Source organism: Sus scrofa, chromosome 13, assembly GCF_000003025.6.
Source record: "Sus scrofa isolate TJ Tabasco breed Duroc chromosome 13, Sscrofa11.1, whole genome shotgun sequence".
NCBI classification, from domain to species: Eukaryota; Metazoa; Chordata; class Mammalia; order Artiodactyla; family Suidae; genus Sus; species Sus scrofa.
The window spans coordinates 150,723,636-150,982,727 of NC_010455.5; the positions used below are offsets into that span (position 1 = coordinate 150,723,636).

The window sequence follows — 259,092 nt, forward strand, 5'->3', positions numbered from 1 at the left end:
TCTGTTTTGCTCTCTCTATTCTGGTCTAACAATCTGTTGCCCTATTCTTTTGCAAATACCTCATTGTCTTGATTACTATAGCTGTATAGTAAGTCTTGAAGTTGAGTGGTGTCAGTCCTTTGGCTTTGTTCTCAATTAATATCTATTTGGGCATTCTGAGTCTTTTGCATCTCCATATAATTAAGTTTGTTTATATCTACAAAACTACTTGCTGGTATTTTATGGGATTGTGTTGAATCTATAGATAAAGCTGGAAGGAACACTCATCTTAACAATACTGAGTTTTCCTATTTATGGACATGAAATATGTCCCTGTTTATTTATTACTTCTTTAATATTTTTCATCAGAGTTTTATAGTTTTCCTTATATAAACCTTTGCTATGGACTGAATTCTTATATCACCCTCAAAATTTTTACTCCTCAATGTGATGGTATTAGGAGGTGGAGATTTGATGAGGTAATTAGATGAGGTCAGAAGGGGGAAACTTTCATAATTGGGATTAATGCCCTTATAAAAAGCCATAAGAAAAAAAAAAACTTTCTTCCTATCTCTGCTTTCCTCCATGAGAGAATACAAAGAAAAGTTAGCAGTCTATATAACCTATAAGATGGCTCTCGTCACAACTCAACCATTCTAGCACCCCAGTGTTGGAATTCCAGCCTCTAGAACTCTTAAGTACTAAATACCTGTTGTTTGTAAGCTACCCAGTCTATGGTAGTTTGTTAAAACAGACAAAGACAATTGCTACTATTTTATTAGCTTTATACCTAAGAATTTAAATTTTTTGATGCTAACAAAAATGGTACTTTTTTAATCTTTTATTTATATGTATACTTTTTTCTACTGTACAGCATGGTGACCTAGTTACACTTACATGTATACATTCTTTTTTTTCACTTTACGTGTTCCATCATAAGTGACTAGACACAGTTCCCAGTGCTACACAGCAGGATCCCATTGCTAATCAATCCCAAGGGCAGCATTCTGCATCTCTTTACCCCAAGGTCCCAGTCCCTCCCACTTCCTCCCATTCAAGGAGGACTTTCAGCACAATGTTTAAAAAGCAGTGGTAAGAGAGGACATCCTTGCCTTTTTCCTGATTTTTGCAGAAAAGTTTTCATTTATTTGTATGCTCCCTGAATTTCAGAAGCCAGAGCTTCTGCATATTTATGCAGTAGAAAATATAACGTGGACCATTTTGGAAGACATTGGTAATCTAGTAAGCCATCATTGGGTGCTTATCTTTAGCACCACATAAACTATTTTTTGAGGTATTAAGCATTATTTTAGTTAAATAAACCTTCTCTTATTTAAGTGAGAGGGATTGTTATATTTCTTTGGAAAATCCCAAATAGAAGAAAATTCAAATCACATAATCTATAAGGGAAAGCTTACATTAGTACTAAGATTTGGACATACTTCCTTAGTGAATGGAGTTAAGATAGAAGAGAAGGACCCTGATTTTGAATAGAAACTCCTTTAAGGCCCTAAATAGACTGAGAAGACAAGGAAACAGTTCTATAACTCCACAGTGACAGTACCTGTCTGAGCAATAATTGCTATTTGGATGTTTTGTGATGTAATTTGAGAGATGCTAAGAAAACTCCCTTTCTTCAAATGTCCTTATCCTTTCTGCTTCAAACACTATCAGGGGCTTAATTTGGAGAGTGTCCTAATTAAATACACACTCTCATAGCAGTGGTCCTACTCTGAGCCTTACCAAACAGTATCATTTGTATAATGGGAGAGACAGTAGAAACTAAGATAGAAAAATTACCAAGGCAGAGCTTTCACTATTTACTTTGGAGCTCGGCCTTGGAGGGGAAGGGGGCAAAGAGTTTTCTCTGTTAGTCAGATATAGCTGAGGAGTAAGTGGTGGAAATGATGAGCATGTGAGGGTGCATTTGTGGGGGTGTCAGGAGAGAAGGACTGAGAAGGATAAGAAGCTGAAGACTGCCTGAGATGGAGGTGCTTAGATGAAAAATGGTAGATTTCCTCCCACTCCAGTCTGAGAGTTGGTTTTCAAGAAAAATCATTAGAGTGATGCTTAGAGTTTTCATTCATTATGGAAAGCCCTGAGAGAGAAAAAAAAAAAAAAATTTGTGAAGCCCTCACTGGCATATTGCTGGCAGGATTAGGACAGACAAACAGGTTTCACAAGGGAGGGACTCAGTGTACCACCTAATTACATGCTTATCTTATGTAAGCAACTAGCACCAGAGATTTATGGTTAATAAGATAAGCACAGGTTGTGTGAGTCACTCACCACATCTAGTGGTGTGTAACACATTAATTGTTATCGATTGTGTAAAATTTCACATTTCCAGAGAAAAACACACCTTGGTAAACTACATTGGGTGTGGTCTTCCAATAGAATTGCTCTCCTTAAGAGTAAAGTATTTCCACAGAAAAGGAAATCATGGGCATGGAGAACAGGCTTGTTGTTGCCAAGAGGAAGGGGGTGGGACTGGGAGGGACTGGGAACTTGGGGTTAATAGAAGCAAACTATAGCCTTTGGAATGGATAAGCAATGGGATCCTGCTGTATAGCACTGGGAACCATGTCTGGTCTCATGATAATGTGAGAAAAAAGAATGTATACATGTATGTGCAACTAGGTCACCTTGCTGTTCAGGAGAAAATTGACAGAACACTGTAAATCAGCTATAATAGAAAAAAATAAAAATCATTATTAAAAAAAAAAGAAAGCAAAAAAAGTAGAGCCTTTAAGTCCTAATATCCATAATAATAAACTCTTAATTATATAAAACACACACACATGATTTATGAAGACATTAAAAGGATTTACTGATGTAACATTTTTTGAGTTATTTAATCAACACATTTTTGCTCTCACTAATGATAGCTAGTTCCCAGCTTTCCCAGTTTCCCCACCCATTGAATTAATGGAGTCATTTCTTAAATTTTCATCTGAAAGCTGACTTCTTTGAATGCCTAGGAAGAAAATAATGTTTCAGATCAGGGCTTTCTGGAAGCAAAAAAAAAAATTGAACTAAATTCAAATTTTTTTCATGTATAAAGAAAGCTGACGTCTGATCCTAGAGTCTTACCAAAAGCTGATATTCTATGTCTCTCTTCTGTCATGGAAAAACCAGATACTAGTCTGTGGTTTAGGACATTGTTCTTTGAAAAGTACAATTTAGGCATCATTGTTAGCAGCATCTAGACAAAGTTTCCACTGCTAAAGTACCTGTCTCTCTCATACTGAGAAGAAGTGGAGAATAGGTTTGGGTCTGAGGTCTTTGATCTACTCTCAGATCTTTTATAGTGCTTGTCCATCCTTCTCTCTCTCATCATGTGCATGCCTGAGCATCAGTCCAATGCTACCTCCTCACAGATCCTCCATTCCAGGTTATATTAAAAGTGGAGAGTTTAGCCATCATTGGCTTATTTCCTCCAAAGACCTAGACAGAAGAGTGGAGGTCTAGTTCCTATTGTTTAAATATCCATGTCACTTAATAAGTCTAAATCTTCTTCTGGCTTGGACATGATAACCAACACAAACTCACCTCGGATTCATCTGGGGTGGGGGGACACTCATCTCTGAAAACTTAAACATCTGCATCTTTTCTGTGGGGGAAAACTATTAGCCATCTCTTCAGGAAAAAAATCCTCAATAAATTAGGAATAGCTTTTGACTGGCTTTTTTTCCAAATCCCATTTATACATTTCAATAATTGTAAACATAGTTTTAAAAGAACAGTATCAGTCTGTTCATAATGTACAGATTTTGCTAGGCAGTCACGGGAAGAAGATAAAGGTGAAGATTCAATTAGAAAAAATAAAAGTGAAAAAGAAAGGGCACCCAAAAAAGGAGGGAAAATATAGGTGGTACTTATGGTCCAGATAGTACAGTATAGACCCATTTCTCTCTGCTAAGTACAACTATTAAGCCTGGGAATAATGCAAGAGGCAACCAAAGAAGAGCTCTGAATGGTGGAAAGAGGAAGCCAAACTAGTTAGCGACCCCAGAGCTGGAGGAGCGATTCATGGTGGCAGAGTGTCTTATAACTTCCTCCTAACAGAAGATGATCATGGAAATGGAATTCTCTTGTGGCCCCAAAGGTTAAGGACTGGGTTTGTCACTACTGTGCTGTAGTTTGATCCCTAGCCCAGGAACTTCTACATTACATGGGCACAGCTAAAAACGCAACAACAACAAAACAGCAACAAAGAAAGTCATGGTGGTTCAGTATTTTCTAACCTGAACCCACTGATAGCAGATGACCTAGGTAGATCCTGAGTGAATGGGAGCTCCCCTGAAGCTCTGAGCAAGACCAGCATCATCAGCAAAAAGTATCATTTGGGAACCTCACTGACAGTGAGTGAACAAGGGGAAAACTTTTGTCTCCACAGGATTTGAGCAGCCCCTCCCACAGAGACAGCAGAAGGCCAAGCAACAGAGAGATTCTGCCACAAATAGTCCAACTCAAGCCTACCGTCCCACACTTTTACACATCAAATGGCTCAGCCTGGAGAAAATACCGTTCCCTCAGGCAAAACAGGCAGGAACCAGGGGGAACCCTTGTGGCACCATATGTGCCAAGCAGACCAAAGGTATCAGTGCAGAAGCTCTGAAAATCAAATTCTCATTGCAACCACAGCCCATAAATACACCAGCATCTGCTTGCTAAACCTAAACAGGGTAACTGACTATTATAATAACAGATTTAAAATTACTACTATAATAACATTTAAATGTTTCCTAACATAATGTCCAGGACACAATGAAATCACTCATTCTAAGAACAAGGAAAATCACAACTAGAATAAGTAAAGAGAATGAATTAACACCAGTATTAAAATGAATCAGATAATGGGTGCATTTAGTGCTCTGAGGACTGTGAGACTGAACATGCATAAAGTACCCAGATGAGAAAGGTAGATTTCTTCTATACACACACTAAGGAAAACTACCTATGGGAAATACTCCGGTGAGGGAGGCTTACATGAAAATATACAAAGCTTGAAGAATGATAAGAATGAGCAAAGGAGTCTGTGAAGTCTCTAAATACCACTGGGGCAAACTAGAAACAGGATTCCTAGAGAGGGGAGAGACCAATAAAGGCTAAGTCTATACTCATCTCAAGTAGATATCCACTGGTAAAGTTTAAAAAAGAAATATAATCTGAGAGACATGAGACAATACAACACTGCAGTGGTAAATAGATTTTTAAACTAATCTTATAAATAATGTTTGTACCTGATAATCTTCCAGCCCAGGTGTTGGGTACCTGCATCCGTGGAAAAAAGTGATCGCCTCTCAGCTTTGGGTTTCAAAACTAGCATCTTGGGTCCACGGTGAAGCAGTGTTCTTGAGGGCTAGAATTTATTGAGCAAGATAAGGATTTTTTTTTACATTATAAAACACTGGTTTTACATAATAATGACGAAGTCTAGAGTCACTTTAAACCATTAGTCAGATAAGATGGAGGGTTTAACTATATAGGAGTTCTTCACCTTAGCAAAGAAAGAGCCTTTCAGTACTGGAGAACCTTAGGGAGATTAAGATGGGACAGAACTACATATAGAAACCACCTATATCCCCAAGAAAAGACCCAAGCATATAACCACCTCCCACCCCCAGTTTGAGTCCCTGAGCCCTGTTTTTTGAAGCTGGGGGAAAAAGGTGAAAGACATTGCAATGGAAGCCCTAGATCAGCTGAGGATATATCTACGAATGTCTAGACTGGTGTTTTCCTCCCAGCATTTCTTGGAATTGTTAAGTAGCCTCAGTAGAAGGAGTTGCCCTCTCAAATAATCCCAAGATGATGGAGGAGGGCCTTAACCTACTGAGCCACTAGGGAACTCCCTAAAAATTACCATTTTTACAAGATGCTAAGTTTACCTTGAATTGGCAAGACTGTTGAAAATCATGTAAAAATATGACTCATTTGTGTAATATCATATAATTTTTAAGTCCAATGTACACAGAGTAAGAATTCTCTAAAGAGAACTACGTACATGTAAGAATAGAGTAAGGCAAACCTGTATACAGATCAGTGACACGATTTGTGATCTCTGTCTGGACTTGAGTTATGTCTGATCTGCTCCTCTCCAATGTTATTCATCTCCTCAGTCCATGGACTTGCTTTCCAGCTCACTCACATTTAAGGGAAGGTCTCTGCAATTAGTTAATGAAGAAAGAAAAACCATCTTCATGTTGTACTGGTACTCCTGGACAGCTCCTGTAGTATGGTTCTATTTAGGATTGGCCCTGACAAATAGCAGAGAAGGAAAATCCTCCCAGAGGGCAGAACTTTGGTATGAACTTTGGGCTTTCCACTGCATTTGAAAGAAAAGGCAGGAGTTCCCATTGTGGCACAGTGGAAATGAATCTGACTCGGAACCATGAAGTTATGGGTTCAATCTCTGGCCTTGCTCAGTGGGTTAAGGATCCGGCATTGCCACGAGCTGTGGCGTAGGCCGCAAATGCGGCTCGGATCTGATGGTGCAATAGCTCTGATTGGACTCCTAGTCTGGTAACCTCCATATGCCATGGGCGTGGCCATAAAAACAAACAAACAAAAAATGTTTAAAGGCAACCTAAATGATGGCCATACACTTATTTACAAACAGTGGCTAATGGATTAGGCCAATGATTGAAAACTAGTGATAAGCGAGACAGCATGGGCAATGTCCCCTTTTGAAAAAGGCACAGAATATGAAGATACTTGCCCCACACAAACGTCTAGCAGAGGTCATTCTCCGTGGAGGTAGTTTTTAATAATCAGGAGAATACAATGACCCATTTTGTAGATGTCAATCATCCTCTATCCCCAGGCATTCCACCACTTGCTCAGTGGTCCCACATATAAAGGGATGCCAGCAGATATGAACAGGGATCAGCAATATGTACTTCTCCTCGCCAAGGCTGTTTGCCTGATACCATTGTTGAATACTCATCTTCCCAAAATCAGAGGTCAACAGCTAAGCCTCCGACATGGCAGCATTCCCCATGGGGGACCAGCCAGCCACCTAATAGCAGGCTGATTATTTTAGACACTTTTCATCATGGAGAAGGCAGCTCTATGCCTGCAAAAGTACAGACATATTTACCAGTTTAGTTTTGAGTTCTTGGCCCATAAGCACCTCTTCCAGAATTACCATTTGTGGATTTACTTATGATCACCATGGTAATCCCATATAACCTCATTTCTGAGTAAGGATTACATTTTATTTATGGAAAGGATGACAATGGGATTATTCCATAGAATTCACTGGTCTCACTGTGTGTTCCTGAACATAGGACCTCCTGGCTTGATGAAACAATAATAGATTCTGCTACAAGTTCAGTATGGCGGCATCTGGGAGATAGGCTCCTGGGAAACTGGGATGAAGTCCTACAGGATGAAGTATATGCCAGTTCCAGAGCCAGACTGCACATGTCTGGAAATTAAGAAGTAGAGGTAAGTGTAGCCCCTCTCACTATTATATCAAATAACACATTTGAGGACTTTTTTGGTACCAACCCATTGCCTTGGGCAACAAAATTATGAAGTCCCTGATGCTCAAAGGAGATTTAGTAAGGAATACAAGGGATGGGGCCTTTGAATTGGAAACTAGGGCTGCCCCTGACCTTTTGGGGATTCTCATGTGAATGATCTGATAGGCAAAGAAGGGGGATTCTGTACTGGCTGGGTTATTGGTTCTGATTTTAAAGAAAGATAAGGTTGTTGCTCCAAACGAGAGTAAAGGAAGTCATTTAGGGGAGTCAGTGGAGCTCTTCTTAGTTCTTATTTGCCTGTAATCCTAAGTACTGAAAACCTCAGTAAATAAAGAAAGGCAGAGCCACCAAAAACTCAGATCCTATAGAAATGAATGAGTGAAACCTTCATTCTCCTAAAACCCCTGTCCAACTGAGGTGCTGGCAATGGGTAGGGACCATGAAGTGGGTGGTGGGAGAAAGATACTCCATCAACCAAGGCCTTGTGACTAGCTATGGAGGCAGAGATATTAGAAGCTAGACTTTATATTGATTAATTGTTTTTTATTTCCTTTCTTCTCTCCATTAACTCTATGGAGAGCATTGGGTGGTGGCTAATGCTTTTGGTCTTAGTTTTTTTGGGGGGAGCATTCATAGCCAAACTCCCCCCCACACCAGGCCACTGTGTTCCACCAAAGCCAGGTCTCCTATCAGGGGCTGATTTCTAGGTAGTTTCCCTTCCGGTTTTGGAATCTGCTCCTTCTCCTGACCCTTTATTAGACTGTCCTTACTTACCCAGCTGGAATGTGAGTTTGTCTCCTGCTATAGTTCCAACAGGTATAATCACCATTAACATGTCTATCCTTCCCACTCCCTTGTCCTTCAGGGAGTACAAAGGGTTAAAGAACTTCATAGAACTTACATATTCTAGATGTCATCTATTTTAGCCCTGACTGCTTTCTCTATTGATGAAAGCTCATATTAATATCATTTCCAGCCCACTGCCCCACACTAAGACCAGGCCTTAGTCCTTTGAGGAGAATTAACATGTACTGACCAGCCCCTATATGGCGCTGTGGCAGGTGTCTTCACACACAGTATCGCCGAAGTGTCACGGGAATGATGACTCGCTCTTCTCATTGCTCAGGCCAAGTATTTTGGAGTCATCCTATACCCCTCTCTTTTCCTAAACCAGCACATAGGGGGTACTTATTCAATGTTTTGAATAAGTCAATAAAATAATTCTACAGCAAAGGTGCTATCTACATTTTGCGGAAGCAATTAAGCCTGAGGACCACTGAGAATCTTTTCTGAAGAGTCAGACCTGGGGGACTCTCACCCAGTTTTGTGTAGTTCCAAAGCCGTCTTTCTGCTAGACCAGGCTGCACTGTGGGCCTCCCAGGAGCTCTCTTTTTCTGACCTGGCCCCACCTGTGGCACCTTACTCTGCCTATCTGTGTAAATTCTTTCCTGAAATCATGTCTGTTCAAATCACTCTCCTACTCAAGACTTTCACTCCCCCCCATTGCCTAATGAATCCAGCTCACCATCCTCAGCTTTGCCCTGGTGTCTTCCATGATCAGTTCCCACCCACCCTTCCAGCCTGATTTGATACTCTCCACTGGAGGTCTCTCATTCCAGAAGAAATGTGTCTGTCCCTCAGTAGCTTTAATCCAATCTCTGCACACTTTTTTTTACCTTCTGTGCCTTTGCTCAATCCTTTTCCTCTATCCAAAATTCTGCCTGCATAGTCCATTTTCCCCAATCCCCAGTCCCCTACTCCTGCCTGCAGAAAGCATACCTGTCCTCTAAGATCAGGAGCAGAAGCCCTATCCCCACTGAAGTTCTCTCTGACCAGCCACAGCTCACAGTGACCATGACTTCCTCTTGCCTCCAGTATCTGTTTACATCTTCATTTCACACTTGCAGGTTACTTCCTGTATTGTTGAACATCTCTTTTTGTGTCACGTCTCATTTCTCCTACTAGACGCTTAAGTTTTCTGTGCAGCAGGGACTCTCTCATGTCCATCTTCCAGAGTGCTTAGGACAGAGTTTTACGTAGTGTAGGAGTTTAATTTCTGCTTCCTATAAATCATACCATGATCTGGAATCCAAATGATGTATAAACAAGATTCTGGATTGAATTACCCCATCTTAGAGTTTTGTTTCAGAGGTAGGAAGTCCACGCTTGTACAGAGCATTGGCTTTGAATTAGACAGATAGGCCATCATCTCTCCCCTCTTTCAAAATCTGCATTGCATGATTTTATCCTCCCTGTTCATGAGATTCATACCCAAATATCTCTAGAATAATCTCAGCCTGGACACGGTGGTTTCTGGCAGGAACTTGAATGGATGAGGGCCTCTGATCTTATCCTTCATGCTTTCCCATATAAGGCGTGTGACTCTAAAGTAGGTCTTTTCTGTCTTAACATCAAAAGTCTCAGCAGACAATTCTGCACTAAGAATTTATCACTTGAAAGCCTCCTTCCCCCAGCTTAGGCTCCAACCCCATCCCCATACACCCGTTTCACCAAGCACCAGGCCAGTGATGTGAGTCACTATCCTTAATTACCCTCCACTATCTTTGTTTCCTTGGAGGATGATGCTGATAGATGTTGGGTTTCTGTCCCTTTCCTCTCCTCCTGTTTATTCAGGTCTCTTTCACTCTTTCTGTCAAAGACATTTTGCCATTTGCTTGCCTGCAAGCCCATCCCTTCTGTCCTCTGCCTCCTCCTCACCCCTCTCTAACATGATATTTTCTGAGCTTCCAAAGGTATAGAAAGGATAGTCACAGGGTGAGGAAGAATGAGCAAGAGTGAGATAGGGTAGGCAGAGCTAAGAATTCCTCCCCTCACAAAATTTAAGTCCTCTGTCATCTCTGTCCACATGCCATGCAAGTACCACATCACTGGTTGTACTTGTGGCTCTGGCTGTGGTTCCTGAAAGGTGCTATGGAAAACCATCTGCCACTGCTGGTGTGCCATCATAGACTGGACCACTTCTTGCTGCTGCCACCTGAACTAAAAGAAGAGACCTAAGATGTTGCCCTGTTATCCCTAAGGAAACCTCACCCCTAAGCAGGAAACCTCTGTAACCCGAGGTATGGCTTCTCGAGGCCAATCCCCTCTGCCTGTGACATCTGTCCCAAGGTAATAATGGTCTCCTCATTTCTCCACCTCTGTGCCTGTCATTCCCCTAGGGAATAGTGGTTAAAAATGAAATAGTTATAGCACCGGGAACTATATCGAGTCACTTATGATGGAGGATAATGTGAGAAAAAGAATGTATATATGTGTGTGTGACTGGGATACTTTGCTGTACTGTTGAAAATTGACAAAACACTGTAAACCAGCTATAATGGAAAAAAATAAAAATAATTAAAAAAATTGAAAAACCTAAGTAAATGAAACATGAGCATTTTAAAAAATGAAATTGTTACTTCTGTTTAAGTTCCCCATGTTTCCCCCTCTTTCTTCATTCCAAGCTGGTGGCCAAGGCCAAGTTTTACCAATCCTTGCTTCAAGGACTCGAGCTGGACAGAAGTAGCGCCAAGCACAGGGCTCTTCCTATGTGAACTGGAGTAGCAATGTGTCATTGAACGGGCAGGAGAGAAAGATATTTTCTGATACTTAGAAAGGACGAGAAGGAGACACTTCCCTGGGCTGGCAATTGGAGAGAGGCTTAAGGGCACACACTCTCTGCATCACTCCATCTGAAAAAGGCAAAAACACCTTAGAAAAGAACCTCATTTTTACCTTGAAAACTATTTCAAGCATCCAGAGAGCTCTGCACCCTGAACATAGTGAGGAAACAGTGGAACTGGTGTCCCCAAAGGTGCCATAGAGTTAGGAGAACACGGGTTTCAGGTAAATGGTTGTTAATCAAAGGGGATTTCCCCACTCCTAGGCTTTGTACCAGGTATTTACTTCAAGGTGGATAGCCCTCCAAGGAAATGAAGTTGAATTTCCTAAAAGCCTGGAAGAATGAAGACTTTCAGTCAAAAATAAGTTGACTTAGAATATAAATATGCAACTTTTTGCGTGGACCAGTTTGTGATCATGTAGGATGCCCCCAGCTGTATGTCCTAAATTCCAAATTTTCTCTTCTTATCTCAAGGGGATTGTGCTATAGGAGCCAAGATAGATACAGCATAGTTCCAGTCCCCTCATTATCCCAGAAGCCTTCATTGAACTATGTTCTGGGCACTTCACAGACACAAAGAGGAATGTCCATGAGGCCCATGAAACTGGTATAGGGGCTGCTTTTCTTTTTTCTTTATTTCTTTTTATGATTGGACCTGCAGCATATGGAAGTTCCCAGGCTAGGGGTTGAATCAGAGCTGCAGCTGCCAGCCTACACCACAGCCACAGCAACATGGGATCCAAGGCATATCTGCCACCTACACCACAGATCACAGCATGGCCACATCCTTAATCCACTGAGCAAGGCCAGGGAATGAACCCACATCCTCCTGGAGACCAGTCAGGTTTGTCACCTGCTGAGCCACAATGGGAATGCTGAGGGCTGCTTTTATCATATCTCACAGCCCCATGGTTTTGTTTGTTGCTGGTTATCTCTGCTGCCTGACCATCACCTGTATCTCTTTTCCAGACAGAGTCCTGGTCAGAGCCTGGCTCATGTCTGGCTCATATTCTTCAGGGTAAGTCATTAGTCTGTCAGTAGCTCGGGGAGCCCCTGGAAGGCCCATCTTTCTCGTATTAAGAGACTTTGAAAATATGAACAACTCACAGCAGAGACTCAGCTGGCCCAGCCTCAGGGATTGGAGCCCATTCCATATGCAGGAGGGATAAAAACAATGAGGGGACACCCAGAAGAGGACTGGTAGCACTTTTATATGCTATAAAAAAAAAAAAAAGCTTGACCTGAAACAGAGATTATTTTCTCAATTTGACTTTTTCTTTTGTGGGAATAATCAAAAAAAAAAAAAAAAAAAGTTCAACCTAGAGAGCTATCATGATTTTTTACATGTTGGTTGATTAAAATATTACTTAACAAATGTTTACCTAGAACTATGGTGTACCAGCCATTGTGGCAAGTTTGAGGTCTATGACAATGATGCAGAAATTGCTTTTGCTTTTGGTGCAGTAGTCAGGGAGACAGCAATCCAATATCAAAATAGTGGAGTAAGTGCTGGGTGGAAGGGGTTTCCCAGGTACAACAGTGGCATGATTAACAACATCCAAGTCAGCACTGATTTTTTTTTCTTTCCAATCCTTTCTCTTCTCCAAAAATTTTTATTAATGTATAGTTGATTTACAGTGTTGTGCCAATTTTTGCTGTATATCATAGTGACCCAGTCATACATATATATATAAATTCTTTTGCTCATACTATTCCATCATGTTCCATCTCAAGAGATTGGATATAGTTCCCTGTGTGCACAGTAGGAACTCATTGGTTATCCACTGTAAATGTAATAGTTTGCATCTACTAACCTCAAACGCCTTGTTCATCCCAATCCCTCCCCCTTGGCAACCACAACTCTGTTCTCTATGTCTGTGAGTCTGTTTCTGTTTTTTTGATGGGTTCATTTGTGCCATGTTTTAGGTTACCTATCTGCAAAACAAATAAAATCGGCAGTGACTTAACCACCTGAAAGATAAAGTGAGTCCAAAAACAATTTAAGTAAACTAATGTATAAAACCTCTCACACAATGGGTTCTCAATTAGCAGAAAGGCTTCTTTTTTTCATCAGTTGGGTGGATTTCTGGGCACATGTGCCCGGGTCTCAGATGCTGATTGAAGACAGAACTTATGCTTCGACTTTCAGTGCCTTTATTACTCTTAAACACTGAAAGAATCCCTGGGACTTTTGTTTCAGAAGAAATGAGAGCCTCTGCACCTTTCTTGGACACTTTTGGGGGGTTTTGCAATGAAGTTATAGGCAGGCAAATGAGAAGAAATCACAATTTGCCTTAGTGACCTAGAACTGACCATGTTTCATTATGCTTTTTCTTAGGTTTCACTGCTCAGACTCACTACCCCAAACTGCTCTCTAGCCAGTGTGAGCACTGAAAAACAAACATCTAAATGTTAAGTAAAAGCATAAATATTAGATACTTGCATAATCTCTCTATGCCTATTTCCTCATTTATAAGATGGACATAATAATAACACACACTTCATAAGGATGTTCAATAAGTTAAATAGACTATATATATATATATATAACATTACATAAATATCAATTTTAATCATTTATATAAATAAATATATTTCAAAATTTAATTTTCCAAAGTACCAGTTCAGGAACTTTTCTACATTAAGTGTTCTAGAGCATTTTTTATCTTGCCAAAAGGCACCTCTTCTCCTCTGCTACTGACATTAATCTTTTCCTTCTTGTCTGTACCAAATCATCGTTTTCTTCTACTATAAACAGTAGTGAATCTGGCAAATAAGGCCTTTGTCAAAAGCAAGGAGATCAAGCAAGGATATGGGGACCTATGGTAGGGATCTGTCCATTTATCATTCCAGAAAAGGTAAGGAAGACATTTCTGAAGCATTAACTTATGAGCCTAGAATTCTAAATTACATCACCTATAAATCTAAGTTCCTCCTAAGTGAGCCTTATACCTGAGCTTGAGAGCTGAAGAATAATGGTGTTATTTATCGGCGAGGGCCTGGTAGATGGCAGAGATCCCAGAATTAACATTGATAATCAAGACTGCTGAAGAAGCACTGACCACTCTAAATCAGTTCCAGCTGTTTTATCTGGAGACCAGTCATACAATTCAGTCAGGAAGTGAGAGCTGCCCTTGATGGGAAATTCTCTGGTCATAGTTTGTTTTGCTGGCTTTGGGTGGTTTTAAGGGGGAGGCCATATTTCTTTTTCTCCCCTCAGAAAAAGCAGTTACGATTAGCAGGATTTTTTTAAACCTCTCATTAGTGGTTTTTAGCTGTCTCTTTTCTCCTTCAGAAATTTAACCCATGGTGGTTTAAGTGTAGGTTCTACAGTGTTAGAAGAAAACTGGAGTTGCTTGTAAGTGTTGGTGAGGGTAGAAAAAAAATTTTTTCATTTTAGATTAAACTGTCTAGTTAGTGACTGGAAAAGAATAAGCATTTTTCTTTTTTTTAAACCAGTTGCTCTCTAAGGGAAAATATCAACTTTAATGATGGTAAAAGCAAAAATCTTTTAAATTGCCAAATGAAGTCCAGACCATGTGAATGCAATCCAAACCACCTAGGGACTATGAAAAAAGTGCTTCAGCAGAAGGAAGGAGAAAAAACTCGTTTCCTTTAAAATTTAAGATAAACTATAGCATATAACGAATAATTTCCTAATGTTCTGATTTAGAAGGTTCTACACAATCCACAAAGGCACAGGAGTTCCCGTTGTGGCTCAGTGGTAACAAAACTAGCTAGTATCCATGAAGATGCTGGTTATATCCCTGGCCTCGCTCAGCGGGTTAAGGATCCAGTGTTGCCATGAGCTGTGGTGTAGTTTGTAGACATGGCTCAGATCTTGCATTGCTGTGGCTGGAGTGTACACCAGCAGCTGCAGATCTGATTCAACCCCTAGCCAGGGAACTTTCATATGTTGAGGGCGTAGCCCTAAGAAGCAAAAACAAAACAAAACAAAACAAAAAAACAAACAAAAAGGCACAAAAATTCTGAAAGAAGATAGTTGGAAATGTGCCTGACTTTTTATATGTTAAAAAGCATCTAGCTAGGAGACTTGTCTTGGCTTTCCGTCTGCAGCAGAGCAGAGAACATAGACACATCCTCCCCCGACCCCAGTAAGCATTTATTGAAGGTTCTGGCCTGGAAACACCATGACAGGCAGAGTGGTGGAAGGATCAGCAGAAGTAGCATGATCCATTTTCTGGATGTTCTGAAAATCTACTTGTAGGGCTCTAATCAACCCTATGGTGGAATTACAGTGAAAAATCAAGAGCAGTTCAGAAACAAAGGCCATCATTTGGGTTCAAATCTGAGGTGATACACATTACAGGAGATGATGATAGAATGACAGGAAGAGAGAAGACCCATATTCTAATCCTGGCTCTGCCATGAATTGCTTTTTGGCTTTGAATCTGAACAAATTACTGAAACTCCCTGGGCTCCTGGTCCCAGGAGCAGAGGGGGAAATGAGGGGCCGAAGTACGAGCACACCTTAGGAAAACAAATGTAGTTGTCCTGCTGGGCACCAGGCAACTCTCCCTTCTCTTCTGATTTATTGCAAGCCAGCCATAAGTGGCTACACATGTCTTAGAATGTGAAAGAAAGAGAGACTTTCCGGAGGTGATGGACAAAGTAAAATCTCTCATCTAGGAGTTCACTGTCTTGCAGATAAGAACAACTTTAAGCAGTGACGCACATAGAAGGAGCATAACAAATGTTGAATTCAACATTATGTTGTGATTCGAGCTAGTTTATTCACTGTGATTTCTACCATCACTGACATACATACAAGGATGCTGCAGTAGTGACTACAAAATGGAAAAAAATACCTGCTTTGACAAGAGGCTTTCAGCCTCACTAGTAATTTAAGTTCAAATTAAAATAACTATTTTGTTAAGGATCTGGCATGGCTGTGAATTGTGGTGTATGTCAAAGATGAGGATCGGATACCACGTTGCTGTGGCTGTGGGATAGGCCAGCATCTACAGCTCTGAATTGACCCCTAGCCTGGGAACCTCCATACACCAAGGATGCGGCCCTAAAAAGCCAAAACAACAACAACAACAGCAAAAAGAGTGGAACTGATTTTGTTTTATTCTGGAATGACAATTTGGAAATTTTTAAAAGTTCCTTTAAAAGAGCATATTCTTTAGACCATCAGTTTCTCCTGAGGAACCGTTGGACAAGAGTATCCCCAAATATGAGATTGTTCTGTAACATTATCTAAAATAGTGGGGGAAAAAACCCTAAATATCCATTAATAAATTAGTTAAATGAATTAAAACTATACAAAACTGGAATACCACACAGACACTAAAAATAAAGAGCACCATTAAATTGTTTATAAACCAATGCGGGTGTCTCTGGGTGATAAAATTTGGGGTGATTATAGATTTTTTTCCTTATCAATTTTTGAAGTGTTCTAGTGATTGACTATGATCAACCATTGATCAGCTGCGAAAGAGTTGCTGGGAGGATGAGAAACAGTTTAAGTAGGTGACTGGTATAGAGCTTCCCTCATAGGCTTGAAATTAGCAAACTTATCTTCTCATCATCAGGTGGATGTGTGAACACACAGGCCTACAGCTCAAGAGATGATTGAAGTTGGAATTTATGTCTCTACTTTCAGTGCCTCTATTAGTCTTTTAAAACATTTTTCAAAATATTTGTAGAAGATTTTCCATTTGTTGATGAAAACTGAAATGGCCTTAAGTGTCATTCTTGTTTCAAAGGAAATAAGAGCTTCTGCCTGTTCTTGAATTTTTTTTTTTTTTTTTTTTTTTTTTTTTTTTTTGGTGACAGGTTTATAGGCAAGCAGATGAGAGAAAACCACCATTGTCGTATGACCTAGAACTAACCATTTTCCTTTGTGTTTTTTTCTCATGTTTCTCTGCTCAGTCACTATCAAAAAAAGTCCTCTATAGCCAATGGGGGGAGTACAAAGCAAACAGCTAAATATTAAGGAAAAGCATGCTATTTGAAACATTTCCCTTTGTCTTAGAATTTTTTTATTAAAAAAGCTAAGAAACCACAAGTTTCTGTGTGGTGTGTGAATCATGTTCTAGAAATGTGTAATCTTTTGATGAAAACAATTGATTCCAGTGATACTTAACAAGGGCAGTAATTCACAGGAGACAATCTTTCTGCCTTGCGCTGACCTTTTTTAATAATAGAAAGGCAAATTAAACCAGGAATATTATCTTTGTAGCCTTTAAGAATCATTCAGAATTGTTGACTCTGTTCCTTGATTAAGTTTTCAAAGAATTGGATCTCTCCCTACCTCACTGACTCTTTCTCTCTTTTGTTCTGGTACCTCTCTTCCTTTCTCCCAGCTCCTTCTAGCCTCCTGCCAACCCACCCTGCACTTGATCCTACATCTTTCTCTGAGATTCACATACAAAGGCGTCAGATAAGTACTGCATTGTGGCTTAACCATCATCATTCTCCTAATGGATGGACATCTGAAGCAGACTTAGTCCTTCTCTATAGAGACTAAAAGTAGTCTACTACTGGTATTTTCTTCCATATAAGAAAAACGTGTTAAATCATTAAAAAAGAGTTACACACGGTCAAGCAAAAAAAGTGAAATGAAAATAATCTACCCAGAAAACCAATGTTAACAATTCAGAACATCTTTCCAGTGTTTTGCTATACATAAAAGAATTTTTTTTTACAAAAATTGGATCATAGTCTTACAGTTTTCTAACCCCATTGCTTTTTCATTTAATCATTGTACAAATCTTTCCATGTCATCCAAAATTCGAGAACATTATTTCCCATTTCAATTTAGCAAATGTTTCTTTAGATAACAATCCTGATAGGGTCTATTTGTGAGTCAAAGAGAGCTCTGCTTGCAAACACAAAACCAGCACAAGCCAGGCGAGTATAGGTGGACGTGATATTTCAGAAGTAAATACCAGGAGATTAAACCTTGACCAGAGGCTGGGGAAGGGCTCCCGAGGAAGTGCCTTTACCTCATAATAAGAATGCAGGTATTCCAGTGTATAAATGCACCTATAGATGTTGTGGGTCCCATATCTGAGGCCTCCCCACCTGGCTAGGTCCACCAGGTGTTCATGTCTATTTTAAAATTATGTTTCATAAGTCCTATTAGCCATCTGTGTGTAGATAGACCTGCTTCTTTGCCGCTGTGAATCAAGAGGGTATATGCTTATCTAACAGGTGTTTTCAAGGCCACAAGCCTATAATTTTAAAAGGTGGTTTACATAGGAAAAACAGTAACCAAGTATTTCTCCAGGCCTCAACCTCAGAACTGACTCTTGAATGCACTGCAGACACACTGCCTGGGTTCAAACTCCAGCTCTACCAGAGACACAGGGGAAAGCCTCTCTCCTTCTCTAAGCTTCTTTTCTCATCTGTAAATTAAGGGTGATTATACCACTTCATAAATATGCCACGGAGATCAAGCTATAAAATTCATGGGATGTCTGGCTTAAATTTATTGTTATTAGTAGTAGTAGTGTCATTATTAATTAATTTAGGTGAAAATGGCAGGAAGCGAGAGGAATGGAAGCCTGGTGTCTCATAAATTCTCCACATCGCTAGGTGACTGGTGGTTTCCACCTTCTGACAAGGAACATTCAGGATAAAAGCACCAAATATCCTGACATAAAAGACACCCAGAATCCCTTTCCAAAAACAATTCTCTCAGCTCTGTATCCTGTTTGTTCTCTCTCTCTTCTGCAGGAAGGAACCCAGACCCATGATCTCCTTTTTCCATTTCTGCTATGTCATAAGGGGCATCCTGCTTACATTATATATTTTCCCTGACAAAATTTGGAAATCTAATGCCCCTGCTTTTTTCTGTCTACTCAATATCCACCTTTGATTTTATATGTAGAGAGAAAGGATGGAATGAGGAAAACAGTGATTTAAAATATTCAATTCAGGGCAACATTCTGGATGCTATTTTATATAAGAAGTCCCCAACCAAATATCTGAGTCAACAAATCACTTACCTCTCTAAAAGAGAAAGACAATATTTATAACTGTAATCATTGGAGGAAATATTTTCCTGTTTTGATATGGAGTCTTGGGAAAGCAAAAGAGTGGTCTTTAAAGAAAATATTTTCTTGAACAGTATTTTCTAGCACATGGGACTTAGAGTGTGGAGATCTGTCTCCTGATTACTGTCTGTGTGACCATTTCTGAGACTAAGATCCTAATTTCTGGGTCTCAAAGACTTGATTATCAAAAATGATCTAAAAATGCATCAAATAATACCTGCCAACATCACAGAAATATCATGCATGAGGGTCACATAATATTTATGAAAGTGATTCACAAATATTGAAAGCTTTGCAAAAGTTAATTACAATTATTATCATTATTATTACTATTATTTGCTCTTTTTGTTAGGGCTGCACCTGCAGTATATGGAAGTTCCCAGGCTAGGAGACACAGCAGCGTGGGATTCAAGCCGCATCTGCGACCTATACCACAGCTCACGGCAACGCTGGATCCCTGACCCACTGAGCAAGGCCAGGGATCCAACCTGCGCCCTCATGGTTACTAGTCAGGTTTATTACCACTGAGCCACAATGGAAACTCCCACTATTATTACTTTCTTAAATGAACTGCTTCTTTCCTAGGTATAATACTTTAAGAAGACCATGGAGGAAATGTTATAAGTGTTGGGAAAGGAAAATTTTTTCCTTTCTAGGTTCTTCTGACTAGTCTAAGAATTAAACTGACATAAGAGAGAAAATTTCAAATTTTATTATGTATGTATGAGGGCCTTATAAGAAAAATGAGACCCTAGGACAAGTTAGGCAATTGAGGCTTATATGCCATCTGAGAGAAGAAGGAAGTAGGGTATTGAAACTTCAGTGTGGAGGAAGGCAACGCACATGGAGATGGAAAAACAAATGTTTGGTAACCAATGTGTGCTGGACCCTAAGAGACAATGGGGCAGAGTGGACTTCAGTTTCAGGCCCTGCTAAGCTCCTCATCCTGCACCCAACCCTGATTCTTTGTAGGTGTCTCTGATGTTAGTGCTCTTCTTGGACCAGGCCCTTTATCTAAATTTTTTTAGGCAGTTAAGGGAGTGGTAACAAGAAAGAGTTCTTGGGTCTTTTGTTTTTTAAAAATAATCAGCCTAAAATAAACTTCACATAAAAGAGACATATTTTAGGGTGGCAAATATTGCTCCCCTGTGGAGATCTTCCCTCAGCAAATTTCACAAATATATAGGAAGTAAAATATATTCCTTTCAAATTCATTTCATATATTTCTCTTGCCAATTATTGCTAGGAAGTTTTAAATTGAGTTACAATTTTATTTTACACAAGTAGCTAAGAATATTGCATAGATCTTATTTCATCCATCAATTAAAGAGAGTTTTGTGTGTCTTTTTTTTTTTAACTTTTCACATTTCAGCATTAGCACTTCTGATGTCATTTCACTAGCGATTCAAGGCTAGGTACATGAAGCAGAGGCAGGTACCACTGCTGAGCACTGAAATCTGGTCTCAGCAAAGCTGGTATCACAGTGACACTCAACACAGTCACTTCCACTGAACTGCAGGTGCTGCACCAGCTTTGTGACACCACTGTAGTGGGGCAGGAGGGGCCTGTGCTTTTGAGTTAGAGGGACTTGACTTCAAGCTTTAGATGAGTCTTTTAACTTCAGTTTTCTTATCTTTAAGATGTAGATACTTTTTTTAAAGATGTAGATAATATTTGAGATGCAGATAATATTTGAGGACTAAATAAGGTGAAGAATACTAAGTTCTGTAACAATCCTGGAATTTAAGAGATTAAAAAACAGACAAACAAAAAAACAAAACAAAAAAAGCAGGCTTCCTTTCTTCTCCTCCACCTTGGGCTAATGCTCTAGCGTTTCCAAGTGAGTCCCCAGCCACCTTGATCCAGCACAATGAGGGTCAAATTGGCACCAAGCTCAGTGGCTGCATGTCCCGCATTTAGAAGGATCCCATATTATAAGACTGTTCCTAGGCATGGTGCTAATTGCTTGGTCGTATGGTTTATAGAAAAATGAATTCAAATCTGTGTCTTGATGAATGTCTGCTCATTGAATATGCACCTATTTATCACACGATGGCAATGACAATTTTTCCTAGAAAGGAATGTTTCTGATTTGCATATGTGTGGCTGATGCATGAAGTGTGTTTTATAAATCATTATGTCATCACCACCAAAAAATGCCCTCTAGCCGTATTAAAAAGAGCCCATGACAAGGAGCCTATCAAATTGAATGGAAAGGCCATAAAACCATCAGTTCATTTGACATAAAACTGATATATTATGTGATAATGCTTCAAGTAGAACCTGGGACCCCATTCATCACACAGACTGCTCCCCGGCTAGGTTCTGAGCTGTGTGTTAATGAAATCGTCACGTGACTCATGCTGCAAATTGCAGTTCCCAGTCAGCATTAGAAACCTACACACTGGAAAATGCTCCCATTGAAAATACGTTTCATTCGCTAATGAACTTTCCTGGCAGAAAGTGACATCAGGACAGAGGTCACACAGCTTCTTGGGGATACAGTTTTCTCAAGTGTAAAAAGGTCAACTAGATCCATGGTTCTCAGTAAAGGAAGCATGGAGAATTACCTGGCTGACCTATAAAAGTGCAGGGGCAGGGGTGGGTGTGGGGCTGCAAGGGCAGGACCTGAGATTCCTCAGCTTTCAAAGATCCCTAGGTGATTCTGATACTCAGCCCAGGGTATAGCCTTTTTTACTCAAAGTGTCATCCCAGGACTAACAGAGTCAGCATCTGCTGGGAGCTTATTAGAAATGCAGAATCTCAAGCCTACAGAATAAGAATCTGAATTTTAATAAGCTCCCCAGTGATACAATGCACATTAAAATTTGAACAGACCTCAAATAGGGTTTGACAGCCTTGGCCTCATATTAACATCTCTTGGGAAGCTTTTAAAGATCCAGCTGCACCTCAGACTTAAAATCAGAACCTCTAGGAGGAAAACCCATCACCAGGTATTTTGTTGCTGGTTTTATCTCCCCAGGTGATTCTAATATGTAACCACACTTGAGACCCAGTGGCACAGAAGAACCTCATTTACAGTTTACACCGGAGGGTTGGGCTGGAGTCCCGAAAGAAAGCATGTGATGATGGGAATGCGCAGAATCACCCACCTAAGGCGGTGGTTTCAAACAGCAGCAGAAAGGAGAGCAGCATTCCTTATTGACTTCTCCTTCTGGCAGGTATTGTTCCATCCTTTTACTTATGCCTTCAAGAAGACCCTTTCAGGTAGGAATTGTTAAATATTATTGAAATGAGAAAATTGCTGTTCAGAGAGTGAAAGTGATTTGCCCAAGGTATGTACTAGTGAATGGTGTTTGCCTCACTCCAAAGCTCTGCTGTGTTACATTACCTTCCACTCCTGGGTACCATTGCCTCTCTCCCACTGTGCCTCCCAGGATAGATTAGATTTTTTTTTAAGTGGGAGCAGTTTTAGGAGTAATAGGTCAAAATAGGGAGATTGCCAGTTCCAAGGTCATTCTTTGAGTATCATCAGAACAGAATGTGGAGGAAGATCCAAACTCAAAGGTTTTTGGGGCTCAAATCAACAGAAAACTAGAGGAGCCTATATTGGCCCAGAAGCGATTGTCGGGTAGGTGGTCCTGGATGGGACCTTGTATTATTGTCTTTGCTCCAGTTGACTAAATATCCTTAGGATGTAATGACCATAATACCATGTGATATTTAGTATTCATTTAAAAAAACAACTTGAGATATAATTGACCTGCAATAAACTGCAGTTTTAGAGCATACGCTTTGACAAGTATTGGTATATGTATGCATTCATGAAACCATCACCACAGTCAGATAATGATCCTATCTGCCACTGCCCCCCAAAGTTTTCTTTGTTTTATTTTGTAATCCTTCCTGTTCCTACCTGCTCCCAGGTAGCCACTGATTTGAACTCTGTTCATATAGATAAGTTTTCATTTTCTAGGATTTTACACAAATGCAATCATAGTATTACATTTTTGTATGGCTTCTTTCAATTAGCATAATTATTTTGAAATTATCCAAATTGCTGTATGTATCCAATGTTTGTTCTTTTTATTGCTTATCAGTTTACATGTTGAGGGGTTGTGATATCATGAAAAATATATATATTTGGCCCTTTTTCCCAGGTCCTGACACAGAACTTCTAAAAACCCTTGGAATTCTCTCAGTGATAAGTTCTTTGGTGTGCTAAGGAGATGACTCTTGTCTGAAGGGTCCCTAGATAGCTTCAGGATGGGCCTGGTCACAAGAAAGAAAAAGCATGTTGGAACTTTCAGTGCCCTGAATCCATTTCTTAAGGAATGGAAGAGAAACTGGTGATTGGAGTACTTACCAATAGCCAGTGATTTAATCAGTCATGCCTACTTAAAACCCCCTAAATGACCAGTTCAGAGGGCTTCCAAGTTAGGGCACACATCAGGTTGTGGGGAGAGTACCATTCCCAGAAAGGACATAGAAGCTCCATGCTCCCACTCCATATCTTTTCTTTTTTTTTTTTTTTAATGATTTTTATTTTTTCCATTATAACTGCTTTTCAGTGTTCTGTCAATTTTCTTTTTCTTTTTTTATATTACTCAATGAATTTATTACATTTATAGTTGTACAAAAATCATCACAACCCAATTTTACAACATTTCCATCCCAAACCCCAAGCACATCCCCCCACCCCCAGAACTGTCTCCTTTGGAAACCAAAAGTTTTTCAGAGTCTGTGAGTCAGTATCTGTTCTGCAAAGAAGTTCATTCTGTCCTTTTTTCATATTCCACATGTAAGTGATAGCATTTGATGTTGGTGTCTCACTGTCTGACTGAATTCACTTAGCATGATAATTTTTTTTTTTTTTTTTTTTTTTTTTTTTTGTCTTTTTGCTATTTTCTTTGGGCCGCTCCCGCGGCATGTGGAGGTTCCCAGGCTAGGGGTCGAATCGGAGCTGTAGCCACTGGCCTACGCCAGAGCCACAGCAACTCGGGATCCGAGCCGCGTCTGCAGGCTACACCACAGCTCACGGCAACGCCGGATCGTTAACCCAGTGAGCAAGGGCAGGGATCGAACCCGCAACCTCATGGTTCCTAGTCGGATTCGTTAACCACTGCACCACGATGGGAACTCCAGCATGATAATTTCTAGGTCCATCCATGTTGCTAAAAATGCCAGTATTTCATTCCTTTTAATGGCTGAGTAATATTCCATTGTGTATATGTACCACCTCTTCTTGACCCATTCCTCTGTCAATGGACATTTAGGTTGTTTCCATGTCTTGGCTATTGCAAATAATGCTGCAATGAACATTGAAGTACATGTATCTTTGAGAATCATGGTTTTCTCTGGATAGATGCCCAGGAGTGGGACTGCTGGATCAAATGGTAGTTCTATTTTTAGTTTTCTGAGGAATCTCCATACTGTTTTCCATAGTGGTTGCACCAATTTATAATCCTACCAAAAGTGTACTAGGGTTCCTTTTTCTCCACACCCTCTCCAGCACTTATTATTGTTTGTAGACTTCTGGATGATGGCCATTCTGACTGGTGTAGGGGGGTACCTCAGAGTGGTTTTTGATTTGCATTTCGCTAATGATAAGTGATGTTGAACATCTTTTCATGTTTTTTTTTAACCATCTGTATGTCTTCTTTGGAGAACTGTCTGTTTAGCTCTTCTCCCTATTTTTTGATGGAGTTTGTTTTTTTGGTATTGAGCTGTAGGAGGTGGCTATAAATTTTGGAGATGAATCCCTTGTCAGTCGATTCATTTGCAAAGATTTTCTCCCATTCTGTGGGTTGTCTTTTCATTTTTTTAGGGTTTCCTTTGCTGTTCAGAAACTTTGAAGTTTGATTAATTCCCATTTGTTTATTTTTGTTTTTACTGTCATTACTCTAAGAGGTGGATCTGAGAAGATGTTGCTGTCATTTATGTCAGAGAGTGTTTGGCCTATGTTTTCCTCTAAGAATTTTATAGTGTCTGGTCTTATATCTAGGTCTTTAATCCATTTTGAATTTACTTTTGTGTATGGTGTTAGGGAATGTTCTAATTTCATTCTTTTCCATGTGGCTGTCAAGTTTTCCCAGCACCACTTATTGAACAGGCTGTCTTTTCTCCATTGTATATTCTTGCCTTCTTTGTCGTAGATTGGTTGACTATAGGTGTGTGAGTTTAATTCTGGGCTTTCTATCCTGTTCCACTGATCTATATTTCTGTCTTTGTGCCAGTACTACACAGTTTTGATGCCTGTAGCTTTATAGTATAGTCTGAGGTCAGGGAGCCTGATTCCTCCAGCTCCATTTTTCTTTTTCATGATGTCTTTGGCTATTCTGTGCCTTCTGTGCTTCCAAACAAACTTTAAACTATTTTGTTCAAGTTTTGTGAAAAATATCCTTGGTAATTTGATAGGGATTGCATTGAATCTTTGGATTGCCTTAGGTAGTGTAGTCATTTTGCTAATATTGACTCTTCTAGTCCACGAGCATGGTATGTCTTTCCATCTATTTGTGTCATCTTTGATTTCTTTCATCAGTGTCTTATAGTTTTCAGAGTATAGGTTTTTTGTCTCTTTAGGTAGGTTTACTCCTAGGTATTTATTCTTTTGGATACGGTGGTAAACGGGATTGCTTTCCTAATTTCTCTTTCTGATCTTTCATTGTTAGTATATAAAAATGCTGTCAATTTCTGTGTATTAATTTTGTATCCTGTGACTTTGCCAAATTCATAGATGAGCTCTAACAGTTTTCTGGTAGAGTCTTTAGGATTCTCTAGGTATGGTATCGTGTCATCTGCAGATAGCGATAGTTTTACTTCTTCCTTTCCAATTTGGATTCCTTTTATTTCTTTTGCTTCTCTGATTGCTGTGGCCAGGACTTCCAAAACTATGTTGAATAGTAGTGGTGAGAGTAGACATCCTTGTCTTGTTCCTGATCTCAGCGGGAATTCAGCTGTTCACCATTGAGAATGATGTTAGGTGTGGGTTTGTCATATATGGCCTTTATCATGTTGAGGTAGGTTCCCTCTATGCCCACTTTCTGAAGGGTTTTTATCAGATGTGGGTGTTGGATTTTGTCAAAGGCTTTTTCTGAGTCTATTGAGAGGACCACATGGTTTTTATTCTTCAGTTTGTTAATGTATCACACTGATTGATTTGCAAATATTGAAGAATCCTTGCATCCCTGGGATAAATCCCACTTGATCATGATGTACAGTCCTATTAATATATTGTTGGATTTGGTTTGCTAGTATTTTGTTGAGGATTTTTGCATCCATGTTCATCTGTGAAACTGGCCTGTAGTATTCTTTTTTTGTGGTATCTTTGTCTGGTTTTGGTATCAGAAGATGGTGGCCTCATAGAATGAGTTTGGGAGTGTCCCTTTGTCTGCAGTTTTTGGAATAGTTTCAGAAGGAGAGGTTTTAACTCTTCTCTAAATGTTTGATAGAATTTGCCTGTGAAGCCATCTGGTCCTGGAGTTTTGTTTGTTGGAAGTTTTTTAATCACAGTTTCAATTTCAGTGCTTGCAATTGGTCTGTTCATCTTTTTTATTTCATCTTAGTTTAGTCTTAGAAGATTATACTTTTCTAAGAATTTGTGCATTTCTTCTAGGTTTTCCAATTTATTGGCATATAGTTGCATATAGTAGTCTCTTTTGATCCTTTGTATTTCTGTGATGTCCATTGTTACCTCTCCTTTTTTATTTCTTTTTCTTTTTGTCTTTTCTAGGGCCAAACCCATGGCATATGGAGGTTCCCAGGCCAACGGTCCAATCGGAGCTGTAGCCGCTGCCTATGCCACAGCCATGGCAATGTGGGATCTGAGCTGCATCTGTGACCTACACAACAGCCCATGGCAACACCGGATCTTAACCCACTGAGTGAGGCCAGGGATCAAACCCACAACCTTGTGGTTCCTAATTGGATTCGTTAACCACTGAGCCACAATGGGAACTCCATCCTTTCTTCATTTCTAATTTTATTGATTTGAGTTCTCTCTCTTTTTTTCTTGATAAGTCTGGCTAAGTGTTTATCAATTTTGTTGATCTTTTCAAAGAACCTGCTTTTCGTTTCATTGATCTTTTCTATGGTTTTCTTCATTTCTACTTCATTGATTTCTGCTATGATCTTTATGATTTCTTTCCTTCTACTAACTTTAGATCTTGTCTTTTTTTTCTCTCTCGAGCTGCTTTAGATGTAAAGTCAGGTTGTTTGAGCTTTTTCTTGTTTCCTGAGGTAGGCTTGTATTGCTATAAACTCTCCTCTTAGAATGGCTTTTGCTGCCTCCCATAGCTTTTGGAGTATTGTATCTTTGTTTTCATTTGATTCTAGGTAGTTTGTAATTTCCTCTTTGATTTCTTCCATGAGCCATTGGTTATTTAGTAGCATGTTGTTTAGTCTCCACATATTTGTATTTTTTGCAGTTTTTTTCTTGTTGATTTCCAGTCGGTATAGCGTTGTGGTCAGAAAAGATGCTTGATATGATTTCAATTTTCTTAAAGTTACCGGGGTTGGATTTATAGCCCAGCATGTGATCAATCTTAGAGTATATTCCATGTGCACTTGAGAAGAAAGTATATTCTGTTGCTTTTGGATGGAATGTCCTATAAATATCAAGTCCATCTGGTCTAATGCATCATTCAGGGCCTGGGTTTTCTTATTAATTTTCTGTCTGGATGATCTGTCCATTGCTGTAAGTGGGGTGTTAAAGTCCTCCACTATTATTGTGTTTTTGTTGATTTGTCCTTTTAAGGTTGTTAGAAGATGCCTTTTTTATTGTGTTGAATCTATGTTGGGTGTTTAGATATTTAAAATTGTACCTTCTTCTTGGATTGATCCTTTGATCATCATGTAGTGACCTTCCTTGTCCCTTAAAATATTCTTCATTTTAAGGTCTATTTTGTCTGATATGAGTATTGCTACTCCAGCTTTCTTTTGATTCCCGTTTGCATGAATATTTTCTTCCATCCTCTCGCTTTCAATTTGTATGTGTCCCTAGAAATGAAGTGGGTCTCTTGGAGACAGCATATATATGGGTCTTGTTTTTGTATCCATTCAGCCAGTCTATGTCTTTTGGTTGGGGTGTTTAGTCCATTAACATTTAAGGCAATTATCGATATGTAGATTCTTATTGCCGTATTATTAGTTGTTTCGGATTTGTTTTTGTTGCTCTTTTTTCTTCTTCTCCTGTTCTCTCCTCTTGTGGTTTGATGACTATCTGTAGTGTTGTATTTGAGTTGATTGTTCTTATTTTTTTGTGTATCAATTGTAGATTTTTGGTTTGCAGTTACTCTGAAGTTTTGATATTAGAATCTATATATATACACAGGATTGTTTTTAGTTGCTGGTCTCTTAATTGCAAGTGCATCTCCAGTGTCCTGCATTTGTACCCTCCTTTTCTCAGAATTTCTGATTTTGGTGGCATAATTGTGCATGGATGATTTTGTATCTTTACTGTATATATACCTTTACTGGTGAGCCTTGTCATTTGTGATATTTTTGTTTCTGATTGTGGCCTTTTCTTTTCTACCTAGAGAAGTTCCTTTAGTATTTGTTGCAAAGCTGGTTTAGTGTCACTGAATTCTCTTAGCTTTTGCTTATCTGTGAAGCTTCTGATTTCTCCTTCAAATCTGAATGAGAGCCTTGCTGGGTAAAGTAATCTTGGTTGGAGGTTTTTTCCTTTCATCACATTAAGTATACCATGCTACTCCCCTCTGGCCTGCAGAGTTTCTGCTGAAAAATCTGCCGTTAACCTTACTGGAGTTCCCTTGTATGTTATTTGTTTCTTTTCCCTAGCTGTCTTCAATTTTTTCTCTTTGTCTTTAACTTTGGTCAGTTTGATTAATATGCATCTTGGGGTGTTCCTCCTTGGGTTTATTTTATATGGTACTCGTTGTGCTTCCTGGATTTGAGTGAGTGGTTCCTTTCCCATGTTAGGGAAATTTTCAGCTATTATCTCTTCAAATATTTTTCCTGTCTCTTTCTCTCTCTCTTCTCCTTCTGGCACCCCTATAATATGGATGTTGGTGCATTTAACATTGTCTCAGAGTTCTCTGAAACTCTCTTCATTTGTTCTCAATCTTTTTTCTCTTTTCTGTTCTGCATTCGTGTTTTCTGCTATTCTGTCCTCCACTTTGCTTATTCATTCTTCTGCCTCCTGTATTCTGCTGTTGGTTGCTTCTAATGAATTTTTTATCTCAGTTTTTTTATTTGGCCTCTCTTCTTGTTTAAGTTTTATATCTTGAATTTCTTTGCTCAGTGTTTCCCGTAAATTATCCATCTTTGCCTCCAGTTTATTCCCAATGTCTTACATCACCTTCAGCATCAACAGTCTAAAGTCTTTTTCTTGGAGACTGAGAATCTCCTGATCACTTAGCTGTTTTTCTGGTTTTTTTCTTTCCCCCATCTGAGTTATAGTTCTCTGTCTTTTCACTTTTATAGGTTTTTGGTGTGGTGACTTTTTACAGATAATAGAGTTGTAGCCTCTCTTACTTCTAGTGTCTGCCACCCATGTGGCTGAAATTGGTACAGAGCTGACTGTAGGCTTCCTGATGGGAGTGACTGATGCCTGCCTACTGGTAGGTGGAACTGATTCCTATCCCTCTATTGGGTGGGGCTTTGTCTCCGGGTGAGATTAGAGGCAGCTGTGTGCCTGGGGGGTCTTTAGGCAGCCTGTTTACTGATGGGCAGGGCTTTGATCATACCTGGATTGTTGTTTGCCCTGGGGCTTCTCATCACTGATGGGTGGGGCCAGATTTTCCCAAAATGGCCACCTCCATAGAAATGCACACTGATGAATATTCCCAAGAGCTTTGCTTCCAATGCCCTTCCCCCTTAACAAGGCACATTCACCCCTGTTTTCCCAAGAGGTCCTGCAAGAACTGCAGTCATGTCTGATCCAGATTCCTGTGGTGACTTTGCTTTGCCCTGGGACCCAGTGCACATAAAAATCTGTTTGTACCTTTTAAGAATGGGGTCTCCATTTCCCCCAGTCCTGTGGAGCTCCTGCACACAAGCCTCACTGGCCTTCAATGCCAGATGCTCTGGGGATTTTTTCTCCCAATACCAGATCCCCAGGTGTGAGGACTTCTCATGGAACTCAGAACTCTCACTCCTATAGGTGAGTCTCTATGATTCAGCTACTTTCCAGTCTGTGTGGCTTCCCATCCAGGAGGTATGGAGTTGCTTATATTGCATAATCACCCTTCCTACCTCTTGATGTGGCCTCCTCTTTGTCTTCAGGAGTAGGATATGTTTTTGAGTTTCCAGTCCATTTGGTTGAAGATTGCTCAGCATTTGGTTTTAATTTTGTTGTTTTTAGGAGAGAAGTTGAGCTCCAGTCCTTCTATTCTGCTATCTTAATACTGTCTCCCCTGTCAACTTTCTACTGTACAGCAAAGTGACCCAGTCACACATATGTATGTGCATTCTTTTTCTCACATTATCCTCCATCACGCTCCATCACAAGTGACTAGATATAGTTCCTAGTGCTATATAGTAGGATCTTATTGCTTATCCATTCCAAATGCAATAGTTTGCCTCTATTAACCCCAGATTCCCAGTCCATCCCAATCCCTCCCTCTTCCCTTGGCAACCACAAGTCTGTTCTCTGAGTCCATGAGTTTCTTTTCTGTGGAATGGTTCATTTGTGTTGTGTATTAGATTCCAGATATAAGTGATATAATATGGTATTTGTCTTTCTCTTTCTGACTTACTTCACTTAGTATGAGAGTCTCTAGTTCCATCCATGTCATTGTAAATAGCATTATTTTGTTCTTTTTATGGCTGAGTAGTATTCCATTTTATATATGTATATATATATATATCACATACATACCTTGTTCTTTTCATCTCCTGCATCCAGCTGTTCCTGAGTTGTGTTGCTTATACTAAACTGGTAGTAATAGTGAGGAAAGAACTTTCCTGAGTTCTTTGAACCCTTCTGGCAACCCTTCAATTGACCCTGAATTAGGGGTCATATTTACCCTAGATTTTTAGCCAGTCAGAAATATGGGTGTCCAGGGACTTGTGATCAGCATCTGAAGCTGGTGCAGTCTTATTGGTCTGAGCCCTTAATCTGTGAGTTCTGTGCCAACTCCAAGAAGTTAGTGTCAGAATTGAATTGAATGTTAGGACACCCAGTTGGTATCCAGAGAGTGGGAACTGGATTGTTGGTGTGGGAAAAAAAAACCCACACATGTGGTATCAGAAGTGTTGTAACAACAGCTCAGAGGGGTATTTGGGTTATTTTAAGTTTAGGGATAATATAAAGAGAGGTTCTATGAATATTCATGTACAAGCTTTTGTATGGGCATATGCTTTCGTTTCTACAAAGACAGTAATGTCAGCTATCTATGTAGAAAGAGAATTTTAGTTCTACCTTTCCAAGCTGAATGCCTTTCACTTTTTTTTTTCTTTATTTCACTGGCTGGGAATTTTTTTTTTTTGTCTTTTTTATATTTTTAGTGCTGCACCCATGGCATATGGAGTTTCTCAGTCTAGGGGTCTAACCAGAGCTTCAGCTGCTGGCCTATGCCACAGCCACAGCAATGCCAGATCCAAGCTGCTTCTGCAACCTACACCATAGCTCATGGCAACACTAGATTCTTAACTCACCCCACTGAGTGAGGCCAGATACTGAACCTGTGTCTTCATGTATACTAGTCATATTCATTTATGCTGAACCACAATGGGAACTCCACTTGCTAGAAAATTTAATACAATGTTGAATAGAAATTGAAACAGCACACATTCTTGCCTCATTTTAGAACATAGTGGGAAAGCATTTAGTCTTTTACCACTTGGTGTTAACTCTTGGCTTTTTAAAATAAATGGTCTTTATCCGATTTAGCAAGTTTTCTTCTACTCCTAATTGGTGAGTGTTATCAAGAACAGATGTTGGCTTCTGTCAAATTCTTTTTCTGCATTAATATGATCGTGATTTTTCTTCTTGTGTATTAATATTATGAATTACACTGATTTGAGAATACTAACTCAACATTGCATTCCTAGAATAAACCCCATTTGATCATGATGCCTTATCATTCTTATATACTGTTGCATTAAATCTCTTAAAATGTTTTTAACTTTTCATCCATGTTCACAAGGGGCATTGGTGAATAATTTTCTTAAAGTGTCTGTATTGGATTTGGTATCAAAACAATTCTGGCCTCATAGGATAGACTCAGAAGGATTCACTCTTCAGGTTTCTGGAAGAGTTTGTGTATAAATCATTTTATTCTTCCTTAAATATTTTATAGAATTCCCAGGTGAAGTTACATGGGCCTGGAGGTCTCTTAGTGGAAGAATTTTTAACTATAAATTTAATTTTTAAAAATATATTTGGGCTATTGAGATTACATGTATTTTTTCATGAGTAAGTTTTGGTTGTTTGTGTCTTTCAAGTAATGAGACCATTTCATCTGTTGCTGAATTTATTAAAATAAACTTGTTCATAGTATGCTGTTATTATTGGTTAATATCTATAGGAACTATGGTAATATTACCTCTTTCATTCCTGTTATTGATAATATATGTCTTCTCTCTTTATTTTTCTGATCACTCTGGCTATATGTTTACAAATTTTATTGACCTTCTTAAAGAAATATCTTCTAGGTTTATTAATTTTTCTCTATTGTTTGTAGTTTTCTTTTCCATTGTTTTCCATTTTAATCTTTTTTTGAAGTATAGTTGATTTCCAATATTGTGTTAGTTTAAGGTATACAGCATAGTGATTCAGTACATTATAAGATAGTAGGTGTAATTTCCTATGCTATACAGTATACCTTGTTGCTTATCTATTTTATATACAGTAGGTTGTTAACTCCACACTACTAATTTGTCCTTCCCACCTTCTCTTTCCCCTTTGGTAACAAGCTTGTCTTCTGTATCTGTGAGTCTGTTTCTGTTTTGCATATACATTCATTTGTATTATTTTTTAGATTCCACATATAAGTGATTACATATAGTATTTTTCTTTCTCTGACTTATTTCACTAAGAATATTTCCTAGATCCATCAACATTATTGGATTTCATTCTTTTTATGGCTGAGTAATATTTCATTTTGTGTATATACATACACATCATCATCATTATAATCTTAATCCAGTCATTTATTGATGGGTACTTGGCTTGTTTCCATGTCTTGGCTATTGTAAATAGGGCTGCAATGAACACAGGGGTACATATATATTTTCAAATTAGTGTTTTGTTTTATCCAGATATATACACAGGAATGGAACTACTGGATCATATGGTAATTCTAGTTTTGGTATTTAAGGAATCTCCATACTCTTTTCCATAGTAGCTACACTAATTGACATTCTCATCAAAGGTGTAAGAGGGTTCCCATTTCTCCATATCCTCTTCAATATTTGTTACTTATAGACTTTTTGATGACAGCCATTCTGAAAAATGTGAGATGATATCTCATTGTGGTTTTGATTTGCATTTCTCTAATATTTAGCAATGTTGAATGTCTTTTCATGTATTGATAGCCAACTGTAAGTCTTCTTTGGAAAATTTTCTGTTCAGGTCTTCTAATCATTTTTAATAGAGCTGACTGTTTTTTAAAAGTATTGAATTGCATGACCCGTTTGCATATTTTGGATATTAACCTCTCATCACTTGCATCATCTGAAAATATTTCCTCCCATACTTAGATTTTCTTTTTGTTTTGTTGATGATTTCCAATACTATGCAAAAGCTCTCAAGTTTAATTAGGTCCATGTGTTTATTTATTTATTTAATTTTTGCCTTTAATTCTTTTTTTTTTAATAATTTTTTTTAATTTTCCCACTGTACAGCAAGGGGGTCAGGTTATCCTTACATGTATACATTACAATTACAGTTTTTCCCCCACCCTTTCTTCTGTTGCAACATGAGTATCTAGACAAAGTTCTCAATGCTATTCAGCAGGATCTCCTTGTAAATCTATTCTAAGTTGTGTCTGATAAGCCCAAGCTCCTGAGCCTTCCCACTCCCTCCCCCTCCCATCAGGCAGCCACAAGTCTCTTCTCCAAGTCCATGATTTTCTTTTCTGAGGAGATGTTCATTTGTGCTGGATATTAGATTCCAGTTATGAGTGATATCATATGGTATTTGTCTTTGTCTTTCTGGCTCATTTCACTCAGGATGAGATTCTCTAGTTCCATCCATGTTGCTGCAAATGGCATTATGTCATTCTTTTTTATGGCTGAGGAGTATTCCATTGTGTATGTATACCACATCTTCCGAATCCAATCATCTGTCGATGGACATTTGGGTTGTTTCCATGTCCTGGCTATTGTGAATAGTGCTGCAATGAACATGTGGGTGCACGTGCCTCTTTTAAGTAGAGTTTTGTCCGGATAGATGCCCAAGAGTGGGATTGCAGGGTCATATGGAAGTTCTATGTATAGATTTCTAAGGTATCTCCAAACTGTTCTCCATAGTGGCTGTACCAGTTTACATTCCCACGCCTTTAATTCTTTATTAATTTCCTCAATATATTATTTTTTTCTACTGTACAGCATGGCAACCCAGTTACACGTACATGTATACATTCTTCTTTCTCACATTATCATGCTCCATCATAAGTGACTAGAGACATAGTTCCCAGTGATATACAGCAGGATCTCATTGCTAATCCATTCCAAAGGCAATAGTCTCCATCTATTAACCCCAAGTTCATAATCCATCCCCCTCCCTCCCCTTCCCCCTTGGCAACTACAAGTCTGTTCTCCAAGTCCATGATTTTCTTTTCTGTGGAAAGGTTCATTTGTGCCATATATTAGATTCCAGATATAAGCGATATCACATGGTATTTGTCTTTCTCTTTCTCTCACTTAGTATGAGGGTTTCTAGTTTCATCCATGTTGCTGCAAATGGCATTATTTTGTTCTTTTTTAATGGCTGAGTAGTATTCCGTTGTGTATATATACACATCTGTCGACAGACATTTGGGTTGTTTCCATGTCTTGGCTATTGTGAATAGTGCTGCAGTGAACATGCGGGTGCATGTATATTTTTTCAAGGAAGGTTTTGGCCAGATATATGCCCAAGAGTGGGATTGCTGGGTCATATGGTAGTTCTATGAATAGATTTCCAAGGTACCTCTCTACTGTTCTCCATAGTGGTTGTACCAGCTTACATTCCCCAAAAACAGTGCAGGAGGGTTCCCTTTTCTCCACACCCCCTCCAGCATTTATTTGTGGACTTATTAGTGATGGTCATTCTGACTAGTGTGAGGTGGTATCTCATGGTAATTTTGATTTGTATTTCTCTAATAATCAGGGATGTTGAGCATTTTTTTCATGTGCTTGTTGGCCATCTGTATATCTTCCTTGGAAAAATGTCTATTCAGGTCCTTTGCCCATTTTTCCATTGGTTTGCTGGCTTTTTGCTATTGAGTTGTATAAGTTGTTTGTATATTTTGGAGATTAAGCCCTTGTCAGGTGCATCATTTGACACTATTTTCTCCCATTCTGTAAGTTGTCTTTTTGTTTTCTTTTTAGTTTCCTTTGCTGTGCAAAAACTTGTCAGTTTGATTAGGTCCCATTGGTTTATTTTTGCTCTTATTTCTGTTTCTTTGAGAGACTGACCTGAGAAAATATTCTTAATGTTGATGTCAGAGAATGTTTTGCCTATGTTCTCTTCCATGAGTTTGATAGTGTCTTGTCTTATACTTAAGTCTTTAAGCTATTTTGAGTTTATTTTCATGCATGGTGTGAGAGTATGTTCTAGTTTCATTGATTTTCATGAAGCTATCCAGATTTCCCAGCAAGACTTACTGAAAAGACTGTCTTTTTTTCCCATTTTATATTCTTTCCTCCTTTGTCAAAGATCAATTGACCATAGGTGCCTGGGTTTACTTCTGGGTTCTCTATCTGTTCCATTGGTCTATTTTGGTACCAATACCACACTGTCTTGATGTCTGTGGCTTTGTAATATTGCCTGAAGTCTGGGAAAGTTATGCCTCCTACTTGGTTTTTGTTCCTCAGGATTGCTTTGGAAATTCTGGGTCTTTTGTGGTTCCATATAAATTTTTGGATTATTTGTTCTAGTTCTGTGAAAAATGTCATGGGTAATTTGAAAGGGATTGCATTGATTCTGTAGATTGCTTTGGGTAGTATGGCCATTTTTACAATATTGATTTTTCCAATCCAGGAGCATGGAATATCTTTCCATTTCTTTGAATCCTTTTTAATTTCCTTATTAATGTTTTATAGTTCTCACTATATAAGTCTTTCACCTCCTTGGTCAGGTTTATTCCTAGCTCTCTCATTTATTGGGGGTGCAATTTTAAAAGGTATTGTATTTTTGTTTTCCTTTTCTAATATTTCATTGTTAGTATATATAAATGAGATTGATTTTTGAATGTTAATCTTATATCCTGCTACTGTGCTGAATTTGTTGATCAGTTCCAGTAATTTTTGGGTTGAGTTCTTAGGGTTTTCTATACATAGTGTCATGTCATCTGCAGAGAGTGACAGTTTTACCTCTTCTCTTCCTATTTGGATGCCTTTTATTTCTTTTGTTTGTCTGATTGCTGTGGCTAGGACTTCCAGTACTATGTTGAATAACAGTGGTGAGAGTGGTCATCCTTGTCTTGTTCCGGATTTTGATGGGAAGGCATTCATCTTTTCTCCATTGAGTATTATATTTGCTGTGGGTTTGTCATAAATGGTTTTTATCATGTTAAGTTATATTCCCTCTATACCCAGTTTGGTAAGAGTTTTTATCACTAATGGATGTTGAGAATACTATGAACAATTGTATGCTAACAAGATTGACAACCTAGAAGAAACAGACAACTTTCTAGAGACTTACAGCCTGCCAAAACTGAATCAAAAAGAAATAGATCAACTGAACAGACCAATAACTAGAAATGAAATGGAATATGTCCTGAGAACACTCCCTACAAATACAAGTCCAGGACCAGATGTCTTCACATACAAAGAGGAACTTATACCCATCCTCCTTAAAGTTTTCCAAAAGGTGGAAGATGAAGGCACTCTCCCAGCAACAGTCTGTGAGGCCACCATTACCCTAATTCCAAAACCAGATAAAAATACCACCAAAAAAGAAAACTATAGGCCAATATCTTTGATGAATATAGACACAAAAATTCTCAACAAAATTTTAGCTAACCAAATCCAACAATGTATAAAACATATCATACACCATGATCAGGTGGGATTCATCCCAGGTTCACAAAGATGGTTCAACATATGCAAATCAATCAATGTCATATTGTTAATATTAAATGGCCATGTTACACAAAAGAAAAGTCAAAAACCACATGATCATCTCAATAGATGCAGAAAAAGCATATGCTTATTTTTGCTTTTGTTTCTTTTGCCTTGGCAAACAAAGAAAATATTTCTATGATTTATGTCTAAGAGTGTTTTGCCTGTGTTCTCTTCTGGGAGTTTTATAGTTTCAGATCTTACATTTAGGACTTTAGGTCATTTTGAGTTTTTTTCTAAATAATGTGAGGGAATGTCTAAATCATTGTTTATATGTGCTGTCCAGTTTTACCAACACCACTTACTGAAGAGACTGTCTTTTCTCCATTGTATATTCTTGCTCCTTTGTCATAGTTGGGTTGACTATAGGTGCATGGGTTTATTTTTGGGTTCTCTATTATGTTTTATTTCTTTTCTTTTTAGGGCTATACCTACAGCATATGGAAGTTCCTAGGCTAAGAGTCCAATCAGAGCTGCAGCTGCCAGCCTATGCCATAGCCACAGCAACAAGCCATGTCTGCAACCTACATGGCAGTGCACAGCAATAGTGGATCCTTAATCCACTGAGCAGGGCTAGGGAAAAACCTGCATCCTCATGCATACTAGTTGGGTTCATTACCACTGAGCCACAATGGGAACTGCATTGACTCTATTCCGTTCCATCGATCTATGTGTCTGTTTTTGTGCCGGTATCCTGCTGGTTTTTTTGTTTGTTTGATTGCATCCATGGCATGTGGAAGTTTTTGGGCCAGAGATTGAACCCATGCCACAGTTGTGATCTGCAACAAAGCCACAGCAATGCCAGATCCTTAACCCACTGCACCACAGGGAATTTTTAGTACCATGATGCTTTGATCACTGCAGCTTTGCTGTATAGTGTGAAGTCTGGGAGGGTTATACCACAAGATTTGTTCTTTTTTCCTCAGAATTGTCTGGGAAAATTGGATCTTTTGTGGTTCCACTTAAGTTTTAGGATTATGTGTTCTAGTTCTGTTAAAAAAATTGTCCTGGGTATCTTGATGGGGATTGCATTAAATCTGTAAATTGCTTTGTGTAACATGGCCATTTAATATTAATTCTTCCAATCCAAGAGCATAGGATATCTTTCTATTTCTTTTAATCCCTCTTTACTTTCCTTTATAAATGTCTCATAATTTTCAGAGTGTAGACCTTTTATCTTCTTTGTTAAGTTTATTCCTATGGGGGTTTTAAATATGATTTGAAATGGGATTTTTTTTTACCTTACCTTTCTGATATTTTGTTATTAGTGTATAGAAATATAACAACCTGTATCCTACAATATTGCTGAATTCATTTATTAGTTCCAATAGTTTTTGTGTGGAGACTTGTAGGGTTCTTTATATAGAGTACCATGTCATCTGGAAATAATTATAGTTTCACTTTTTCCCTTCTAATTTGGATAGCTTTTGTTTCTTTTTGTCTGATTGTAGTGGCTAGCACTGTGTTTAACAGAAGAAGTGAGAGTAGGCATCCTTATCTTATTCCTGAGTTTAGTGAAAAGGCTTTCATCTTTTCACCATTGAGTATTACATTGTCTGTGGGTATGTCATAAATGGCCTTTATTATGTTGAGATATGTTCCTTCTATATCCACTTGGTTGAGAGTTTCTATCATGAATGATGTTGAATTTTGTCAATTTTTTTTTTCTGCATCTGAGGTCACATGAATTTTGTCTTTCCATTTGTTATTGTGATGTATCATGATAAATTTGTGATATGTTGAACCATCCTTGTGACCCTGGAATAAATTCAACTTGATCATGATGTATTATTCTCTTTATATATTGTTTGATTTGGCTTGTTAATATTTCATTGATGATTTTTGCATCTATATTCATCAAATATATTGGCTTGCAATTCCTTCTTTGTAGTATCTTTTTTTGGTGTTTGGAATCAGGGTAAGGATGTCCTTGTAGAATGAATCTGGGAGTGCTTTGTCCTCTTCAGTCTTTTGAAATAGTTTAGAAGGATAGGTATGAGTTCTTCTTTATATGTTTGGTAGAAGTCCCCTATAAAACCATCCAGTCCTGGATTTGGTTTACAGGGAGTTGTTGTCATTGTTTTTAATCACAGATTCAATTCCACTTCTAGTGATCAGTCTGTTCAAGTTGTCTGTATCTTCTTGACTCAGTCTTGACAGGCTATATATTTCTAGAAACTTGGTTTCTTCTAAGTTGTCCAATTTGTTGGCATGTAACTGTTAATATTATTCTCTTATGATTTTTTGTGTGTCTCTATGGTATTGGTTGTCATTTCTTCTTTTTATTATTTTGTTTATTTGGATTCTCTCTCTTCTTGGTGAGCCTGGCCAGTCAATTGTGCTTATCAATTTTTTATCCATTTTGTTTATCTTTAAAAAAACAGCTCTTGGTTTCATTGTTTTTTTCTATCATTTTTTAAATATCTATTTTATTTATTTCTTTTCTAATCCTTATTATATCCTTCCTTTTGCTGACCTTGGGCTTCGTTTTTTTTTTTCTAATTCCTTTTGTTGGTATATTAGGTTGTTTGAGAGTTTTCTTTTTTCTTGAGGAATGCCTATAATCCTAAGAACTTCCCTCTTAGAATTACTTTTGCTGTATCCCATAGATTTTAGGAAGTTGCTTTTCCATTTTCATTTGTCTGGGGGTATTTTCTTTTTTTATTTTTTATTTTGTCATTTGCCTTTTTAGGGCCTCACCCACAGTATACAGAGGTTCCCAGGCTAGGGGTATAATCAGAGCTATAGCTGTCAGCCTATCGGCCTATGCCAGAGCCACAGCAATGCCAGATCTGAGCCATATCTGTGACCTACACCACAGCTCATGGCCACACCGGATCCTTAACCCACTGAGCAAGGACAGGGATCAAACCTGCAACCTCATGGTTCCTAGTTGGATTCGCTTCTGCTGCACCACGACAGGAACTCCTCTGGAGGTATCGTCTGACTCTCACTTTGATTTCATTATTGACCCATTGGGTTTTTAGTAGTATGTCATTTAGTCTCCATGTGTTCGTTCTTTTCCCATTTTTTATTTATGTGGTTGATTTCTAGTTTTATACTGTGGTGGTCAGAAAAGATGCTTGAAATAATTTCTATTCTCTTAAATTTATTGAGACTTTTTTTTTATGGCCTAGTATGTGGTCTATCCTAGAGGATGTTTCCTCCACACTTGAAAAGCATGTGTATTCTGCTTCTTTTGGATGGAGGGTCCTGTAGGTATTAATTAAGTCCAACTGTTCCATTGTGTCATGGAATGGAACCTCTGTTAGGTCCTCATGTGTTAGGACCTCTGTTACTGATTTTCTGTCTGAACGATCTGTCCATTGATGTAAGTGTGGTGTTAAAGTCTCCTATTATTATTGTATTATGTCATTTATGTCTGTTGGTATTTGCTTTATATATTTTGATGCTCCTGTATTGGGTGTGATTATGCTAACAAGTATAACAACTTCTTATATTAATTATTTTATCATTATATAATGCTTTCATTTTTCATTATAGATTTGCTTTAAGGATTACTTTTTCTGATATGATATTGCTGCCTCAGTTTCTTGTCATTTCTGTTTGCATGAAATATCATTTTCCATCCTCTGACTTACAGTCTGTGTGCCTTTTGCTCTGAAGTGCTACTTGTAGGCAGCATATGAAGGGTCATGTGTTTTTGTTTATGTTTTTTTCTTTATAATCCAATCAGCTATCCTGTGTCTTTTGATTGGAGCATTTAGTCCATTGATATTTAGAGTAATTATTGGTAGGTATGTACTTATTGCCATTTAATTCCTTGATATCCAGTTGTTTTCGTAGTTCCTCTTTGTTCATTTATTTTTGTTTTTCCCTCCATTTTGGTTTAATGGTTTTCTTTTGTAGTATGCTGGGTTCTTTTCTTTTTAGTTTTTGTGTATCCATCATAGGTTTTGGATTTGGGTTACTATGGGGTTCACATTTATTGACCCATAATAATTATATCTACTTGCTTTCAACCAATAGTCATTTAAGTTCAAATGCATTCTAAAAGACTGACATTTTTACTCTCCCCACACACATTTTGTGTTTTTGATGTCATATATTACATTTTCATGCTTATCTCTTTATTGTTTATTCAATTTTTTTTAATTTACATGTTGGCTTGTTTCAGTCATCTTCAATCCTTACTATATATTTGCCTTTTTAAAATTGGGATTTTCCCTTTCCTATAGATTCTTACTGCTTTTACATTTAAAGTAGACCCTTCAACATTTAAGGTGGTTTTTGTATTGCTGATTTCTTTTAGTTTGAAAAATTCTTTATCTCTCCTGTTCTAAATGATAATTTTGGTAGAATATCCTAGGTTATAGTTTTTCCCTCTCTACACTTTGTATATATCATGCCACTCCATTCTAGGTCGGCAAAGTTTCTGATGAGAAACTTACAGATTTTTGAGGGTACCATTGTATATGACTATTTTTCTCTTGTTGCCTGTAGAATTCTCTCTTTATTGTTAAATTTATCATTTTAGTTACGATATGTCTTGCTCTATTTGGGTTCCTCTTGTTAGGACCCTCTGTCCTTGGGTATGTTTCTTTCTTTAGGCTTGGGGAGTTTTCAGCCATGATTTCTTCACATACATTTTGGATCCCCTTCTCTCTCTTCTCTTTCTGAAGCTCTTATAGCATTGACATTGGCTTGTTTTATGTTATCACATAGATTTTGTACATTGCTTTTTTTTTTTTTTACTTGTCTTTCTGTCTGCTGTTATGATTGGGTGAGGTCCATTATTCTATCTTCTAGAACACTTGTGTGTTCTTCTGTGTCATTTAGTCTGCTTTAATTGCTTTTAGTGTGTTTTTTAAAGAGCATTTTTATATTTTATTGGATGTAGTGCTTTTTATCACAGAAATTGAATTATCTATTTTTGATTGGGTCTTCCTTATATTTTCTTCTTTTTTTTTTTTGTTTTTTTGCCTTTCCTAGGGCCGCTCCTGCGGCGTATGGAGGTTCCCAGGCTAGGGGTCTAATCGGAGCTGTAGCCACTGGCTATGCAAGAGCCACAGCAATGCGGGATCCGAGCCGCATCTGCACCTACACCACAGCTCACGACAATGCTGGATCCTTAACCCACTGAGCAAGGCCAGGGATGGAACCCACAACCCCATGGTTCCTAGTCGGATTTGTTAACCACTGAGCCATGACGGGAACTCCATTCCTTATATTTTCTAGTTCTTTGTTAAAATGATCTGTTCTTAGATAAAATTTCTTTCTTAATTCAGTTAGCATTTTTATTACCAACTTTTTAAAAATTACAGTTGATTTACAATGTTGTGCCAATTTCTGCTGCACAGCAAAGTGACCCAGAATACACACACACACTCCCTTTATTATATTATCTTCCATCATGGTCTATCCCAGGAGATAGGATATAGTTCCTTGTGCTATACAGTAGGACCTTATTGTTTATCCATTCTAAATGTAATAGTTTGCATCTACTAACCCCAAATTCCCAGTCCATCCCACTCCTCCCCCCTCCTCTTGGAAACAACAAGTCTGTTCTCTATGTCCATGAGTCTGTTTCTGTTTTGTAATAGGTTCATGTGTGCTATATTTTATGGTGATATCATATGGTATTTGTCTTTCTCTTTCTGACTTACTTCATTTAATATGACAATCTTTATTTGCATTCATGTTGCTGCAAATGGCATTTTGTTATTTTTTATGGTTGAGTAGTATTCCATTGTATATATGTACCACATCTTCTTAATCCATTTCTCTGTTGATAAGACATTTAGGTTGTTTCCATGTCTTGGCTTTTGTGAACAGTGCTGCTATGAACTTGGTGTCTGTTAAACTGCAGAGTTCTGTTTCATTGTTTGCTTCTTCAAGGGACTTCTCCTACTCTTAACTGGGAATGGTTCCAGTGATGCTTCATTTTGCTTATATATTTCTTACCCTGTGAGTTTAGAGAAAACAATTATGTACTTTGGAGGACTATCTATACGCTGGAGCATCCTTGTGTAGCTTGTGTGGGTTTACTGTTTTTTGGTGTGAGGGCTGTTTTTGTTTTGGATGCTCACTGTCTCTTTCCTCAGTGTGTGTAGGCCATTATCCCCTTCATTGGTGGTGTGCAGGTGCACAGCCCATGCGTGCTTCCAGGCAGGTGGGGGCAATGAGTGGCACCTGTAGGCAGTGCCTAATCACTGGGCCCTTGGCAATGGCAGCAATCTATGAGGTGGTAGTGGCAGCAGGCTGCACCTGGTTGCAGGGCACTAGGCAGTGGCAGTGTTCCCCAGGAAGGTGGAAGCAACAGGCAGCACTCAGTTGCAGGGTCCTCCATGACAGTGATCTCTCAGGTTACTAGAGTGGTATGGGGTGCCTGGTCAGGGGATCCTCAGAGGTGGTGGGCTCTGCCCATCTCTGGAATCTGAGATGGCTTCTGCAGTTTTCACCTGTCCTCATAGCCTTAAAAAGAGGTGCCTTGCTATCTGGGAGTCTACACATGCACAGAGAAGTTCCTATGGTGGTCCCATCCCTCCTCCTCTTAAACTCCCCAACAATGGTGCCTTCTCTGGCAGGCCTAGGCCTCCTCCTTTGCTCCCTGTGGTGCTGCTCCCCAGCCCCCTCAGGCTGTCTCCACACAGCCAAACCTAGTCCTCTCCCCAGAACTGACCTCTGAAGTCCAAGTCTCTGTGCCAAGCTCCTGCCGAGTATCTCAGGCTGAGGTACAAGGGGTGGTGGTACCAATCATCTGTGTGGCTCTCTCTCTGCTGTGCCCTCCTCAGACAGGCTGCTTCACTTTTCTCTGAGGTTTTGAGGCTCCCCTTCCATCCCATCTGATCTCCCCATCAGTTAGGTGGCTTACCAGGGTGCAGATTCCTTTCTTCTTTCACAGCTCAGGAGTGCTGGTCCCATCCTCATTTCTTTCTTTTTTTTTCTCTTCTCTCTCTTTTTTCCTTTTGTTCTACCCAGTTATGTGGAGAGTTTCTTGCCCTTTTAGGAAGTCTGAGGTCTTCTGCCAAGGTTTAATACATGTTCAGTGTGAATCATTCTACATGTGTATATTCTTTCCTTCCTTCCTTTCCTTTCCTTTCCTTTTCTTTCTTTCTTTCTTTCTTTCTTTCTTTCTTTCTTTCTTTCTTTCTTTCTTTCTTTCTTTCTTTCTCTCTCTCTCTCTCTCTCTCTCTCTCTCTCTCTCTCTCTCTTTCTTTCTTTCTTTCTTTCTTTCTTTCTATATGTTTGTAGGAGAATTGCCACATCCTACTCCTCTGCCATCTTGGGCCTGCCTTTTTAAAATCATTGTCTGGTGGACAGATTATCTCAGTTTCTTTTTTTTTTTTTCAGGGCTATTGCTCTTTCAATTGAGAGAAGTTCTGCTTTTTCATTTCATTACTTAACTTCTCTGTCTCTATAAATTTGGGTGATAACAGTTGTCTTGTGTGATCTTAAAGGAATGTTTTTATGTGTAAATGTCCCTTTTTAGACTGTGTGTACCCAGTGTCTTTGATGTAGATGCCAGCCACATCTTTCCTCAGGGTGTGACTACCCTATCCCCGTAGGGGATGTGACTGGTGTTGTAAGAACTAGAGCCTTCATGGGTTTAAGGTGATACTTCCTATCTGCTCAGTGGCAGTTGCCACCCTTTTGCAGGCAAGGTCTGCTCCTAAGTTGTAGTAGATGCCATAATTGGGCTTAAGCTTGTTCTTCTCCAAGTGTTTTTCCATATCCTGCACTGGGGCCTTTGCCCCAAAGGAAGGGAAAGCTGTAGCAAGTGGGTTTTACATGCTTACAGAGTACTGATTTACTGCCTGTGTAGGCATCTGTGGTTCTGCTCAGATGCAACCCATGGTGTTGGGTGGGAACCCTGTTGTGGTTGTCCCAGATCTAGTACAAGGTCATGTTGCAGAGTGGGCAGGGCTGGAGTGGTTGCAGAAATTGAAGTAGCTAAGCTGCTATCAGAAGTCTGGGATGCATCTGTCACATTGTTTGAGTAAGTGCCAATAGTGGCTGTCTCTGCCCAACCCTGCACCACACCTTAGGCCCCTGAGCCACCTCTGCATCCCTAGTTGAGTGTTTTCCCAGGACCAGGCTGCCTTACATCTAGTGCAAAGCTGTGGCATGGAAAGAGTGGGGCTATGTGCATTCAGCTCAGATTAGGGAATGTGGTTAAGATAGCAGCTTCTAGGGCAGGCCTCTCTCTGCCATGTCTAGAAGCAAGAGCCAACACCCATGCTCTGCTCATGAGAGAAGTCTAGGCTTCTCTAGCCTTTCCGTCTGTCCCAGCTAAGGGGGCTTGTCTCCTTCTTATAGGATCCCAGGACTGGGATACCCAGTCTGTGGCTTAAACTGCTACCTCTCCAGGGTGAGTATTTCCCATGTGATCTCTTAATCTCTCCTGGAGCTGTATTTCCAGACTTTATTTTCTTTCTATCCTAATCAATTAAGTGGGAATCTTTCTTAAAGCCTTGGATGTACAGTTCATTTGCCAGTTCCCAGTTAGTGTTTGTGTTTTTGGGAGGAAGGTGACCTCCATGTGCTTGTACTCCACCATCTTGATATTCCTCTCCACTGTAAGCATTATCATTTCCCTTTTCCCTTTTACTTTATATTTGTTTGCTCTTTCAAATTTTTTTAAGGTAGAGTCTGAGGTCATTGATTGGATACTTTTCTATTTTATAAGATAAACCTCTAAAGCTCTAAATTTCCCTAGAGCACTGAATTAGTACTTAGCATCAATATTTCCACATTTCAGTAATTGTTATATGTTATGTTTTTATTTTTAACTTAGTACAAAATAATATCTATTTTTTTTTCTTTTGTTTCCATTTCTGGTTGATCTATAGTTAATTTAGAAGTTTGTTTATTTTCTAAATATCTGAAGTTTTCTTGCTAGCTTTCTGTTATGGATTTCTAATTTAATTCCACTGTGATCATAAAGCATACTTTGAATAACTTGAATTCTCTTTAAAGAAGACTTGTTTTATGACCAAGAATATTGTCTATCTTGGTAATTTAACGTACTCCTGAGATGCAACCATTTTGAGTACTTTATCCCATGCCTTCTGAATTGAGTATTCCTATACTCAAGATGGTGGGAAAAGACACTATTCCAAGCCATATATAAGCCTTGGAGATTATTTCATTTAATTTTTTAGATGTTTTCCCCCTACTTTTGGATTATTTCTTCAGAAGTATAAATTCTAATTCAACTGAATACTCAATGAGTACCCTCTTTAGACTTCTGGAATTCACTCCTTTTGTGTCTTTCACCTCTCCAGAAATCTAATCTCCAGAATTCAGCTGCGTATGCTGCAGTGGACTCTCACCTCTATCCTCTCCAGCAGAGAGTTTGGCATACCCTGTCTAGGCTTCCCTTCCCTAAATCATGGCCTTGAAATTCTTTCTAAGCAGTAAGTTAGGGAGACCATAGATTTTATTTTATTTGTTGGCCATATTTAAGCATTCACTGTCTTTCATTAGTTGACATCTAAGAACTGTTATTAAATATGTATTTAGCTTTATTTGACAAGAGGATAAATCCAGTCTTCTTACTCTTTGTCTGGAAGCAGGTGTTCGCTTTGGATGGATTTTTAAGAACTTTCCTACTATTAGTCAGTATTCTCCAGAGAAATAGAATTAATAGGGTAAGTGAGTATATGAGTGAGTGAGTGTGTGTGTGGGTGGGTGGGGAGAGGCAGGGAGAGGGAGAGAGATTCTAAGGAATTGGCTCACATATCACATGATTGTTGTGGAGGCTGGCAGGTCCAAAATCTGCACAGTAGGCTGACAGGTTGGAGATCCATGGGAAAGCTGATGTTTCAGTACAAGTCCAAAGGCAGATTACAAGCAGAAATCTCTCTTTTTCAAGAGTCAGACTTTTCTACTAAGGGATTCAACTGAGATGCTTCTCACTTCATGGAGGTTAATCTGCTTTACTCAAAATTTATTGACTTAAATATTAATCTCACCCTGATACCTTCACCCCAACATCTAGACTAGTGTTTGATCAAATATCTAGGTACTGTAACCTAGAGAAGTTGACACATAAAATTAACCATTACACCTACTAATTAGACACTTAATTCTATTATAAATTTCTTGTATAAATTTTTGATTATTTTCTCATGCTTAAATCCTAGCAGCATATTTACTGGGTGGAGTTAAAGCTCCTATAAGCCTGGATTGAGCTTCATAGTAAAGTTAATACCCCCAATCCTAGTCCTACCCAGTTCTATCTTTCTTCATCTTCTTGATTGGTCCATTTTGTCATAAATTCAGAAAGCTTTGAGAATTATCCCATCCCAATCATTGCATACTGTGTCCAAATATACAGAGTGTTTTATATGTGAATGATATAATGGTCTTAGGATATTACTTATCTATTCACTTATGGAACAGATAGTTTAATATACCTGATAGTTTAATATACCTCTTTGTGTGTGATTAGACAATTGATAGAGGCAATGGCTGAATTAAATACACTTAGGAGAAGGAAAACATGCCCTAGTAATTTGAGTATGTTTAAATAACCTAAGAAATCCAAAATAATAAGTATTCTAAAGGACTCAGTGGAAGAAGTTACTGGAATGATGAATAAGAGTGGATCTCTCTGATTTGATTATGAATGGGAATAGGTAAAAGGTAAGTGCTGAAGTATCACATTTTATGGGTTTATCGATCAACTGGAGAACCATGATAGTTAAAGAGACTTAAAATCATGTCATATATTGACAGTAGTAGAACTGGGGGATCTTGATTAAGTAGAGGAGAGGGTGTAGAAAAGAGTTCATAATAGCTATCTGACCACAGTTGATTACAAAAAACTCTCTTGCAGAAAGGGTTAAAATTCTCTATTACATATTGTCATAAATCAGAAATAGGTTAGTACTAACAACCTGTGAAAGTTACATGAGAGTCTTGGGGTCGAGATAAAACTTTTCAGCTATTAGGATTATACAACAATGGAGAGTGCTGTCTTTTCAGATAGAAAGTCCTCTATTACTAGAAATGTTCAAGCAGAGAGTAGAGATAACCTTTTTTCAGGAGTAGCAGAGTCTTTAATGTAAGAATTCTGTTGTATATTGAGAATCTTGAAATTGAAAAATTAAGGTGAGGGGGCTTATAAGCAAGTAGGTACATGAGATGGGATAGATAATATCCTGAAAGAGGCATATCTCATTCAAAGATGATGACAGATAAATCAGACTCCTTAGCTTAAAATAATTTTCAAGCATGAATGACTATAAAGAAAAATACAGCAGTAATTGGGTGGATTATGAATGGCTTTATTTTCTTCCTTTTTTTTTGTATTTTATCTTTTTGCCATTCTCATTGTGCATTTTTTTGCTTTAGTTTTTATTAAAATATTCTATAAGTATTGCAAAGTACATACATCTTAAATGTATAGTTCAAGATATAGAGGTCATTACATAAAGTCTAGGCTCTTTCATATGCCCATCTCCATACATGCTCTTTCCATCAGATATTAGTTATCTCCTCTTTTGTACTTTGTATAAAGGTAGTTAAACAGTATGTATTCATTTTATTTGTATTTAATTTATTCAAAATTATGTCCACATGATTTATTCCTATTGTTGTAGGAAGAAGTAGTTCTTTTTCATTGCTTTATAGTACTCCAATGTAAGAATCTATGGTTTATCCATCCTTTTGTTAAAAAAGTTATTTCAAGTTTAGTGTTATTGCAAATAATTTTGTTATGAACATTCATGTACATGTGTTTTATGTGCATTTGTACATATTTATATTGTATCTATCATTATAGAATTGATGCATTGTAGAGTAGGTCAGTTCTTAGCTTTGGTAGATTTTGCAAATAAGTCTTCAAAGTGGATATATTGGAAGATCAAGATAGCAGAATAGGAGGATGCTGAGCTCACTTTCCTCTACAAACATCAAAAAATATATCTATGCATGGAACAAATCTCACTGAAAACAAACTGGAGACTAGCAGAAAGAGTCTTTTATAACCAAGTCTGTAAAGAAATATCCACATGGAGTCAGATAAGAATCTGTGCTCCTAGGGACACAGAAGATAAGGGGGATTACACAAACCATATATTGGATACCATAGCCCTGAGGTCTGACATCAGTTGGTTTAAAAACCAGTGAGACTAACAGGAGGACTGTGAGAACCCTAGATTCTGTTTTTGATGAGCAGGCACACACTTGCTTACTCCTGGGAGCAAGGCAGAAGAAGCAGACTGAAACTGCCTAGGACTCTGGTCATTTTCCACTCCAGAAAATGCCCTGACTCATGCCAAGCACCTACTCTGGCACCTCTAGCCCCCATGCAGCTCCACGCAAGGGCAAAGGCTGCTGTTACTGAGGAGGTGCATGGTTGGAGCAGAGCCAACTCAGACCCAGCACTGCATCTGAACAGGGAGAGGGCAGCCATTACTGGATTCCATAGAGGTGGCAGATTGGGAGCAGTCTGGAGCTCTGACTGGTGTACCAGGACTGCCCCAGTGTGCACCCTAACATGAGCTAAGTGCCTACTCTGGCTGTTCTGGCTCCAGCTAAGTTCCCCCCAACCCCACCAGCATGAAGTTTGCCATTGTTGAGGAGGGTGCACAGATGTGGTGGACAGAGCTAGTTAGGACCTGACATTGCAACTGAATGGAGCCATGGTGGACATTACTGGTGCCAGCACAGGAAGAAGATTGGGAGCTGTATTGAGCTCTGAATGGTTTTTCTGGGACCACCCCAGTGCACATCCCAGCCCTCACTAGACACCCACTCTGGCCTCTCTGGTTCTAGGACTGATTCCTTGTGGAGCAAACATATCATTGCTGGGAGTTGAGAGACAACACACTTGGATGGAGTGGGAAGAACCTGGAACCAATTCTCAAGGCTTTGATGTAGCCATCTTGGTACCCACCTAGGGCCCCAATAGGATGGTGATAGCCACTGAGCATAGGAGAAGCCCTAGCTCATAGCTGGCTCTGGCTCTTGTCCCTCCATGTCCAGCCCCACTTCCCACCAAGATTATAGCTACCATCACATCTTGGGAGAACAGGGGACTCATGCACACTTCAGATAACAGTTTCCCACTAAAGCCACTGGAACACAGGCTCCATAGGGAGGCTCCTGCACAATGACACACCTCCATGATTGGGATAGTTAACTATTTCACCCAGTTTTATAGAGGCAGAAAAAGTTAAGAAAAATGAAAAGACATAGGAATTTGCTCATTTGTCCAAATGAAAGAACAACAACAACAAAAGGCTCCTGAAAATAATGAATGAAACAGAGATAAGTAACTTAATAGATAGTTCAAAAAATTAGTAATAATAATGATGAATGAACTAGAGAAAAGAATAGATGAACAGAGTGAGGATTTTAATAGGAAACTAGAAAATATAATGGAAGTCAGAGCTGAAGAATACAATAACAAAAATAAAAAACACCGGAAGCATTAACAGCAGACTAGGTGATACAGAACAATGCATAAGTGACCTGAAAGATAGAGTAATAAATATTACCCATGCAGAACAGAAAAAAAAATCAGCAAAAAAATGAGAATGGTTTAAGAGAACCCTGGGAAAATATCAAACATAAAATTCATATTAGACCAGTCCAGAAGGAGAAAAGAGAGAAAGGGGTCAAAAATGTATTTGGTGAAATTATAGCTGAAAATGTTTTGAACCTGAAGAAGGAAACAGATCTAGGTACAGGAATCACAGAGAGTCCAAAATAAGATAAGCCCAAAGAAACAACATCAAGACATATCATAATTAAAATGGTAACATTTGGAGTTCCTGCTGTGGCACAGTGGGTTACGAATCTGACTATGGTGGCTTGGATCACAGCTGTGCCTCGAAATCAATCCTGGGCCCAAGAAATTCCATGTATTATGTGTGTGGCCATAAATAATGGTAAATGTTAAAGAGAGAATTCTAAGACAACAGAAAAACAAAGAGTTACATACAAGGAACCCCCATGAGGCTATCAGCTGATTTTTCTGTGGAAACTTTGCAGGCCAGAAGGGAAAGAAGTCATATATCCTATAACCTTAGATACTCAACCCTGAATGATTATTATTCAGAATTAAAGGACAGATAAATAACTTCTCAGATAAGCAAAAACTAAAAGAATTCATAAATACTAAACCAACCCTAAAAGAAATGTTAAAGTGGAAAGAAAAGACTATCAAAATAAGAATTATTAGGAAAGGAAAAATTCCACCTAAATATATATAAAGTAAAGGTAAATATATAGTAAAGGCTGTGTACCAACCACTTAAATAAGCTAGTATGAATATTTAAAAGATAAAAATTATAAAATCAAGTATAACCACAATAAAGCAATAAACATTATGTTTATAAACATCAAAAACACAAAACAGGGAGAGAAGTAAAAATATGTTTTTAAGAATGTGTTTGAACGTAAATGACTTCCATTTTAAAACACATAGATTTAGGTCAACATATATGAACCCCATGGTAACCACAAATAAAAAAACTTACAATAGATACTCAAAAGATAGAAAAGAGTACAAGAATAGCACTAAATAAAATCATCAAACCACAAGGGAAGGAACTAAAAGCAAAAAAAAAAAAAAAAATCAGAAAGCAATTACAAAAACAACAAAAATAACAAAATGGCAGGAACTACATACCGATCAGTAATCAGTGGACTAAATGCTCAAATCAAAAAGTAAGGATGACTGGATAAAAAGTAAGACCTACCTATAAGTTGCTTAGAAGAAATAGTGCATAGTGCTAAAGAAAAAAAGACTGAAAGAGGATAAAAGAAGATATTTCATGCAAATGAAAATGACAAGAAAGCTGTGGCAGCAATATTCCTATCAGAAAAAGTAATCTTTAAAACAAAGTCTATAACAAAAGAAAAAAGAGCTTTACATAAAGGGAGCAATATAAGAAGAGGATGTAACACATTCATTAACGCATATGCAGCTAATATAGTATCGCTTGAGTATATAAAACAAGTTAACAGATAAAGAGAAAACTGACAACAGTACGATGGTAGTGGAAGACTTTAACACCCAATTTACATCAACAGACAAGATCATCCAGACAGAAAATCAATACGGAAACAGCAGTCTTATATGACACTTGAGACCAGTTGGACATAATATTTATAGGACATTCCATCCCAAAACAGCAGAGCACATATGCGTTTCAAGTGCGCATGGAACATTCTCCAGGACAGATCACATGTTAGACCCAAAAACAAGTTTCAACAAATTTAAGAGGATAGAAATTATATCAAGCAAGCAATTTTTCTGACCACGACAGTATGAAACTACAAATCAATTATGGAAGGAAAAATGAGGAAAAAAACAAACTGGTAAAGACTAAACAATATGCTATTAAAAAAGCAATATGTCATGAGTCAATGAAGAAATCAATGAGGAAATCAGAAAATACCTTGAGACAAATGAAAATAAAAATATAACTTTTCAAAATCTCTGGGGTACAGCAAAAACAGTTCTAAGAGGGAAGTTCAAAACAACACAGGCATACTTCAAGAAACAAGAAAGATCTCAAATAAATATAACCTAACCTAACATCTAAAATTATTAGAAAAAGAGAAACAAAGTCAAAATTCAGCAGAAGGAAAGAAATAATAAAAATCATAGAGGGAGTTCCAATCATGGCTCAGTGGAAATGAATCTGACTAGTATCCATGAGGATGCAGGTTTGATGCCTAGCCTCACTCATTGGGTTAAGGATCTTCATTGGTGCTATAGTGGTGTAGGTCATAGAGGTGGCTTGGATCTGGCATTGCTGTGGCTGTGGCATAGGCTGGCAGTTACAGCTCTGATTCAACCCCTCACCTGAGAACCTCCATATGCTATGGGTGCAGCCCTAAAAAGACAAAAAAAAAAAAAAATCATGGAGGAGGGAGTTCCCATTGTGGCTCAGCAGTAACAAAACTGACTAATATCCATGAGGACACAGGTTCATTCCCTGGTGTTGCTCAGTGGGTTAAGGACCTGGCATTGCCAAAAGCTGTGGTGTAGGTTGCGTACATGGCTTAGATCCCATGTTGCTGCAGCTGTGATGTAGGCCAGCAGCTACAGCTCTGATTCAACTCCTAGCCTGGGAACTTCCATATGCTGTGGGTGCAGCCCTAAAAAAACAAACAAACAAAAACAGATCATAGAGGAAATAAATTAGACAGAAACATAAAAAAATAAATGAAAGCAAGAGCCAACTTTTCAAAAAGGTAAGTAAAATTCATAAGCATTTAGTCAGGCTCATCAAGAAAAAGAAAGAACCTAAATAAACAAAATAAATGAAAGAGGAGAAATTATAACTGATGCGACAGATACAAAAAAACACAAGAAAATACTACAGTTACATGCAAACAAATTGGAAAACCTAGATGAAATGGATAAATTTCTGGAAACATACAATCCTCCAAGACTAATCAGGAAGAGAGAGAAAATGTGAACAGACTGATCACTACGAACCCCAGCAAACAAAAGTCCAAGACTTGACAGCATCACAGGGAAATTTTGCCAAATATATGAAGAAGAGTTAATGTCTATCCTTCCCAAACTATTTCCAAAAATTGAAGAGGGAACACTCCCAAAATTATTCTACAAGGCCACTGCTATTCTGATACCAAACCAGAGAAAGATTCTACAAAGAAAATTATAGACCAATATCTGTGATGAATGTAGATGCAAAAATCCTCAACAAAATATTAGCAAACCAAATTCAACAACATATAAAAGGTATCATGCACTATGATTGAGTGAGATTGATTCCAGGGATATAAGGATGGTTCAATATGCACAAAACATTTAATGTGATACAGCACATTAACAAAAATAAAGGTAAAAATCATACATACAATCATCTTGATGTAGAAAATAACACTTGACAAAATTCAACATGCGTTCTTAATAAAAATTTTCATTAAAGTTGATACAGAGGAAACATATCTCAACATAAAAAAGGCTATATTTGACAAACCCAGAGCTAACATCATGCTCAATGGTGAAAAATTGAAAACTTTTACTTGAAAATTAGAAGCAAGGCAAGGATTCCCACTCTTGCCATTTTTATTTAACATAAATTTGGAAGTCCTAGAAACAGCAATCAGACAAGAGAAAGAAATAAAAGGCATTCAGATTGGAAGGAAAGACCTTAAAATCACTCTTTGCAGATAACCTGACACTCTATATATAAAATCTTAAAGTGTCCACCAAAAAACTATTAGGACTAATAAACTCAGCAAGTTGTAGGACACAATATTAATATACAGAAATCTGTTGCTATACATGAAAAATGAACCATAAGAAAAAGAAAACTATACAATCCTATTTAAAATTACATCAAAGAATAAAATACCTAGAAATAAACTTAACAAAGGAGGTGATAGACCTATACTCTGAAAACTATAAAACACTGATGAAGGAAATTAAAGATTATTAAATGGAAAAACATCCCATGTTCACAGGTTGCAAGCATTAATATTGTTAAAATAGCCATACTGCCAAAAGAAATCTACAGATTGAACACATTCCCTATCAAAATGCTCATGATATTTTTCACAGAACTAGAACAAAAATCCTAAAATTTATATGGAACCACAAAACACCCCTAATAGCTACAGCAATCCTGAGAAAGAAAAACAGAGCTGGAGGTATCATGTTCCCTGATTTCAGATTGTACTCCAAAGCTGCAGTAATCGAAACAGTATGGTTGGTACTGACATAAAACAGACACATGGATCAATGGAACAGAAGAGAGAGCTACCCAGGAATCAATCTATATACATATGGTCAATTAATCTATGACAAAGGAGGCAAGAGTATGCAATGGTGAAAAGACACTCTCTTCAATAAGTGGTGCTGGAAAAACTGAACAACTATGTGTAAAAGAATGAAATTAGAATTTTTTCACACTGTGTATGAAAATAAACTCAAAATGGAGTAAGGATCTAAATGCAGGACTGGAAACCATAAAAGTCCTAGAAGAAAACGTAGACAGAACATTCTTTGACATAAATTGTACCAATATACTTTTTGGATATATCTCCTAAGGAAATGAAAATAAAAGCAAAAAATAAACAAGTGGGACCAAATTAAATCTAAAATCTCTTGCATAGTAAAGGAAACCATTGGCAAAATAAAAAGATACCCTACTGAATGAGAGAAAACATTTGCAAATAATATGACTAATAAGGGGTTAATATCCAAAATAAACAGCTCATACAACTCAATATCAAAAAAACTCCCAAACACCCTGATTATATAATGAACAGAAGACCTGAATAGACATTTTTCCAGGGAAGACATATAGATGACCAAAAGGCACATAAAAAGATGTTCAGAGTTCCTGCTGTGGCTCAGTGGTAATGAACCCAAATAGTAACCATGAGGATGCAGGTTCAATCCCTGTCCCTGCTCAGTGGGTTAAGGATCCAGCATTGCCATGAGCTGTGGTTTAAGTTGCAGGCATGACTCTGATACTGCATGACTGTGGTTGTGGTATAGGCCAGCAGCTGAAGCTCTGATTCAACCCCTAGCCTGGGAACTTCCATATGCCACCATGCAGCCCTAAAAAGAAAATGAAAACAAACAAAAAAGATACTCAACATTACTAATAATCAGAGAAATGTAAATCAAACCCACAATGAGATATCACCTCACACCTATCAGAATGGCTAACATTAAAAAGTCCACAAATAGCAAATGTTGGTGAGACTGTGGAGAAAAGGAACACCATACGTCATCGGGGGGAATGTAAATTGGTGCAACCACTAGAGAAACAGTATGGTTATATGATCTAGCAATTCCACTCCTGGGTATATAGTCAAAGAAAATGAAAACATTAACTTGAAAAGATACATTAACCCCAATGTTTACAGTAGCATTATTTATAATAGCCAAGATATGGAAGCAATTTGAGCATCCATCAATAAATGAATGGATAAAGAAGGTGTGGGTTATATGTATAATGAAATACTACACAGCCATAAAATAATGAAATTTTGCCTTTTGCAACAACATAGATGGACCTGGAGGGTACTATGTTGAGTGAATTAGGTCAGACAGAGACAAATATTGTATATCACTTATATTTAGAATCTAAAAAATAAAACAAATAGATAAATATAACAAAACAGAAACAGACTCACAGGTAAACAAACTAGTGGTTACCAGAGGGGAGAAGGAAGCGGGGGGATTTAATGGTAGGATATTAAGAGGTAGACCACTATATATAGAATAAATAAGCTCCAAGAATATATTGTGTAGCCCAGGGAATATAGCCAGTATTTTATAACTTTAAAATTAATATAATCTATAAGAATATTGAATTACTATGTTATATACCTGTAACTAATATAATATTATAAATCAACTATAATAAAAAAGAAGTGATTACATCAATTTACATTCTTATAAGTTGCTCCACATTTTTGTCCAAATCAGGTAGGTAGTTTAGATTTTTACTTGTTTTCATTTTAGCCATTTTTCTGTGTGTGTTGTTGTATCTCATTGTGATTCTAATTTGCTGCTTTCTGATGACTGATGTTGATCATTTTTCATGTACTTTTGGCTCTTTGGATATCCTCATTTGTGAGGTGTCTATTCTTATCTTTTGATTATACATTAAGTCCAGTGTTTTTTCTTATTTATCTATATAAGTTCTTTATATATTCTAAATAGTTTTTGGCTTATACATGTATTTCAAATATCTTCTCCCAGACTGCAGCTTCTCTTTTGACTATCTTAATATGTCTCTTAAAATAAACAAAATGGGAGTTCCTTTCATGGCTCAGCAGTTAATGAACCTGGCTAGGATCCATGAGGATGTGGATTCAATCCCTGGCCGTGCTCAGTGAGTTAAGGATCTGGTGTTGCCAGGAGCTGTGGTGTAGGTTGCAGACGCGGCTCGGATCTGGTGTTGCTGTGGCTGTGGTGTAGGCTGGTAGCTGTAGCTCCAATTTGACCCCTAGCCTGGGAACTTCCATATGTGGCCCTAAAAAGAAAACTAACTAACTAAATAAATAATTGAAATGATTTTTTGAGGTCTAAGTTACATGCCATTAAATTCATCTATTTTAAGTGTTGGTTCGAAGATCTTTGGTAAATTTATCCAGTTAGGTAACACTACTACAATCTAGTTTTATATTTGTCTGATTTCCAGAGCCCAGCATTTTGAGGGACAACTTAGTCTATTCTGTTTGATTTTATAGAGAGCATTCATTCTACAAGGAGGACTCTTTAGAGCCAGAAGTCCCATAGATCAGTGGTCATTATTAAACATAAAGCCTTAATTGCAATGAAATCTAGTTTATTAATCCATCCTTTTATGGTTAGACCATTTTGTGTCTTAAGAAGCACAAGGAGATTTTTCTCTCACCTTCACCCTGACAACCTGGTAGGGTCCTTGGAGGTAAAAACTCATAAAACTGGGGTGAGGCCCTCCCTTAGGCTGGGGTCCCAGGAGTTTTCAATTCTTAAGCTAGTCCAAACTCAGTCTCCAACTATTACACAACTGACCTTTAAGTGTTTTTACCAGTTGCTGGCTCCAGCAGTGTCTCCTGTTCCCAGTAAACTATGATTCTCTGTATCCTCTGGTTGCCCCATTTTCAGAGGAACTATTTGCCTTGTGACTTCAGTTCTCTGAGGGATTCAAGAAGAGTTATTATTTTCAGTTTGTTCAGTTTTTCTCTTATTGTCTGGTTGGGAGTGAGGGATTCCATCCCCTTAACATATTGGACTAGACACTAGAAGTCTTTATGTTTACTTTTGATATTGATTTCTAGTTCAATTCTATAGTCAGAGAATGTATTTTGTTATTCCAACTCTTTGAAAGTTGTTCATTGCTTTGGTGGAACAGCACGTGATCTGCTTTGGTCAGTCTTCCAAGTGTAGTTGAAGAGAACATGTATTCTGTAGTTGTTGAAAGCAGCGTTCTAGGAGTTCCCATCATGGCTCAGCAGAAACGAATCTGACCAGTATCCATGAGAACACAGGTTTGATCCCTGGCCTCACTTGGTCGGTTAAGGATCCAGCATTGCCGTGAGCTGTGGTGTAGGTCACAGACGCGGCTTGAATCTGGCATTGATGTGGTGTGGCGTAGGCCAGTGCTACAGCTCTGATTAGACCCCTAGCCTGGGAACCTCCAAGCAGCCCTAAAAAGACCAAAAAAAGAAGCAGGCAGTATTCTATAAATGTCAGTGTAGAATAAAGTTTCCTTGTTCTATCACTTACTGAGACAGTTGTATGAAATATCCCCCATTACGGATTTCTCTCTCCTTTTACTCCTATCAGTTTTACAAAGGCTTTGTTATCAAATATCCCCAAGTTGAGGATTGTTGTATTTCCCTTGAAATGAGCCTTTTATCAGTCTCTCTCTCTAACTGTAGTAATAATTTTTGCTTTTATGTTTGTTTTATCTGATATTAATGTAGTTATGCCAAGTTTATTTGGGTTAGTGTTTGCATATACTTCTTCTTTTTTTTTTTTTTTTGTCTTTTTTGCCTTTTTGCCTTTCCTAGGGCCGCTTGCATGGCTTTTGGAGGTTCCCAGGCTAGGGGTCGAATCAGAGCTGTAGCCGCCAGCCTACGCCAGAGCCACAGCAACTCAGGATCCGAGCCGCGTCTGCAACCTACACCACAGCTCACGGCAACGCAGGATCCTTGACCCACTGAGCAAGGGCAGGGACCGAACCCGCAACCTCATGGTTCCTAGTCGGATTCGTTAACCACTGCGCCACGACGGGAACTGCTTTATATCCTTTTAATGTCTACACTTCTATGTTCTTATATTCAAGGTGTTTCCCCTCAAAACAAAAAATGGTGTTTTTACTTATTCCTTTTGTTTAATTTTTATAATCTGGGCTGGTGATCCTTGTCTTTCAGTTAGAAATTTCAGTCCCTGTTACTTAGTATAACTACCAATATATTTACCATTTAAATCTATCATACTTCTATGTGATTTATATTTGTCTTTTGTACTTTTTTCACTTTTTTTTTCCTTTATTGCCTTCTGGCTTAATCAAATATTTAAAAAATTATTCCCTTTCGCTTTCCATTGGCTTTATAGTAATATGGTTTCTTTTTATTATTTTAGGCAATTACTCCAGAAAGGATTTTTCTTACTATGACAAATAACAAAAACATTAAGAAACTGTATTTATGCTACATTGTACCTCAGTAGCCATTTGCATGTGGAATAGAGAGAATTGAAGTTCAGTAATAGCAGATTTATTAAAACAAGGATTGTGATCTTTACGATTTTTTATTGCTGTTATGCTTACACACTGAGTATTCTTGTCTCCCAAATGGAGAAGAAATATTCTCCACGTACCTTCAAAACTGTCATTCGCCTAGGTCATTGGCAGTTGTCCACCTTGCTCCGCAGTATTAAGGATTATAAAGTTCATGTGGTTCAAGGGGATCAATCAGATGTTAAGGAGATGTGGTGGTTTTTTTTTATGCAATAGGTTTACTGCTCAACATGATGGGCCATGTAAAACTGGAAGTAGGAGTAATGGATCTATCCTCTCTTCCCTTTATTTTTTTTTTTTGTCTTTTTGCCTTTTCTAGGGCCGCTCCTGCAGCATATGGAGGCTAGGGGTCTAATCGGAGCTGTAGCTACTGGCCTACGCCAGAGCCACAGCAACGCGGGATCCGAGCCGCATCTGCAACCTACACCACAGCTCACGGCAACGCAGGATTCTTAACCCACTGAGCAAGGACAGGGACCGAACCCACAACCTCATGGTTCCTAGTCGGATTCGTTAACCACTGGGCCATGACAGGAACTCCATCTTCCCTTAATTTTAATAAGGGTAACTGAAGATCAAGAAGTAAATTCAAACAGGTTGAGTGACTAATGAAAGGCTTTCTACTGTGGGAACAAAGACTAATACATTCATTTTTCAACAGTAACTTTAACAGGTAAGTAGTCTTTTCACCATTTTACAGATGATTTGCTTGAAAAGATTTAAATGATTTGCATATGATCACACAATATGATAGATGCAATTCAAAAATTCAGATCTGATCTAGATCTTTCTAGAGAAAGCAACTTTCTTCTATACCAAAGGTTTTCAAAATTTAGTGTTCCTCAGAATACCAGGGTGATCATTCCAAACAGTCCCAAATTGCCTCTTAGAATATGCATATTTATAAATACACTATGTAAATGTGATGTGGCCCAGGATTCACATTTAACATTGAGACAATTAGCGCTGCCTAATCAAGAAAATCTAAAACCATATATCTTTATCAGTGAGTATTCATTGTTTTTATCTGATATAAACCAGACAGATGTTCCTCAATGACTGTATTCCTAGAATTCTTACTTACGAGGCTACATGATAAATTATTTCTGGGAGGGTTTTATTTTATTTTGTTCTTTTCCCAGCTGCAGCTGTGGCAAATGGAAGTTCCCAGGCCAGAGGTCCAATCAGAGGTGCAGCTATGGCCTATACCACCGCCATGGCAACAACAGATTCAAGTCACATCTATAGCCTATGCTGCAGCTTGAAGCAATGCTGGATCCTTAACCCACTGAGTGAGGCCAGGGATTGAACCTGCATCTTCACAGAGACAACACTGGGTCCTTAACCCACTGAGACACAACAGGAACTCCTGATTTTATATTATTTTATTTATTCTTTTTAATTTAAGTATAGTTGACTTACAACAGTGTGCCAATTTTTGCTGTACAGCAAAGTTACCCAGCTCCACATATATATACATTCTTTTTCTCATATTATTTTCCATCATGGTCTATCCCAAGGAGATAGGATATAGTTCCCTGTGCTATACAGTAGAACCTTATTGTTTATCCATTTTAAATGTAATAGTTTGTATCTACTAAACTAAAAATCCCAGTCCATCCCATTCTTCCTCCCTCCCCTTGGCAACCTATATGTCTGTTCTCTATGTCCATGAGTCTGTTTCTGTTTTGTAGATAGGCTCATGAGTGCCATATTTTAGATTCTATGTATAAATGATACTATATGGTATTTGTGTTTCTCTTTCTCACACACTTCACTTAGAATGAGACTCTCTAGTTGCATCCATATTGCTGAAAATGGCATTATTTCATTCTTTTTTATGGCTAAGTAGTATTCCACTGTTTAAAGCACCACATCTTCTTAACGCATGTATCTGTTGACGGACATTTAGGTTGCTTCCATGTCTTGGCTATTGCAAATAGTGCTGCAGTGAACATAGGGGTGCATGTATCCTTTTGAATTATAGCTTTGTCTGGATATATGCCCCAGAGTGGAATTGCTGGATCATATGGTAATTCTATATTTGTTTTTTTTGAGGAAACTGCGTACTGTTTTCATAGTGGTTGTACCCATTTACATTCTCATCAACAGTGTAGAAGGGCTCCCTTTTCTCCACATCCTCTCCAGAATTTGTTATTTGTAGACTTATTGAGAGTCATTCTTTTTTTTTTTTTTTTTTTTTTTTTTTTTTTTTTTTGTCTTTTTGCTATTTCTTTGGGCTGCTCCCGCAGCATATGGAGGTTCCCAGGCTAGGGGTCCAATCGGAGCTGTAGCCACCGGCCTCCTCCAGAGCCACAGCAACGCGGGATCCGAGCCGCGTCTGCAACCTACACCACAGCTCATGGCAACGCCGGATCATTAACCCACTGAGCAAGGGCAGGGGCCGAACCCACAACCTCATGGTTCTTAGTCAGATTTGTTAACCACTGCACCAGACAGGAACTCTGAGAGTCATTCTTACCAGTGTGAGGCGATACCTCACTGCAGTTTTGATCTGCATTTCTCTAAAAATTAGTGATGTTGAGCATTTTTTCATATGCCTGTTAGCCGCCTGTTGTGTCTTCTTTGGGGAAATATCTATTTAGGTTTTCCATTTTTTTTTTTTTTTTGTCTTTTGTCTTTATAGGGCTGCACCCACAGCATATGGAGGTTCCCAGGCTAGAGGTCCAATCGGAGCTACAGCTGCTGGCCTACGCCACAGCCACAGCAACACCAGATCCGAGCTGTGTCTGCGACCTATACCACAGCTCATGGCAATGCTGGATCCTTAACCCACTGAGCAAGGCCAGGGATTGAACTTGCAACCTCATGGTTCCTAGTCAGATTTGCTTCCACTATACCAGAACGGGACTCCTAGGTTTTCCATTTTTAGACTGATTTGTTTTTTTGTTGTCGTTGATGTTTTGTTTGTATATTTTGTAGATGAAGCCCCTGTTGGTTGCATTGTTTGCAGAGATTTTTCTCCCATTCTGTGGGTTGCCTTTTTGTTTTTTGGTTTTTGTTTTTATGGTTTCCTTTGCTGTACAAAAGCTTTTACGTCTCATTAGGTCCTATTGGTTTATTTTTGTTTTCATATTCATTATTACAAGAGGTGGGTCAAACAAGATATTGCTACAATGTATGTCAAAGAGTGTTCTGCCTATGTCTTCCCTAGGAGTTTTATAGTACCTGGCCCTACATTTAGGTCTTTAATCCATTTTGAGTTTATTTTTGTGTGGTGTTAGAGAATGTTCTAATTTCATTCTTTTATATGTAGCTGTCCAGTTTTCCGAGCTCCACTTATTGAAGAAAATGGTCTTTTCTCAACTGTTCGTTCTTGCCTCCTTTGTCATAGATTAGTTGAGCATAGGTGCTTGGGTTTATTTTTGGGCTTTCTATCCTGTTCCACTGATCTATATTTTTGTTTTTGTGTCAGTTCTATACAGTTTTGATGACTGATTGGCTTAGTAGTATAGTCTGAAGTCAGGAAGCCTGATTTCCTCCCGTACTGTTTTTCTTTTTCAGTATTGCTTTGGCTATTGCCAGTCTTTGGTGTTTCCATACAAGTTTTAAAATATTTTGTTGTAGTTCTGTGGAGAATGTCCTTGGTAATTTGATAGGGAATGCATTGAATCTGTAGATTGCCTTGGATGGCATAATCATTTTGACAATATTGATTCTTCCAATCCAAGAGCATGGTATGTATTTCTACCTGTTTGTGTCATCTCTGATTTCTTTCATCAGTGTCTTATAGTTTTTAGAGTACAGGTCTTTTGCCACTGTAGGTAGGTTTATTCCTAGGTATTTTATTCTTTTTGATGCAATGATAAATGGGATTGTTTGAATGAAAGTTTTGTCCAGATATATGCCCAAAGGTGGAATTGCTGGATCAAATGGTAGTTCTGTATTTCGTTTTATGAAGAACTTCCATACTGTTTGCCATAGTGGCTATACCCATTTATGTTTTCGTCCATGGTGCAGGAGGTTTCTCTTTTCTCCACACCCCCTCCAGCATTTGTTATTTGTAGAATTACTAAATGATGGCCATTCTGACTGGTGTGAAGTGGTACCTCATTGTAGTTTTGATTTGCATTTCTCTAATAATTAGTGATGTTGAGCATTTTTTTATGTGCCTATTGGACATCTGTATGTCTTATTTGGAGAAATGTCTATTTAGGTCATCTACCCATTTTTTAATTGGGTTTTTTGTTTGTTTTGCTGTTGCATTGTATGAGTTTGTATATTTTGGAGGTTAAGCCCTTGTTGGCTGCATCACTTGAAACTATTTTCTCTCATTAGATAGGCTGTATTTTTTTTTTTTTATGGTTTCCTTTGCTGTGCAAAAGCTTGTAAGTTTAATTAGTTCTCATTGGTTGCTTTGGGAGACTGACCCAAGAAACTATTTGTACAGTTGATGTCAGAGAATCTTTTGCCTGTGTTCCCTTCTAGGAGTTGTATGGTGTCTTGTCTTATGTTTAAGTCTCTAAATTTATTTTTGTGTATGGCGTGAGGGTGTATCCCAGTTTCACTGATTTACATGCAGCTGTCCAGTTTTCCCAGCATCACTTGATGAAGAGACTTTTCCCCATTTTATATTCTTGCCTCCTTTGTTGAAGATTAACTGACCACAGGTGTCTGGGTTTATTTCTGGGTTCTCTATTCTGTTCTATTGGTCTATATGTCTGTTTTTGTACCAGTACTGTACTGTCTTGATTACTGTAGCTTTGTAATATTGCCAGAGGTCTGGGAGACTTACGCCTCATGCTTGGAGGTCCCCCCCTCCATAAGGATTGCTTTGGCAATTCTGGGTCTTTTATGGTTCCATATAAGTTTTTGGATTGCTTGTTCTAGTTTTGTGGAAAATGTCATGGTTAATTTGATAGGGTTTGCACTGAACCTGTAGATTGCTTTGGGTAGTATGGCCATTTTAACGATATTAATTCTTCTAATCCAGGAGCATGGAATATCTTTCCATTTCTTTCAATCCTCTTTAATTTCCTTGATTACTGTTTTATAGTTCTCAGCATATAAGTCTTTCACCTCCTTGGTCAGGTTTATTTCTAGGTATTTAATTTTTTGGGATGTTATTTTTAAAAGGCATTGTATTTTTATATTCCTTTTCTAATATTTCATCGTTAGTATACAGAAATGCAACTGATTTCTGAATGTTATGGTTGCATCTTGCTATTTTGCTGAATTCATTGATCAGTTCAGGTTTTTGTGTGGAATCCTCAGGGTTTTCTATATACAGTACCATGTCATCTACATACAGTGACAATTTTATCTCTTCTCTTCCAGTATGGATACATTTTACTTCTTCTTGTGTTTGATTGCTGTGGACATCCTTATCTTATTCTAGATATTCTGTCTAGAAGATCTGTCCATTGATGTGAGTGGCTGGTAAAGTCTTCTAGTATTATTTGTATTCCTATCAATTTCTCCTTTAATATCTGTTAATATTTGTTTTATTTACTTGGTGCTCCTATATTAGGGGCATATATATTGACAAGTGTAATATCCTCTTCTTGAATTGATCCTTTTATCATTAAATAGTGTCCTTTATCTTTATGGCTCTTGTCTTAAAGTCTATTTTGTCTGATATGAGCATTGCAACTTCTGCTTTTCTGTCTTTTCCATTTGCGTGAAATATCTTTTTCCATCCCCTCACTTTCAATTTATATGGGTCCTTTGCCCTAAGGTGAATCTCTTGTAGGCAGCATGTTCTCTAGGCTCTTGTTTTTTTAATCCAATCTGCCACTCTATCTTTTGATTAGAGCATTTGGTCCATTGACATTTAAGGTAATTATTGATAAATATATATTTATTGCTGTTTTAAATCTTGTTTTCCAGTTGACTCTGTTTCTTCTTTGCTCCTTTCTCTTTTTGGTTGGATGTTATCCTTTTATTTTATGCTTGTGTCCTGTTCTTAGTTTTTGTGAATATATTGTTTCTTCAATGTACTCTTTGGTTTTGATTCGTGGTTGCCCTGTTTTTCAAGTATGTTAACCCCTTCCTATATCTGCTTGCTTTAGCCTGATAGTTATATAGGCTCAAACACATTCTAAAGAAATAGAGTCTAGATTTTCTTACTTTCCTTTCCCACATTTTACGCTTTTGATGTCCTTTCTTGCATATTCATGTTTATCCTTTTGCTATTTCTTGTGTTTAGCATCACTTTTACAAATAGTTTTTTTTTTCTTTCTTTTAGATCTGTACACTGGCTTATTTAAGTGAATGCTTTCCAATTGTAATTTCCTCTATCTTATATCTTCTTAATTCTTTCCTATTTAGAGGAGAACTTTTAGTATTTCTTTTAGAATGGGTTTGGTATTGCTGTATTCTTTTAATTTTTGTTCATCAGAGAAATTCTTCATTTCTCCTTCTATGGAAATGATAATCTTTCTGGGTAGAGTGTTCTAGGTTCCAAAACTTTCCCTTTTAGAACTTTGAATATATCTTGCCACTCTCTATTGGCCTGTAATGTTTCTGTAGAGAAACCAGGTGATAAAATTCATGGGGGTTCCCATATAATTAAAGCTTTGTTTTTCTCTTGCTGCCTCTAAAATACTCTCCTTATATTTAACTTTTGTCATTTTTATTATAATGTATTTTGAGTAGATGTTTCTGGGTTCATCTTGTTTGGAACTCTCTGTTCTTGTATCTGGATGTCTGTTTCCTCCTTTAAATTTGGAAAATTTTCAGCATCATTTCTTCAAATGCATTTTTAGTCCCCTTTTCTCTTTCTTCTCCTTCTGAGATTCCTATTATGCATAGATTGTCATGCTTTATAGTATACTATAGATCTCTTAGATTGCTTTTCTTTTTTTAAATTTGGCTCTGTCTGCTGTACTGATTCAGTGATTTCCATTATTCTATCTTTCAAGTCACTTATCATTTCTCTGCATTATTCACTCTGTTCTTCAATGCCTTTAACTCAGCTTGTGTCTCTGAAAATGAATTTTCTAATTTTTCATGGCTCCTCCTTATAGTTTCTAGTTCCTTTTGAAAGCAATCTGCATTACTGTTGATAGTATTCTTTTTTTTTTTTAATTTTCCCACTGTACAGCAAGGGGGTCAGGTTATCCTTACATGTATACATTACAATTACAGTTTTTCCCCCACCCTTTCTTCCGTTGCAACATGAGTATCTAGACAAAGTTCTCAATGCTATTCAGCAGGATCTCCTTGTAAATCTATTCTAAGTTGTGTCTGATAAACCCAAGCTCCCATTCCCCCCCACTCCCTCCCCCTCCCATCAGGCAGCCACAAGTCTCTTCTCCAAGTCCATGATTTTCTTTTCTGAGGAGATGTTCATTTGTGCTGGATATTAGATTCCAGTTATAAGTGATATCATATGGTATTTGTCTTTGTCTTTCTGGCTCATTTCACTCAGTATGAGATTCTCTAGCTCCATCCATGTTGCTGCAAATGGCATTATGTCATTCTTTTTTATGGCTGAGGAGTATTCCATTGTGTATATATACCACATCTTCCAAATCCAATCCTCTGTCGATGGACATTTGGGTTGTTTCCATGTCCTGGCTATTGTGAATAGGGCTGCAATGAACATGCGGGTGCATGTGTCTCTTTTAAGTAGAGTTTAGTCCGGATAGATGCCCAAGAGTGGGATTGCAGGGTCATATGGAAGTTCTATGTATAGATTTCTAAGGTATCTCCAAACTGTTCTCCATAGTGGCTGTACCAGTTGACATTCCCACCAACAGTGCAGGAGGGTTCCCTTTTCTCCACAGCCCCTCCAGCACTTGTTATTTGTGGATTTATTAGTGATGGCCATTCTGACTGGTGTGAGGTGGTATCTCGTGGTAGTTTTGATTTGCATTTCTCTTATAATCAGCGATGTTGAGCATTTTATCATGTGTTTGTTGGCCATCTGTATATCTTCTTTGGAGAAATGTCTATTCAGTATTTCTTTTAACATGGGTTTTGTGTTGCTGTATTCTTTTAGTTTTTGTTTGATGGAAAAAATTTTTATTTCCCCTTCTATTTTAAATGATATTCTTGCTGGATAGAGTATTCTAGGTTGCATATTTTTTCCTTTTAGCACTTTAAATATCTCTTGCCATTCCCTCCTGGCCTGTAGTGTTTCTGTAGAGAAATCAGCTGATAACCTTATGCGGGTTCCCTTGTAGGTAACATTCTGCTTTTCTCTTGCTGCCTTTAGGATCCTCTCTTTATCACTAACTTTTGCCATTTTTATTATGATGTGTCTTGGTGTGGGTCTATTTGGGTTCAATTTGTTTGGGGCCCTCTGTGCTTCCTGTATCTTGAACCCAGTATCCTTTAGATTTGGGAAGTTTCCAGTGATAATTTCTTCAAATATATTTTCCATTCCCTTATCTTTTTCTACTCCTTCTGGAATTCCTATTATGTGTAGATTGGCCCGGTTTATATTATCCCATAGGTCTCTTATATTGCTTTCCAGTTTTTTGATTTGGTTTTCTGTCTGCTGACCTGATTGGGTGATTTCCATTATTCTATCTTCCATATCACTGATTCGTTCTTCTGCATTATTCATTCTGGTTTTTACTGCCCCTAGTTCAGTTTGCATCTCTGCAAATGAATGTTCTAGTTTTTCTTGGCTCCTCCTTATATTTTCTAGCTCCTTTCTGAGGGTATCTGCATTACTGTTCATATCTTCTCTTAATTCCTTCAGTATTTTCACTATTTCTCTTTTGAACTCCAGGTCTGTCAGACTGCAGAGATCTGTTTCATTGTTGACTGTTTTAGGTGAGTTCTCCTGTTGGTTTGACTGGGAGTGGTTTCTCAGCTTCTTCATCTTGCTTGTTGTTTTCTTTCTCCTGGGGGAGTTGTACTCTCCGTGATCGGGCAGTGTTTGCCTTGTCACTGCCGTGGAATGTTTTCTGAGAGCTGGCGTTGTTGGTCAGTCTTTTTTGAGGCAGTGTGGCTTTTCTGGAGTGTTGATGGGGCTAACAGGGTCTCTTTGAAGCAAAGGAGGACTTCCTGAGGGCATACAGGACTGGGAGGTCCACACCACGATGGTAGCAGATTTCACTCGGTCAGGCAGAGCTTGCTCTGGTGTTTTTAGGCTGTGGGGTTCTTGCAGGAGGTTGGCAGTGTTGGGCAGCTGTTCCTCAGGAGTGCAGCGCCCCATGGGGGCTGGAGAAGCTATCTGGGTCACTGAGAACCTAAGAGGCTCTTCCCTAAGGTAGCCCAACTCAGAAGGGCAACCTGAGAATGTAGACAAATCTTTTCACAGTCTGGCCAAGCTTGTTGTAGCTTTGCTGGGCTGCAGGGGGTCCTGCCTGGAGCTGGCAGTCCTATGCAGCTGATCCGCTATAGCTCAGCACCCCCTGGGGGCTTGTGTGGCTAGCAGGGCCGCTGAATACCCAAGAGGCTCCTCCCCAGGGCAGCCCAACTCAGAAAGACCATCTGAGATCTTTTCACGGCCCGGCCAGGCTTGTTGCAGCTTTTCTGGGCTGCAGGGGGTCCTGCCTGGAGCTGGCAGTCCTATGCAGCTGATCCGCTATAGCTCAGCACCCCCTGGGGGCTTGGGTGGCTAGCAGGGCCTCTGAAAGCCCAAGAGGCTCCTCCCCAGGGCAGCCCAACTCAGAAAGACCATCCGAGAATTAGGCTGATCTTTTCACAGCCTGGCTAGGCTTGTTCTAGCTTTTCTGGGCTGCAGGCCTTTTCTCGGGGGCTGGTGGTGTTTGGTGCTGCTCTGCAGAGGTGTAGCTCCTTCAAAGGGCAAGCAGGTCTATACAGGGACAGCCCCTGTGGTGGTAGGCTTCAGGCAATTGTTGGGGCCAGCCCTCCCGGATGGCAGGCAGCCCCAGCTACAGTGAGAGCGTAGGGGGTGGCGGGGATGGGGGGAGGGGATGCACTGGGAAGCATAGCTTTCTGCTAGCTAGCGGACCTGTAAGCTTGCTGTAGCATGGGGGGTATTCTCTGGGGACCCACCCCTTCTTCTCTCCCCTCCCCAGCACGGGCGCAGACCAGGCTCTTCTCCCAGGTTCCCTCTGATGTGGCTTTCCACTTCCCCGCCCCTAGAATATTGCTCCCTTCCTCTGCGACTGCTTTGTTTTCTAGTCTCCCAGGCAGTCTCTGCCCCGTCAAACTTGACAGACCGGTTTCTAGACCTCCCAAGCAGTCTCTGCTCTGCCCCCACCCCCAGCCCTTTCCCGGGGACTAACCTCTGGAGCGGAGGACTTGGTGCCCAGCCCCCACCCAGGCATCTTAATTTTTGGTGACTGTGCCCGTAGTTCAGATGGTCTGTTCAGTTCTTGATCGGCTTTTCAGTACTCCAACTTACTGCTACACTCTTCTCTGCATCTGGAGATTCCTCCAGTTCGTTTGATCTTTCCCCCGAGTAGGTGACTTTCCAGGGTGCGGGATCCCTTTCTCCTCCTCAGTTCCCCTTTTGGGAGCACCCATCCCGCTCGGATTCACCTTCTCTCACTCTCCTCTTTTCTCCCATTCTGCCCAGTAATGTCACGAACTTCTTGCCGTTATTGGAGTTTAGGTTCTTCTGCCAGTGATTGGTTGCTGTTCTGTGCGAGTTATTTGTTCTTTAGATGTGCTTTTTTTGTTGTATTTGTGGGAGAGGGTGAGCGTGTCCCCCTACTCTTCTGCCATCTTGTCCGCCTCCGATAGCCATTCTTAATTCCTTATTTTCATTACCTCCTTTTTGAACTTGCTGTCCCTTAGACTGCAGAGGTCTGTTTCATTGTTTTTTCATTCAGGGTAATTATCCTGTTGTTTTAATTGGGAATGGTTCCTGTGCATCCTCATTTTGCTTATATTTTCCTACTCTGTGAGTTTAGGGAAAACAATTATCTAATATGGTTTTGAAGGACTATTTATATGCAGGAGCATCCCTGCATAGTTTGTGTGGAATTATTATTTTTTTTGGTGTGAAGACCGCTTTTGGTTTGAATGCTTGCTATGTCTTTCCTCAGTGTGTACAGGGTGTTATCCCTTTCACAGGTGGTGGGAAGGTACATGGCCTGTGTGTGCTTCCAGGCAGGTGTGGGCAGTGGGTGATGCCTGCAGGCAGAACCTAGTCACTTGGCCCTTGGCAGTGGTGGCAATCCATGGGAAGGTGGTGGTGGCAGACTGCACCTGGTTGAAGGGCCCTAGGCAGTGATAGTGTCCACCAGGGAGGTGGAGGCGGTGCCCAGGGCCCTTGGCAGCAGCTGTGGTGGGGTATGTATGTTCCCACGGAGATGGAGGCAATGGGCAACATTTAGTTGCAGGGCCCTCCATTGCAGCAACCTCTAGAGTGACTGGGGTGGCAGGCAGTGCCTGGCCATGGGACCTTTAGTGATGGCGGGCTCCACCCACCTCTGGAGTCTTAGATGGTTGGCGGCAGTTTGCATCTGCCCCCATAGCTTGCACAGGAGGTGCCCTGCTGCCTGAGAGTCCACCTGTGCACAGAGAAAGAATTTTCTGTGGTGGTCCTGCCTCCCCTCCCCTGGAACAATGACACCTCATTTCTCTCTAGTAGTCCCACACCTCCTCCCACACTCCTTAAGCTATGGTGGTCCACTCTCTAGCCCTCTCAGGCTGTTTCCACACAACCAAACATAGACATCTCCCCAGGACTGACTTCTGAAGCTTGAGCTTCAGCACCCAGTCACCATCCGTGTCTTTTAGGCTGTGGTGCGCTGGGCAGTGGTACTGATCACATATGCAGCTCACTCTCTGCTTTGCCCTCCTCAGGTCAGCTGTTGCACTTTTTTCTGAGGCTCTGAGACTCCCCTCTCAATCCTGGATGATCTCCCTGCCAGTTAGGTGGCCTCCTAGCATGTGGAGTCCTTTCCTTTCCTCTTTCACAGCTCCCTCTCAGGAGTGCTGATCCCATCCTGATTCCTTTTTTTTTTTTTTTTCCTCTTCTCTCTCTCTTTTTTACTTTTGTTCAACCCAGTTATTTGGAGGTTTTCCTGCCCTCTTTGGAAGTTTGAGGTCTTCTGCCAGCATTCAGTAGATGTTGTATGCAAATTGTTCTACATATAGTTTTAAAAAATTTTTTAATGTGTCTGTGGGAGAAGGTGAGTTCCACATCCTACTCCTTCACAATCTTGATCCTGGGTCTCCAGGAGCATTTTATATATGCCAAGGAGTTTTGCTAATTTTGAATGTAGTAAAAAATATTAACCGTAAGACATAATTCATCATCCATTCTGGGAAACTATTGAGAATAAAAGGGAACACTACTAATAATATATCAAGATGATAGGCATTAACCAGGACCATCCCAAGCAAACCAAGACATCTGAGGGGAAGATCAAACTTTTCTTAAAATGTTGTATCACTATTATATATATATAATATATATATTATATATATTATATAATATGTATATATTTTTTTTTCTTAAAATGTTGTATCACTATTATATATATATACATATATATATGTATATATATATACTTAATTCCATGTCCAAAACAATCAGTAGATTTACCATCTGTGAATTATTATTTTGAAGAATATCATTGAAAAGGAAGTAAAAACTATTTTCTTGTGTGTATAAAGTCAATCCAAAATGGGGATGCAGCTATGAAGTACTGAAAGAGAACACTAGCTAGGGGACAGAAAGATCTGCATTCAAATCTCATAATGCCATTTCATAGCTATGACCTCAGACAAAATTATTTTCCACTTATTTGAGCCTCAGTTTCATCATATGTAAAATAAAAAGGATAGCATCTACTTTAAAGTTATTAGTGGATCAAATGAGGTAATAAACACACTTGATGGTGTCCAGTGAAAGCTGAAAAATATTATACAGATGATCAGTGTATATAATACATGTAAACATGAAGGAAAACATTACAAGATACATTCTCTGACAGTAGCTGCAGTCAAATTATTGGATGCTTACAGACTATCTTTGAGGTAAATATTATTACTATCACTGGATTTCTGAGTAGGATGGTATACTGGGTCCTACAGCAGCCACAGGCATGACAGTGATCATTGTTTATAGAAGAATGATCACTACAGTTTTCTTTATTTCTAAATTGTACCTCAAAAAGAAATCCCATTACCTTCAGCATCTGCAGAATTGGATATGACTTTCAAGATCATGCTCACTATATATCAGCTATCCTATTAAGTCTTCTGGCCCCATCCTTGGAACCAAAAATGGCAGTTCAGCACCAATACAATCTTGCAGCCTGAGTTTGTGTTGGAAGCATGTGACTGAGTGTCAGGGTCCTCAAGCATTAAAACTGGCTCAGCTACTATTTAGCCACATGACCTCAGGACAAGATGTTCCTGTAAAATGAGGCAATATACCAGAGGATCATTAAGAACCCTATAAACTCTGACATTTTAGGATTCTAAGACATCTCCTTGGTGTTTTACAAGTCTAGAAGACTGCCTTCTTCTTGGTTAAATCCTGTCCTTTCTTATAATAGAAGAAAAAGTTTAAGCACAATTTTAAACATAGATGTTTAAAACAGAGATGTCAAGTAGCTTTAGGATACAGTTAAAGTGATATACACAGATAAAATAGGTATTCATTTAAGAAACATTTATTCTTTCCCACATGAAAATGAAATTGCGGTTGTAAATATACAATAAGAAACATTTATTTTACAAGATAATTTGCTATATGATCATGACCTTGAAGTGTTAGACAAGATAATTATTAAAAGGCCTGTAAGTTCTGAATTGTGCAATTCTAAGACATTCTTGACATTTTACATGTCTAAATGACTGCCTTTATTTTGGTGTATCTTCCTTCACATTTTCCAGTCTTTCTCAGAGAAGAAAACATTTAGCATACAGTTAAAGAAATAGTAATTTTAAGTAGAGATTTAAAATAACTTTAAGATACATTTACACTTTAAGATTTAAAATAACTTTAAGATACATTTACACTTTAAGATACATTATACAGGTAAAATAATTGTTCAGTCAGGAAACACTTATTCACAGTATGAATTTCATTAATTTATGGAAAATAATATGAACTAAGTAGCAATTCTCTTACAGGATAACTGAATGATTTTAATTTTGTAGGTAGAGACATGTACAACACTTACAGCATTTATACAATACTAATTTCAAAATAGGTTTTTGACTTCTAGAATGAAAGTTCTTGATTACAAGCTTTAGATATGCAACTTAGCTCAGTAGGTGTAAACTCTAAAGAAGCAACTACATACAAATCTACCCTCCAGCCTCCAGCCTGAGAAAGTGAAATTAGAAACTTTTAAGGCAGGAAAAAAATTCCTCCAAAGTATAAATGATTACGGTCCAAAGGGCATGTTTACAAATGAACGTGTTATTTATCTGAGCAAGTGACTTAATTTGCACCCTAACTTCTTTTCTTACTGCTTCCTGATTTATAATTCTGGGGAATATTTATGCTACACCTACTGTACAAGACATTGAGAACAGTAAGAATCATCAGACATGGTCCCAGAGGCGTGCTGGTAAATGTTTAGTAACCAGCTCTTGAGAGGAAGGAAAGCCCTTCCTTATAGCATTTGCCAATTCCTGTGGTATAAAATACTCCCACTGTGGCAGATTTCAAGCTACCAACAAGTTGAATAACTGGCTCAAAAAATTCCTGAAACTAAGAATCACCTCTCCCAAGCTCTTATACTCCAGCTCCAACACACTACTGCTTGGAACCCACCTTCATGTAGTTTATAATCTATTCATGGGTACATATTTTAGAGTACAGAAAAGGATTGGGAAGATAGAGATAAAACATGAGGTGTAGATAAATAAAATATAGTTTATAAGCAATTTTAAAAGTTAAAAAGAATACTAAAATATGTGGAGTTTTTCCACTTGTTTACATTTATTTTAGGAAATTAAAATGTAATATATTTGAGACAAAGAATGAGTGCAATCAGGAAAAGATAAGACATCCTAAGATACATGCCAACAATAATCATGTTTATGTTGAAAGAAAATACCTAATAAGGTAAAAGCAAATGTAATGTAACTTTTAAAACTCCATCTTCTTTGAACTCTTTCAGTTTGGTCCATAATCCTGAAGACCTGTCCTCTCCTCTTTGGCTGCAGCTTTGATGAGATTAGCTAGCTTATTTTGCACAATATGGAAGAGCATACTGCTTCACACCATTTACACTATCCGCTTGAATAAAAAGCAAAACTAAATTTCAGAGTCTGAAAATTGAACACTCAAATAAAAAGCAAAACTAAATTTCAGAGTCTGAAAATTGAACTTCCTTTGGATAGTCACCCCTTTGTATCATATCTTGGGCAAGTGCCGCCTGGGGTGACCAGGAAATTCTTCTGGTAGCAAAACATGAAGTCTGCAGGTTGGGCATGTCCCCTGTTGCATCAGCCAAGGTCTAATGCACTAAGAAGCAAAAAGATGCATGTGAGTCCCTCAGGTGTAGCCTAGCAGAGGCAGCTGTGACTCTATATATCAGGGCTGCCAGCCAAAATGTTTCTGGTGTATCTTGGAGCTTTGCTTGGTGGATTATTACAGTAACTGCTGCAATCATGGCACTCTGTGGTTTGCTGAGCAATATGGTTGGTAACAGCAAAATACCTTTCAGCCAGTTTATTCTATCAAGAGTCTTTCCCCATCCCCAACTTTCAGGAAGACTAGCAGTTTTTCCTAATAAGGAGGTTGAGGAAACCTATTATACCTTTTCTCTGGTTTATTATATATTATTCTCATTTATAATCTAGAAAAAGTCATACCTAAACATACAAATGTCGCTAATACCTTGTTATCAAGTGATTATGGTATTTTGAAGTTAAAATCCCTAGATAATGGATGCACTTTTAAGATTGCTATTTCTTTTCAGATTGCTATTTCTTCAGTAGAACTCTTTGGTTATGAACTTATCTATTAAGTCATTTGCCTGAATACTGACTCTCCTAAAACAAATCATTTTTACTTGAATGAATAATGGAGTGCCAGGTCAGATGGGAGAGAATTAGGAATGGGCAGTATATATGAGGCTCTAACTCTAACCCTAAAGAGTAACCTGAATTACCTGCTTTCTATTCAATGAGCAATGGCAAAGAATAAAATAAGTTTTGTGAAACATTTATTTTCTAAATGGGTCTTTAGAACTTTTAAAATTTCAGATGGAAAAATCAGATGGCTAAGTATCTATCCTGGAGATCTTTTGGGATTAGACATTCTGTGTACATCTCTTCTTATCAGGGTAAATGCAAAATATAATTCCATACCAGGTATCACATGTCTGAAATTATGTTTTATAGATAACGCTTGAATAAGCTGGCTATTGTTCACTTCCTTGAGAAACCTTTCTTTTGTAAGATTAATTTTTCCTGTGTCAAATTACATCTCTGCAACAGAAGATCTGGCTCATAAGTTGTATATCAGTATCATTTGCACAGCAGCAACACCAGGAGTTAATCTATATAAATGTCAAGAATTAACAAAAGATATGCCAGCCTCACATTTTTCTAACATCAAAACTCAAGCTTCTGCATCCTCAAAAGCACATACAGGAGCCTGGGTAGACTGTTAAAGTTAAGTCTTACAGTGGCCATTGGCCATCATTAGGCATGGACAAAGGACACTATTTATAGCAACTCAGGGTGAAGTGGCACTGTTGCTAAACTGCCAACGGCCATGTCACTCACCATTCCTTCCAGTTCTGCTCAAAAGAACAGCTATACTCTGTCCCAATAAATCTCATTGTTGTCCCTTTCTCCTGCTAGGTGTACTGAGATCTGAGAAAGCACAGTGCAATCCATGGCCAAGTATGTGGAAACATACAAACACTTCTGTGTGGTACCCAAAAGCCCAGCTTTTATCCAGTAGAATTCATGATACAGCAGTGGATGATACATGAATATCACTTCAAGGACTGCAGTATGAATTTCACTTAGATGATTAATGGTAAAATATTAAAAAAGATAAGTTTACCTGAGAGTGGAATTTGTGTGCACAAGGCAAAACCGAGAGGTTGTCTGGAGAGAGATTCTCATGACAAATCACACAAGGCTCCTCTTCTTCTTCCTTATCATCATCCTAGAGAAAATACAGGGTAATAAATTCAGCTCATTTCTCTCTCTTAAATTTAAATGTATTTAGAATCAACAGTCTCAGTCTCACCAAATTATTGGCTCCTTCTAATTTGACAGGACCTTGTGAACTGAGGGGCTTCCGGGCTGGTTTTGAGGGCTGGACAGCATTAGCCTGGGGTGGAGTATGGTGGCTGGGTGAAACACTGTTTCCATTTGGCACTGATTTTCCTTGACTCTGAAAAGAAGAATACGGTTTTTTTTTTTTGTTTGTTTGTTTTTTTTAAGAATTGTACTAAAACAAAAAGAGCTAACAGAATACCATAGAACCAGGGTATAGTGAGAATTAGCAAAAGAGCAAAGGTCACTCAGGTTCTTAAGAAATTGTGAAGTAAATGTTGGCAATATAACCCAAATACTAAGAGCCAAGTAAAAACAACTCCAGGTTCTCTTTTAATTAAAACAAGTCTTTGCATAAAATTAGAAAAAATGTACCCTTTTAGAATCATTCAAAATAACCTAGAGTAAATTTCAAGTTTTATTCTAGAACGATCAGGTGGTGTGTCCCATGCCATTTATTAAGTTGAACTGTTTATTATTAATAGATGATTGAATATGATTATAGATTGATTTCCTGATCATGTCATGGAGATAACTGACGGAGTTTACTACTAAAGATAAGGGCTAAAAGATATAGGGTTGGTTTGTTTGTTTTACCTGAGATCTCTTGGGGTAAATAAATTGGGAAATCTTGCAAACAATTTCATCAAATGTCAGTCCAGATAAGGACTTCCCATGAGTATTCTTCAATTTCCGTAAGAAATCTGTAAGCTCCTTTCTGGAAGAGAACAAGGAAAGAGCAGTGCTGATTTTCCTACTGCCTTTGAGGATGTGCTTTCCAAAGGAGATATAAAATCCTATCATAGGATTGCTGTATAGCATACAGATGTGACCCTTCAGATCTCTGGTCTAAAAAAGTGATCACAAGTCCATCTCCATTTATCTTAAACTAAAATGAAAACTCTTAATGTGCTCATTAATAATGATACTTAATGTGTTCATAAGTTCTAAATATTTCTATTTATTTTCTTTCCAAAAATATGTTTTAACTATTTCTAAAAGCTCACTGTAGGAAAATTAATTTTGTACTGAGCTCTTTATAACATACGTCTCAATGCTCTCTTACTAAGGATTAAAGTATTCCCTTCTCTTACTTAGGATTAAAGTATCCCCTTCTCTTACACAGGATTAAAGTATTTCTTTTTAACTATGTTACTATTGGCCCCTCTATTATTTTTAATGGTTTTATTTTATAAAACTCAGAAACAGAAAACAAAGATTTAACAGAACAGGAAAGCAAAGATTAAAAGACAAATTATGTGATAAAAAATCTAGGAATATCTTAATCTATATGTTTCTTTTCAATTCCCATGTCCTACTGACTCTACACATTTTTGGTAGGATAGGATAGGATGATAAAGAATTTTTCTTTCTCAAATGAAGTATCATGTCAGCAGCCTTATAAAACTACTTTTGATTTTTTACTGTTTATTTTATATATGTATATTTAGAACAACTATATTACAATTTTAGTTTTATTCTCTATTCACCATTATATTTATAAAACCATAATCTAATCCTGAAACATAACAGTATATATTAAATAAAAGCACTGGTCTTTAAATGAACATACTGGTAAAAACTAGAATTATTTCATTTGATACAAGAATAAAAAGAAAAGACACTTCATTCCTGGAGCAGTAGAATTAAACATCTTTCTGCTAAAGTCAGAACTGTGAAAAGAACAGTAAAATAATGATTTCTTGCATTTAACTATGTTCCCTAACAAAGAAACTATAAGGACCCTCAATAAAATTAAGGAAATAGGAAAGTAAAACCTGATGATGTTTGGGCTTCTATGGCATACAATTAACTTGAAATTCACTTTAGAAATAGTTTATTAAGATAATTATTGCAGCCGGTAGCATTAAAATTGAATAGGTTTACAGCTAGTTGTACTTTCAATAAATGAGCAAACCTAAATTTAAAAGTTTATTCTCTCATACCTTACAACTAATAACTTTAGTGAAGAGGTTTAGCATTTATATGGAACACTATCCTTTCTTAATAAATTTAATTTTCCTTACCAAGGCAATGGTAAGAAATTATAGGTACTTGTGTGTATGTGTGTGAGAGAGGTATAGGCATAAAACGTTATGGAAACTATAGTGTATGATCTGTACTCAGCACTAAAAAAGACTAAGTTACCTGGTCTGTTGTGGAAAGGCAGTCTTCAGCCTGTCTGTAATCTTCTCCCAATTAATTATGGGAAGATCACTTCCCAGACCTGCACTGGGAGACATAGCTTCTCCCACTGATGCTGGCACCGTCCAGGCTATGCCAGCCATCTGTAAGGAGCACAAAATTACAACCCATCAATATCAGTTATTAGGATGTAAAGTTTCATGCCAACACGACATTTCCATACCTCAGAAAATGGGTAAAATAAAGAGGAATATTATATAAATGTTCCTTTTTTAGAATTTTAATCGGCACAAAAATATTTCTAATTGTTTATATTACCTTTATTTTAAAAATGGCACATTGCTAGTCTCAGTAACTGTAAACATATACAGAAATACATACAGGATGTGCATTTCTGAAAGCAACCTAGTTTTTTTGGGGGGTGGGAGGGGGTTATATCTACAGCATGAGAAAGTTTCCTGGCCACAGATCAAACCTGTACCACAGCAGTGACAATGGGGGATCCTTAACCCACTGAGCCACCAGGAAATCCTCCCTTTTTTCCTAAAGTTTGTTAATAGGGGAATAAATAATTATAGCATGTCTAATCAAGTCTTTAAAAACAAATCTGAGCATCAGAGATTCCACAAAATACATCTCATTAAAAACAAAAAAGAGTCTATGGCATAGCATTTATGGTAGAACTCATTTTATATTAAAACATTTTAAAAATGTGTATGCACAGAAAAGTCTGTAAGATATAAAATAATCTATAAACTGATTATTTTCTAGGATTCAACAGCAGGGTAATTTTGCATTCTACCTGGTATATTATATATTGTATATATTTTGTGTATTTCTGTATTGCTTTATGATTAGCACACTACTTTTAAAATTAGAAAAATAATAAAGTTTAATTTTCAAACAACTAAATAAAGATGAGAATACTACTAGAACGTCTGCCCAGTGTCTCATGAATGTTACAAAGGTGGTATGGAAATTGTAGTGACACCTTTGAGCCATGAAACCATCAAAGTTTTCCCCACATTTTATGATAGTTCTTTCTTAGAACCATTAAGATTCTAATTAATATTTGCTTATCTGATTACTAGAATAATTATAAACATGGCATCTTGTACCTAAGACTAGGGATTATTTTCAAATATAAGATTATTACTTATAAAAAATTAACTACTAACAGCCATTGAAATTATTCATACAAAGCCTGGTAAGTTAGAGAAAAAGTAGAATATTCCCAGAAATCTAGGTTTGCCTCAGTGTCAAGCTTCTTCAGAGGAATTAGAAAGTAATCTTATAGAAAGTTAAGGTACTTTAATATTTTAAATAAAATTTTATAGTTCCTTATAGAATGGTTCAGGAGCAAACCACATAAGCAGCCCTGTGATATCACGGTAATTAAAAGACATGGTACTAACTTGTTAAAGCCTAGATACTTTACATAAAGCCAGGCTCCATACAAATAAGTGAGTCCATTTGACTATATATATCAAAGGGAGCCTGTTAGCAATATACAGGTACAAAATAGATAAACATTGTTCTCTACTATACACACATATGTGTGTAGATAAAATTTTTCTTTAGCTTTGTGGCGTAATTTGGCTTGTTGTGACTTGGCTTCTTTGTTTTTCAACCTACCCATCAATCATGCTAAATTAAATTATCTGTTAAAATTATCAATCTAACCTGCTTTGTGGCCTGGTATAGAAGCAAAACTATAAGAGTTCTCTAAGATATTTATCTCTGTATCCAAAAACTAAGGTATTATCACTTAAGGAAAGAATTAAATATGTAATATGCTTAACTCAGTGCCTCACATGAAACCATTTGGTCATCACCCCCATCACCTTCATCATTATTTATCAAGTAAATGAACAAAGAGAAGACATTCATTTTGGAAGTCCATCATAGTGACAAAAAACTTGTTGATGTCTATTCCACCAAAAAGGGCTCTGTACCAGGGGATGTCTAGGTTGGCCAGTTGTGGAGATGACTCCAGAACAAATAGCAGGAATTTGAGGAACAGTGAGTAAAGGTCTAAATAAAGATTCTTTCACAATGGGTTTTCCTAGGAACTGCTGCATCTGAAATAGAAAAGAGAAAATAAAAACAAACCCCCACATATTTGTATATTTATATAGTCAATGATCTAAACTCATAGAGCAATGTTTAGGGAGAAAATGATTTGAAACACAGGTACAAGGCACAATGTTGTCATAACATTAGTTAAATATATGAATATTTGAAAAAGCAAAGGGCAGAAAAATATACGAAAAAGCACAGAGAGAAGAGAGCTGGGTTCTGTCCTATTTTCTCTCCTACCTGGGTAAACTTGGATGCCAAATTATTAATCTATAAAATAAGAGGGTTGGGTTAGGTGATCTTTAAGGTTCTTTACCAACTGGAATAAAAGGACTATGCAAAGGAACTCCTCAATGAGTACTGTCCGTGCTGATAAACAATACTGACCTTCAGAAATTCCACTAAAGAACCATAGTTGTCTATAGGAAATATTTTGCTATTAGGTATTGAAGGGACCTTGTACCATGTGGTGGAGTTCTGCTCTTATGTTTAGTTCCAAGGACTACAGAAAGCTGAAGTGGGGTGGGCCTGGGAGATAAATCCTGCTAAAGTGATTTGTCGTACAGACATGTCTGTGGGTGTTACCGAACATCCTCAGGGGGTCATAGAAAGCTAGCCCTTAGAGTCTACCAATGGGATGGACACCTTATTGGATAGACTACAGAAGGGGACAGGTTTATTGAGTATCTACTGTATGCCATGTCTAGCACTGGCATAAAGCAGAAGTTCAACTATTTGTTGATTTTAAAAAATGAACATCAATATATCATTTAAGTAATGACCCTGAAACCAGCAGGCGAAACTTAATGAGGAACATTATAATGGAGAGATCAAGATGACATTAGATTCTTTTTTTTTTTTAATTTTAATTTTTATTTTATTTTCCCACTGTACAGCAAGGGGGTCAGGTTATCCTTACATGTATACATTACAATTACAGTTTTTCCCCCACCCTTTCTTCTGTTGCAACATGAGTATCTAGACATAGTTCTCAATGCTATTCAGCAGGATCTCCTTGTAAATCTATTCTAGGTTGTGTCTGATAAGCCCAAGCTCCCGATCCCTCCCACTCCCTCCCCCACCCATCAGGCAGCCACAAGTCTCTTCTCCAAGTCCATGATTTTCTTTTCTGAGGAGATGTTCATTTGTGCTGGATATTAGATTCCAGTTATAAGTGATATCATATGGTATTTGTCTTTGTCTTTCTGGCTCATTTCACTCAGTATGAGAGTCTCTAGTTCCATCCATGTTGCTGCAAATGGCATTATGTCATCCGTTTTTATGGCTGAGTAGTATTCCATTGTGTATATATACCACCTCTTCCGAATCCAATCCTCTGTCGATGGACATTTGGATTGTTTCCATGTCCTGGCTATTGTGAATAGTGCTGCAATGAACATGCGGGTGCATGTGTCTCTTTTAAGTAGAGCTTTGTCCGGATAGATGCCCAAGAGTGGGATTGCAGGGTCATATGGAAGTTCTATGTATAGATTTCTAAGGTATCTCCAAACTGTTCTCCATAGTGGCTGTACCAGTTTACATTCCCACCAGCAGTGCAGGAGGGTTCCCTTTTCTCCACACCCCCTCCAGCACTTGTTATTTGTGGATTTATTAATGATGGCCATTCTGACTGGTGTGAGGTGGTATCTCATGGTAGTTTTGATTTGCATTTCTCTTAAAATCAGCGATGTTGAGCATTTTATCATGTGTTTGTTGGCCATCTGTGTATCTTCTTTGGAGAAATGTCTATTCAGGTCTTTTGCCCATTTTTCCATTGATTGATTGGTTTTTTTGCTGTTGAGTTGTATAAGTTGCTTATATATTCTAGAGATTAAGCCCTTGTCAGTTGCATCATTTGAAACTATTTTCTCCCATTCTGTAAGTTGTCTTTTTGTTTTCTTTTGGGTTTCCTTTGCTGTGCAAAAGCTTTTCAGTTTGATGAGGTCCCATGGGTTTATTTTTGCTCTAATTTCTATTGCTTTGGGAGACTGACCTGAGAAAATATTCATGATGTTGATGTCAGAGAGTGTTTTGCCTATGTTTTCTTCTAGGAGTTTGATGGTGTCCTGTCGTATATTTAAGTCTTTCAGCCATTTGGAGTTTATTTTTGTGCATGGTGTGAGGGTGTGTTCTAGCTTCATTGCTTTGCATGCAGCTGTCCAGGTTTCCCAGCAATGCTTGCTGAATAGACTTTCTTTTTCCCATTTTATGTTCTTGCCTCCCTTGTCAAAGATTAATTGACCATAGGTGTCCGGGTTTATTTCCGGATTCTCTATTCTGTTCCATTGGTCTGTCTGTCTGTTTTGGTACCAGTACCACACTGTTTTGATGACTGTGGCTTTGTAATATTTCTTGAAGTCTGGGAGAGTTATGCCTCCTGCTTGGTTTTTGTTTCTCAGGATTGCTTTGGCGATTCTGGGTCATTTGTGGTTCCATATAAATGTTTGGATTGTTTGTTCTAGTTCTGTGAAAAATGTCATGGGTAATTTGATAGGGATTGCATTGAATCTGTAGATTGCTTTGGGTAGGATGGCCATTTTCACAATATTGATTTTTCCAATCCAGGAACATGGAGTATCTTTCCATTTCTTTACATCTTCTTTGATTTCTTTGATTAAGGTTTTATAGTTCTCGGCATATAGGTCCTTTACCTCTTTGGTCAGGTGTATTCCGAGGTATTTGATTTTGTGAGGTACAATTTTAAAAGGTATCGTATTTTTGTATTCCTTTTCTAATGTTTCATTGCTGGTATACAGAAATGCAACTGACTTCTGAATGTTAATCTTATATCCTGCCACTTTGCTGAATTTATTAATCAGTTCAAGGAGTTTTGGTGTTGAGTCCTTAGGGTTTTCTAGGTATAGAATCATGTCATCTGCATACAGTGACAGTTTGATCTCTTCTCTTCCTACATGGATGCCTTTGATTTCTTTTGTTTGTCTAATTGCTGTGGCTAAGACTTCCAAAACGATGTTGAAGAGCAGTGGTGAGAGTGGGCATCCCTGTCTTGTTCCAGATTTGAGTGAGAAGGCTTTCAGTTTTTCCCCATTGAGGATTATATTTGCTGTGGGTTTATCATAAATGGCTTTGATTATATTCAGGAATGTTCCCTCTATACCCACTTTGGCGAGGGTCTTGATCATGAATGGATGTTGAACTTTGTCAAATGCTTTTTCTGCGTCTATTGAGATGATCATATGATTTTTGACCTTTTTTTTGTTAATGTGTTGTATGATGCTGATTGATTTGTGTATGTTGAACCATCCTTGTGAACCTGGGATGAACCCAACCTGGTCATGGTGTATAATTTTTTTGATATGTTGTTGGATTCGGTTGGCTAAGATTTTGTTGAGAATTTTTGCATCTATATTCATCAGAGATATTGGGCGATAGTTTTCTTTTTTGGTGGTATCTCTGTCTGGTTTTGGAATGAGGGTGATGGTGGCCTCATAGAATGTCTTTGGGAGTATTCCTTCTTCTTCAACCTTTTGAAAGAGTTTAAGGAGGATGGGCACCAATTCCTCTTTATATGTTTGATAAAATTCACCTGTGAAGCCATCTGGTCCTGGACTTTTATTTGTAGGGAGTGATTTTATGACCTCTTCAATTTCATTTCTAGTGATCGGTCTGTTCAGTTGGTCTGTTTCTGCTTGATTCAGATTTGGCAAGCTGTAAGATTCTAGAAAATTGTCCATTTCTTCCAGATTGTCAAACTTATTGCCATATAGTTGTTCATAGTATTCTCTTATGGTTTTTTGTATTTCTGCTGTATCTGTTGTGATTTCTCCTTTTTCATTTATAATTTTGGTGATTTGGGTTCTTTCTCTCCTCTTTTTAGTGAGTCTGGCCAGGGGTTTATCAATTTTGTTCACCTTTTCAATGAACCAGCTCTTGGTTTTATTAATTTTCTCTATTGTTTTTTGAGTCTCTATTTTATTGATTTCTTCTTTGATCTTTATAATTTCCTTCCTTCTGCTGACTTTAGGACTTTTTTGTTCTTCTTTTTCTAATTCATTTAGGTGGAGGGTTAAGTTGTCTATTTGGGATCTTTCTTCTTTTTTGAGAAAGGCCTGTATTGCTATAAATTTCCCTCTGAGCACTGTTTTCGCAGCATCCCATAGATTTTGAGAGGTTGTGTCTTCATTATCATTTGTTTCAAGGTAGTTTTTAATTTCCTTCTTGATTTCCTCATTGACCCATTGGTTTTTTAGTAGCATGTTGTTTAGTCTCCATGGAGTAGGTTTTTTCTCTTTGCTTTTCCTGTGGTTGATTTCTAATTTCATGGCATTGTGGTCAGAGAAAATACTTGAGATAATTTCTATGCTCCTAAATTTATTGAGATTCACTTTATGTCCCAATATGTGGTCGATTCTTGAGAATGTTCCATGAGCATTTGAGAAGAATGTGTATTCTGATTTTTTTGGATGTAGTGTCCTGAAGATATCAATTAAGTCTAACTTTTCTATTGTTTCCTTTAGGATCTCCGTTGCTTTATTGGTTTTCTGTCTAGAGGATCTGTCCATTGATGTGAGGGGGGTATTTAGGTCTCCTACTATGATTGTATTCTCATCAATATCTCCCTTTATGTCTGTTAATATTTGTTGTATGTACCTGGGTGCTCCTATGTTTGGGGCATATATGTTGATGATAGTAACATCCTCTCCTTGGATGGATCCCTTAATCATTAAATAGTGTCCTTCTTTGTCTTTCTTTATGTCTTTTGTTTTAAAGTCTATTTTGTCTGATATGAGTGTTGCAACTCCTGCTTTTCTGTCATGTCTATTGGCATGAAATACTTTTCCCCAGCCTTTCACTTTCAATCTATATGTATCTTTTGTCCTAAGGTGAGTTTCTTGTAGGCAGCATATTGAAGGCTTTTGCCTTTTTATCCACTCAGCCATTCTGTGTCTTTTGATTGGGGCATTCAGTCCATTGACATTTAAGGTGATAATTGATAGATGATTATTTATTGCCATTTGATCCTCGTGTTCCAGTTGATTCTATGGTTCTCCATTCTTCTTCTTTTTTTTTTTTGGTTGGATGGTCTCCTGTTATTATCTGCTTGAGTGTATTTTTTTTTTCATTTTTTGCAAATGTAATATTTGGTTTTGGCTTGTGATTGCCCTGTTTTTTAAGTATGCTAACCCCTTCCCATAATTGTGTGTTTTAGCCTGATGGTCCTGTAAGTTCAAACACTTCATTATTATATTAAAATTAAGAAGAGAGACACATACAAACAAAAAGGATTATTTACCTCCTAACATCCCTTGCCCACATTTTATGGTTTTGATGACTCTTTTATTTTTTTCTTTTTAATTTTATTTTGTTTGAAGCATGTTCATGATTAAATCTGTATGCTGGCTTATTTGAGTGACTGCTCTCTTATTGCAGTTTCCTCAGTCCTAGTTCTAGCTCTTCTTCTTCTTCTTCTTTTTTTTTTTTCTTTTCTTTTTTCTTCCCTTTCCTTCCTTTCTTTTTGGTTTAGAGAAGCCCTTTCAATATTTCCTTTAACCTGGGTTTTGTGTTGCTGTATCCTTTAAGTTTTTGTTTGTTGGGAAAAATTCTTATTTCCCCTTCTATTTTAAATGATATTCTTGCTGGATAGAGTATTCTAGGTTGCATATTTTTTCCTTTGAGCACTTTAAATATCTCTTGCCATTCCCTCCTGGCCTGTAGTGTTTCTGTAGAGAAATCAGCTGATATTCTTATGGGGGTTCCCTTGTAGGTAACATTCTGCTTTTCTCTTGCTGCCTTTAGGATCCTCTCTTTATCACTAACTTTTGCCATTTTTATTATGATGTGTCTTGGTGTGGGTCTGTTTGGGTTCAGTTTGTTTGGGGCCCTCTGTGCTTCTTGTATCTTGAATCCAGTATCCTTTAGATTTGGGAAGTTTCCAGTGATAATTTCTTCAAATATATTTTCCATTCCCTTATCTTTTTCTACTCCTTCTGGAATTCCTATTATGCGTAGATTGGCCCGCTTTATATTATCCCATAGGTCTCTTATATTGCTTTCCAGTTTTTTGATTTGGTTTTCTGTCTGCTGACCTGATTGGGTGATTTCCATTATTCTATCTTCCATATCACTGATTCGTTCTTCTGCATTATTCATTCTGGTTTTTACTGCCCCTAGTTCAGTTTGCATCTCTGCAAATGAATGTTCTAGTTTTTCTTGGCTCCTCCTTATATTTTCTAGCTCCTTTCTGAGGGTATCTGCATTACCGTTCATATCTTCTCTTAATTCCTTCAGTATTTTCAGTATTTCTCTTTTGAATTCCAGGTCTGTCTGACTGCAGAGATCTGTTTCATTGTTGACTGTTTTAGGTGAGTTCTCCTGTTGGTTTGACTGGGGGTGGTTTCTCAGCTTCTTCATCTTGCTTGTTGTCTTCTTTCTCCTGAGGGAGTTGTACTCTCCGTTATCGGGTAGTGTTTGCCTTGTCACTGCCGTGGAATATTTCCTGAGGGCTGTCGTTGTTGGTCAATCTTTTTTGAGGCAGTGTGGCTTTTCTGGAGTGTTGATGGGATTAACAGTGTTTCTTTGAAGCAAAGGAGGACTTCCTGAGGGCATACAGGACTGGGAGGTCCACCCCACGATGGTAGCAGATTTCACTTGGTTCTCAGCACCCCCTGGGGTCTTGGGCGGGTAGCAGTGCCCTTGGAGACTCAAGAGGCTCCTCCCCAGGGCAGCCCGATTCAGAAAGACCGTCTGAGATCTTTCCCGTTTCGGCCAGGCTTGTTGCAGCTTTTCTGGGCTGCAGGGGTCCTGCCTGGAGCTGGCAGTCCTATGCAGCTGGTCCACTAGGTCTCAGCATTCCCTGGGGCTTGGGCGGGTAGCAGGGCCTTGGAGACTCAAGAGGCACCTCCCAGGGCAGCCCATTCAGAAAGACCGTCTGAGATCTTTCCCGTTGGGCCAGGCTTGTTGCAGCTTTTCTGGGCTGCAGGGGTCCTGCCTGGAGCTGGCAGTCCTATGCAGCTGGTCCACTAGGTCTCAGCACCCTTGGGGTCTTGGGCGGGTAGCAGGGCCCTTGGAGACTCAAGAGGCTCCTCCCAGGGCAGCCCGACTCAGAAAGACCGTCTGAGATCTTTTCCCGTTTGGGCCAGGCTTGTTGCAGCTTTTCTGGGCTGCAGGGGGTCCTGCCTGGAGCTGGCAGTCCTATGCAGCTGGTCCACTAGGTCTCAGCACCCCTTGGGGTCTTGGGCGGGTAGCAGGGCCCTTGGAGACTCAAGAGGCTCCTCCCCAGGGCAGCCCGACTCAGAAAGACCGTCTGAGATCTTTTCCCGTTCGGCCAGGCTTGTTGCAGTTTTCTGGGCTGCAGGGGGTCCTGCCTGGAGCTGGCAGTCCTATGCAGCTGGTCCACTAGGTCTTAGCACCCCCTGGGGTCTTGGGCAGGTAGCAAGGCCCTTGGAGACCCAAGAGGCTCCTCCCTGGGGGAGCCCGTCTCAGAAAAACCGTCGGAGAATTAGGCCAATCTATTCACGGCCTGGCTAGGCTTGTTCTAGCTTTTCTGGGCTGCAGGCCTTTTCTAGGGGGCTGGTGGTGTTTGGTGCTGCTCTGTGGAAGTGTAGCCCCTCCAAAGGGCAAGCAGGCCTGTGCAGGGAGAGCCCCTGCGGTGGTAGGCTTCAGGCAATTGTTGAGGCCAGCCCTCCTGGATGGCAGGCAGCCCCAGGTCCGCGAGAGCTTAGGGGGTGGCGGGGGTGGGGGGAGGGAATGCACTGGGAAGCACAGCTTTCTGCTAGCTAGCGGGCCTGTAAGCTTGCTGTGGCGTGGGGGGTATTCTATGGGAACCCACCCCTTCTTCTCTCCCCTCCCCAGCACGGGCGCAGACCAGGCTCTTCTCCCAGGTTCCCTCTGATGTGGCTTTCCACTTCCCCGCCCCTAGAGTATTGCTCCCTTCCTCTGCGACAGCTTTGTTTTCTAGTCTCCCAGGCAGTCTCTGCCCCGTCAAATGGTTTAGAGACCTCCCAAGCAGTTTCCGCTCTTCCCCCCCCCCTAGCCCGGGGACTAATCTCTGGAGCCGAGGTCTCGGTGCCCAGCCCCCCCAGCGTCCCCCCCCCCTCGGGACCACCTTCAGAGCGAGTCTCGGTGCCCAGCCCCCACCCAGGCGTCTCAATTTTTGGTGACTGTGCCCGTAGTTCAGATGGTCCATTGGGTTCTTGATCCGTTTTTCCGTACTCCGACTTACTGCTACACTCTTCTCTGCATCTGGGGATTCCTCCGGTTCATTTGATCTTTTGCCCGGTAGGTGACTTTCCATGGTGCGGGATCCCTTTCTCCTCCGCAGTTCCCTTTTCGGGAGCGCCCGTCCCGCTGGGATTCACCTTCTCTCACTCTCCTCTTTTCTCCCGTTCTGCCCAATAATGTCACGAACTTCTTGCCGTTATTGGAGTTTAGGTTCCTCTGCCAGCGATTGGTTGCTGTTCTGTGCGAGTCATTTCTTCTGTAGATGTGCTTTTTTTGTTGTGTTTGTGGGAGAGGGTGAGCGTGTCCCCCTACTCCTCCGCCATCTTGTCCTCCCAAGACATTAGATTCTTAATGTCAGTAAATGGGAGACATTATGTGTCCTCTGATGTGTATATACACCAACACCTATAAAATACTCTTGCCAAAAATAAGGTACCCAATTCTAACCTTCCAGATCTAATGATCAGTTTATAGGAAATAGCATAACATGTATAATGACATCAGAAGGATGTCATCAATTACATCAATACTTTAGGAAATTAATTTTTTAACAAATAAATGACATAAATGGATAGCTCTTACAGATTTAAAGGAAAATAATCACCCAAATGCAAAGTATAAACCTTGTTTGGATTTGTTTTTAAAGTAATGGTAATTATAACCAAATTGGAAATACTGTCAACTACTTAAGAAAAAGACATTTTAATACAATTAGGGAAATAAAATTTTAATATTAGATATTAAAAATTATAATTTTCAGGTAGTAAAATGGTACAGTGATTATATCTAATAAGACCAAAGGTCCTCATCTTTTAGGAATACATACTAAAGTACAAACAGATAAGATGATATGATATGTAGGGTTTACTTTAAAAATGTTCCAATGGGGAGGAAGAAGGAGACATCATGAAAGAACACTGACAAAATGTTGGTAACGATGTTGAAGCTGGCTCTTGGGATTCATAGAGGTTCATCCTACTATTCTATGTATGTTTCAAAATTTTCACAATATAAAATTTTAAACAATGAATGGCGGGTAAATGATGAATGGCTGAGTCAGTAGTCCTGTTCTTTCGAGTATTACCTAACACTACTTTGAGGACTGCATAGCCAGGATACAAAAATCTAAATATAGTGACACATAAAAATACTGGGTTAAACTGGGAAACATACCGATTATTCTGGACTTCTTAAGTTTGACTACTATAGACCCTGTATTTAGACCCTGGTGACAAATCCTTACAATACCAGAATCTCAGAGAAACAGACTTTAGTGATCAGATCATCAAGTACAATTTCCTGATTTGTAGATGGGAAAATCAAAGTCCTGGACAGCTGATTTTCCCCAAATCAACACAGTTCTTCAGAGTTAGGATCTGAACCTGGTCTTTAATGTATTTCCATAATATAATACCACCTCAATTTATAGCAAATAGCATAGTCACATTTCTAGCATCTGTGCTCTCCAACAGTTCCACTAATGCTCAGGGGCCACTGATGCACTTTAACACAATTGTAAGCTCTCTTCAAGTACAGCCGTGATTTTGGTTAGGAAGCACAAAAGGTATATGTGTACCTCTCAGATGTTAGCACAGGGATACTTACGAATTCCAGTAAGCCTAACTGCTAGTGTTTTTTTGCCCTTGACTAAACTTGGATAGTCCTATAAGACAGAAGCAAGTCTCTGAAGGGATGAGGATGTAGAGGTCAAGGTTTGAATATGTTTGTCAGTTCTAGAGTGTAACTGGTATCACACAGCTTATGATGGTTTGGTTCCAGGAAATTCCAAAGGACGACTCTGTATCTAGCCTCTGCGTCTCTGGAGGCATATTATATTTAGAATCATGGGAGTGTTTAACTACAACCTATAGTCAGTAGTTTGAATACAGGCAAAAAGCAACAGGGTTTCTAGAAATCCTACCATGAATTTGTGTTACTTCCAACAGAATGACAGGGAATCTGGGATTTCTCCGTCATCTACGTAACACAGTCCTTATCAGGGTAACTGGGTTATGACAGTGTTCAAAGCCTAGAATAATTATGTCTATAATATAGTGCTCCTAAAAAAAACCCTGAAGTAACCAAAAAATACTGTCATTCTAAACTAAAGCACATGGTGCTTATAATGCTTTCAGCTCTGGATTCTGCTTTTGAAATATAGTATAACTTCACACAATTCACATAATTTTTAAGTTATTTGATACACTCAACTAGTATTTGTGGAAATATTTTCAAAGTTCTACTATAAGCAGAGATGCTGATGTCAAAGTGATAAACCCCTAAGTATATCACACTTTTCTTCTTTTCTTTCCCTCAATCTGTTATGGTAATAAAAATTATCAAATAGTGGTTCTGTCCTAAAAGGTCTATTGGAAAGCAATATGAGTTTACTGGGTTAAGGCTAAGTTTCCAGAAAGCTAACATAAATAGTATAGTATAGAGATTAGTTTGTCTGATTAAGACTCATTTATCCCTAACAATGAGCAGGGAAGGGAGACAAATGGAAGCTGTCTTTATTATTAAAGGCAGAATAGAAAATAAAGGTTGAGGAAAAGAAAGTCTAAAGTGGAAGTCAAAGGATGAAGTCTAGCCTGCTAGGGTATTATGATGAGATGTTTCAGCCATCTAGTGGCAACTAACTTAAGGCCATTCGGAATTCTAGGCATTCTTCAGTTTTTTCCCATGATGTAAATGTGATTGATGGGATAAATAAAAATATATTACCTCTTTAGATATCAAATGCATTACTAAAATAGAGCAATACAACAACTTATCTCCTGGCCTCAGCTGAGCCAGCCAACTAGTCATATTATCTAAAGATGGTGTAGCAGGAATGGACATAATTACAAATGATATGCACAACATGTGCCCATTCCACTTTGAACAAACATTAAACATACTGCATATTCAGTGTTTTACAACCCTTACCATTTTATCAAGATGAAGATGGTAACTTTTAAAAATGTTATATAGTTGACTCTTGGACTACACAGGTTTGACTTGCGTGGGTCCACTTGTGCACCTTTTTCTCCCCCAATAAATATAGTCCCTGTATTTTTATTTATAGATCTTTAAAAGTAGAAAAATTTTGCATTGACTAGAATTCATGGTATGTGAACCAAAACTAGAGTTTGAGTTCAAGTTCTATCCAAACTGTTTCAACTTCCTTCCCTTGGGTAGTCATTTATCAAGTTCTTTGTTTTGGGGTTAGAGCAGTACATGGTACTGCATGGCTTGGGGGGTGGGGGCGCTGCTGGTGCCCCCAAATCCTGCATTGTTCATGGGTCAACCGTTTTTCTTACCAGTATCTCAGGACTGGGCGGTGGTGGAGGAAGCTGGATTGGAGGCAAGGTACTCAAGGTAAACCCTTGTTTCACCTTGTTAATTTGTTCATTGTACTGTGTCTAATAGAAGAAGAGAAACAATATTTTACAGCAAAATCAACTTCAAAGAAATATATAAGAATACTTGATGTAGTTTTAAATAATACAGCCTAGAATAGTTATTCCCAATGCACTGTCAGAAATAGTATAAAAGCAATTTTTGACATGAAAACAATTCTATAGACTACTATCCACAGATATAAATAGTTGTATTTTTGGAAGTAACTATTGATTGACAAGATACAGAGACATATAATTCACAGATCTCTGTGATAACCCCTCAGTGTTTCCATAATTTTTAGCCCTCAAATGAGAACCAGTGTTATAAAGTAAACAGGGTCTAAAGATCAATAAGTTGTAAACAGTATATTAGCTGATCAGTAATGGGAAAAAAAGTATTTGTAACAAAGATCTGAACTACTTGAAAATGTTCATTTTAAAAACTGGAGGTAAAGTTTTAGTGAAATTTATTGAACATCCACATTTTTGTTAATCTCAAAAGCTATACCTCTAGCTTTCTCCAGTTCCATATATACCTTTGTTTTTTCCTCTTGGATTTGCCAAAGCCTTTTGATCCCTGAAGCTTAGAAACATACTTTCAACATTTTTTGCATTGTTCCCATTTTGCTCCACATGTTTTTTTTTAAATAACCCACAAGAGCTGTAAAAGAAGGTCTTAAGAATCAAAACACTTAGAAACTTCCAAACAGGGGACACATGCTTAGAAGAAAACAATGATAGAAAACAAGGCCTCTTTTGAGGCCAGAGCTTTGAATAAACTCAACAAAAATGCTAAGCATCACTAAAGACTGCGTATGAAAGAGTTCAGGGCAGAAATGGGCAAAACCCCCAAAGACAAAGCTAGAAAAGGAGGAAGTGCTTTGAGGCAGGCAGCTTTTAATAACTGAATGTCACTGTCTTGCTAGCAGTGTTGTGGCATCATAAAACAATCACCATTATATATCAACTTTAAGATATAAATATGAAAATATTCTAAAGCCAAATGAATAAATTAAGAAATATTCAGTGGGTTACCTCTTTAGATTACTTTTAGCACAGGCCTGATTCTATTACATGAATAAGAATTTATTATTTTGAATTATGGGATAATTACATAAAAAGTTAAGATTAAAAACTAATACTGGTCTGCTTGATCTTCCTTTTAATTCTATAAACACATAGTTACTCAAACACAGTTACTCAGATCAAGTTAAGATATTTCTGATTGGAGCACAGTTAGCTCTGGAATTCTAGGAAAATTAAGTATGAGGTACAGGAGTTCCTGTCATGGCTCAGTGGAAGTGAATCTGACTAGTATCCATGAGGACGCAGGTGCCATCTCTGGCCTCGCTCAGTGGGTTAAGGATCTGGCATTGCTGTGAGCTGTGGTGTAGGTCACAGACACAGCTCGGATCCCACGTAGCTGTAGCTGTGGTGCAGGCCGGCAGCTGCAGCTCCGACCCCTAGCCTGGGAATCTCTATATGCTGCAGGTGTGGCCCTTAAAAGACAAATAAATGTATATATAAAAAAGTATGAGGAACAATTTTTTTATGTATATTTTATGTTCTTGACATCAATTAATTATGGTCTAATAATATTTGTAATAGTTATGCAATTCTAAAGAAAACATTTTTTAATGCTTAGGACCTTATGGTCAGAAAATAAAATCAGTAAATTAAAAAAAAACTCCATGAAATATGGAGAACATTCTCATGTGATAGTTTTTTTTTTTATATAATTTTTTTTTTATATTCCCACTGTACAGCAAGGGGGTCAGGTTATCCTTACATGAATACATTACAATTACATGTTTTCCCCCACCCTTTCTTCTGTTGCAACATGAGTATTTAGACAAAGTTCTCAATGCTATTCAGCAGGATCTCCTTGTAAATCTATTCTAAGTTGTGTCTGATAAGCCCAAGCTCCCAATCCCTCCCACTCCCTCCCCCTCCCATCAGGCAGCCACAAGTTTCTTCTCCAAGTCCATGATTTTCTTTTCTGAGGAGATGTTCATTTGTGCTGGATATTAGATTCCAGTTATAAGTGATATCATATGGTATTTTTGATTTTACCATTTACTGTACCAAGGACCTAAAAGATCATGTGTAAGATCTTTTAGGTCTAGGATGCTATCTATAACCAACTACATGGAAGTAATCAGTCTCAAACCTCAAAAAGGCATAAACTTGAATAACTGCAATGAAAAAACATGTTCTTCTTAAACACCTCTAGTAATTGTTAGATATTTTCTCTAATATATATACCACCTACACCATTCAGTCAATTTCCTCTAAATTCATTGTATGACTTACCCTGAGGAATGCGATCTTGTTTCTAACATCTGTCACAATGGCATTCCAACTGTCTACTGCAGCCTTTAATTGAAGTGATTCTAGGTTGCTGGTGTGGAAATTGAGACATAAGAGAAAGTTCTTTCTTTTTATATACCACTTAGTTTTCCAAAAACTTGCATTATGTTCTTTAGCATATATGTAAATAAAGTAAAACAACAACAAAATTACCTCCGTTACCAATTACTTCAAATGTGCACAAAGGTGTATGTAAGGGCTTATTATTAAAAAAAGACTAGGAAACAAAGACAAGATTTCCTTTATCAAGAGCAACTATAACTTCTGATTCCAGACACTAAGTTTTTTTCTACTTTGGCAATATGTTTTAGGACATATTATAAAATCTTGTACAGGAGTCCCTCCATTGAAGAAGGGAAGCAGGAGTTCCCATCGTGGCTCAGTGGTTAACCAATCTGACTAGGAACCATGAGGTTATGGGTTCGATTCCTGGCCTTGCTCAGTGGGTTAAGGATCCAGCATTGCTGTGACCTGTGGTGTAGATCACAGACATGGCTAAGATCCTGAGTTTATGCGGCTGTGGCGTAGGCCAGCAGCTACAGCTCCGATTAGACCCCTAGCCTGGGAACCTCCATATGCCACAGGTGCGGCCCTAGAAAAGGCAAGACAAAAAATAAAATAAAAATAAAAATAAAAATAAAAAAGAAGAAGGGAAGCATAGAAGGCCAAACAGGGAAACTGCCCTAGCCATCCAATCCAAGAGCATTCTTAAAGATGCTGACTCATCTTGGACGCGGGTTGTGGACTATCTTCACATTAACCCTGACATCACAATGCTATGGCTGATCTATATCAGGCTTTTCTGCAAACAGAAAAAGATATTCCCAATACTAGGGCAAATTAGAAAGAAGTACCTCTTCTATAAGGATGAAGTACATTTTTTTTTGTCTCTGTGAAATGAATTGCACAAACACAGCAGCTCTGCAAACCATGCCCACCAAATAACAAGTAAAATAACTCTGAGGTGTTTAGGGCCTCGCATCTCTAGATGAATGATTTCATGTGGCCTTTCAAAAGGATAACTAAAAAATAATTATCATGATATCTCATGCAAAGAGGCTTGATAATATTCTAGCGTATCCTTTCTCCCTCTAGCAAGCAAAGATATATTGAACATTTAGGACAGTGCTTCCCCAACCTGAGAATCTTGCTAAACAACAGAGATTCTGATTTCTTAGACTGAAGAATAATGATATTAAAATGATAATCATTAAAAAATAATGATGTTGTGGTCCCAGAGATTTTAATTTAATTAATTCTTTAAGTTTGAAGGTATAACCCACAAAATTATAAATTGAAGAAGAATCCTATGTAACCTGCCTAAATATTTGAAAATCACTCTTGTAGCACAAGAGGAAATTGCCTTTACCATGATTTTCTGTGTTAATACTGATTTTTGCCTCAATGTATTCCAAAAGTATTTAAAATCAAGATTAAAAGAGAAGATAATTAGAAAAAAGTTTTCCAGTTAAAATCCACTCTGTTTTATAAATATCTGATCTTCATGCATGTTTCTGACTTAGACTTTTTATCTATTTCATTATAGAGGAAAGGAAAAATTTACCAGCATCTAGTATTGCACTTAGTAGACTTCTCACTGCTACAGAAGAAGCAACAAAGTAAAAGCTCAAAATGATTTTATACAATGGCTTCTTCGCTCCAAAGATTCATGTCGTATATGTAAATACATCACAGATAGGTTTAATCTTGAAGCAACTTGTGAATACCTCTGAGATCAAGACACAGTGGGGAGAGGTTACCTTGCCGCCATGTTAGTCACCCTGGCAAGCTGACTGAGGCACTCCTTTTCAGTCTGCTCTAGATGAAGCAAACCAAAATCTCTACGACACTGTAAGAAATACACCTACAGATTTTTGAGAGAAAGAGAAACAAGTTAAAAGTGTTCTTATAAATGAATACATTGCTTTTGCAATCACTTCAAGTAAATTTAAAGCTGATTCTTAAATCTCTTCCAACAGCACCTGAGCTTTTTTCCTGCCCATAATACATTTTAAGGCACTTTGACCAATTCTGAAATTCTAATATTTTTATTCAAAAGTTACTGAGTTGATAAATATTTTAGAACATTAATTTTCAAACTTGCACATGTACTGGAATCATTTCAGAAACTTTAAAAAAATGATGTCTTAGTTACAGAGATTCTAATTTAATTGATACTAGGTGCAGCCTGAGAAACTGGGTTTTTAAAAGCTCTCAGATAAATGCAGCAAAGCTTAAGAACACTCGAAAGAAGTCCTGCTATTTGTTTTATCTGATGAAGTAAGAAAACAGTCGGGCCATATGGGGCCACGCCATCCAAAGGGGCCTTGGAGATCATCTGGTCTGATGTCTCTTCCACAGTGGGAATCCCCTCTACATTAGTACTGATGCAGAGTCATTCAGCCTCTGTTTTTTTCCTGTTGATCACTCAATATTCACTGAACATAGCTTATTATACTCTTGGACATCAATAAGTGTTTCTAAAATTAATAATGGAAGTAGAAAAGAACTTTCTGATTAAAAGCAGTGAAAAACAAAGTCTACGAACTTGAGATCTTAAGGTTAATCTGGGATTTTTTTTTTTTCCTCAGTTAAATTTAGTACTCCAAAACCCTAGGGATTTTTGCTACATCTAATACTCCTTGACTGTTAATCTCTCTTCCACAGTATTCTGCCAAAAAAAATACCTTACCCATGACAGAGGTGGGGAAGTTTGTAATGCTTTTCATGTCAGTGAGCTCCCTAAACATTTAAATTTTACTGTATATCAAGTTTTGTTATCTATAAATAAAAATTAAATACATACATACAATCACATTTCTTTTGAGAGCATAGCTGTGGTTTCTAAAATAACTTAGAAGAAACTAGATGACTTTCTGGGAATCTAGAGGTAGGCTGGTTCTTGACATTAGACTGTATGGTGTGTATGTGTTTGGGGAAAATCTATGTTAAGAAATAGCAAAGAAAGTTCATGTCGTGATGCAGCAGAAATGAATCTGACTAGGAACCATGAGGTTGCAGGTTTGATCCCTGGCCTCACTCAGTGGGTTAAGGATCCGGCATTGCTGTGAACTGTGGTATAGGTCGCAGACGTGGTGTAGGTCGCAGACGTGGCTTGGATCTGACATTGCTGTGGCATAGGCTGGCAGCTGTAACTCCAATTATACCCCTAGCCTGGGAACCTCCATATGCTGTGGGTGCAGCCCTAAAAAGCAAAAAAAAAACAAAAAAAACAAAAACAAAAAACAAAGAAAGGAGATGTTATGGCAACAGTGAAATGTTCTTCTTAGTAGTTTGCCTTAGTGACCTGGTTTAATGAGAATTTTCCAAAATAGCTATATTTGCCATACATGCTTAAGAAAACCAATTTCTTGGAGTTATTTGGGGGAAAACAAGATCATCACCTTCAAGTAAACATATGCAAATACCAATGAGTTTTAAAAAAAAAGCACAAGCGTTTGAGCTGTGGTTTTTTGGCTGCTTCTAAGATGTCTTAATTCTGTGATTTCAAAAAACAATCTTTTTACAATTAGTGTACTAAAGAACAAGTAAAACTTCTCTTTCCAACCCCATCTCTCTCTCTCCCTCTTTTTTTTTTTTTTTTTTTACCTCTGCTGTTAAAGCTCTGCTAGTTTCTGCATTCAGTTTGTTTAAGTATGTTTTAATCGTGCTTTCCAGATTATGCTTCTCCATTTCCCACTGAGATCTGAAATATAGGATCATTAAAGAGTAAGTAACATTGCAGCAAGGACAGAGTTTTCCATTATTCCAGAGGAAGACTGATACAAACTATTCAATGAGTAGGCAATTATCTTCCTGGAAAAGTATTCAGCATATAAAAGCAAGAGAAGACATTACTCAACCCCTACTATTATCCTTTACTATCAAGAGTGGGTAAGGTTTAAAGTTGTCAATATAGGGGTTATGATTTAAAACTTGGCTCTGAAATCAAGTTGTCTGAGGATGAATCTCAACTCTGCAATGTATTCAATGTAAAACCATAGACAAGTTCCTTAACTTCTCTATATCTCAGTTTCCTCACATATGAAAATGGAGAAAATCATATTATCTATCTCAAAGAGTTGATGCAAATAATACACATAAGGCACTTTGTAAGGACTAAATAAATGCTAGCTATGTCATTATTAATAAATTTTACATAAAATAGTTTCTACAAGCCTTTCTGTGTCCTAACAATGTCAACCACAAAAGTTTCTACTATCTCATGAAGCTAAGTCACTGCATTAAAATATTTTACTGGTTATCTCAGTGCTCACATTCAATACCTCGAAATGCAAATAATTCCTGTAGCTTGAGAATGAGAGAGGGATATGTGATAGGAATATTATCTATGAAGAACATTATGGAAAATGGCTACCTATGAGGTTTCTTTTTCCTGTCCCACTTCAGCTTCCTACACTTGAACCCTCGTAGAAAGTTGCTCTTTAGAGCATACAAACAAAATTATATCTCTAATGAAACAACTGGAACTATAGCATTGCAAGAGGGACTTTCACAAGGCTTTCCCTCAATGTTTTATTATTAGAAACATCTGGATACTTGGGTACCTGACAAACATTGATGAGAATCTTGATAAAATAATATATTGTTAATATCATTAAGGCCAGAGTGTTTTGATGGTTAAAAATCATAAAATATTCGAGGACTCCTATTAAGTAAACAAAGAGGAATTATGATACCATTGAATATTGTACAAAATTGCCTACAAAAGAGAACAGAGATAAGTTGGACTTCAACAAAATTAATTGTGCTTCAAAAGACATCATCGAGAAAGTGAAAAGACAACCCACTGAATGGAGGTGAATACTTGAAAATGATGTATCTGACAAGGAACTTGTATCCAGAATATATAAAGAACTCTTAAAACTCAATAGTTAATTCAATATGAAAAGCAGTCAAAGGAAGTAAATTGGACATTTCTCCAAGTAGATACCAAATAGCCAATAAGCATGTGAAAAAAGGCACAATGTAATTAGTCATTAGGAAAATGCAAATCAAACCTCATTGATAGACCACCTCACATATACTACAATTGGTGAAATAAAGACAGATAACCTAATAAGTACTGATGAGAATGTCGAGAAATTGGAACCCTCATCCATTGTTGGTAGGATTATAAAAAGCAGTCACTTGGAAAAGAGTTTGGCAATTCCTCCAAAAGTTAAACATAGAGTTTACTGCATGTCTCAGCAATTCTACTCTTAAATATATATGCAAGAGAATTGAGAACATGTCCACACAAAAAAGGTATACAAATGTTCATAACAGCATTATTCATAATAGCCCAAAAATGGAAACAAACCAAATGTCCATAAACTGATGAAAAGGTAAAGTATAATGTGGTATATCCATACAATGGAATATTATTTGTCCATAAAAAGGAATGAGTACTGATGCATGCTACAACATGGATGAACCTTGAAAACATTAAGTGAAAGAAGTTAATCATAAAAGACCACGTATTATTACATAATTACATTTTATATGAAATGTCCAGAATAGGCAAATCCACAGAGACCAAAAAAAAAAATAGACTAGTGGTTGCCAAAAGCTGGGGACAAGAGAGTGAGGAGTGACATCTAATGTATCCAGGGTTTCTTTTTTAAGATGATAGAAATGTTCGGGAATTAGGTAGTGGTGATAGCTCTACACCTCTGTTAATACACTAAAAAACCAAGGAATTGAATAATAGGATGAATTTAATTCTATATGAATTATATCTCAAAAAATCTGTTATAAAAAATAGGTGAATCAGAACAAAACTTAGCCAGTTTTATAACCTAGTAGTATTTTCACACCGACTAGTATTGATTAGGGTAAAGAGAAAAAAAACACATAATCCCTGATAGTAATATGTTGTGGCACCATAAGTTTGCTGATTTAACTACTCTCGGCTGTTTTCCAGGGCCAGATGTAAGGTGAATATACCTCTTTATTTGCCTAGGGCACTTCCAGTTTATATCTGTTGTCCCAGTGTCATTATTAATACTGCTCAGTGCCATGCTCAAAAGTGACCTAGTTTGAATGGTAAGTTATATGGCTACCGTAGCCAGAATAAGCTGAGTAGAGTCCAGTCTTTCAGAGAGGGTAGAGTCAACAGCTATTTGTTACCTTTTCGTAGAAAGTTGCTCTTTAAGGTTCTTGATTTCATTATCTTTAGCATGGCTCTGACGCTGTAATCTAAAAAGAGAAGAAAGAATGCTATAAAATATTAGAAATTATTTGTCATTAATAGAACAACTCTAGTTATAGCTAAGGAGGGACTAAGTATGTCCATTTTGGGCTATGAATCTTGAACCTGAAAATAACTGGACTCCTCTACCAAATTCTTCTGAAATTTCTTTCGTTAAGTCTGCTATCCAATTTACTGACTTCACAAAGTTCCAACCCTGTAAATTAGCCAAACAGAAGTTATATTGTATCCCCAGCTCAATAACTCAGAAAAATGACTCTAGCTCTTTGTTCTTAGTTTGCCCACTAGAAATGGAGATGGCATCTTGTGATGTTCTAGGCCTATGGTGGGATTGAGAATTTTAAATTCCTTAAAGAGATACTATATCAAGTCATTCAAACTATTAAAGATTTAAGGTTTGAAAGAAATCACATTTTAAATACAGAAGTAATGAGACTGTGTGCAAATAAAAATTTTAATTAAAATTATAATTTGTAACTCAGGAGTCACTCGACCTAATCAACAGAAAACTGGATAAAATTTTTATGTAAATCAGAAAACATAACCTGTGATTAGCTTAAAAACCAATATGTGGAGTTCCCTCGTCCTGGCGCAGTGGAAACGAATCTGACTAGGAACCATGAGATTGCGGGTTTGATCCCTGGCCCTGCTCAGTGGGTTAAGGATCTGGCATTGCCGTGAGCTGTGGTGTAGGTCACAGAGGTGTCTCGGATCTGGCATTGCTATGGCTGTGGTGTAGGCCGGCAGCAGCAGCTCCGATTATACTCCTAGGCTGGGAACCTCCATATGCCGTGGGTGCGGGCCTAAAAAGACAAAAGACAACAACAACAACAAAAAGCAATATGTAAAAAGCTATTAAGAGAAATGCAAAATAATAATTTTTGGTTGACATATATTCGCAGACCATTTTTGATGTTCCTCCCTTGTGCTGCTTTTTTCCTTACAACCAAGCTTTTATATTAACCTGTTAATCGGCCTCAATATGAAGAAAGTTATAGCAAAAGCACATTTCTCTTTAAGTCTCTAATATGTTCAGACACTTGTGATACATATGAGTTTTGGTTTATATAAATTTGTGGAAAGATAAAGCTGTAAAACAGTAACTTTATATGTTGGCTGGATTGCTCACCGCTAGATATCAGAAACGACCTGTTTTCCTTTAAGCTTTTTAGAAGCTGTAGAGTCTTACAATCAATGTTGTACTGAACTGATAAATGCAATGCAAAGAAACCAGGTTACTTTCTATACAAAAGAGGTCATGTTCTCTAGTAAAGAATTAAGAAATACAAGCTCTGTTACTATAGTATACAGGAGTATGTAGATAGGATTGAAAAGTAGGTTTGTAAGATTTCTGGGACTGCTATCTTTCCTTTTCCTTGTGTACTTCCATTACTTCACTGTTTTACTCAGCTATACTTTAAAGTGGCCAATACAAACTGACAAAGTTGATGAGGAATTTAGAAGACCTGGATTCTTAAATAACAGAGAATAAGATAGGCATGGTTTCTATCATCCAGCTCATATATGAACCAGTTATATATGTTCAGGTAGTCATAACTTCTTAGTCTTATTTTTCTCAAGAAAACTATGATAGGGGTAGGGTTAGATTTTCTTTTCTAAAACATCTAAAGCTCTCATGCTTATTCCAGCTTTCAAGTTTATTATATAAATTTTATTGACAGCAGTTTCTTAACATTAATTTTATTGTAATTTGTGTAAAATATGCCATTTTATATAATCTTCTTTATTAACTCTGCATTATCATCGACAAATATTTACCAAACATTTGCTGTAGGACTTCTGTTAAATTAGGCCAAAGAAAAGAGATGCTTTTGCTTCCTCATAAACACGATGTTTTAAGATGAAAAAAGTCAACATTTTACAGTTAAGGAATATTTATATTTTTATCACATACTCTTGGGACATGACCAAGTGACTAAACAAAGAAAGGCTCAAAAGCTTAGATGAGAACACATGCAACATTTATGCTTTCCTCTCTGCCTGGATGCCGTCTGTCCTTGCTTAGGTTCAATACTAGGTCTTCAATGAAATTCTCCCTTATCACAGCAATCAAAAGTACTCTTTTTACCCCATAAAATCCCTATTAAATATAGCTCAATTTGAGATATTTATATGTACTTTTTAAAAAAGTTAAGCTTTTTCAGATAAACATGGATTCACATGCAAGTGTAAAAGAAATGATACAGACAGATTCACATATCCTTTACTCACGTTCCCCCAGTAGTAACATCTTGTGAAACAATAGTATAATAACCAGGATGTTGACAGTGATACAGTTCAAGATACTGAACAACTTTATTAACAGAGGATCCTTTGTTTCATCCTCTTATAGCCACACTCACTTCTTTCCACTTCCTTCTCCCCCTTATAACCTTGGGACCACTGACCTAATCTGTTTTCCATTTTTGTCATTTTAAAACAGTTTGAAATTTTGTCATTTCAGCAAGTTACAGAAAAGGAATCATGGAGTTCCCATTGTGACTCAGTGGTTAACGAATCCGACTAGGAACCATGAGATTGCGGGTTCGATCCCTGCCCTTGCTCAGTGGGTTAAGGATCCTGCATTGCCATGAGCTGTGGTGTAGGTTGCAGACGCAGCTCGGATCCCGCGTTGCTGTGGTTCTGGCGTAGGCCAGCGGCTACAGCTCCAATTCGACCCCTAACTTGGGAACCTCCATATGCCACCGGAGTGGCCCGAGAAAAGGCAAAAAGACCCCCCCCCAAAAAAAAAAAAAAAGGAATCATGTGATATACAAGCTTTGGGAACTAGCTTTTTTCATTCAGCACAATCTCTGATATCTGAAAAGTCTCTAGTGATATCACTATTTCAATCCCGATGGTGGTAACTTGTGTCTACTCTTTTTTGACAGGTTTGCTAGAGGTTTGTCAATTTTACTGGTATTCTCAAAGAAATAGATCTTTGTTTTCTTTCACTGCTGTGTTTTCTCTTTCCAATTTCATTATTTCTAATCTTTATTATTTCCCTCGTCTTCTTGTTTGGGGTTGTTATGGTTTTCTTTTTCTGGGTTCCTGGGATGGGAGCTTGTATTACACATATGAGACTTTTCCTTTTTCTAATGTGTACATTTAGTGCTATAAATCTCAGAACTGTTTTAGCTGTTTCCCATTAACTTTGATATATTGTATTTTCATGTTAATTCAATTCAATGTATTTTTTTTCTCTTGAGATCTCTTCTTTGACCCATGGACTAATTAAGTGTGTTATGTAGTTCCTAAGTGTTTGAGGATTTTCCTCTTATCTTTCTGTTGCTGATTTCTAGTTTTATTCCATTGTGATCTGAGCACATGCTTTGCATGCTTTCAGTTCTTTTAAATTTGTTGAAGTTTGTTTTATGGCTGAGAATACAGTCTACCTTGGTATATTTCCTGTCTGCTGTTGTCTGGTGGAGTGTTTTATAAATATCAATTAGATCCTGTTGGTTGATGGTGCTGTAGGTTTTCTATATCCTTGCTGATTTTGTCTAGTAGTTTTGTACATTGTTGAGAACAGAGTATTGAAGACACCAGTGATAACTGCAGGTTTTTCTATTTCTCTTTTCAGTTCTATCTGGTTTTGCTGCTTACATTTTGAAGCTCTCTTGTTTGGTATGTACACTTTGAGGTTCTTCTGTCTTCCTGGTAGATTGATCCTTTTATCATTATGTGATGTCTCTGTCTCAAATAGTTTTCTTTGCTCTGAAGTCCACATTATCTGATATTAGTATAGCCACTCCTTTTTTTTGATTAATGTTTACATGGTGTATATTTTACCATCCTTTTATTTTCAACCTACGTCGTCTCGTCATTGGCACTGAAAGGTATTTCCTTTAAACAGCATACTGTTGGTCACATACTTTATATTGTTCTTAAAATCCACTCTGCCAGTCTCTGTCTTTTAGGTAATTGATATATTTAAACCATTTATACCTAAGGTAATTATTGATATGTTAGGGCTTAAGTCTACCACTTTTTTATCTGTTTTCTGTGGGGTTTTTTTTTGTTTGTTTTGTTTTGTTTTGCTTTTTAGGGTAGCACACACAGCATATGGAGGTCCCCAGGCTAGGGGTCGAGTTGGAGCTGTAGCCGCCGGCTTACACCAGAGCCACAGCAATGCCAGATCTGAGCCATGTCTGCAACCTACACTATAGCTCAGGGCAACGCCAGATCCTTAACCCACTGAGTGAAGCCAGGGATGGAACCCGTGTACTCATAGATACTAGTTGGGTTCGTTAACTGCTAAGCAATGATGGGAACTGCTTGTTTCTTTTCTGTTTGTTTCTTCTGTTTCTCTTTTCTTACCATCTTATGGGTTATCTGAATGTTTTTTAGGATTCCATCTTCATTTACTTATAGTGTTTTTAAGTATATCTCTTTATGTAGCTTTCTTAGTGGTTGCACTAGGTATTACTATATGCATACATAGTGTACTTGTATTAACCTTTTCTCACTTCAAGTGCAGTATAGAAGGGCTGACTCACACTGCTTTGCTGCTGTAGGAGAGGGGCAGGAGCTCCCTGTTGGGACCCCTCTGGCACCAGCTGGGGAAGTAGGGGCAGGGGAGAGGAGTACAATCAATCCCAGGGTAGAGACTCAGCTCCGCATCAGAATAGAATAAAACCTAGTATTGAGTAGCCCCACCTTGGATCACTTTAATGGCTCATTTATATTAGGTAGAGGTAGAGGTTTAGCTCACAGCTGGACTATATGATGCTGTTCTGCAAGAGAAACTGGAGTACTACTTGCTTCCATTGGGTGAGGAATGGGAGATTAGCTGCTTGCTTTGTGTTGCTACACCAACAGGGGAATCTGATTTCTGCCATCTTTTGTCAGGGTGTACTCCTGTGTCCAAGGGGTGATGTGGGACTACTGGTGTTTGGGTAGAGTAGGTGGGTAGTGCCAAAAAGGTTTTATGTTATTCTATCTTCCTTTCCCTGATCCTTCGGCTAAAGGGAACAGACTTTTCTTGGTGCTTTAGTCCCCCTTACCCTGTGCTTATTGGCAATTCCATTTTGGAGGTTGCTGCAGTGCTCTATCTAGGAAACATGCGAGGCAATAAAAAAAATCATTTACGTAAGTCCCAAGGTATCTGGACTGTCTGCTTTTTTCTACCTTTCAGAGTCTTCCTATGCTTGCTGTGTTCTATTCAGGGTATTTTAGTAGTAAGAGCGAGGACTTGCAAGTAATGGAGCTACTACATCTTGCTGGAACTGGAGATTATTACCCTGCTATATATAATTTTAATCCTCTCATATTAATCTATACTTTCCACTAGCTCACAGTTAACACCTGACATGTCTTAGTATCTCCTATATGTACCTTACATAATTCTTTGCACATTGTGGGAACTTGATGTTTGGTGAATGTTCGGCACTGAATGTTCATTTTGTGAAGACATAACACATTCCCTAAAGTGGTCTGGTTGTTTATAGTCTCAAGCAAAAAATGGAGCCTGGGTTGGATATCAGAGTTGAAGAGGAAATTCTCAGATAGTGAAGGATAAAGGCAGCTCATCTGAATGATGGCATTACTTTTCTGATCTCTGACACTAAATATCATATTTTTGGATTGGTCATTATCTTCTAGGCTAAAAGACAAAGTTTTGAATCCCGAAGTGTGGATTAAATGATTTCAGCCAACTTAGTTTGCCCAAGCTGACTAGGTCCTTACCTTCTTCTGGACCTGACTGATTTCTCTAACACCAGCAGAGGCAAACCTGAAAGTGTTTGTAAGTGCTATCTTGTTGCCAGAAAGCTATGGCATTCTCTTCCTAAAAATTCCTCAGGTTGGACGATATGCTATATGGGAGAAAATTTAAGACCGAAATATCTGCCAAATATTTTTCCAATTTTCCAATTGGCATCTTGGACTCCTTACACTAAGAAATTCCCTATAACTTGTCTATTCTCTCTATTAACAGTCTAGGAACTACAATGTGTTTCAAATTAAAATTCATGGATGAGTGGTATTTTGTGGTATTACTGTTTATTAAAGTAATGTGTTACAAATTATGTTACTATTTCACCTGGTAATGATTCGAGGCAGTGGTTAGTATAAAAAGAATGGAGCAAGATACTCATTTTTCCCTCTTAGATCAAATTTTTAGTCTTAGGCACTTAATAGTTAAGGTTATCAAAGAAATGACATTGATAGGAGTAAAAAGATTCACCAGGAATTTGACTTGTTTTCAATCTCTTGTATTTAGAACACAGATACTCCCAGAAACCAACATTAAAAATATGAAAGTGAGTCAATGATGTCTTTGAGGAATGTACTTATCATATGCTATAAAGGAAAAGACAATCAGTCACATTTTTACAAATTAGAGTCATGACCTGAAAGTTAATTATCATTCTCATGTAATTCTATTATCTTCACACTTATTCAGCCAACACATGAAAAGCTTGATATATAGAGTGAGCAACTGCTTATTTCTCAATCCAGCTGGCAAGGCAAAAGAAAAAAAAAAAAATTGGTTTTTAAGCAAGTGCAGCCCTGTGGTTGGCAGTTACTAATGTGCAGTCACATTGCCACCTAGTGGCTACATAGGGATTATCTTTTAAAGATGGTGTTCATTGTGAAGCAAACCCAGAATTTCCTTTTATCAAGATTTGCACTTACTTGGACACCTTATTGATTCCAAAAGCCACTTGTTGGTTAAGTGATGCGATGATTTTATCTTTCTTTTTAATCTGCATTTGGTTTTCTTGCCACCGAAAAGTCACTGTTTTCAATTGTCTTTTGAAATCCTGATCAACGAAAAATATTATTTCAATTAATTGTGTTCAAGTCACCAGAAATTTAAAGAAAAAAATTGGACTCTTAAAAATACGTACTATTAAATTTAACATTTGAACTACCTGTAAGTTGTCTCATATCTAATGGCAAAGGTACCTACTTCACACTGATAGTGCAATTTACAAAGCTGCTGTTGTCGAGCAAGCTTCTCCTTTTCAGTTTCTCCATATTCTGTAGTTACATTACTGGTTGAGCCCTATTGAGCAAATGGAATATGCATGTTTTATTTTCCTCTCTTAAAAAGGCACTAATATTAGAGTTATTTAACAGAGATTTAAGCTGCTAATTCATACTCATGCATTATAGGTCTCAATGCAAACATTACTTCTCTGATTATTATTGATAAACAACCTCTAATTACAGCATTCACTAAACAATACCACAGTTACTTGTCTACTGCTGCTACTACTGGATACCATTATCTGCATGCTTATTATTTTTAAAGCTTTTTTTGGTAATCCTTTCATTGTCATAAGAACCATGAAAGGTAGACATTCATTACTCCCATTCTAGAGATGATAAAACTAAGTAACATACCCAAGGTTACACTTGCCAAAGTTAGTGAAGGAGCCAGAATTCTAACGCAGGCAGTCTTAATTGCTCAAGTACTTAATTATTACCTTAGTAATTATCACCTTAGGTTAATGTTCACCTTCTCCACTGGATTATAAACACTATGATCACAGGGACTAGTTTTAGCATAGCTCTTGACACAAAGCAGGTGCTAAGTGTTTTTTGAATAAATGAATGAATAAATATTTTTCAAACTGTGTGACATTTTGATTCTATTTTTGAGTTCTCAGAACTATTGAATGAAAACAAAGGGCCCACATTTAATCTTTAATGTGATATCCAAAGCTTAGCATATGCCACTTCAGTTTTTAAAAGTGTGTGTGTGTATATATATATATGTATATATATATGTGTATATATATATATGTGTATATATATGTGTATATATATATATATTTTTTTTTTGTCTTTTTGTCTTTTCTAGGGCCGCACCCACGGAATATGGAGGTTCCCAGGCTAGGGGTCGAATCAGAGCTGTAGCCACCGGCCTACGCCAGAGCCACAGTCACAGCAATAAAGGATCCCAGTCATGTCTGCGACCTACACCACAGCTCATGGCAACACTGGATCCTTTACCCACTGAGCGAGGCCAGGGATCGAACCCGCAACCTCATGGTTCCTAGTTGGATTTGTTAACCACTGAGCCATGACGGGAACTCCTAAAAGTATATATATTTTAATTGGAGAGGAGACAAAAAGGTATGACAATTTTACTAATGTTGTGCTATAAGCGAGGGAATCATTTGTACTGACTGTACCATTGGACAATCAATATTACTATATATTTTATTATACTTAAACCATGGAATAGGTTATCATAAAATTGGTATAGAATTCTCATGGGTAGGTAAATCAAATGGTTCTTCAGAAAGGAGTTTTCATATGTTTTATCTCATTAAGTGCCCTGTTAAAACTTAAGTCATGTTCATATATGCACTGACTACTATCAGGAAAGGAACAAAAAAACCCCCTATCATTCATTAATATTTTTTTGTACATATTTCATGGTAACAACAAGGTTTAATTTTTTTAATGAAGGTAGCTTTGTTTTATAAAATTATTTTTCTCATGAGATTTAATCCAATGGAATTATGTCAGGGTATTTATTTTCTTCCTTGTGGTATTTGGAAACTTTATAAGGAATGCATTTGTAATCATCTATGCCCAATACTTAAAACCACGAAATGGTCTGAGGACTAATATGTAGAGTATCCAGTTCCTAGGGCTCTTTTTTATGTCAGCCATCCCTCTGTGCCTTCTTTCCTGTTTTTTCTTTCTTCTCACAAATACAATATAAACCATTAGGTTAACATGCTGTTCAAAGCATCATGGGGAAAAAATAGTTAACAACTGTTCTGGGAAAAGGAAGGCAGGGCTGTACCCTCTCCAGTCAGGCTTACCTGCTCTATCATGTCCAGAATATGCAATTCATCCAGGCTATAGAACTTGTCTTCAGTGGCAGAATCTTCTTGAATATCACTTGCATCATCTTTCACAAATTTACCGACTGGGTATAGATTTGCTTGCTCTTTCTTCAACTGCTCCTCCTTTCCTATCATATTTGGGCTATAGTGGTGACATAATCAATGTGATGTTTTATAATAGTATAGTGCTTCTCATCTAAGCCAATATTTCCCAAATTAATATTGTACTGGTCTCATAAGATGCTCAGGTCAGAAGGGCTTGTAGTCAAATAAAGTCTGGATAGTGCTCATATTGTATACTTCTTTTGAAGATTCACAATGAATTCTACCATATTTGAGATAACACTCAATCAAGGTACCTATTCTGTTCATACCAGTTTTTTAAGAATTATGAGATCATAAGAGTTTATTTTTCAAATTGTAACTATTAACATCAGTTATTTTGAGAAACAATACTTTGGTAAATATTGACAAGCATTTCCATATCTGCTATATTATCATCACAACATTTTGGAGAGGTAGGTTGGTTTAATCAACTTTGTTGCTTAGGTCCAGTATATGTTTAAATAGAGAGCTATGAATGGCACATAAAGTAGATTTAAAATGGAAGTTTCTTTTGTAATAGGACTTTATAAAAAAAATCTTAGTGATAATGGATTTCAGTAACTAGGAACTATTGAGAAAAGAATGAAAATATTAAAAGTACAATGGCAATTAACTCATTTTTATACCTATGTCTAAAATTTAAATTCAGTTGGCCTATTATTTAGCAGCTATGAATTTCCTTCCTAATCTCATTAAGTAGTAACAAGAAATAGTATTTTTACTTATAGCATGATATAAATTACTAGTGAATAGAAAGAAAACTATAACTCTAGGATGCATTACTACAAATTTTAGGCCACAGATATCTAGAAAAAAATGACATCTAATGCTTGTAGAAATACTTGTAAAACACTATAAAACAGTCATTAGGTATCACTGAAGTATTCTAAACTGACTCAAACATTATGGAAAGTTCTAAGGAAATCAATTGCTTGTATGGCCCACTGGTTCCAAAACCCAGTTTTCCAAATTGCTTAAAGAGCTTTTAAAAATTTATGCTTTTTACAGATGCTCTCAACAACTATAAAAATATGAATTTGTACTTTTGAAAACTTCCAAAAGATTATTCCTAAAGTATGATAGCAGCATTTTGACAATATAGGAAAACATTCATATTAATAAGAGATGCAAATGAAGCATAGAGAGGTAAATTATATGATGTTTCGGACTGAAAACATTCAGAAGAGAACAAAATGTTAAGGGAAGAGTGAAACAAATGTGGGAAAACAGTGACAGTTGTTGAATCAGGATGATAGGTATATATACTAATGTAGATACGTTAATCTCTTTACATTTGTGTGTATTTGAAAATTCTCATTTAAAAACAAAGCTCCCTGGGTTGATCTGATGATCATCCAGGTTTAGATCTACACTGTAGTCAAAATGAGCACAATGACTAATAATATTATTTCATATCCACTAAGTTATTTTTATGGTATTCAGACATAACCTAAACACACACACACACACTATCCCTTTAATGGTTCAACTTGTTGACAGAAAAAATGTAAACCCATCTTGGATGTTGAGCTATTAACTTACCATGTGGATCATGTCCATTATCAATGAGAAAATATCAACTACAAGTGATGGCTTTAAAGTTAACAAGATATGTTCTTGTTACAATTTTAAAGATATCTTAAGTCATGTCCTCACAGAGAGTTTTCTAAAGTTACTAATTTTCAGTTAACAAACTTTGGTGGGTATAATGATCTCCTCATGGAATGTCTCTCTTACTTTCTTCCTCTATTACACTGTCATTAATCACATGTAGAATACAGCTCTCAATGATCTTTGGACATTAAAATGTTCTCAGTAAAGTTTCAAAATTCACTGTTAATAACTAGGATTTAAAAAAAATACCTCAGATTAATTAAGCAAACCAACCCAAATCAAACTCTTTTGTAAAAGGGGTCATTAAGACAAATAATAATCTGTTTTTGGGGTTAAATCTTATTTAGTCTATATTTGGCTAACCACAATCTATATTATATTTTAAAAGATTTTATCTGGACTCAAACTGATCCTTGAATAAAGCAGTTAGCATTGGATGACTCTTGAGCAGCCTAATGGAAAAATGGCAAGAGATTCTATTCTCCCAAAGTAAATGATGATTTAACTCTTTGTAACTTTTAATAAAAATTTGACAATTTATTAAGACAAAAAAAACTGTCTTTTCTACTCTTAGTGAGAACATGACCCCAGGCAAGGCTGTGTCATACTGGAAAAGCACACTTAGAAAGTACTATGAAAAACTTTAAGATTAAATAAACGAATACTTACACTTGCTCTTCTTTTGATTCCTTATTCTGAAAAAATAAAATCATGAATTAGTAATCTATATCAAGTGTTGATATAGCATAGTGATATAAGTGCATTTAGGTCAGTGTTTCTCATGTTTTTGACCAGCACCAAAATAAGAAATATATTTTACATTATGACTTAAGTGCACTTACATATACATATTCCATACATAAGCATAAAACTGAAATATAAGTTCCATGAAATAAACCTGTATTACCTATATTATGTGCTATGGACTGCATGTCTCGTGCCTCCAAAATTCTTACATTGACACCTGAACCCCCAGTGTGCTGGTAATTGGAGGTATGGCCGTTGGGAGGTAATTAGGTTTAGATGATGTTATAGGGTCCTCCTGTTGAATTGGTGCCCTTTTAAGACAGTAGAGAGCTAGCTTGCTTGCTTGCAGATGTGCTAAATTTCTTTCTCCAACATGTGGTAATATAGCAAAAAGGTGGCTATCTACAAACTCAGAGGGCTTTCACCAGACACTTAATCTTCTGGCACCTTTATCTTGAATTTTCCAGCTTCCAAAACTGAGAAAAATAATGTTAGTTGTAAGACACCCAGTCTATAGAAGTTTGCTATAGCAGCCTGAACTAAGACAATGTGATAAACCTCGGGAATTTTTTAGTCATATTAATTCTAGTTCCTTTTTTAAAATGACAGTTGTGACCCACCAAATTGATTTTGTAATCTACCACTCAGTCATGAAATACAACTTGAAAATCATTGATTCAGATAGTGGAAATGAGTACTGTGGCTGAGTTTGTAACCTATTGCTGTATCTTGGGATAGAATATATGTAATTCTCATTTATGGAATCCTATACTAATTATAAGAGTTATTGAAAATCTACATGTACAGAGAAAGCATACTGACATATTAAGAATCTCATAGGAGCTCCCGCTGTGGCACAATGGCATTGACAGTGTCTCTGCAGTGCCAGGATGCAGGTTCGATCCCCAACCTTGTGCAATGGCTTAAGGATCCAGTGTTGCTGCAGCTGTGGTGTAGGTTCCAAATGTGGCTCAGATCTGATACCTGGCCCAGGAACTCCATATGCCATGGGATGGCAGAAAAAGAGAAAAAAAAAATCTTACAGGAAAAAAAGTGTTAGGGAGATCACAATTGGGAGGAAATGTTAAAAAGCTCTAAATTTTATTTTCATTAAATAAAGGAAATATCAATGACACAACACATATTAAGAGTATTTAATTAGTTTTATGTATCACCTTTCTATTAAGGGTATCAGTTCCTCTCATAAATTATAGTATTAATTTCTACTACCATCTCTTGTTCACAAGAAACTTCAGGTCTCTTTCCCCACAGATTCCATGATATACTTTTATATTTGCTTAACTTTATTCTCTGTATATCAAGAAGATTTTTCCATGTCATTGTCCGATTAATGTCCAGTGTCAATTTGATTCTAGAATTTAGAATTATCAACTCCTGCCTTGATTCCAGTGTACTTACTTAACTGAGTTGAAAAGATCTTTGGTTGTTCATAATGAACATTATCTAGTATAGTTAAGTATAGGTTCCCCCACTATCCAAAAATAGAACATTCCTATGAAAACTTTCATAAGCTGAAATGGCATTAAAAAACAAAAAACAAAAAAACAACTACAGGCATACCTTAGAGGTACCGAAGGTTTGGTTCGAGACAACCTTAATACGGTGTGTATTACAGTAAAGTAAGTCACATGAATTTCCTGGTTTCCCAGTACATAAAAAAGTTATGTTTAGGAGTTCCCTCATGGCTTAGAATGTTGAGGATCTGGTGTTGTCACTGCTGTGGCTCTGGTCGCTGCTGTGGCACAGGTTCAATCCCTGGCCCAGGAACTTCCAAATGCTGCAGGTGTGGCCAAAAAATGCTATGTTTACATTATACTGTAGCCTACATATGTGCAATATAGCATTATATCTAAAAAACAATGTACATACCTTAATTTAAAAGTACTTTATTGCTAAAAAATGCTAACCATCATCTAAGTCTTTAGCAAATTGGAATCTTTTTTTGGTAAAAGGTCTTGCCTTGATGTTGATGGCTGCTGACTAATCAGGGTGGTGGGTGCTGAAAATTGCAATGCTTATGGCAATTTCATAAAAAAAGACAACAATGAAGTTTGTCACATGATTGTTCTGTAGCATGCAATGCCGTCTAATAGCATTTTACCCACAGTAGAACTTCTTTCAAAACTGGAGTCAATCCTCTCAAACCCTGCTTTATCAACAAAGTTTATGTCATATTCTAAATCCTTTGTTGTCATTTCAACAGTCTTTACAACACTGTCATCAGAAGTAAGTCCTACCTCACAAAACCACTTTCTCTGCTCATCTGTAAGAGGTAACTCCTCAAGCATTAAAGTTTTATCAAGATAGTGCAGCAATTCAATCACATATTCAGGCACCACTTCTATTTCTTGTTCTCTTGCTATTTTCACCACAATTACTTCCTCCACTTAAGTCTTAAACCCTTCAGTGTTATCCACAAGGGCTGAAATCAACTTCTTCTAAATCTCTATCAGTGTTGATATTTTGATCTCTTCCTATAAATTATGAATATTCTTAATGGAATCTAGAAAGGCAAATCCTTCCCAGAGGTTTTCAATTGACTTTTGCCCATATCCATTAGAAGAATCACTATCTATGGCAACTGTATCCTCAAAAAAAAGTATTTCTTAAATAATAAAACTTGAAAGTCAAAATGATGCCTTCATCCATGGACTACAAAATGAATATTATTTTAGTAGCCATTAAAGCAATATTAATCTCATTATACACCTCCATCAAAGCTCCTGGTGACAAGGTGCATTGCCAATGAGCAAGGGATATTTTGAAATATACCTTTTTTTCTGATAGGTCTCAACAATGGGCTTAAAATATTCAGCAAACTATGTTGTAAACATATGTGCTGTCATCCAGGCCTTGTTATTCCATTTCTATAGCACAAACAGAGTTGATTTAGCATAATTTTTATGGGCCCTAGGATTTTTCAGAATAGTAAATGAGAACTCACTTCAACTTAAAGTCACCAGCTGCATAGCCCCCAACAAGAAAGTAGGTCAGTGCTTTGGCATTTTAAGGCCAGGTATTACTTCTCCTCTCTAGCTGTGAAAGCCCTAGATGGCATCTTCTTCCAGTAGAAGGCAATTTTGTCTACATTGAAAATCTGTTGCTTAGTATAGTCACCTCCATCAATTATATTAACTAGATCTTATGGATAGCTTGCTACAGCTTCTACATCTGCTGCTTCACCTTGTACTCTGAAGTTACGGAGATGGCCTCTTTCCTTAAACCGCCTGAATGAACCTCTGCTAGCTTCAAATGTTTCTTCTGCAGCTTCCTTATCTCTCTCAGACTTCACAGAATTGAAGAGAGTTAGAGCCTTGCTCTAGATTAGGCTTGGCTTAAGGGAATGTTGTGGCTGGTTTAATCTTCTATCTTGAACACTTAAACCTTCTCCTTACCAGCAATAAAGCTGTTTCATCATCTCTATGTTCACTGGAGTACACTTATAAATAATTTCCTTCAAGAACTTGTCCTTTGCATTCACAATTTAGCTAACTGTTTGGCACAAGAGGCCTAGCTTTCAGCCTATCTCAGCTTTCACTATGCCTTCCTCACTAAGCTTAATCATTTCTAGCTTCTGATTTAAAGAGAGAGACCTCCAACCCTTCCTTTCACCTGAACATTCAGAGGCCACTGTAAGGTTATTATTTATTTTTATTGGTTTATTTCAATACTGTTGTATCTCAGGGGATATAGAAGCTTAAGGAGAGTGAGAGTGGTAAGGGAATAGTCAGTGGAGCAGTCAGAACACAAATATTTATTGTTTAAAGTTGCTGTATTGTATGCCCATGGTTTGTGGCAACCCAAAACAATTAAATAGTAACACCAAAGATCACTGATCACTTCAAGTGGGATGTATCCAAGGAATACAAGTATAGTTCAATATATACAAATCCATTAATGTGATATACCACACTAACAAATGGAAGAATAAAAATCACATGATCATCTCAACAGATGCAGAGAAAGCTTCTGACAAAATTTAATATCCATTTATGATAAAAATATCTCCACAAAGTGGGTATAAAGGAAACATACCTCAACACAATAAAGGCCATATATGATAAGCACAGATCTAACACCATACTCAATGGTGGAAAGCTAAAAGCATTTCCTCTAAGATCAGGAATAAGACAAGGATGGCCTCTCTTGCCACTTCTATTCAACACAGTATTGTGAGTGCTATCCACAGCCAAGGAAAAGAAATAAAAGGAATCTAAATTGAAAGGGAAGAAGTAAAAGTGTCACTCTTTGCATAACATGATACTATATATAGAAAACTCTAAAAATGCTACCAGAAATCTAATGAATTAGGTAAAGTCACAGGATAAAAAAATTAATATACAAAAATCTGTTGCATTTCTATATACTAACAAGGAAGTATCAGAGAAATTAAGCAAACAATCCTAATTACCATAATATTAAAAAAATGTAGGAATAAATACAAGGAGGGTAAAAGACCTGTACTTGGAAAACTATGACACAGTGATGAAAGAAAGTGAAGAAAGTACAAAGTGATGGGTAGCTATACCATGTTCATAGATTTGAATTAACATTATTAAAATGACCATATTACCCAAAGCAATCTAGAGAATCAATGCAATCCCTATCAAAATAACAATGACATTTTTCACAGAACTAGAACAAATAATTCTAAAATTCATATGGAAATTCAAAGATGCTGAATAGCCAAAGCAATCATGAGAAAGAAGAACAGAGCTGGAGGTATCATTCTCCCTGACTTCATATTGTTCTACAAAGCTACAGTAATCAAAACAGTATGGTTGGTACTGACATAAAACAGACACATGGATCAGTGGAACAGAAGAGAGAGCCACCTAGGAATCAATCCACACATGTATAGTCAATTAATCTGTGACAATGGAGGCAAGAATATGCAATGGGGAAAAAATACTCTTCAATAAGTGGCGCTGGAAGAGTCAACAGCTACATGTACAAGAATGAAATTAGAACATTTCCTCACATCATTTTCAAAAATAAACTCAAAATGGACTAAAGATCTAAATGTAGGAAAAGAAGCCATAAAACTCCTAGAAGGAAACAAAGAGAACACTCTTTGACACAAATTATACCAATATTTTTTTGGATTTGTCTCCTAAGGCAAAAAAAAAAAAAAAAAAAAAGCAAAAATAAACAAATGGGACATAACTAAATGTAAAAAGCTTTTGCACAGCCAGAGAAACCACTGATGAGATGAAAAAATAACTTAGTGAATTGGAGAAAACATTTGCAAATGATATGACCAATATGGGTGTATAATATCCAAAACAAACAGCTCATACAACTCAATATCAAAAAAACTCTCTAACACCCTGATTAAATAATGGAAATAAGACCTGAATAGACATTTTTCCAAAGAAGACATACAAATGGTCAACAGGCATATGAAAAGATGCTGAACACTACTAATCAAACAAAGAAATGCAACTCAAAGCCACAATTATGTACCACCTCACATGTGTCAGAATGGCTATCATCAGAAAGGTCACAAATAACAAATGTCAAATGTCAGCAAGGATGCAGAGAAAAAGGAACACTGTATACTGTTGGTGGGAATATAAATTGATGGAACCACTGTGGAAAACAGTATGGAGGGTCCTCAAGAAACCAAAAATACAACTACCATTTGATCCAGCAATTCCACTCCTGGATATACATCCAAAGAAAATGAAAACACTAATTTGAAATGATATATGACCCAACATTCCTAGCATTATTAACAATAGCCAAGATATGGAAGCAACCTAAGTGTTCATCACAGATGAATGGATAAAGAAGATATGCTATATATTCACAATGGAATACTACTCGGCTATTTAAAAGAATGAAAATTTGCCATTTGCAACAACATGGATGGACCTAGAGGGTATTATGCTTAGTGAAATAGGCCAGAAGACAAATACTGTATGTTATCACTATAGAATCTAAAAAATAAAACAAATGAATGAATATAATAAAACAGAAACAGACTCAAAGATGCAGAGAACAAACTTGTAATTACCAACAGGGACAGGGGAGGAGGGGTATTCTACAGGGAAAGTATTATGTACAAACTACTATGTATAAAATAAACTACAAGGGTATATTGTAAAGCACAGGAAACACAGCCAATATTTTATAATAACATTGAATGGGGTATATAATCCATAAAAATTTTGAATCACTATGGTGAATACCTGAAACTAATACTATAAATCAACTAAACCCAAAAAAGAGTCATCTATCACAGATCATCATAGCATAATAATAATGATGATGAAAAAGTTTCATTATTGAAAATGAAATTACAAATAATAGCAAATAATCTGTTTAGTAACTTTCATGGTTAAACAACATTATTTCTAAAGTGAAACAAAATAAATTAAGTAGATGGCCAAAGAAAAAACTTAATTGTAACAAATAAAAGAACTATTACTATTTCATATTAAATATTTTCAATTAAATATTAACTCAACTGAAGTGCAATGATTGAATAAAATGTTTAATTAAAATGGATGGTTATTAATTTCACATTGAGTTCACTTCATAAAAATATTTGCCATGTTTTATAATGTTATAACATTACTTTTATTATGACATTATTCCAAATAATGTTGAAGATACAAGAAAAAAAATCAGATTGGCTCTTCCAAAGTCAGAGGACTAGTATTGTTCAAAATGTGTGGCACTGTTTCCTGCTCTCAAATTATAAACTGTAAAATAAAAGATTAAGATAACTGCAAGATAAAAGAATGTAACATAGAAACAAAGTGAGCAAATGCTATTGGGAAAATGGTACCAATAGACTTGCTTGATGCAAGGTTGCCATAAACCTTCAATTTGTAAAATATATAGTATCTGCAGAGTGCAGTAAAGCAAAGCACAATAAAATGAGGTAATCATGTACCTTTTTTGCATAAGCAAAAATCCTCTTCAGATTTCTTCTGGCTATTAGCACAAACAGCTACCAAGGTCTTTCATAAAAGGGAGGTGATGTGAAGTGAATTTAGAAAAGTGGGAGATATCTGCCTTTCTGAACTTTTCTTTTTAGTTCTTTCCAGGATAGGATTAGCCAATGCATGTATCAACCTGTCCTAATGCATCTCTGCAACTTCCCTTCTTTATAGAGGACATCTACTTTGAAGAGCTTGATTTATTTATATCTTTTTTCCCCCAAGGCTTCAATCACAAAGGCTTCTATTCTTTTGCCCTCTGCTTTTCTATCTTTAACCCTCAGTTCCCCTGAATAGGAAATGGAATTGGAAAGAAAGACCTAATTAACTCTCAAAAGAGTTATTTACAATTTATAACTCTATACATACTAATTAGAAGTCATCTTATTGTCCCCTCTATTTGCTACACAAATTTTACTTTTTTGTCATCTTCATCCAGAGAATCCCTGATACTTGTTTTTAGGACTTCAACTACTGTTAGGTAGAGAGGCTGCAATCAAATAATTAACAGAAGACATAATTGCAAGCATAAAGACTTTGTGTTCACTCCGTGTAACACAAGCAAACTTCTACATGATAGAATTTTTCATGAGGAAAACTCTTGATGACTCAGCTTTTCATAACTGGTTGCTTCTACTACACTAGACAAGTTTTTGCTCCTATAACAGTAATTGAGTATATGAATGAGGCTATTTTTACGAAAAGTCATATGAAAAATTTTCAGCATGTTTAATGTTTATACTTTAGATAAAAGACATAAGATACAAGATCTCTCTTCTAATGTCCAAATTTTACCTTGATAAATTTATTTTCAAAGTATTTCAATTTTTTAATAAAATAAACTGTAAATAAACTTATGATATTAAAAAACAAAAACAAAATATTCCTAGATGGTTGCTGACCTTAATAAGAAATTTTTAACATTACTACTATATAAATTTTTAAGTAGTGTTTATTTCTGCTTGTGTTTATTCCATGTTTAATTTCAATGTGACATAGAAGTGGGGCTTTCCATTTACGTAAAATTGAGAATATGAGTATTACCATATTTTAATCTTTCGGAACTAAGGAAGAGAGACACTATATAATCCTTGGAGCTTAGATTTGTGGTCTGATAGCTCTAGATTCATGTGGTCAGCCTTGTGCACTGTTAGACCTGGGACTTAACCAATGTTATGGCAAAAATAAAAAATATTAGCTACACTAATGAACCATGCTGTGTTTTATTAGATAAGATTAGATGAGAACTGCCTAAAAGTAAGAAGAAAAATATTCATACTTATGTCTTTTAAAATGTTAGTTAAAAAATTAATTTTCAAAATAACTTTTGATAAATATGAAAATATTAACATTTTATTGACCAGATTAGAGTACAAATAATCTTTGTTATTGATGACCTCAATAAGCATTTTGTAAATTTACTTTGTCTAAAATTTCATATAGGATTAAAGCTTGTGTATGCTTCCAAATAAATAATAATATGATTTATTATTTACTTATTATTAATTTACCAGATTACAGTCAGGCAAATAGTCTCACTCAGTTTATAATATAATCTACTGAGTATATCTAGACTTTAAATACACAATTTCAACCCATAAAATAACAATTTTTAACAAAGTTTGCATAGTATAGTGGTTGGCTATATGTTTAATAAAAAAACACTCAAGTCCAAAAAATCCAATTCATAGGAATGTACAACAAGAGTGAATCAACAGAAATCAACAGCATTTCTATATACTAACAATTAAAGAGCAGAAAAGGAAATGAGGGAAGCAATCCCGTTTACCATCACATCCAAAAGAATAAAATACCTAGGAGTAAACCTACCTAAAGAGACAAAAGACCTGTACTTTGAAAACTACAAGCCATTGATGAAAGAAATCAAAGACGACACAAAAAGATGGAAAGACATACCATGCTCGTGGATTGGAAGAGTTAATATTATCAAAATGACTATACTACCTAAGACAAACTACAGATTCAATGCAATGTCTATCAAATTACCAAGGACATTTTTCACAGAACTCAAACAAAATATTTAAAACTTTGGGAGCACAAAAGAACCAGAATAGCCAACGACATCCTGAAAAAGAAAACTGGAGCTGGAGGAATCAGGCTCCCGGACTTCAGACTATACTACAAAGCAACAGTCATCAAAACTGCATGGTACTGGCACAAAGACAGAAATACAAATCAGTGGAACAGGATAGAAAGCCCAGAATTAAACCCACAAATCTACAGCCAAATAATCTATGACAAAGGAGGCAAGAATATACAATGGAGAAAGGACAGCGTGTTCAATAAGTGGTGCTGGGAAAACTGGACAGCCACATGGAAAAGAATGAAATTAGAGCACTCCCTAACACCATACACAAAAATAAACTCCAAATGGATTAAAGACCTAGGTATAAGACCAGACACTATCAAACACCTAGAGGAAAACATAGGCCAAACACTCTCTGACATAAATGACAGCAACATCTTCTCAGATCCACCTATCAGAGTACTGACAACAAAAACAAAAATAAACAAATGGGACCTAATCAAACTTCAAAGTTTCTGCACAGCAAAGGAAACCCTAAACAACACAAAAAGACAACCCACAGATGGGAGAAAATCTTTGCAAGTGAATCGACTGACAAGGGATTAATCTCCAAAATTTATAAACACCTTCTGCAGCTCCATACCAAAAAAACAAACAAGCCTATCAAAAAATGGGCAGAAGATCTAAATGGACAATTCTCCAAAGAAGACATACAGATGGCCAAAAAACACATGAAAATTTGTTCAACATCGCTCATTATTAGAGAGATGCAAATCAAAACCACTATGAGGTACCACCTAACACCAGCTCGAATGGCCATCATCCAAAAGTCTAAAACAGTAAGTGCTGGAGAGGGTGTGGAGAAAAAGGAACCCTAGTACACTGTGGGTGGGATTGTAAATTGGTGCAACCACTGTGGAAAGCAGTATGGAGATTCCTCAGAAAACTAAACAAAGAACTACCATTTGATCCAGCAATCCCACTCCTGGGCATCTACCCAGAGAAAACCAAGACTCGCAAAGACGCATGTACTCCAATGTTCATTACAGCACTCTTTGCAATAGCCAAAACATGGAAACAACTAAATGTCCATCAACAGAGAAGTGGATCAAGAAGATGTGGTACATATACACAATGGAATATTACTCAGCCATCAAAAAGAATGAAATACCAGAATTTTTAGCAACATGGATGGACCTAGAAAGTATCATACTAAGTGAAGTTAGCCATACAATGAGACACCAACATCCAATGCTTTACTGACCTGAGGAATCTGAAAAAAGGACAGACTGAACTTCTTTGCAGAACAGATGCTGACTCACAGAAATTGAAAAAATTATGGTCTCTGGAGGAGACATTTTGGGGGGTTGGGGGATGTGCCTGGGCTGTGGGATGGAAATCCTGTGAAATCAGATTGTTACGATCATTATACAACTACAGATGTGATAAATTCATTTGAGTAATAAAAAATTTAAAAAAACTAAAAAAAAGAGTGAATCAAATGTAAAGTACGAACTTTGGGTAATTATGATAAATTAATGTAGGTCCATCAATTGTAACAAATGTAACACTCTTCTAGAGGATGTTGTATGGCGGTATGGTGGTAGGCAGTATATGAGAAATCTCTGTACTTTCCCCTCAATTTTGCTCTGAACCAAAAAAATTGCTCTAAAAAATAAAGTCTTAATTTTAAAAACTAGGCCAATAAAAAAATACTCTTGACATTCTCTTGTAATTTTCCAAGCTATTAAGAGACTTCTTGCTAAAACTGTGCTACAAATAGTGACTTCTTCATTAGGCAACTCTCAAAACAACAGGAAGAGGCATAAAAGAAGCTTCTTGGATTTGTACCATTTTGTACATTATTGCATTGTTGTCAGTCTCAGACAAAAGGAGAAAATCAAGATATCTTAGGTTTTAAAAAAATGCTCCTGAACTTATATGCAGAAATTATGACAAGAAGCTGTTTTTGATACAGAGTAGGCATTTTTTTTAAATGAGAGTGGTACACAGAAATTAATGAAATTCCAGGTGACTAATTCAGTTCCTCATTTATATATTTAAATGTGTAAATTATGATTTAGGGAAGTAAAGTAAGGCATACTATAAGTTTAAATTACTCAGGATCTAACATACATAGACTTCTCTATAATCATATATTCAATAAGCTATAAACATTTTTAAGTTATTTGTGCTACATGTCTACTTGGACTAATTTTAAGTTCTAACAATAAAACCATGTATTAAATATGTGTTCATAATCTGACATTCCTCTAATGTAATGCTAATAAAAGCCTCTTACCTTTTTATTCTTAGTCTTTTTCTTTTTCTTTGGTTTACTCTTAACCTGATAGATAAGAAACAAATCATTTATTTAACATGAAATTCTGGACTTCCCACATGGCTCACAGCATAACTACTTGGTGTTGCTTCTATTTAATATTCAATTCAAACTACACAATAAGACTATTTTGCAAAATATATTTCCTCTAACCACTGGGACCTTTTATCTTCTAACGTAGATCATATTTTCGTTCTAGACTCTATGAAAAATTATTTTCACTTTTATTTTAATCTTAATCACTGACGTAAAAAGGAACAACATATAGCATCACTGACTAGGCTACTGAAAAGAGCTCTGAGGTCCTCACTTACACACATGCCTGTACACATAACAAAGGAGGAAAGCATTTGAAAAATCAACAGACTCAGGTACATAAGACAAAAAATTAAGCTTGAGAAGAATTTAGTGACTACATAAAAACTGTTACCAGTTATCTGTAAAGAAACAGATCCTGGATGATTTTAATTCTACCTCTGTGCAAATGGCACTAAAATATCCCTTGTTTTCTCTTCCTTTCGCTCTTCTCTATTCCCCACTATGCTTTATTCTACTTTCTATTAACCTTCCACATCCACTACCACCACTCAGGATGAAGAAATATGTTCAGAAACCTGGCACATAATAAATATTCAATAAATGCTGGCACAATGTGTGGTTAAGGCAGAGAAGATTATGGAAAAAGTGCTGCGAAAAGAACCATTCCAATACAAGCTTTGTGTAAACACAATGATAAATATAAACTAAAATTGTCTGGGATGATTTAAGAACAGCACATGCAACAAACTAAAAGCCTTGATTAAATTCTTCTAATTCAAATATTAATGAAAGCTTATACTTCTTGGAGATCTTTAATAGATTCTGTTGAAGATTCACTGGGTATCGATGCCCCATCTTTATTAATTTCCGCTAACTGTATTTCAGGGTTTGATTTCACATTTATATTGTACTCCATGAGAGGTGGACTTAGTTCTTCTTCCTCATTTTGTAACTCTTCTATTTCAATACCTAGATATTAAAAACAAAACACTTAAAATCTGGATGCACATAATTTTAGTTTCTTATCACTATATAAAAATATATTCACTCCCCCCAAAACATCATACCAGAAATAAAAGACATCTTACCCTGCTCAAAAACTAAACAAAAATGAAATGTTCATTTATCAATGATCAAATAATAGATATACGTACTCACCTGAAACCAATCAGTACAAACTCAAATTCTAAGATATTTTACTGTTATCTTAGACTGTACATATTAGACATCTATATACTTAAGTCAACTCTAAATATGAAGGTTTTGAGTGTACTGACATTGACCCTATTAATATTGCAACTAGTATTATTTTAGGGAATTTTTATGAAACATAAAGAAAAAAAGGAAAAGACTGTCTATTTTTTTCTTTTTTCTTTTTTTTAAATAACCAAAGATTGTTAAAAGTTATCAGCCCCCTATTATGACTTCTTTTTGGACACCATGCTCCTTAATATTGCTCCAGAGATTCAATCTCTAAACCTGTGGACTTCATCTGACTGGGTTACACATGATCCAAATAAAACCTATGGTGTTCTTTTCTTAAGTATAATGTTAATTGCAGAACTTGAATTACATTTAAAAAAACCCCCAAAGGATGGAAATTAAAAAATTAGCAACTCACAACCTGGCTAGCTAAAAAAGTACATAGCCTAACAATGGATAGTTAACCAGATAATAACCACATATGCTAAACAGTAGCATATATGAGCAGGTAGAGCAAGCAGGTAGAGCAAGCAGGTAAGCATTTTCACCTGTTGAAGTATCCTGTGTGTCAAAAGTTAAAAGACTCTGCTAGGGTAAACCCTGGGGCACATGCAGTCAGACAAAGGCAGAGTTAAAAGGCTTGTACTAGATTCAGCTGACTAGTAATATATTTGACTATATAATTTTATAAGTTTATAATAATTACAGTTCATCATACACTTTATCTAACCAAGTAAAAATCTATAGGTGCTCCTTAGCTATCTTGAGTTGAAACGTCACTCAGGCATTTGGTTTTTAAACACACTTACGTTGACTTCCTGTTATTGACTGTAGAGCAATTCCTATGATAGACGAAGAAAAAATTTAGATGTACAATTGCAAATGCAACCAATAAATATCAGAACAAGAACAACCAGATTTTTTACACTGCATCAGTAAATATTATAACTAAAAATAAGCAGCTTCACTCATGAATATAATTTAAACAAGGCATAATCTTTAAAGTATAAAATAAAGGTTATTAACCCATGATTAGAGAAAAAAAAGTAAAAGAATAGGAGTTCCTGTCATGGCTCAGTGGTTAACCAATCTGATTAGGAACCATGAGGTTGCGGGTTCCATCCCTGCCCTGGCTCAGTGGATTAAAGATCCGGCGTTGCTGTGAGCTCTGGTGTAGGTTGCAGAAACGGCTTGGATCTGGCGTTGCTGTGGCTCTGGCGTTGGCCGGCGGCTACAGCTCCGATTAGACCCCAGCCTGGGAACCTCCATATGCTGTGGGAGCGGACCTAGAAAAGGCAAAAAGACAAAAAAATAAATAAAATTTTTAAAAAAATAAAAAAGATAATTCATAATAGATAATGCCTTGAACAGAAGCACTTTAAACCAAGAAGCAAAATTTAATTTACAGTCTAAGGTCATGAAGTAATAATAGTCAATTATGAAGCAAACCTCCAATGAAAGTTTAAACCTTTTTAAGCAAAACCCTGATCAGCACTCCCTCTCCTTGCCCATTAATATTTATTAAGCACCTATGACGTATCAAGTGTGTCAGGCTCTAAAGTTTGAATGGTCAAGAAAAAAGACAACCTTCACAGGTTTAGCAGAGATTCGCCAATGGATATTAATCCAATAATCAGATATAATAATGAAAACTGAAACTTTACTAACTACTCAGAGAGAGATATAGGATACTAGGAAAGCCTCTATTAAAGGGACCTGACCAATAAGGTTCTCACACTCAGAGTGAGAACTACTTGAAATGCCTTGAATTTATTTATTGCTCACAGCGCTTTCCCAAATATTACCTTTATTCTCTTGAGTTTTTGTCATTCAAAATCTTATGAGAGTAAATGTAAAAAAGAAAAGTCTCTAATATATAAGTGAATTTACAAGTCAAGTGTTCTTGCCTGACTTTCTTATATCATCAAACGTAGCATTTTCTTAAGCTCAAAGAACCCTCTTAAAAGGTTAAGCAGAAAAACACAATGGTATCCCAGAGCCTTAGCAGAAGGACTGGGATTGGGGCCTAGCAGTTATGTCTGATGAAAATCTGGACCAGTTCAACAGTTATCAGAAACGTGGAGAGTTTTAATTTAATAACATCAGTGTGATGGTCAATTGCTCATCAGGTAGTACAACTAATGACTAATGACTTGGGGCCAGGAAAATTCACCTGGAATAACACAGTAAGGGTTTCAATGATGTTGACATGCCTTCAATTCCACTTTCCACAGTGACAGGCGAGAAGCTGTCCTGGGATGTGGAGAGGAGGTCTGAAGTCTTTCCCATAACACCAGACAATTTCTGGGAATGGACACTGCTGACCTTAGACACTTGCATAATTGTTATCTGATTTTTAAAATTACCTATGACCCGTGGTTCACTGCTAAACTTTTGAACTAAAAGTCAAGATTCTGATAGAAAGGAGGAGAAACACACAGTATCTAAAAGGGCATTCTTGAAATACACAGTACCTGTATTTCATGGTTTTAGGCATCCTTAATTTTGTGGAAGTGATAAAACTCCTCTATTTAAAATTCTTCAACAATTCCTTTCTGAAAACACAAACTCTTCAAAATGGCAAGAGAAATCCTCTTGAATGTATTCTAGGAACTTTCCCCTAATTTAATCTCAGTAATGTCAAACTTTTTAGTTCCTTGCATTACAATATATTTTTGTGTTTCTATACCTTTGTTCTTGTTTCCTTCTGAAACATCCTTCTCCATCTTCTTCACTTGGCTAATTCTTACATGACATTTAAGAACTCCTCAGATTTTATATTCTCCAGAAAGCTTTTTTTTGGATTCTTTTAGGCTAGGATATCCCATGGTATTCTGGAAACAGCTCTAGTACTGTAATTTCTATTAGCTTCTTGATGAGTGTATTCTCTCAAGAATGTGAACTCACTGATTCTCCTGCCCTTAGCACTGTGTCTGCAGCAGACACTCAGTGAAGCCTTACTGGCTTAAGTAAATAATTATTTTGTACCTTGTTGATAGCAGGATAACATCCTCTGGATGATTTCTGGTACTGGTATGCCTAGGTAGATGGACAGCTGATGGTAATCAAGAGAGAGATTCTCAATAGGATTCTCCTTCACTGTGTCAATATCCTCTTGCTTCATCCCAAGGCGCAGAAGAATATCTGAAACTTTTTTCCAAATTGAATTGAATTGTGACTCAGTGAGACCATTCATCAAAATCTCACTAAGGAGGATATCCCTGTATTTGCAGAGCCTCAGGATGTCTGCAGACTTAGAGAGATCAGAAGATGGTGGTTCCATATTCCAGCCTTTTTTGGGTGCAGGGAACACATTCAAATGTTTTATGAGAGCTAATAGGAGGTATAAGTCAAACTGTTTGGACTGTGGTAGTTCCTTGTTTGGGGGATAAAGCAGATGCCATGCTCCACCCAAAGGGTGATTGGTCCAAAGATGGTTGTAGTAGGGTTCCAGTACATTCTTGTGTATAAGAAGCTCTTTTTTCAAAAGAGGGGGTGGCATAGCCTCATCAAATATTTGCCGAACAATGTCAGTACCAGAAACAATAATTATATGAAGCAGATGATAGAAATAATTATAATCAAGTTTGAAGATAGGCATTTCATCTGAAAATGAATTTTGAGAAGTCAAAAGATTCCACATTAATGCTCTTTTTCTATGTGGTCTTTCACATTATATCCTAAGCTCCTGTAGGACAGGCACTATTCCAAAAGAATGAAGTACAGTACAGGGCTTTGCCATAGCCAGTGCTCAATAAGCATGCTGCTATCTGTCTAGCTGTTGAAAAATCAAAACAAAAAGCAATACATTCCCAAGCAAAAGTAATTGCAAAGACTAATCACAATAAAAGCCTTTCAACCATCCAAGGTTTTGTTCAAATAAATGAGTTTGGCCATGATATGGCATAAAAGCATTAGGTCTTTGAAAATTCTGAAGATTGTCAGGAATGACAATTGCCCATATTTAATTATACTTTACTTAAGGAATTATATTTTATCTAAGTAAGGCTACAAAGCAAGTAAAACTTTCTGTGATGAAGATGTTTTAGACTTTCATGTCTACTAGCCATTGAACAGTGGAAATGCTGCTTGTTTGGTAAAGACATTGAGTTTGAAACTTCATGTAATTTTAATTAGTTAAATTGAAATAGCCATGTACGGCTAGTGGCTACTGAATTAGATAATGCAGAACTATATGAAAAAAACAGGGATTTAATGCCTTGTTTCTCAAAGTAGAGACAATTGACAAGCAGCAACAGCATCCACATGGGAGCCTGGTAGAAATGCAGAATATCAGGCCTTACCCTACAGACACTGAATTGGTACGTACATTTTTAACAAAATCATGGATGATACAAATATAAAATTTTGAGAGACACTGATCTAACCAAACTCTTGTTCTTAAGTAAATTAATGAGTAAGTAGGTATTTCATCAATGAAATGGACTAAGACACAAGACCAAACTATTTGGCATTTTTCTGGTTCAGTAGCACTTCCAAAGGAGGAAAGTAGACTGAGGTAAATCAGAAAGTAGTAAGCATTTGATATCTTGACCATATATTTTTAAATTAATAAAATATGTGTTTATCATAAAATTCAGCTTTATTTATTTACTTATTTATATTTGCTTTTTAGGGAAATGGAAGTTCCCAGGCTAGGGGCCAAAATGGAGCTGCAGCTGCTGGCCTACACCACAACCATAGCAACGCAGGATCTGAGCCATGTCTGTAACCTATGCCACAGCTCATAGCAGCACTGAATCCTTGACCCACTGAGAGAGGCCAGGGATCAAACCCACATCCTTATGGATAGTAGTTGGGTTTGTTACTGCTGAGCCACAACAGGAACTCCTTGCTTTATTATTTTATCCTTCATGATTCTGTTTCAAAAGATTTTTAAATTAATATCCTTGCTTGATACACTTGACATAAACTGTGGAGGCAAGCAAGGTTACAAAGCAGATGACTCAGGGAGCTTTCTCTGGGCTGCCAAATAAGAAGCTGGCTGGAATCAAGGACATCCATTCACCCTAGCAAGAAGGAATGCCACCAGACTATTCCTCCATGGGACCAGGCAGCATTAAAGTCTCCAAGTGCTAAACAGTTGGCATTTCCTAGCACATTCCTGAAGAGCTGGCACCTAAGTTTAGACTACTTTGCTTTGAGCCCCAAATATTCATTCTTTCCATTTCACCCTTTTCACAGGGAATGCAACAAGAGAGGAGGGGTTGGTAGGAAACATCAGCTGGAGCATAATATGTGGTCACAGCTATGCACGAAACCCAGCAAACCTCTATAGACTCAAAGTAATGTAAGACCTATACACCTGCTGATCTTTCTGTCCATGAATTCCAGCCTACACCAAGTGCTGCTTATTAGTGTAAACCCAAGCCCAGTAAATGACAAACACAAATAAACACATGGTTGTTAATGGCATGATACTTTACAGAGCAAGTCAAAAATTTTAACACAGTTTTCAGGAGGAGACATATAAAAGTGAAATATACCTTTTGTACTAAATTTTAAACTGATCTTCGGTCTTATATCAGTATCAGTTATTTTCAGAGACATCAACTTTTTATAACTGCAATTGGAAAAAAATTAAGTTATAGTCAATACCAAAGTCAGTCAAGATTTCTGGTATCATCATGGGTAAGTCAATGAGCATTTTCTTCTTCTGGAAATAACTTAAAAGCAATAGAGAAAAATGAATGAACAAGTAAAAACCACCAGCAATAACAACCCTACACTGCCATTTTCAGCAGAATCAAGAAGCAAGTGGAATTGCTATATTTCATACAAAAAGATCATATGAAGAAGACTATGTGGTAGCAGAAACAAAGAAATCTTTGCATTGTAAAAAGCCAGCACACCTGGAACTAATCCCAGACCTTCCTCCACCACAAAATCTTATCAAAAATTATTCCAAGACAACTCATTTAATGACTAGTGATCTAAAAAAGAAAAAACTGGCATACTATCAGTACAAATAACTAGAAAAAAATTGAAAAAAAGTAGCAAAATTTATTAAATAGACTAAACACTAAGTAAATGCTGCCATGAAACAGATGAAAAAATTTGTAGCTTCGCTTTGGATTGAACTCACCCACAAAACAATATAGGAAAAGGAAAATAACATTAGAATGCAAGCTTAATGAGGGCAGAGGTGTTGGTGGTTGTTGTTAACTGATTTTATCTTCAACACCACCATAACACTGCCAATTACCTACTACAATGAAAAGATTTTAAACTCTAAAAATATAAAGTACTGGTAAAGATACTGGGTAAAAGGAATTCTCCTATACTACCAGTGGGAGTGTAAATTGGTAAAAATACTGTGACAAACATTTCAGCAGAATCTAGAAAATTGAAGATATGCATAAATGACCTAGCAATTCTACTTCTAGGTACATATTCTGGAAAATTTTCTGCACATATATACCTGGAGACATTTAGAGAAATGTTCATCATAGAACTATTGTTATAGCATAAAATTTGAAATAAACCACATATCTATCAATGATAGAAAAAATGAAGTAGTATAACAAAATATAGCAATGAGAGGAAAAACTATAATTGTAAAAACAAATTGCACAATGTACAATTAAAAGCATAAAAACTGTTCAAATGTATATATATAAGTTCAAAACAGAAAAAAAATACTACATTTTTAAGTCACAATATATTATGGAATTTAGAAAGTATGTAGAAGTAAAACATATGCACAAAAGATGGGAAAAATGGTAATATATTATTATAAAGGCCATACAACATATGTAATGTGTAATTTAAAAACAGATTTTGATAAGTTAAAAACATATAAGTTCTAGAGCAGCCACTTAAAAATATAAAAAGAGGTCAGAGACAAGATAGTGGAGTGGAAGTACTCAAACCCACCTCCTCTCATGAAAAAACCAAAGCTGCAACTAACTGCTGGGCAACCATCAACAAAACAGATTGGAAGCTACTTAAAAATATACTCTACACCCAAAGACAAAGGAGAAGCCACATCAGGATGGTAGGAGGGGCACTTTCTCACTACAATAAATTCCACGTCCACGAAGTAGTTGACTCTTGGACTGGAAAATAACTATACTGCAGAGACTCTCCAGAGGAGTTAAAGAGTTCCAGCCCCCACATCAGGTTTCCAGGCCTGGGGGTCTGGCATTGGGAGGAGGAGCCCTCAGAACATATGGTGTTGAAGGCCAGAGGGACTTGAGTTCAGTAGCTTCATAGGACTAGGGGTAACATAGACTCCACTGCTGGAGGGCACACACAGGGTTTCATGTGCACTGGAACCCACAACAAAGCAGAGAGTCCATAAGCATCTGGGTCAGACCTACCTGTGGGTCTTGGAGGGTCTCCTGAGAACTCAGGGCTGCTGAGAGAGCAGGACACTGGAGGTGGAGCTTTCAGGGAATAATCATCATCATAATAATCATAATAATCAGCTCCCCTAGAGGATGCCATTTTGGAAAAATCTAGCCTCACCAATCAGGGCTGAGAATCTTTAGGCTGAACAACAAAAAGGGTAGGAAAACAGTCCCATTTATCAGCAAACAGGATGCCTAAAGTCCACCCAAGCACAGAGTCACCTCTAATCAGGCCCAGAGACAAAGTCTCCCTCAGCAAGAGGGACAAGACTCAGCTGCATCCGCTAGGGGACAGGCACCAGTTCCTCCCATCAGGAAGCCTGCCACAAGTCTCTGTATCAACTTCATCCACAAAGGGGAAGACTCCAGAAGCAAGAGACACTACAACCCTATAGCCTGCAAAAAGGAGACCACACAAAAAATTATACAAAATGAAAAGGCAGAGAAATATGAGCCAGATGATGAATAAGACAAAAATCCAGAGAAACGTAGTGAACTGGAAATAAGCAACCTTCATGAAAAAGACTTTAGAGTAATGATAGAAAAGATGATCCAAGATCTTAGGAAAAAAAAAAAACTGCAGAGATAAACAACCAAATAACTAAAATGAAAAATTTGCTAGAAGGAACCAAGAGCAGAACAAAGGAGGGAGAAGAAGGAATAAGCAAGGTGGAAGACAAACTGGTAGAAATTACTAATATGGACAGAATAAAGAAAAAATGAAATGAAGACAGTCTAAGAGAAATCTGGGACAATATTAACTGAACCAACATCTGCATTATAGGGAAACCTATAGGGAACCAGAAGAAGAGAGAGAGAAAGGGCTGTAGTAAATATTTGAAAAAATAATAGCCAAAAAATTCCCTAAGATGGGAAAGGAATCACTCACTCAAATCCAGGAAGCACAACGAATACCATATAAAATGAACCCATAGACCCAAGGAGGAACACCCTGAGAACATATTAATCACAATGGCCAAAGTTAAAGACAAAGAGAAAATACTGGAAGCAGCTAGGGAAAAGCAACAAATAACATACAGGGAACCCCAATAAAGTTACTGTCTGATTTTTCAGCAGAAACTCTTTAGGTCAGAAGGGAGTGGCATGATATACTTAAAGTGATAAAAGGAAAAAAACTCCACAAATAATCATCTACTCAGCAAGGCTCTCACTCAGATTTGAAAGAAAAATCAAAAGCTTTAAAAACAACAGCTAAGAGAATTCACCATTAAACCAGCTTTATAACAAATACTGAAGGAAATTTTCTAGGTATAAAAGAAAAGGCCACAACTAGAAATAAGAAATTTATAAATGAGAAGGCTCACCAGTAAAAGCAAACCTATAGTAAAGATAGGAAATCATCTACACAAAAACATGCCATCAAAACCAGAAATTGTTAGAAGAGAAGGGTACAAATGCAGGATACTGGAGATGCATTTGCAATTAAGAGACTAGCAACATAAAACAATATATATATATATATGCATGCTGTGGGTATGGCCCTAAAAAGACAAAGGACCAAAAAAAAAAAAAAAAAAAAAAGATAATGATCAAACCATAAGTGAAGAGAACAAGAGAAGGAAGGAAAAAACCGACAAAAACAAATCCAAAACAACAAAATGGCCATAAAAAATACATTATCAATAATTATGTTAAATGTAAATAGACTAAATGCTCCAACCAAAAAACACAGACTGGATGAATGGATATAAAAACAGGACCCATATATATGCTGTCCTCAAGAGACCCACTTCAATTCTTGGAACACACACAAGCTGAAAGTGAGAGGATGGAAGAAGATATTTCATATAAATGGAAATCAAAAGAAACCAGGAGCAGCAAATCTCATATCAAAACAAAATGACCTTAAAATAAAGAATGCTGGAGTTCCTGTAATGGCTCAGTGGTTAATGAATCTGACTAGAAACCTTGAGGTTGCGGGTTCAATCCCTGGCCTTGCTCAGTGGGTTGAGGATCGGTGTTGCCATGAGCTGCGGTTAGGTTGCAAACGCAGCTCAGATCCTGTGTTGCTGTGTCTGTGGCATAGGCCGGCGGCTACAGCTCTGATTAGACCCCTAGCCTGGGAACCTCTATATGCTGCGGGAGTGGCCCTAGAAACAGGTAACCCCCCCCCCAAAAAAAAGAATGCTAAGAGACAAGGACATTACATAATGATCAAAGACTCAATCCAAGAGGAAGATATAACAATTGTAAATATATATGCACTCAACATAGGATCACTTCAGTATACAAGGTAACTGATAAGAGCCTTAAAAGGAGAAGTCAACAATAACACAATAAGTGGGCAGAGCAATGGACAGATCATCCAGACAGAAAATCAACAGGGAAACACAGGCCTTAAATAATGCATTAGACCAGATGGACATAATAGATATTTATAGAACATTTCATCCAAAAGCAGCAGCATACACATTCTTCTCAAGTGCACCTAGAATATTTTCTAGGACAGATCAAATTCTGGGCCACAAACCAAGCCTCAGTAAATTTAAGAAAACTGAAATCATATCAAGCACCTTTTCTAACCACAATGCTCTAAGTCTAGAAATCAACAACAAGAAAAATACTGCAAAAAACACAAACATGTGGAGACTAAACAACACAGTACTAAACAACCAATGGAACACAGAAGAAATCAAAGAGGAAATTAAAAAATACCTAGAAGTAAATGAAAATAAAGACACAATGATCCAAAAACCTATGGGATGCAGCAAAAGCAGTCCTAAGAGGGAAGGTTATAGCAATACAAGCCTACCTCAGGAAACAAGAAAATTCTCAAATAAACAACCTAATTTTGCACCTAAAGCAATAAGAGAAAGAACAAACAAAACCCAAAGTTAGCAGAAGGAAAGAAATCATAAAGATCAGAGCAGAAATAAATAAAATAGAAATAACAGAAAAGATCAATGAAACCAAAGCTGGTTCTTTGAAAAGATCAACAATTGATAAACCCTTAGCCAGACTCATCAAGAAAAAAAGACTCAAATCAATGAAATTAGAGAAAAAAAAAGATAAAACAGACATCACATAAAAGATCACAAAAGACTACTACAAGCAACAATATACTAATAAAATGGAAAATCTGGAAGAAATGGAAATTCTTAGAAAGGTACAATCTTCTAAGACTAAACTAGGAAGAAATAGAAAAGATGAATGGATCAATCACAAGTACTGAAACTGAAACTGTGATTAAAAAACTTCCAATAAACAAAAGTCCAGGACCAGATGCCTCCATAGGCAAATGCTATAAAAAATTTAGATAAGAGTTAATGCCTTTCCTTCTGAAACTATTCCAAAATATCACAGAGAATGGGAAACTACCAAACTCATTCTATGAGGCTACCATCACCCTGATACCAACACCAGACAAAGATACCACTAAAAAAGGAAATTACAGGCCAATATCACTGAAAATTCTCAAAAAAATACTAGCAATCCTAATCTAGCATTACATTAAAAGGATCATACACCATGATCAAGTGGGATTTATCCTAGGGATGTGAAGATTTTTCAATAACTGCAAAGCAATCAGTGTGATACACCACATCAACAAACTGAAAAACAAAAATGAAAACATATGATTATCTCAATAGACGCAGAAAAAACTTTTGACAAAATCCAACACCCATTTCTGAAACAAACCCTCCAAAGAGGGCCATAGAGGGAAACTACATCAACATAATAAAGGCCATGTACGACAAACCACAGCGAACATCATACTGAATGGTAAAAAGCTGGAAGAATTTCTGCTAAAATCAGGAATAAGACAAGGATGTCTTCTCTTGCACTGTTTTTCAATATAGTTTTAGAAGACCCAGCCACAGCAATGAGAGAAGAAAAAGAAATCTGAATTGGAAAAGAAGAAGTAAAACTATCACTGCTTACAGATGACATGACTCTATACCAATAAAATCCTAAAGACACTACAAGAAACCTCTTAGAACTCATCAATGAATTTGGTAAAGTCGCAGGATACAAAATTAATACACAGAAATCTATTGTATTTCTATATACTGACAATGAAAGATCAAAAAGAGAAGTTAGGGAAACAATTCCATTTACCACTGTATCCAAAAGAATAAAATACCTAGGAATAGACTTATATAAAGAGACAAAAGACCTGTACTCTGAAAACCATGAGTCACTGATGAAAGAAATCAAGGATGACACAAACAGATGGAAATAAGGCCATGCCTTTTGTCACGGAAGAGTTAATATTGTCAAAATGACTATACTACTCAAGGCAATTTACATATTCAAAGCAATACCTATCAAATTACCAATGGCATTTTTCACAGCACTAGAACAACAAAATTTGAGATTTGTATGGAAACACAAAAGACCTCAATTAGCCTTAGTGATCCTGAGAAAGAAAAATGGAGCTGGAGGAATCAGGTTTCTTGATTTCAGACCATACTACAAAGCTACAGTCATAAAAACAGCATGGTACTGGCACAGAAACAGAAATGAAGATAAATGGAACAGTATAGAAAGCCCATAAATAAACCCACACACCTATGGTCAACTAATTTATGACAAATGAGGCAAGAACATACAATGGAAAAAAGAAAAGTCTCTTTGTAAATGGTGCTTGGAAACCTGGACAGCTACATATAAAAGAATGAAGTTAGAACACTCTTCAACAACATACACAAAAATAAACAAAATTAATTAAAGACATAAATATAAGACTCAATACTATAAAATTCCTATAGGAAAATGCAGACCAAACATGCTCTCAAATAAACCACAGCAATATCTTTTCAGATCTACCTCCTAGAGTAATGAAAATAAAAACAAACCAAAGCAACATGAATAAATTTAAGTTTTTACATGGCACAGGAAACCATAAAAGAAATGAAAAAACAACCCACAGAATGGGAGAAAATCTTTGCAAATGAAGTGACTGACAAGTGATTAATATCCAAAATATACAAAAACTCATACAACTCAATATCAAAAAAATGAATAATACAATCAACACAATGGGCAGAAGATCTAAACAGACATTTCTTCAAAAACATATAGATGGCCCAAAAATAGGAAAAGATGCTCAACATCACTAATTATTAGAGAAATGAAAATCAAAACTACTCTGGGGTACCACCTTATACCAGCCAGAATGGCCATCATCAAAAAGTCTACAAATAATAAATGCTGAAGAGGGTACAGAAACAAGGGTACCTTCCTACACTGTTGGCGGGGATATAAATGGAGACAACCACTGTGGAAAACAGTATAGAAGTGCCTCAGAAAGATAAAAATAGAACTACCATATGACCCAGCAATCCCACTCCTGGGGATCTATATGGATAAAACCAATAATTCAAAGATACATGCACCTAATATCCAAGACATGAAAGAAACATGAATGTCCATTGACAGAGGACTGAATAAAGAAGATGTGGTACAGATATACAATGGAATATTACTCAATCACAAAAAAGAATGAAAATGCCGTTTGTAGCAACAAGGATGGACCTAGAGCTTATCATACTAAGTAAAGTTAGACGGTGAAAGACAAATGTCATATGATATCACTTATCATGGAATCTAAAATAAAAAAAGAATACAAATGAACTTATTTGCAGACTAGAAACAGATGCACAGATTTTATAAACAAACTTATGGTGACCAAAAGAGACGAGTAAAGGAGAAGGATGGACTAGAGGTTTGGGATTGGCATATACACACTGTGGTATACAGAATGACTGGTCAATGGGAACATGCAGCTCTACCCAATATTCTCTGATAGTCTGAATGGGGAAAGAATCTGAAAAAGAATAGATATGTGTATATTTTTTTAAAAAAAAATCAATCAATTAATTAAAAGGAAAAACCCTCAGGATAAAAAACAAGGGAAGATGGGAAAATAGAAAACAACAAAGAAGATGGTCAATTTAAATTCAACACATATCCTTGATTATAGCAAATTTATATGGAATAATCCACCCAGTTTAAAGACAGATATTGTCAAGCTGGATATATGAAAGCAAGAACTATGTCATCTCTAAGAAACCCTCTTTAAATGCAGAAACATGTACAGGTTGAAGTAAATGGCTGCAAAAAGATATGCTACACACATACTAACTAAAAGATAGCTGTAATAGTTATATAAATATCCGATGAGAAACTTAAAACAAATATTATCAGGGATAATGAGGGATGTTTCATAAGAATAAAGGGGTCAAATCATTAGGAAAAAAAATAGCAATCTTATATATATATATATATAGTATCTAATAAAAGAGTTTCATTAGGAAAAAAATAGCAATCTTATATATATATATAGTATCTAATAAAAGAGTTTCAAAAAACACTGGCAGAATTAGAGACAAAATACAGCTATAAAACACCAACATTTACTTCTCAGTAACATAGAAGATGTAAACAGATAATCAGTAATGAACATAAATACTGAAATAAAACTAATAAGTCGACTTGGTCTAAAGTATAGAATACTGCACTAAACAAAAGCAGAATACAGTTAAAATGCACATGAGACATTTACCAAAACATAAAATATTAGGTTCATCAAAGAAATGTCCACAGTTTTTAAGACTGTGATGTTAGAAAATATGTTCTATGACCGTAGACAATGAGACTGCGATTGCATATGTAGAAAGATAGTTGGACTATCCCCAAATATTTGGCAATTAAATATTTTCATAGTTACACACATACACACACAATTAGAAGATAATCTGAATTTTACATTTAAAAACAACCGATGTATCAAAGAGTATGGGGATGTTTCCTTGTGGTGGAGCAGGTTAAGGATCTAGTGCTGCCACAGCTGTGGCATGGGTTGCAACTGAAGCACAGGTTCAAACTCTGGCCTGGAAATTTCCACATGCTGTGGGTATGGAAAAAAAAAAATTGCTCAAAGTGTATAAGACAGAGCAAAAGCAGTACTGCTTAAAGAGAAATCAGTCAGTAAAGAAGAGTCTCAAAACAATCATGAAAACTTTAACCTTAAAAAAGTAGAAAAATATGAATAAATTGAACTCAAAGCAAGCAAAAAGAAGGACATAACAAAGGTAAGAACAGAAAATAATGAATTGAAAACAAATAATATTAGAGAAAAATCAATGAAATAAGCTGATTGTTTGAAAAGATCAACCAAATTGATAAACCACTAGTTAGAATGATCAAGAAAAAAAAGACAGGAGTTCCTGTCATGGTGCAGCAGAAATGAATCCAACTAGGAACCATGAAGTTGTGGGTTCGACCCCTGGCCTCGCTCGGTGGGTTAAGGATCCGGCATTGCTGAGAACTGTGGCGTAGGTCACAGACGTGGCTCAGATCTGGCATTGCTGTGGCTGTGGTGTAGGCCAGCAGCTACAGTTCTGATTAGACCCCTTGCCTAGGAACCTCCATATGCCGTGGGTGTGGCCCTAAAAAGACAAAAGACAAAAGCCAAAAAAAAAAAAAAAAAAAAAGATTTCCACAGCTTCAGAAATGAAAAAGGTGATATCACTATGTAATCTACAGACATTAAAAAGGAATCATATAGAAATACTATGAGCAACTTTATGCCAATAAATGTAAGTTGAGTGAAAATTCCTTGAAAAACACAAACTACCAAGCTCATTCAAGAAAAAATAATCTTAATAGCCATGTATCTCTTAAAGAAATGTAATTACTACTTTAAAAACATCGCACAAAGAAAATTCCAGTCTAGATAGCTTCTCTGATGACTGTTCAAAACACTTATAATATAGGCAATATCAATTTTCAGCAGCTCTGATAAAATAAGTGAGAAGATCTTCAAACTCATTTTAGGAAGCCAGCATTACTTTGTTATCAATTCCAGAAAAATATATTAAAAGAAGGAAACTTTAGATCCATTTCCTTAGGAACAGAGGGAAGAGATCCTTTAAGAACATTGAAAAATTGAATCCAATGACAAAAATTCTATCCAGGACCAAAATCTAGTCAGGGTCTTCTGAGCTCTTTTCCAATTAGGCCCCACTTTGTCCATGTCCTCAAGAACTCTAATCCCTGCTATGTCAATTTTAACCAGAACCTCCTACCCTGGATATTTGGTCGTTCTTAATATCTACCAAATTCTTCATCCTCCATTAACCTCAGGTAATATATATGATCATCCTGGCCTTCCTTTAACAGGAATCTTGTTAGGTCAATTTAGCAAAGAATTACCTTTGATGATTTTTAGTGATGTTCCATCCACTGACTCCCACCCTGCTGCTTGACTATAAATTCCCACTTTTATTCATTATATTTGGTCTTGAGCCCAATTTCACTCTCCTACTGTAAAACCCCTTTGCAGTAGTCTCTATATCTCTTATGATAGTGCTCAACAAAGTCCGCCTTACCATATTAAAAACCATCACGAATAACTTTTTTAAACACCACCAATGGAGTGCCATCAGCAGGATGGTAACATAGGTCATTCCAGACCTCAGCCCCTCTCACAAAAAGACCACCTAACAATTATCCATAGACAAGACACCCTTATGAACATCCCAGAACCCAAGGGCATTCTTAGAAGGGTAAGAAAAGCAGCCTCTCTTTGACAACATCGCCCCTCCTCCAGGCCGGCACAGAGCTGAACCAAGAGGGTCGCACTGGGCCTACAGTTTCTACAGTGAGAAAAGGAGAACCCAAGAAATCCATTGCAGCATGCTCACCAGGAGGCTCATTTGGGTCTTGCCTCACAGGGATCAATGGGGAAACCTACAGAGCTTAACCACTGGGTATCAGATAAACAGAAGGATATAGGATTTACAGTAAGCAGGACCCATATCTTAGCAGACCACATTCCTTCTTACAGTGGCTCCTGAGCAGATGTCTCAGCCCCCAGCTCTACCAATCTACAGAGTGGAGTCATTTGGCCAGGAAGCTTGGCTGGCAGTTCTGCCCGATTTGAATCCCTATCCAGTGAGCCATGCCAGTCATGGAGCATATCCTACAGCCCTTGTGGGCAAGGTAGCAAATTTCGTTCTTCCACCAGATTGCTGAGTATAGTCTCCAATACCACTTATCTGGAAAATATGGCTACAGATGACCAGCTAGTATGAAGCTCATACTATTACCCTCCCAGATTAGGGAGCAAATTCAAACCTTCACCCAACTGCAGAGCATAGCCTCCAGACCCACCCCTGTGGGAAGCATGCCCCCAAATACCTAGCAGCCACAAAGCACATCTTACAGCCCACCTGGGTAGGAGTCAAGTCAGTAGTCTTGCCTAATTACTGAGTATCGCCCCTGGCCCTGGATAATCAGTAAGCCAGAACAGGATGCTGAGGAGCCTCAGAGTTCTGCCTAATGTACTGCCCAGCTGCAGAACCCAGCCTACTACCTCACCCAGCAGCAGAGCCCAGATTCAGCCTTGCTGAACTCTACCTATGTAGTCACACAAGCAGGGAGCCCAGTCAGTAACCTGTCCAATGTCAGAGCATAGTATATGGCCCCACCACACCAAGGATCCAGATAGCAACCCTGCTGTTTCCTGCCCCACACAAATGTGGGGTACAGCTGAAGGCCACACCTCACCCAATAGCAGAGCATTAACAACAGCCTACCTGAAAGCAAAGCCCAGTCTGTGGTGCCACTCAACATTAGAGCACAGCCTGTGGCCTCACCTGAGTGCAGAGTCTAGCCAGTGTTACTATCTGGTCAGGAAGCACAGCTTGAAGCCCCACATAACTAGGAACAACTACAGAGCATGGCCTGAAGCCCTGCCCAATCACAAAATCCAACTAGTGACAATACTCAGCCATGGATCAAAGCCTATGAACCTTCCCAACCAGAGGTCACTGCAGAGAATAGCTCCACCCAAACATGGAACATAGCCAACTTGACCAGGGAGCCCACCTAGCAGCCCTGACCATGGAACACAGCCATCAGCCCAACTTGACCAGGGAGCCCACCTAGCAGCCCTGACCATGGAACACAGCCATCAGCCCAACTTGACCAGGGAGCCGACCTGACCATGGAACATAGCTGCCAGCCAGACTTGATCAGGGAGCCCACCTAGCAGGCAGAGCATAGCTCCACCTGCACACGGAACCCAGCCACCAGCCCTACCCAACAACACCTCACCCCCTACCTCAGAGAACAGACTGTGGCTTCACATAACTAGAAAACCTGATGGGAATTTCCACTATCTATAGATGCTATCAGCTGATTGGAGAAGGTCTTTCCCTGTGAAAACAAACCTGTGAAGTCTGCAAGTGGAGGCCATATACTGAAATGTGCAGACACTAATGCAAGGATACAAAGATCACAAAGAATCAAGCAACATGATGCTACTAAAAGAAAGTAATAAACCTCCAAAAAGTGACCCTAAAGAAATGGAGATCTATAGACAGTCTGGCAAAGAATTCAGAATAATCCTCCTAAAGAAGTTCAGTGAACTACAACAACACACAGATAAATAACTAATTGACATTAGGAAAATAATGCATGAATAAAATTAAAAGTTCTACAAAGAAATAGAAACCATAAAGAAAAAAACCCAGAGATCTTGGAGCTGAAGAGTACACTGACTGAAATGAAAAATTCAATAGAGAGGTTCAACAACAGATTTGATTAAGCAAAAGAAACAGTCAGTGATATCTAAGACATCATTATAAATTGTCCAGTCAGAGGAATAAAAAGAACAAAAAATGAAAATGAGTTAAAAAAGCTTATAGGAGTAACGGGGAAACATTAAGAGAAACAATATACTCAAACAAGAATCCTAGAAAGAGAAGAGAAAAAGGACAGAACGTCTATTTTAAAAAAAATGATATCCCTTTCCCAACTTAATGGATATTCACATTCATAAGGCTCAAAGAACCACAAATAGGTTGAACCTGAAAAAGACTATGTCAAGACATATTATAATTAAAACGACAAAAGCAAAAGACAAAGAGAGACCTTTACAAGTAGAGAGAAAAGCAGCATTATCTTGCTATCAGACTTGGAAATGATTTTTTAAAAATTTCACACCAAAAGCATGTGCATAAAAGCAAAAATAAACAACTGAAACTATATAAAACCAAAAAAAAAAAAACTTCTCCACAGTGAAGCAAACAATAAATGAAAAGGCAACCTACACAATGGGAGAAAATATCTGCAAATCATACATCGTATTTAGGGGTTAATACCCAAAATATATAAGGAAGCCGTACAACATAACATCCAAACAACCAAATAACCCAATTAAAAAATGGGCAAAGGACATGAAGAGATATTTTTCTGAAAGAAGATAGAAAATGGCCAGCACAGGAAAAAGTGTTCAACATCACCAATCATCAAGAAAATGCAAATCAATACTATAATGAGATATTACCTCACACCTGTGATAGAGCCACTAGGGGAAAGATTATGGAAGTTCTTCAAAAGTGAAAAATAGAATTGATCCCACAATCCTACTTCTAAGGATATATCATATGTACAAAGGAAATAAAATCTCTATCTCAAAGAGGTATCTACATCCCCATGTTCACTGCAGCATTATTTACAATAGCTAAAACATGGAAAACAACTCAAGTGTCTGTTGATGGATGAATGGATTAAAAAAAAGGTGACTTAGGAGTTCCCACTGTGGCACAATGGGATTGGCAGCATCTTGGGAACACTGGGTTGCAGATTTGTTCCCCCGCCAGGCACACTGGGTTAAGGATCTGGTGTTGCTGCAGCTATGGCTTAGGCTGCAACTGTGGCTCAGATGTGAACCCTTGCCTGGGAACTCCATATGCTGCAGAGCAGCCAAAATTCAAAAAAAAAAAAAAATGTAGCATACACATACACACACACAATGGAATACTATTCAGCAATAAATAGAAAGAAATCCTGACATTGGTGATAATTTGGATAAACTTTAAGGGCATTATGCTAAGTGAAATAAGCCAGACAGAGAAAGAAAAATACTGTCTGATCCTACTTATATGTGGGAGCTAAAAAACTCTGAACTTAGAGAGTAGACTGGTGGTTGCCAGGGGTGGGGGGTAGGAGTAAATGGGTAAAGGGTCAAAAGATACAAACCAGGGATCCAATGTACAGCATGTGACTATGGTTAATAATGCTACATTGTATACTTGAAAATTGTTAAGAGAGTAGATTTTTTAAAAAATCTTTTTAGGGCCACACCTGCAGCATATGGAAGTTCCCAGGCAAGGGTTCACATCTGAGCCACAGCTGCAGTTGAATTGGAGCTGTATATGACTGCCACATCAATGCCAGATTCGAGCCATGCTTGCAACCTACACCACAGCTCATGGCAACACCAGATCCTTAACCCACTGAGTGAGGCCAGGGATTGAACCCCCATCTTCATGGATACGAGTTGGGTTTATTACCACGGAGCCACAGTGGGAACTCCAAGAAAGGAGATCTTAAAAGTTCTCACCACACAGAAAGAAAGTTAATTATGTGAGGTGATGGATGAGTTGACTAACCTTATGGTGGTAATCATTTGTGTAAATATATATATGTAAAATCATCACATTGTACACCTTAAACCTACATAATGCTATATACCAGTTATACCTTAATAAAGCTAGAAAAAGAAAACCCAGCAGCAATATGAAAAATAGGTAATGACCAATTGCTATTTATTCCTGGAAGGCAAGGTTGATTAAATATTTGAAAATAAATTAATATAATTCAGCATATTAATAGCATAAAGTAGAAAATAATATGATCACCTCAATTCATGTAGAAAAAAGCATCAATTCATTATCCATTCACAATAAAAATTTTCAGTAGGATTAGAAAAGAATTTCTTCAACCTGGAAAGGAGCATTTATAAAAATCCTATAGCTAACAGCATACTAAATGGTGAAAAACTGAAGTCTTCTTCCTAAGATCTGGAAAAGGCAAAGATGTCTGTTCTCACTAGTATGTTCAACATTGTACTGGAGAACCGAGCTCGTGCACTAAGTAAAGAAAAATAAACAAAAAGCATATAGATTGCAAAAAGAAAGAAAGTTGTCTTCATGTACAGATGAAAGGATCATTTGTAGAAAACCTCAAAGAATCTACAAAATAATATTAGAATTATTAAGTATCAAGTCACAGGATACAAGTTCAATAGACACAAATCAGTTGTGTATAATACACATAATTAGAAATTGAAATTTTAAAAATAACTACAATAGCATAAGAAGTTAAACATATAGGGATAATCTAACATACAAAAAGACCCAATTAAATGAAATTAATTATACACCATCTTCATGAATAGGAAGCCTCAATATTGTTAAGATGAAAATCACCTCCAAATTGATCTACAAATTCAACACAATCAAAATCTCAGCAAGAAGTTTAGAGAAATTTATAAGCTATTTCTAAGACGTATATCATATAACAGCAAAGGATCTAAAATAGAAAAATTGTTTTGAAAACTTAGGCAAATGCAAATTAAAATCACAGTAAGATACCCTTCTATATCTTTTACATCGCTGAAATTTTTAAAATTGATAATACCAAGTGCTAGAGAGAATGCAGAGCAACTAGAATTCTGATAATGCTGGTGAGAATGACAAAATGTATAATTACTTTGAAAACAGTTTGGCAGTTTCTTATAATATTAAACACATATCATATGACTCAGCAATCTTGCTCCTAGGAATTTACCCAAGAGAAATGAAAGCATATGTTTGTACAAAGAGTAATATATGAATATTTATAGAAGGTTTTTTATAATAGCCCAAACCAGAAACAACTCAAATATCATCAACTGTTAAACAGATAAATAAGTTTTAGTACATCTATATAAAGGAAGATTATGCAGCAACAAACAAAAATGAAGTACTGATACATGCAATAACAAGTATGAAATCTCAAAAGCATTATCTAAGTTAAAAAAAAATCCAAATGCAAAAGGCTTTCCTACTAAAAGACAGTTAGATAAAAGCAATATTAATCAGAACAGAAATCCTATCAGTGGTGGACAGGGTTTAGAGATTGGGTAAGAGGAATGACCACATAAGAGATTTTGGAAGAAACTTTTGGGATGATGGAAATACCTTGATCATGGTAGTCATCACCTGGCTGTATACAAAGAAACTCATTTAAAATATATTTTTGAAGGGGGAATTTTACTGCATATGACCTGTAGCTTAAAAAACATGACCTATAAAAAAAGAATCCAGTGTTCGGATATGCATTTATAATTGGTACTCTTATAAACAAAGCAAGGAGATGATTACTGTGAAGGTCAGGATATAACAGTTACCTAGGAAGAAGAGCTGGGAGAGGGGCACAGTGAGTGCTTTTGGAGTGCTGGCAAAATTCTATTTGTTGACTTGTGTCAGATTCTTTTTTAAACTCTGCATTTATATTTTGTGAGCTTTTCTTTATGCATATGTGTATATATATATATGTATATATATATATATATATATATATAGTTTGGTTGTTTTGTCTTGTTTTTTCCTCTTTAGGGCTGTACCCGCAGTATATGGGAATTCCCAGGCTAGGGGTTGAATCAGTTGCAGCTTGCAGCAAGGCTGTATCCTTAACCCACTGAGCAAGGCCAGGGATTGAACTCACATTCTCATGGATAACTAGTCAGGTTCTTAACCCATTGAGCCACAATGGGAATTCCCTTTTATGCACATTTTAATAACAACAAAGCATTTTAGAGTTAAAAATAACAAAACATTTTGTCATTCATTCACAAAACCCCATGAGGTAGCTCTTCCACTTTTGGTAATAAGAGTCAGTAACCAGAGGGTTTTCTCACAGAAAATAACTATAAAACTTGGGCAAAGTATAAAAAGCAACTCTGAAGGCGCAAGAGAGTGGAAGAAACAGATTAACTCTGCCGTAGGGGGTACATGCTCAAAGAGAAGAGAAGAGGACTGTATGAAATTTAAGTTCACCAATTTTAGAGCTTTTAACCTAAGGCTAAGTATAACCTAGATGGAAAACAAAGAGCTCCTTGGCTGAAGGAACCAGAAAATTGAAGCCATAGAGCCATGGGTGCTGAAGAGTGTGGGGGAAATCCCTGAAAATAGAGACAGAGAAGAGATCCCGCAATTTTTTTCTGGTCACTTCTCTGAATGACTGCTGAACCACCCTGTGAAACAGACTCAAAGCAGCTCAGCTAAAGGCAAAATATCTGCATTGAGACAAGAAACACCATCCAAGGAAAAAAAGGTTAATAGTTCATCTTCAAATAAGTTAATTGCCTGTCAAAACAAAAGTAACATACTCATTAAAGAATAATGGAATTTAGACTCTCTACATCTTCAATGTATTTATTGGACACAAGCTATATGCCAGGCATTAGGCTATGTACTGAGAGTATGCCAGTAAGCAAGATACAGTTCTTGCCTTCCTGCAGCCTATAGTCAAATGGAGAAGAAAGCCAAGAAAGTATAACAGACCTTAGTAAATGTTTTGATAGAAGTAGAAGGAATATGTGATTAAAACCCCTAATTTAATGTGAGTAAGACTTCCTGGAAATTGTAACCAGGCAAAGCCAAAGGAGTAGAGTATTCCATATGAGTCCTAGAGTTAAAACAGTTGGCACACTCAAGAACTAAAAGAAGCTCAGTATAGTTGGTGCATATATACAGTTTAAAAAAAAGAATGGCAAGAGATGACACTAGTGAGTACAGAAGGGATCAAGGTGACTAAAGAGCCAAGGTAAGGAGCCTGAACTTAACTAAGAGCAATGACAAGCCTCTGAAAGATTTTCAAGCAGAGAAGTGAAATATTTCATTTTCTTTTAGAACAGTGATTTTAATGGCTGAACAGACTGCTTAATAGACTGTTGAACAGTCAGACTGAAGAAAGGTAAGATTGGGGCAGAAAGATCAGTTTGGAAGCTGTTTCAGAATTTCAAGTGAAAAATAACTTTATTTAACTTAGTAGAAGCACAGGGGCAGAAATAAGGAGGCATATACAATATATTTAAGAAGTTGAACTGATCGAACTGAAAAAAAGTTTATACACCAGAATTGGAAAGAAATACTGCAGGTCTAGTTGTGGGTATGCTGAACGACATATTTTTTTTTAAATATAAAAATGGAAATATTCCGCATGCAAGTAGATAAATCTAGATTTTAGGAGTGACATCTATGATAGAGATAAAGATTTGAGTTTTATTCACTCATAGGGAAAACTAATGCCTTAGATATCAATGTAATGACCCTGATAGACTGAAAAATGAGAGACACTTTAAACAGAAGAATGACTGGATTGGGATAATTTTTATACTGAAATTTCTAATTTCAATAGCAACAGTCTTATAGTACATATTCCCCTGCAATTTAGCTTTCTTATCTAAGAAATAGATGATTCAAATTGTCAGGTAGCTTGGAGGGCTGGGTGAATTTTGAAACCTATGAGAAAGTTTTCATGTCATAACAACCTAATTTGAATATCTTTAATAAAAATATGTTTGGTTTGCAGGAAAGGACTCTTTTCATACTTAAGAGAAAAGTATCCACATAATTTCCCCTTTCCTGCTTTAGAACTATCTACAAAGTGGGGGGGAGAGGGATAGACAAATGTCAATTATATACAATTTTCTTACACAACTGATACCACCTTTAAATTTAATGGCACTCTGATGGATAACAGAAACACAGAAAAATGAAGTAATTGAAAAATACACATATGGGAGTTCCCGTCGTGGCGCAGTGGTTAACGAATCCGACTAGGAACCATGAGGTTGCGGGTTCGGTCCCTGCCCTTGCTCAGTGAGTTAAAGATCCGGCGTTGCCATGAGCTGTGGTGTAGGTTGCAGACGCGGCTCGGATCCCACATTGCTGTGGCTCTGGCATAGGCCAGGGGCTACAGCTCCGATTTGACCCCTAGCCTGGGAACCTCCATATGCCATGGGAGTGGCCCAAAGAAATAGCAAAAAGACAAAAAAAAAAAAAAAAAAAAAAAAAAAGAAAAATACATATACGCACAGAAAAAAGTAGAATATTTAATTTCAAGCTTACCTGGCTCCTAAATTTTCAATGGTTATATATTCATCTTTTCTCACAACTTCAAACTGCAAGTGATAGAAAAAAAATTAGCCCTAAAGTAGTTCAATTTTCAAAATTCTTTAATGTTCTTACCCTTAATATTTGAAAGAAGATAATGAGAATTTAAAACAAAACAGAAATAACGAGCTATAAACAATATTAATCAAACAAACTGGAGTGGATCTTAAAAAAAAGTTCTTTATATCACTACAGGATTTAAATACCAAATCTAAATTATGAAAAGATATCTTAACATAAATATATATAATTCTATTTATAATTTTTGTCTATTTACTAATAAACTGAAAATTTATTCATTAACTAAAAATAAAATGGACACCATTTGAGTGTAATTTATATAACAGCTACTATATGAGATGTTTTATTGATATTTTCAAAGAAAGATGCCTACAGAGTAAAAAAGGTTCAGAAATTTAAAACTATTTTTAACCATAAATGGAAAAGAATTAATTATCCTCCTTGGTTCATGACAGATTTTCCTCATTGGTACAGCTGTGGCCTGCTTTATTTCTGGGCATATGTGTATCTATTTTTTAAATTTTAAATGTTCTTATTCTTAAGTACCACTTAAACACTACTTTGAGGAAATCAATGCAATAAAAAGGATAGAGACCCTAGTCATCATCAAAGAGAATATGGGTAGAATACTATTACTATGATTCCCAAATCTGTTTGAAGTCAAAAACAGCATTACAGATCAGTATGGAGATACCTTAGAAATCTATACATAGAACTACCATATGACCCAGCAATCCCACTCTTGGGCATATATCCGGACAAAATTTTCCTTAAAAAAGACACATGCACCCGCATGTTCATTGCAGCTATATTCACAATAGCCAAAACATGGAAACAACCCAAATGTCCATTGACAGATGATTGGATTAGAAAGATGTGGTATATGTACACAATGGAATACTACTCAGCCATAAAAAAGTCATAATGCCATTTGTAGCAACATGGATGGAACTAGAGACTCTCATACTGAGTGAAGTAAGTCAGAATGAGAAAGACAAATACCACATGATATTACTTATATTTGGAATCTAATATAAGGCACAAATGAACCTTTCCATAGAAAAGAAAATCATAGACTTAGAAAATAGACTTGTGGTTGCCAAGGGAGAGGGGGAGGGAGTGGGGTGTTTGGGGAGCTTGGGGTTAATAGATACAAACTATTGCCTTTGGAATGGATTAGCCATGAGATCCTGCTGTGTAGCACTGGGAACTATGTCTAGTCACTTATGATGGAGTATGATATTGTGCAAAAATAGAATGTGTACATGTATGTGTAACTGGGTCACCATGCTGTACAGTAGAGAAAAAATTGTACTGGGGAAATAACAATTAAAAAATAATAATAAATTAAAAAAGAAAGGAAAAAGAAAAAAGATACTCACCAAAATTTTGACAATTCCAGGTACCTCACATTGCAGCATCCTTACCATGTCACCAGTACATCCTTCCTTCAAACATTTTTTCCCACTAAAACTCTAAAGTTATCAATTAAAAAAAACAAATTATCAATAGGAAAAACAATGCAAACAATAAAAAGAGAAAAAAACTTTGATGTGAAAATCTGATTATGTTTAAATAAAGTTAGAAGCAGATGTTGCTAGAGTGGTGAAACAAGATGTGAATAAACATTTCAGAGCTGGCTGTTCAAAGACTGTCCATTTCCTGTATCAATGGATTTCCTATTTACAATGTAAGATCACAGCTTCCTCTCTCATCATTTCTACTTTATCTTCAAATAGTTAAATTACAATCTAAAATAAAATTTGCTGCCCCCAATGAAACAACCTAAGTAAAATACACTAATTAAGTGTAAAAAGGAATACTGAATTTTCATCAGATATATGAAGATGTCAGGGATAAAGAAAGAATAAAAACATTGAGTCCTTCTTCTGATTCTGACCTTGCTATTTCCTCTGGTTAAGTTACTTAGTTTTCTTTTCCTTCTCTTTCTAAAGTTGAGCAATACTGAATGCCCTGACAGTCAAAGAAAGTGAAAAGTATTTTCACACTGCCTAAAAAATGCTTAATAATGTCTTATATAGTGATTTTTACGATGTACAATGCAAGCTCACCTGTTTTATCTGTTAATCCTCACAACCTTATGAAGTAGGTACTACTATTATCACTTAATGGCTTAGAAAAACGAGTTTCAGCCTAGTGTAAAAAAAAAGCAGTAATTGGCTCAATCTGGATTTGAACTCAGATCTCGCAACCATATACAATGTTCTTCCTACTTTACCACAAGTGTCTTCTATTGTTTGCACAATGTAAACACTCTAGAACCAAACATTATAGACACAACTAATGGCCATTGGCTCACTAATGAGTAATTAATATCGAATTGGGTTTTGGATTTCTACTTTTAGTATTAAAACAATTCATTTAGTTAATATGACTTTAGGCAAATATAAATAATACAAATATATTTTTAAGACTATAAAATTCACTACTGTTCTCTACCCTTCACATAGAAACTATCCTTAAAGTTGTATAGTTGTCCTGTCTTTTTATTAAGCAATTCTATGTCCCTCGTGTGAATATATACATCACTACTTCTATTCTTAAGAGTATAAACTTCTAAAAGGAAGAGAAAAAATTAACAGAACTCAATAAGCAAAGCAATTAGCAGAGTGTTTCCTACAAAAACCTGTTTAATAAATGGTGATGATAACAAAGTGAGGAGAAAAGCATCAAAGAGGACAGGGAAAGAAAAATGGAGTTCCCTTCATGGCTCAGTGGTTAACAAATCCGACTAGGAACCATGAGGTTGCGGGTTTGATCCCTGGCTTTGCTCAGTGGGTTAAGGATCCGGTGTTGCCGTGAGCTGTGGTGTAGGTCACAGATGCGGTTTGGATCCCGCATTACTGTGGCTCTGGCATAGGCCAGTGGCTACAGCTCTGATTGGACCCCTAGCCTGGGAACCTCCATATGTCATGGGTGCAGCTCTAGAAAAGAAAAAGAAAAAAAGAAAAAAAAAGAAAAATGGAGGGAGAGAAAAGGGTAAGGATGTAAACATGAAGAATGAAGAGGAAGGAAGAAACAGGAGGAAAGGGTAATGCAGGAAATGCTGTAGTAAAGTTTTTAAGGAAAAATATAGTACCTGATCATTTTCACCTGGATATTTTAAATTCTTGAATTTTTTCCAACAAATTTTATGGAAGTAAACACAGCAGCTTTTACTGCACATTAACTGAAAAAATCCCTGAAAAGTAATAAAAGCTGTTGATATAGAAATAATAATCCATGTAGATATAGAAAATACCACTTTAAGTCGCTTTTTAAATTATTCTGTAACTAGATGAGTTTTACATGGCATTTAAAATTTATCAACAGGAGTTCCCATTGCAGCAAAGCAGAAACGAATCTGACTAGGAACCATGAGGTTGAGGGTTCGATCCCTGGCCTTGCTCAGTGGGTTAAGGATCCAGCCTTGCCGTGAGCTGTGGTGTAGGTCACAGATTCGGCTCGGATCTGACATTGCTGTGGTTCTGACATAGGCCGGCAGCAACAGCTCAGATTAGACTCCTAGCCTGGGAACCTCCATAAGCCACGGGTACAGTCCTCAAAAGACAAAAATGAATAAATAAAATAAAATAAAAATTATCAATGGATCACTGGTAATCAAAGGACTATATAAGTCATGTCATTTTTACATCATTAAAGACAGAAAAAAAGGCAAAATTTGAATAACTTAGCTGTATACAACAAAATATCAGAAACCCAGTGAATGACCTTTGTAGAGTAACATGCTGTTTCTTCCCTATATCACCTCCATTTTTACATTTCCCTTTTCCTTCAGCCCCAATTCCACACTATTATTCTCAAAAACTCCTTTGTCATCAATCACCAGATCTTTTGCTGTCTTGGTGCTAAAAATGCTCCAGAGCCACTGTATTATCCCCAAAGTATAGATTTCTTGTCTTTCCCAGTGTGCCCTCCCTGGGAATTATAATCCTGCTGCCTTCAAATAGGTATGCTGCTTAAATGACAAAAAAAGCATAAATTTTGTGGTCAGGACATCCTGCTGCTACATGCTATCCATTTGATTGCAACCATGATGCCCCCTGGGGAAAACCATAGGACCTTATCACCATGTGTCCTAAACCAGGATTCACCTTGCCTTGCCCTAAGGACTACCACTTCCCCAGGCCCACACTTTCCCATGCCTGTCTTTTTTTTTTTCTTTTTATGGCCACACCTGCGACATATGGAAGTTCCCAGGCTAGGGTTGAAATCAGAGCCACAGCTGCTGCCTGTGCCACAGCCATGGCAACACCATATCTGAGCCACATCTTTGATCTATGCCACAGCTTGTGGTGATGCCAGATTCTTAACCCACTGAGTGAAGCCAGGAATTGAAGCCACATCCTCACGGACACTATGTCAAGTTCTTAACTCTCCGAGCCACAACGTGAACTCCCCCAATACCTGTTTTATCCTGATGAATAGATCTTGGCTTTCTCCTCCTCCCCATCTACCCTGTTTGCTGTATACAATATGCCTTTTAATTCAGATTACCATTATCTTATAGAAGTGGTGTCAGATTTGCACTGATTGTCACATCTCATCCTATCTTGTGATTTTTCATAGTCTTATTCTGATAGATCCAGAGAAAACTAGACTTGAAGTACTTTGTTGTATTTCTTCAAGTCAAAGCTGGCTTTATGTATGTGTGCCCCACTCAAGGTCCATCGAATAATGATCCTTACTTAGTAATGTAATTCTGAGGAGTGATAAGCTTTCTCCTTAGTAAAATGCTAATATGCTCAACCTAAAGCATTTCTAACTGTAAAGAATATTTTAGAGAACTTCTACTATATGATTGTGGGAATACTTATTATAACTTCAGAGACCTGTGGATATTAAAAAAACCTTAGCAAAAACAAGTCAGTCTTTTATTGACTCATAGGATATAAATTATTCCTGATCACTATGTATCTAAGCTCTTGGAGATCCTGAAACAACTCCTCTGCTACATTATTACTGTAATTAAAATAGGCACCATTTTTATGCAATATTCTATGGCATAATATAATAATTTTTATCTATGTTTAATTTTACAATTATGTTTTTAAAATACTTAGTTAATTGATAATTATAGTACCTTATAATTGCTGTTCTTCAAAATGTCAGCTTCGCAAGATCGCTCACAATCCAGATAACTGCAAATGGTCTGCTTCATTATATTACCCTCAGTTGTCTTGATGAAATTATTAAGAAGATCCTAAATTTTAAAAATAAAAATAAATCTCATGAATTAGTAATAAAAAGACTATAACACTTTCAATATCTTACTTTAAGTGATACATCCATTTCATATCTTTTTTTGAAGATGTTGTATATGTTTTTTTAAAAAATAGTTACAGAACCTATTTCTCTCACTGAAAGTCAGCAATATATAGAAAGGCCCCAAACAAGAAATACTGGATTTCTAATTGAATACAAACATGGAGAAAGGAAAAGTCTATATTCGGAGCTATATGTCTATTCACCATTCTAACACACAGCATAACACCTAACATGCCTCTATCAAGAATTACTTGCTCTGGGAGTTTCCGTCGTGGTGCAGTGGTTAATGAATCTGACCAGGAACCATGAGGTTGCGGGTTCGATCACTGGCCTTGCTCAGTAAAGGATCTGGCATTGCTGTGAGCTGTGGTGTAGGTCGCAGATGTGGCTCGGATCCTGATTGCTGTGGCTCTGGCATAGGCCGGCAGCTACAGCTCCAAATCTCCAACTAGACCCCCAACCTGGGAATCTCCATATGCCATGGGAAGCGGCCCTAGAAAAAGGCAAAAAAAAAAGAATTACTTGCTCTGATTAAAGACAGAGATACAACAAATCACTGAAGACCTAGGAGAGTCCTTGCTGGAAATGGCCCCCAGGACACCATGTTGGCAATGAGACTACTGTAGTGGTCCAACAGGCCACCCAGCCAGAATGGGGAGAAGTTAGGTACAGAAATATCTCCTCAGTGTTCTGAGTTACAACTTGGAATGCAATTTCTGTATTTTAAAATGCTTATCAAAGGCTTGTGAAATGTATCATCAAGTCTAAATTAAACAGGTCATTAATATTATCCTTTAGAGGGATATATCCCATAAATATCGGGGGTGTATGACATGATAAATATGCCTCTATATATTATTTTTTGAATCATATCAGCATTCATAACATTTGTTCAATGGTATTTAGAATTTTATGAAGGATAAAAATGTTCTGACCAACTCAACAATAAAATTTAAAATATCAGGAGTTCCCGTCATGGCTCAGTGGTTAACAAATCCAACTAGGAACCATGAGGTTGCGGGTTCGATCTCTGGCCTCACTCAGTGGATTAAGGATCCAGCATTGCCATGAGCTGTGGTGTAGCTCCCAGATGTGGCTTGGATTCCGCATTGCTGTGGCTCTGGCATAGGCTGGCGGCTGCAGCTCTGATTAGACCCCTAGCCTGGGAACCTCCATATGCTGCGGGTGCAGCCCTAAAAAAGCAAAAAAAAAAAAAAAAAAAAAAAAGCAAAAAAAAGTAAAATAAAAAGACAAAGAAAATTTAATATATCAAAATAAGAGAGAAATAAAGGAGACAGATTCAAGGACCTATCAATATGAAAGTATTATAGCCTGTCAGGATAGCCAACAGTCAAGTGAAGATGCTAAAAAAAAAAAAAAAACAGAAAAAATATATATAATTGTGGTTTCACATATCTAACACTTAACAGTTCAATATTAACCTATTTATTCTTTTACCAAACCTCTTTACTCCTCATCTTCTGCCCCAGTAATTGTTATTTATACAGTCTACAAATATTTACTGAATGCCTATTATGTGCCAGGCTGTTAAGAATGTTAAGGACACAGCAGTGATTTTAGCAGGTTAATCCTAAATCCTCATGTGAGTTATATCAATCGCATCTACCACAATCTATTCAGCTTCAAGCCAGTAATCTTGCAAAATTATTCCATCATCACCCTTTTGATGCAGTATATTAGCAAGTGCCATTGAGTCTTCTTCCAAAATATATCACAAACTATTCTAATTCTTTCTCCACTGTTACCACTCTACGTCTTACCTAGATTACTATCTGTAACAACTGTCTAACCAGTCTCCCTCTTCTCCTCCCACTGTGCTCCAAAGCACTCTCTAAAGAAGCCCAAGATCATGTCAGTTCCTTGATTAAAACCCTTCCCTGGCTTCCCATACCTAAAACAAAACCCGGAATCCGCACTGGAATGTTCTGCAGAACCTGCAGAATCTGAACCTAGTATATCTAGCCAACTCGTCTCCATCTCTTCAAATTCATCTAGAGCATCACTCACTCTAAAATTTAGACATTATTTTATATTTTCATTCCTCAAACTTGCTCTTCAAGTCTACACTCAATTCCATTTACCTTGAATGCTCTTCCCCTACTCTTTACAGAGGTAGTTCCATTCTCAACCTTCTGCTACCAACTTAAATATCACCTCCCAGAGAGGCCTTTCCTAACCACTACAAGTAGACACAAAGGCATCTGTGCAAATATACATAGAGACAAATATGGTATTTGCAGGTATATGTATGTGCATCTGTGTGTTCTCCATCCCAGTCCCTTCTTTTTCCTTAGAACACTAACTACAATTTGTAACTACTTTATTAGCTTTTTTTACTTTCTTAATTCCTCCCTATTGTAAACACAGAAACTTATCAAAGTCCTAAATTCTATAACTCATATTTTAATATAATTCGATTATATCAACCCATCATTTAAAAGTTTTAGAGGGTTTCACATTACCCTCAAGATAGAGTCTGAGCACTTACGTTGCTTAAAATGATATGATCTGGCTAAAATTTACCTCTAACACTTACCTATAATATATTATGAATGAAAAAAGGAAAAATGTTATTAAAAAAAGAAAGGAACACTCATAACAAGAAAACTCTTAGTAGATGATAGCTGAAATAATCATTAAAATTAAAAATTCAATATTGATTCTTCCAATCTTTTCATCTGTTTGTGTCATCTTTGATTTCTTTCATCAGTATCTTATAGTTTTCAGAGTACAGGTCTTTGTCTCTTTAGGTAGGTTTATTCCTAGGTATTTTATTCTTTTGGATGTGATGGTAAATGGGATTGTTTCCCTAATTTCTCTTTCTGATCTTTCATTGTTAGTATATTGAAATGCAGTTGATTTCTGTGTATTAATTTTGTATCTTGCAACCTTACCAAATATATTGATGAGCTCTAACAGTTTTCTGGTTTCATCTTTAGGATTTTCTAGGTACAGTATCAGGTCATCTGCAAACAGTGATAGTTTTACTTCTTCCTTTCCAATTTGGATTCCTTTTCTTTTCTTTTTTTTTTTTATCTGACTGTGATGGCTAGGACTTCCAAAAGTATGTTGAATAGAAGTGGCGAGAATGGACATCCTTGTCTTGTTCCTGATCTTATTGATCTCAGCTTTTCACCATTGAGTATGACATTAGCTATGGGTTTGTCATATATAGCCACTATTACGTTGAGATAGATTCCCTCTATAACCACTTTCTGGAGGGTTTTTATCAGAAATGGGTGTTGGATTTTGTCAAAAGCTTTCTCTGCATGTATTGAGAGAATCATATGGTTTTTATTCTTCAGTTTGTTAACGTGGTGTATCACACTGATTGATTTGCAGATATTAATAAATCCTTGCATCCTTGAGATAAATCCCACTTGCTCATGCTGTATGATCCTTTTAATGTATTGCTGATTCATTTTCCTGGTATTTTGTTGACAATTTTTTGTATCTATGTTCATCGATGATACTGGCCTATGATTTTCTTTTTTTGTGGTATCTTTGTCTGGTGTTGGTATGAGGGTGATGGTGCCCTCATAGAATGAGTTTGGGAGTGTTCCTCTGCAATTTTTTGGAATAGTTTCAAAAGGATAGGTGTTAACTCTTCTCTAAATTTATGATAGAATTTGCCTGTGAAGCCGTCTGGTCTTGGACTTAGGTTTGTTGGAAGTTTTTTAATCACAATTTCAATTTCAGTACTTGTGACTGGTCTGTTCATCTTTTCTATTTCATCCTAGTTTAATCTTGGAAGATTGTATCTTTCTAAGAATTTGTCCATTTCTTCAAGGTTTTATATTTTATTGTCATATAGTTGGTTATAGTAGTCACTTGTGATCCTTTGTATTTCTATGATGTCAGTTGTAACTTCTTTTTCATTACTAATTTTGATTTGAGTCCTCTCTCTTTTTTTCTTGATGAGTCTGGCTAAGGGTTTATCAATTTTATTGATCTTTTCAAAGAACCAGCTTTTAGTTTCATTGATCTTTTCTACTGTTTTCTTTGTTCACATTTCATTTATTTCTGCTCTGATTTCTTTCCTTCTGCTAACTTTAGGTTTTGTTTGTTCTTCATTCTGTAGTTGCTTTAGGTGCAAAGTTAGGTTATTTATTTGAGATTTTTGTTTTCCAAGGTAGGCTTGTATTGCTATCAATTTCTCTCTTAGTACCCAAGGCAATCTATAGATTCAATTCAATCCCTATCAAATTACTGATGGTATTTTTCACAGAACTGGAACAAGATACTTTAAAATTTGTTCAGAAATACAAAAGACCCTGAATAGCCAAAGACATCCTGAGAAAGAAAAAATGGAGCTGGAGGAATTAGGCTTCCTGAGTTCAGACTACACTACAAAAGCTACATTCATCAAAACAATATGGTACTGGCACAAAAACAGAAATATAGATCAGTGGAACAGGATAGAAAGCCCAGAAATAAACCCACCCATAATCTATGACAAAGGAGGCAAGAATATATAGTCTCTTCAATAAGTGGTGCTGGGAAAACTGGATGGCTACATGCAAAAGAATGATATTAGAACATTCTCTAACACCATACACAAAAATAACTTCAAAATGGACTAAAGACCTAAATGTAAGACTGGATACTATGAAACTCTTAGAGGAAAACATAAGCCAAACACTCTCTGACTTAAAATGCAACAATACTTTCTCAGATACACCTCCTAGAGTAATGAAAATAAAAACAAAAATAAACTATGGAACATGGTTAAACCTAAAGGTTTTTGCACAGCAAAGGAAACCATAAACAAAACAAAAGACAACCATAGAATGGAAGAAAATATTTGCAAATGAAGTGACTAACAAGGGATTAATCTCCAAAATATTCAAACACCTCCTGCAGCTCAATACTAAAAAAAACAAACAACTCAATCAAAAAATGGGCAGAAATCTAAATAGACATTTCTCCAAAGAAGACATAACAATGGCCAAAAAACACATGAAAAGATGCTCAACATCACTAATTATTAGAGAAATACAATCAAAAGTACTATGAGATTCCATCTTACACCAGCCAAAATGGTCATCATCAAAAAGTCTAGAAATAATAAATGCCAGAGAGAGCGTGGAGAAAAGGGAATCCTCTTACACTGTTGGTAGGAATGTACACAGGTGCAACCACTACAGAAAACAGTATGGAGGTTCCTCAAAAAACTAAAAATTGAACTACCATAAGATCCAGCAATCCTACTGTGCATCTATCCAGAGAAAGACGTAATTTGAAAAGATACATGCACTCCAATGTTCATGGCAGCACTGTTTACAATAGCCAAGAAATGGAAGCAACCTAAATGTCCATCAACAGAGGAATGGATAAAGATGTGGTACATTTGTATAATGGAATATTACTCAACCATAAAATAGAATGAAATAATGCCATTTGCAGCAACATAGATGGACATAGAAACTATCATACTAAGTGAAGTTTGTCAGGCAGTGAAAGACAAATATCATATGCTATCACCTATACATAGAATCTTCAAAAAAATGATACAAATGAACTTATTTTCAGAACAGAAATAGACTCACAGACTTTGAAAAACATATGATTACCAAAGTGGACAGGAGTTGGGAGTTTGGGAGGGATGGACTGGGGGTTTGGGAATGGCATATGAACACAGGTATATGCAACAATTGGCCAAAAGGGACCTGTTATGTAGAGGCAGAGAACTCTACCCAATATTCTGTGACAATCTACATGGGAGAATAATCTGAGAGAGAATGGATATGTGCATATGTATGACTGGGTCACTTTGTTATATAGTGGAAATTATCACAGCCCTGTAAATTAACTATACTTCGAGAAAACTTGAGAAAAAAGAAAAAGAAAAGAAAAAAAATTCAATAGAAGGGTAAAGTTGAAAATAATAACCTACAATGGGAAATGGACCTGCTAGGGGGGCCAGCATCTCCAGGAGGACTATCCTCCCCCAACAGGTTGGTTCATCTAAGGAGACACATGAGGATAAGAGAAATTAGGGCAGAGCAGGTCTCTGATGGTAGTCACCTGGAAGTCCTCAGTGCCAGATAAAGTGTACAGGCCAGTCCTCTAAGTTTCCTTCAAAAATTAATCACAATGTCTGGGAGTAGGACTTTTGGCGGGCTAACAGGCATAGACACCAATTATAAAGGTTAAGAGCATGCTGGCCTAGAGCCAGAGGAGGATGGAAGCACTCTATTCTATTTGACATTAAAACCTTTAGTTATTGGATTTTATAGTTGTATGGGGAGAGAAGGCTGGAGGGAAGTCCAGGGCAGTTGGAATGATGGCTTTTTACTGAACTATATTTGAAGCAGCAACTATTGTGCAAACAGTATGCAAATATTTTAACATTATAACACCTAATATGATAGCACTAGTATATACTGGCTGAATATTAGCTCTAGGCAGAAAGATCAAGTTAAAATCTAGAAAGTAGAACAAAATGACAATAAATAAAAATTAGCAAAGAAATAAGAAAATGAGAAACTCAGTCCAGGATGTTAAGTATCTTCCAATAAACATTTCAAATAAAAGAGAAAATGAAGAAGAAATCATCAAATAAGAAAGAAAATGTCCCAGAACAAAAAACATATACTCAGAACACTAGGGATAGACAGAATATCCTAAAAATTCCCAGAAAGAAAAAAATGAAATAAGTTATAAGCAAAAGATTTAGATTCATAACACTATCAAATTTCTCAAAAGTACTACTATTGGAAGCTAGAAGATAATAGAAACATAACTTTAAAAACTGAAGGAAGGAGCTCCCATTGTGGCTCAGTGGTTAACAAATCTGACTAGGGACCATGAGGTTGTGGGTTCGATCCCTGGCCTTGCTCAGTGGGTTAAGGATCTGGCATTGTCCTGAGTAGTGTTGTAGGTCGCAGATACGGCTCAGATCCCACGTTGCTGTGGCTGTGGTGTAGGCTGGTGGCTACAGCTCCGATTAGACCCCTAGCCCAGGAACCTCCATATGCTGTGGGAGCGGCCCTAGAAAAGGCAAAAAATAAAAAAAATAAAAAAATAAAAAACAATAAAAAGACAAACAAAAAACAAAAAACGGAAGGAAAATGATTTTCAACCTACAGTTCTATCCTCAGGCAAAATATAAATAAAGTATACAAAGGATAAATTATTTTAACACTTGAATGATCTTAAAAAATTTATGTCCTAAGCAAGTACTCTTTTCCAGGAAGCTCCTGGATGAGCTGCACCACCAAAACAAGTAAGTATAACTAGAAGGAGGAAAACTTGAGATCCAAGAAATAGAGGATCTACACAGGAGGAAGGTGAAGGGTTTCCCCAGGAGTAGAGTAAAAGGAAGCCCTAAGGCCAATTTAGTAAAAAAATTATAACTAGGATAGGGAAAGGGAAGCGCGTGTGTGTGTGTGTGAAGGAGATGTATAAGAGAACTACTAAACCCTCATCTTCTAAAGTGGGAAGTCAAAAGCGAATATCTAACATGGAGAAATTTTTTAAATCGCAATACAGCTTTTTTAAAAATAGGAGTAAATATCAAATGAAAATGCCTAAAGGGTTGAAAGAAGTTACCTATAGTTAGGAACTACAGTTAGAGTAGATGAACCACAGACCATTAATTTCTATGTCTTTTAATATTTGACAAACTACATACATGTATTATTTTGCACAAAGTAAAAATTCACTATGGAAGTTTGAATAAGAAAGAAAATAACTTACAGGGAGAAGGAAAAAGAGAACAACCAAGACCAAGTAGGGGTCACTACAGGTAAACACAGAAGTTCAATATTTTTAAAAAAATTATAAAATTGTGACTTTATTAAATCAAACTTAAAAGTCATACAATTATGCTGGCAAATGCCAAAGATATCTGCTTATTCTGTTGATTACAAAGATAGATATTTTAAAACATTCCACTGTGACTAGGAAGTTTTCTATTTCTCTTTTTAGTTCTACCAGTTTTTGTCCAAGTATTTTGAGGCTGTATTATTAGGTTTATACAAATTTTGAGTTGTAGCTTTCTAGAAAATTGAATTTTTTATTTTTATGAAACGTCTCTCTTTATTTTGAAGAATGCATTTGGCCTTAAAGTCAGCTAAAATATAAGGATCCAGAAAGGTTTAAAGAAAAAGTTGGAAGAAGATATATCATGTAAATGCTAACCAAGAGAAATCTGGTGTAGCTATTTTCATCTTAAACAAATAAAAAGTGACCAATATGGCTTATTAGAGGAGTAAAAATTAACCAAAAGATAAAAAAATACCCAGGCAGTGTTGAGAAATAGAAGCTCTTACACTCTTTCTTAAGAATACAAACTGGGGAGTTCCCATCGTGGCTCAGTAGTAAAGAACCCGACTAGTACCCATGAGAATGTGGGTTCAATCCCTGGCCTTGCTCATTAAGGATCCAGCATTGCCATGAGCTATGGTGTAGGTGTAGGCCAGCAGCTACAGCTCCAATTTGACCCTTAGCCTGGGAACCTCCATATGCTGCAGATGTGGCTCTAAAAAAAAAAAAAGAACACAAACTCATACAAAGTTTCTGGGAGTAAACGTGGGTATAAATATATGAACAACTTTACGAGTATATGAACACTTCACAATTCCACCTTTAGAACTTTATACTAAGGGAATGATGTGAGAAATATAAAAAGACCACTTTCCGTAACAGTGAAAAGCTTGAATTTTAGGATAAACTAAATGCTCAATAGCAGGGAACTGGTTAAGCAAATTAAAACACTATTTTATGACAGTATTATGAAAAAATTATTCTGTATAATGATCTACGTGCTAGGAAAATCACAATAATATATATTTTCATACTACCAATCAACACATATAATAGCATGCCAATTTACTAAAAATAAAACGTATGAGTGTTTATATACATGTGTATGGAAAGACATAAGTGAAAATACTAACAATGGTTTCTCCATTTGAAGAAATATGTGGATGAATTTTAGTTTTATCTTTGGCATTTTTATATTTTTCAGGTTTAGTGAAGTGAGCATTTACTACTTTACAGTTTAAATCAACAACAAAATAATGGTTAATTTTTTAAAAAAGCAGTTAGCTATTACATTTAGCTCTAGCCATGTGAAGTACTGAACTAATACAACTTTTAATCTTCTTGTTATTTGCAAATGCTAACACATTCACCTCACTTCTTTCCATTTGTTGAATCATACATTCTCCACTAGATAATAGAATTATTGTTTCTTATACCAAAAGCTAATGTCCAATAAAAAAATGTTTGCTATTTAATGGCATAGTGAGCATAAACTGCATTTTATCAAAGGTGATTCTGTTAGTCACAGATTAAATGTTATTCTCAATTTCTTACTTTAAAAGTTGTAGGTAGATCTTCATCTTCTGTCGGATCTATGTCAAACCAATGATCATCTGTATCTCCTATCTCTTGTAAGCTTTTATGAAATTCTAGTAGTCCTCCATTATATCTGTAAGGCATTTTAAAATAAGATTAGTTTGAATGGGACTCTGTAACTAGGTAGTTTACTAATAAGATAACCAGCAACTCTTTTTTTTTTTTTTTTTTTTTTTGTAGTAAGTAGGATGGTGATATAACCTCTGGCATGCTATAGAAATACAAATACTGGGACTCTCACCTGTGGTAGATTGGGATGAAATACAGGTGGAAGGGGAGGCAATAGATTATGTAGTAGCTCAAGCTTGAACAGTATGGGGGCCATGGTAACTAAAGGGATTGTAGAGTTGGTTGGCTTTTGTTTACTGTCTTGGAAGCCTTGAAGAAAGAGAATGACAGGGACAGGTCAGCCAAAGATTGACTCAGGACACAATGAAAGATAAAGCCCTCTATGGGTAGCATTTAAAGAGACTGTCATATCCTACAGCCATAAAGATAATCTGTGCTGAAAATCAGGCCCAGATTTAATCACAAAGTAGAACAAACTGCAAAAGAAACCAAATACAACAGGACCACTACTATCAACTGAGGATATTCTGTGAAAGCTAAAGGCCTCTATGGTAACATTTGAAGAACCCTAACCAATTCTAAACATAAAAGTGAACAATGCTGAAAATGAGGCCCACTATTCAACCACAAGGGTAGAACAATAGCAAAAACCAAAATCATAGCCTTAGCAGGACTACTATACCATCAGGGAACGAGTAGACCATTTAAAAATATCATCTGAGGTACATGTCTCAAAAGACGATGCTCTTCCTTCCCAAGATCCTCCCCTATTTCTACTCATTGCCTATAGACAAAACAATCTAAAGATCAGGTATAGGCAAGCCCAAGTGGAAAAACTAAGGAAGAAAGCTTATTTGCCATAAGCACTGCAGAACTTGACTAGTATGTACTGGCCAGGAGCATGTCTGGGAGTGGATCTTAAAGAGTGCTGAGCCAATAGGCAAATATATAGCTGGATAGGGAACTGTACATTGATATGGGGCAATTTTTCCATAATTCCTAGTAAGAATACCTGAAGGCTGTCCTAACATACTGCTGAGAAGATTACTTGAAGCTTGGACACAATAAAGGCCTCTAGTAATTGAAGTGGAAATGTTGAAAATTTCCTGGCAGAGTATTAAAGAAAACTCAGGGTGGTAGAAGATGGACTACATAAGACCAGAGAATCTACTACTAGACAATGTTCCCTGGAAAGGCCCAGAGGATATTCTATCATTAATGCAGTAAGAAATATAGGGTGAGAAGGACATCTGCATCTTTGAGTGGTGGCTGTTCTCTACAGGCCACAGATGAAAGTAAACAATGCTGCCAAATGACTGGGATTTCTAGTGCCAATAATTTGAAAAATGGATTCTTTCCAATGCCTATCAATAAAGAAAATAAACAGTAGTTCATCTATCTGAAGGAAGGACAGAAGTACGGATTCTTTGTCTTGTCTCAAAGCTATGTTAATTCTCTCTGCAATATAGACTAAGGGGATTTTGATCATCCTGATATTCTGAAAAACAGGCCAACCATATTGATGACATCATGCTAACAAATAGGAAGCAGGAAGTCTTCTGGATAGTAAAGAATAAGCATGCCAGAGGATAGAAGATCAACCTTACGAAGAATCAACGAACTACCACATAAGTGATGCTTTTAGGGATCCAATGGTTGGGTCCAGCAGTAATCCTTCATAAGGATTTGCATAAGTAAATTTTGGCAAATTCATCCTTCAGATCTTAGACAAACATTATTTCCCCAAGGAGACTTCTGATTCCCAGAAATATATCAGGGTTCCAATAAAGGCTTTAATTGTTCATTACATTTTCTTGCATTGCATTTTATCACATTTCACAATTAATTATTTATATAACTCATTATTTGATTAAGGCCTATAACATTCACTATACTGTTAGCTAAATAAGGACAAGAACTGTCTATTTTGTAAGCAATTTCATCTCCAATACCTAGACTAGTCTCTAAAATATGATGAATGTTTAGCAAATAAAATGAATCAATGATGCTACAAATGGCTAAGGATCTCCATATGGGAAGGGGACAGATAATCCATATATATTCCCCTATATAATTTCACTAAATATGTAATACCCGATACTCCCAAACTCAGCATTTTGACCCTTTTAATGTGTTATAGGTTCATTTATACCTTAAAATACCTATTCCAAGTGGTGATAATATTAACAAATACAACAATTAATTATTTATTAAGAATAGCATTTTTGTGTCCTGGGCACTATGTTAATCACCTTATGAAGTGGGTACTATTATTAGTTCCAAAGATAAGGCTTAGCAACATTAAATTTCCTTTAAGACATATAGTAGGTAAGTGGCAGAAAATGTGTTTGAACCCAGGTCTGTCAGACTCCAAAGCCTATGTTACTAATACCTAATCTATACTGCTTTTTATTGTCATGGACTGTTAAGGTTGATATTTAATACTCTCAAGTACATTAAAGAAATTATCCATAGAATCAGTGATGAGGAAAAGAATCAGTAGAGCACAAATATCATGATCCCTGATATACTATGCACACTTTATTCCCATTTCATAATGCTGAAAATTGACAGGTAAGATCTGCCCATTAATTGAAATCCTTACCTCTTCTGAGCACATCGAAGCAAACCACGTCCAAAATAAACTAAAGACATAAAGTTTTCACAAATTTCATTTTCTTGGATCACCATCTTCATCACCAGAAATTTATTCTCAGCTTCTATATAATCCTGTAGTAACATAAAACTAAGTTTGGCTGATGCAAAAGGCTTTTTTTCTTTTCCAGTAAACAATTATTTTTCAAATGGAGAAATGAGGACAGCTTTAATATTGATCCAGTCATTTTGGTCATTTAGTCACATCTCTAATCCTAGCATCTCTGCATATGATCACATGGATAATGTATTCAGTGTTCAAAATAGTTATTTACAAAAGGACTTAAGATTTTTAACCAATGTTTCAAAGTGAACACTAAGAGAAATTAGGGAAGCAATCCCGTTTACCATCACATCCAAAAGAATAAAATACCTAGGTGTAAACCTACCTAAAGAGACAAAAGACCTATACTCTGAAAACTATAAGACAATGATGAAAGAAATCAAAGATGACACAAATAGATGGAAAGATATACCATGCTCTTGGATTAGAAGAGTTAATATTGTCAAAATGACTATACTATCCAAGGCAATCTACAGATTCAATGCAATCCCTATCAAATTACCAAGGACATTTTTCACAGAACTTGAACAAAATAAAGTTTGTTTGGAAGCACAAAAGACACAGAATAGCCAACGACATCCTGAAAAAGAAAAATGGAGCTGGAGGAATCGGGCTCTCTAACTTCAGACTATACTACAAAGCAACAATCATCAAAGCCATATGGTACTGGCACAAAGACAGAAATATAGATCAGTGGAACAGGATAGAAAGTCCAGAATTAAATCCACGCACCTACAGCCAACTGATCTATGATAAGGGAGGCAAGAATAGACAATGGAGAAAGGACAGCTTGTTCAATAAGTGGTGCTGGGAAAACTGGACAGCCACATGGAAAAGAATGAAATTAGAACATTCCCTAACACCATACACAAAAATAAACTCCAAATGGATTAAAGGCCTAAGTATAAGACCAGACACTATCAAACTCTTAGAGGAAAACATAGGCCAAACACTCTCTGACACAAAAGACAGCAACATCTTCTCAGATCCACCTATTAGAGTAATGACAGTAAAAGCAAAAATTAACAAATGGGACCTAATCAAACTTCAAAGTTTCTGCACAGCAAAGGAAACCCTAAACAACACAAAAAGACAACCCACAGAATGGGAGAAAATCTTTGCAAGTGAATCGACTGACAAGGGATTAATCTCTAAAATTTATAAATACCTCCTACTTCTCAATACCAAAAAAAGAACCCCATCAAAAAATGGCAGAAGATCTAAACAGACAATTCTCCAAAGAAGATATACAGATGGCCAAAAAACACATGAAAAGATGTTCAACATCACTCATTATTAGAGAAATGCCAATCAAAACCACTATGAGGTACCACCTTACACCAGCCAGAATGGCCATCATCAAATAGTCTACAAACAATAAGTGCTGGAGAGAATGTGGAGAAAAAGGAACCCTAATACCCTAATACACTGTTGGTGGGATTGTAAATTGGTGCAACCACTGTAGAAAACAGTATGGAGATTCCTCAGAAAACTAAAAATAGAACTACATTTGATCCAGCAATCCTACTCCTGGGCATCTATCCAGAGAAAACCATGACTCACAAAAAACACATGTACTCTGATGTTCACTGCAGCACTATTTTCAATAGCCAAGACATGGAAACAATCTAAATGTCCATCAACAGAAGAGTGGATCAAGAAGATGTGGTACATATACACAATGGAATATTACTTAGCCTTTAAAAGGAACGAAATACTGGCATTTTTAGCAACATGGATGGACCTAGAAATTATCATGCTAAGTGAAGTCAGCCATACAATGAGACATCAACATCAAATGCTTTCATTGACATGTGGAATCTGAAAAAAGGACAGAATGAATTTCTTTGCAGAACAGACACTGACTCACAGACATTGAAAAACTTATGGTCTCTGGAGGAGACAGTTTGGGGGGTGGGGGGATGCACTGGGGTTGTGGGAAGGAAATTCTATAAAATTGGATTGTGATGATCATTGTACAACTATAAATGTAATAAATTCCTTGAGTAATTAAAAAACAACAAAAACAATAACAAAAACAAAAAAACAAGGTGAACACTAAAATAATTTTTATATTTAAAACTGACAATTTTTACCAGCTAAAATAAGGGCTCTTTGGAAGACTATGGGAACACAGATCTTTACAATTCTTCCTAATTTTTAATTCTAATTGGAGCACAAATCTTTGTTATTTTTCAAATAGGAAATGACTTTTTGACCACACATGTAGTCTCTTTTGGGGAAGAATCACCTTGATCATAAACAATATAGATTTAGAAGTAAAAGTCAGAATCAGTTTGTTTGTTTGTTTATTTATTTATATTTTGCCTTTTCTAGGGCCACTCCCACGGCATATGGAGGTTCCCAGGCTAGGGGTCTAATCAGAGCTGCAGCCACTGGCCTTTGCCAGAGCCACAGCAACGCAGGATCCGAGCCGCATCTGTGACCTACACCACAGCTCACAGCAACACCGGATCCTTAACCCACTGAGCAAGGGCAGGGATCGAACCTGCAACCTCATGGTTCCTAGTCAGATTCGTTAACCACTGTACCACCATGGGAACTCCAGAATCAGTTATTTATTATAACTGATTTCAGTTATCATGATTAAAACAAGCATAAGAGTCCTGATCTCCCTGAGAAAAAAAATGCTACATGGCCTCATTTTAAAATATTCTCTAGCACATCACACTATAATTAGCATTGTGTGAAATTATTTAAAACAGAAACGTTTTCAGATTGGAGCTTATAAATTCTACTTTACCTAATTAACAAGTCAGATTTATGTATTTATGAAACAAAACAGAGAGCATAAATCTGGAGAAACAAAAAGTAAAAGAGATCAAGACTGCAAACGAGAAATCATTAAAAATAAGAAAAAAATAATGTTAAATTTGTAAGTATCCTTAGAAATCACCTAGGTGATGTCCAGATTTTTACTTTTTGCACATTACTTTGACAAAGAATTTGAGGTAAAACTCATATTTTACAAAAAGGGTAAGATAAAGACCAGAGAGATTAAACTATAATATAAAATGGATTAAAATGTATAAGTGAAAGAAGCTAAGCAATTTTCTGTTTTATAAATGATAAATGGTTGCCAAGGGGGAGCGAGTTGGGTGGATTGGGAGCTTGGGGATAATAAATGCAAACTATTGCCTTTGGATTGGATTTGCAATGAGATCCTGCCGTGTAGCACTGAGAACTATGTCTAGTCATTTATGATGGAGTATGATAATGTAAGAAAATAGAATGCATACATATATGTATAACTGGTTCACCATGCTGTATAGTAGAAAAAAAATTGTATTGGGGAAATAACAATTAAAAAAATAAATTAAAAAATATTTCAAAGATATAAGCAAATGTTGTTTCCCCATCAATATTTTTAATTTCACAATAATTACATTTTAAGTATATGACAGAAATGTCACTGAAAGGTTTCAATTTATAGAGAATTTTAAAAAATCAACACTTTAATTTGTTAAAATGAAGTCAGTGTTTGTGAAGAGATTTATAATGGGCAAATAGCACATGCTACATACCTCTTTCTTCCCTCTTTCAGTGAGTGCTACTCCATACAAAAATAGTAATGTCAAATAATAACCAATATCAATCTGATGTGCCTAAAAAGATAAAATATATTTTAGTTGATTATTAGATTAAGCTATTTTTCAGTATAGAAAGTTTAATTAAATATCCTAAACCTATTTAGTAACTATTAAAAATAGTTAAAATTATCATTATATTATCTATTATCTCACAATCACTATAGAGAATGTATTTTAGATGTATTTAATAACTTGACCCAGAAGAAAGTCAATAATCTTGAAATAGAACCTTAGAATTTGATAAAAGAAAATGAAAGCAAATGTCATCAAGATTTGTTATACTAAAACTTTCCAAAAAATTCTAATTCTCTTTTGCTTTCTTTCATTATATAATATTTTAGGTATAGGGACACTTTAGATGATAATATAACAAGCACCCAAGTATCTACCAACCAGCTTAAACAATAAAAGTCTTTTATTGTCCATGTGTGGGGTTTAACAGTTTTAACAATGATAAGATGCTTCCTTATCACTTTCTTAATGAAAATTAAAACACATGACTATTTCCTTCATTTAAAAATGGTCTATGCCAATTATAGATGGAGAATAGATTAGGGATTAAGGCAAGTGGGAAAGGTAAAGGGTTCATGTGACTATAAAGTAGTAGATTTTTGTGGTGATGAAATAGTTCTTTTATCCTGATTGCAGTAGTGGTTAAAACATATACACTTGTGATAAAATGGCACAGAACTATACACACTTTGTGTAAAAACTTACCATATCTGGTCTGAGAATACTATCCTTAAAAGGCACACTTGCAAGTCTGACCCTTGGCTGATATCTGTAAACCTGGATTTCAAGAGTGTTCCCACTGTTCTCTGACAGGGGATGCTTACTGTGCTAGACTGTGCCAAGGATACGATTTATGCTGCACACCTGGAAATATCTTCTGGGAGTCTAGAATTTTGATACATGTTAGGCAGAGGGTCCCTACATATCTAACCCCACTAAAAATCTTGAGCACTGATTCTCGAATGGACAGAAACATAACATACACACAAGTTGCTGCATTTTTGTTGTGGAGGGAGGAACAAGGTATGTACTCTGTGTGACCCCCTCATGGAAGGGAGAAAACGTAAGGAAACCTGAAGATGGATTCCTTTAGATGCTGCCTCTGTTTCAACCCTTATGGTCTGGGTTCTATCTTTACTATGTCATTGTAATAAATCTCAGCATGAGTATAACTTCATACTGAGTCCCATGAGTCCTTCTGGACATGGGGGTCTTGGAGAGCCCTGACACAATACCTACTGTACCAATGTCAACTTCCTGGTATTGATTAATTGTTACGTAGATGTAACTATCAGATGAAGCTAATTGAAGAGTACACCAGGGCCTCCTTATACTTTTGCATTGTACAGTTGTATTTTTGCAACTTCTGTGCTTCTTAAGATTATCTCAAAGTAAAATGTTAAATAGTTTATTCTGTTCATAAATTCAAGACTGACTAAAGAGTATAATCATATCTTTTGCCATGTTAGTTTTTTACACTGAGATTTTCCCATACTAAAATCAAGATTTTTTTTTCAGGTGCATAAGGATGCTAAGCACCTACAGAATATACACATTCTTTTTATACTAAACTAACTATTCTCTCACCTAGCATACTTTTTATGTCCAACGGTGTATATTTATTTGGCTAAGGTTAGGAGCTTGGGCTCAAATTGATACCAACAGAAACAAACATGTGTAGCTGTTCTCATATGTGAGTTTATAAGCACAAACTCCCTGTAATATCTAATTGGTTTCCATCTTAAAATTCCTATCTCTGCAGAGGTTCTTAAGCCAAGACTACATGGTTTGTACACTACTTACTACTTAATGAATTAAGCAAATTATTTAACCCCCATGCCTCAGTTTCTAACCTGTAAAATGGGAATAATGAGATGGCTTGCTTGTGAAGAGTAGGTAATTTAATCCTTCCAAAGTACTTAGAGTAGTGTCTATTATAGAGCCAACATATGAACTACTATTTTGTAACTTTTAAAAATTAGCTTCACAAATGATACAACAAAACCTTTGGCCAATACAATTCTAAACAAAAAGCATTTAAGAACCAGATACAGAATAGTGGTAATGCTATAATTAGAAGTAGAACATAAAGAATTTAAAGATGAAAATGGTACACTTCTAACCTAAATGCCCCGCCCTTTCTTCCCTACCTTCTCCCCATTAACGGAGATTATTGTAGGTAGTGGAACTAATGGATATAGAGATGTTACTGGTAGCTGTCCCCAACCCCTCACCCTACTGCCACTTCCTAAAAGGTTGTCTTGCCTCTCCTCACTGGCTCTGAGGAACAGGGAGAGCCCTTTGGATATAGCAGCAGGCTGCTCTGATTATGACAATTCTAATTCTGCTCACATTACCAACAGGAGAGGAAACTTTTCTATTCTTAGTACAAGACTGATCTTTGAAGTAATGCCTAAGTAGAGAAGGCTAAGCAGTAGGCATTTGTTAATGTTAATTTTATAATGATTTATTTCACTGCTTAACAACCTAGTCAGTGGGAGAAATAGCAGGTCTACAGCATCCCAGAAGTCCCTGGGATTACATGTTGATCCAAACTCCCTTTTCTTTGTCCCTCTTTTGACTCCATCTAGAATTCCTTTAGGGTGATATACATCACCTCTTAGAACCTGTCTTGAGTCTTATAGGATGACTTTTCCATCTCTCTACACACTACCATAATATGGGAGGTGGTATCTTAGGCTACTTTGTTTAATGCCTGGGTAGTCCTTTCTTGAATGTAACACTAGTCCATCTTCTACATGTGTGCAAAACATAGTTTACTGATCAAAATTATTCAAAGAACTGATTTTTCCTTTTATGTCCTGTACTATTGGTCATTATTTTGTGTGTATGTGTGCTTTGTGGCATATGGAGGTTCCCAGGCTAGGGATATAATCAGAGCTATAGCTGCTGGCCTATACCACAGCCATGGCAACACAAGATCTGAGCCGCGTCTGAGACCTACGTCACAGTTCATGGCAATGCCAGACCCTTAACTCGCTGAGTGAGGCCAGGGATCAAACCTGTAACCTCATGGTTCCTAGTCAAACTCATTTCCGCTGCACTACTATGGGAACTCCTTGGTTATTATTTTTGATGCAATATTTACTTTTCAGATTTGTCTATTTATTTCTAAAGTATCATTTGGAGTTCCTGTCGTGGCTCAGTGGTTAATGAATCTGACTAGGAACCATGAGGTTGTGTGTTCGATACCTGGCCTCATTCAGTGGGTTAAGGATCCAGCGTTGCCATGAGCTGTGGTGTGGGTCACAGACTCGGCTTGGATCCCGAGTTGCTGTGGCTCTGGCATAGGCCCACTGCTGCAACTCTGATTGGACTCCTAGCCTAGGAACTTCCATGTGCCATGGGTGCGGCCCCAGAAAAGACCAAAAAAAAAAAAAAGAAGTATCATTTGATCTTGAAAATGTCTTGTCAATTTTACCTCACGTGATTACTTAATGACAGATGATAGACATTCCATTTTTTACAAATATAGAAATATCAGTAGAAAGAGGAGCTGACTAATAATTAGGAGGAAAAAAAGGAGAAATGACTCTGCATTTCTAATTGGGAAAGCCTATTTTTACTAGTTCAAGTTTCTATTTAAGATGAACAATTTCATTGCAGTAAAGAGAATTAGAATGGGCTCATTAAAGAGATGCAGTCATAATAAAGTATAAGATACAGGGGAGAAATCAATTTATGTGTATCTTTCTCTAAAGGCAAATGAGGAAAGTACGAATTGGTCTATACCTTAAAATAAGCATGCATGTTCTCTCATTGAAAAACGTTATACAAGTCCATTATTTCAGACTTTTAAAAAGAAAACACTTACAGTATAATTAGTAGCTTGAATATTCCTAAGTGCTGCTTCCAGTTGTGTTATTAAGAAACGTAAAGTCAAAGCAGGAACAATTTCCTCCCCATTCTGGGTGTTGGCTGCAACTTCTCTCTGTGGAAAATAATTTGGTTGAAAATTTCCTTAAGTTAAACAAATATGTTTATTTTTATTATAAAAATAATACATGCTCATTGTAGAAAACTGGAGAATAAATATGATTTTTAAAAAATTCATGTGACCTAGATAAAACTGTTCTCATATTTGTTTTTAAGTAGTTTGACAAATCTTCTTTGTAACTCTTTCCTCAAAACACTAAAAAGCATTCCTATATTTGCCAAAGGGTTGGCAATGTCTGCTCCTACTTCAGAGGAAAGTCATAGTTCTGCTTCATTCTCATACTTTCCATTCACTAACAGCTAAAATCTTGCTTCCAGTCCTGATCCTCTGGTAATAGGAATGCTGGCTTTAAAAGTACCAACACCAGGGCAAACCATCTTATGCTGTCATCTAATTGTAACCAAATTAATATATAATTGATTATGTACCACAGTTCATTATTTACATGGATGAAATGTAAGGAATAGCTATGCCTTATCTTTGTGTCCATTTCCCAATGTCTTATACCCACAAGTGCCTGCTTTAAATTACATTATTTGTTTAATGATGTATTATCTGTGTGGGAAGTTTACACTTTATTAACTTGATTTCCGGTATATAATACGTTCCTGTTTTTCTCCTAACCTAAATACTTTACTTCAGTTTCTGAAACACTCAACTTAATGGACCTCTTCTCTATCAGCACACATTTCCTCATAAAAGTAATCCACTGTCATCTTTTTAAATAGCATACAACTGATAGTATCCAAATTTATGGTTTGGGCTCAGAGCTATCACCTAAATTCCAGACTCATATATCAACCATTTACTCAACAATATCTCTTACATTGAACAGGCAAAGAAATCTATCTACCTTTGCCAAACAATTTAGGTAGTTTGAGAGCAATCCCCTCAATAAGAACTAAAAAAAGCCGGATGAAGAAAAAAAAAACTTGTTTTGAAAGCAACAGAAAGCTACCAAGGCATTGAAAATCTCTGGAGCCAACATGCGAGAGGCGGAAGGCCCAGAGACATGAGACTGAGTTTTGGAGCCACTTTTCTCCTTAAGACAATTGCTGTATTCAGTTGTAGCTTAGAGATTGCAGCAAATCTACAGAGCTCTGAAGAAAACTGGAGCATATGATGTATAAAGGAAAGGGGCCCTGGTAAATACCTTATTCTTTTAGTTGGGATCCTGAAGAAATTTACCCTTAGAGTAAAATGTGTGTTTTTGTTTTGGGGGGATTTTTTTATTTGTTTGGTGTTTATTTATTTATTTATTTATTTATTTGACTCTCTAGGGCTGTACCCTGAGGCATATGCAAGTTCCCAGGCTAAGGGTCAAATCAAAGCTGCCAGCCTAAATCACAGCCACAGCAATGCCAGATCCAAGCAGCATCTGGGAACTACATCAGGTCTTGCAACAACACAGGATCCTTTCCCACTGAGCAAGGTCAGGGATTGAACTCATGTTCTCATGGATACTAGTTGGGTTCTTAACCCACTGAGCTACAGTAGGAACTCCTAAAATGTCTGTTTTGATTCCAATTGGAAGCAGACCCTAACACAAAGATTTGAATGCAAGTAGTTTATTTGAGAGATGCAGAGAACAATGGTAGGGGAGTGGAGAAGTGAATAAATGAAGAGAAAATAGGCTAGTTATCCACAGTGAGTGACTAGGCTTAATACAACAGGAAAATACTGAAAAATTGAAACCAGTATTATCTAACTCAAGGGGTGAGAGAACTGGGATATTTATATAATAATTCCTAATGCTTTTTTTTTTTTCTTATTATGGCTATACCTGTGGCATATGGAAGTTCCCATGTGAAGAGTCAAATTGGAGCTGTAGCTACAGGCCTATGCCACAGCAATGTAGGACCGGAGATGCATCTGCGATCTATGCAAGGCCCACGGATCAAATCCACATCCTCACGGACACTATGTTGGGTTCTTAACCTGCTGAGCTAAACAACAGGAACTCCCCCAAGGGTTATTGATTAATTGAGTGCTTCCTGAAGTGTGGGGGGGATATTAATTCCTTGGGACCTCTAAACTTCCATGAGCCTTCTGCAGTTCCAGACAAAAAGAAAAGGCATAGAAATGTAGATACTGAAAATCTGAAATTGTTCAGAGTATACTGAAATGAAAGAATTCAAGGGACCAACGGGTATGGGCAGGGCACTGCTGGTATTTGCAACAAAGAGTAAATCATTAATAGACTCCTCTTCACTGAACAAAAATAAAGTTTGTAATCATCTCAGTCCCTAGTGGAATTAAGTGATCTGCCAGGAAAGCACAAATAAGCATTACTAAGAAAGATCATCTCCTGTTTTTCTATTTCTTCTCAAAGGAAGGTTGCTCTAAACCAACTCAGGTAGCCACTGCAAGTAGCGGAACTCTGTATTATCCTTTAGATGTCTATGGAATTTAAAAAATTTTTATTTTATAATTAACATATAATATTTCAAGTGTACAACACACAGTGATGTGATATTTTTCTTATGACATCATTATGAAATAATCACTGCAATAAGACCAGTTACTGTCCATCACCATGCAAACTTGTTAAAATGTTATTGACTGTATTCCCTATGTGTACATGACATCCCCTTGACTTATTTATCTTTTAGCTCTAACTTGGTACCTCTTAATCCCCCTCAGACAAAATAGATGACTGCAATTTGTATGGATGTTTTCATGTTCACTCATGAATTCATGATTCTGGTTATTTTTTCTTCTTTTTTTCAAACAGACCCACACATCTAGTGTCAGAAGTGCTGTGAGTGTGGTAGTAGTATGAGAGTAAAGAAACACGGTGTGTTTTCCCTAGACAGTCATACACAGGGCGCTGCACTTCTACCCCAAAGAACAAATTATGATCTTACCTGCATAGTTTGGAAGGAAAAATCTTCTCGTAAGAACTTCTTGATATGAGGAACCACACCTTTTGGTAGAGTATTAATTGCATTCAATAACTTCTTCACTTCTAGTAGTAGGTTAACAGGGACGAGATCAGTAGGTGTTTCCTTTTCCTGTTTGTCCTAGAAGATGTATTAAAAATTAACATAATTATACATGTTCTAGTTTAAGATTAAAATCAGCCAAAGTATTAAAAAAAAGAACAAAGTGCCTTTATACACTATATGTAGATCATTATGACAGACTATAGAAAATCCCAGTAAGAATAAAACATTGTCTCTGCTCTCAAGGAACCTAATATGTAGTCAGAAAAATAAGACCAAACCCCAAGAAACTTTAATATAGGGAAGGCCATCATAAATGCATTTTAAAGTTATAAACATAGTATAGACTTAACGATGGGAGTAATTATACCTTTTATTGGATGGTGTTGGGATGGGAAACATGAATGATTTTAGGCTATTATGGCTTAAATGTAAGTTAAGCCTTTAAAAATCGTTGCCCTCAAGAAATGCACAGCATGTATTGAGTTGGTCCATTAAAAGTATAAAAAAATGCTAAGTTTAAAATATTAAACAGACTATTCTACAAAATAACACGAAAACTATATCCAACAGTGCTTTTTACATTATGCGACCAAGCTTCAGTTACGAAACAGCAATTTGAAGATAAATAGAACTCTAACACTTTAAATTATAAATAAATTAGTATAATATAATGACTCAAATATAATCTCAATTCCATCAGAGCTGAATAATTATTAATAATCTTGAGACTTCAGGAACTGACCCTTACAGACTTAAAAAGCCATAGTTAATGGTTAACTGATAGCTAAACAGTCAAGTCTCACTGGATTTTCTATTAACATTAATTGTGAGAAATGGGTGGGCAGTAGAAATGAATAATGGGCTTGGAACAGATGGATGATGGCCTTTCTTCAAACCTTATCAAACACACCACAGTTCTTATATCCTGCTAAAACTTTGGGAATATGAATATGTTGCTACTGACCCCTGAATATGAGAGCAGACAGATTCTTACTACAGAGGCCATACATAGTTACTGAAAATGCAGAATAGTCACTGGTGTGGGATGACTCTGACTGACAGGTTTCTAACAGACCTGAAAACTACCCAGAAAGTAACCAAGAATGAATAAAGTCCATTGCAGGACTATCTATATCTACCCTCCCCTTCTGGGTTTGAGTATTAAATTGAGATTCCTTCATCCCAAACAATACCCAATACATCTTATATTTCATAGTACTTCATATATTTACATCAAAAAATCTGGGAAATATTAACAGTTTGGTAAATCTCAGTGGAGTATATAAGTGTTCATTGTACTATTCTTGTAACTTTTCTGTAGGATTGAAATTTTTCAAAATGTTAAAAAAAAACTTCTATAAAATAACCACACAGACTTTTATAAAGAATGGCCACTGTTAATAATGCATATTATTTAAAAATTAAAGGTTAATTCTGTAGTCAAAAGTCATCACAGAATCATCTAACATTAATTGCCAAACTGATACACAAGCAAGATTATTGCATGAATAAAATTTTTCAACAGGAAATAGTATAAGCTTCATGTTTGTTAAATCTATCTTGTTATAACGCAAATTTAATTTTTTAAGTTATTAAAATATTTGATACTCAATCCACTTTTGCAAAATAGATTTAGCGTCTAAGCCAAATTCAGGTCAAAGTTTCCACCTCCTTTGCCTCTATATCCCAAAAACTGTATCTAGAAATGCCTTTTTTGGTCCAACTGTACATCCTTATGTACATTTGCACATAATATATTTCCTCTGCAACATTTCTTACAGTGATAACCTCATGCAAGTGAATACTATGGTTACTTTATGTTTATATATATTCTCCTCCTAAATTACTGGATAACCTTTATAAACTTTATTAACAAGTGGACATCATTATATTTGTCACAATCATTATATAAAACTATGTGGAAGGTAAAAATTGCACTAACAAGAAACAAGCAAACACCTCTTTATCCATTGCTCACTAAATACAACCACATGATATGCTCAAATATGTGTATATTTTTTAATCTACCATAAAGTATAATGTCACTGGCAATAAAAGTTTTTTATTAGTGTATAATTCAGTTACCCAGATAGTAAAGATGATAAAAACAGGAAAAAGAATTAACTTCAGAAACAACTCAGTGAAATTTCTTACTAAATAAAATTCTCTGTGTATGTTTTCTTTGTATGTGTACAGTGTTTTGTTTTGCTTTTAAAAACAAATAAGCAATTTCTTAAAACTGATTGTTGGGATGTTTCTGAGCAAGTCAATTCAATTATCTACTAATTCTAACTTACAGTGAGGACTGGTTCTTAGAATGACAACTTTGAGACACAAATATCAATTATCAAAGAAAGATTTAGTTACGACCACTAAGGTGAGAAAATTTTCAGCAGATAATGAAATTGATTAGATTTAGTATTATATTCTCATATAACATTAGTCTTTATTAGTTAACTAATTAAATTTTCTCTTACCAGTTGATCAGTTGATTCTTCTACCTTAGTCCTGGTTTCTTCCTTAGCCTGCTCCTCCACAGGAAGATCCCTATTTTAAATGAAAAAGGTATATTTAAAGGATCTTCTTACAAAGAACACAAATTGTAATAGCAAAGAATTTAACATGTGAATTTTTGCCTGAAAGTTTCAAAAGTATAAAGAATATGTACCAAAAACTGGTAATGGTGGTGGGTGCCCTATCTCTTTAGAGATTCAAGTTAAAGAAAAGTAATTATGCCACTCCCTTACTAGATAGTGGCAGCAAGAACTGGAAGCTGATGTAAAATTTTTTTCGTCTTTATCAGACAATAGACAAAAATAATGGGAAAAATTAACTTTATAGCACTGTTTCAACATAAAGGAAAAAAGGTTGAAAAGGTTGTTTTGTGTTACGTGTGTGTTTCTAAAGACAATTAAGGTTTGGAACAGATCTATCTTACGTAGATTGTTTTTTTTTGTTTTTGTTTTTGTTTTTCAGGTTCCTGACATTACAACTGTCCAGTTTCCAAAAATGGCTTTTTCAACTGGGGCAGAATATCATCTTTAGAAATTTTAACTATTTCTATAAAAAGGAATAAATTGACAAATTTTGCTTTTAACATGGGCTTGAAATGTGAACATATGTAGTATTATTTACTGAACTGGAAAATTTATTTATAAAATTGCTTTTGCCTACATACAGAATCACAATGTAAGATTCAAAATATAAGAACCATAACATACGGAAGTTCCCATTGTGTCTCAGTGGTTAACGAATCCGACTAGGAACCATGAGGTTGAGGGTTTGATCCCTGGCCTTGCTCAGTGGGTTGAGGATCCGGCGTTGCCGTGAGCTGTGGTATAGGTTTCAGACGTGGCTCGGATCCCGCGTTGCTGTGGCTCTGGTGTAGGCCGCTGGCTATGGCTCCGATTTGACCCCTAGCCTGGGAACCTCCATATGCCGCGGTAGCGGCCCAAGAAATGGCAAAAAGACAAAAAAAAAAAAAAAAAAAAAAAAAAACCCCAAAACATAGGTCAGATATGTTAATTCTATACACTAGCAGAGCCAAAACTGAGATGAGAAACTTATATCAACTGACTGATTTATTCAGAAATATACTTTGTATATTATTCTGTTTTACCTCACATTTATGTACACATTTTGACAGAAAATCATTTATCATCTACTATGTGCTAAATGATTTTGCTAAGGGAAACTGAGTACAGTATGGCCCACACAGTGAAAGTTGCAAGAAAAAATGATTTATACACAGAAACAATATTTCACAATATGAGTCTAAGTGCTCTTTGAAATGTCATGGTAAAGAAAAACCTATTATCTATCTTTTCTTCCACTTCTAAGCCACATTCCAAAAAGGAACACAAGGAACTTGTGATACCAAAGAATGAAAGATACTGCAGGAATATTCTAAAGCCTCTTTCAAGTTTGAGAAAGAATACAAAATGTTCTCAAAATGTATACTCTATTTGCTAACTCCATTTCATGATCATTCACTCCTTAACCCAATAGTTGTCAGTCCCAGATGCATATTAAGATCACCTGTGAAGCTTTGGAACCATCCAGATGTCCAAACCCTACTTCAGAGATTCTTAATCAAAAGTGTGGGACATGAACTTCTACATTTTCCATAGGTTCCTTAACACATTTTGATGTGAAAACCTAACTAATCTGCACTTTCTTCCCAACATTAAAATTGCTTTAGTAAAATTTGCTAATGAAATCCAATTTGCTATTCCAATAGCTTTGTCTTAGCTCTTCATTCTACCTGGCCTTTCTGCATTATTTAACATGATCCATCATACCCTTCAACCCTCCTTGAAAACCTCTATATCCTTTGCTACTTACTGCTGGTTCTTCTTCTAGCCTTTCCAGTTGTCGATTTGTTAGTCTATACCACTGACTGTCCCTCTTTCTTTCATTGCTCTTATTCATTTACCATTTTCGTAATGTTTAATATAGAACTGAACACATTAATACTGTCAAACTATGCTCCCCATGTATTAGGTCAGGAAGGTAATATTAGTGGTCATGTATGGCATCTACTTTATTCTATAGATGGGTAAATTGATAACCCAGAGAAGTTACACAACTCATTAAAGTTATACACTAGAAAGTAACAAAGTTAAAACTATGTGCTAGACTAGTATTTTTTCTTTTGCTATTCTGCTATTTTTACTATCTGTGTACTTTATTCTGCTGCTAGGAAGAAGTTGAAATTTTGCTATAACAGTATACCTGAGATATATACATATATATATTACATAGTAATGTTCTACTTTTAGCCCTCTTTTTTCTTACATTTTCTACTTAAATCAATCTCATTAACTCCCATGAATAAACAATCTTAGATAGTGATCAGGTCCTTCTCATTCACTACCTTACCTTCGAGTCTCTAGCCCAACATCTAACATAAAGTAGACACTCAAATAGTTATTGAATAAACAAATATAAAAGAATGAGTAAATTTCAATGAATTCAAATAGCACGCCATTGTAATGATTCCCAAATCTATCTCCAGCCTTAATTGTTCTTTGATGCTGCAAGCTACATATTTCCAACCACCTACTGGACAATTTCCATAGAATATATTAGCAGCACCTCAGTCTGCTCAAATCTAAAGCTGAACTCATTATCTGCCCTCTTCACTTTCTCAACACACATTAAACACACATTAAGTCTCTTGTGGTCCCCATATTACTAATGGTACACTTTCCTTACGGTTATTAGAAACCTTCAAGCCATTTCTACTTCTCTTTTGCCCCTTTTCTCATATTTAAGTAGTCAGAGAATTCTGTTGATTCTAGTTCTATAAATCCCACCTTTCTTACTATTTACTGTTCTGATCAGTACAAGCCTTCATCAGCTTCTTCCTGAGCTTTCCACGTATATCTTGTCATCCTTCCCACTATCAATAAAGGCAGTCTTTCCAAAATACAGTACAAAATTTCATTTCTCAAAATGCCAAGGCTCTGCACAAAATAAAGCTAAACTCCTTACCAGGAGTCAAAATTCTCCCCAAGAATTAATCTTAAGTACTTTTCTTGCTCTTTCCCCAAACAACCTCCTATCTGCTTTGCTTCTTCACCAGTCAAAAGCCTTCTTTAATCCTTTAAAGCTTAGTTCAGATGTCACCTGTGGAAACCCAGTGAACCCTAGTCAATAATTATTGTTCTTTTCTATATACAGCCACAGTATTTCTTATATAACACTATGCATGCATTTCGCCTAAAGTAACATATATATATATTTATATGTTATATTACTTCCTACTATAATTCTTTTTTTTTTTTTTTTGTATTTTGTCTTTTGTTGTTGTTGTTGTTGTTGTTGTTGTTGTTGTTGCTATTTCTTGGGCTGCTCCCGCGGCATATGGAGGTTCCCAGGCTAGGGGTTGAATCGGAGCTGTAGCCACCGGCCTATGCCAGAGCCACAGCAACGCGGGATCCGAGCCGCGTCTGCAACCTACACCACAGCTCACGGCAACGCCGGATCGTTAACCCACTGAGCAAGGGCAGGGACCGAACCCGCAACCTCATGGTTCCTAGTCGGATTCGTTAACCACTGCACCACGACGGGAACTCCCCTACTATAATTCTAAGTACACAAGTTTTATCTTAGTCTTTTTCCAAGGAGCACCAAGGAGGTCAGTAAATTCTTATAAAATAGCACATTTTTTATTACATGAGATTGCTAAAGGTGGAAGGAAATCTCCAATACTGACCTCCTATTTATTATTACACTGGGGAGGTAAAGACAGGCTAAACTTTCCCTAACTGGAGGGGACAGATTGACATTTGGCCTAGGCCCAGCTGAACCATGTAGTAGAATCTTCTATGCTATGCGTAGGTTATTTTCTAAAAAATGGGAATAATAATAGCATCTACCTCATAGAGGTATTTTGAGGTTAAAGAAATTTAACATTTTTTAATTTAAATTTAACAATGCCTGTCAAAAAATAGGCCTATGTAAGTGCTTGTTAAATGATAAATAAAACATTCATCAAGTTACTTACCATAGCCTGCCATATTGTAAGTGTTTTTAGTCTAAATATCTCAATTCTTAGCTATTTACCCAGGGTGTAGTCCTTAGAAAAATTTTCTGAAATTAGATTTGACCCAGTTTAGATGCCTCACTAATCGAAGTTGCTCATTGTCGTGAAACATAAAGGCATCTCATTCACACCACTTTCCCAAAGTCATGTGAAAAAGACAAAACGTCATGTCTTCAGAATGCAACAAATGTAGTTGGTTTTTGTTTACCCCATACCTTACCTGATAAAAAACTCTTCTGGTAGAGAATCCATGCTGCACAATGTTCTTTCACAAAAGCTTGCAGACTGACTTTTACTACTGCTGTTTAAAGCTGTAAGGGAAATAATAATTTTAGTGAGGAGATAGAAGGATTTCATTCTTTTTCCCCACTATTTAAATACATGATCTTTTTAAAAAAAATTTGAAACTGTTATAAAACAAATCAGTCTCATCAACCAAAATAAATCACTGCCTATATTTTAATTTACTTAATTATTTTCCCCCAAGCATAGGTATACTTTAGCAACTTGTAATCCTACTGAATAGGCAATACTCCACACTACATTTTTCACCACTGAAAACTATATCTAAAGCATCTTTCAATAATATAAAGTATTTTACTTTATACTCCCAGTAAAAATTCTCAATGGCTACATAACAACTGGTTGATTGGGGTTCCCTTGGCCATTTCCTTACACTTGGACATTTATGTTGCTTCCCTTTTTTAAATTATAAATTATTACTATTGTGATAAACTCCATTGCTCATAAAGCCTTTTCTACATGTATGTTTATCTCTTTACAATAAATTCTCAGAAAAAGAATTCCTAGGTTAAGACACAAATATTTTACGCCTGTTGGTATATATTGCTAAGTGGTTTCCAAACGGTTTGTAATAATTTACTTCCCATAGAGGGATAAGTTCTTCTTTAACACAATCTTGATAGCACAATTGCTTTATTTTATTTTAGTTTAAAAATTACATTTGGCTACTTTCCCCCAAAACTGTATGATTCTCTATCTCCATTATTAAAAGAGGCAGGATATAAAGAACTCTTGCATACTCTCTGTTTCAAATATTAATGGATGTTGTGGATGTTTCCTGAAAGGAAAAAAAAAATACTGAGAAAACACAAACAAAAAAAGGGGGGGGGCAGAGTATCATTAGTATATGTATTTATTTTTACAGCTATTTAACTACCCCAAAACCACCTCTTCTAAAATGAGTCCCATTTAATTTCTTTTACTGAGTTCAAGCCTCCAAACTCCATTGCTCTTTGTTAGGCTAACTTCCCAGTCTGATCCCACTGTAAGGTAAGTCCAGGAAGTGTTAGAGCGAACATATATAAAACTACTGCTTGATGCTTTGAGGCAAAGAAAGAAATGATGAGAAATAAGAAAAGAAAATAGCAGCAAAACATAAATAAAACAGACCTAGAATACCTGGCTGCCAGGCATAAAACTGGATAAAGCTTCTCATTTGTTGCCTCTGGACCGGTTATATATTTCAGTAACTGGGTAGCCAGTTTCTCTAACAGCATATTAATACACACCCATAAATTAGATCAGTCACTTCTGGAGGCCCATTACTAAAAAGCAATTCAGCAAAAGTAATCTCACATCAAGAAAACATGTTCCACAAGATCATCTGCAAGTCAACTATTCCAGCTGTGGCTCAGCAGGTTAAGGACCTGATGATACCCTCTGTGAGGATGTGAGTTCAATCCTTAGTCTGGCTCAGTGAGTTAAGGATCTGGCACTGCTGCAAGCTACAGCTTAAGTCACAGATGCTGCTCAGATCCAGTGTTGCCATGGCTATGGTGTAGGCCAGAGCTGCAGCTCTGATTTGACCCCTAACCTGGGAATTTCTATATGCCACAGTTGTGGCTGTCCCCTAACCTTTGAGATCTGAGTATCCTGTCATAATGAATGAGGTTAATGGGGGAACAGACAACTGAGTTCCTGGTGCAAAGGCTAAAAAAACTCCTGAGGGGGTCATCTGAAAAACAAGTATTCCTAATTATGATGCTATTTATATTATTTATTTGACTCACAAGAGCTCTAAGTTACATAGAAAGTCTTGAGAAACAACAATTTGATGCTGGTTAATACTTCTTAATCAAAACACAAATGGAGAGATTCACAGATTTCCACCTAAATTCCCTTATTTAAAACATAACTTTCTAACACCTTTTAGTTTCTTGCCTATCCCTAATAAAACATTTCTTCTTGTCAATCTAGTTCTCCTAGGTACATTATTTTATTTCATACTTTTAGTCTTATTTTTTAAATTCAGTAAGCAAAGTCATATGCCTATTAAAACTGCACTCTGTTCAAATACTGTTGAAAGATACAACTTAAAGCCAATAATGAAGCAAAAAAGAGGTTGGATAAAACTTATTATTCTCTCTTACTAAATAAGATCTGCTTCATCTCTTTTATAAAGCTGTGTAGACAAGGACATGGCTCTGAGAATTTTAGGATTGTGTTACTAGGACTGTTTTACATTTATGGTTTCTATAACCCCCTTGATTATTTAAAAAAGTAGCAGGCATCATTTTATAACAAGAGCATACAATGTATGCCTTTTCCAGACAAAACAAATCTCACTTTCAGAATTTAAAAATTCAGATATGGGTACTTCCCCCTCTGATAAGTTCTCCTTCAGTTAGTAGCTGTTTGCATAGATCACAGTGAAACTGAAAAGAAAAGAGGAAAACCCTTTGGCAACATGATGAAGAGGATGGAAGGCCTCTGCTGAACCTATTCAGTGTTCAGCTTAAAAAAGCACAAGGTATAAAAATAACCAATAAATCAGGAGGTATCTGGATCATGAATTAAGAGTAAAGAAAGGCTAATGGCTTTCCTATTCAGCCTGCTTTAAAATATACCCTGATATGAATCTCTGTGATGAAAAGTTTCCAGGAGAGAAGATCATCAATCCTGTCATTTCCTAGGAGCTGAGCAGACCTGTGTGGCAAACCCTACCAGCAACAGAGGCAGCAGTAGCACTTTGCAGCCTCTGTTGGGAAGGAAGACATAAGTGCCTAGCAACAGAAAGGAAGTAGCCAACCTGAAACATTACCATTGTGTTTCCGAAATAATCCAGAATACTTACCATTCTAGAAGAGGCTGAAGGAAACCTTTAAAAACAGGGCTAACATGGGAGAAAGAGCAAATCTACTTTCCCCTGGTGTATTCATTTCAACAGAATTTCCCTGTCAGCAGGAAACTAAAAATTTACTTTGCCTTCCTGGAATTGAGAAACTGCTCTTCTGCAGAAATTGTTCAGTTTCTGGCTGGTTGGTCACAGGGCAAGCTGAACTTCAGTGTCAATTCACAGCACACTTTATCCACTAACCAAATAATTTTATCTGAAGGCTGTTTTACTGGTTGAAAAGGTATTGCCATCGGTATCTTGATGACAGTAAAATACCTTTCTTACTGCTCCCTCTGAGCTTCCAGCTTCCACTTTTCCTCTTATCTACTAAAATTATAACAAGCCTTTTTTTTTTCAATTATAAAGGGTTTTCTTTCCCTACTTTTAAAGTTGTGCATATTCACATCAGAGTAGGCACAGCTTGTGTTTATAATTTCTTAATTATCCATTTAAACATTCACTTTGTAGCACTCTTTTCACCTCCATAAACTGTATATAGGCACATTGTTTTAAAATCCACTCAAATGCTCATGTTAATTAAGTCACCTGACCAAGTCTGAGGCACTAATTAGCCAAAAAGTTTATATTTCAATATGTGGGTGGACATTGCATGAATTTGCTATCTTCATCGGCTCTGGCACTTACAGATCACACAATGCCAGATGGAAAAAGTAAACAATGTCTATAAAAAACAGCAAAAATAGTTTGATTCTCTCAATGTTATTAGCTTGGAAACAAAATAAGATACTTGATGTTTTTCAGGAGAGGAGTCCAATTATTGAGAACTTTTTAAATGTCCACTAAATCAAGTTTTCTTGGCACTACTGACATTTGGGTTGTATAAATCTTGGTTATGGGAAGTTGTCTGATGTATTTTTAGGATGTTTAGCAACATCCCTAGTTATCCAGCAGATTATAGTAGCAACTCCTTCTCACCTCTCAGCCCCACTGTGGCAAACAAAAACGTCCCCTCCAAACTGCCAAATGTCCCCAAGGGGACAGAATTGCCTTCAGTTGAGAACTACCTAATTAAATGAATGAGTTAGAATGATAAAGATAATTAAATGAACATAGATTGTTCCCAGCAATAAAAATAAGACCATCCTGTTATTAGGTATCATCATAAACACAAACAATAAATCATTTGTCTAAGAGAAAGAGAAATGACAAAGTATCTCATTTAGTTTCCATCAATGTCAAAAGTAGGTTGAGAATGCATAGGATTGGCAGTTCAGAGCACAGAGAAATTAGAGCCAGTCTGCAAGGGAATATAAATTTGCCTCAACACATAATAGTCATGCAACCTCATGTAAATTAATTAACATCTCTGTGCTTCAGTCTCATCTGAAAAATGAGCACAAAGATGGTCCATGCTTCAGTGTTGCTGTGAAGTGTTTAAAACACGTAATAGAACAGTACCTGGTGCACAGTAAGTACTATATAAATGTTACTGTCATCATCTTCATTTAATTTTGCTTAAATTCATGGGAAAATTAGTTCACTTTTCTTAGAGAAATGCTATTGTATGAAAAGGAATGGTAATAACAAGACTTTAGAATTGGGGAATTTTTTTTTTATTCAAATATATCCCACATGGCACAAATGGCACCTTAGTTTGTGCATGTTTACCACCTTGCATTTTTCACATCAGCACATACATCTGCCACAGTCTTTAAACTGCCTTATATGCCATTGTACAAATGTCACATTTTACCCAACTACTACTGATAAATAATTCAATTGTGTTCAGTTTGTGTCTATGGGGTTTTTGTGTTACTATAAACAACACTGCAATAAACAATCTTGAACACGCAACTTGGTAAAATTCTGAAAGCTATTTTCAAAAGCTGGACTTGCTATTTCAGCAGTGAATTAAATGTATTAATAGCCCCAGGAGTTCATGGGGCTATTAATAAAGCAAACTTTGACAATGCTAGTTATCACTTCTGCTAGATTATAAAAAAGAATTCCAAAAAACTCCTTTGAGTCAAGATGTGAGATGTTTTAGCCACATCTAACAAGTATAGCAATCACTTCAAGACTGAAAAAAAAAAAAATGGGAACAAGACACGTTCAATGAATAACTCAAGATATTTTAATGGGAGTTCCTTAGAACCAAAATTTTTACTATTATTGATATAAATTTGTCTGCTAGCCAAGCAGCAATGCCCATTCTTGGTGGCTTTGAATGGAGTAAAGCAGGTGTTCTGTGAATCTAGCTGTCTCAAAGTCTTTATTTCCTCACGTGTTAGCTCGAGGCAAACAAGGGCTGGAGCTATCAGGTTAAATTCAAAGAATAACAGGTTGTACCATTAGTTGGTTATTGGCTGTATGAAGAATGAACAAAATATTCTGGTTATTTGATTTTCTAATTTTCCATTCATCTCTTCCATTTTGTATTTGTTTAGGTACTTGGCAAAATTATCCTTATTTTCCCCCAAGGAAAAAATATGTAGTTTGCTTAAGTAAACTCCAGGACTAATGAATAATGGTTAGAAATCTTTACAAAAGTTATCAGAAACTGGAGTTATTTTCTGCCCCAAAGATCAGAGTACTCCATGTCCTTCTCAGCATTTGCCATTTAGCAAAGATCACTGTTGGCACTATCAGGTAGCTTAAACCAGGAAGCAAGAAATATGCAATGCATACACAATGTTTCATCCTTATAAACCTGCTAATATAGGGACCATCCTTGCCAAAATTAGCATCTTGTCTGAAGCAGGTCTTTAATTCTCTTCAGATGTATTCATTCGGCTAGTCCTTGACTCACACAAGCAAACCTACAGAATATGTGTGTATGTGTGTGTGTGTGTGTGTGTGTGTGTGTGTGTGTGTGTGTGTTTATATAAATTTGTGGTATTTGGAATGTACACGCAATAAATATATACAGGATAGAATTTACCTTTAAAAAAATCCAAATATTAAATTACCCATCCGTTTTAGGCTCTTTACAGGTGGCACTGCTAAAATCAGCTGTTTAAAAATGTAGCTAGGATTGCTGGAAGGAACATGTCACCCCAAAGCAAATTCTCCAAAAGTGCAATACTTTTAGCAGTTTAAAAATATTATGTCGCCATTGCAGTTGTTAGATAATTATGAAAAAGGAAAGGAAACAAGACAGAATATTAAGACATGACACATCAAGAGATGGTAGTCAAGCAGGGAGTGGAGAATACAATATGTACCTTTATAAGAAGGGTTTAAATGATAAGGCAGATCAAGCTTTTGGTTTCCTTAGTGTTTGCCACTTCATGTGAATTCTCCTGTTCCTTTAACTGAGAATGGTTTCAACCTTCCTCATCTTGCTTATGTTTTTCTTTTTCTTTGAGTTTAGGAAAGCCAAACTGTAGTCTTGGAGGGCTACTTCTATGCATAGAAGCTCAGAAAACATTCCCAGTTAAAGAAACAGGAGAATTCACATGAAGCAGCAAACAATGAAACAGACCTCTGCAGTCTGATAGACACTGAGTTCAAAAGGGAAGTAGTGATATTACTGAAGCAATTAAGGCTGAATATCAAGAAATTAAGAGTGGATATGAAGAGTAATGCAGATTTATTTAGAAAGGAACTAGAAAACATAAGGGGCAACATAGAAAAATTACAAAATTCATTTGCAGACACATAAACTGAGCTAAAGGCACTAAAGAGAAGAAAGAATAACACAGAGGAACAAATTAGCTACTTGGAAGATAGAATAATGGAAATCACCCAATCAGGACAGAAGACAGAAAACCAAATAAAAAAGAAGAAAGCAATATAAGAGCTCTATGGGATAACATAAAGCAGGCCAATCTACATATAATAGGAATTTCAGATGGAGAAGAAAAAGAAAAGGGGATTTAAAGTATATTTGAAGAAATTATGTCTGAAAACTTTCCAAATCTAAAGGAAACTAATATCAAAATAGAGGAAGCACAGAGGGCCCCAAACATATTGAACCCAAAAAGGCCCACACCAAGGCATATTATAATAAAGATGGCAAAAGTTAAAGAGAGGATTCTAAAGGCAGTTAATTATAAGGGAACCTCATAAGGCTATAAGCTGATTTCCCTATAGAAATGTTACAAGCCAGAAGGGAGCAGCAAGTTATATTTAAAATGCTGAAAGGAAAAAATCTGCAGCAAGAACACTCTATCGAGCAAGAATATCATTTAAAATAGAAGGGGAAATAAAGAATTTCTCAAACAAACAAAAGCTAAAAGAGTACAGCAATACCAAACCCATTCTAAAAGAAATACTGAAAGGGCTTCTCTAAATAAAAAAAGAAGTAAGAAGAAATAGGATGGAGGAAACCACAATTGGAAAGCAACCACTTAAATAAGGCAGCATAGAGATTTAAAAGAGGGGGGAAAAAAAACCTACTGTAAAAGTGATGATAAACACAAGGAACAGCAAAAGGACAAACATGAAGATGTTAAAAAAGTTCATCAAAATCATAGAATGTGGGGAAGAACAATAAGTAAATCTAAACTATTTTTGTTTTTTAAAATAATGTGTTCAAACCTGTATGACTATCAGGCTAAAGCAAGCAGGCACAGGAAGGAGTTACCATACTTAAAAAACGGGGCAACCACAAATCAAAACCAAACATTACATTCACAAAAACTAAAAAGAAAAGCAGTCAAGCATAAAATAAATGGAAATCATCCAAACAAATAAATAAAAAGAAAGGAAGGAGAAACATAAAATCAATTGGAAAACAAGGTTAAAATGGCAATAAATACATATCGATCAATAATTAAATGTTAATGGTCTGAATGCTCCAATAAAAAGACACAGAATGGCAGACTGGATAAAAAAGCAAAAACCTACAATTTGCTGTCTATAAGAGACTCACCTTAGGGCAAAGGATACTTACAGATTGAAAGTGAGGGTATGGGAAAAGAAATTTCATGCCAATGGACAAGACAGGAAAGCAAGAGTTGCAATACTTGTATCAGACAAAATAGACTTTAAAATGAAGGCCATCAAGAAAGATAAAGAAGGACACTATTTAATGGTAAAAGGATCCCTTCAAGAATAGGATATTACAATCATCAATAGATATGCCCCTAACATAGGAGCACCCAGATACCCAAGACAAATACTAACAGACATGAAAGGAGAAATTGATGGGAAAACAATAATAGTAGGAGACTTTTAACACTCCACTCACATCAACAGAGAGATCCTCTAGACAGAAAATCAATACAGCAATAGAGATCCTAAATGACACAAAAGAAAATTTAGGCATTTTCAGTCCATTACATGCAAAAAAATCAGAATATACATTTTTCTCAAGTGCACATGGAACATTCTCAAGGATCAGTCACATACTGGGGCACAAAGCTAACCTCAACAAATTTAAGAGCATAGAAATTATTTCAAGTATCTTCTCTGACCAAAATGGCATGAAAGTATGAAAAAAGAGAAATCACAACAGATACTTAAGAAATACAAAAAAACCTAAGAGAATACTATGAACAATTGTATAAAATGGACAACTTTCTAGAGACTTACAGCCTGCCAAAACCGAATCAAGAAGAAATAGATCAACTGAACAGATTGATCATTAGAAATTAAAATGGAATATGTCATAAAACCACTCCCTACAAATAAAAGCCCAAGACCAGATGGCTTCACAGGTGAATTCTACCAAACTTTCAAAAAGGAACTTATACCCATTCTCCTTAAACTTTTCCAAAAGATTGAAGAAGATGGAACACTCCCAAAGACATTCTTTGATGCCACCATCATCCTAATACCAAACCAGACAAAGATACCACCAAAAAAATAAAACTATAGGCCAGTATCTTTGATGAATATAGATGCAAAAATTCTCAACAAAAGTTTAGCCAACCGAATATAACAACATATAAAAAAGATCATACACCACAACCACCAAGTGTGATTCATCCCAGGTTCACAAGGATGGTTCAACATATGTAAATCAATCAACATCATACACCACATTATCAAAAGGAAAGTCAAAAACCACATGATCATCTCAATAGATGCAGAAAAAGCATTTGACAAAGTCCAACATCCATTCATGATAAAAATTCTTACCAAAGTGGGTAGAGGGAGCATATCCTAACATACTAAAGGCCATTTACAACAAACCCACAACAAATGTAATACTCAACGGAGAAAAGATGAATGCCTTCCCACTAAAATCTGGAACAAGACAAGGATGACCACTCTTACCACTGTTATTCAACATAGTACTGGAAGTCCTAGCCACAGCAATCAGACAAACAAAAGAAGTAAAAGGCATCCAAATAGGAAGAGAAGAGGTAAAACTGTCACTCTCTGCAGATGACACGACACTATATATAGAAAACCCTAAGAACACAACCCAGAAACTACTGGAACTGATCAACAAATTCAGCAAAGTAGCAGGATATAAGATTAACATTCAAAAATCAGTCTCATTTCTGTATACTAACAATGAAATATTAGAAAAAGAATACAAAAATAAAATACCTTTTAAAATTGCACCCCCCAAAAATGAGAGAGCTGGGAACAAACCTGACCAAGGAGGTGAAAGACTTATATACTGAGAACTATAAAACATTAATAAGGAAATTAAAGAGGATTCTTGGCCATACTACCCAAAGAAGTCTACAGATTCAGTGCAATCCCTATCAAATTACCCATTACATTTTTCACAGAACTAGAACAAACAATCCAAAAATTTATATGGAACCACAAAAGACCCAGAATTTCCAAAGCAATCCTGAGGAACAAAAACCAAGCAGGAGGCATATCTCTCTTAGACTTCAGGCAATATTACAAAGTCACTGTAATCAAGACAGAGTAGTACTGGTACTAAAACAGATATGCAGACCAATGGAACAAAATAGAAAACCCAGAAATAAACCCAAAACCTACAGACAATTAATCTTCGACAAAGGAGGAAAGAACACACAATGGGAAAAAGACAGTTTTTTCATTAAGTAGTGCTGGAAAACCTGGACAGCTGCATGTAAATCAATGAAGCTGGAACACATCCTCATACCATGCAAAAAAATAAAACTCAAAATGGCTTAAAGACTTAAATATAAGACAAGACACCATCAAACTCCTAGAAGAGAACATAGATATCAATCTTACAAAGGTTTTCTCAGGTCAGTCTCCCAAAGCAACAGAAATAAAGGCAAAAATAAACCAATGGCACCTAATCAAACTGAGAAGATTTTGCACAGCAAAGGAAACCATAAAAAAAAAAAAACCCAAAACCCCAAAATGACAACTTACAGAGTGGGAGAAAATAGTTTCAAATGATGCAACCAACAAGGGCTTAATCTTTAAAATATACAATCAACTTATACAACTCAACAACAAAAAAGTCAACAACCCAATGGAAAAATGGGCAAAAGATCTGAATAGACATTTCTCCAAAGAAGATATACAGATGGTCAACAAGCACATGAAAATATGCTCTACATCCCTGATTATTAGAGAAATGCAAATGAAAACTACTATGAAGTACCACCTGACACCAATCAGAATGGCCATCATTAATAAGTTCACAAATAGCAAATGCTGGAGAGGGTGTGGAGAAAAGGGAACCCTCCTGCACTGTTGGTGGGAATGTAAGCTGGTACAACCACTGTGGAAAACAGTACGGAGGTACATTAGAAAAATATACATAGAACTACCATATGACCCAGCAGTCCCACTCTTGGGCATATACCCAGACAAAACTTTCCTTGAAAAAGACACATACACCCACATGTTCATTATAGCACTATTCACAATAGCCAAGACATGGAAACAACCCAAATGTCCATTGACAGATGACTGGATTAGGAAGATGTGGTATATACACATGATGGAATACTACTCAGCCATAAAAAAGAACAAAGGAATGCCATTTGCATCAACATGGATGGAACTAGAGACTCTCATCCTAAGTGAAGTAAGCCAGAGAAAGACAAATACCGTATGATATCACTTATATCTGGAATCTAATATATGGCACAAATGAACCTTTCCACAGAAAATAAACTCATGGACATAGAGAACAGACTTCTGGTTGCCGAGTGGGAGGGAATGGGATGGACTGGGAATTTGGGATTAATAGATGCAAACTATTGCCTTTGGAATAGATAAGCAATGGGATCCTGCTGTATAGCACTGGGAACTATGTCTGGTCACTTGTGATGGAGCATGATAATGTGAGAAAAAGAATGTATACATGTATGTATGACTGGGTTACCTTGCTGTGCAGTAGAAAATTGACAGAACACTGTAAACCAGATATAATGGAAAAAATAAAAATCATTATAAAAAAAAAAACCTACAGCAAAAAATAAAAAATAAAAAGTATGAGATCAAATTGAGTAAAAAGAAACATTCTAAAACTTGTTCCTACACCATAATAGTCAGTTTGATATATCTCAGGTGTGCATACTTTGGACACACTTGTCGTAGAAAATGACTTCACAGTTTAATTCAGGAAACAGATATATACTCATTTCCTGAACTTGATAATATCTTTTTCTTAAAAGACCAGAAATTTTAAAATTAGATATGGAAAGGACCCTACTCTGCAGAAAGGAAGGTTTCAAGAAATAATTATAACTAAAAATGATTATTGGGAGTTCCCATTGTGGCTCAGTGGACTAAGAACCTGACTAGTATCCATGAGGATGTGGGTTCGATCCTTGGCCTCACTCAGTGAGTTAAGGATCCGACACTGCTGTGAGCTCTGTTGTAGGTTGCAAATGTGGCTCAAATCCAGGGTTGCTATTGCTGTGGTATAGGCCAGCAGCTGCAGCTCCTTTTTGACACCTAGCCTGGGAACTTGCATATGCCACGGGTGTGCCCCCCCCAATAAAAGGATTACTGCACCTTAACTTAAAAGTAAGTCTTTTTCATCTTTAATTATCTACAAAATTAGATTCAGAAACAATGGAGGGGGTGGGATTAAGACAGCAGAGGAGTAAGATAAGGTGCTCACATTCTCCCATAAACACATCAAAATAAAAGCCATCGACATGTAGAACACGTGGCACAGAACATCTACTGAATGTTATCAAAAGAACTTAAACCTCCAAAAAGGCAAGAAACCACGTAACTGGGTAGAACAAAAGGAAAAAAAAAAAAAAAAAAAAAAAAAAGAGAGAGAGCGAGTGAGAACAAAGAGGGGTAAAAAATGGAATCAGGATGGGACCAGCACTCCTGAGAGGGAACTGTGAAAGAGGAAGGAACCAGCACCCAGGGAGGCCATGGCCCAGGAGGGGGAACCTCAAAGCCTTGAAGAAAAGCACAATACCAGTCTGAGGAGAGCCAAGCAGAAAGAGACCCCCACAGACCATAGGAACCACTGCCCTAGGATACCACAGCCTGAGACACTCAGGCGGAGAGTAGGCACTGACACTCAGGCTTCAGAGGTCACTTCTGGGCAGAGGACTAGGATTGGTTGTGTGGAGAGAGCCTGAGGGGCTAGGGAGTGGTGCCTGATGGGCTGGGGAACAAAGTGCCACAGCCAAGGGAGCAGGAGAGGAGGCTTGGGCCTGCAGGAGAAACAAAGCAGCACTGCTGGTTAGGGCAAAAGGAGGAGGGTCAAGAACACTATAGGGACATCTTTCTCTGGTCAAACACAAGCTCTTAGGGGGCGTGGAGACTTGCACAGGCTGCTGGAGGTAGGAGCAAATCACCTCAGTCATCTCAGACTCCAGAAGTAGGTGTGGCATGCCACCACTAGGGGTCCATGAACAGGCACCACTTATGGCCCCAGTCACTTCTGGGGTCACTGCAGAGGAGGGCACTGCAACCAAGCACCACCTGTTGCCCTCACTCCCCTGGGAAGGCACATGCCCCACTGCTGCCACTTCCAAAGTTTCTGGGTGCTGCCTACACCTCCCTGAGGTCACTGCCACTTCCCAGAGCCCTCCAAACAGGAGAAGCCTGAAGCACCTCCCCTCAGATCCTTGTCACTGTCAAGGGCCCAGCAACCAGGCACTGGCTACTAGCCCTGCCCATTGCCTCCATCTTCCAAGAAGCAAGCGCAGACCTTACACCAGCACATGCTCTATCCAGGAGACAACAGCCTGCACACACTGAGTAAAGAGACAGCAATCATCCAAACCAAAAGCAGCCCTCATACAAAAAAAAAAAAAAAGAAATTATGGCTCAAATTTCCAAATCTAAAAAAAAAAAAGGAAGTCCTCACAAACTACCCAGGGGCACTCTCACATGTAAATAGTCCTCCAAAATTACAGTAGTTGTCCCTAAACTCACAGAAAAAGAAAAATATAAGCAAAATGAAGAAACTCAGGAACAATGCCCAGTTAAAAGAACAAGAGAATTTCCTTGAACGAGCAAACAATGAAACAGACCCCTAGAGTCTAATAGAAACCAAGTTTAAAAAGGAGATAGTAAAAATTCTAAGAGAATTAAGAGCAAAAAAATTAGAAAATTCACTTGTAGAGACATGAGCTGAATAAAATGCATTTTAGAGCAGAATGAATAATGTAGAGGAACAAATAAGTGACTTGGAATATAGAATAATGGAAATCACCCAATCAGGACAGCAGACAGAAAACCAAATGAAAAAAACATGGATGCAATATAAGAGATCTATGGGATAATATAAAGTGGGCCCGTCTACATATAATAGGGATTCCAGAAGGTGAAGAAAAAGTAAAGGTGGTTGAAAATATATTTTAAGAAATTATGGCTCAAATTTCCAAATCTAAAGGAAATAGTAATCAAGATACAGGAAGCACAGAGGAACTCAAACAAGTTGAACCAAAGGAGACCCACACCAAGACATAATAAAAATGTCAATAGTTAAAGATTAATAGAGAGGATTCTAAAGGCAGCAAGAGAAGGGGAAAAAAAAGATTTAATTATAAGGGAACCCCCATTAGGCTATTACCTTATTTTTCTGCAGAAACATTACAGGCCAGAAGAGAGTGGTGAGATATACTCGAAGTTCTAAAAAGGAAAGATTTGGAACCTAGAATACTCTACCCAACAAGATTATCATTTACAATAGAAAGAAAAATAAAGAATTTCTGCAACAAACAAAAACTAAAAGAATGTAACAATACTAAACCCATTCTAAAAGAAATACTGAAATGTCTCCTCTAAATTGGAAAGAAGTAAGAAGGTATAATATGGAGGGAAAAACCTATTTGAGCCTTTATGACTATCAGGCTAAAACAAGCAGAAATAGGAAGAGGTTAACATACTTTAAAAACAGGGCAACCACAAATCAAAACAAAAACAACATTCACAAGAACTAAAAAGAAGACACAAGCATAAAATAAAAGCAAATCATCCAAACAAAAAAAGAAAGGAACAAAGGAGAAACATAGAATCAACTGGAAAACAAGGCTTAAGATGGCAATAAATACATATTTATCAAAAATTACCTTAAAAGTCAAAGGACTGAATGCTCCAATCAAAGACATAGAGTGGCAGACAGGATTGAAAAACAAGAGCCTAGAATATGCTGCCTAGTACAGACTCACCTTAGGGCAAAAGGCACAAATAAATGGAAAGTGAGGGGATGGAAAAACATATTTCATGCAAATGGAAGACAGGAAAGCAGGAGTTACATACAATACTCATATCAGACAAAATAGACTTTAAAATAAAAGCCATAAAGATAAAGAAGGACACTATTTAAAGGTAGAAGGATAAATTGAAGAAGAGGATATTACACTTGTCACTATATATGCCTATATTATAGGAGCACCCAAATACATACAACAAATACTAACATATAAAAGGAGAAACTGATAGGAAAACAATAATTGTAGGAGATTTTAACACCCCACTCACATCAATGGACAGATCCTCTAGACAGAAAATCAAAAAGGTAACAGAGGAGTTCCCTTCGTGGCGCAGTGGTTACTGAATCCGACTAGGAACCATGAGGTTGCGGGTTCGGTCCCTGCCCTTGCTCGGTGGGTTAACAATCCGGCGTTGCCGTGAGCTGTGGTGTAGGTTGCAGACGTGGCTCGGATCCCGCGTTGCTGTGGCTCTGGCGTAGGCCAGTGGCTACAGCTCCGATTCAGCCCCTAGCCTGGGAACCTCCATATGCCGCGGGAGCGGCCCAAAGAAATGGCAAAAAGACAAAAAAAAAAAAAAAAAAAAAAAGGTAACAGAGATCCTGAAAGACACAATAGAAAAGTTAGAAATAATAGACATTTTCAGGACATTACATCCCCCAAAAAACCTAGAATATACATTCTTTTCAGGTGCACATGGAACATTCTCTAGTATTGACAACATACTGAGACACAAAATTAACCTCAACAAATTTAAGAGTATAGAAATTAGTTTGAGTATCTTCTCTGCCCACAATGGCATGAAACTATAAATCAATCACAGGAAAAGAAATGGGAAAAAACTGAATACATGGAGGTTAAAACAACATGCTACTAAAAATCCAATGGGACAATGAGGAAGTCAAAAGGGAAATTAAAAAATATCTCAAGACAAATGACAATGAAAACACAACCATTTGAAATCTATGGGATGCCACAAAAGCAGTGCTTAGAGGGAAGTTCACAGTGATATAGGCCTTCCTCAAAAAAGAAATATCTCAAATCAATAACTTATCCTACCACCTAAAAGAATTAGAAAAAGAACAAACAAAACCTAAATTCAGCAGAAGGAATGAAATCATAAAGATTAGAGAGGAAATCAATAAAACAGAGATTCAAAAAAACAATAGAAAAAAAATCAATAAAACCAAGAGTTGGATCTTTTAAAGGATAAACAAAACTGATAAACCTCTGGCCAAAATTACCAAGAAGAAGAGAGAGAGAACCCAATAAACAAAATGAGAAGTGAAAAAGGAGAAATCTCAATGGATACTGCAGAAATATAAAAAACCATCAGAGAATACTACAAACAACTATATGCCAACAAATTTGACAAACTAGAAGAAATGGGCTTTCTAGAGATATATAGCCCACCAAAATTGAATCAAGAAGAAACAGATCATTTGAACAGACCCATTACTAGAAATTGAATATGTAATAAAAACACTCCCTCCAAACAAAAGTCCATGACCAGATGGCTTCACATGTGCATTCTGCAAAACATACAAAGAAGAATTTATACTCATCCTTCTTAAACTTTTTCAAAAGATTGAAGAGGAAGGAACACCCTTAAAGATATTCTAAGAAGCCACAATCACCATAATACCAAAACCAGACAGAGATACTACCAAAAAAGGAAATTATAGGCCAATATATTTGATGAACTTAGATGCCAAAATTCTCTACAAAATTTCAGCCAACCAAATATAAAAGATCATAGACCACAACCAAGTGGGTTTTACCCCAAGTGGGTTTCACAAGGACTATTTAACATATGCAAATCCATCAACATCATATACCACATTAACAAAAGTCAAAATCAATAAGATCATCCCAACAGATGCAGATAAAGCATTGGACAAAACCCAACATGCATTCATGATAAAAATTCTTACTGAGGTGGGTATAGAGGAAACATATCTTAACATAATAAAAGCCATTTATGACAAACCCACAGCCAATATAATACTCAGTGGAGAGAAGCTGAAAGCCTTTCTGCTAAAATCTGGAACAAGACAAGGATGCCACTCTCACCACTTTTATTTAACATAGTATCGGAAGTCCTAGCCACAGCAATCAGACAAACAAAATAAAAAATAAAGTATCCAAATTAGAAGAGAAGAGGCAAAACTGTCACTGTATGCAGATGACTTGACACTATATATAGAAAACCCTAAGGACTCCACACAAAAACTGCTCGAACTGATTAACAAATTCAGCAAAGTGGCAGGATACAAGATTAACAATCAGAAATTGTTTGTATTTCTGTATACTAACAATGAAATATTAGAAAAAGTATACAAAATACAATACCTTTTAAAATTGCACCCCCCAAAATTTAATACCTATGCATAAACCTGACCAAGGAATTGAAAGACTTATATCCTGTGAACTATAAAACATTAATAAAGAAATTAAAGAGGATTCAAAGAAATGGAAAAGTATACCATACTCCTGGATTTGAATAATTAATACTGTTAAAAACGGCTATACTACCCAAAGCAATCTACAGATTTAATGCAATCCCTAACAAAATACTCATGACATTTTTCACAGAACTAGAAAAAACAATCCAAAAATTTATATGGAACCACAAAAGATCCAAAATTGCCAATGCAATACTGAAGGGGCAGGGGAGGGGGGACCGAAAAAACAAGCAAAAAAAGCAAGCACGAGGCATAACTCTCCCAGACTTCAGACTATATTACAAAGCTACAGTAATCAAGACATTGTGGTACTGCTACAAAAACAGACCTATGTAATAAAATAGAAAGCCCAGAAATAAACCCAGACAGTCACAGTCAATTAATCTTCAACAAAGGAGGCAAGAATATAAAATGCGAAAAGGACAGTCTCTTCATCTATTGGTGCTGGGAAAACTGGACAGATGCATGTAAATCAATGGAGCTGGAACATACCCTCACACCATGCACAAAAATAAACTCAAAATGGCTTAAAGACTTAAACATAAGACAAGGCACCTTAAAACTCCTAAAAGAGAATATAGGCAAAACATTCTCTGACATCAACTATGCAAATGTTTTCCTAGGTTAGTCTCCCAAGGCAATAGCAATACAAACAAAAATAAATCAATGGGACCTAATTAAATTTACAGGCTTTTGCACAGCAAAGGAAACCATAAAAAAAAAACAACAACAGCAAAACAAAAAGACAACCTACAGAATGGGAGAAAATAGTTTCAATCAATGCCACCAAGGGCTTAATCTCAAAAATATACAAACAACTCATACAACTCAACAGCAAAAACACCAACAACCCAACTGAAAAATTGGCAAAATACCTGAATAGCATTTCTCTAAAGAAGACATACAGATGGGCAACAGGCATATGAAAAAAATGTTCAACATCACTAATGATTAGAGAAATGTGAATCAAAACTAAAATGAGGTACCACCTCACACTGGTCAGAATGGCTGTCATTACTAAGACTACAAATCACAAATGCTGAAGAGGGTGTCCAGAAAGGGGAAACATCCTGCACTGTTGGTACGTATGTAAAATTGTACAATCACTCTGAAAAACAGTATGGAGTTTCCTTAGAAAACTAAATATTGAACTACCATATGATCCAGCAATCCCACTCCTGGGCATATATCTATACAAAACTTTCATTCGAAAAGATCAATGCATCCGTATGTTCACTGCAGCACTATTCACAATAGCCAAGACATGGAAACAACCTAAATGTCCACTGACAGATAAATGGATTAAGAAGATGTGGTACATATACACAATGGAATACTACTCAGCCATAAAAAAGAACATGATCATGCCATTTGCAGCAACATAAGATTCTCATACTCAATGAAGTCAGAAAGAAAAAGACAGATATCATATAATATCACTTATATGTGGAATCTAAAATATGGCACAGATGAATCTATCTATAGAACAGACATAGACTCGCAAACACAGACAAAAAATTTGTGGCTGTCAAGGGGGAGGGGAAGAGAGTGGGGTGGACTGGGAGTTCAGGGTTAATACATGCAAACTGTTACATTTAGAATGGATAGACAATGAGGTCCTGCTGCAAAGCACAGGGAGCTCTATCTAATCACTTGTGATGGAACATGATGAAAGTTAATATAAGAGAGTGTATATAGATGTATGACTGGGTCAATTTGTTGTACAGCAGAAATTGACAGAACAGTGTAAGTCAACTATAATAAAAAAATTTTAGGAGGTCCCATAATGGTGCAGCGGAAACAAATCCAACTAGGAACCATGAGATTGCGGGTTTGATCCCTGGCCTCGCTCAATGGATTAAGGATCTGGTGTTGCCATGAGCTGTGGTGGTAGGTCGCAGATGAGGCTTGGATCTGGTGTTGCTGTGGCTGTAGTATAGGCCGGCAGCTGCAGCTCCAGTTCGACCCCTAGCCTAGGAACCTCCATATGCCGTGGGTGTGACCCTAAAAGGCAAAAAAAAAAAAAAAAAAAAAAAATTAAAAACAAGATAACATAGATGTTCAAATTATCTGACAAAAACTTTAATTCAACTACTATAAAAATGCTTCAATGAATAGGAATAAACACTTTGGCAACCAAAAGAATAATGGAACATGTTAGTGAATGTAGACAAAAGAAAAAAAATAGGAGTTTCTGACATGGTGCAGTGGGTTATAATCCAGCTTGCCTCTATTGCGGTGCCAGTTTTATCCCCAGCCCAGCACAGTGGGTTAAGGATCCAGTGTTGCTGCAGATGTAGCATAGGTTGCAGCTGCAGCTCAGATTTGATCCCTGGCCCAGAAATTTCCACATGCTGTGGGTGCAGCTGAAAAAGGAAAAAAAGAAAAAATGGAAATTTTATCAGAAAAACAAAAAATAAATGGAAAAAAACCTCAGTGAATGAGACTGATAGCAGTATGAAGATGACAGAGAGGTGTCAATAAAAATTATAGAATCTGGACAAAAGAGGAAAAAATGAGAAATAAATGAACAAACCCTCACAGACTTGTGGGACAAAATCAAATGTTCTAATATTGCTGTCACCAGAGTACCAGAAGAAGAGGGGAAAAGCAATGAAGAAATAATGGCCAGGAACTTCCAAAATGTGGTAAAAAAAAAAAAATTATAAACCCACAAAACAAACTCAGTGAACTCCCCTAAAAAGCCCAAAGAAATCTACAAATATGTAATAATCAAACTGCTAAAACAAACAAAAAAAAACCTGAAGACATAAATAAAAAAATCTTAAAAGCAATCAGAGAAAACAGCAAACTATAAAAGAAAAACTTCTAATGGCTACAGATTTCTTACTGAAAATAATAGAGGTCAGAAGGATGTGGAACAGAATATTAGTGTTCAAAGAAGCAATCATCCCAAAATTCTATATCTACTCAATGAAAACATCCTTACAGAACAAAGGTGATATTTTTTAATGTAGGAAAACTGATGAAATTAATTGTTAGAGGATTGGTAGTAGAAGTACTGCTAAAGGCAGTACTTCAAACAGAAGAGAATTAATTAAAAAAAAAAAAAACTTGGATGATCGAGAATGAAGAAGGAAACTGGTGAATTAGAACCCTCCTACATTGATGGTGAGAATGCAGACTGGTACAGCACCTCTGGAAAACAGTTTAGCAGTTTCCTATAAAATTGAACACACTCATTTTTATGACACAGCAATCCTATTCCTAGGTATTTACCATACAGAAAAGAAAGAAAGCTTATGTTCTCACGAAAACTAGTACACAAATATTAAAGCAGATCTATTTATAATCATCAAAACTAAAAATAAAGCAAATGCTCCTGAAAGATGAATGGACAAGCAAATTATACTTCATCCACACAATGTACTACTGCTCAGCAGTAAAAAGGAATGAACTATTGACATCTGGAACAAAGTGGGTGAATCACAAAAGTATTACACTAACTCAGAAGTTTAAATGCTTTATGATTCTACTACATGACATTCTTGAAAAGACAAAAGAAAGGACAGAGAACAAATAGATCAGTGGTTGGCAAAACTTCTGAGTGGGCAAAAGGGCAATTCTAAAGGGGTACCACAAGGAAGTTTGGGGAGTTGCTGTAACTGTTCTGTATCCTGATTTTGGTGGTGATTATACAAATGTGTCTGTACTTGTGATGTTGAAAGCAACTCAGAATCAAAAGTGATTTTTTTTAATGTTGAAAAAAATATTAAACACTGAAAAAAAAAAGATAGTACTTGGATTTTTGTGAGTTTTTTTAAAGGCAAACTTCATTTTGGGATATGAAATTAGATGTGAAAATGGAGGATAAAACATTTATCCAAATTATCCAAACCCACTGTTCTTAACTGAGAGTTGAAGTCTGAAATATACAGGTGAAAAAAAATGTTTCAAGAGTTGTTTGCAAAGTGAGAAAGTTATTTTTATGGTTTGGCAAATCATTTAGAGATTTTCAGAATCATAACACTTGATAGTTAAGAAATGAAGTGGGAAGAATAGTTGTAAATGGAGAATAATTTTGGTTTACTAAGGTTTTCTGGCTTTGTGATGGTTAACATTTCTGAAAAATGAGAGCTGACATTAATTGTACAGGCTTTGTTTTCTGGTTCTATGTAAAGGGTAAAATCAATTTAGTATTAGTATATATTTGAATTGTTTTAATCATAGTGGGGACATAGTATTAAAGTGACCTCATACCTAGACCTCTGCCAATTTTCTGTCACTGATTTCTCTGTTTGAATCTCTGGAACCTGGGCCAAAGGAATTTTTGTTCACCTGCTATTAAGGCCTACTGAATAATCTCTTACTTTTAACTTGGTTTCATGCCCCTACTAGCATGGAAGTCCCAGAGTCAGGAAATTTTTTTCTTTTGTTAAATCCCTTTGCCATATTCCCAGTGCCTACCATACTAGCTGACATACTTTAAGCACTCAATATTGATTTAAAGAATGAAGTCACCGATCTTTCTGCATCCCTCAAGGCCTCTGAAGGCAAAAGTAAAGAGTAAACTTGTACATAGATTAAGACTTCCTTCTTTGTTGACCTACAGCCCTCCTTCAGAAGTCAAAAGCAGCCCAGATGCTCTAAGTAATATGTATCCCTAGAGACAACCACAGATCAAGATAGGTCCTCTCTCCTCTGGCAACTACTTTTCAGTGTTCTTTGTTGGTGCCTCCACATCTCTCCAACTTCTAAATACTTATGTACTTTGGGACTCAGTCTTTTCTATCCTACTCACCCTATATTATTTAGTCTGGAGGCTTTAAATTTTTATCTTCACACTTGATCTCTCCCTTAACTACAAATAATATATTCAACAGCCCACTCAACATCTCCCAGATGTCTAGCAGACACCTCTCCATAACTGCAACTGAGCTCTAGAGATCTCCCCTTCCCCACAAACAGCTGAAGCAGAGCCTCCATGAAATAAATGTTCATGGTTTTAACCACTGAGTTTTGAGGTGATTTGCTATGCAGCAAATACTGATCAATACTCCATCTTGACTCTGATATTTACTATCCAAATTTCCTTTCTTTTGCTACATAGCACGTACTACTCACATTCATATATTTTACTTGTATATTTTTTTCTATATGTCCCTTTAAAATAAAAGCTCTACTTGGGTAGAAATTCTTTGTCTATTTGATTCACTGCTGTATCCCCAAAACCTAGAAATGTACCTGTCACTCAAGCATTCAGTAAATATATGGTGTGTAAATGAATTAACTAGCACTGTGTCACATCTCTGAAATAATTCCCATATTTAAATATTTAGTATTCTATAAACTCTGCTCTATCAAAAATATAGTTCATTACTTCATTATGATTCATTTAATATGACTTAAACCCTATGACACTGAAAATGTCAAAAATTTACTACTCGACATTGAAGATATGTGCTTAAGTTCTTCCACAAGAAATAAAGGAGCTACACAATCCTTGGGTTGTTAGCTTGTAAGCAAGTTTTGTTTAAATCCCTTAAATGTGTTTCCTGAACTGTAAATATGGAAAAACAGCTCCATCAAATGTATAGACAGCAATAAAAATTTACAAAGAAGAGGGATTTCCTCTTAATCCCTAAGGAATCTGAAAATTAATATTTTGCCTTAAAAACATCATATGCTCTTATACCATTCTATTGCTCTTGAAAAGCACATATTCTGGTTTGCATATTTCCCCAACAAAATCTAAGCTCTTTGAAAAAAACTAGCATTCATTAAATATTTCACAAATGAATAGCATTTAAAAAATATTTACCTGTCTAAAATACTTAAAACATTTTAGTAAAATGCAGATGCTCACTTTCTTACTGTTGGTTGTTTTTGTTTTTTTTATCTTTCTGGCATGAATAATCTTTAATAAAAAATACATAACGGAAATATATTAAGCCTTCAACTTTTTAAAAAACTATAAAAAGAACAAATGAAGGAAAAATATACGTATATGGATGGAATTGTTAAAAATTAAATTAGTGATTCTGAAGAAGAAAAAAAAAAACAAAACCCAAGAATAAAACTAAAGTTGGTTCTTGAAAAGCTGAATAAAATAACACAAATCCTTGGAAAGTCAAACTAAGAAAACAGATATTAGAATGAAAATGGTAATTTAAAATTACAAAGAGGAGATTAAGAGAGTTATTGGAATACTGACACAACTTTACATCAATTAACTTTCAAATTTAGAGAATACGTGAAAAAAAATTTATTGTCAAAGCTAACTCAAGAAAATTATCAGATCCATAACCATATTAAAAATTCAAATATGTCTAAAGATCTACCATGAAATAAGTTATCTAGTTTGATTTTTTAGGCCAGTTGTACACAATCTACAAGGATCAAATGATTCCTTCAAAAATCACCTTTAGGTGATCCTTATTATCCTAGAGCATAGTAAAGAGGATGAAAAACTTTCATTTTTCAAAAGTAGCATACAACCCAAATTCCAAAAGAGAGAATAAAGAAAAAAATATTTTTAAATTCTCACAAACGTAAATATAAAATCCTGAATAAAATATTTGCAGCATAGCAAATATAAGGTTGGCTACTATTACTACTTGTGTGACCTGAGGCAAATTATTTCACCTATTAGTTTTTTCCATCTGTAAAGATCATAAATCTAAAACGACATAATATTAAATAGTTAAGTTCTTAGAACAGTGCTTGGCACATGGTAAATGCTCAATATATGTCAGTCGTTATTATCCCAAGAATAAAAGCAATGTACTCCATTGAATTCTCATTTTAAATGGAAAAATAAGATATATAAATATAAACCTTTGATAATTTTTAGCAGAAATTTTAGCAAATCTTTAAATAAAATATGTATAAAGGGCAATTGCCTAAACATTTTAAAGAATATCTTGTCAATAGCACAAATTATTCTAAGTTTTAAAATACTGGTCCTTCCCATTTAATTCAAGCAGTTTCTCTATCTTCCCTACCACTCAAACTAGAAACTTGGGATCCATTCTTGTTTCATCCCTCTCCTCACTCTTCACACTTGAAATCATTCACTAAGTCCTGCCTATTTCACTTCATACATATTTTTTAAATTTGTCACTTTTTTGTTATCTCCACTTCAATTATCCTGTGGAAAAACTCCAGCAAATTAAATAATTCTCACTATTTCTGGGCTTATCCTCCTCAAAATCATAGCCTGTCCAGCTACCAGAGTAATCAATCTAAAACACAAACCTAAGTAAGTCAGGTCCCAGTTTAGAATAGGACATCACCACTGAATTCAGGATGGAGTCCAAGCTAAATTCTGGACCCAGCTTCATTTGCTCTTCCTTTTCCCCTTCTGGGTCTTAATATAGGACTCCGTTTCCGATATTAGGATACATAAATATCTCTTACTGAAAACTTCAGATCTTCTCATAGCTACCACAGTGGTACATCCTACTAAATTTGCATCAATTTTTCTTGTAGATTTTTTGAGAAAGAAATTATTTTACATCAAAATAAATACAGAAGAGATGCAAAATTTGTGACTGCTCAAGTTAAAATGCAAGATATTAAAGAAAGATGGCATTTGGCAGCAAGCCAGCTTTGACCCCTTTCTCTTAGCTTAAAATGTGGATGGATAATCATGACACACTTGTCATTACCAGTGAAAAGTCTGACACTGCCAAACTGCTATCACCGTATTTGCCAACAAGTTAAGATGTAACTACCACTTGCTGAGAACATAATTATGTCAGACAACTGTTCTAAATTCTTAGTTGGTTAACTCATTTTATAATAGCCTGACATGACTTCATCTCTACTACTCTCATCCCTTCTACTCCAGCCATAGCGGTGTCCTTGCTCTCCCTTATACACACTGCTAGACTCCCATTTCAAGGCCTTTGCCCTTTCTATTCTACCTGGAAATTTTTCCCCTTAGAAAGCATGACTCTCTTCTTCAGCTTCTTGAAGTATTTCCTCAAACTGCTTTCTGCATTCTGACTCCCATTTCCCTTTCTTTTAAACCATTACTTTAGAACGGTTTAAAAGAACCATTCTATGGGTTCTTTATTTTTTTCTCTATCTCTCTTTTCTTATTGTTTATTATTTATTGCTTTTCTTTCCCCTTTCAGAATGTAATGGAAGAAATTTTTTTTTATGACAGTAGGACTTTTATTCACTGAATCTAGTGCCTAAACCCGTGCCTCTAATTATTTACTGAATGAACAATTCCATGAAACAGGTATTACTGTTAGACTTAACTTTATGAAGAAACTGAAGCAATGAGAATTTGCCTACGGTCACACAGTAAAAGGCAGAGCTATAATTTGTAAGCAGACAGCCTGGCTCTATTCCTCACCATAACTGCATGGTCCTTTTAATTTTTGTGGTGAATTCTAGATGTTCTTAGCTATCTAGTATATTTCCTTTACTAGACAGTTCTCTCCCTGACTGGAAGATCTAGCCTACTTTATAAATCAGTACTTGTTTACAGAATGAATGAATGCATAAATACATTAATCACCCAATGATTTATATATATGTCTCAATTATTATTTTAAGGTTTCAGATTTAATTTTTAAATTGTCCACTATAAAAGTAATTCCTGTCTTTAAAAATGTAGTGACGTAAAATAGACTTTAATTGACAAAACATGATTTCTGACAAAGGGTTTAATTAAAAGAACATGTACCCTATCCTTACAATTTCCTCCAAATTAGTTTTTAAGGCTTTATTCAACATTAAGCAAAATGCTCCAGAACCAGCCTGACTCATTTCATCATACACACATGCATACTATTAGCTCTGATGAAAACCCGCAAACAGTGCCATTTTCACAGACACCGAGATTTATAAAACAATCAATCATGCTAGATAAAAAGACACTTTCACTTACAAAAACTGACGCTAATGAGAACACCCTCCGGAGCAATACCTGGCCCAGGAGTCACCTGGAGTAGCCTTCTCGAATAAGTTTGACAACGACTATCATAAGGGCCTGACTAGCTTGCCACAAAATCCGAAAGACCATAGGTTTACCCTGAAAAACAATCCTTAATAGAAGGGTGGACTTCGGAGCGATTTAAAAAAAAAAAAGCACCCTTCCAGGCCGCCTCAAAATCTAGAGCCCAAGATTCTCCTCCTCAGAGCTCCTCACCGTGTCTAGACTAGGGGGAAGCGACCATTTCTCAGGTAGAGGATGATGCACAAAGAAAAAACAGGCCAGCCAGCGCGAAGGCCAAGGAAACAAACGAAAAAAGAGCTCACAGATAAATAGGAAGCCCCTGCGCCCGCCCAACCGCCCCTTCACAGGTGGAGCCGCAATTTCATTTCTCGCGAGAAGTCCTGCCTTCGCGGAATTGCGAACTAAAGCCTCGCGGCTTTTCAGAACAAGGGTCTGAAAGGACAGCCCCCAGCTCGCCTCACCTACTCATAAAATGCCCCGACCCCAACTCTCCTTCCTCCCTCCACCACTGGGCCCCTCCCTCCCTTCTCTTCCTTGATTGCAGTCCTCAGGTTGTCTAGGGACTTCCGGAGCTCGACCGGAACCGGAAGCTTCTGTGACCGAGTGGGTGGGGCCGAAAGTCAAAAAAAAAGCGCGGTGAAGCCGGAGCTGGCAGGGTGGTGGTAATCCCCGAGCGGGACTGTGGAGGGTCCCGATGGACTCCACCGCCTGCTTCAAGTCTTTGCTCCTGACTATCAGTCAGTATAAAGCCGTTAAGTCCGAGGCGAACGCCACCCAGCTTTTGCGGCACTTGGAGGTGAGGGGCTCCGGGATGGAGGACCAGATGGGATTCCTCTAGCCTTAGTTCACTTTGTGGCTGCTATATAGCGGCCTAACCTAGAAAACAAAGGACAGCTACTTGCTCCCTCCACTATTTTTTTTGTGTTGGTAAAGAAGGCAAGTGATTATTAGCTTTGAATTCCCACGGTTATCTATCTACCCTGTCCCAAAGTTCCCCTTTCAGCTGATTGCAGGAAGGAAAGAGTAACTACGGAAAGCCCTAGGAAGAGGGAGGGTGAGACCCAAGGTTGGGGTTTAAGCTGTATTTGGAGGTGTTATCTTTTTCTTTGCCTCTTATTTTGGTTTTTCCATTGTAACAGAGGCTTCTCAGAATGTATCTCTATTCTCAGAGGTGGAGGTGGTGGGGAGTAATGATTATGCCTTGTCACTTGGGCAGTTTACAGTCTGAACCTGTTGCGTGCTTACTGCTTTTATTTGAACTTATGTTGAACTCGAGTTTGAAAATTATTATTTCAGCTTTCTCTGGACTAAGAAGCAATCTCCCTCACTAGTAATTGCTAAAATCTGTTGCTCACAGTTTTTCAGTCCTAAAATGCTGAATTGTCACTTTTTCCTATATTTCCCAGTGATTTGCTTCTTGAGTGTACTTATTTTGTGTTAAAAGTTATACTCACAGTTTTTTGTGATCCTGTTTGTTTTTTAGGCTGTTAAACTCCTGCTATGCATTCATGGAATTCCAACTAATATTGACCTCAGTTTCATAAAAGACAATAATTAAGCTCAATCAAAGCTTACTTTAATTCTCTAACAGAATTATGTTAACATAGAATTGAACAAATAGAACATATTTTAAAATTAACGCTGTGATAAAAGGCTAAATAACCAAAGATTTAGGAAGATACCCTGGAGGAAGGCGATTGTAAATGGCACAGCAACATCAGCCTTGTGATAATTGGATGCACTGTTTTGTGGAGCTTCACTGGTATTCCTTTTCACTTCAGGTGCCAATCTCCTAAGAACATTCGTTTTCTTTTTTCATGTCTTATCTCCACAAATCCCTACAGTCTTAACAATGAAGGGGTTAGCTGTTAAATCCTAAGACTTTGCTTTTCAGTTAGGATAGGACAGTGTGCTAGTGGACCTCAGAAGCCTCAAAAATAAGCAGAGCTGATGGTTTTAGAATTAGGAATTGTTTTTAGATTCTAATCTGAAAAGTTAGCTCTCTTTGAGAATAAGCAGGTATGTTGTGAATCTGAAGGAAGAGTGTTATCATGAATTGAAAGAGACCTCAAATTTGAGACTTAGAGATTGGCTTCTTGGTACTGTGTTCTCAAAATTTTCAAGAGGTTTACTAAAAACTCTTCTACCATTTAATTTAGAGATAACATGCATACATTGCTTAAAGTTCATTAATCTTAAATGAGGAGCTTGATATTGTGAGTTTTTTTAAACTTGTGTACATGCAAGTAGCTATGACTTATGAAATCTATGAAATTTACTCATGTTGTCCTGGTGTCTGTACTTCATTCTTTTTTATTGCTGTTTAGAATTCCATTGTACAAATGTACCACAGTTTATATATATTCTCCTGTTGACGAACATTTGGCTTGTTTGCAGTTCCAAGTGGAATTATGAGTAAATCTATTATAAACATTTTTATACTTTTTATGGATGTATATATTCATTTCTCTTAGATACCTCATAGTAGAATTTGTTAGGTCTTAGAGTAAGTTTTAGTTGAAACTATCAAACAGCTTTCTACAAGTTTTACTTATGTACTCTCCCACCAGAAATATATGAAATTTAGTGTCACTTATCCACACACTCCTTGGTGTTCTCAGATTTTAAAATTTTAACTATTTTGTTCAACAGTATTCACAGTGAATATCTTTGTGCAGACCTCATGAGAGCAGTATCTGAGAATACAAAGATGGTTATCATGTGAACGATTATTCACCCTGCTATACTGCTGCACTTCTATATTTTTTTCTTTTTGCAGAGCCTGAACTTTGAAAATTTTTTTATGATAGGCAGAGCTGAGCTGGTTTCATACTTAGTTTCTTAGCACTAATCTTATGTAATGATTATAAGCATGGATTCAGGAATAGTGAGTCCCAGTTATACCGCAGTTCTGCATGCCTCAGTTGACTCATCTCTAAAACAATGGTTTATTTTGAAGATGAAAGGAATTAAGATGCATAATGTACCTAGAACAATGACTAGATGAGAGTAAGTGCCAAAGTATTAGTTATTACTGAAATAATCCCTATTTGCAAATGTTCAATGCCTATGAATAAAGGGGACAATGTGTAATTTTTTTTATTTTATCTTGTAATGAATAAATACTGTATCTTAGAATGCTTACATTGTTGAAATACAGGTCCAGACCTAAGGAGAATTGTATTTAAAGCAGAAGATGTCTTAATCTTTTAGAGGGCTAGCTGTGTAAGCAGGCAAAAAAATACAAGTTCAGAAGTTTCCTTACCCCAAAATATTTACTATCGGTATCTAATGTCATCTTTGGGCCTGTTTTTTCAGTCTGATAGACTTTTACTTTAACGTTAAAACATGTACTTTGTGGGAACAAGCATTCTAAAGATCTCTTATCAGTAAAGCATTAGAAGCAAAACTGACATCTGGGTGAGGGAATAAAAGAGGGATACAGAAAGGAAAAATAAAGGGATGCTAAAAACAGTCTAGTTACAGTCTTTTTTAAAAAGTCTTTCAAAAATAAAAGTGTCTAAGACGGATTTAATTTAATTCTAAAGTAACTTTTTTATCTTTATCAAAAAGGTGTGCTTAATAGTGACTAATACTCAACGTGTTTTGAAAATAAATAGTTGTCTGACAGCTATTCCCAGCCTTCAATCCCAGCATAACCTTTTCAGGAAGTGGTACAGATAGAGGGGTTATGCTTATAGGGTTATAAAAAGGAGTGAAAACGGAATAACAAATGATAAAATTTTTCAATGCCTGACCTGGCTAGTTAAATTTTTTTAACTTCCTTCTTTGTAATCTCTGACTTCTGGGCTCAGGTCCTACCTGGTAGAGAACAGAAGGAGTAATCATATAGTTAATCCTATAGCTAAGCCTTCGGATTTACCTGCTTTCCACTTTCTATTTGCCTCCCTCAGAGAAGGTAGGATGAATATATGGAATTCATTTATTCAATAAATATACTGGTAATAGAGTGTCTATTTGTAGTCTATGTCTTCATGAAGTGATTAGTGTAGTGGGGAGGATAAATATTGCTAGGTTGGCAAAAGCTTGCTCACTTATGAAATAAAAATATAATATAATAGATGATAGTATAGTGGGCAAACCTAACCTAGTTGGTAAAAGAGGATTAAAGAAAGCTTTCTGGAGGAAACAAAACAGACTGGAATGACTACAATAGTGAGTGAAGGAATAGGTACTCTTTCATGCAGAGGAAACAGCACACATGAGTTTTCTAAATCAGGGAAGTGTGGCAGTAGCACTCTGGAAGAACTGGGTTTTCATTTGGAGAAGAAATGAAAATTGCCAATTCTTAACACATTTTAATGATGGTTTTCTAGGTAATTTCCGGACAGAAACTCACCCGATTATTTACATCAAATCAGATACTACCAAGTGAGTGCTTGAGTTGCCTTGTAGAACTACTTGAAGACCCAAACATAAGTGTGCCTCTGATCTTAAGTATCGTCAGTTTACTGTCTCAACTAGGTAATGTATTTTGTTTCTTTTTCATAGAATTTCTTTGTTACAAGACCTTTCAGAAATATTTTTTTATCGTGGATCTCTTGAAGAGGGGGTATTATATACATCCTTTCTTAAAATTATTGGAGCAAAGACTCTAAAGCATATCAAAGGTTTAGTGGTCTATAGAAATGAAATGTACCTTGGGGAATGAGGGCCTACTTTTGAATTTTAAAAAAAGGTGCACATGATGCCAGTATGAACTACAGCACTCTGGAAAGTCATAGCTGGTGATCAAAACATCATTCTTTCTTGTTAGACTACACTGAACTTAGAGCTAAGGCTAAAAGTGCAAGTGTCACTATTTCTGTTTATCTCTACCTAATCATTAGTTTTTAAGTTTTCATTCAGTGATTACCTTTTTTCTTGAATTGTGTTTGGGGTAGAGGGAAGATATTTCTGTGTGTGTTAATTATAAAATTAACACGTACTTATTTTAAAAAGCTCCAGTAATCCAGAAGTAGGAACACAGAGCAGCATGTCCAGTAAGTGGTGAAAATGTTCTTTATCTTTGTTGTCCAGTATAGTAACCATTATGATTAAACTTCTAATTTGGAAGGTATTTGCAAATGAAATAGCCGTATCATATTTAGTATTTTTATATAATGGTAAATTTAATATGAAATAAATTTTAAATTACTTAACTTTCATCCATGAAGACCATATATAAAAATGATTTATTTCGTATCATTTTACTTTAACTTACAGCTGTAGACAATGAAACCAGAGACTGTCTTCAGAATACATACAACCTGAATAGTGTGCTGGCAGGAGTGGTTTGTCGGAGCAGTACTTGCCACAGTGATTCGGTATTTTTGCAGGTATACCCACCTACATGGTACTTTCCACTTAATACTTGTTCTCTCTTCCTGATTTTCAGATCAAAACTGATACTATTATATAGTCCTGACTTTTAGTGTGCCATATGCTGTAATAATAGCTGCATTATTAGGCATAGTTCTCACCATTCATAAATTTAAAAGCTGGCTGGTTACATATATACTACTATTTAAGAGTTTCTAAAGAAGGGAACTTTATCTACATCTAGCACTACTACTGAAGAAAAACCAATCTACATTATAACTGTCTTGACAGACTTATAAACACAGATGTCAGCATTTTAAGGTTTAAGCTCTTCATATTAAAATTGTAATTTGAGTTGACATCTAGTCTCAATCTGTTGGGGAAACATTATAAAAAAATTGAAGCTAGAAATTTGGTATTCTTTTGCATAGACTCAAAACTCTTTTACCCATAATGTTTCTTTGAACCTAAAATGCCATCAGTTGTAAGAAAGAAAAACATTGGAAATTAAACTCACGGGCAATTTTAAAGATGGTAAAATATAAAAAATATATAAAAATTGATGGAATGTCTGTTTAATTTGTGTATCAGTTTAACATGATTAAATAAGCCATGTTGATGACAAGATGCTCTGTTTGAGATAGAATGAGGAGTTCTCTTCATGGCTCAGCAGTTAATGAACCCAACCAGGATACATGTAGATGTGGGTTCCATCCCTGGCTTTGCTCAGTGGGTTGAAGATCCAGCGTTGCCATGGGCTGTGGTGTGGGCTGCAGACACAGGTCAGATCCCACGTCATTGTGGCTGTGGTGTAGGCCAGCAGCTGCAGCTCTGATTAGACCCCTAGCCTGGAAACTTCCATATGCCGTGGGTGTGTCCTTTAAAAAAAAAAAATTAGAGATAGAGTGAATAGAAATGTGTGAATCAGGAGATGAAACTCTCAAGTCTTATTACTTGTATGCATTTTTTAAAAAAGAAGTAGCTAGAATCTTTTTAAGAACTGGAGAAGTTGTCTTTTTGAGAATTGCCATTCCAACAGGTCTGAGGTGGCATCTACTTTTCGCTGTGGCGTTTTGTGACCTGTTTTAGGGTCACACCCATGGCATTTGGAAGTACCCAGGCTAGGTGTAAAATCAGAGCTACAGCTGCCAGCCTGCACCACAGCCATAGCAATGCCGGATCCTTAGCCCACTGAGTGAGGCCACGGATCAAAACCGCTTCCTCATGGATCCTAGTTGGGTTCATTAACCACTGAGCCACAAAGGGAACTTCCAGGAAAAGTTCTTGCTTTAAACTCTTCCTCCTAAAATGGTCACTTGCTTGGAATATCCACAGAAGTTCATTCTTGTGAGCACACAAATGTTTTTATATGTTTATATTCATTGCTATTTTCTTATTCTCAGTGCCTTCAGCTTCTGCAGAGGCTAACATATAATGTCAAAATTTTCCATTCTGGTGCAAATATAGATGAATTAATTACATTCCTGATTGATCATATGTGAGTATGCAGCCAAAGATGTAAGCAAATAATCAACTGGTTTATTTTTCTAACTAAACCTGTATAATAGTTCAGTTTTTCTTAAATAATTATTTCCAACTTTTTAAACTGACTGAGACTTAATCTTCTTTCCAAAAGAATATACTGATGAGATAGCACATGGTTACTCTGACAGTTATTTCTGTATTTCAACACTGCAATTAAGTGGGATCATCTAGTTTCAAAATGTGAAATAAATGATCAATACTATTCAAATCTTGAGTCTTCACTTGTTAATCAGATGTTTCTTTTCGCATACAAAAAAGAAGGAATTTAAATGTGTAAATTCCTATATAATTTTGAGTAATTTAGAAGGAATTTAATGTTTTTATCTTTTATTATTTTCCTTAAAATGACAGTCAGTCTTCTGAAGATGAGTTGACAATGCCTTGTCTAGGATTATTGGCAAATCTTTGTCGCCACAATCTTTCTGTTCAAACGCACATAAAGACTTTGGTAAGAAGTTTGTAAAATGTTTCTTTCTTGTTTGTGGTTGGTTCTATGCTTAAACAATTTTTATTCACCTTTTTCCTTTTTAAAAAGTTTAACAGGAATTGTCATGTGTTATCCAGCTAACCAAAGTTAACAAAGAACCAGATTGACATATAAATAACTTGAAGTATTCCAGCCTTCATATATGTTTAATTGAGTTAATGCAATTACGGAATACTAAAAGTTTTTCTCCTTTGTAGCATCCCATTATTTGTCATATTGAATAATATAAGAAATACTAAATTATAGAAGGGAGATAGCACTGGCAGTCTCGTTTTTCTCAGTCTCATATTTCCACAAAATCAATTGCAGCTCTCCCAGAAAGAGTCATAAGTGCCTAGCATTACTACCAGTACTTATAAGTAAAGGCACCCAAATGAGGTTAACTGAACCACTGTGAGAAATATGTTAAATCTAGAAAGTTCACTGGTTCTTTAAAATGCTTTGTGAACAGTTCCCTTGCTGGGCAATATTCAGTACCACTTGTTTAGTTTCAAATTAATATCTCATTGTCCATGTGCTGGATTTCTCTGACCTGGTCTTATTTTGTGGGTAGAGGTTATTTTGAGCCATCGAACTGTTTGAGAAAGGTAAACATTTGCTCATAAACCCATGACTAACTGTTCTCCACTAATATTGTACTACTATTATACTATGTATTTATACTTTATGTACTATATACTACTATGAGCAATATATGAAAGTACCATCTCACTCATTTCTTGAATTTTCTCTTAAGTTGGTAGTAATGTTTATTAAGTTTACCTACTCTGTGTGAGATATACTTTCTAAAACAAACTGTAACACTCATAATTTTTTATTCTAATTTTTCTTTTAATTTTTTTCTTTCTCAGAATAATGTGAAATCTTTTTATCGAACTCTTATAAGCTTCTTGGCCCATAGTAGTTTAACTGTGGTTGTGTTTGCACTTTCAATATTATCCAGTTTGACATTAAATGAAGAGGTTGGGGAAAAGGTAAATATGATTTTTTGTAATTTATGAAAATAATCCTGAAGTTTATATGCTCTAATACTTTAAAAGTCATTGAGGCTCTTTGTTGAGTTTTAGGTTGATGTCAACTTAAATTTTTTTGTATAATATACTTTACCTGATTTGTTTTTAAGCTGTTTCATGCTCGAAACATTCATCAGACTTTTCAACTAATATTTAATATTCTCATAAATGGTGATGGCACGCTAACTAGAAAGTATTCAGTTGATCTACTGATGGATCTTCTTAAGAATCCTAAAATTGCTGATTATCTTACCAGGTATGGCTCTGAGACAGATTTTAGTAATTTTTTATAAACCAAGATTTATCTGTTAGTAAATAAAACTGCTTTTTTAGATTTTGTAAAGTGGAACTTTACTGATTCACAATAGACTAAAATTGAAATGTTTTGATGTGCTTTATTCCCATTCTTTTTGCTCTTCTGACTTGAAATATAAAAGCGTAACAAGGGTATGTGTGTATATTTCCTTCTTTGTCTTAGGTAAATGAGGCTGTGTCATTCTCCAAGGTACACATATGCTGATTAATCTATTTCAAAACCAGTTTTATATATAAATGGTATAATTTATCTTAAACGTAAATCCTTTTTAATGTATCAGTTTCATTTTGTTTTAAACCTAGGTATGAGCACTTTTCTTCGTGTCTTAATCAAGTATTAGGTCTTCTTAATGGAAAGGATGCTGATTCTTCTTCAAAGGTATATAAAAACATGACTTTTTTTTTTTTAGAATTTGACATTGTTTGTTTCATTATCTCATTTTTCCCCTTAACAAAGTATTTGATTTGATTTATTTTATTTATTTATTTATTTATTTATTTTTTCTTTTCGGGGCTGCACCCGTGGCATATGGAGGTTCCCAGACTAGGGGTCTAATTGGAGTTATAGCTGCCGGCCTACACCACAGCCACAGCAATGCCAGATCCAAGCCGCATCTGCAACCTACACCACAGCTCATGGCAATACTTGATCCTTAACCCACTGAGCGAGGCCAGGGATCGAACCCACAACCTCAAGGTTCCTCGTCGGATTCGTTTCTGCTGAGCCATGATGGGGACTCCGTGACTTTCTTTTAAAGTTTTAAAAAACTATAATGTGTAGAAAAATCTAAGTGCAAAGGTCTCTGAACCTTTACAAACTGAACACAGCCGTATAACCAGTATCTAGAGCAAGAGACAGAATGTTACCAGTATTTTGGAACCTTCCTCGAATCTTCTTAAACTGGCATAATCCCTTTGGAAAACTGTTTCACAGTGCCTGTTGAACACATGTATACCCTATGACAGAGCATGTCTATAAGCTCAACAAAGGACATATAGAAAATGTTAAACAAATACAACATGAAATTTTTAACTGGTACCACTTACTGATTTTTTAAAAATGTAAATGCTCAGGGGATAAATCCAATAAAACATTTACAAGGTCTCTACTCTGACATTATAAAACATTGAGAGAGAAAACTTAAAACAATAAAGATATATATACCAAGTTCATAGATTGGAAGAGTTTATCACATTGAGGTCAATCAAAATTATATTAGCCTTTAGTTTTTTTGTTTTTGTTTTGTTTTTGGTATATGTGGAAACGGGGAAGCTGATTATAAACTTCACATGGATAAGCAAGGGTCCAAAAATAACCATGATTATCCTGAAAAAAATGAACAAAGTTGAAGGATTTATAATACCAGACATCAAAACTTAATATATAAGCTCCAGTAAATAAAATAGTGTTATATTGTCATAGGATAGACAGCTAGCCAATGCAGCAGAGCACAGTCCAAAACAAACCCACAGAATATAAGTCTCCTGATTGACAATAGTACAGTCTTAAAAATACAGTCATTGAAATAAGTGACATGGATCAATTGAATATCCATATGGGAAAAAGCTGAATTTTGACCCCACCTCTTAACAAATGTGAATATCAGTTCCATAAAGATTGTACCTCCAAATGTGGAAATCATGAACGTTTAGAAGAAACACCTAGCAGAATATCTTCACAGCCTTGAGATAAACATTTTCTTAAACAAAAAAAAAAAGCAATTATTTAGGGAAAAAAATTGGTAAGTTGGGCTCCATTAAAATTTCAAGCTTCTGCTTATGAGAAGACCACTAGAAGAGAGTGAAGAGATAACTCACAGAGTGGTAAAAGATTTATACATATATTAAACAAAAGACTCTTATCTAAAACATATCATTTAAAAACGTGTACATACAGGACTTCCCACTGTGGCTCAGTGGTTAACGAACCCAGCTAGTATCCATGACTACCCAGGTTGGATCCCTAGCCTTGCTTATTGTATTAATGATCTGGCGTTGCTGTGAGCTGTGGTGTATGTCACAGACGCAGCTCTGATTCCACCCCTAGCCTGGGAACTTCCATATGCTGAGGGTGTGGCCCTAAAAAGACAATAAAAATAAATACATAATGTGTGCATATAAATCGGAAAAAAAAAACAACCCAACAGATAACCTAAGCAAAAGACAAAAAACTTGATCAATAAATATGAAATGGTTTCTCAACTTTATTAATCATCAGAGAAACGCAAATTTAAATAGTAATGCAATACCAATACATACCCAACAGATTCTTAAAAATATGGGTAATATTAATATAGATGAGAATGTAAAAAATGTAAGAGTGTTGCGGTACTCATAGGCTGAAAACGTACAACCACTTGTGAAAACTGGTATTATCTACTAACATAGACATGCATAAACTGTGACCCAGCACTTCTACTCTTAAATATTTGTCCCAAAGAGTTGATTACGTGTTCATCAAAGCATAGCAGTACTGTTACTGATAGCCAAGAATTTTAAACAACCTAAATGCCATCAGTAATGAAGCAGGTTTAAAAACAAAACAGTGGAAGAGGTGAATAAACTGTGGTGTATTTATACATTGGAATACTACACAGCAGTGAGAATGTGTGAAGTGCAGCTTCCTGTGAAAAAATAAGTGCATCTTACTAACATAATGCTAAACTAAGTATACAGGTATATTCACTTTGGGAAAATCATCTAGCTTTGCAGTAGCGATGGATATGATACTTCCCTGTATTTTATACTTCAAAGAGAAAGTGTGAATTAAAAAGTGTTGGCTTGTATATGCAGAATATACCTCTGGTAAGATAAATAAGAAATAGGTTTGCTGCCTCCAGAGATTGTAACTAGAGGTCAGGCTAGTACCTTTGACTTTGGAACCAAGGGAATGTGTTATCTATTCAAAAACAAGTACTATAAGTTATGTTTTAAAGAGAGTAAGTCAAAGAGTTTGTCATCTGCTATATAGTAAATGCTAATGGGCTGAATTCTGTTGAAATCAGATACTCTCAGGTTGATTAAAACACAAATCCCAGTTGTATGTCATTTATAAGAAACAGATGAAGAAAGGTAGAAAATGAGTAGCCTAGAGAGATACCAGTAGCTGTTTTTAAGTGGTAAGTTGGTAGTGTATGAAATAAGGTAGATTTTAACTTAGTAGTTAATGAAGAACTTGATGCTATGTAATGGAGTAAGGCTCAGTTATGAAGTAAAGAAGAGATGGGGTAGAGTAGGGACGCAGTCTAAAGGACATAATGCCAACATTGTGCAAACATAATATAAAAACCATCCTTAAGTTTTTGAAGCTTTGAGATGCCATTTTTAAATATTATCCTAAAGTATGCTTTATAACAGTTTTTAAATCAGCATGATAGCAAGTATTCTTAATTACTAATTTTTTTAATATTTTTAAATCAAGTTTGTGCTGAAAAGAATTAAGTATTATGGAAGGTATATAACATTAGTTGAAGTTGCCCTTTCTTTGGCTTTCACATTTGTCATTAACAAATTTCTTTGTAACCTTCTGGAAAAACACATTTTGAAAAATAATACTCAAAAATTAGAGGCAACTTTAAATATTTATTTTAGAGTATTTTATTTAAAAATGTATACCATTTCCAACTTTATTTTTTGGTTGCTTTGTACATTAAAGTCTGATGAAATCGACATTTAATAAAGACTTTATATTGCACAGGTTTTAGAATTACTTCTTGCCTTCTGTTCAGTGACTCAGCTGCGCCATGTGCTCACACAGATGATATTTGAACAGTCTCCATCTGGCAACACCATTTTGGGAAGTCGTTCTAAGTGCTTAGAACCTACTGTAGTTCTACTTCGTTGGTCAAGTCAACCTTTGGATGGATCAGAAGACTGTTCTATTTTAGCACTGGAGTTGTTCAAGGAAATATTTGAGGTACTGGAGTAATTAACAAAATTGACTTTTGCACTTTTATGATTCTCAGTGAACAGTTTGTTTTCCAGTATGTTCATAATATACTTCCAATTATTCATATAGTTTAGGAAAATTTCTGAATTATTAGACTCCCTACCATTAAGCTACTGAATTTCTTTCTTTTTTTCTTTTTTTTTTTGCAAAGTCACAAATATTAGCAAATGTTCTTTTTGTTTATTTTATTTTCTTTCACTAAATAGTTTATGTATACTCCTTTTAGTATAGTTAGTAAGGGTATTAACTAAGATTTATATGGTTTCTTGGTGTTTGTACTTCCTACAGTAGCACATTCTGTCTCTCCATCTCAGTAGATACTATCTACTGTCTTCCATCCAATTGAAAATCTGAGTATAGTAGGCCCTGGCTCTCTGCGTCTAAAAAGCCCTTTGAGATTCTTGATAGGAATTGTGGTTGTAAAGAATTAAGACCAGTGTCTGTTTTTTAATTACTATAATTACATCTAGCAAATTTAGGATATTTGTTTTCAATATATACTTTTAATTGAGAATAATTTTTAAATCACAGATATAGTCCATTTTAAAAAGTCTTAGTTGCATTTAATTAACCCAAAACCTCACTGTTCCATTTGAGAAAAAAAAAACCATTATAGCCCTTTAGACTAGATAAAGGAGTTGATTTTAAATAGGAGACACAGGTCAATGAACTTTTGAAGTAATTACAGTTGACCCTCCAACAGCATGGGTTTGAATAGCTTGAGTCCACTTATACGTGGAATTTTTTCAATAGTAAATACTACAGTACGTCACAATCCACACAGTTGGTTGATTTCGTGGATGCACAGTTATAGACACAGAGAGCCAGGGCCTACTATACTCAGATTTTTCAATTGGATGGAAGGTCAGTGCCCCAACCCTCACATCATTCAAGGGTCACTTGTGTAAGAAATTTAAAAAGTGTTGCAGCTTAAGGGTGACTATGCCTTCTGTATTCCATCTCTTTTTATTTTTAATCACTGGTGGTGATTAACTCTGCAGGATATCATAGATACTGCTAACTGTTCCTCAGCCGACCGTTTTGTGACCCTTCTGCTGCCTACAATCCTCGATCAGCTTCAATTCACAGAACAGAATCTAGATGAGTCTTTAATAAGAAAAAAATGTGAAAGGATGGTCAAGGCCATTGAAGTTTTGTTAAATATCCTTCAGTTTTAAACATGGAAATTAAATAACTGCTTATTTTTTTCTAGCATTGTATTTACTGCATTTTGTCTGTATAATTTTGTTACTAATGTGTGACTCTATTCAGAATTATTGAACTGAAGTTTAAACTATTCTCTATCAAGTCTCCTAAAAACTTATCTAGGCTTTTTTCCTCCTTGTTTTTCTGTGTAAAACTTTCAACCTAAAGAACATTTTCAGAAATGCTTTTTAAACTTTATTGGTACATATTTATCATAATTTGAGATTAGGAGACAAAATCTAAAATACGTGTACTGTTACTCTTTTGATGTTAATTGCTACCCCTGGGTAACTTGTGCCATTCTTTGATGGAGTGTATCGGGGAAGAAAGAAATACTGATAGTTATTATTTTAGCTTAGTTTTTGTGTTTTAAAAATTAATATCTCTATAAATGTTTCAATGAAGATGACATCACACTTCATAGGTACCTTGTATCTCAGAGCAATAAGAATTTGCTCAGCTTTGTCCTGCCTTAGAGCAAACTCCATCTCTTTAATCTCCTCTCTCAGTTGCTGCTCCTTAATTTTCATCTTTCTTAATGACAGTGATTCTCAGTCCTGGCTATGTCTTAGGATCATCTGGAGAATATTTAAAAAATATTTACACCTGAACCTTACTTCCAAGATTCTAATTTAATTGAAGTAATGTGTAACACTGGGTGGAGGAGTGTTTGTGATTGATTGCTTAAATTATCCAGGTGATTCTAACATGCAGCCAGAGTGGAAAACCACTGCTATAGAGACACAGGATTACTTAACTTGACCTTAGAGATATCTATGAAATATTTGGGCCTTCTCTCATTGAATGGTACCAAACTTGACCTTTTTTTAATGCTAGATATTTAAAATAACTTACAATATAGGAAGAGAAATTGAGAAAAAACAAATGAGAAAATATCTTATTTCAACAAATATTAATGGAACCATCTTGATACCTGCTAACAAAAAACTAACATCCACAAGTTCCTGCTGTGGCAGGAATCTGCAGCCTCTTAGCAGCTCTGGGTTGAAGGTTCAGTCCCTAGCCCAGCACAGTGGGTTAGGGAATCTGGTGTTGCCGAAGCTGTGGCTCAGATCTGATCCCTGGCCTGGGAACTCTGTATACTGTGAGGTGGCCAAAAAAAAAAAAAAAAAAAAAAAAAAAAAAAAGAGAGAGAGAGAGAGAAAAGAAAAAACTAACATCCAGTAGAAAAACAAATCCTTTCTCTATTTTGCCTTTGAGTCCAAAACTTCTGGTGTCAGTCTTACCTCTTGCCACTTATCAGTTACTTAAATGCTGTGAGCTCTAGTTTCCTAATCTGTCATTGAGCCAGTGTAACAATAATTACACCAGATTGCAATGACAAGATAGTTTGTATGAAATTATCCTAAATACTGTCAAGTGCTATACAAATAGAAGGAGCTTTTTGAGAATTTTTTGTGTTCCTTAACAAAATTTACCTCTGTGTGGAGATGATACTCTAAAAATGCATATTGCAAAAATTCTGACTACTATCAAATGTACCACTCTGATAGAACAACAGTTTACATATGGCAAGATTGATCTGGGGTTTGGAACAAAGGTAGCAGATTCTGAGTTGTGGTGAGTATGTAAATTCCAAATGGCAAAATGGTGAGGTCAAACTTAATAAAAATTAAGATATAGTGATACTCATTCATTTTGGAGAATCATCCTCAGGTCTGTCCTATTGCCTCAAGGTGTAGCAGAAAATTAACAATGTTTTTATACTGAACTTTTTAAAAATTCGTTTAATTCATAGATTACATACTTCTGAACAGAGAGCTTAATATCTGTGGTTTGTTTTTCATTGTTTAGGTTTGTTCATCTTGTTTTAATTTATTGTGATTATCTAAGAATCTTGTATACTCAAACATTTTTTCTAGAGTTCCTTTTTTGACATTACCTCAGTAATTATGTTTATATTCATTTAATTTTATATTTTGAATTGAAAAAGCATGAAAAAACAGAGGGATCATTTTTATTTAAAAAAAAAAAAAACCAGTCTCTGCTGAAGGTTTCTTAATGACAAAGACAAACTCTTGTTCTTTAGTATGTCAAAGCTTATGGTTAAATGTAGATTTTCGCTAATAGTAATGAGCCTCTTTTACTCCCTATGAATTAAGTTCGTCTAACAAATTTTTGTTGAGGACCTACTAAATGCTAAACACTGTGATTTATTCTGGTTTCCATAAATGTAATTGTCAATAATTTTACTCCTCAAGAACAAAAAATTATTTCTTTTTACTTTTCTGTTCTCCTATTCAGTTACAAGCCTGAGAAAAACAGCTTCAGAAATATTAGACATTCTATATTGCCTAAAGTTCCCCTCTATTTTGATATTTTAGTAACAAAGCTAAGTGGGTCATGTTGCCAAAGCCGCTAATAATTTTAAGCAGAAAGTTGAAGTGTATTGGCATTTGAGATTCAAAAAAGAAACATTCTCTGAACTTACACTATTAGTGCCAGTTCTCTTTGGATCTTGGGTTTTAAGGATGTTGGTCTCTGATATTTTTACTTCTCAAAAGAAACAGTACTTTATCTTCTTGAGACTTAAGAACAAAGATGTTGGGTTTTTGTTTTCTTTAGATTTATGGACAAAAATCTCTAAGCAATTTTTCAGTTATCTAAGTTAAATATAACTTATTTTTAAAGCAAACTTGCTGCTGATGTAATTTTGAAAACCCTTAATTTGATGAACAAACTTAAACACTTGGTTCCTGGTATGGAAGTAAGCTTCTACAAAATCCTTCAGGTGAGTTTAAACTCTTCAGATATTGAAGTTGATTCCTATATAAATGTTTCTGAAAATATTCCTATATAAATGCTTCTGTTTTAATATTTTTAACCTTTAGAAAGTTAATGTTTTTCTTAAACTGGCCATTGGAAGAAAGTTTAAAAATTGTTTGATTGTCTTAGATAACTATAATATTCTCACTACACAGTTATTTACATAGTTTCACAGGGATTGAACACAAGCGCTCCAGGATGTCCAAGATAGTCGTGCTTCGACAACCCCATCCTTTCTTGTGACGTATTTCTGGTTTCCTCATTTGTTTCTGTTGGCATTGTGGTACAGGGGAGTAGTATTTGTTGTGGGGTTTTTGTTTTTAATTGGGCCTGAAGAGTTAGGATGTTAAGATGGGAGGGGAACATCTGGAAGAAAAGGACTTGACTGCGAATGATAATAAAATTAGAGAGGTGTGCAGAAAATAGCTAACCTTACAGTGGCTATGGTAGTAGTAGCTGAGTAAGAGCTCTAGATAGATGTATAATATCTATTATAAGCCAAGTCACACAAAACTTGGCTTATAATAGATATTTAACAAACATGTGTGAATTAAGTTACTGTAATAGCACAGATGTCTCCAGTGTCTGTAGACAGGGTAGAAGCCAGAACTGGAAACTTGGCAGGGCTACTTGTATCCTTTGAGAGCACAGTGCTTAAGAGGTGGAGTTCTGATGTTGACTCCACCATTTCTTAATCAGTGCATAATTGAGCAAGTTATTTCACCTCTCTGAGCTCCAGTTTTCTTGACTACAAAGTAGATAATGATCTCCCTTCATGGGAGGCATTATGAAGGGTTACCATGAAGGTTTTGGAGATAAAAGCCATCTCTAATGGTTCTGTGGCATTAGATTATACTTGAGTATCTACAAGACACTTATCTTTGTAAAATGTTGATAATTTTAAAGGATTTATATTTTAATATTTTTCTGTTAACAACTTACTATAAAATTGAGTCAAACTGATATTATGTCAATAATTTTTTTTTTCAGAATAGATGATTTGGGCCTAAGTACTAATGTAAAATACTTACTGACATGAAGGAGTTATACTTTAAGTATAGTTGTTTCATTCACTACATTAAAATTTTTTATTGAATTAATTTGAATTTTACCTTTTTTTAACTTTAATTTGGAAATGACTAGCCATTTTTATAGCCCAATTTTCTTTTAAATGGTAGCTAGAAAAATAAAACAATAATTCAGAACATCAGTCAGTTGTGAATGCTGTTTAATCAAGTATTAAATATTAATTTAATCAAAAATATTTGACATGCATTTAGTAGGCACCAAAAGCATTCAAAAATCTTTGCCAGATTTTTTAAGCTAACATTAATATTGATTTTATAGATAATTGTAATGAAGTAAAGGCTAGTAAATATGTTCAAACATCAGGTAGAAAGACTTTAGAACTTGCCTAGAATTATGTAATGATTTAGATCTGTTTACTCACCTTACTCTAAAAGACCTAACATTATCCTTTCTGCTTTTTATTTTTTGGTTTCTGATTTGCTTAGGATCCTCGCCTGATTACTCCTTTGGCTTTTGCTTTAACATCAGATAATAGAGAACAAGTACAGTCTGGATTGGGAATATTATTGGAAGCTGCTCCACTGCCAGATTTTCCGGCCTTAGTGTGAGTTATAGTCAGTGGCAATGTATCTCTTGTGGTGCTGGAGTGTTTGCTGTGTTTCCCTAATAGTCTTCAGCAGAGAGAGATTGGAAAATCAGTGAATTGAAGACTTCATTGTAATAATAATTTTTCAAGTGAAAAAAAATTTCAATTTAAAAAGTTTGATTCCAACAACTCAAAAGACCACATGTAAAGTCTTTTAGGGAATAGCTAGATCCATCCAAGTGATTAAATATGTTATCCAGATGTTACACCTCTCTGTCTGAACACCTCTCTTATTGTTGTAGCTTCCAGACTAATCGTAATCCTGCCAGTTTAGTTTCTCCATAGAAAGTGCTTTTCTTTCCCAATTGTTTAAGTGATAAGTCTAGTGATAAGTCTAGCATCATTCCCATTGACCAGATCTGGGTCATTTGCCAAGGAAGGGATTCCTAAAGAAAATGTTCTTATTATCTGAAGGTGGAATAAATAATAGTCAAGCAGAATTGTCTGCTATACTCATTTTCAAACATTAAGAAAATATTTGCAGTTAGGTTTGAAAAAAATTCAGATTTGGAGCTCTCTGTAAACTGAAAGGTTGACAAAATGTCTAGTAGTGTTCCGCTCTAATTTTAATAAGATTAGGTGGTTTATATAAATGAAATTGCAAAGGTGGTTTGAATGAATTGAGACAGTTGGTAAGTCAGTAAGACATTTGTTCATGTCAGGTCAGCAAACTCTAGACAGCAGACAGGAGCTTGTTTTTGTAAATAAAATTTTATTGGAACAAAACCATACCCATTCATTTATTTTCTTTTTCTTTTTTTTGAAGGGAGTGTGAATGTGTTTTTTTAATGATTTTTATTTTCTCCATTATAGCTGGTTTACAGTGTTCTGGCAATTTCTACTGTACAGCAAAGTGACCCAGTCATACATATATATGTATTCTTTTTCTCACACTATCCCCATTTCATTTTGTCTGTATTGTGTATGTTTACATTCATGCTACAACATTAGGGCTGGTTAGTCGTAACAAAGACTATGGACCCTCAAGCCTAAAATACTTAACTGCCCTGTCCTTTAAGAAAAAGTTTGCCAATCTTTGCTACTTCTATTAACTGAGCAGACTCATTTAAGTAATCATAAATTAAGGGATGAAGAACTGTGGAAAACATGACCTAGAGACCATGAATTGCAATTCCCTTCATTTTATCATATTTTTTAACAAGCGAATGGACAAATAGTGTGTTTCTCAAAGCAAAATAGGAGTCTGTGAAGCTGTTTCATTTTGTGGTAGCTTGCTTGCATCTACTGTGGAAATCTGACATGAAGCAAAATCCCCAGGTGTCAGAGTGGAAAGCTTCAGCTTTGCTGAAGTGGGAGTCTTATCATGTGTCTCTCTGTCTTTGCCATCCCCTCCCCATCATAACTTGTGTTGTGTTATTTTCTCTTTGCACACTATCTCAGATATCCATTTATGTCTATTATGTCCATTTATGCCTCAGTTTATATTATCCTAGTTTAATAATGTGAATTTATATACTGGATGGGTGGGTAGGTAGGTGCATAGCTAGGTTTATTTTGGAGTTTGTTTTTTAAACATTTAACAAATGTTTAAATAACTGGTGAGTCCCAGCTATGTGCCAGGCTCTCTTCTAGGCATTTTGAATATTGCAGTAAATTAGACAGGCGGCCTTCTGTCATGAGATTTGCATTCTAGTTGAGAGACAGGTTTTTTAAAAAATAAGGTTTATAATGCACTTGTTACTAGGGTTGGAAGGCCCTGAGGAAGTGAATCTAAACTGAGACTTGATGATAAGGATTATGCTATGCAGATTTAGAGGGAAGAGTGTTCTAGGCAAATGAACAACTTGTACAAAGGCCCTGAGGCAGAAACAAGATGGTAAAAATGAAGGTCAGGTTGGTGAGACCATCCTGAGTGAGAAAAGAAAAGGGTGAAAGAAAAGGTCAGACCAAGTGATGTTGCCCATGGTAAGAAAGACACCAATAACTTTGTATTTAATTTTTTTATAAATAATCTACCCTCATAAACTAGTTCTAGTGCCTCCAAACCAGAGGTGGAATTGTCATTGTAAAGGGTTGTTAGTACAAAAGAGTTTCCTCTGGCAAATTTAGGATATTTCCCCAAATCCTGCTTCATCATAGATTCCAAGATTATTTCAGAAATATTTGAAGACTTATATTCCCAAAAAAGACCCATTCTAAATTATGGGTCCCATCATTAGTTAGTCCCTGTACTAACTCTGCCTTTTGCTCTATTTTTATATAATTATTTCTCTCTCTCTTTTTTTTTTGATTTTAATTCCAATTCAGACTTGGAGAAAGTATAGCAGCAAACAATGCCTATAGGCAACAGGAAACAGAACATATGCCCAGAAGAATGCCTTTGCAATCATTAAATCACAGTTTTCCAGCATCAGTAAAATGTTTAACTCCTCCAGTTTTGAAAGATAGAGTTCCTGGATTGAACATTGAGGAATTAATAGAGAAACTTCAGTCTGGAGTTGTGGTGAGTGATAGATAGCCATTATAAATGAGATTCTGCCTGGTACATACCAACTAAATATCAGCCCTTATTATAACATTTATTTAAATAAATTTAGATGCAGATTTGATCACTGAAACTTGATCTTTTAATATCAAAAGTAACAATATTCTGTAAAGTTTGAAAAGAGCAAAAAAATCTATCATAAAATTCCAACATTTTAACATAGCAATCCATCTTCCAAGCCTATGCTCCCACCACCATCGCATGGCCCCCAGCTTAAAAAATATACTTTCAAATTCCCACAGACATGTTAGATCTTACCCAAATCTTCTTGTGCAATAGCCAGGTTAGTGAGTGACCTACCTAATATGACATTCATTTTTTTTCTTTGTTACAAATTAAGTTTTAATGATTTAGTTACACAGTAGGCATTTATTTTTTGTTGTTGTTGAGTGTTAACTATTTCTGATTTTTTCCTGTATTGTGTTAAAACCCAGGTAAAGGATCAGATTAATGATGTGAGAATATCTGACATAATGGATGTGTATGAGATGAAATTATCCACATTAGCCGTGAGTTCATGCTTATTTTAATTATGTGTAACTGATGAAGCTTTAAGAGATGTTTTCTGGTAAATTAAACAATTAATGCTGTGTTTTCTTACAGTCCAAAGAAAGCAGACTTCAAGATCTCTTGGAAGCAAAAGCTCTAGCCCTTGCACAAGCTGATAGACTGATTGCTCAATATCGCTGTCAGAGAACTCAAGCTGAGACAGAGGTATATGCAGTATAAAAACATATCTGATTAGTAGAAAAATAAGTAAATAAAACATTTAAAATACTAGTTATATCTTTGGTACTCTGATTGAATTAGATTGTCCTTAGCATTTGACTCCGCTATGCCCTCTGTCTCAAAACTGTCTCCCCTTTAATTTTGGTTACATAATTTTCTTCTGATTTTTTTTTTCATACCCTAATGGATATTCTTCTCCTATATCATTCTTCTTTTCCTACTAATCTCTTAAATGTTGAGTTTTCCAGGATTATGTTCTAAGCTCTTTGACCTTATTTGGGTGATTGATGGTTTCATTCATTACTAGAATGTTAATGCCCTCAATTTTACATGCTGAGCCCAGATCCTTTTTCTTAAGCACTAAGTGCCTCCTGTTTAGCTCCATATAAATAAACAGGTACTTCAAACTCAGCAGAACCAATACTGAACTCATCATTCTCCATTTTTTTAAGCTTATTCTGTCTTATATATTCCCTCTACCATTCTTAGAGTTTTCCAAACAAACCTGGAAATCACACAGCTTACCTTCTGCAGTTAGTTAGTCACCAAGTTCAGTTGATTCTACCTTCTAAATATTACTTTTTTCTGCCTTGTCTCTATTTTTACCACAATTTGCTACTGGTCAGATCTTTTTCATTTTTCATATGAATCATGGTAGAGCCTTTGATTAGTCCTCCTATCTTTAGTCTAGTGCCTTCCTCTCAGCCACCCTCTCCATATAAAGGCATCTTTCTTCTGTTTTGGGGTCTACCCTCCCTCCTCCTTTAGTGCTCTGATAGATAGTATTGCTCCTGTGCTAAATATCCTTCAGTGCCTCACCCATTAGCTTAGAAGAGAATTTAAATTCCTTAGAACTTAACTGCACAAGGATTCTAACTACTTCTCTATCTGCATCTCCTTGTACTTCTTGCATTCTCTACAGTCAGACATATTAGACTGCTTTGCAGTTTCTGAAACTTGACATACTCGACATTTTCCTGTCCTTGCACTTGCTCTTTCATCTCTAGAGTACCTTTTCCTCCCTTTCTCTGCCTAACTTCTAACAATCCCTCAGATTTTAGTCTTAATACCTCCATTTTTGGTCTTATCTTTCCCACACTTTTGTCAATCCTGTGCAGCCTTCTTTATAAAACTTCTCATACTGTGTGAAAATTGTATAACCTCACTTCCATCCTTGATGTTGTTGGAGAGGAAGAATTTTCCTCTACCCTTCTAGGCATTTCTGACTGGTCTAATAATTAAATTGACAACGAGACAGATTAATGTGATAAAAACCAAATTTACATACACATAGGGACTCCTTAAGAATGTGAGGCCCAAAGGACAGTCAGGCGTTGGAGACTTGTATGCTATTCTGAGCTAAGGAGAAAGGAGTAGGGGTCTGGGACTTCAAAAGGAAGGAAGATAATTCACAGGGAGGTGGAAGAACAAATGTTTGGTAAACAAATTTGCTAGGCCATGTAGAAAGAATGGGGCACTAAATGGAATGTTAACAAATAGCCTTGCTAGGTTTCTCCCTACCTACCATCTAGTTCATATTATACTGTAGTTATCTCTGGTGTTAACTCCCTTCCTGAAACAGGTCCTCTATCTAAATTCTTGTGGGCAATTGGGGGAGGGTCAAAGGTTCTTCCTGCATCTTTTGGGCCTTGATTATTTTCAGTTCAAAATAATCTACATGCCAAAGTAGCACATTTTAGGGTAAAAAGTTTGGCTGCCTTCTAATGTCAGACTGTTTCCGTGTCATCAGGCCCTAGCACAGTACTTGACACATGGCAGCTGCTCAGAAAGTCTGCCATTGTGCTAAGTACGTATATGTACATTACATTATGAGTGAGTACTTACTGTGGTAATATGAAACTCCCAGAGATACAAATGGAATCTAGGCAACTTAGTATCATTTGTAATAAGTTATAATATAGCCATTTGACTTGTTAATGAGACATTACAGTTAGTGACAAAGTACTTTTTAAATCTTTTCAGAGTAAATGTATTCTAAAAAATATAAATAAATATAATAATTTCTCTTTTTTATTTTTAACATAGATTTATTTGTGTTGACTGATGGTAGGTTGCATTTATCATGAATTCCAATAAAATTAGGGATAGTAAAATAATTTTTTTTTCCTCTCTTCTCAAAGCATTCTTATATTCTTTGTCTGTTCAACCTGTTTTTTATTTTATTGGAGAATTTAATCTTTATCCATTTTACTAGAAAGGCTTCTTCTAAAAATAACACCAAACAATTAGATATTACTGTTTTACAGACTCATAAAAACAGGGGCTTAGATTTTTATGACATTTCAAAATTAGTATTTTTCAGCTGAAGAGAGGGTCAGGTCCACTTCTTGTTCTGTTATTTATCTAATTCTTTAATGTTTCGTATCACAAATACTTTCATATTAAATCCAGGTTGTGTTCCCTGATTGTGTTAGATTAATTTTTTTAAGTGTTTGCTTAAGCATCTGTGATGTAGTTAAGATCTTATTCCTAATTCTTAATTAAAATGGGAAAACTGATGTGTGTGAACTTTATGGTTTAGTATTGATGTCTGGTCAATACTATACCCTTCTAATTGAGTACCATATCTTGAACTACCTTCATTTCCATCAATCTGGTCATCCTAAGATTGTTTTTGTTAGAACAGCCTACTAAATAAAAAATATAACAGCATCAGATTTATTAGAAGTAATTCAGTAATAAGTATATATTATTGGTATAATAACTTTTTATAACCTGGTACATGCTGGCCTATTGGGTGTTTGGCAAATCTTTTTAAATTATTGAAATTTAGCATAATATGTAAATGATAGTGGGAAAGCCTCTTACTCCATTTTCTTTTAGGCACGGACACTTGCTGGTATGTTGAGAGAAGTTGAGAGAAAAAACGAAGAGCTTGGTGTGTTGCTGAAGTCACAGCAGGTTGAATCAGAAAGAGCCCAGAGTGATATTGAGCATCTGTTTCAACATAATAGGAAGTTAGAGTCTGTGGCTGAAGAACATGAAGTACTGACAAAATCCTACATGGAACTTCTTCAGAGGTAAATTAATAAAGTAAAAGTGTCTGTGTAAAGTTAGAACCTAGAATGAACATACAGAAGCATTACTTTTCTCTGTCCCTAAAATCCTTTTGTGAGCATGATTCATATATTCTGATAATACTCTGAGGTAGGTATTGAGCAAAAAACTTATATCTTAGGGAAAAGAAGTATTGCTTACTCAAACTCAGGATCACAATTGGAAACAAAATATGGGTCTCCAAATTTCTTTCTAGTTGACTCTACTTCTTTCATGTATTCATAAAGTCATCAGTCATCTGGGATGTTAGCACCACAAGGACAAGTTTCATCAATTTTGTTCACTGATAGATCCCTAGGACCTAGAATGGGGTGCTTGATATAGGCTTAGGCATTCCATAAAATAGTTGTTAAATGACCCTAGACCTTAGTTGTGATGATTCATGTTAGGTTGAACCATTGAATTGGCCATTTCTCTAGGTCAAAAGTGGTTGAATATTCACAATTTTCATATCATTCAGCCTAATAGCATAGAAATTTGGGCGTTAGTATTTAACACACCTCTTAATTTATAATAAGTATTTCTCTTAAATGTCCCTGAACATAGCTTACTTACATGTATGACTGTATCTGCAGAATGAATTCTTATAGGTTGAATTGCTGGTTTTCTTTTTTTTCTTTTTTTTTTTTTTTTTAATTGTTAAGGCCTCACCTGCAGCACATGGAAGTTCCCAGGCAAAGGGTTGAATCGGAGCTGCAGCTGCCAGCCTGTGCCACAGCCACAGCAACATATGATCTGAGCTGTATCTGTGACCTGCACCATAGCAGCATGGCAACACTGGATCCTTAACCCACTGAACTAGGCCAGGGATCGAACCTGCATCCCCATGGATACTAGTCGGGTTTGTTACCACTGAGCCACAACAGGAACTCCTGCTTTTACATTCTTGATAGATTGCCAGATTTCCCTCCAAAAAGGCTATGACAATTTAAATACTCACAGAGTATGAGATTGATCATTTTTCACTCCCCTGGTCAAACTTTTTTATCTTCTTAGGTCAAAATTTTAAAAACTCTGCATAGGATAAATAAAACACTTCTGCTGGCCAAATTTGGCAAGTGTCACCAGTTTATCTTTGTATTAGAGATGTGAAAAGGACATTTTATGCTTAGGATAGTTGAATGTCAAAATGTTACTTTGAAAGGATTTTTTAATATGTCTATCTTGCAGGTAAAATAAGCTGGACTATTAGATGCAGAGCTATAAAGAAGCAAGAGAAACTTAGAATCCTCAACTACTTAATCATTAATTTGACATTTTTAATTAAACATATTATGCCCAAGAGGCTAGTAATGACAGGCCTAAGTTTCATTTTTTTAAAGACCTCATCCTTTTATAAAAGTTGTTTCAGTTTCTGGACTTATGTAATAATAGAAGCGTGTACTTTAGAGCAAATTGTATAATGCAATATCATCTATAAATAAAGCTCTATATCCATAAATATGAAGTTAGTCCCCCACACATTTCCATTTCATAGTAATTTTTACCTCCTCGATCAGCCAAAGCATATCTTTATTGTCTTTTAATCTAATTGTTTATGTCCTGCCTGTTCTTAGTACATTCCTCCTCTTCCCTGCAGTGTATGTAGTTTGGTCAGAAGAAATAGTAAAGAAGACTTTCTGAGTTTCTTTTCTCAATCATGTTTTCCTCTGTAAAAATGTCAACTCATCTCCTTATCTTTTCAGAAATGAAACTGCTGAAAAGAAGAACAAAGATTTACAGGTCACATGTGATTCTCTGAATAAACAAATTGAGACAGTGAAAAAGTTGAATGAGTCACTCAAGCAACAAAATGAAAAGTAAAATCACTAGTTATTCTAATTTGGATTTTTTCAAAAAAATAATTCTCTTTATATAGAACATTGTTTTTTATAGATAAAATTAATAGAAGTATTACTTATTATAAAGTACATATTTTGCAGAATTTAAGACATTACTATTCTTATGAATTTCCTCTTAAAATACTTTTTGGGGAGAAAAATAAATGATATGGTTCACTGATGTTTTCTATATTTTTATATCACTTTAGAACGCTTGCCCAATTAATAGAGAAAGAAGAACAGAGAAAAGAAGTACAGAACCAACTAGTAGACAGAGAGTGTAAGCTAACAAGTAAGTACCTTATTTAATAAATTGTCTGCATTTTAACATATCTTGTGTTGGGAGAAAATCAAAGCATAAGTGGTTTTTAGTTTCCTTTTTCATTATTATCTACTTCTCTCATTTTTTTTAAATCATATCTTTAACAGCTCTCCTTTTCTTGCCATAACACAAGCAGTTTAGTTAGATTGATCAAAATGAAAAAGCAATACATTTTTTTTTTTGAAATCCAGGAGTTATAGGAAATGATAGCCCTTTTCCAAGTCAAAAATTTTAAATGTAACAGCAGGTGGCAGTGCTAGATAACTTTTAGTTACTAGCTTCTTAATGGTAATAGCTCTGAAATGAACCACAAAAACGTTTCTGTACTAATGCACTTGCCTTAGAGCATAGACATCTACCTATGTAATTTTGTAGCTTTCTCTTGTTTCTTTTCTAACCCTTAACTTTAAGAATTGCCTTCACCTCTTTAATATTATATTTAGAACAGAGGAAGAGGAAGCAACATAGAGATTTGGTATTTTCTATAGAATACTGGCATAGGGGAAGGGTTTCATAGTTTTATATATGAAGTACTATAAAACTTTTATTTCCAACAAAATATTTCTTCTTTCTAATTGTCTATCTTTTACAACTTAGTAGCTTCTAAACCTTTTCCAGGTAATTTTGGTATAGAACTTTTGAGTATATAACTGACTATTTGTTTGTTTTAAGAATTGGAACAAAAGGTAAAAGTACAAGAAGAAAAGATTAAAGTCTTACAAAGAGAAAGGGAAGATAAAGAAGAAACCATTGGTGTCCTTAGAAAAGAATTAAATAGAACAGAACAAATAAGAAAAGAATTGAGCATTAAGGTAAGAATCTATTGCATTCTTATTTGCAGTGAAAAGAAAAATCCTTATTTTGTGAAAAAGTTAAATTTGGATAAATGATATTCTTTTTCTTTAGTAATTTTGTTTAGAAGATAGTAGAATCTCAAAGTGGTTTGACACTTATTATGAGGGCTCTCTCACAGTGTGAAAACTTTATTTCCTAAAATCATTACACATTAATTAAATGTATACCGTGTTCCAGTACTTGCTGCTTTCAGGGGGGCAAAGAATACAGAAAGGGGTTCCCAGTTCTTTTTTCTCTTCTTTGCTTTTTTAGGGCCGCACATGTGGCATATGGAAGTTCCCAAGCTAGGGGTCAAATCAGAGCAGGGCAGGCTCAGGCCACAGCCACAACACAGGATCCAAGCCAAGTCTCCAGCCTACATCACAGCTCACAGAAATGCCAGATACTTAACGCACTGAATGAGGCCAGGGATTAAAACTGCATCCTCATGGTTATTAGTCCTGGTTACTAGTTCATTACCTCTGGGCCACAACAGGAACTCCCAAGTTTCAAGTTTTTTTTTTTTGGCTTTTGGCCTTTGAGGGCCACACCCAAGGGATATGAAGGGTTCCCAGACTAGGGGTCAAATCAGAGCTACAGATGCTGGCCTACACCACAGCCATAGCAATGCCAGATCCGAGCCACATCTGCGACCTACACAACAGCTCACGGCAATGCCAGATCCTTAACCCACTGAGCGAGGCCAGGGATCAAGCCCGCAACCTCACGGTTCCTTGTTGGAGTTGTTTCCCCCTGTGCCACGATGGGAACTCCCCCAGGTTCCAGCTACGTGCAGGTAGCTACCTATATATATGTATATGCATGTATATAGCTATATCTCTCTGCTTATAGGGATAGTAATGACAATAGTAGTTTATGTTTATTTAGAACTTCATAATTTGGAAAGTTCTCTTTGAAATAGTTTTCTTAATCTTCCTCACTTTAGTAAATATATTAATATATAGTTATAAGGAAATATTTTCATCCGATAAGTGAAACTAAATCTTTTTTTTTTTTTTTTTTTGAGTCTTTTGTCTTTTTAGGGCCGCCCTGGTGACATATGGAGGTTCCCAGGCTAGGGGTCTAATCAGAGCTACATCTGCCGGCCTACACCACATCCACAGCAACATGAGATCCAAGCCATGTCTGCAACCTACATCACAGCTCATCGTAACACCAGATCCCTAACCCACTGAGCAAGGCCAGGGATCGAACCCACATCCTCATGGATACTAGTTGGGTTCATTAACCACTGAGCCACGACGGGAGCTCCAAAACTAAGTCTTGAATTAAGGTTCTTGATCAATGTTAGTCACGTAGTTAAATGAAGCAGTAGATGTATTATGAGTGTTAAGTTCATTGCTCTTTCTACATTATCATGATTGCTTGAGTGTGGTAGCTATGAATAGTGCTTGCTGGACCATCTATTACCAGGAAGATGAAAACAGACCAAGATTTAAAGACAAAGCGAATGTATCTCCCTGATTTGTATTATATTATTTAATGATTACTTATCTTAAATTTACCATGTAATTATTAACAAAAATACAATACATACATGTAATGTCTTTTGATATTATTGTCTTAAGTAAGGACATCTTAATGCATGTTTCTATGAAGAGAAAACATGCTAAGTTGTTTTCTTCAATCTTTCTCCCCCACTTCCTTTCTTAGGCTTCCTCCTTAGAGGTTCAAAAGGCCCAATTAGAAGGTCGTTTGGAAGAGAAGGAGTCCCTGGTGAAACTTCAGCAAGAGGAGTTGAATAAACACTCTCATATGATAGCCATGATCCACAGTTTAAGTGGTGGAAAAATAAGTCCAGAAACTGTGAATCTCAGTATATAGACATTATGTATTTATCTACTGGGAAAGTGGGGTAGGGAAGGTAATTTGTGACTCCAGAATAAGAAGAGATTATTGTCTAATTATTTAGTAAAGAACCTGATCTGATACATGTTTTTACTTGGTCTTAAAGTTTTACTTTCTGTTTCTGGATTTTATTGCTTAAAGCTTTCTGTGGTCCCTACTTTAGAATATTCTTCTTAACCTCCATTATTGTTTTTACTAAGTTTTTTTTTTTCTTTTCCTTAGTTGCTTTCCACACTCTTTTCTGTTTGTTTAATTTATTTTCATTTGTGATTAGATATTTTAAATCAGACATCAGTAAACGTATTTATTTTTTTTCTGGAGTTCCCGCTGTAGCGAGATGGGATCAGTGGATCTTTGCAGCACTAGGATGCAGGTTCAACCTCCATCCTGGCACAGTGGATTAAAGGATCCAGCATTGCTGCATATACAGGATAGGTTGTAACTGAGGCTTGGATCTGATCCCTGGCCTGGGAACTACATATGCTGAAGAATGGCCAAAAAAAGAAAAAAGAAAAAAAATTGTTTTTCCTTCTACTTTTATTGATATGCAGTTGACATACAGCACTGTTTAAGTTTAAGGTATACAGCATAATGATTTGACTTACATGCATTGAAATGAGACCATAGTAAGTTTAGTGAACATACGTCATCTCACAGATACAACATTAAAGAAATAGAAAAAAAAAGGTTTTTTCCTTGCAATAAGCACTTTGAGGATTTACTCTTAACAACTTTCATATATAAGGTAAAGAAAGCAGTGTTAATTATTTTTATCATGTTGTACATTACAGTTCCAGTGCTTGTTTATCTCTAACTGGAAATGTGTTACCTTTTGGCCACCTTCATCTGATTCCCCTTAACCCCACTCAGTGAAATAAAATAACTTTATTACTGCATTTAAAATGTAGTAATATACATGGTATAAGTTTAATTTTTTTAGTGTAATGACTATTTACAGAAATAATGTATAAAAATTAGAAAATTGCTGATGTATTAGGTGACTTCATTTTCACATAAAATGTAGTAACTTATAGAATTATTTATAGATAGCTTTAGTTTCACTTTTTAAAATGTTGCATGTGGCCCACCCATGTCATTTTCAGTTATGAATTTCTTATGCTTTACATACAGGTAACATGGATTCCACCTTTGCTGCATATTCAGAAATTTAAAATAGTTTAATAATTAGGCCATTTAATTTTAAAGCCTGACTTAAAAATACCCTTATTCATGTATTTCTTTAATACAAGGAAATTTTGTAGTACTCAATTTGAATTGAATGTTCTAAGCAGTGTTTAGGAGGAATTTTTATATTAATGTTTTGGTTGATTTGATTGCTATGCTATTATAGCCACTGATTTTACTTGTTTCCTTCGCTGTATCTCTGTTTAACTTAGGTGAACTTAGATTTACTTCTACTTTTCAACAATAGCATATATGAACTTATATTTAGAAAATATATTTTCACAATTCACCAATTACATTAAATAACATCAAACTAATAGTTTTATATATTCACATACATTTTGTACAATTTTGCAAATTTTTAAGAAAGCATTGTGTCATGTAACACATTTTAAATTTCTACTTATCCTACAAGGGGTACATTCTGTTTCTCTTTTGAAACTGCATGCATTTTCAGTTTAATATGAAAAAAACTCAAAATGGGAAGATATAACTGAAGAACAAAAAGCTGTATAGGATAAAACCCAAAAGAGTCTGTAAAATAAATACATAAAATGGACCAGAAACTTCTAGGGAAAAATCAAACTAACTTGACAATTTAAACATCTCAAGAAACTGAGCCTTGAGAACTTTTGGGAAAGTGCTACCCAATAGAAGTTTTTGTGGTGATGGAAATGTTCTGTATCTGCATGGTCCAGTACCATAGCCTTTAGCTACATGTGGCTGTTGAGTGCTTAAAGTGTGTCTAGTGCAATGAAATAATTGAATTTTTAATTTTACATAAAGGTAATTAATTTTAACTTTAATTGCCATCCTACTGAACAGTGCAGATGTAGTCCATTCTTAAAAGTATGCATTTATTTAAACCACTCCATTTGCCTATTCTTAGAGACCTATACGGGCGGAGACTCCATCTATTTTTCAGCTTTTTTTTTTTTAAATACAACAGTTTTAACCTGTTAATCTCTTCTCTCTGAAGAGGAAAAGCCATTTTTCAGTTTCAAAGGTGAGTACTAATTGTTATCCTTCACTCCCCCCCCGCCCAGTCTTTCTGTCTCTTGTAGCATCTTTTATATTGTTCCTATTATTTTCCTTAACCTTAGTATATAGGGCACTTTTTCTTTATGCTTTTTGACTCTTTGCAAGTCAGATTAAAAAGAAAAAGTGTGCATGTGTATATGTGTGTATTTTTTCTTTTTAAAAAATTTTATTCTAAGCAAGCTTGAGCCACTATAGTAGTCATAATTTTCCTAATGATTTCTGTGTTTGTATGCCCATTTTCTAATGGAGAAAATGAAACTAAGTAAATGCATTGTTATATTAGAATTATTCATATTCTTTAAGAATTTTGTTATAAAGAGTTGGAGCTTAAGTGTGTATTAACATAGTTCCTTATACCATTTTCATTTGCTACTTGAACAAATAGACTTAAAATTTGGCTGATTGGAGTTTATACTAAACTGTCGTCTGTTTAATGTCAGGGCAAAAAAAATACTCATTAAAATTTAATGCTGTGTTTTGGAGAGAAATTGTCAGATTAGTACCTTTTAGTTTCATTTTTATATGTTGTGAAGACTATTTTTGTTAAGGATATAATGGCATTCTGTCTTGAGTTAGGACTGCTAGTTAAATGAAAATGTAACTGAGTTTCAACTTCTGCTTGAGGCTTATTCATGTACAAGTACTTCTAATCAAGATGTATTCCCTAAAACATATAATCTTATTTTACTTTGCCTTTGTCCTTTCTTTAGTTCTGAATGATATTTACAACTTTGCCTTTGACTTACCTATTGTTGGATAAAACACTTGTCCTGTTTGTGACCTAATTCCTTTGCAGATATTTGCAGACATTTTCTGTAAAGGGCCAAGTCATCGTCGTAAATGTTTTAGGCCTTGTCTGTCTTAAAACGACTCAACTCTGCAGTTGTAGCAGCCTGAAAGCAGCCATCCACAGTACATAAATAGGCATGTGTCTGTTCCCATAAGAGTTTATTTATAAAAACAGTTAAAGCTTTGCTGTTGTTTGTAGTTATATCTTTCTAATTAATTTCATCATTAAGAAAAATTGTCATTGTCTTTAGTAATTTTGTCTGGATCTGTTTTATATTAATATAGCTACTCAAGCCTTTTTATATTTTCTGTTGGGCTAGTCTATCTTTTTTTTTTTGTAAATTTGCTTTTAACCTATGTATATATAAAATGCATCATGAACCGTATGTAGTTGGGTCTTGCTTTTTTACCCATTTTAACAATTATGTCCTCTCATTCTTCTTGAAATTAATATATACTACTTAACATAAAATATAGGAACCTCATAACTTATCCTCTTCTCATCCTTTATACTATAGTTGACACATATATCTATATATGTTATTGACCCCCAAATAATGTGCTTTTTGCTTTAAATAATTATATAAAAACACTCTGGCTTTTAGCATCATAATATATATACCTGTTTGCACATGATAATACACACAAAATAATGTCTTCAAGGAAACATTACTACTTTTCTCTTTGGAAATAATAATTTGTGGGAAGATAGTGAAAATACTGTTTCTTCCAACTTTTGTCCACTAGTTTTAGCGTTCATTAATAATTCTTGCTGAATCAGTTATTATTCTGGTGGGTCACACCCACAGCATATGCTGCATCTTTCCCAAATTCATTGCTCAGCTCTAATAGTTTTCTGATAGCATCTTTGTGGAAGTTCCTGGGCCAGGGATCAAATCTAAACTGCAGCTGTGACCTGTGGCAACGCTGGATCCTTAACCCACTGCTCTGGGCCAGGGATCAAACCTGTGCCACCTCACAGACAACAGAAGATCCTTATTAACACACTGTGCCACAGGAACTCCTTTTACTTTTTTGATAAGAGAATACTGAACATTTTGTTAATACTATGATACTGGGGCCAACAATCTAAATTGAAGTATTTATTAATAATTGACAAAATTGATATGTAGTGCTTATGGTTTTACAATAGAATATTACTTTTTTGTGAGTATATTCTGAAAAGGGAAGAATTTGAGATTTGCTTTTTGTCACTTAAGAAAATAAGTAATACGAAGTTCCCTCTGTGGCTCAGTGGGTTAAGAATCCGACTGCAGCAGTTTGGGTAGCTACAGAGGTGTTGGTTCAATCCCCAGCCAGTGAGTGGGTTAAAGGATTCTCCACTGCTGCAGCTGTGGCTTAGATTCAATCCCTAGCCCAGGGAATTTACATGTGCTGTGTGCATGCCATAAAAAAAAAAAAGAAGTAATATATGTTAATCATATTGAATGTTTTTTCAAACCACAGAGACTTTTTGATAAAATTTTCCTTCCCAAACTCCCTAATTTGAGAATTATTCATTTTAATCATGAATTACGATTTTAATTCATAGGATCCAATTTTTTTCAGTCAGATTTGCCTTGGTTCTCTCAGTGATCTCCAATAAATATTGAATGCCTATAATGGTAAATAATGGTATGTCCATTATGTCCATAATGGTAAACAAATGTCCATAATGGTAAATAAACCTTGTGGGTTAAGAAACTGTGTATTTTCAGCATTCACTGAGTACACGCTCAAGTGAACACATTTTTAAAAAATAACATGAACGAGAAAATCTATACCTTTAAAAGTTAGGCTATTTGTTTAATTTTTATAATATGGATAATGAGCCTGATGAGTACTTGAAATTGTATGCTTCTGTAGTCAATAAATTAGGAAACATAAAAATCCAAAAATCATGGTTCTTTTGAATCAGCAAATTACATTGAAATCTTATACAATCTTGCTCTACTTAGCTTTTTTTTTTCTTTTTGCCTTTTCTAGGGCCACACCTGTAGCATATGGAAGTTCTCAGGCTAGGGGTCTAATCGGAGCTGCAGCCTCCGGCCTACGCCAGAGCCACAGCAACACGGGATCTGAGCTGCGTCTGCGACCTACACCACAGCTCATGGCAACACCACAGCTCATGGCAACTCCGGACCCTTAACCCACTGAGCAAGGCCAGGGATCGAACCCGCAACTCACGGTTCCCAGTCAGATTCATTAACCACTGCGCCACGATGGGAACTCCCTCTACTTAGCATTTTATAGCTAATTGACTTTCTTCCTGACATATGAAGAGGCCTATTTTGTTTATGTTTGTATTTATTGAAGCATTTCAAAAATACCCTAAAGTAAACTTATCGTCATGACTGAAGAGGTACCATAATTTACAGAACCCAGCTTTTTTGTGCAAGTAGCCCTTCATAAAGATATTAAACATGAGGAGAAGAAATGAATATCTCAGAGTTCTCTTTTGTCTCAGCAGGTTAAGGACTTGGCATTGTCACTGTAGAGGCTTGGGTCATTGCTGTGGTTCATGTTGGACCTCTGGCCCAGGAATTTCCACATACTGCAGATGCAGCCAAAAAATAATAATAACATTGTGGAACCAATGTTCATTTATAAATAGATAAGCTATAAAATGTGAAATATTAACTTTAAAGGGGGGGGAATGAAAATCTTTCCTGTGAACTAAATGCACTTTTTTTGTTATCAAATCCCTTAAGGACCCAACATCTGTGTGCTCTTGGTACCTCCAAAAAAGATGGATAATCCTGGGATATGTAGCAGGGGACTTTATTATTACTATTGTTATTAAAATATAATTGATTTACAATCTTGTGTTAGTTTCTAGTGTACAACAAAGTAATCAGTTATATATGCAAGTGCTATACAATAGGACCTTGTTCTTTATCTATTTTACATGTAGTAGATCATATCTACTAATTCTAGACTCCTAAATTATCTCCTCCTCCTTTCCCCTTTCTTAACTGTTAAGATTGTTTTCTATGTTTCTGTTCTGTAAATTCATATGTATCATATTTTAGATTCCACATGTAAGGGAAATTCATAGATCTGTCTTTGACTTATCTCAGTATGATAATCTCTAGGTTCATTCATGTTGCTTCAGATGGCATTTCATTTTTAATGGGTGAGTAGTATTCCTCTATATATTTATGCACCATATCTTTATCCATTCATCTGCCAATGGACATTTAGGTTGCTTCTGTATCTTGGCTATTGTAAATAGTGCTGCTGTGAACATTTGGGTGCATGTATCTTTTCAAATTAGAGTTTCTCTGTACATACCCAGGAATAGGATTAATGGATCATATGGTAAATTTATTTCTTTTTTTTTTTAAGGATCCTCCATACTGTTTTACATAGTAGCTGCACCAGTGTACATTCCCACCAACAGTGTGGGAGGGTTCCATTTTCTCTATTCCCTCTTCATCATTTATCGTTTGTGGGCTTTTTAATGATGGCCATTCTGACTGTGTGAGTTGATATTGTAGTTTTGATTTGCATTTCTCTGCTAATTAGCAGTGTTGAGCATCTTTTCATGTGCATGTTGTCCATCTCTATGTCTTTGGAGACATGTCTATTTACGCCTTCTGCCTATTTTTCAGTTGAGTTCTGTGCGTGTGTGTGTGTGTGTGTGTGTGTGTGTGTGTGTGTTTTGAGTTGTTTCAGCTCTTTGTATATTTTGGAGATTAATCCCTTGTCACTAGCGTCATTCGCAAATATTTTCTCCCATTTTGAAGACTGTCTTTTCATTTTGTTTATGGTTTCCCTTGCTATGCAACAGCTTGTAAGTTTGATTAAGTCTCATTTGTATATTTTTGCCTTTATATCTCTTGCCTTGGGAGACTGATGTAAGAAAATGTTACTGTGATGTATGTCAGAGAATATTTTGCCTGTGTTCTCTTTTAGGAGTTTTATGGTTTTCTGTCTTTCACAGTTTCCTGTCTTTAAGCCATTTTGAGCTTATTTTTGTGTTCAGTATGAGGATTTACTCTAACTTCACTGATTTGCATGTGGTTGTCCAGCTTTCCCAACACCACGTGCCAAAGAAACGGTCTTTTCTTTTTTATTTTTGTCTTTTGAATTTTGAGGGCCACACCACAGCATATGGAGGTTCCCAGGCTAGGGGTCTAATCCGAGCTGTTGCTGCAGGCCTATACTATAGCCACAGCCTAGCAACACCAGATCTGGGCCACGTCTGCAACCTATATAGCACAGCTAACGGCAACACTGGATCCTTAACCCACTGAGCAAGGCCAGGGATCGAACCCACAACCTCATTGTTCCTGGTTGGATTCATCTCTGCTGCACCACAATGGGAACTCTGAAACTTGTCTTTTCTCATTGTATATTCTTGCCTCCTTGGTAGAAGATTAATCAGCCATAGGTATGTGGGTTTATTTCTGGGCTCTCTAGTCTGTTCCATTGATCTGTGTGTCTGTTTTTGTACTAATACCATGCCATTTTGATAAATGTAGTTTTGTAGTACTATCTGAAGTCTAGGAGAGTTATGCCTCCAGCTTTGTTCTTTTTCCTTTGGATTGTTTTGGCAGTTCTGAGTCTTTCATGGTAACATATAAATTTTAGGATTATTTGTTCTAATTCTTTGAAAATTGTCATGGGTATTTTTTATTTATTTATTTATTTTGCTTTTTAGGCTGCAGCTACAGCATATGGAGGTTCCCAGACTAGGGGGTCCAATCCGAGCTACAGTTGCTAGCTTACACCACAGCCACAGCAACATCAGATCCAAGCCACATCTGTGACCTACACCACAGCTCATGGCAACGCCGGATCCTTAACCCACTGAGTGAAGCCAGGGATCAAACTCACAACCTGGTGGTTCCTAATCGGATTCATTTCTACTGTGCTACGATGGGAACTCCATCATGGGTATTTTGAAAAGGATCACATTAAATCTGTAGAATGCTTTGGGTAGGATGGCTATTTTAACAGTATTCTTCCAATCCAAAAGCATGGAATATCTTTTCATTTCTTTTAAATCATCTTCAGTTTCCTTTATCAATGTTTTATAGTTTTCAGCATATAGGACTTTCACCTCCTTGGTCAGATTTGTTCATGAGTATTTTATTTTTTTATTCAATTTTAAAAGGCTTTTTTTTTTCCTTTTCTGATATTTCATAATCTTCTATCCTGCTACCTTGCTGAATTCATTTATCAGTTCTGATAGTTTTTGTATGGACTCTTTAAAAGGGTTTTCTATATATAGTATCATGTCATCTGCAAACAATGACAATTTTACCTCTTCCCTTCCAATATGGATACCGCAAAGGGCTTTTTATGTAAGGTCCATCCAGTGCTGCATAAGAGAATGACATTTTCAAAGTCAATAGAGTAGGTTGAGTTACAGTTTCATTATGTTATTAAAAACTAATTTTTCACTAAGTAGCTGAGTATTTGGCAGTGATTTAGTAGTGAATGTGATTCTGCCTCTCTGTTACATTATCCACACTCTTTTTCCAAGAGTTATATTTCATCTCACTTAGCTCAAAGAGCCAAAAGATAACAATGTATTAGAGGAGCCTTACGCTTTTCTCAAACTTCAAATAAAAAGGCTTATGATTAGCTCTTGGAAAAGACAACACTGTTGATGTCTAATTAGGCAGGGTTTTTCCTTACCCACAAATAAAGACTTGTATTAATTACCAAAAAGTAATTTGTATAAAGTTCACAGTTAATCAGCATGTTAGAACTCTGGATTCTTAACAGGCCCAGGCCCAGGCCCCATGTGTTTCACAAAGATATTTAAATTTTATATTGCATTTTCTTTATAAAAGGGGCCCCACAATTCAAATGCAAACTGGTATGTGATTTTAAAACATATATTATGGACAGTTTCATTTCTGGGGATTTCTCTTAAGGATGTGCATCAAGATTTAGATACAGTAATATTCATCACAGCACTGTTTATTGTGGCACAAAATTGGAAACAATCCCTGTATACAGGTAGAGAAGTAAAGTACAGTCATTCAGTTATCAATGTATAACCTTTTTAAAAAGGTATTGAAAAGTATAAATACATGGAAAGAGATTTAAGTGGAAAAAAGTAGGAAACCAAACTTTGTTTATCTGCATATCTTTTAATATATACAGATGTGTATAAATATGTATGTATGCATATATATATATTCTAAATGGTGAACAGTGGTTGCTTCTGAGTAATGAAATTATACTTTGTTGTTTATATTCTAAAATTTCTTAACATTACTTTAACTTTTTAAAACCATGTTTCAAAACATAAAGTTTTGTGACCACATCTACATTTAACTTTTGATTCTACCTAAGGAAAGTTTCATCTGTAAAATGAAGCTAATACATACATCATAGTATTTTTTAAAAATATGTATATATAAATAAAGATCATAGCTTTTGTTAGTTTCTCAGTAGGTATTTATCTAAACCCTTTAGGGAGAATGGAATAGAAACATTTATTTCCTTTGGCCACATGGTTTCTTATTTCTCAAACCTGTAGCCATTGTAGAAAGTAAATTAATGATAAAAACTCTGCATTTTCAAAAGTAGTGCAGGGTGATGAGGTTATACTAGGAGTTAAATCAAATTCAAACTATACTTGTCTATACCTAAGGTAACAATTTTATTGACTGAAGCTAGTCTAGGTTGCTGTCCTATTTATTTCTATTATGTAGCTGTTCTAAGCAGTGTTACATAAGCATTTTTCTTTTTGAAAGAAGCATCTTTCATACTTTAAAGCAGTCTTCTCTTGGACATCATAGCCTTTTCCAACTGATGAACGTATTTTAAAAATTCATTGTGAAGTTGTATATTGTCCTTTCTTTAATTTCCTGGAAAAGAGTAAGAGGGAAAGAAGTAGTTGAGAAAAGTTTGCCAAATTTCAGTAACAAAATAGTATGTCTAGGATTTGAATTCTGTTATATTCCTAGTTCTCTTGACAGATTTATGGGAACTAATAGCAAACAAACTTTAAAAATATACTTGGCCACTTAAGCCACATATTTGTAAAAACCTCATTAATTTTCCACTTAATATAGAGTTTGCTTATTCCATGTTAATATTTCTGGTTAGAAATGTCTTTTTTTTTTTTTCTTTTTACTTTTTATGGATGCATGTGTGGCATATGGAAGTTCCCAAGCTAAGGGTTGAATCGGCACTATAGCTGCCAGCCTATGCCACAGCCACAGCAATGCAGGATCTGAGCAGTGACTGCAACCTACACCACAGCTCACAGCAACACCAGATTCTTGACCTACTGAACAAAGCCAGGGATCGAACCCTCATCCTCATGGATACTAGTTGGGTTCATTTCTGCTGCGCCACAATGGGAACTCCTTAACTTCTTTTTAAAAGTCCAAAAATGTTTAGGGCTATGTATTCCAAAGTAAAGATTTATACATTTGTGTTTACAGAGATAATGAAATTATAAATCTTTTGTTGTAATACCAAAGAAGGGTTATAAGAATACCGGAAATTTGGATAGCATCAAGAGGAGCGATAACATGGTAACAGATGTTTGAAACTGGCTGTGTAAAAATAGTAAGAGAATAAGCAAGGTCACCTTGAACCATTTAGTCTGAGTGGCATTTCATGCAAATACCCTTGAGGTTAGACTTATTGAAGTCATGACTTGAATTGCTGCTATCTTTGAGCTACTAATCTGAATGAGAGACTTGAAATATTGAGGTTGTGAATTGATTCAAGTAGTAAAATGTCTCATTTGCTATGATACCTGGGTGAGTATTTAACTTCTGATCATTCTGCTAATATTTCCAAGAGCTGTGTTAGTTCAATGATAATTACATACTAATCAAATGTATTTATGCTCCTTTTGGATCTGTCCCATTCTATGGACAATAGTATCACCTTATTATAACTGAGATTCTCCATTTAGGGTAGAAGAAAAATAGATTATATAAGCACATGGTACAAAATTCAAAATTTAAGAAAAGCTGCATGGACTTTCAGTTTCCATTTCAACATGTAAATAGCTTGAAAGTTGTCTCTCCCACCATCAAAACAAGAAAAAAGATGGCCAACTGAAAAATCGATGAATTTTCTTAGATCCATCAGAGAATTTGGGTTACAGGACTAACCACCACCTCAAAAACAGGAGAGACAGAAGAACGAATCAACCTACTTTTAGCAAAAGCATGGTGAGAACACGTAATAACTTGAATAATTGCTAGAAGCTGTGTGAACTAGCTTGAGAGTTACAAACTCCTGGGAACCCCCATACTTGTACTCTTTCCTGAGATATAAAATCTTGGAAACCTCGTAGGTTATCATGGTGAAGATCAGAGGAAACTCCCTCCATGTCTGGCTAGGGGAAGAGGGAAAGTAACTCTCGAGATAAGCCCAGAACTTTTTCTAACAAAGCCCTATCCAACAGGGAAAAAAATGGAAGACTATCAAGCTTGGGGCAAGCATAGTTACCTAATTTCCTTTTAGCCTTCAAGTCTCACCTAAGGAAGAAAACTCCAGGAAGCTCTTGTAACAGTTGCAGCCCAGGAGTACAGGCCCACTAAATAGTGGTCATCACTACTGAGCCCATGAATATGAAAAGGGTAGAAAAGGAATATTATGAGCATCTCTATGCCCACAAATGTAATGACTTAGATGGACCAATTTCATGAAAGACAAAAGTTACCAAAATTCACACAAGGAGAAATGGATACTCTGAATAGGACTGTATCTATTAAATAAGTTAATAATTACTAACCTTCCGAAACAGAAAATATCAGGCTAAGATGGTTTCACTGGTGAATTCTACCAAACTTAGGAGAAATGATACAAATTCTCTAGTCTCTTCCAGAAAATAGAAGTACATCATTCTCTGAGGCCATCATTACCCTAATACCACAACCAGACTAATATTACAAGAAAGGAAAGCTACAATAGCTCAAAATCAAAGATACAGGCATACCTTGGAGATACTGCAAGTAATCTTACAGACCAGTGATGATAAAATAGATATCTCAATAAAGTGAGTTATACTACTTTTTTTACTTTTAAATGCATATAAAAGATGTTTATACTGTAGTCTATTTTGCATGCATATCATTATATCTGAAAAAATGTGTATCATTAAAAAATACAAAAAAATTACAATAGTAATATCAAACATCACCAAAGCAAATATAATAATGGAAAATTTGAAATATTGTGAAAATTATCAAAATGTGACAGGGACATGAAGTGAGCAAACGCTGTTGGAAAAATAGTGCTGATAGACTTGCTCAACACAGGTTTACCCCAAACCTTTGATCTGTAAAAAAATGCAACTTCTTGGAAGCTTGATGTGAGGTATGCCTGTACAAAAATCCTCAACAAAAGACCCTACATAGTGTATCATTCTGTAAAAGGAAACAAGATCTCAGTTAAAATAGAGCGAAGAGGCCAGAAGGGGGAGCTCCCACACCCTGCTACACTAGCAGAGCTCAGCAGGGGGAAAAAAAAATCCACTTGGCAACAATTCAACCAATGAAAAGCCAGGGACTCTGTTTACTATAGCCCTCCCAAGTCTCTTCCCTTCTATAAAAGTTTTCATTCCCTTGCTGTGTGAGGACTTCCATGAGTTCCTAAGGTTGCAAAACCTAAATTACAATTCTTTGTTGTTACCTAACCAATTTTTGCCAGAGAAATAACTAGCAGTTTGTTTTAGGTGAACAATTCCAACCACATGACATTCTAGAAAAGCAAAAACTTTATCGAAAGTAAAGACTATAGTAACAGTAGAAACAGTGGTTGCCTGAGGTTGGGGTAGGAATAGCAGGAAGGATGGATATAGGTGGAACATAGGGTTTTTCAGTGTAGTGAAACTATTTTGTATGATGCTGTAATCATGGGCACGTGACATTCGTCAAAACCCATGGAAGTCTGCAACACAAAGAGTGAAGCTTACACTGTAAACTATGGTTAATATATCAGTAGTGGTGCATTAATTGTAGTAAATATATGACACTAATGCAAGATGTAAATAATAGGGGTCCCAAGAGGTGAGGAAGTGTAAATCTAAAACCATACTGAAGATATATTATTTTCTAATGTAAAAAAAGAAGATACATGGTGATAATTATTCCCTTTTACTCCTCTATCTTAGCCATCTGGTTCCTCTTCACAGAATTATTCACTTGTTACCAGGTTTTTTATGCAGTCTTAAAGGTACAATACATAAAAACATGTATATGCATATACATGTTTTTGGTGGGTTACAGAAATAAAAACATTCTATACATATTTTTCCATACCTTCCCTTTCTCACCATATAGTGTCTAGGAAAATGTTGCAGGATATCAGCATACTTAGAGCTTCTTGATCATTTTTGACAATTTCTTAGTATTCCACTAATGGATATGCCATCATTCAACTCATTTAACAAACAAATTATTTTTCATCTTTTGCTATAATGAACACTCTACAATTATTATATATATATATGTCATTTGAAGTGGAATTACTTGGTCCAAATGTATGTGCATTTAAAAATATGCCAGCAGCAATGTCTTTTTTCCCACATCCTCATTTTATTGTTATCAAACAGTATCATTTATTACAGTGTTAAACTTTTCATGGCTGTCATACCTGTAAAAACTACTTTCTTCTGTTTCCTCTGAGAACTGAATCCATTTCTAATTTTTCTCTTGGGTTATCCATAATTTTCTTATTGAATTGTGTACAATTTATAAGTAAATTTTCCAAGTACCAGTGATAAAAGTTACAAATATTTTCCCCAGTTAGTTGAATGCCTAGCTGGGGTATGATATTTTTTATGTTTATAGTATAATTTTTCTGTGATGATTTTTACATTTTTATCTTTTCTAATTTTTGCTATTGCAGCTTGATGATATTTAATAGAGCTTCTCATTTTTATTTAAGAATTTTCCTGTATAAACTTGTTCATTTATTTTTTCCATATTATTTTAGAAACATCTTGTCTAGTTAAAAAAAGATTGACATTTGAATGTTAGATTTATAGAAAATTTATAGAAAATCTTAGAGGAAATTGACATCTCTATAATGTTAAATCAACTTTTCTAAAATATAAAAACTTTCCATAAATTCAAGTCTTTTATGACCTTTGATATTTTATTTTTGTAGTTATTATATATAAGTATTGTTAAATTTTAATTTTTTGTCATCTTTTTATCTCTATTTTCTAATTTATATATATGTGTGTGTGTTAATGTGTGAAAGAATATCAATTTCTATAAGCAGTTTCATACTTTGTACCCAATTTATTACTAAATTTACCTGAAAGAATCCAAGAGAACCACCCACAGTATGTTGTGAACATTTCACTGTTAAGTGTGGTTGATATATGTTTTTTTAAGAAATCCTTTATGAGACTTTAAAAGGTTTTATTTTTAAGTTTAAAAGAATTTAAAATTTTTATCAAATGTTTTCTCTGCAAGGGAAATTAGTATTTTGCACTCCTCCATTCCCTCTGATGCAGCAGAATTTGAGCTTCCTGTTCCCACAATCTTCGTCTCTGCTGGATTTGTTTCTGATTTCAGAGTAAAATTCTTTCATCAAGAGCTACAACAAATGGTCTGATAAACTGGAGGTTGAGCTTGGCACCTGGCCCTTTGAGCTTCTACTGCCAGTGAACCACCAGGAAATGAAGGGGTTGCTATACTGGCTCAGAGGAATGATCACAACGGAGGCAGGGAGGACAATGACTGCAACACAGGAAAGTCTCTGAAGCGCCTTTTGGAACTCGTGTGTCTGTGATAAAATGAATGGAAAACTGCATCAACTGCTAATGAGTCCAGACTTTTAGGAATGACAGTTTCCATCACCTCAGTAGGGAACAATCTAAGACCAGCTAAAGTGCTTACTAAGAATAAAGAGGTATGGAATGGATAGTGCCAGAAGGAAGATAGAATTACCAGCAATGACTGTATGTTCAGTTGCAAACAGGGACTGTAGCAGTTACGAGTATTTCATCCCAGCTTTGAAATAAATGTGTATATTCTTTTCTTGATTTCAGTTATTTTTCTTTGCTCTCCTCCAACCTTCTATTCCCCTGTTATCTAACCAAGATGTATTAATAGTGGCTAACCTTATAGCCTGGCATTTAGATTATAGGATATCAAAGCAGTACTATGATTCAACCCAAAGAGGAATGGACAGCACATGTGATGGGTGACATGGAATTCTTTATCCTTTCAGGAGAGGGTGAGTTTTGATTTTTACAGACATCAATGAATCATTTTAAGTGGAAGCATAATTTTCTGCTGTCTTTATTTGTAAGGGAAGTATGGCTGGATGTATATTTCCCAGAAACCCTTTTTAAAGTTTAGGATTAGAGTGAGTCAATAGAGAAACTGCATAATATTTGGAGGGCAGAGACAAAGCAGCTGTCATTACCTTCTGAAGGTTTCCATAGTTAGGTTTGGTGAGAGAAAGATTCAGAGAAACCGGGGGATTCAGGTTATCTTTACTCTCTGCTCTGGGTGCAGCTCTTCCTCTCACCTGCCAGTCCTACTGAGCCACAGCAGCCTAGGCTCACCACCAGGCATGGAGGCAGCAGTCTTCTGTAAACATTGCTAGCTTTCCTTCACAATCTCTCTCTGGCAGCTGCCTAGATTCTCTCTCAAGCTCCCAACTTGTCTCAGTGCTATAGGAGTTTGGCTAGGAGCAAGAAGGTCTCTGGTCCACCAGCTTCCCCTCTGAGGAGGGCCATCTTCTTCCACAACTGTTCCTCTTATTCCTACAATAATCCCTTATTCCATGATACTCATAGAAGTTCTGCTTTCCTGATGGAACCCTATTACACTCATATCCATTTCCCACTTTTGAAAATTGTTATATGACCCTTCCAACATTTTCATTTTGTTGTATTAGAAATAAATATGTATTCCTCATAGGTTGTAGATTGCAGAGACAAGTCTCCCATAATTTTATTGTCTTTGTTAGAGGTTTGGAGGAGTTGTCACACACCCTCCCTTCTCTCTGGGTTATATTCAGTTAATAGCAAATAAAAGCAACAAGCAGGAGTCAAAATACACATCTAGCTTCATGATGGAAAAGCTGAATTTCAGAAATGGACAAGCCAGCCTCCCTCTTATTCCAATTTTAATTTTCCCATTCAGTCATCAGGGAGAAAGCAGGAAACCTTTCCCCACTCTGAGGTCTGTCCAGTGTGTGCACCACAAAGGAGAAGTAACTCATGGACAGAGAGGTTCAAGAGAAAGAGAGATTGACCAGCATTATCTATGTTTCTACGTAGTACCCTGCCTCCAGGCAGATAGAGTCATGGAATGGCAGGCTCTCCCAAGTTTCACTAGGCAGATAAGTCACTCCTCCCAGGAAGGGCAAGTGATGACCTCTGAGACACTACAAGTGTACATTCTAATATGGTCCTGTCTTTAGGCATCAGGAAAGGCACCCCACTGGAAACTTGGGGACCTGAGATTTGGGGTTCCACTTTGACACATCTCACTTGCCCTGTGTCACAGATCCTTGTTATAAATAGTTACTTTAGTAACTTATGGTTACCTGGACTGACATCTATTTATAATTCTAGAGACTAACTGACCTATTATTCATGTCAATCCCTCCTTGCCTGTATGAGTTCTTTCCTAAAGAACTATAAACGCTATCAGAGAGAAAAACAAAATTCCATACGTGCCTTCCCATCATCCCATGATGCTGGGGGTTGTTTTGAGCCATTGTTCTGTCCGGTAAGCCATAGAAATCTGCTAAGTGGAGTGTTGCTGTTGAAAAGCTTGTCTTTCTAATAAAAGGGGCAGACAATTCTATCCTGTCTTGCCCATGCAAGGGTCTTCTATTGCTATTTGTTGAGACAACAAAATCAACAAGGGGAATTTCATTTGTGTATAAATAACCCTTACCAACTATCCTGAATTGGGAGGAGAAGATACTTATGTCAGATGTTGATGCTTCCTGCCTGTCCGATTCATTGTAAGGCTATCTAATGTCTACTCATCAATATTTTTTTGTTAACTTCCTTACCTTAGTTACAAAAACCATTACCTTTTTAACTGGGCTCTCACATTGTTAGTACCTTAGTCAGCAGTGGTTCTCAAATGTGAATGTGCATAAAAATCATCTGGAGGGCTTGATGAATTACAGATTGCTGGGACCCATGAGGCCCATCCCCATATACTGACTCAAAAGATCTGGGATAGGTCTAAGAATTTCCATTTCTAGGGAGTTCCTGTTGCGGCTCAGTAGTAACAAACCCAACTATCCATGAGGACGTGGGTTTGATCCCTAGTCTCACTCAGTGGATTAAGGATCCAGCGTTACTGTGAGCTGTGGTATAGGTCACAGACGTGGCTCAGATCCTACACTGCTTGGCTGTGGGGGAGGTTGCAGCTTCAATTCAACCCCTATCCTGGGAACTTCCATATGCCATGGGTGCAGCCCTGAAAAAAAAAAAAAAAAAAAAGAGGATCTCCAGTTCTAACATGTTCCTAGGTGATGCTAATTGTACTGACCTGGGGCCCACACTTTGAAATTTGCTGTTCCACCATATCAATGCTTTGTTGACTTCTTCCATACTTACTTTGAGATAATAGACCCCAGCTGATGTCATTTGCTGTGAGAAGCTACATTATGTTAAATTCTGATAAAGCATAAATGCTGAAGAAACTCAAATGCCTGAAGCACATTATCAAAAATTGCCATCTCGAGAAGAAAATAGTGGAATTTTCGTCTCACCTCTGTTTAATGATTTCTTGTACAAATCACTTTAAATTTTAGGAACAATTTGTAAAGAGAATAATTAATCACTATTTCTTACCACATGACTTTTTGATAAAAATTAAGAGAGAAAATTAAACCAGTTCCTAGTTTAATAATAATTGAATACTTTTTTTTGAACTAATGGAAGACCAAATGATTTTAATTTAGTTTTGGATGTCATTGGTTTAATAGCATTTTTATCAGGCATCCTTCTAAGTTTAAACCTATTGGAAGATAAGGTATTATCAAATAGACTGGTCTAATTTTCTATTTGCAAGTTAAATGAATTAATACACCTGACACTATTTTATCATCATATGTAACTGGAGTTTTCTGATGTGTGCTTTGATGATTACTATGTTTCAGCTTTCTTAAAGAACCTGGGCTCCTCATTAGTATTCTGTTACTGAGCAGTGTGATCATTTATTTGTGCAGCAGCTGGAGAAGGATCATACATTTCACTGGACTCCTTGGATTAATGACAAGAAATGCTCTGGTGGTGACCCATGAATAAAAAGCAGGAATCTTTCAAAAGGCTCTTCAAATTTACAAGCTTTTCTTTTTCAGAGTAAATGTTGTGGGTGTTTTGTTTTGTTTTGTTTTGTTTTTTTGGTCTTTCCAGGGCCACATCCATGGCACATGGAAGTTCCCAGGCTAGGGGTCGAAACAGAGCTGCATCTGCAGTCTATACCACAGCTCACAGCAATGCCAGTTCCCTGACCCACTGAGCGAGGCCAGGGATCAAACCCAAGTCCTTATGGATACTAGTCGGTTACATTACTGCTGAGCCCAACAGGAACTCCCTGTTTTTGTTTTTTAATGATTCAAGTTCTACCTGGCTCTCTACCTAATATCTCTATCACCAGACCTAGGAAAGCACGTTCTCTCTCCTTGCATAGTTTCAGACCCACCCAACAATTTGAGGTCATTCCTGGCTTTAATCAAGAGCCATTTTAAAGACCCTGCAGGATGGGCAGGGTGGTGGAACTTGCTGATGATCTAGCTCTAATCATTATGTCCAGATTCTGCTACTTAGACTTTGGTTTTTTAATTACACCCAACCTTAAAACCAAATTCTAATAAACGGATTCCTGACATGCCACTTGTATTCTGGTTTCCTGAATTTCCCTAATTCCTCCATGACTGAACCCTTGTCTACTCCCCAGGTCTTCCAAGAAATACAACCTGACTCTCTCCAGTAATCTGACTCCCTGCTCTATGTTGTGAGGATTCAAGTGTGTCTGCTACCTGAGACATCATCATAACAATACCTGTATAGGACATGACTTTTGACAAACTATTATCTTTTTATACATTCTCTTCTTTGATCATCAAAAATGTCCAGGTGAGCATGGTGATTGTACTTCAATTTAAGGTAACTACAAAGTCTAAGGTTCAGAAGGATCAAATAAGTTGCCCAGAGTCCCCAAGCTGGTAAATAATCAACAATGATATGTGACCAGGTTCTCTGCACAGAAACCCAGTACTGCCTTTCTTTTCTCTTTTTTTTTCATTCGTTTTTTTTTTCAGTTTTATTGAGATAAAATTAACATATAAGATTACAATGGTTTAAGGTTTACAACATAATGACTTGATATGTATATGTACATATCAAATGTGAAAGGATTATCACAGTAAGTTTAGGTAACATCTACCACTTCATACTGTTAGATTTTTTTGTGATGAGAACTTTTAACTATCCTCCAGTAAAATGTATAAAAATAATAATAATAAAGAAAATCTCGGAGTTCCCGTCCGTGGCTCAGTGGTTAATGAATCCGACTAGAAACCATGAGGTTGCAGGTTCGATCCCTGACCTCCCTCAGTGGGTTAAGGATCTGGCGTTGCCGTGAGCTGTGGTGTTGGTCGCAGATGTGGCTCTGATCCTGCGTTGCTGTGGCTGTGGGGTAGGCAGGTGGCTACAACTCCGATTACACCCTTAGCCTGGGAACCTCCATATGCTGTGGGTGTGGCCCTAGAAAAGACAAAATAATAATAATAATGAAAATCTTGGAGTTCCTGTTGTGGCGCAGCAGAAATGAATCTGTCTAGGAACTATAAGGTTGC

At 36.4% G+C, this 259,092-nt stretch overlaps 2 protein-coding genes across 16 annotated transcripts; one reads left to right on the plus strand and one right to left on the minus strand.

Annotated features, from left to right (window-relative positions):
• Positions 73,023 to 210,410, minus strand: DZIP3 (DAZ interacting zinc finger protein 3). Of its 13 annotated transcripts, none has more exons than XM_021070418.1 (32): positions 209,767 to 210,405; positions 184,007 to 184,097; positions 179,714 to 179,783; positions 177,156 to 177,311; positions 174,166 to 174,282; positions 170,253 to 170,333; positions 166,594 to 166,718; positions 163,878 to 163,992; positions 154,348 to 154,467; positions 152,344 to 152,445; positions 150,626 to 150,718; positions 149,178 to 149,230; positions 130,378 to 130,454; positions 127,859 to 128,476; positions 125,680 to 125,712; positions 124,467 to 124,636; positions 123,590 to 123,634; positions 112,192 to 112,217; positions 109,780 to 109,945; positions 107,907 to 108,002; positions 107,630 to 107,757; positions 100,909 to 100,977; positions 98,386 to 98,482; positions 96,537 to 96,640; positions 94,720 to 94,807; positions 92,326 to 92,427; positions 80,719 to 80,844; positions 78,767 to 78,906; positions 77,216 to 77,336; positions 76,590 to 76,736; positions 76,401 to 76,505; positions 73,023 to 74,846 (listed from the first exon to the last, which is right to left on the minus strand). In XM_021070418.1, exons 2-32 carry the CDS (start codon positions 184,036 to 184,038, stop codon positions 74,736 to 74,738), a joined length of 3,633 nt encoding a protein of 1,210 aa, XP_020926077.1. In that variant the 5' UTR covers positions 184,039 to 184,097; positions 209,767 to 210,405; the 3' UTR covers positions 73,023 to 74,735. The 13 variants fall into 13 exon arrangements, with proteins under 13 accessions (XP_020926077.1, XP_020926087.1, XP_020926088.1 ...); XM_021070428.1 differs by having other exon boundaries at positions 127,859 to 128,020; positions 209,767 to 210,388; XM_021070429.1 differs by having other exon boundaries at positions 127,859 to 128,020; positions 210,028 to 210,308.
• On the plus strand, positions 210,430 to 242,691 carry KIAA1524 (KIAA1524 ortholog). 3 transcript variants are annotated; one of them, XM_021070432.1, is made up of 21 exons: positions 210,430 to 210,631; positions 214,173 to 214,320; positions 215,062 to 215,174; positions 216,561 to 216,655; positions 217,054 to 217,150; positions 218,041 to 218,163; positions 218,313 to 218,458; positions 218,821 to 218,896; positions 222,215 to 222,433; positions 223,468 to 223,627; positions 225,112 to 225,253; positions 226,325 to 226,424; positions 227,974 to 228,092; positions 230,403 to 230,598; positions 231,075 to 231,149; positions 231,244 to 231,354; positions 234,214 to 234,410; positions 236,133 to 236,246; positions 236,477 to 236,559; positions 237,262 to 237,401; positions 239,098 to 242,691. In XM_021070432.1, exons 1-21 carry the CDS (start codon positions 210,530 to 210,532, stop codon positions 239,266 to 239,268), a joined length of 2,727 nt encoding a protein of 908 aa, XP_020926091.1. In that variant the 5' UTR covers positions 210,430 to 210,529; the 3' UTR covers positions 239,269 to 242,691. The 3 variants fall into 3 exon arrangements, with proteins under 3 accessions (XP_020926091.1, XP_020926092.1, XP_020926093.1); XM_021070433.1 differs by having other exon boundaries at positions 210,469 to 210,631; positions 222,275 to 222,433; positions 239,098 to 239,377; XM_021070434.1 differs by lacking the exons at positions 210,430 to 210,631; positions 214,173 to 214,320; positions 216,561 to 216,655 and having other exon boundaries at positions 239,098 to 239,377.

Excerpts from the sequence above, each read along its gene's own strand:
- DZIP3 (XM_021070418.1), bottom strand. The coding sequence starts at position 184,038 with ATGGATTCTCTACCAGAAGAGTTTTTTATCAG. Across the intron at positions 125,713-127,858 it reads GTTATCCTGCTATCAACAAG|GAATTGCTCTACAGTCAATA; the intron begins GTACAAAATAAT and ends CGTCTATCATAG. Across the intron at positions 94,808-96,536 it reads GTGACTAACATGGCGGCAAG|CAACCTAGAATCACTTCAAT; the intron begins GTAACCTCTCCC and ends TTTCCACACCAG.
- KIAA1524 (XM_021070432.1), top strand. The coding sequence starts at position 210,530 with ATGGACTCCACCGCCTGCTTCAAGTCTTTGCTCCTGACTATCAGTCAG. Across the intron at positions 210,632-214,172 it reads AGCTTTTGCGGCACTTGGAG|GTAATTTCCGGACAGAAACT; the intron begins GTGAGGGGCTCC and ends ATGGTTTTCTAG. Across the intron at positions 226,425-227,973 it reads GCTTCTACAAAATCCTTCAG|GATCCTCGCCTGATTACTCC; the intron begins GTGAGTTTAAAC and ends TGATTTGCTTAG.